This window comes from Mesoplodon mirus (genome assembly GCF_964341445.2).
Source record: "Mesoplodon mirus genome assembly, chromosome: 6".
NCBI classification, from domain to species: Eukaryota; Metazoa; Chordata; class Mammalia; order Artiodactyla; family Ziphiidae; genus Mesoplodon; species Mesoplodon mirus.
Window position 1 is genome coordinate 79,003,392 of NC_138982.1, and position 260,854 is coordinate 79,264,245.

A 260,854-nucleotide genomic window follows, 5' to 3' on the forward strand; every position below is an offset into this window, starting at 1 on the left:
TTAAAACTGCAAGTGGGGTATACATAAAAGTACAATAGGGCTTCCCTGGTGGTGCAGTGGTTGAGAGTCCGCCTGCCGATGCAGGGGACGCGGGTTCGTGCCCCGGTCCGGGAGGATCCCACATGCTGCGGAGCGGCTGGGCCTGTGAGCCATGGCCGCTGAGCCTGCGCATCCGGAGCCTGTGCTCCGCAACAGGAGAGGCCACAGCAGTGAGAGGCCCGCGTACCACACACACACACACACAAAAGTACAATAATATCCAGAGGGAAAAATGTTCAGAGGTGGGTAGCATTACTAGGGCAAGGGAAGTGCACACCATATGGCAGGTTGTAAGAATCAGCAGGGAGCAAAGACAAAGTTAGAGGCCGGTCAGAGTTCAGAGGTCATGAGTTGTGGAGTAAGAAACTCCGTTTCCCAAATAAGTGGTGAGGACTCCAGAGCTGTCTTCCTTACTCCTGCCTCTGCCAAAGATTTAGGGAACATGTTTCTCTGCGGGGTTACTAGCAACTTGAGTCAGGCAGCAAACACTTATTAAGCACCAACTGTTCACCGGGCTCTGTGTTGTCAAAAATAATAGCCTTATTCCCTTTATTACCAAGGTTGCTCAGTCTCTGTCCTGGCCACTCCTCTGGCCATGGGGCAGGGAGATTAACGTATGTCTCTAATTTTCCATAATCAAAGCCCTCCTCCCACCCGACCACCTTTCACATTAGGGTTCTACTTTTAGGGTAGGGATCAAAGAGCAAACAGACAAAACTGAGGGACTACCCGAGAGATGGCAATAAAAGGAGGATCCACTGACAGCTGGTACTTCAGTTGAACAACACAGAGGATGATTTCAGATCCACAGCACTCCACCCCTCTAGCCTCCACAAGGATGACACAAGAATGAGGCACACTACCTCTGCAGCAAGATTACACAGATCTCCGGGGCTTTTATCGTCCAGAAAATGTAACACTCCAGAAATGACAGACCAGCAGATTCTTACTCTTACACAAAGCACTTCTTTTCTTTTTTTCTGGCTGTGCAGCCAGGATTTTAGTTCCCCAACCGCAGGATCGAACCTGTGCCCCCTGCAGTGGAAGCACTGGGAGTCCTAACCCCTGCACCGCCGGGGAATTCCCCACAAACCACTTCTTGAGATGAAACAATTTTAAAGGTGTTTTTACATAAGGATTTAGATTAGAATTTACTCTGCTTCTTCAACTGTGCCTTTTGCAAGCTTGGCTCAATTTATCCTTCCAGTACTCCTCTTACTCAATTCCTTTATCTTTCAGCTCCTGTTTGACGCGTTTCAGATAGTCAGGATCAGGGTAGCCATAACTGCAGAAGAAAAAGGCCCTTAGTTTCATCACAGATGGTTTTAAAGAATCTGTACAGTAGGTCCCTGGCATTAACATTCAGTGTTGCAAATATTCACAAGCAATCCTGAAGGCTGATTTGTAAGTGTGCTGATGTGAGTCATTTCGCTAGTGAGTAGGCCTAGCTGTCTGCCCAGGATCTGCATTCCAACAAGACTTTAATTTGCAGCTCATGGTAAGCAATGACTCTTATAAAGTTATAATATACTATATTTTTAGGGAGGGTAATCATTTTGCTACAGGAAGATTTTCAAATTTGGGAAATTAAGTCTTAAGATGTATTCCCTTTTGAATATTAAGGGTCTGAGGTATTCTATCTGAATTTCATAAAGAGCAATTGGATTGCCCATAAAACAACTTCCATCTCCATTAAGTAAGACTTTTTCTAGAGTTCTGTTAGCCAAGTGGATTTAGGATCTCTATGGACTCATGGGAGGGGAGGGTAGAAGAAAGGGTGATCTTAAAAGAAGACGAAGTAAATAACATTCCTAGGATCTACCCTTCAAATAGACATGAAACCCCAAATTAAATCACCTTAGATACCATTCATCTTGGATTCTGAAGATCTGCTGCCCACTGTATGACGCTTTTATTAACTTATTTATTACTGCCTTATATCTGCTTATATCTTATATCTATATATCTTATATCTATATTTATTACTGCTTTATATCTGCTTATATCTTATAACTTATATCTGCTGCCCACTGTATGACGCTTTGTGGTTGGGAGGGTAGAAGGTCATAGGAAGCAATCTTTCTGTCTTTGAGATGATCACCCCAGATGAGCATCTGTCAAAACACTGCATCCAATCCCACTGCTAGAAACTGTCTCCTTGCAGTCACATCCTCAAATTGCCATGTTTTACGACCTCTAAATTCTGTTTAGCAGCCATTCTGTTTCAAAAGCTTCTCACCTTTCTGGTCCCCCAGACCTGGACGTTTTGTGGTGGATATCATTCCACGTAATGACATCTGAGATTCCTAATACTCGAGAGTCTCCCACTGTGAAAATCAGTTTTTGGTCAAAGGCCCTACGAAGCAGATGCAAAACCTCATTTCCTTCCTTGTTATCAGGCAAGTATGCAGTTCGATGTATTCCAGAAAATCTCTTTCCTGGGTTTGGGTGTTCTTTCTATATGAAGGCAAGAAAATGTCACATGAAAACATTGTGTCAGAATTTTACTATATGTGCAGATGTGTTCATATGCATATAGAGCAAACAAAAATCAACAAAAGTATTCAAGGTTTGCTCACGTTCCCCATATAATTCATATTTCTCCTCTTTCCCCAAGTTCATGCTGGGAACACTATCCACCTTCCTGACTCCCCCCACTCCAGCGCACAATCACCACCCACCCTTTCTCTGCCTTAATAGACACAAAAGATACCTAAATTATACGCAGACATTGTTACTTTTATCAGCATTTAAAATCCTTGCACATGACCATGGAGATAACTACCTGGGAAATCCACTGTCTAATTGGTAACAGAACAGTCCCTGTTGCTCTGGTAATCCCAGCATACTGGAAACCCATGGACCTCAGAAACACTTACTGTTTGTATGCCTTCTTTAATACTGTAAGTAATCATAATGGTGCCAAAGGATTCATAACCTGGAAGTGAGTCTCTTTGGAAAATGACATGCATGCTTCCATCTGGCTGATTCCCTTTCTGGACACCATAGGAAGTCTGGCATATAGGACAGACTGGCTTATATGACAAGGCTTCGTTGATACAAGGGCTGCAGAAATCATGCTTGCACTTTGAGAGCACTTGTCTGTTACTAATGGTGTTCAAACAGATGGTACATATGTCCTTTTCCTCGTCCACTTCTGACACCTCAGAACTGGTAGAGCGCTGCAATGTTGGTGAAGCTGTTTTTGAATCATTACTATCAGTGTCTGTGGGTGTTTCATTCCATTTCTCTCTAGCTAATGGAGACATTCCCCCTCTGTTTAAGACATACTGTTTTGCCTTTGTAAGGTGATTTGGCAACCCAATCAAAGTCATTGACTCTTGATTTAGCACAAAGTCTATATCTGGATGCCTTTTTCGAAAGTCATCAGAGAACTTGGTCCCATGTAAGTGCTTTCTCTCCTTGCCCAAAAGTTTCAGCAAAAGGACTTCTCTCATAATCTGACATGAGACATGTTGATAGGCATCGATGAAACTTGAATAAGCATGCACAGATAGATCTAACTCCTTGGTTTTAGGTTCAAATAGAATGCAGGTTTTCTGACTTGTTCCCAAAACCTTGCTTTGAGTGTCGTACTTTTTTTCTATCTGTGATATCTCCTGGAGTAACTCTGCTTCTAAAAGCTTATAGTGAGCAGTGTCAACCTCAATTCCATTCATCATGTGCTTGGGAGTCAATATTTTCACAGGTGCCTTGACAAGACTTTCAGAGATTTCTGAGGCAAGAAAATGTTTGGCAGCTGAAATGTCATATGCGGTCCCAAGGAGAGTTAATTCTCCTCCTTTCTCCTTTACGAGGAGCTTTGTAAACTGGTGATTTAATTCCTGTTTGATTTTGTGTGCCTGCTTACTGTCTGCCAGAGCAACACATTCCTGCTTCAGAGTCTCCACACTCTTCTGAAATTCTCTGACAAAATACTCGCGAGCTGTTTCGAGGTTACCTGATTGACTTGAGGTGAAGTCTAAATAGACCATATTCGGAGAACTCTTCTGCATTTTTATTTTTGTACCAAATCTTTTCTCTATTGAGTATATTTTATCAGGGCAGGTATATGTGAAGTATTCAAAGAAAGCCGAGGGAACTTCAAAACGGTTGCTTTTTTCTTCCGACCTGGTTTTTGGTTCAGAGGGAGAAACACAGCTGTTCCCCTCCTGCTGATGGAGTGGCTCCCCCTCTGTTGTCAAAGGGGAAGATTCTCGTTTCTGCTCCTTTTCCAGGAGTTGTTTACTCAAGAAGCCATGTATTTTTTCAATATCTCTGAAGTCACCACGCACTTTCTCAGTTCCTTCATCGCCCTTCACTCGTTCGACACTGGGGCAGAGAATGGCGATGAGTTCCCTCTGCTCTTTAGAGAACAGGTGACAGTTCAGTTCAGCTGTGACAGTAAGAAAGATCTGAAATTTTAAAAGGGAACAAATAAAATCTATTAGACATCCAGGTCTATGTTCCTCTCAGGAGAATGTCTAGAGACTAGAGAAATAACCGCTGTGACTTCTTTCCAATCCTTTTTGCAAAGCATGCAATGTATTACAACCCAGAGGCACCCAGCCCTGTCTGTACATTAGAATGGCCTGGGGAGAAAAAAAAAAAACCCAAGGCCCAAGCACATCTCCAGAGATTCTGATGTAAATGTAGAGCCTGGGCACTAACATTTTTAAAAGTTCCATGGACAGGAAGTCTGGATTCTAGAGCTGCCACTATTGCTTTGACCTTGGGGAGTAGGGCAGAGGGAAGGCACTTCGTTCGACTTTCTGGGTAAATTGCTGTGTTTCTCACTGAAGAGTGTGAGCCTGGGAGGGAGCCATAAATCTGAGGATGATGTTTTTTCCTATTATTGTTTTTTCTCTTCTGCCCTCGTCCTTCTTTCTTTTTTTCTCTTTTTAAAAAACAAAACAGGGGCTTCCCTGGTGGCGCAGTGGTTGAGAGTCTGCCTGCCGATGCGGGGGACACGGGTTCGAGCCCTGGTCTGGGAGGATCCCACATGCCGCGGAGCAACTGGGCCCGTGGGCCACAACTACTGAGCCTGCGCGTCCGGAGCCTGTGCGTCCAGAGCCTGTGCTCCACAACAAGAGAGGCCGCGACAGTGAGGGGCCCGTGCATCGCGATGAAGAGTGGCCCCCACTTGCCACAACTAGAGAAAGCCCTCGCACGGAAACGAAGACCCAACACAGCCAAAAATAAATAAATAAATTAAAAAACCAAAACAAAAACAAAACTAACCCCCTAACTGCATGCAATGTTGCTGGGTCCTCTAAACCCTGGCCTTTAGAAGCTCAAGTATAAGAAAAAACACCAGATTAGGCGAAAAAGGACAGAGGCAAATTGAATGTAATATAAAAGCAAGATTTCTAATGTTTTGTTCTCCCTCGAGGTCTTTGCACAAGCTATTTCCTCTGCATATAACATCCTTCCTCTACATCTTCAAAATGTTTCCTGAATCCAGCCACTTCTCACACCTTCATCAGGACCACCAGAGTCCAAGCCATTGTCACCTTGCACCTGGCTCACTGCAACCCCTCCTAACTGGACTCTGACCTTCCACTTCAGCCTCTTCCTAGATTCTGTTCTCCACACAAGCAGCCAGAGTAATCCTGCAGAAATGTGAATCAGATCACTCTATTCCCCTGCTTAAAACCATCTAAGGAATCTCCTAACATTTAAGTTAAAATCCAAAGTCCTAACCTTCATCCCTCAAAGACCTGACTTCTAGATACCTCTCCAAGTTCCTCTCTCACTCTCTCTCTTGCTCTCTGCCCTCCAGCCACGCTGGTCTCCCTCTTTGAAGCTCTTGGGCTCAGGATGTGAGCTCCTGTCTGGATGTGTGTGGGGAGGGGGGGAGGGGGTGTCAGCTTTACACTTGTTTTTTTCCCTCTGCCTAGAACCTTCTTCCCCTAGAAATCCACTTAGCTAGCTCCCTTACTTCATTTGTGTCTCTACTCAGAGGTCACCTCATTTGAGAGGTTTTTCCTGATATCCTATTTAAAATAGTAGTCCTGTTACTATCATTTATCCTGCTTTATTCTTCTTCCTAGCAGATATTTATCACTGGCAGATATTTTATTCCATATCTATATGTTTACTATTATTCTCTGGTTCCCTCACTAGAATGGTAAGGTCCCTGAGGGCAGGGTCTGCTGTGTTCCTGGCTGATCTTCAGCTCCTGTGACAGTGCCTGGCACACAGTAGGCAGTTGATACTGATTTGTCCAATGACTCTGCATGGCTGGCCCCTGCTCATCATTCAAGTCTCAGGCCAAATGTCACCTCCTCAGAGACTTTGACTTCTGGTCAGAAATAACACAGATTCCTTCTCCTTCTTTGCCCTGGCCCTGTCACTCTCTAAGGCAAAACCCCATTATATTTTCTCCTTAGCACATATCACTCTCTGAAATGGTTTTATTTATTTTGTTTTCTTGCTTATTGTCTTTCTATGTACCTCTCCATCCCCAGCAGGGACCTGTCTGTTGTGTTCACCTCTGTGTCCCAATGTCTACAACAGTGCCAAGCTCATAATAAATCCTCAGCAAATGACCCCTGGACTGGAGAGTTAGTTGCAAGAACATACCTAGCTCCTTCAATACTCACCTTCTGGACACAGGAATCCACAGCGCTAGAAATGTCCTTTTCATTTGGATGCTTCTCACCAGGGCTTGCCCCTTTTCGTGACTGTGTCAAAGAAGACATCCTGGTGTTCTTCTCTACTGCATTTTCATTGGGTTCCAGGAAAATAGTCACAGGTTTGTTGTCCACCATAATTTGGTGCTTTCCTTTCTTCAACACTCCCTCCTTACCTTTGGAGACATTAAATATATACATACACAGAGAAATGGGAGCAATTTCAAATAATCCTGTTACTCATGCATCTGTACCTTGCCCCAGCACCCTCCCAGTAAGGGCTGCTCCCTGCATCCTGGAATGGTGGGTTGGTGATAAGGTGAGGGAGCTATTCAAAACTAAAGTAGGCAGCTTAAGTTCTACTGTAGAAAGGAAAGCTTCATGATAATGGAATATTGTCCACTCATTAAAAGTCATGTTCCTGAAACTGTTACCAGTTCCCCATTTCAGTGACACTCATTGTGAGTTAACTGAAAACAGCAGGAATCAGAAGTGCAGACTCAGTTTTAGAACTACTATGTGTTTACTGACATTCAGAGGAAAAGGCTGGGAGGAAATATATCAAAATGTTCACATTGTTTCTCTCCAGGTGGTTTTCTATATTCTTTTCTCCCTTTTCCATAGTGAGCATATATAACTTTTCGAATTCTCAAAAACAAATCAGTGGAATAATTATGTAAAACATAAAAGTTAAATTCCTAAGTGACAAGGGCAGACAGGCGTCTGGGGGTGGCAAGCGTGTTCTGAGAGCTGAGAAATAGGAGTCACGGCGAGGAGACTGCGAAGTATCAACTTTCAGGCGCAGTCGGCCCAGGTCAGAGACTGGGCACTTGTGAGCTCTGTCCTCCTCTCTGGGGCTCCGCCTCTTGCCAGCAGGACCCCCAGGTTCCTGTTCCCCCACCAGACTTTCTCCCGCCCTCTCTCCTAGGTTAGCTTGAACTGGGTCTGCATGGAGCCCCCCACCCCTCCCATCTTCCCAGGGACGGTGGTTGCCACCCAGCCCGGGCCCGCAGCTCACTCGCCCTTTGCAGGAACTGCACCCGGAAGGTGTCCGAGTTGGGGTCGTTGCGGTCCCGGGCCTGCACGGTGCACTCCCCGCCGCCCGACTCTCGGCTCTGGAAGTACTTTTCCAGCTTCCATGGTAGGTGGGTGCCGGGATGCGACACCCGCACGAGCAGCGGGGACGGCGGGCAGAGGTTCGAAGCCATGGCTCTCCGCATGGGGAACACGCCGCGACTCGCGACGCAGCTGTGCCGGGCCCGGGCAAGGGTGAGTCGGGCCCCGCCGCCCTGGAGCGCAAAGTTTCAGTTTCGCTTTCCTGGAGATCTCTTTCGGTTCCCGGCAGAGCCGCACCCGCTCCTCTCTTCGCTGCCCTCCCTGCCGCGGACTGCCGGGTGAGTAGGTCCTGTCCCCTGTTCCCGGGGCGGTGGGGCGCCGAGGCGCCCGGGTCTCCTCTCCTGCGGACTCGGGCGGGGAGCGGGCCGGGGAGAAGCGGTCGAGAGACGCGCCCAGGGCCAAGCCTCCCCTGGTGAGGATGGAGGCTGGGCAGATGCTCAAGTCAAAGAAAGTTTCTCCTGAGTTTGTGATTCCTTTTAACTCTTACTGTTGTTACTGTTATTTGCAGCTGAAATGTAATTCACATTCTGAATTCAGGTTAAACTTACCTACATTTTTAAAAAATTTGAATTTGTTCACCTGCGTTGTGACACATCACATGTTACCTTCTCTAACGCTATGCTTTAGACTGGCTCTTGGGGCTTTTATGCTCTCATTTCTCGATTTGGCCAACAATACTGAACTGCATGCTGTGCCCTGTGTACTAGGGAATAAAGGTGAAGGGGGGGGGCACCTGACCTCACCTGCTGGTAAGGTGAGGTAGACTTGTGACTAAAGAAGCAAAATCTCTTGAAGGCCTTGATAGGAAGTTTGAAGAAGAATCTTAAAAGAGAGAAGGAGAGGGAGGGCTGGGGAGCATCAAAAGCACAGAGACCACTGTATCTGAAGCACAGAGGGGACACTGAGGCCTTGGGAAGCCGTGATGAGTAAGGGAGATGACAGAGGAAGGGTCTAGATCAGCGCTGTCCAATAGAAATATAATGTGAGCTACATATTAATTTAAAATTTTTAGTAGCTATAAGTTTTAAAGTACAAACAGGTGAAATTAATTTTAATTTTATGTTATTTAGCTCACTATATCCTAAATTAACCATTTAGGCATGTAATCAATGTTAAAAACTTATTAATGAGATATTTTACATTCTTTTTTGTCAGCCTGAGTCGTTGCAATCCAGTGTTTATCTCACATTTACATCACCTTTCCGTTGTGATTAGCCACGTTTCAAGTGCTCAAGAGCTACATGTGGCTAATGACCCACACTGGACAGCACAGTTCTAGACGGTGAGAAGTCTTCAGGATCGGTAACGAGATATGGAAGGCTTGTAGGCAGGGCAAGCAGGAGAGTGACATGTCAGATGTGCATTTTAGAAAGCTGGTGTTGACAATCATGTGAAGGACACATTTCCATGCAGGGATGAATGGAGGTGGAGAGGCCAGAAGTAAGGTTTTTTTGCACGTGGTTGGTAAGACTGGAAATGGGTGAGTCTTTATGAAGAGCAATTTGGCAGTGCTATCAGAATTATGACTGCGTATACATCCCTATTGTGCAGTTCCACTTCTAGGAATTTGTCCCGTTTATTGATTAGCACCTGTGTGAAGTGACCTATGTACTAAGTTGTTCTTTACAGCCTTTTTTATAATAGTAAAAGTTTAGAAACTCCCTGTGTCCATAAAAGAGGGTACTAGCAGTTGAATAACTTACAGTGCATCTATGCAATGGAATGCAATGAGCAGTAGAAAGAAGGAAGACCCTTTCTATATGCTAACATGGAAAGATTTCTAGAATTACATTAAATGGAAAAGGGAAGATGCAGAACAGTGTGTATAACATGCTACCTTTTGAGGATGGGCACAGGCTCTGAAGAGCACTCTGACCAAGGTGATGTCCCAGAGCTTCCTCCCCATGAGGGCAAAGACCCAGAGGTGAAGGAGAGTTTGGAGAACATCGAGTAGTGCCATTTCGCGGCACTGTAGTTCCGCCTGAGCATTGGGTATGTAAAGGGGAGGCTGGGAAACTGATATGGCAAAGAGACCCTTTAATGCCAGGCTGAAGAGCTTGATCTTTACCATAGGTGATGGAGTCTGCTGAAGGTTTTGAGCAGAGAGTGCTTTTCAAATAAATGCCTTCTTTGTGAGGAAAAAAAGATGCTTCTTTTGTGTAAAAAGGCTTCTGGAAGGACACAGGAGAAGCTAATAACAGTGATTGCCTCTGGGAAGGGAATTTAGTGAGGGGAGTAGGAGGGAGCCTTTTATACTTTCTCGAAATTTGAACAATTAAAACAATAAAACATAAAATTAAGTACATTTAGGGCTTCCCTGGTGGTGCAGTGGTTGAGAGTCCGCCTGCCGATGCAGGGGACACGGGTTCGTGCCCCAGTCTGGGAGGATCCCACATGCCACGGAGTGGCTGGGCCCGTGAGCCGTGGCCACTGAGCATGCGTGTCCGGAGTCTGTGCTCTGCAACTGGAGAGGCCACAGCAGTGAGAGGCCCGCGTACCGCAAAAAAAAAAAAAAAAAAAATTAAGTACATTTAAATGTTTAAAAAGAATGTATTGCCATAGCTCAGGCAAGAGGCCCTGAGGCCCTGAAGTGAAGTGGTATCAATGGGCAAGGAGGGTAGGGCCGTATTTGAAAGTGATTTGGGTGGACAGGACCCAGTGATGAGTTGAATATGGGACAGAAGAGAAGGTTCTAGGTTTCTGACTTGAGTGGATAAATGGTGTATCACTTACCAAGCTGTGGAATCCAGGAGATAAAGCATGGATTTTGGAGGGGGTTGGGTGAGGGTAGGTAGCAGTGCGGGGAGTGGAGATGAGACTATGGGTACAGTTTTGCAGAGGCTGTGTTTGAGGGGACTATGGGACATTCAGGTAGTCTTGAAACAGGTAGTCTTGAAAAGTGAGGCTTAGGAGAGCCATAGCCTAGAGATACAGATGTGGGAGTCATATTTGCAGCTGGTGAGTTGAAGTCATGAGAGTGGATGAGATCACACTTTGAGGGTGTACAGAATGAGCTGAGACGTGCCTCTCGACAAAATCCTGGGACAGTTGACTGAGGCTGAATCCAGGGGAAAGGTCTGTAAAGGCAAACTGAGAGGTAACAGAAGAACCAAGGGAAGATGGTATAGGAGAAGCCAAAAAGCAGAGATTCAGGAATCAGAGAATGAAATGAAGAATGAAACTATAGAGAGAGGTCAAATAAAGATTAGGACAGAAGAGAGTCCACTGGGGTTAGCCACGTGGAAGACACTGACGAGCAGTTTCAGAGGAGGCTGGGGATGAACTGGGAGTCAGACTGCAGTGGGCTGAGCAAGCAGGACGGAGAGTCAACTCCTTCATGCTGCCCATGAAGAGAAAGGAACATAGTAGGAACCAGTGATGGAAAGCTGGGAAGGCTTTTGTTGCTACTGTTGTTGTTAAAATAAAATAGAAGAGATTGAACGTTTTGGACAATATGCTCCTCGTTTCTAATTTCTTTGGGGTTAAAAGAGTGTCATCCCCCACTGCCAAGTCTATCCCAGAGCCCTTGAAGCCTGGTCTGAACAAGAATATACCCAGAGAAAACCATAATTCAAAACAACACATGCACCCTGTGTTCATATCAGCACTATTGACAATAGCCAGGACATGGAAGCAACCTAAATGTCCATCAACAGAGGAATGGAAAAGAAGATGTGGTACATATATACAATGGAATATTACTCAGCCATAAAAAGGAACAAAATTGGGTCATTTGTAGAGACATGGATGGATCCAGAGAGTGTCATACAAAGTGAATTAAGTCAGAAAGAGAAAAGCAAATATCGTATAATAAAGAATATATGTGGAATCTAGAAAAATGGTATAGATGATCTTATTTGCAAAGCAGAAATAGAGACATAAACATAGAGAACAAATGTATGGATACCAAGGGGGAAAGGGGTGGGGAGGGAGGGCTTGGGAGACTGGGATTGACACATATACATTATTGATACCATGTATAAAATAGACAATTGCTGGGAATATACTGTATAGCACATGGAACCCTACCTAATACACTGTGGTAACCTAAATGGGAGGGAAGTACAAAAGGGAGGGGATAACTGTACGTGTATGGCTGATTCCTTCCATTGTGCAGTGGAGGCTAACACAACATTGTAAAGCAACCATACTCCAATAAAAATTAATAATGAAAAAAAGAAGAAAAAAGAAAAAAGTGCAACATCATCTAAAGAAAAACCCACTGGAAGCCCACAGTGGGAGCAGATGTGGCAGTTTTCCTTCTTTTGTGAAAACAGCAGTGCCCTCTGGAGGCAAAAATGCGTATTCTCCCTGCATTTTTGGATTATACTTGGATTTGCAGCTTTTCCTGACACGCAAGAATAATTCTCCTGCCAATGCAGGTCACATGGGTTCGAGCCCTGGTCCAGGAAGATCCCACATGCTGCGGAGCAACTAAGCCCGTGAGCCACAACTACTCTAGAGCCCATGAGCCACAGCTACTGACCCCAGACGCCTAGAGCCCGTGCTCTGCAACAAAAGAAGCCACTGCATTGAGAAGCCCTCGCACCACAACGAAGAGTAGCCACTGCTGGCCGCAACTAGAGAAAGCCCGTGCGCAGCAAATGAAGAACCAACAAAGCCAAAAATAAAATAAATAAATATTACCCAAAAAAAGAGAAAGAATGATAGTGCTCTGATGCTGTAGAGAGTGGCACAAAATTTTCCTGTTGCAAAGGCATCAGAAATCATTTCAGAGGCCTAGAGGTGACTATGTGGAAACAAGTGTGGGCAACGGTGTCTTTAAGCATTTTTATTATTATTCTCCTCAAAATTCACAGTCTTTAATTCCTACCTGTTAGAAGGAAAAATTATTAAAATGTGTTTTCCCACGGTCTCTGATTTTTATCCAGACAATCCCCTTTCTAATTCGATCAGAGATATTTATCACAAACTCAGTAACGTACATCCTCCACAGGCATAAGCACAGCTCCCTCTCTTTGGACACCCTCCAGGGGTCTTCACTCACGCATAGGCTGGTTTTTCCTCATTGCTCTTTGAATGCTGTGCTTAGTTTTACCATGTGGTATCATCCTCCTCTTCTAAATATGTAAAAACCTGCTTTGTCCTTTAAGGCCTGGCTCTAGCCTCACCTTCCTCATAAAGCTTTCCCTGCTGTAGCCCATACAGTTCTTTCCCTTCTTTGAATCTCTCTGTAAAGGATAGAGGGTAAACAGTAACAACAGCAGCAAAAGCAATGTGTGCATCTTCACCGATGAAATTAAAAATCACTCAAGATCAGAAATCTTGTTTAGTCTTCCTGTTGTGTATTCTCACCAAATTCCCTAAGATGCTCATCATATTACATCCTTCTATTCATTCCTAGAAGGGGGCCGCCACATTTGAGAAACGCAAAACAGTAAACATTGAAAGACCCCAGAGACCTGGAGGATGGACTTTTCCAAGGTAAAAAGCATAAATGTTTATAAGTAATAAACTTTGATCGGCATGTGAATAGTTCTTCCTGTAACAGCAAAAAATCTGGGGTCTTCAGTTATAACTGGCATTCTTATTTGGTTTTACTCTCCCAATAAAAGTTTTCTCCTTGCCCCATGCGAGAGGTGGGAACTCAAGAATATGCTAGTATAATCAACAGAGTCAACATGAGGATGGGTGATTTTTTAAAAAAATGTCACCTCAGTATCATTTTTATTCTCTCTACTCATTCAGCAATTCTGCTTTTGCAGCACGCGGGAAGGAGGAGGATGGAGGAGGAGTAAAAATAAGGGACTAGGGGGCTTCCCTGGTGGCGCAGTGGTTGAGAGTCCGCCTGCCGATGCAGGGGACACGGGTTCGTGCCCCAGTCCGGGAAGATCCCACATGCCGCAGAGCGGCTGTGCCCATGAGCCATGGCCACTGAGCCTGTGCTCCGCAATGGGAGAGGCCACAACAGTGAGAGGCCCGCGTACTGCAAAAAAAATAATAATAATAAGGGACTAGGGAAAAGGCACCTCATTTGTTTATCCTGAAAATTCCACATTCAGGCTTGTATCATGAAATAAACAATTGAAAGTGGTAGATGGGGAGGTGTAGCTGATGAGACTCATGTCCCCATGTCTTCTGTTCTGTCTAGAGAAACCCCACAAACCTTTGGAGATTGGATCCTGTCTGAGAGTTTTGGGTCATTTTGGTCTGTGACCTTTGAGCCTTTTCAAGTGGTAATCTCCAGCCCTTCATCCCATCCAGAATTAAAAGTGCATTGGCCTCTAGGGAAGCGGGGTAGAGTCAGTGTTGGCTGGAACATTCAGTATTTCAAGTATTTCAGGCACACTGATTAAACAAACGTGTTCCCCTTCCCCCTCAATCCCAGTGTTCTTAGGAAGGTTTCTGTCGCTTTGTGTTTATGAAATGGTATTTGTCATCAGTAATCTGTAAATCATTTGGTCTCAATTTTTTTTAAACCACTCTCACTTTTCACAGGGTGTTGGAGCAGCAGCTTACAATGAGAAATCAGGTAGGATCACCTCACTCTCTTGTCTCAGAAAATCTTTGCTCATATCTTTCCTCAGTGGAGAAAGGGGAATACAGAGGAGACTGTCTCCCCCACAGATGCTCAGGTGCGTGACTGCAGGACCTTGTGGGAACCGGGCATATGCCTCAGAAGGGGGAATGCTTCGGAAGCAGTGTGGCACCAACTGATGTGTTCCCTTAGGGCTCCCGTTGATCTTATCCTTTGCCCACAAGATGTGGGACCCTTCTGACCACAGCCCTAGAACTGAAACTGTTCATAAGAGGTGACCCACTGATTGTCTCCTGCTCAAGAAGGTTTGTAAGAGCCAAAATGGAACCTGCCTAAACTTGGGTGGCCCACTTGAGATTCTCAACGAAGGCACAAGCCTGTTGGCTCTGACTACTCATGTGCTGCTGCTTTTAGGTAATTGTAATTGAGGCCACAAGAGGTCTTTCTAGGTGGCTCAGATTAAAAATGGGAATTGAAGTAAAAAATAATTAATTACTACACTATAATCTGTTTTAGGGCACACATTTTTTTCACATCTCTGAAGTAAGGCTACTCTCTACCCACTGATAGGTTTAGTTGGCATCATTTTTCCTTTCTCAATGGCATATAATAATGATGCCTTAGACCCCATGAAATACACTGGCACAGGTTGGGTTCTCCAGGATGCAGAAACTGAGATGGAGTTAGGAATGCAGAAGGTAAAAGGAAAAGAGAAGAAACTGGATTGGGCAGGTGGAGCCATCAGACTGTAATGAAAACCTGGCAAAGCTCTGCCAGTCCGGGCTTCCCTGGTGGTGCAGTGGTTGAGAATCCGCCTGCCAATCCAGGGGACACGGGTTCGAGCCCTGGTCCATGAAGATCCCACATGCCGCGGAGCAGCTAAGCCTGTGCGCCACAACTACTGAGCCTGCGCTCTAGAGCCCGCGAGCCACAACTACTGAAGCCCGTGCGCCTAGAGCCCATGCTCTGCAACAAAAGAAGCCACTGCAGTGAGAAGCCTGCATACCACAACGAAGAGTAGACCCTGCTCACTGCAACTAGAGAAAAGCCCACATGCAGCAACTAAGACCCAATGCAGCCAAAAATAAATAAATTAATTAATTTAAAAAAAAACAAAAGAAAAAGCTCTGCCAGCCTGAGGTTGCTCATTGGTGGAGTCCCACGTTGGACATCAATGGCCTTGTTCAGCCATTGATGGGAGCCACCCTGAGAATAGCGTGACCTGGGTTGGAAGGCTGAGATGGGCCCTGAGGGGCTAACAACTGGAGGCTGTCAGCTAACCATACTGCCCCCTTCACTGAAGGGTGATCTGAGCAGCACATCATCTTGCTGCCACATGCAGTAAATAATTTTTAGCCCATCAGTTTTAATTCCACCAAAATCGCACTACAAAACTAGGGTATGGTGGAGAATTATTTACTGTCATGTTGTCAGTGCTCTGCCCATGTGCTGGACTATGCCCCCAGGAGCATCCTCGACCAATGGCTGATAAACACTGGACAAATATCCCAGCTGCTTTACCCCTCTGGTGATATAATTCTGAGACACATGGTCTAAACTGTCCCCCTGTGGAGTTAAGCTTCATTTGCTTTGTAACACCCCCTTTATTCATTTCTTTCCTTTCCCTGTCTCACTTTCCCACTCTCCTCTTCCCATCCCACACCCCTGGTGTTTTCTGGGATAACCTCCCAAATAAACTTAACTCAAACCCCTGCCTCAGAATCAGCTTCTAGGAGAACCCAAGCCAAGACACTGACAAAGTTATGAATAAAGCCTCCACATATTTTTGAATCATAAGTAAGTCCTTTCTAACACTTGTGCCTTAAGCATGGGTCTTCCCAAACTTGCCATTTTTATGTAGATTTTTTAAATCTGTGAGCCCTGATAACGCACAGTTTTAAACCACCATCATTGTATCATAGTAGATACCACTTACTGAATATTTACTGTATGCCAGGCACACGACTAAGCACTTTATGGTGACTTACCATTGAAAACTCCTGGATATCTTTGGTCTAATTACAGGTCTAGGTGAGAGGGAGAATCAGGAAGGGGCCTAGAGGAAGCTCATCTTTCCTTTTGCACAGAAGAAGCTCAGTCTCCCGGTGTGAAGTAGAATTACATCCTTTTCAAAGGAACGCTTGCTCATTTCTTTATTTTTTATCTTCTCTCCTTTTCCAGAGATTGATATTCTCAGAGAAGACTACAGTCGGCCAATTTCCATTAATCACAATGACTTCAAAATTTTAAAAAATAATGAGAGTCGGCTGGGGGAAGTCCTCCAGAATAAATTTAGCTGTATCTTTACCCTAGTCTCTCCAGCCCAGGAAGGTAACAGTGAGTCTCTACAAGTCTTCAGAAAAATGCTGGTGCCCAGGCTAGAGTTATCTGTCTGGAAGGATGACCTCACCAGACATGTTGTTGACGCTGTGGTGAATGCAGCCAATGAAGACCTCATTCATGGGGGAGGCCTGGCCCAGGCCCTTGTGAAAGCTGGCGGCCTTGAAATCCAAGAGGCGAGCAGAAGACATGTTTCCTTATATGGCAAAATTCCAACTGGTGACATAGCTATCACAGGAGCAGGGAAGCTTCCCTGCAAACTCATTATCCATGCTGTTGGGCCTCGGTGGGGGTTAATGGATAGAGAGGAATGTATCGATAAACTGCGAAGAGCCATTATAAATATTTTGAATTTTGTCAGTAGTAATGTGTTCATTGAGACAGTAGCGATTCCAGCCCTGAGCTCTGGGATTTTCCAGTTCCCTCTGGATTTGTGTACACAGGTCATTGTGGAAACTATCAAGTATTATTTCCAACACATGCGACCAGTCAGTAATTTGAAAGAAATTCACCTGGTAAGCAATGAGGACCCTACTGTTGCTGCCTTTAAAACTGTTTCAGAAGTCATCCTAGGGAAGAATGAGCTGGGGTCCCGGGTGAGTCCAGAAGCCGCCCACCTTTTCAATACTATGGTTGTGAACAACCTGACTCTCCAGATTGTCCAGGGCCACATTGAAACGCAGGAAGTAAGTCTTTGTTTTATTCTCTTGCACTGCCAAAGGGGATCCCTGAACTGTTTATTACCTATCAAGTATGTTTTGAGCATATACTATTTCAAACACGGTTTAGAAAGCATCTTGTTAAGTAAGGTTACGAGTATGGATTTCAGAGCCAGACCATTTGGATTTCAATACCAGCTTTGCCACTTACTTACTGGGTGACCTGAACCAAATTACTTTACCGTTTGATCCTCAGTTTCCTCCTCTGTAAAATAAGGATAATAATAGCACTTATACCTTAGAGTTGGAATCAATACACATAAACTGCTTAGAACAAAACTTGGCATGTGATAAGTATTTATAATTATTATTGCCATTATTCTTAGGCACCATGAGGAAATAGAACAATCTTTGATTCTGAGGAACTTAAAATCTATTTTATTCTTTTTATGTAAAAAGATTCTCTATTTGAAAAATCTCGTTAGGGAGACAAACCATCTGAACATTTCTAAAGCAACCTAGCAATAATAAACAAAAAAGTCTTAATACGAAGCGAATTCATATTTAAGAGTATATACATTTGTGACAAGAGTGGAGTGTAGTAGATCAAGAAGGATTACTTCAGAAGATGTGAGTTTTAAATCTGATCTCAAGTTATGATAGTTACGAATTGGCAGGAGAAGAGGCCTGGGTGGTTAGAATGACGGATCAGAGAGATACAGAGGTATTGACAGATCAAAAGTAGTAGGCTGGACCAGTCAGGAGACCTAAGCCGAGCTGTAAATCGTATTCTGAGTATATGGCTCTGTGCCAGGAGCTGTGGAGGATACAAAGTGTAATTTAGCATTTAGCCAGGGGTCATAGGGCACAAAGGTGAGGACCCTGACAGGGAGGGGAGAGAGTCAGGGGAACAGTGAACCTAGGTATTTCTGGATTAGTGCAGCTTCTCTGCCAGGCAGAGAGTACCTCGAAGGTGGAAATCATGGCTTGTTCATCTCTGTAGCCCTGGAGCTGGTCTCTGGGCATGCATCTGGGTGTTCAACAAATTACTGATGAATAACTGAAGGGGGCAGCAGGGAGCAAGGGCTGCAACAGAGGAAGAGAGAGAAAGAATATAAGGCTATATTCACTATTTTTCCCCTGGATCTGACTCTCCTATGGCCACAATCAAATAGACTTAATCACAAGTGAAAAAATGCCATTAATTGCCTGCAAGACAATTAGAAAGAAGACTGAGGGGACCCCATGAGATGAAATATTTATTTGATAAGTCATTAATATGCCAATTTAAAATTAAAGTGGAAACATCCTGGTTGAATAACTTATCCCTTTAACTAAAATTTTATTGTATTTAATTATTGCCAACACAAGGAACTTTAAAATGTGTAAAGGGTGCCAATGCCCCCGACTTGCAAATTCTGATTTCACTTTCAAAGTGACACATTCATTAACATCCATGAGAAGTACCGAAGTTACCCCCAAAGGGAGCCAAAGCCATCAGGATGAATTAGGGGGATCTGGGGACCCCACCAAGAAGGAGGCCTACTTCCCACTGAAGACTTTTTTTGTCTCATTTGTGCTCTCTTTCACCATGTACTACTTACCTTAAAAAACACAAACGTTAGGGGATAGAAATTGCCTGAGAAGTTTTATTTCCACTCTGTAAGACAAAATGAAACTTCACACAGAAACAGCAAAAAGTGATGACAGTGGGGCAGAGAGTGAAACCACTTGTTGATAAAGCTTAAAACAAATCATAGAGAATGCTGTGAATCTGGGATATTGGGGGTATAAGCCAGCAAGGGGCTGACAGATGTTTGCAATAAAAATTGTATCATCTACATACTTTACCTAATTTCTGACTAGGACAGACAGATTCATGGCAGTCAAATGATCATGCTTTGGAAATTTTATACCCATTATTAAGTGATATTTCTGTGGATTTAGGATCTTCAAATGTATTTTTCAAAGCTCTTCAGGGAAATAAAGATTTAAATTAATCATTTAAGAAAAAGTAGTTTAACCCTGAATCTTGTTCATTTTTTTCCCTTTTCAGACGAATGTAATTGTTAATTCTGTATCTCCACATGGTGGTCTTAGAGCTACATCTGTGTCAAAATCAATTCTACAAGCAGCAGGAGATGAAATAGAAAGGGAATTTAGCCAAAATATGACTAAAACACCACTAGATTCCCAGTTGGTACTGGTCACAAAAGGATTTAAATTGCCCTGCAAATATGTATACCATGTGTTGTGGCCTTCAGAATATTCTGAACAAAAACTGGTAAGGTCAAAATAAATTTATCTTTCTGTATCTCCGGAGTCTATGTAGTCTGTTGAATTTCCATCCTGTCATTACATTCATGAAATGTTATTGTCAAGTGGAATAATCCCCATTCTCTAGTACTCCTGTGAACACCTGAAATACTAAACAGGTATTGTCACAAGTTATCTTAAGAAGTTTAATTTAAAATATCACCTAACCCATGTCTAAATTTTAAGTGGACATACCGCAAATAGACATAGAAACATCAGGGCTCCCTCAGTCTGCACACCTCACCACACCCAGTGACCCTGTAGGCCTTTTCCTACGTGGGCCTGGGATTCAGCCTCTCCATATCTCCTGCCCTCTGTTAAATTCCAGGAGGACCTGGGATCTCCCTTCCAACACCATTCCAGTCAAACCTATCGCCTGTGGTGTCTGTGCCTGTGGTGGAGCTTAGCTTTCTGCCCGACTCTACAACTGAGGGACATAAATTACATGCATTAAAGAATAGGGGGAACCTACTGACAAGTGGAGAGAGGGAAACTTAATCCCCTTTTCTACCTTTGTCTATCTTTCTTTTGTCTCCATTTCTGGTCTTCTCTTGTTTAGAGAGCCCTCAAATCCCAAACTGGTCCTCCAGTCACTCTCTACCCCTCAGTTTTTCAAGGTCCTTCTACATTAGTAAAACCTTCCTACATTAGTAAGACTAATATACTAGTATATTAGTATAATGTAGGAAGGTTATTAAATAACCTTCCTACATTAGTATTCAGTTTGAATGTTGAAACATTGATGGAAGTGTAAATCTGCCAAAAATAAATTACGTAACAGATCTTAATGGCATTAAATAAATGTTGCTTGCTTACTTTAACCTTTACCTCCTTTATTAAAGCTCTTTATGTTGACCCAGAAGTGGCAGGTAAGTGGGGATAGACTGAAGGTTGGCTCTCTAACCAGGGGAGAAGGCTACATAAACTGAGGGAAATCACGATGCTCAGACGTCCTGAATGGCACAAAATGGACCACTCAATTACTTCAGTTTCTCAGCCCTTTCATTTCTCATCATCCAACCTTATAGCTATAATGGGTCCCCTATGGAGTGGTACCTTTCCTGTTCTCTGAGGAGGAATGGACATGGCCCTGAGGAATAGTGGAGGCTGGCATTGTAAAATATGGGCAGGATTAAGGGATAAGTGAAGTCTTATTTTTGACTCAAGGCTGATGTTGAATTTGTGTTTTTCCTGCAGACATTGGAAACTGCAATGAAGAAATGCTTGGAAAAATGCCTTGAGCTGAATATAACTTCCATTTCCTTTCCTGCCCTTGGGACTGGAATCTCTGCAGCAGCAGAGATTATGTTTAATGAAGTTTTAATATTTGCCAGACACCATTTGCAACAATTAACTGTAAAGTTTGTGATCTTCCCAAAAGAACAGCAGTTATATAAGGTAAGTTAATGTCTTAGAAATGTCATGCAGTTCGTTTGTTCATTCATTCACTCAACAACATCTGTTTAGTATCTCCAAAGTAAGACATGGGGCCTGTTAAGTGCTGTACAGCATGGTGATGGTCTAACTTGGTGAAATTTAATTTTTTTTTTTTTTTTTTTTTTGGTGGTACACGGGCCTCTCACTGTTGTGGCCTCTCCTGTTGCGGAGCACAGGCTCGGGACGCGCAGGCTCAGCGGCCATGGCTCACAGGCCCAGCCGCTCCGCGGCATGTGGGATCTTCCCGGACTGGGGCACGAACCCGCGTCCCCTGCATCAGCAGGCGGACTCTCAACCACTGTGCCACCAGGGAAGCCCTAATTTTTATAAATTGCTCACTTCTGACCTAGTAAAGAATGTCATTGTACAAGCCACGTTTACCTCACTACCTAGCTTCTCTCTTGTCCTTTGTTGGCATTTATTCTTCTCTCTGCTCCTTAAAGGTAAGCAACCTCCTAGTTTTGTAGGGTCCTCTACTCCTTCCCCTTCTCTTTCCCACCTCCCAGACTGTCTTCATGTGGGTGCTTGCCATTTTCTCTCTCCCTACAAGGAAACAGGCGTGTTCTATCTTGTTCTTTTCTGGAACAAGTGTAAAGGTTCTTATTCCTCTTGCTGCCTCACCAGACACAGGGAAGTTTGTAGTGTTTACTGATTTCCATTGCTGACGTCAAGCTATCCATGTTACATCACTGAAGAAGGAATTGGAAAGAGGTGTTCACAGTGGGGTCTCATGAGCGGTGTAAGCCATCTCCAGTACACCACTGTCTCATCCACAGCTGACCTGAAAGATTGATGAATTACCCAATGAAGTAGCTTACCTTCTTGACAAAATTAAACATCCTGTCATTCGAATGAAGTTCACCAGTCCCCCCACCGCCCCCAGCAGAGGACTGTTACTGGGCCCAGATAGGTGCCCTGAGTACATCTCGGGACTGTGCATAAAGCACCATATCCCTGTAAGAGGAATTAACCACAACTAGAAAAGAAGGCTCTCATTCTCTTCAACATACAAACAAAAATGTAAATGGCGGTTCAACAATACAGAAAAGATCAACCACAGTCTGAGGGCTCCCCCAGGGGCTAATAATAACAGTAGTTGCCATGAGTTGCATCAGCCAAGTACCATGCCAAGAAGACGCTGTCTCTCTTCATTCTCCCCTCAGTCCCATGATGAAGCCACTATTGTCATCTCCATTTTTACAAATGGGACCAGAGGTTAATATGTACACACCAATCCAGTGGCTGAGCCAAGATACCAACCTGTGTCTGACCCCAAAGCCTGTGTTCTGAACCACTAAGCAAAAATACAGAAAAAAATAACTTGAAAGATGATACAGCTTTCCGTTTTGTAACTCAAAGGAGAAGATTATCTTACAAAGTAATTTATATTATACCCTGAACATTGACCATTCCTTCAGGCTTTTTTCAATGTTAACACTACATTATATCCATGTGGAAGTATGACGTGCGCGTAAACATGTGTACACCTCTGGTGTTCTGCTGAGCACATCTTTTCTTCCTAAATAAGTCTTTCTTCCTAAATAAGTCTTTCAATGAGGGGTGTATGTTCATCTATTTGTCATTCCAGTTCATGGATGACAATGAGTAAATAACTCCCCAGCTGACTGAAATACTGTGTTCACTAGTATTTCATGATGATAAGCATCCTGGGTGCCACTGAGTATCTGTAGAAGGCAATGAACAGTCATTCATTTGGTTATTTAACAAATATGCATTGCATATCTACCTTGTGCCAGACATCACGTCTCAGAATAAGGAACTCCTTACTAGGAACACTCACATTCCTCACATGAGGTGTTAGTCATTCGTGGACAGAGCTGGAAAAACTGCCAAATTCTTGCCATTTGGATCTACTTTTCCAAACTACTTGCAGACTGTCTGCTTGTTATCCACACCCTCTATGTTATTGTACTGATTAAGTTACAGTTTTCTCTCACATTCAGTTCAAAAGCCTTGCCTAAATGATTTCTAACCCTGCGACACATACTGACTTTTAAGTGACTTTGTAAGAGAACTGATTTTTATCCATGTTGTGTTTGGCAGCTGTTATTAGTCTGTTTATCAGCAGATAATGTTATGTCATTTGTTTTGGAGGGCAGGGAAGTCACTCCCTTTTATGACCTCTCCAGGTACTAAATAAGCATGGTAAGATTGAGGGCTTTTTTGGTCTGTAAATAGCAGCTGCAAATATAATTTATGAAGAAAAAGTACTAGAGATTAAGAAACTTCATTATTAAAGTTCAGACGCACTGAAAAATGTAGTCTTTACATCATTATTTACCATCTTTTTCAATGAAGAATTACTGCCAATTGCATCAACTTTAAACAAGGAAGACCCTGGGCATGGTGGTTCCAAACCCTAGGAGAGATGAGTTTTTTCAAATAGGTACTATGTTAAAGGATCTACCTGGCAATATACATAAATCTTTGTGTGTGGACTGTCACATACTAATAATTATAACAATAGCTAACATATTGAATATAATATGCTGGGTACAATTATAAGCACTTTACAGGAATTGATCATTTATTTAATCTACAAAGCATGGTGTGTGTATAACTTTTTAAAATGAATTTGTTTTATTGATTACAAGAGCATCTGCCTCTGTTTGTCTTCTTCAGTGACATATCCACAGCTTTAGTTCAGTGCCTAATATGCAATTAGCAGGGCATTAATATCTATGAATGAATGAATGAATGAATGAATGAATGAATAAATGATATTTTGCCTTGGGATGTACATTCTCCCTTTTTTATGCCAAACTTTAAGGTTTTTTTTTTTCCATTTTTTCTATATTTGTTTCCCCTACATGTTCTAATAGATTGTAGTGCTGCACTTGCTGTTCCCGAGGACTTTCCTAAAGGCTGCTTTAGATTTGTGGCAGTGGAAATGGGGGATGACAGAGTGGATGAGGTCAAGTATGTGAGTGTAGGTAGAGAGGGGGATTTTGATGACAGTGGCTAAAAGCCCCACTTAGGACTCTCTGCTCTGTTTTGCTTCTTATAGGTTTTCAGCACTGAAATGGAAAAGAATAAGTTGAAGCTGCAGGGTCTCAACAATTACCCTGGTGGTGAGTAAGAAACTTACGGATCTAGAAATAGAGTCTACCACCATAGGCTCATTTTATTCTTGATCATCCGAACTAATGGAGGGGAGAAGAGGAATAAATAAGCCAAACATGTTTCATTGTGCTCCTGCCTGGGTACCAATGTGCTCTATACCTGACCATGATTCTATTTTTGCTCAGTCTAGTTTCATGATATGAACAGAGAGAAGCTAAGTTGAAGTAGGTAATCCACAGTGTGGGTAGTTCATTCACAAATAGATGTCTATATTTTTTTTTCATAAGCTTACTAAGCCAGTTACTCTTTCTGATTTGAATGGAATGCCATCTAAATGGGATTACTTATTAGTAATCATAGAAAATACATCTCAGTAATACCAGATAATAATAAGTGGATTAAACCAATGCTACCCAAACCTGAGTAATCATTGGGATTGTGATGGAAACTTTAAAACAAACAAACAAACAAAAATATGTATGGCCCAACTCTACAGATTCTGATTCAGGAACTTTGGGTCTTGGCCAAACATGTATATTTTTCAATGCTTCCTGGTCAGTTTTGCTGCAGAACCAGGTCTGGATCACTGGACTAAACCAATCCTGGTAGTTGTTGGAGAAGTATTAACTTCGTCTTATAACTCCATTCCTGTAGAGGAGTTTGAGTGCACTGAGATGGAATTGTGTCATGACAACTAGGGTGTGTACTTCTGAAATAGTCTTTTAATCCACAGTGTTCTATAGATGTTAAGAACACCAGACATTCAACCAGCAATAGAAACTATTAGGATATTTTCTATTAGGGTCGAAATGATTTGCTTATACCCTTTATTAGAAGAGTTCACTTTTGGACATTCAGTGTCCAGCAGTGTTGGAAATGAAGAAGAGGGAACTTGAAGAGCTCTGGCTTGTGACTGCACCTCTTATGAGCCTATTTATCTGTCTGTAAAATGGTGATAATGACAGATTGTTGTGAGGATAACTGGAGATTATGTATGTAAAAATGTTCTGTAAATTATGAAGCATTAAACAAATGCCAGGGGATAAATAATGAATGAGAGGATAGACAGACTCCCCAGGTGACCTAGAAGAGGGAGAGATGCCCTTTGACTGGAAGGGGGCAAAAATGGCTTCATGGACAAGATGGTTCTAAGTTGGGCTTTGAGGATGGCAAGATTTTCAATGGCCAGAGTTGGTGGGGGTAGGGCACCCAAAGTGAAGACAACTCACAGAAGCAAACAAATGCACTGCATGTTTGGGAAACCACAGTGACTCTAGGGAAGTTAGATAGGAGGAGTTTTAGGAGAGGATAATATGTAAGAGGAACATACAAATGTCCCTATATCATTAATCTGAAAAATGGGGCCAGTCGTTGCCATTTACTTCAGTAATTTTTGAGGACATCGATAAAGGAATTATAGTACAGGACAGTAACAGACATTAATAATGATTAATGATGATCTCAGATTATTAAGGAAAAGTTAAACTATTTAGGAAGGCAGGGAAGTATGTTTCTATTATAAGTATTTAATTAATAAATAGTTAAAGTTAATTATGTTTTGGTGCTAGAAGAGACTCCTTTAGTGATTTCAGTAATTTAGTTACCTAGAAAAACAACTCTTTCTTTCCTAATAATGATGGGTAAATGAAATATCACCATGCATTGTTTTTATTTTCTCCTAAAAATAATATAAGCTCCCAGGCAGAACAAGCGTTTTTTTTTAAAAAAGTATGTCATCAATATAAGAATCTCTGTCACTTCTTACTGTTGTCTAAAACTTTGGCTTTTATTGTTACCAGAGGGAGGCCATTCTCCTGCTCCTGCTTTTAGGTATGTCCTGGTACTTTTTCATAGCTCCTGGTACCACCCAACTGCTATATCAGGGGGAAAGATGCTAATGACCACTACTGTCCTGAGATCACTCACTGGGAAGCAGAATTGTATGAGCACTGGAGTCAGGTTGCCCACACACCTACCAGCTCCCTGGCCACCACTTACAAGTCCTATAACTATGGGCATGTTACTTAATAACTTTCTGAATCAGTTTCCTCGTTTGTAATATGGGTCCTACTAATAGTACGTGTTTCATAGGATTGTGAGAATTGAATAAAATAATACATGTAAAGCACTTAGAATAATGCCTAGAAATACTAAGTGTTCAACTTACTTTTTCCCCTCAAAATATGTTTCTGAGATTTATCCATGTAGTTAAAGTTTACTCCTTTTCATTGCTATAATATTCCATTGTTTAGCAGCACTGAACTCCAAATGTTGGTTGTGGAGGTGCAAAATGTCCTGTCATATACAGATAAGACATAAAAAGGAATCCCAGGTAGTGAAGTTATGGGTATTTCTTTGTTTCATTATACTATGATAATTTCCAATTTTTCAAAAATTGGCTTTATCTATGACTTTCAGAGATATTTGATTTTAAACCTGGTTGTAACAAGAGTTTACGGAAAATCCCATTCAGCAAGAAATAATAGTTGGTTAGCATCCAGGATGAGATTACAAGGTGAACTCATCTGTAAACTGACAAATGCAACAGCAGGGCCAAGACATGATAAGCTAAACTCTGTGTCCCCAAGGAGACTGTAAACTATACATTTAGATTTTCTTTGTACCCAGCAAAGCTCTCAGAGATAGGTACTTAATTGGAGCTGCTACTGCTAAGGATGCTCAGGGCAAACAGTGGCTATGGTGTTTTGTTCTGTACTGATTTAAAACCCACCTACCTTCTGTGGTTGCTTATGATAGTGTTTTCAGTCCCCCAGGGGACCAGAGAGAAGAGAGGAAATAGATCTCCTGTCCTCAATCTGATGGGACCCGATCAGGAAAAGATAGATGAGGCCCAAGCATGGATCCAGAGGATACTGACCCTCCAGGACCACCACATCATTGAGGATATGCATATCCTCTACCTCGGGAAAAAGAAACATGACTATTTGTCTCAGCTTCAGAAAACCTCATGGGTCTCTATCTCAGAGATTATAAGCCCGGGAAGGGCACATTTAGAGATTAAAGGAGCCCAGGCTGACCTCATTAAGGCAGTTATGAACATTGAACATATGCTGTGTGAAGTTCAAGAGGAAATGGCAAGAAAAAAGGAGCGAGTCCTTTGGAGCTTGTCAGGTGAGTAACTTTCAATTAAGTTGGAAAGTCAGCCCTTCCAGCTTTGGGGCGTGAGCGTGCATGTGTGTAAGTGCGTGAGAGATAGAATGGAAGAGGAGAGAGACAAACCATGCTGGGTCTGTTAGGCCATAACTTTTATAACCTTTTTTTGGCTCTTTCTACCAGCAGGGTTAATTATTAGTAAATGAAAACACACACACACACACACACACACACACACACACACACGATTGGGTTTACTGATGATGACATGGATTGCCTAAGAGGCAATTATGAGGAAAGCCCAGGATAACCCAAGCCCAGGCTCTAGGGAAAAAAGTACATCCCTAATTCTGCAGATGGAGCATTCAAATGCAGACACATTCCACTTACTTAATTCATTTCTTTAATTGAGTTTTATTGCAATTATTTATTGCTGGCAGCGTTAGGAGCCCTAAAATTACTTTAAGCCTTCCCACCAGAGTAAATTTCACTGGTACTGTGAGGTCCACTCAAGTATCACACATTCAATGGGGCAAAATCCATCGGGATGACTGTGGGAATTTGGGTCTGGAGAGATCCTTTTAACTTAGCCCTAGAGCTAACTGGGAAATCATACCATTGAAAATACTGCCTTGGGAAATTGAGGCTTATTTCTTTCATTTATTCAACTAATGTGTATTGCATCCGTGTTATGTGAAGCATTGTGCTAGGTGCTTGGGATACAGTGATAAGATGAACATTGTTCCCACTCAAAACCTAACTGGGGAAACTGAGAGGTAAGCAGGTTAGTTATGAACAGGAAGGTGAAAGTGCTCTGGAAACAACTAGGTGAGGCACCTAACCCAGACTTGGGAGGTAAGGGGAAAGCTTCTCAGGGGATGTGTCACAAATGGAGAAGTGAAGAACAGGTAGGAGTTAGTAAGGCAAAGAAAGAAACTTTCAAGAAATCAGACCATAGCTGGGCCTAGGTTATGCAAGACTTTATAAATCACATGAAAGTATTCAGAGTTTTTCTTGAAACATATGGAGAGCCTTGAATGATTTTAAGCAAAGACAAGGTCAGATTTGTATTTTAGAAAGATCGCTGGTTGTAACATGGAGAGTGACTTTAGTGCAAAAATTCAGATGTAAAACTTCAGAGAACGCCTTATTTTCACCATGTGTTTGTAAAAATAGTTCAGGCAGATATGGTCAAAGTGAGTGGGAGTTTGCAATAAATGTTGTATCTATAGTCCACAGAAAACCCAGTGTCAAAAAACATGGACAAAAATAATACTCAAGAATGAGAGCCAAGATTATGATTTCTACTTAGCTCTTAAAATGTAGTGAATGTGGGTCTTTAAACTGACATTGACACTTCTCAAGAGAACGAGATAGAAAATAACACTGATCTTCTGTAAAACTTGTGACATTACTTTAACTGCATTCGTAAAGTTGGCCCATTCTCCTAGCTGTTCGCAATTTAGTCACGTTAAGTCCCTTGCTCTGCTGCAAGGTGGAATTTTTTGGCAGTTGATGACTAAGCATATTATTCTACAGCAGCGTTTCAGAGGTTCATAGAGGCTCAGCCCCTCTTAATCAGGTTAAGATCTACATTAACAAAATGGATAACTTTGAAATGAGTTATTACTACAGGGAACATCAGCTATCTACCAGACCATTATGTTTTAAATAATAGAAGTTAGGCATCTCCTCTTTTATGGTTCTCTTTTAATCCTTCCTGGTGAGTGTTTCTGATAGCAGGACTTCGTGGATCTTTGAGTTTCTGGTGCCCAGCTCAGTGCCTGGCATGTAATAGGAGCTCAGTAAATGCTTGCTGAACTCAAGAGAACTGAACTCTAATACTATACTTTATAAATGTGAGCTATTGCTCTCCAGATTTAATTTACAGTCTCTTCCTTTGAAATGTCTTGGCTTTGGTGTTCCTCTGCTATGGAGTTATGTTCCTCCTGCTCTCCTGCTTTCCGGATTTACAACTTGGCTCTCTATAAGTTTCTCTGAATTTATCATCTGCTTTTTGTGGTTAAATTGAGCCCACTCAATTAGATAATGTGCTAGGGATTAGGTCATTTTAGTATACTTGGTCTTAAGTCAAATGGAAGGTAAACTGAAAGAAAAGAAGCCTTTTTTGGTGTTTTCATATGTCCACATGTGTATTTAGTCCAGTAAGGAGCTCCTTTGGGCAATAAAAGGTTGTCCCTTGAATGTAAAATAGGAAAGAAGGAAAGAAGTTAAGGAAGGAAAGAAGGAAGAAAAAGAGGGAAAAGGAAGGAAGGGAGGAAAGACATGACACCATAAACTATTAATCTCCAAATTTTGTTCTTCTTGGTTGGGTGGCCTATGAATAACATATATACTAAATATTCTGCCTTGCCCCTTACAGAAAGCACTGGTGAAAGCCAGGTTTATAATCTTGGATCTGTACTTATTAGCTTTGTGATATTGAACAAGTCACTTAACTTCTCTGAGTTTCAATTTCCCTATTTGTAAAACTGTGTTAATTATTTCAGTGGTGGTTTGCAATGCCCAAATGAGGTAGAGATACAAAACTGTTTTGAAAACTTTGAAGTGTTACATAAATGTCATACCGTTTTCCATCACCCCTTAACATTTTCTTATGCTTATGTTTTTTTGTTGATTGGCATCCTGGCTAGAACTACATTTCCTATTAGCAATACAACTATATATCATCATTACAGCATTGATGGGGGGAGTATATATTAATGCTCTTTTTTCTCTTATCCCCTCAGCTTCATAATCCAAATCATCTGAGGACAAATTTATTTATTTATTTATTTATTCTGTGGGAGATTCTGCCTCCCATGGGATGTAACTTTTTTCTTGAGCTCGATTAATTAATTAATTAATTAATTAATTAATTAATTTGCCCGCACCCCGCGGCATCTGGAACTTCCTGGACCAGGGCTCAAACCTGAGCCCCATGCAGTGGAAGCGTGGAGTCTTAACCACTGGACCACCAAGGAAGTCTTGAGGACAAATTTATTAACCCCCTATTTTATCCTATGACTTCTCATGGTATTATAGCTGTCCTTGCATGTCCTAAACATATGAGGCATACAAGTTAAACTGCTTATATATTCCTCCAAATTTTTATAATTTGTTTCATTTAATTTCTGTTTATTTATTTATTTACTTATTTGGCCATGTGGCATGGCTTGCAGGATCTTAGTTCCACGACCAGGGATCGAACCCAGGCCCTGGCAGTGAAAGCACTGAGTCCTAACCACTGGACCGCCAGGGAATTTCCTCATTTAATTTCCTTACAAACCTTTCCCTCTCACAGAGCACTGAGACAAAGTTTTATGTTACTCATTTTTAGGGCAGCAGACTGATCAGCAACCAGAAAACCAGAATCAAATGAAGAAAAATGCATTTTTGAAATGCCTAAATCTTTCAACTCGAGAAATTCAGCATCAAAAGAAACAGTTTGAAGACTGTGGTTTGGGGGTTATAAAGGTATACTTAATTAAGGGAAGAATTTGACTTATCTGCTATCACTTGGTTCTATAGCCAAGAGAAGAACTCACCTGCTAATGACTCTAAGCTAACTGCTCAGTGACCTGGAATCCTAGGAATTAGTCTGAAAGGAGGGCAGGGATGGGCAGGTATGAGAGGTATAATTGGAATCAATGTGGTAGAAATGATGTCAGGATGTACAGAAGCATAGACCAAGACTCAGAGATAAGCTACCTGCCTATCTTGAAGCAAAATAAAAGAAATGCAATAGCATTTATCACACTTATAATTATTTACCTATTTTTAGCTCTCACTAAACTATGAACTTTAAGAGGGCAAAGACTGTGTCTGCAGTTGACCATTTCATTACCAGCAATCACATAGTGATTGCTCAGGGAATTTTTATCTAAGAAGGGACAGGGAATTTTGAAGAGATAGAAGTCAAAATAGGAGAGGGTTGGGGCCAGGAGAGACTCTTAGGCAACTTTATATGAAAAGCAAATCACATGCAAAGTAATATGCACATAAGTGCCTTTATTTTTGAAGCAGAGTAGCAGGCAATTTAAGTAGCAGTTCTCCAGTTTCTTTTTCAGTTTTTCATCTCCTTGGGCTGTAGGTGGAGAAGATAGACAATGCGCTTCTCATGGCTGCCTTCCAAAGAAGGAAGAAAATGATGGAAGAGAGAGCCCATGGGAAACCTGTGAGCCACAGGTTGTTTCAGCAAGTCCCACACCAGTTCTGCAAAATGGTATGCAGAGTCGGCTTTCACAGAATGTACTCGGTGCCCTGCGGTAGGTGTCAGTCCCTCATAATCGGGGTTACTCTGTGGGAATTGGTGAGCAGACATCAGCAGATGACTCACCACTAACAGCATTTGTTGCTTTGGTAAGGGGGTCATTTACAACTGGGATTTAGTGGTAAAGTTATTTGCAAAGGATCATATTTAAAATTTTTCCTTCGCGTATACTGTGGCTGGTGGCTTTTATGTTGATGAAAGTGTTTGCAGTAAGAGCTACAGTTCACTGTTTTTCCCCTTTCTGTGTTTGTGTCCTATCTGCAGAGAGCACCCTGGAGCTTTTTTTTTTTCTTATCTCAACGAAATTATTATCAACACTACCAAACCATCTTCCTCCCTTAATTAAAAGAGCATTTTCCTGAATATAATAAAGTTGGTCTTTTCTCTTCCATCCTCTTCATTTCCAGTAGCTGCCAGCGAATGAATTAGGCATCATCTCAGTTATGGGGGTTCTACGTGTAGAAGCTTCTATGTGTCAGTTGTACAAAAATATTGCATACTTTACAGCTATATTTTCTCTTTTAAATCTCTCCATAAGAAGCTAAGAAGTTTAGTAATCATCATGGAGGATACTAACGAGGCAGCTTGATCTTGCCTGGTCCATTAAATATGTGGCTTAAAAAATATATATATGTGGCTTTTGATCTTCACCTTTCAAATACGTAGCATGATCCTTGCTGCAGAGCCTACTCCAAGGCTTGATTTCTGGAAAGCAAAGGGTCTGGAAATCATCTCTTTGCCCCAGAGAAAACATAAGTAATACCCAGGGTAAAACTTGGACCTGAACAATTTTTCACCTGGGGGTAAAAATTGATAAATGAATCCCCACCAAGAAGTTTTGGAGTGTAACCAGGAAGGTGATGATCAGTATGATCCTTTCACTGGCAAAATCTTAAAAATTCACGACTTCCATTTGCTCCTAAACCCATTGTAACTGGCATCTCTGCACTCCACCCCTGCCCCTTCTGTTTCGACTTAAACTACTCTAAGAACATCACAATCCTCATATTTTTCAAATCCAGCGAGTGCCCTCTTTTCAGTTCTGTGGCAGACACTGCTAACTGCCTACCCCACATCTGTGCACATATTTCTTCCCCAAGTAGCTAAGACACACACCATCCTCCCAAGGAGGACTGTCCCAAAGTCTCATCTTAACTCATCATCAGCCTCAAGTCCAGACAGTACTTTCTTAAAGCTTAAAGGCAAGGTAATTGTCCTAATACATTCATTATACAACGATATGAGAAGGCACAGGAAAACCGCAATAAAAACTCCCAGTTCGAAAAGGGAGAAAGGAAAACACACAAGTCACTGGTCTATACCACTAACCACGTGCTGCTGGACCGGTATAGTATTCTATTCTGGGAGTGGAGTAAGACCCTTGTTTTGCACTCTGGGAAAAATCTTCCTTATGTATTGCCGCCCTTGGTCATTTGTAGGTGAACTGCCTACCAGGGGTCTATGGATTGCCCTAGGGATCTAGAATGCTCCCAGGCTACTGATAGCTGGACTTGTAGTTTTTTTCAGCCATACGATTCCTTTAAAAACTAAGCAGCATGAGGCCTGTTTATTTCTGGTCAAGTTTGTGTCTTTTTAACCCAGCCAAATAGCTTGTCTCCATCTAGTCTTTAAGCCTTAAGATTCTCGTCTTTTACCTACTGGCCTCTGTGCTCTGCCCACTTCCCTAGCCTTTAGCTTAACATCTACTGCCTTGAGGGAATTCAGGCAATTCAGACTCAGTGGGGAGATAATACTCATAATGTGACTTGTGCCAATGTGTCTGGTGAGAACGTTTAACTGAACGTGCCTGAGAAACCCTGGAGACAACAATTTTGTCACCACTGAGCAGCTCATTTTTTTTAACCTAGTTTTCATTTGGAGTGTAAAGGTTCCTGGCTTTTTCACACCTGCATGGTTCCAAATTATGGCACTCTCAGTAAACTTAGATGCCTTGTGTTGGTAGAGGGGGCTTCTATTAACAAAGCTTTATTTATTTATTTCTATCTTTCTTGCATTCTAGCCAGTTCTATTCTGAATTCATCTCTTGCTTGTAAGACTTGGATGAATGCAGCAAGAATGTGCCTGCATGCTTGCAGTTTCTTTATTGGATTCATTCATTCATTCCATAAGTATTTATTGAAAACCATTCTAAGAGTCAGGCCCTGTGCTAGGTGGGAGGGATACAACGGTGAAACAAAATAGAGTTCCTGCCCTTATAATTTATAATCTAGTGAGTCCATCTGTTGTCCTTTTTTTAAATGTTGGTATTTTCTGGAGTTCTGAAGGAACCTTTGCTCTTTTTCCTCTACAGTGTCCCCTCATGTGATTATACCTATTCCCATGACTTCAACTCCTACCTCTATGGTGATGACTTGCAAATTTGTAACTCTAACCCCCTCCGTTTCTCCGGACCCGCAGGCCCATATTTCTGTCTTTTGGACATCTCTACCTAGATGTCCCATAACCACCTCAAACTGAACGCTTTTCTTGGCCATACTTTTCCTTAAGAAAGGGGCTCCCCCCACCCCACCCCCCCCATATTCCCTAACCTGGCTAATACCCCCATCCATCTACCAGGTCTCCTAGGCTGGAAACTTTATCATCCTCCATTCCTTCCTTTCTCTCACTCTCATATTGAGGCAGTCATGCAGTTCTAGTGATTCTCAATAAAATTCTCAGTCCAGACTTACCTCTCTGTTCCTACTGCTTTAGTTCATCTTCCCCTAAGCCTAGACCATTACCTGGTCCTTTCCTTGCCTCAAAACCATCTGACCTGTGCTTTACTCTGCTACCAGAATTAGCATGCTAAAAAATTACACGCCCGTTTAACATCTGCATTTTTAGTTGCCTACAAGGTAAAAAACCCAAACTCCTTAGCAGAGCATTTAAGGCCTTGGTCCCACGTTATTTCACCAGCTTATCACTTACTATATTCCTCAACACACTAGCTGTGAACTTCTTAGAGCTTCCTAAATACGTGCTGTATGCTTTCACGCCTCTGTGCCTTTCCACGTGGAATGCCTTCCGTCCTCACCCTTTCTAGACCTGCGAACTCCTCTTCCTTCTTCAAGCTATAGTTCAAATGGCATCTCCTGTTTGACACCTTCTGCAGCTCCTGCAGGCCCAGCCAGTTGCTTCCCTGTGTGCCTCTGTACTTCCTTCATTTCTTTGTTACATCTGTAAATCTAACAAGTACAAAAATTTACAGTCCCACACATCTCAGGTGTGGGACTTGTTTTCTTTATGGTTCTATAACTGAACTTTAGCTTTCACGCGCCCATGTCCACAGATATGGAAAACTCCCTCTTGACAGTTCAGGATGAACTCAGTCATTTTCAGAGTTTTCTTAGTCCATTTGGGTTGGTTTTTTAAAAATATTTATTTATTTAGCTGCATCGGGTCTTAGTTGCAGCATGTGGGATCTTTTAGTTGCAGCATGCGAACTCTTAGTTGTGGCATGTGGGATCTAGTTCCCTGACCAGGGATTGAACCCAGGCCCCCTGCATTGGGAGCACAGAGTCTTAGCCACTGGACCACAGGGAAGTCCCCATGTGGTGTTTAAACTCAGTTCCTGCAAGGCTTTGCCCTTTCTTCTCCTAATATTCCTGAGATTGCTCTAGATGGTGGGCAGGCATTGTGGGGAGGGTGGTCTAGCTTATGGCCCCCCATCTGTCCTCTGACCCCAGTGTCCTCTGGTAGGTAAACCACCCTGGGCTTTGGTCATTAGCACCTTCCCAGACTTAAATTTCCAATGCCCTTTGCTCTTAGGTAGTGTCTACACAGGCTGCTCTGTTTTTCATGCCGGGGGAAATCGTTTCCAGGCCATGTCTGTGCGCCTCCTGCAGCACAGGAAACTTTTGAGTGTGCTCATCCTCCAAGTTGAAATGAGGGCTCTTGCGGGGGCTGTCCTCACCTGTTCTGGACATCTTCCCAGCCATTGCTACTTTCCACTCAAGTGCCAGGCTGGGTGAGGGGCTGCACTCAGCGGGGTCAGGCAATGGTCCCTTCTGCTGTGGAAGTCCCTCCAGTTTTTCTGAGATTTCTATTATTCTGCTACATCTTGGCTCCCAGGGCTCTTTCAAGGGAGTGGGGCAGTAAAGTGAGCAAGTTCTCAGAGTCCCCAAGAGCTCTAGGCGTGTCCTCTCTGATTCTTCTCTTCCCACCAGGTAGAAGGAAAAACTTTTATCTTTCTTTTTTGAATTAACTTATTTATTTAGTTTTGGCTGAGTTGGGTCTTTGTTGCTGTGTGCAGGCTTTCTCTAGTTGCAGCGAGCAGGGGCTACCCTTTGTTGTGGCGCGCAGGCTTCTCATTGCAGTGGCTTCTCTTGTTGTGGAGCACGGGCTCTAGGCGTGTGGGCTTCAGTAGTTGTGGCTCGTGGGCTCTAGAGCACAGGCTCAGTAGTTGTGGTGCACAGGCTTAGTTGCTCCGCAGCATGTGGGATCTTCCCGGACCAGGGCTCGAACCCGTGTCCCCTGCATTGGCAGGCAGATTCTTAACCACTGCGCCACCACGGAAACCCAAAACTTTTATCTTGAAGTGAGAAAACTGCTTTAGAATATCTTGTATTCTTTCCTCTCTCATATATGATATAAACTCCATGCTCTAAATCCTTCAGGCTTTTAGCCTTTTGGTTCAAAAAAACTCCTTTTTCTCTCTCAGAAAACCTAACTCTGAAAGCCAGACTTCTATGACTGTATTCTCCACTTGATTAAAAATAATTTTGTCATTTATGTATACATACACGTATATATCATATATATGTATATTCAATTGAGTTTGTTCTAAATTTTATTCTTTTTGCCTCTGAGGTGATAAGTAGCAAGAACTCAATGGGTAGAGGAATGAGGAGCAAGAAGAAACCCCCAAGAAAGAAATCTTTGAATTTTATCTCAAAATATTTTCTGGCCACATAAAATTGTACTGTATTTTATCTGTTTACATGTGGGGAGTTCTCTCTGTGAACATGTCTTAGTCACTTTTGAAGCTCAAGTCCATCATGGTAGCCACTGGCCACATGTGGATATTGTGCATTTAAAATGTGGTTAATCTGAATTGAGATGTGCTGTAAGTATCAAATACATACTGGATTTTAAAGACCACTGCCAAAGAAAAGAATGTAAAATATCTCAGTAATTTTTATGATTACATGTTGAAATGATAACATTTTAGATATAATAGGTTAAAAATATATTATTAATTTTACCTTTTTTAATGCAGTGACTAGAAAATTTTAAATTACATATGTGGCTTCCATTACTTTTTTTTTTTTTTTTTTGCGGTACGCAGGCCTCTCACTGTTGTGGCCTCTCCCGTTGCAGAGCACAGGCTCCAGATGCGCAGGCTCAGCGGCCATGGTTCATGGGCCCAGCCGCTCCGCAGCATGTGGGATCTTCCCGGACCGGGGCACGAACCCGTGTCCCCTGCATCGGCAGGCAGACTCTCAACCACTGCGCCACCAGGGAAGCCCTCCATTACATTTTTATTGTTCAGTGCTGCTCTAGAACCTGAAACAGTGTTTGGTTATGTCCCACGTAAATGTAAAGAAAGAGAGAGGGAAGAATGGAAGGGAAGGAGGGAAAGAGAATATGGCTTCAAAGAAGTTTTCATTTTTTTCCCCCTCTAAGTAGGGATAGAGAGGGCATTAAGCAGGGATTATTACCTTGAGGACCAGAGTTTGGCCCTCAGCTTCCTGAGAGTTCTTAATATTCCAGAGAAGAGAAGACGGATGACAAGCATTTATATCAGTGTGGAGAATATTCATTTCCAGTGGTTGGAATAGGGCACATCCTCCTTGTATCACAGTATTAAGGATGCCTGATGAATGGAAAACTTCTGGTGAGCATGCACCTAGATCAAAAGCATGTAGAAATTCTCTGTGGGCTATTTTGCCAGGCTCATGCTCTGGGTGATCACTGCCTATTTCTGTTGGCCCCAGCCTTCCTGCTGCTTCTCAGTGGTTCCCTGCACCCCACTGACCTGCTCTGGGACTGGCCCCAAGCCTGATTGCCATTCTCAGTGTCCATGGCTCCACTGATGCCACCCCCAAACCAGGACATGGCTATGTGTATGGATGCAGAGTTCCCAGGTTACAGGCCACTGTGGGCTGGGGTGTAGGGAGGGGAGAACATGGACCAGAGCCCAGACTGTTCTAGGCTCAGTCCAGCCTTAGGAGTCTTTCTGTGACAGGGTTCATTCAGTAACTGCCTCAGGGCTTGGTCTGAAGTCAGGCTGAGGGGTTGGGATGTGACGGGTTCAGGCTCCAACTGTGGCTGAGGTTCAGGGAGCTGGACACACCTTTTCTTTCTCTAATATTCAGCCATGCTCTCTAACAGACGGGCAGGGTTTTAGCGCCCCGCATTGTGTCCAGGCCCAGGACACTTGCTCATATCCAGTAAAGTGACTTCAAGCTGCAGATCTAGAGAGGTTTCTGTTCCTCACTGGGGTGTGTCTCAAGGGCCAGAACTAATGGGGCAGGTGAATGATTACATGGTGTGATTTCAGGGACACCAGGGAAGCTGCTAGAACCCTCCAAATGCTCCTTCCATCTGTCTGGTCAATACTGACATCCCTCAGTTAGAGATTCATCTATTTGGATTAGCTTTTGGAACAGGGAAAAATCCCTAGACTAAGCGCCAGTAGATGAGGAACCAAGTCTCATTCTTTGCCTCCTATTTGAGGTTGGTATTACCACACCTATCCCTGCCCCACAGTAGAGAATATCCCACTAGTAAACAGATGTCTGTGTCCCCAAAATCCAGAGTGTCTCCTCCTGAACAATGTAGCATGCACACTAACGTTACTTCATATGCTCAGCATTCCCCTTATTTTGACATATTTTTCTTGTAATGCTGTCCATGAATTTGGAAGACACTTTGCCTTTCTTACATGCTTTTTTCACTAGCTCTATTCTCAAGAGTTCTAGACATATCCTTATTTGTAGCTTGTAGAAGTCAGGCCATGTTCTAATAGAAACAGAACCTTCCCTACATTGTGCTGTCTTTTTTTTTTTTTTAAGATGTTGGGGGTAGGAGTTTATTAATTAATTTATTTATTTTTGCTGTGTTGCATCTTTGTTTCTGTGTGAGGGCTTTCTCTAGTTGTGGCAAGCGGGGGCCACCCTTCATTGCGGTGCGCAGGCCTCTCACTATGGCAGCCTCTCTTGTTGTGGAGCACAGGCTCCAGACGCGCAGGCTCAGTAGTTGTGGCTCACGGGCCTAGTTGCTCCACGGCATGTGGGATCCTCCCAGACCAGGGCTCGAACCCGTGTCCCCTGCATTGGCAGGCAGATTCTCAACCGCTGCGCCACCAGGGAAGCCCCATTATGCTGTCTTTATTAGCTGCTCGGCTGGTAAGTTGACTTAAGTCATACTCTCACTGAACCTCAGATTTTTCATGCTATATGGAGATCCTACCCAAATCACATATTAATTGAAGATAATCGATGTAAAAATGCTTTGTAAATCATAGACTCCTCTATAAACTCTAATGGTATATTAAGATGTAAGCTATCATTATTTTCGTGATATTAGTGTTAATTTGCCACAAGTGAACAACGTTGGGTGTCTTTGCTACAGACACAGGGACTTGAGAGCAGGAAGTGGTGATTATTTGGAGGACTAGGGAGTGAATACATTTTAGTACCCAAATAGGCAATGTGATTTGTCAGATCATAATAATCTTTAATTTTTTTTTCTCTCATCAGACCCAAAATATGGAGCTGGAATATACTTCACCAAGAACCTCAAAAACATAGCACACCGGATCAAGAAAACGTCTGCCACAGATAAGCTGATCTATGTGTTTGAGGCTGAAGTACTCACAGGCTCCTTCTGCAAGGGTCATCAGTTAAATATTGTTCCCCCACCATTGCATCCTGGAGCCGTAGATTGCCACAACAGTGTGGTTGACAATGTTTCCAGCCCTGAAACCTTTGTCATTTTTAGTGACACACAGGCTGTGCCCCAGTATTTGTGGACTTGCATGCAAGATCATGTACAGGATTACTCAGGACAAATGATGCTCTCTCCACAGCAGCCTTGGAGGAAACTCTCAAGTGGCAGCTCTGTTGATTAACCTCCACATCATTTTAACAACAGGTATGACCTTGCTTTGGAGGAACTAACCAAATAATGACCACCAGTGACTCAAAGAGTGGTTTGAATATGTCAAATAAACTATCATCTTAGTGCCTTCATCTTTGTCTTCCTCTCTTGGGGTTGGGATGGGTAGATAACAACTAAAGCACTCTTAGGACCTCTCCCTCTCCTTCAAGTTGTCCTTTTATCTTCTTTACCATAGGTAATAGCAAAAATGTTTTACATGTAATGAAGAGATTTTCCAGTATATAATCCAATCCTTTTATTTTGTAAAATGATGATAGTGTAACATATTAAGACGACAAGATGATTTTAGATTTTCTAGAGAATCTTATAAAGTGCTTTATATATCAAAATAAATCACCTTTGTCAAAGTAACTGGCTCTGAAAATTATGTGTAAAATGAACTTATTTGCAGTGGAAGGACACCAGACGGCCGATATTCTACTGCTACCCCTTTTGGATTCAGCTATTTCAAGTAATGCCACTCAGGCACCATGAGGCTAAATTATTAATTCACCAAATATATCTTGGTCACCAGATGTATGTATTTCAGTCACTTTCTTGGTGCTGGGGATACGATGCTGGACAAGACAAATGTCTTCCTAAAGCTTTCAGCCGAAATAATCAGAAAGGCAGCTATGGACATCTTAACAAGTGTGACTCGGTATAACAAAAGAGGAATTACAGATTCTTTGGAAAAATATAAGGAGGAAAGGGATAAATTAATCTGGGGTTGGGAGGAAGTCCTTTTTAAAAAAAGTGAAACTCAAGTTGAGACCTGAAGAATTTTTAGGATAGGTGAATTAGGGACACAGCACATTGGGAACAGAGTTGGAAGAGTATTCTGTGCAGAGAGCTCTTAAAAAGGCTGAATCTACTGTGACTGTGGCCATATTTGACTTCAGATTTCTGCAGTGTAGTGGCCAGCTAATCTCAGCATGCATCTCTTTCCTATTCTGAAATCAATATCTCTATACTTCCAAACTTCCCTGACCTTCACATCCTCAACCTCTTGTCTAGAATACTTCCTCCTCCTCATCTTACCTTAGCCAGCATTCTTCATCTTAAAAGAAGCATGTTTATTGTCTCATATGTTACTGCCCTTGAATATGGGCAAGAGGAGTCCCGCCTTGGACTTCTGGTTTGAGAGGGGCTCACTCTCACCTTCCTCTGGCCATGCCCATCTCCACAAGGTGAGGAATGCACAAGGTCAAGAGAATGTGTCCATTTGGAACCTGTACACCTCACTTCTAAGCCACCCACTAGGTACCTGGAAACTCTAATTTCCTGCTTACACAGCTCCAAGTCTACTTCCAGGACTCTTCCTTGGGTCTCTCTCCCAAGGGTAGACTATGCTACAGTCTTCATCAAGAATGGCCATGGGGTGACTGTTTTCAGGGATGGAGCTTGAACATGAGGGCTGAGGTGTTCACACGCCTGTGCATGAGGCTGTGGTACAGAGCTGAGGGTGAGAGGACTGATTTGAAAGATCTAGCATATGTTTAATAGAAATGTCAAAAGATAATGGAGGAGAGGCAGTGTTCACAAGGATAAGAAAAGAAACAACCCATACCAAGAAACATAATGAAACTGTAGGCCACCAAAGAGGTGATCTTAAAAGCAGGCAGAGGGAACAGTCAAGCTATCTACAAAAGAATGACAATTAGACTGACAACATATTTCTTGTTGTAGGCAGTATAATGTCCTCCCTCTGCTCATTGCAAAGATGTCCACACCTTAACCTCCTGAACCTGTTAATATATTACCTTACATGGCAAAAGGCATTTTGCAGATGTGATTAAAGTTACCCTTCAGGGTCAGGGGAAGGGATTGTTAGGGAGTTTGGGATCGACATATACACACTGCTATATTTAAGATGGATAACCAACAAGGACGTACTGTATAGCACAGGGAACTCTGTTCCATGTTATGTGGCAGCTTGGATGGGAGGGGAGTTTGGGGGAGAATGGATACATGTATATGTATGGCTGAGTCACTTTGCTCTGCACCTGAAACTATCACAACATTGTTAATTGGCTATACCTCAATATAAAATAAAAAAGTTAAAAGTTACCCTTCAGATGGGAAGATTAACCAGGATTATCCAGGTCAGCCCAATCTAATCACATAAGAGATGGCAGCATGAGAAAAATTTGATGCCCTATGCTTGTTCTGAGATGCAAGTGAGAAGCTTCTAGGAGCTAAGGGTGGCCTCTAGCTGACAACCAGTGAAGAAAGTGAGAACTCAGTTCTTTAACTGCATGGAACTGAATTCTGCCAACACCTGGAGTGAACAAGGAAATTAACTCAAAAGCTTCCAGAAAGGAGTGAAGCCTGCCAACACTTTGATTTTAGCCCAGTGAGACCTATGCCTGACTTCTGACCTATCGAACTGTGAGACAGTATAGTTGTGCTTTTTTAAGTAACTAAAGTTGTGGTAATTCATTATGGCAGTAATAGAAAACTAATACTGAAGCCTGAAGGTATTTGCATAATATATTCAAAGGGCTGAGCAAAATGAACTGTTAACCTAGAATTCTGTAATTAGCTAAGCTTTTATTTTGCTTTAATTCTTGAATAAAGACACTCTCAGACCACTGAAGACTGAATTTACCAACAAAAGATAAACTCTTACTTAAGGAATTTAAAATTTAAAGGATATAATTCAGGGAGGAGGGAAAAAACAAAGAAAAATCTAAGCTTCAAGAAGGCATGGTAAACAAAAAGATGGTAAATGTGTAAATGGTAAACAATCACTGTCTTTATAAACAACTAATAATTTGTGGAATAAAATAAGACTGAAATAAAATACTGAAAAGATGAACCATGTAAAATGTTGGATTAATGAATATAGTTAAATAGTTAAAGGGCTTTAAAGTCCTTGTGTCATTCAAGAGATTATCATTATTAAGGGCAGCCACTAAAAGAAGAGAAGTAAAGTACCCTAACTTCTAAATAGTAGACCAAAAATTTAAAAATTAAAAAAAAAATTAAAAAATCCAAAAAAGTCAAATCAGGGAAGACAGAAAAGAAGAATCAGAGGGGAAAAATAGTGAGACAACACAAAATGGAAGAAATAGTTCCAAATACGTAAGTGATCATAATATGTGTAATTTGAACTAAACTTGCTAGTTAAGTCACAGATAGATTGGATTTTAAAAATCCAACTACAGAGCACCTGAATACATAAAGCAAATACTAACAGACATAAAGGGAGAAATTGACAGTAGTACAATAATAGTAGGGGACTCTTAACACCCTACTTACATCATTGGACAGATCATCCAGACAGAAAATCAATACGGAAACATTGGCCTTAATTGACACATTAGACAAGATGGAATTAATAGATATATATAAAACATTCCATCCAAAAGTAGCAGACTATACATTCTTTTCAAGTGTACATGGAACATTCTCCAGGATAGATCATGTGCTAGGCCATGAAAAAAGTCTCAGTAAATTTAAGAAGATTGAAATCATACTGAGCACCTTTTCCAATCAAAATGGTATGGGACTAGAAGTCAATTACAAGGAAAAAACTGTCAAAAACACAAACAGATCGAGGCTAAATAATAAGCTACTAAACAACCAATAGGTCACTGAAGAAATCAAAGAGGAAATTTTAAAATGCCTGGAGACAAATGAAAACAATGACCCAAAATCTATGGGACACAGCAAAAGCAGTTCTAAAAGGGAAGTTTATAGTGATAAAAGCCTACCTCAGTAAAGAAGAAAAATCTCAAACAATCTAAACTTACACCTAAAAGAATTAGAAAAATAAGAACAAACAAATCCCAAAGTTTAACCTTAAGTTAAAGAATGTTATTAGGGATAAATGACTACTCAATAACAAAAGATTCAATTAACTGGGAATAGATATAATGATAGGCGTATAATGATGGTAATTGAGGTAATATCATAGCCTCACCCTATATAAAGAAAAAACTGACAGAATTAACGGCAAAACTGACAAATCCACTATCTTAGAGATTTAACACAGCTCTCTCAGGACCTAGTAGACACTCAGTTAAAAAAATTAGCAAGGGGCTTCCCTGGTGGTGCAGTGGTTGAGAGTCCACCTGCCGATGCAGGGGACACGGGTTCGTGCCCCAGTCCGGAAGGATCCCACATGCCGCGGAGTGGCTGGGCCCGTGAGCCATGGCCGCTGAGCCTGCACGTCCGGAGCCTGTGCTCCGCAACAGGAGAGGCCACAACAGTGAGAGGCCCGCGCACCGCAAAAAAAAAAAAAAAAAAAAATTAGCAAGGCTATAGAAGATTTGAAGAATACAGTTTTAACCTAATGAACATATACAGAACCCTCCACCCAGCAATTAGAGAATATATATTCTTCTCAAGTATACACAGAATAGTTATACATATTGACCATATTCTAAGTTCAATAGTTTTAAGATATTCTCGATTGGACTGTGTTCTCTGACTATCATCCATCACGTAATTAACTTAGAAATCAATTTTAAAAACCCAATAGCTTAAAAATAAATACATTTGGAAATAAGATATACACTTCAAAATAACATCTCATGGGTCATGAAAACTTAACAGAAATTGGAAAATATTTAGAACTGAATGTTAATGAAAATATTACTAATACAATTTTTGACATAAAACTAAAATAGTACTTAAGTTATAGAACCTTAAAGCTTATATTAAGAAAATCTATAGGCAGAAATTAATCAGTTAAGTAACCAATTTAAGGTAAGAAAAGAAAATAAGGGGCTTCCCTCATGGCGCAGTGGTTAAGAATCCGCCTGCCAATGCAGAGGACATGGGTTTGAGCCCTGGTCTGGGAAGACCCCACATGCAGCGGAGCAACTAAGCCTGTGCGCCACAACTACTGAGCCTGCGTGCCACAACTACTGAAGCCCATGTGCCTAGAGCCTGTGCTCTGCAACAAGAGAAGCCTTGACAATGAGAAGACTGCGCACTGCAACAAAGAGTAGCCCCCGCTCGCCACAACTAGAGAGAGCCCACACACAGCAACAAAGACCCAACACAGCCAAAAATAAATAAATAAAATAAATAAAATTTTTAAAAATTAAAAAAAATAAAATCAACTTGAATAAAAACAAAATAATTAAATAAAAACAAAAACATACAACAGAGAAAAGTAATAAAGTCAACAGCAGTTTCTTTGCAAAAATTAAAAGAAATAGACAAAACAATTTAATGCTAATACATTGAAAATTTAAACAAAATATAGATTTTCTTAGAAAAAAACAACTTACCAAAATTGATTGAAGAACTAGAAATCCTGAATTTTCTAGTATCTATTAAATAAGTTGAATTAGTAATTAAAAATTTTCCTAACAAGTAAACAAGTAAATACAATAGGCTAAGATGATTTAACTAGTGAGTTCTTCCAAACCTTCAAAGAACAGATAATTCCAATCTTCTGGAATTATAAACATAAAATCTTCTAGAGAACAGAAATAGGGAACCCTCCCCAACAAATTTTTCAGAGCTAGTTTAACTTTGATACCAAAAATAGACAACAGTACAAGATAGGAAAAGTACAGACTGCTTCATTTATGTTAATAGATGCACAAATTCTAATCAAAGTATTAATAAATGTAATTCAGCTCCGTATAAATAAATCATGGTCAAGTTGGGTTTATCGCAGAAATGCAAAGATAGTTTAACTTTAGAAAATCTAAAATGTAACTTACCATATAAATATATTAAAGGGTATGCTCATTTCAATATATAGAGAGAAATCATTTGGTAAAGAATTCATAAAAGGATATCTATCAAAAACCTAGAGCAAGGATCATATTTCATGGTAAAACATTAGAGTGATTCCCTACAAAATCAGGAATGAGACACTGGATGATTCCTATCACCACACCTTCAGCAGTGTATTAGAGCTCCTGTCAAACACATTAAAGAACAAACAAAAAACACTAAAAATGGAGAAACAAAAATGTCATTAAATCACAGAGAATATGATCGTCTATAGAAAGTCCAAGAAAATCTGGAGACAAATTATTAGAATTAATAAAAGCACTCTGCAAGATTCTAAATAGAAATTTATATAAATCAATTTCATTTCTATGCATGAAAAACAATAAATGTAAAGGCTTTTTTTAAACCAATATAATAGCAACAGCAAAAAAATAAGGTAACTAGAATTAAATTTAACAAAGATGTACAAAAACTTCCTGAAAAAAATTACAAAACATCATTGAAAAGCATTAGAGAAGACCTAAATAACTGGAGAGATATACTATATCCTCACTGAGAGGAAGACAATATAATAGCAATGTCTGTTCTCCAAAAATTAATCTTATCAATTCAATATAGTTTCAATCAAAATCAGAGGAGATTTTCTTCATAGAAACTGATGGAGTAATTATAAAACATATCAAACAAAAAGGCCCAAGAAGAACCAAAGCAATTTAAAGAAGAAAAACAAAGTGGAAGTGACTTGACCTGCAACATATTATGACTTATTATACAATTACAGTAATTAAGACGTGTTATTGGTGTAGGGATAGACAAACAGACCAACTGAATAGAATAGAAAGCTCCAAAACAGACCTGTGCCTATATGGAAACTTGAGAATATATGTATCTCGAATATATATGTATTGAATACCCCCCAAAATACATAAATTTATATAATACATTTATATATTTGTATAGTTGTGATATATATCTCTCAAGTTTATATATTATATATACTATATAAATTTTATAAATATATAAAAAATTCTGCAAATTTATGATGCACTTTTTCACATTGCAGGTTTTACGGTATCAATACTTTAATGATACATTAAAATATTTTCAGTAAATATTTGCAATTAGAAGCTAAGTACCATTTAGAACTCAGAATTTATGTGATAAAGAATACAATTGATTTCTTATTCAAGTTTCCATGTTCAAGTCTAAACTATTTGTTTCTTGCATTTTTGCTCACTGGTTCTTTTTATTTTCTGAGTATCATGTGACTATATGCATACTTTTCTCAATATGGAGACCTGAGTGTGTGTATATATATATATATATATATATATATGTATATATATATATATATATATATGAACGACAGAGGTAAAATTGCAGATCACTGGGAAAACAATGGACCAACCTCAGTAAATGGTCTTGGACAACTGATTAAGGAAATGGAAAACAGCACATTAGGATCATGGTCTAGGGAGGGTTCCCTAGATGCAGAGCCTGAGATGGGGATTCTTGTTCAAGTGACTTATTGGGAGAGTGCTCTCAGGAATGTGGGAATAAAGGAGACAGTCTAAGGCAGGGGGAAAAGCTAGTAAGAGTGCTGTCTCAGTTGAAGACTAGCTTTAGTCTGATTACATGGGGAGGCTCTAGAGCACACATAGTACCATCAGAATAAGTTGAACACAGTAGCAATGGTTGGCCGTTTTTTACTCTGATATCAGTTATTGGCTGAGGTTTGTCCCTGGGGAAAGGAGTGGGAGCCTTCTAGCAAGCTGGCTCCTGTTAGCCCTGCAATTCTTCAGAGAAGGGGGCAGCTGAAAGTTATCAGCCAGCACTCACAGCAGGTAAGGGAATGGGTGTACTGGCCAGATGAATGGAATACATTTGGCCAGTACAGGTGGGAAAGAGGGACAAATTGTTCTGATTTGCCTGACCTTTTGGGTTTTAGCACTGAAATTCCTACATCCTGGGAAACCTCCCAGGACACACAAAAAAATCCCGATCTTTTATGATCGGTGTGGGAAGTTGGGGGAAAAGTACAAAACCATACATCCCCCAAAATAGAGGCTGAAAGCAACACTGCTTTTGTGTCAAATGGATACAGCACAGATTATTCGACGTCTATAGTCTCTGTCTTTGTTTTTTTCCCCCCTGTTCACTGATATTGGTAACCATGATTTGCAGTTCACAGTAATGATCATCCATTGTTGCATCATTCTGAGGGATGCGACCGAAGTGTGCAGTTTAAGTGCATTGTAATCATAAACATTAGCAATACATCTTTGGCTTTGCCTATGGACTAACCATTGTGCCTCATACAAGTTAAATTTTTTAACATTATGAGTGTGATGATCATGTTTTATAAGAGAGTGATTATAATACCAGCAACAGCATGATGACATCACTGAAAGAAAGCTCAATGATTGTGTAATATTAATTACATATGGAAGGACAATGTAACTGATTATGAAGGTAAATAACAAAAACAGAGCATACTGTGCAATATGCAGAAAAGAGTTTGGGATGGGTATGGCGGAGAAGGGGATGTAAAAGCACATATGGAGACTGAAATTTACAAGTCCAGGATGAGACAGACAGGTACTTCAAAATCAATCAAAAGTTTGTTTAATTTCTCCCGAAGACACCAATGCTCAGTTGAAAACAGTAGCTGCTGAATTAGCTTGGGCATATCACATGAACCAATATGCATTATTGTATCGTGCCTTTCATTGCTCCATGGAACGGAGTAAGATTTTATTTCCTGATTCAGAAAATGTCTCCCCTAGCTCTTAAGGTAATTTTACTTGAAAAATGGAGTTTCAAATTGTCTTCTTGATGTCTAAGATTTTAATGAAACCACAAACACATAAAACAAAGTGTGTTATATCTGTCCAAAGACAAAGTAGACTCGGCTTATTTATTTGCTTTCAGGGCAAATGTTAATTTTGACAAATTCTATTCAGTCTCTAAACTTCTTACCAAAGAAAATGAAACGATCTCATCGGCTAAACATCTTATACAGAACACTGTTTAAAGAGGGGTGTGGTTTGCTTACCTGCGATACAGAAGTTTTCATAATGAAAGTGTTTGGGCATTTCAGCTTCCTCAAAATGTGCGGAAGCATTTAACGACATGTTTGACTATAGAAATGGCAGGAGACAGCTTCCTTAAACATGTACCTACAAGATGGCGATCATTGTTGCCAGCCATAGAAAAGACGTTATAATGTCAGCCTGCCATAAAATCATATTTTCAAAGCCTGGAACAAGAAGAATGTCCTGCTCCAATTTGGAAATACATTGAGGATGAGAACAGAGAGAAGAATTACAGTGAAACAGAAATAAACATGCTGGTTCTCCAAAACTGTCTGATAATCCTTGAAGAGGTCATAAGAAGTCTAGAAAAGGATGAACCATCTGAATCTCAATTATTCAACGTTATATGCAGGTTGAGACAAAAACTTCAAACAGAAAAAAAAAAAAGACAAATTTTTGGAAATAAGACTGTTTCAGAACTTTAAAAAAAGTGTCCCTAGAAAAAAGTAACCAAATTAAACAGGACTTTCTGAATTTCTTCACTAAAACTGTAAATTTATTTGGAATCTAACTTCAGTTTCACAAGCTCAAATTACCTCTATGCTTTAAAACCATTTTTTCTGGGGAAGAGAGGTTTAACTTATGATAACATACAATGTGCTTCAGAATGTTTTAAAAACAATGGGCATTTTAGATATAGAAATGGTTAATTTATAGATGCAAAGGACCTGACTGGCAGACAGTTGGTTTACCAAAGCAAGTCTGTAGATACAAAATGGGTGGACATTCTGGAGAACCAGAAACAAATTCCTACAAGTTTAAAAACCTGCTGCACTAGTAATTAAAATCCTAACTGTTCTATGCTCAAACACTTTTGTTGAGGGAATGTTTAGCTTGATGTCATCTGTGCCAACAAGAATCAGTGCAATGCAGGCAGAGGAACAGAGCTGCAAGTCAAAACTAATTTTATATTTGGCTGTATTTGGTTTTACCATTACATAAAAGAAAAGATGTCCTAAAGGCTCCAGGCAGTTCAGAGAAATATTGATGAAAAAGGAAACAAAAAGAATAAAAAATATCCCACTGTATCATGGACAGAAACATATCATTTTTTAAAACTGTGATAGGAGTAATATCTGTTTAACTAGCTCTACTGTATTTATACTCGCCTTCATAAAATTCCTACATTTATGTATCTTAATATACATATAGAATATAGACTAATATAGCCTACAAAATTTGAATATGTGATAAAGAGTTTAAGAAAGAGTTAAAATAAGTTGCTGAACCAGAGGACAGAAAGAAACATAAAAATATTATGCTGTATAGCACAGGGAGATCAGCTCGGTGCTTTGTGACCACCTAGAGGGGTGGTATAGGGAGAGTGGGAGGGAGACGCAAGAGGGAGGAGATATGGGGATGTATGTATACATATAGCTGATTCACTTTGTTATACACAGAAACTAACACACCATTGTAAAGCAATTATAATCCAATAAAGATGTTTAAAAATATATATATTATGCTATAAAAGGTTGGATTTTTCTCACAAATTATTTTCTTAATTAGTCCTTCTATTAATTATTATTAGTTGCCACTTTTAATGAGTCCTATTGCTATTTTAAGTAATAGCATTTATGCAACAGAAAAAAATACAACGGAATATATCATTGCAAGTAAAAACTTATTTTTCGTGTTTTTATGTTAATATATGTATCTTATTATTATGTATTTTCACACCCATCCATTTGGCAAAAATAAAAAAGACATTTCCAAATGTTAGCAAGGTTGTTTAGAAAAGAAAACCTTATCAGCTGCTTGTGGAACATAAGCTGGCACAACCACTTTGTGAAATAATCTGGCAATATCTAGTATATTACTTTTCCATCGCTGTGGAACAAACTACCAGAAACCTAGTGTCTTATAACACATTTATTATCTCATAGTTTCTGTGGGCCAGGATTACGGGCACATCTGAGCTGGTTCCTCTGCTCAGGGTCTCACAAAGCTGCAATCAAGGTTTAAGTCACGTTGTCTTCTCATCTGGAGGCTTGACTGGGGAAGAATCCACTACCAAGCCATCTCAGGTTGTTGGCAGAATTCATTTCCTTGTGGCTGTAGGGCTGAGGGCCCTGGCTTCTTACTGGCTGTCAGCTGGAGGCTGCACCCAGGTGCTAGAAACCATCTGCAGTTCCCTGCCACGTGGCCCTCTCCATAGGCAGTTCTCAACATGAAAGCTCGATTCTTCAAGGCCAGCAGGAGAGTGTCTAGCTCTGGTCTGCTAAGACAGGGACTTATAATGAAATGTAATCATCCTTGCCATATTCTATTGGCCAGAAGTAAGTCAAAGCTCCCACCCACACTCAAGGGGTAGGGATTATACAGGGTAACAGCAAGGGGCAAAGATCATGGGGGCCATCTGAGAATTCTGCCTATCACATCTCATAAGGTTAAAGATGCAATGTCTTAGGATCTAGCAGTTTCCCTGTACACACAAAGATACGTACAAGAATGTTCACAGCAGTGTTGTTTGTAATAGCAAAACTACTGTTCTATAATTTAAAATTTAAAAAAATTTTAATACAAAAAGATATAGTCAGAGAGACATTAGCTAACAAAACACCATGTATGGTATGATAACATTTTTGTAAAAGTAACATATATAGAGGAATTCTGCTTCAGCAATGGACTACTGTTGTCTTGAACAAATCCTCCCACCACGGAGAACAGCTGGACAAAATATAAAAAACATTAAGGCACTGAAGAGCTACCACAGCAGTGAGAATCTGGGGGTCCAAGATCTGGAAGAAAAGAAAGTGAACCCATGAGAGGTGAGCCTGATATTTGCTGTTACTTTTCCACTTGAAGTGATTGCTAATTCTGAAAGCAGTGGCTGAAAAACTGAGTAGAGCTTTTGACTGTCTCATGGGGCTGAAGAGGTTGGGTCAAGGAAGAGAGGCCCTAGTAAATACCCCAGACTTTTGGTCCAGACCCTCACGGGATACCCTAACTAGGAGTAAGGGTGAACTGGAAAGAAACGAGTTTTCACAAATACTAAAGTCCAGCTCTGAATAATATTAGCTCCTGATTGGAATAAAGTGATCTGTCCTCAGCTTAGCTGCGGTCATGCACACTTGCCTCCAAGTCTCTCCCTTAGAACACATTCCCTTTCCCCAGTGCCCTTGCTCAAACTCAGCTCATCCTAGAAAACACACCGTTAGTGGGGAATACTGACGTGGCAGAAAGAGATCCAGGACAAATGAACATCGCATAGCCTAGGATTCAGGCAGTAAGGTCCTCTCTCCCACACTTATGTTATAGAGCTACCCCACTTCTTTCACCTTGCTTCTCCGTGGGTGTTTAGATTGATTTGATAAACCAGGTCGCATGCGAGACCTTGTATTCTGTGACCTCTGCTTGGCTGGCTTCAGTTTTTCTTTTCTTTTTCTTTTTTTTTTTTTTTGCGTTACGCGGGCCTCTCATTGTCGTGGCCTCTCCTGTTGCGGAGCACAGGCTCCGGACGCGCAGGCTCAACGGCCATGGCTCACGGGCCCAGCCGCTCCGCGGCATGTGGGATCTTCCCGGACCGGGGCACGAACCCGCGTCCCCTGCATCAGCAGGCGGACTCTCAACCACTGCGCCACCAGGGTAGCCCCAGTCTTTCTTCTTTTGAAGCCACTGCTCAAAAACAATTGGATTAAACTCAAAGAGAATTCCATCAGATTTAACAGTAACAACTACTTGTCCCAAATTTTCGTTTGAGAGCATTTATTGAGAGTAAAGCAAGAATTTGTGTTTCATTTAATTTCTTAATGATTTTTGATACTGCTTATATACATTATCAGGCAAAGGGGACGGGAGAGAACTAAAAAAGGAAATACCCAGAAGTTTCTCAAACATGCTGCATGTGAATGCCTTAGACATGAAGCGCTGACTTATAACTCTTTTTTTAGTAATCCCTCAGGCTTCATTCATTCCATTATTTACTCAGTAAACGTGTATTAGGTAACAAGCCTGTCAGAGGCTATAGACAGAGGTGAGCAAGGATCGATCCGCCCTGGAAGAGCTTCGAAGACAAGTTTGTAGACATAACTTTGCAATTCAGCCTAAGAAGTACCGTTTCATTGTCACTCCAGGATGACTCTCCAACCTTTGCCACTAACTGCGAACCATGTCAACCGGACCTCCTTCCCGACTCCAAGACTCTCCACTGGTTCCCGGCTAACCGCTAGCGCTTCGCGAGGACGGTTGGAAGACTACACCTCCCGGCAGCCTCTGCAGCAGGGTGGAGGAGAGACGCGCGCAGGCGCGCGGGCCAGCCCCCGCGCGCAGGCGTACTGCGAACGCCGGCTGAGCTGGGTCTCGCTGTGCTGGTTGCGCGGCGGTGTCGGCGAGCGAGGCCTGGTGAGCACCGCCGAGGCGCGAGCTGGGTCTTCGAGGTTGTGTGCGGGAGAGGCACGGCAGGCGAGCGAGCGAGCCAGAGGCTCACCCCAGCAGTGGCACCGGGATCGGCTGCCTTGAGCTTGGTGAGTGCGGGGCCCCCCGGCCCCTCCCCCTCCCGCCGGGGGATCTGGCGGATCCGGTTGTGTGCGGGGGAGGCCCCGCGGTGAGGGCGGGACGCCGCCGTGCTCGAGCTCGGGTTCCTGGGCCTGGGCGCTCGCTGCGCGTCCGTGCGTCACGGGCCGGCAGTCCCAACGGCCGCGCGGTCGGCGGAGAGGAGGGTGGGGGTGGGGAGCACTGGTTCGCCTTCGGGAACGCCGGTGGAGGCGAGGCGAGGCGGGGTGGGGCGGCGCGGCAGCAGGGCTGGAAGCAGCGTCGGGGACTGCGGGGCGCCGAGGCAGCGGGGCGGAGAGGAGGGAGTGCGGAGCCAGCGCCGCGGCCCGGAGCGAGCGAGCGAGCTGGGGGCGTGGGTGGGCCGCGCGGAGTGCGGCGACTGAGGCAGGAAAGAGCAAGGGGTGGGGGGCGTGTAAAAATCCTAACCGAGGCCGGAGGGGACCGTCTCGGGAATTCACAAGTTACAGCCCGAGCCGGAGCCGGTGGTTTGGGAGGGGGGGGGAGGGGGCGCTGTGCGGGTGGAGACAGACGGAGGACTGCAGTTTACAGATGTCATAACAACATGGGCCTGAAGCGTCTGACAGGGGTGTGGTAATTATAGGAATGACAGAACTTCGTCTGCACACAGCGTATGTCAGTGGTGATGCGAGAGAAGCGGCGAGGTATTCGATTAAGCTCAAAATGGGAGGATGAAACTGAAGGATGACTGGAGTCTGGGAGGTCGTCATGAAGGAATGTTTTAGGTTTGAATGGAATTATATGTTATGTTCCACTTTTAAGCTCACGATGTCAAAATAATTAATTTTTTAAGGTTTAAATTCAGAATAAACAGTTGGGAAGTATTTTTGCTAAAACATACTATTAAATAACGTTTCTACCTTTTTCAAGCCTTTTTTCCTTTAGTGAGCACTTCCTTAAAAACCCCTATTTTTTCGCAGTAGATGAGTGATTCCCCGCCCCCCCGCCCCCCCACGTTGCTTCAAGGATCATTCTTGACATTGTTTTTTTTCTTAACTTGTTCTTGCGTTTGTGATATTTTGAAAGTAATTCACAAGCTAGTCCCCCTCCATTTTAAAGATTGAAGAGATGAAATTTTAACTTTTCAAAGCAAATGGAGAATGAACTCTATTGTACTTTTACTGAAATAATTTATTCTTGGAAGGCACTTTTATGTGTAATACCGGATTTTAAGGTGGAGAACATGAGGAAAGGTAAAGGAATTAACATTTATTGAGCTCCTTTCCAGATATTGTGCTAAATACTTTTTGTACAGTAAAACGTTAATGCTTACAGTAACTCTGAAGTATGTTATTTTTTCCTTTTCTACAGATTAAAGCTTCGAGGGTCAGAGAAGTTAGGTAACTTGCCTAAGGTGTTCCAGCTCTTGTTAGAACCAGCCTTAGAACCAGAATCACTGCTAATTTAGGAATTATTTCTCCTCTCCTTTCAAACTTCTTGGTTGCGTTTTCTTTATTTGGTCCATTAATTCAGCGAATACTTGGAGTGTTCATAGGCCCTGAGACTGGGGATGTAGACATGATCAAGACACTATTCTTTTTTTTTTTGGAATAGAATTGCTTTACAATGGTGTGTTAGTTTCTGCTGTATAACAAAGTGAATTAGCTATATGTATACATATATCCCCACATCTCCTCCCTCTTGCGTCTCTCTCCCACCCTCCCTATCCCACCCCTCTAGGTGGTCACAAAGCACTGAGCTGATCTCAGCTCAGCTGCTATGTGGCTGCTTCCCACTAGCTATTGGTTTTACATTTGGTAGTGTATATATGTCCATGCCACTCTCTCACTTCATCCCAGCTTACCCTTCCCCCTCCCCATGTCCTCAAGTCCATTCTCTACGTCTGCATCTTTATTCCTGTCCTGCCCCTAGAAGACACTGTTCTTGTGTCATGGAATTTACAGTGTTGCAGGGAAGACTAACAAATAATGAGTAAAAATATTGACTGCATGACATTTTATCAGTCATAATTGAGCAGAAACTGTACTAAATAGCAAAGGAAGTTCAAATGGAATCAGACAACATAAGCCTTGAGGAGTTTACCATCTAGTAGGGAAACAAAACATACATTTATAAAAACCTAGACTAAGCTAAATGATAGAAATTAACGCTTCACCTGAAGTCAGTATACTTGCATTATGTTACTTTAGATCCTCATAGAAGTTTCTTCACAGAACTATGAATTAATAATATTTTGTACCTTGACTTTTATCTAGGATTGGAACATGAAAAAACTCTTCATTGCTATCTAAGGCACCGTTTCTAATTTATTTACTGATCCTTATAAAGTAGAAACCTTACACGTTCTTTAACACCTCAGTGATAGGCCTTTTTGTTTTCTTCCTTTGCTTTTTTTTTTTTAAATTTAAACAAATGACTGCTTTTATTAGATCATTTGTATTTGTAAACCATCCTGTTTCTCTTTGTACTTTGGCTATCAGGAGGCTCAGAGCTGTGTTCAGCTTTCATAGTTTTCATAATTTTTCTTAGCCTCAACTGTGTTATAAACTATACCAGGTAGTCTGGAATTGCTGCTCTCAGTTGTTTCCTGGACTGTTTGTTCTCTGTTGATCTTGATTTTGTCTTTACCTTTTCCCTCTCGTTTGAAAGTAGGGATTATATATTATTTTTATCTCCAGTATTTTAGCATAGTGTTTGTTGAATTAATGATACAGTCTTGATGATTTATGATTTAGTGTTTTTAAGTCTTGTCAGATTGTTTCTAGAAGTATGTATGCCTTGTATAAAATCAACTAAGACTTTTGGCCATGCAAGTAAAGGTGACTGACATAGTGATGATAAAGATAATTCCCTGTTAATCTCTTTGTTTTAAGGTTTCTGTACTTTGCAAGGTATTCTGAATTCAGCCATAATAATGGAAGAAAACATTGGAAATGGTAAACAATTCAGTTAGCTGATTGGGGGCTGATTTGCCTCTATTCTTGCTGCAGTGAGCAGGAGGTGGCCCCAGGACAGTGAGGGACCAGATAGGACCTTCATTAGGAAATTTTAAGTCCTTGCAGTGAAAGAGCAGGGATGAAGACTTGTGGAACGTACAGTTTTTTTTTTTGTGGTATGTGGGCCTCTCACTGTTGTGGCCTCTCCCGTTGCGGAGCACAGGCTCCGGACGCGCAGGCTGAGCGGCCATGGCTCAATGGGCCCAGCCGCTCCGCGGCATGTGGGATCTTCTGGACCGGGGCATGAACCCGTGTCCCCTGCATCGGCAGGCGGACTCTCAACCACTGTGCCACCAGGGAAGCCCCCGTACAGTTTTTTGTTTGTTTGTTTTTAAAGATGATAACGACCCTACATGACAGACCTTAGTGACAAAATGGTTCTGATCTAGTGTAATAGACTAATTGGGACAGTTCTTGAAAGCAGGCAATAATCCAAAATGTGGATAATGGGGATAATCTCTTTCACATAACAAGAATAATGCTGCTTTTCATATACAAAGATAAGTCTGCTTACTCATCATGATTGATTTTTCAGCATGAGGAGGGATATGTGCTGAGTTGTCCATGAGTCTCCGTATTCTGTGACCAAGCCAGCTTGGGGTCAAAATGGGGGTTTTTAGCTAGGGGGCAGAAAGACAAGCAAAAGGTACTAACATCTGTTGATGGCTCAAGCACTGCATCAGGTGTTTTCACTTAATTACCCTTGCAAAACCTCTTTGAGAAGGTGGCTACATGTACAGGATGGTTAGGTAACTTGCCCTACTTCACAGAATAAGTGGTGGAGCTGGTATTCAATCACAGGACTATTTGTACTATGTTCACATCAATCATTAAAACTTGATTTTTGTCTTGGTTTGCAGTGCAGTCTCCAGCAGAACAAACTAGACGCAGTTTTTTTAACATCATGAAATGATACTGTGAAGATCTTATTTACTAAAAGCTGAAGGGCTATTGGAGTTCCTTGCTTTACTGCCATTAAAAAATACAATTTTTAAATTAGAATATTCTCTGAAAACAACTGTCCCCGTCCTAGCCTCTGCACTTTAGAGGCCACCAATTTCTTTCTTTTAGCTGTTTCCTCTTTCATATTTATAAATAACTTGCTTCTATTGCTATTTCTTGATATAGCAGTTTTAGACATTATCTATTGACTTTCCTCCACATTTACACACTGCCTCTCCCGTCCTTTTAATATAGTTATCACAGGTGTTTATTAAGTCAACGTTCAGTTATAACTATGTAAATGTTTATAGCTGAACCATGTAGTATATTGTGATATCATTTCTTCTCTTAACCAATTTTTGTTTTTCCAGGAGTAACACCTTTTTTTCCCACTTCCACTTCCATGAGATAGCTGTCCTGGAACCTTCTGTCCTTTTAATGCAATCTGGACTGGTTACTTTCTAGGTCTACTTCACAGCTGTTATCCTGGAACTTTTCTTTATGTCGCCCTTAAAATTCTCTTTGACCTTCTCCTGTATTGGATCTCCTGTTTCCCATATTTTCTTAACTTACAGAGAAAGGGTACCTGGGAAGCAAAAACTTTCTGAGATCTTGCACGATTGAAAAATATCTATATTCTGCCTTAACATTTCATCAGTAATCTGGCTGGGTATAAAAACCTAGGCTTAAAAAGTTTGGAAGTCATAGCTCCATTGTTTTCTACATTTTAATGTTGCTGTTGAAGTCCAAAGACGTTCTCATTCTTCATTTGTATGCGACCTTCCCTGTCTTTTCTCCAATCTCCAGAAGCTTTTAGGGTATTATTTTTAACCCCTGAAATTCCATAATGTCCCTAGATTTGATTGTTTGGTTTTTTTTTTTTTTCACTTAAGGGCACTTGATGGACCCTTACAAGCTGGGGATTTGTGTCCTTTAGTTTTGGGAAATTTATTTATTATTTATTATTATTATTGGGGCCTTAGGTAAAAAGAGTTATAGAGTTAATTATGCTTCCCAGTTCTTGACACTATCATCAAACTGTACAATGTCCTTTAAATTTTTCTCTTTCATTTCTGAGCCCTACTTCCATTACCCTTTCTAGTAGGCACCCACTGCATCGTGGCTGATACATTCCTTGATTATATGTGAATCATTGTGAAATATATAGTGCGTTTTGTGTATTTAGTTTATATATTGTGTTATAGACCTTGTTCTGTTTCTTACTCTTTTTACTCAGCATTGTTTGGAGACCTTTCTGTTTCGTTGTGTGTACATATAGTTGTGTATAATGTAGAATTCCATAATGTGCATCTACCACATTTTACTTTTTATTCCCTAATCACTGACACCTGAGTTGCCTCTCTGGCATCACAAGTACACTGTGGTAAATATACTCTTACTTGTACATCCTTGTGGACCTGTGTGAGAAGTTCTTTGGGATGTATGCCCAGGAGTGGGATTCCTGGGTCATAGAATAGGAGAACTAGTTTATGTGCCTGCTAGCAGTGAGGAGTTTTCTTGTTTGCCCACATCTTTGACAGTACTTGGTTTTATCCAACTTCTTAATTTTTGCTAGTCGGGTATAAAGTGGTATCTCATTGTTTTAATTTACATTCTCTGATAATTAATGAATTTGAGCATCTCTTGTATCCATTCAGGTTTTCCCTTTTGTTAATTGTCTGTTTTGTACTTTGTCTATCTTTCCTTTCCGGTCCCTGTCTTTTTTGTTTGTTTGTTTGTTTTGGCCATGCTGTGCTGCTCAGCTTGCGGGATCTCAGTTCCCCGACCCAGGGATTGAACCCAGGCCACAACAGTGAAAGCCTGGAATCCTAACCACTGGGCCACCAGGGAACTCTTCCTGTCTTTTTTTTTTTGGTTTGCAGGAGTTCCTTGTGGAGGTCTGTTGGTTTTAGGATTGGAAAATATCTTTTATAGGCCTGGCATCTTTCTGTTAGTTTTGTCCATGGTGTCTTTCATTGAATGAATACTCTAAATTTGATGCATTGTTTCTTTGATAATCTCTTTCTCATTTAATTTTTTTGTCTTTCTTGGAATTTGTATTATTTGGGTAGTAGAATTCTTAGGTGGTTCTTTTAATTTTCTTTTCCTTCCTGTTTTCCATCACTTAGTCTTTTTGTTCTGTTTCCTGAGAGATTTCTTTAATGTTATCTTACAACCCTTCTACTGAATTGTTACTTCCTATCCATATTTTAATGTCTTAGAGCTCATTCTTATGATATCTTTATATTATTTTATAGACACTATAGTCCTCTTGAGGACAGTATTAATGATAGTGTTTGTTTTTTTTTTTTAAAGTTTTATACCCCTCATTGCTCTGTTTCTTCAAAGTTCCTTTGTTTCCATTGCAGTCTTTCTCTGTAGAGGCTCTCCCTGGATGTCTGGTAAACTTATGGTTGTCCATTCCTATTTAAGAGTGAAGTGCTAAAAACTGATTTGGAAACTATAGGTGTGGCTTGTTAAAGGGTGAACAGGGTAGCTGTGGCCATTTATGGGGGGAGGGGACTCTCATAGTTCTTTTCTCTTGGGCTTGTCAGTTTCCTTGAGAAAGAGAGCCTCCAACTAACACAACATTGTAAATCAACTATACTTCAATAAAATTAAAAAAAAAAAAGTAAAAGAGAGCCTCCAGTCTTGCCTGCAGGATACACACCTGGATGCCATGTTCTGAGAACTCATCTTAGAAAAGAAGCTGGCGTTCTCACTGTTAATTGTGTTCATGTAATCCTGTCTTTTGTATAGCACATCACCTACACTGGAGTCCCTCATTTTAGAGTCTCTCTAGTTTAGTTTCTTCAGAGTAATGCTCTCAACATCCATGGGGGCTTGGGGATGGACTCTTGCCTGGCTGTGCACAACGGAGGAGGAAGTCTGAATGTGATGGCTGTTTTGTAGACTTTCAACTAACCTTTCAGTTTTTAGTCCTGTTCCTCACTCTACATTCAGAGATGCCTGGGGTTGGTGGGGGGGGGGCTCCTGTCTATGAAGCCTCCTGCTTGTGGGTAGTGTGAATCAGCTTCTTTACAGGTGCTTAGCCTTCAGAGTTCTCCGCTTCGCTAGTAACATATCATTAGACCATCTTTTTAAAAAATGTATTTATTTGGCTACATCGGGTCTTAGTTGCGGCACATGGGATCTTCGTTGCAGCATGTGGGATCTTTCCTTGCGGCGAGCGGGCTCCAGAACGCACGGGCTCAGTAGTTGTGGCACGCGGCCTTAGTTTCCCTGCGGCATGTAAGATCTTAGTTCCCTGACCAGGGACCGAACCCATGTTCCCTGCATTGCAAGATGGATTCTTAACCACTGGACCACCAGGGAAGTCCCAGGGCCATCTGTTTTAAGGCTTCTAAAAAGTTTTTGACATCTCATCTATCACCTCTGATTCTCTCCTTTTGTGTTCTATCTTTGTAGTTCATCCTTTTTTTAAAAAAGATAATTTTGGTATGGATTAACCTACCAAATCCATTGTTTTATTTCTTTACGTGAACTCTTTATTTCTGGCCTGTTCATTCTTTCCATGGCATTTGAGTGTTGTACGCTCAGTACTTTGTTTAGTATTGAAGATTAAAATTAAATTTCTGAGCTTTGAGTTGTTAATATGTTTTGGGAGGAAAGCACATACATCCTGTAGGTGCTAAATCTTAATTTAAAACATTAAAACCCTTAGAAGTGTACATGTAATAGATATATTAGATTCAGTAATGAATATGAATTGGATAAAGGCAAGTTTGCGCTTTTTTTCCCCCCATGAAGGAGTCCTTTATGCCATTTTTGGGGAAAGATTTCTCTCTAAAAATATCCAGCTATAAGGGGGAAGTAGTTTTTCCCTTTCATAAAGACCTGAAGTATTCAGTTAGAACTTTGATAAAATAACAGCATGTTGAGTTGATAAAATTCTAGCCAAAAGTAAAGAAATCTAATGTTTTAGTTAGGCTGGGAAGCCTCATTGTGGTAAATATATGCTTCCAGCTTTACTTTTTGAAAGTTTTTCTTATTGTATAAGTAGTATATTGCTTACTGTAGAAAATTTGGAAGATAAAGAAGAATATTAATTTCTACTTAAGATTTTTGTATTCTAAGTTATGAAATGTTTTAAAAAGTATAGAGAATAGTATAAATTGGGGTTTTGTTCCTACCACCCCGATTTTTCATGTGTTAATTGTTCTGTTTTTCTTAATTCGCAGTATGTTATGATTATGTCCCATAGCCAAGCCCTCGTTTTGGAATTTTTAGGTTTACAGTTTTTCATTGTAACAGTCATGCTGCTGTGAATATTCTTCTACATACTGCTGATTTTATTGCCTTTGTGTACATTCCAAAAGTGGAATTACTGAATCTTGGGGTGTGAATTCCCCAAATCTTTGGTAAATATTTTCCTTGAAATGTTTGGATATTGAGAATGTCTCTGGGGAACCTTGCATGTTGGGAACCTGTAGGTACTGGAAGGTGAGGTCAGAATTCAGGGTCAAAGGTTATTAGTAAACATCTCAGTGGAAGAAGGTCTGAAGCTGGATTTCTATTAAGTTAATGGAGTTAGAGCTATGAGATGTAATCAGAGGTGAGCACCTATGAATCATATCTGTATTATTGACTTCTCACAGAGGAGGCTTATTGCAGGGTTTTTCAAACCTTGCCTCCGTTGAACGCAAGAATGTCACTAAAATAAAGGTACTCTAATAATTTTACTGGGAAGAAATGGGCAGGATATTTTAAATTTCATTTTTCTTTCCTAATTTTTATTAAAATATTTTAAAGGGACCCACTACTACTTGACTAGAAGTTAACAACAGATGAGTAATTAATATTTACAAATGGGAGAGCATGTACTCTGGGGTGCAGGCTGATACCTCTCCATTCTCTAATGAAAAAATAGGTTAAAAAAATATTCACAATTGAACCGAAAATTTCTTATACTTAAAATTCATTTATGCATAACTTTATAAACCTGTAACTTGCTTTTTTTGTAGTCATACTTTCTTGTGGTCTTTGGTTTTTTTTAATATTAAATACACATCATGTTTTCTAATAAAATTATACTCAATTTATATGATAGAATTAAGTATACTAACATTTTATAGTGTTGCACAAAGAATATTTTGAATGTTAAATATTCACAATGGTTAGTGGCTTACTGACTGAATTGACTCAGCACACTGAATATATATACCATCTTGAATATAATAAAAATATAAAAAGATCTACACTCAGTGTGTTTTGGGAATAGATGGATGAAAAATGGAAAGAGTATCAAAGCCAAGGGAACTTGTAGGACAAAGAAGTTCAGATTTGATCTAAGTAGTGCTAAAAACTCATTTTAGGTCCTTAGGCATTGAAGTTATATAGTGAAAAAGGTGTTGAGATTAATCTGAGAGCTGTGTGAAGGATGAATTGAAGAGCAAAGAGACTGAGGTTAAGGAAGGGTGGTTAGAGCTGTTGCAGTTATCTAGCTGTAGGATGACAGGGACCTGGATCAGACTGGTGGCAGTGTGAATAGCTAGGGATAGATAAAATCACTCTGGATGGAATAATAAGCACAATTTGATAATTTTAACTAAATAGACATGAAGGGGAAATTGGGAGATTTCATTTTGGAAGAGTAGAGTACATTTCTGTTTTACCACCAGTTTTGCATCTTGTTTTTAACTTTATTGCTTTTTTGGCTTTATTTCCCTAGAAAACAAGAGGAAAATGGGGCATAATGGCTTTAATTTTAAAGGCTTCTGCTTCCTGAGAGAGTGAAAAGTTATTGACAATAATTTAAGTTTTTCAATTAATCACTTAGGTGATAATATCCTAAAAATATTTGCTTAGGATAAATATAATTTTCTCATACTATTACATGTTTTTTAAAAATCATAAACCTCTATAGATTTTATTTCATTTGTTATCTAAGCTGTCTTCAATCCAACTTAAGCCTACATTTCAGCTGTATTTTGCATTATTTTCCAATAAAACTTTTGCTCTGCTATGGTGATTTTCAGTTGCATGCAGATGCATATCAGAATTCACTTGGGAATCTTTAAAATAAAAAACAACACTAGAGACCTCGTGTTTGCCTCAGACCTATTAATCAAACTCTTTGGAAGGACAGTTGAGGCGTCTGTTTTTCAAAAAGCTCTCCCACTTGGCAAATATAATCTCTTTCCCCTGCTAAGAGGGGAACCCAGTCTCATTTATGAATATCAGAGAAGAAATCTTTGATTTTTTTTTAAATATTGACTTTATTTGTTAGAGCAATTTTAGGTTCACAGTAAAATTGAATGGAAACTACTGAGTTCCTATCTACTCCCTACCCCTGCACACCCAGTGCCCCCACCATTGACATTTCCACCAGAGTGGTACATTTGTTATAATCCAACGAACACTGACACATCATTATCACCCAAAGCCCATAGTTTACATTTGGGTTCATTCTTGGAGTTGTACATTCATTCTGTGGGTTTTGACAAATGTATACTGACATGTATCGGCCATTATAGTCCAACAGAATAGTTTCACTGCCTCCAAAATCCTCTGTGCTCTGCTATTCATCCCTTAAACCCCTGGCAACCGCTGATCTTTTAACTCTCCATAGTTCTGCCTCTTCCAGAATGTCATAAAATTGGAATCATGTGACAAATACAATATCCACCCCTACCCCCAAAAAGGAGGGTATTTTATTAAATAATCAATCTTATGTGTGGATACTGATTTAGAAATTTTTAAGAAAACTAACAGAATTAAAAAGAATGATACACTGTGACTATTAAAAAAAGTGAAGCCAGATAAGGACAACATAAGAAAAAAAATACAGGCCATTATCCTTGAGGAACACATGCAAAAATCTCTACAATGAGATACGACCTCACACCAGTCAGAATGGCCATCATCAAAAAATCTACAAACAATAAATGCTGAAGAGGGTGTGGAGAAAAGGGAACCCTCTTGCACTGTTGGTGGGAATGTAAATTGATACAGCCACTATGGAGAACACTATGGAGGTTCCATAAAAAACTAAAAATAGAACTACCATATGACCTAACAATCCCACTACTAGGCATGTATGCTGAGAAAACCATAATTCAAAAAGAGTCATGTACCACAGTGTTCATTGCAGCTATATTTACAATAGCCAGGACATGGAAGCAACCTAAGTGTCCATCGACAGATGAATGGATAAAGAAGATGTGGCACATATATACAATGGAATATTACTCAGCCATAAAAAAAGGAAATTGAGCTATTTGTAGTGAGGTGGATGGACCTAGAGTCTGTCATACAGAGTGAAGTAAGTCAGAAAGAGAAAAACAAATACCGTATGCTAACATATATATGGAATCTAAAAAAAAAAAAAGGTCATGAAGAACCTAGGGGCAGGACAGGAATAAAGATGCATACCTACTAGAGAATGGACTTGATACGGGGAGGGGGAAGAGTAAGCTGGGACAAAGTGAGAGAGTGGCATGGACATACATACACTACCGAATGTAAAATAGATAGCTAGTGGGAAGCAGCCGCATAGCACAGGGAGATCAGCTCGGTGGTTTGTGACCACCTAGAGGGGTGGGATAGGGAGGGTGGGAGGGAGGGAGACGCAAGAGGGAAGAGATACGGGGATATATGTATATGTATAGCTGATTCACTTTGTTATAAAGCAGAAACTAACACACCATTGTAAAGCAATTATATTCCAATAAAGATGTTGGGAAAAAAAAAGTCATACACAATGAGGCAAGTGGGATTTATCCTTGGGGTACAGGGATGGCTCAACATATTCAAATCAATAAATATGATACACTACATGAACAGAACGAAGGATAAATGTCATGATCATCTCAATAGATGCAGAAAAAGCATCTGACAAAAATTCAACATCCTTTCATGATAAAAACTCTCATCAAATTAGGTGTAGTAGGAATGTATGTTAACATAATAAAGGCCATATATGAGAAGCCCACCGCTCTTTTATCAAAAAGACAGAAGATAATAAGTGCTGACAAAGATATGAAGAAAAGGGATCTCTTGTGTACTGTTGGTGGGAATGTTAATTAGTGCAGCTTACTGTGGAAAACAGTATGAACTTTTGTGACATAATTAAAATTAGAACTGCTGTATGATACAGCTCTTCCACTTTTGGCTGTATGTCCAAAGGAAATCAGTTACCTCGTAGCGAGAGTTGCACTCGCATGTCATTGCAACATTATTCATGATATAACAAAGACAAGGAAATAATCTAAGTGTCTATAGATGGATGGAAGGGTAAAGAAAATGTGGCATAAATGTAAAGTGGAATATTATTCAGCCATAGAAATATGAAAATCCTGCCTTTTTAACAGTATAAATAGACCTTGAGGTCACTATGGTAGGTGATAAATCAGAAAGAGAAAAATACTGTATGATCTCACTTATATGTGGAACATAAAAGAGTTGAACTCACAGAAGCAAAGCGTAGAATGGTGGTTGCCAGAGACTGAGGGGGTAGGAAAACTGAGATGTGAAAGGGTACATACTTTCAGTTATAAAATGAGTAAGTTCTGGGGGTCTAATGTGCATCGTGGAGACTATAGCAAATAATACCGTATTATATATTTGAAGTTTTCTAAGAGAATATATTTTAAGTGTTCACACCACAAAAAAGAGAAGACTATATGATGTCATAGATAATTTAAATAGCTTGATTATGGTAATCATTTCACAATGTTTACATATATCAAATCATCACATTATATACCTTAAATATGTACAGTTTTTATTTGTCCATTGTATTTGAATAAAGCTGGGAAAAACACAACAAAAATGGTGTTGATACACCTGAACATCCATATGCAAAAGACTGAAACTTGACCCAAACCTCACACCTTAAACAAAAATTAATTCAAAATAGATCGTAGATGTACATATAAAATGTTAAGGCCATAAAACTTTTAGAGGAAAATGTAGGAGAAAATATTGATGACCTGAGGTAGAAAAGAGTTTGCAGATGTGACACCAAAAGCATAAAAGATAAATAAAAATAATAAATTGGACTTTATCAAAATTAAAATATTTAATTTGTGAAAGGTATTATGAAGAGAATGAAGAAGAAAGCTATAGGCTGCAAGAATATTTAAAAATCACTTATCTCACAATGTACTTACATTCAGAATATATAAGAACTCTCAAAACTCACCAATAAGAAAACAATCAAAAAGTAGGCAAGGGCTTCCCTGGTGGCGCAGTGGTTGAGAGTCCTCCTGCCGAGGCAGGGGACACGGGTTCGTGCCCCGGTCCAGGAAGGTCCCACATGCCGCGGAGCGGCTAGGCCCGTGAGCCATGGCTGCTGAGCCCGTGCGTCCGGAGCCTGTGCTCCGCAACGGGAGAGGCCACAAACAGTGAGAGGCCCGTGTACTGCAAAAAAAAAAAAAAAAAAAGTAGGCAAAAGGATTGAACAAATGTTTAACCAAACAAAATATATGGGTGACAAATAAGCACATAAAAAGATGTTCATCATCATTAGCCATCAGCAAAATGGAAATTAAAGCCTCAAGATACCATTATACAACCTGTTAGAATGGCTAAAATAAAAATATCAAATGCTGCTGAGGATGCAGAGAGACTGGAAATCCCATGCATTACTGGTAGAAATGCAAAAGAGTATAGACAATCTGAAAAAAATTTGGCAGGTTTTTAAAAAAAATCAGTTTAAAACATATATTTGCCGTATGGCTCAGGCATGCCACTCATGCTTAGGCTATGATAATTCATCTTCATACAACAACCTGGACATCAATGTTCATATCGTTTCTACTTATGATCTCCAAAAAAGGGGAGTAACCTAATGTGATCAACAAACTGAGGTCCATCTCTACAGTAGAAAACTATTTTGCAATAAAAGGGAATAGATTATTAACATGAAACAACCTGGCATTTTTCTGAGGGAAAGAAGTCAGTCTCGAAAAGTTATATAGTGTATGATTCCATTACTATGATGATCTCAAAAAGACAAAGCTGTCGTGATGGAAAAAAGATCCATGGTTGCTGGGAGTTAAAGGTTGGGGAGAGTGTGACTACAAAATTATATCACAAGGGAGTTTTCTGAGGTGATGGAACAGTTGTATCTTCGTTGTGGTGATGGCTGAACAAATTTATACATGTGTTAAATTTATAGAACTGTACACAAAACAAGTCAATTTTAATGTATGTTAATTAAATAAAATTTAAAATAGTGTAAAAAAAAGATAACTAACAGATAGAATTTGAAAGAATGATACACTGTGACCAAGTGTGTTTATTCCAAGAGTCAAAAATCATTGACTGTTAAGAAGTGTATTAATATATCACCATATTTAATATGTCAAAGGGGATAAACAGTGACCATTTTAATAACTGCCAAAAGGCATTTGATCTAATTCAACACACATTTCAGGTTTTTAAAACTTCAGTAAAATAGATATGGATGGGTGGTACTTACTTATATATATCTCAATACTATGACACAACTGGAGCTATAATAAATTGGTGATAGGAATGCATGATGTTACAGCCACTTTGGAAAACAGTTGGACAATTTCTTGTAAAGTTAAATATGTACTTACTATATGACCCAGCAGTTTCACTCTTAGGTTTTTACCCAAGAAAAATGAAATCATTTATCTAAACAAATGCCATATGTGAATGTTTATAGTAGCTTATTCATAATCACCCAAAACTGCAAGCTAGATGTCCATCAGGTGGTAAATAGATAAACAAATTGTGGAATACAATGGAATACAGTTCAGCAATGAAAGGAATCAATTACTGATAAATGCAACAGTATGGAGGACTCTCAAATTAGTTAATACTGAGTAAAACAAGCCACACGCAGAAAGCTACCTGTTGTATGGCTCCATTTGTTTGACATTCTGGAGAATGCAAAATTATAGGGACCGATTGCCTGGGATTGGGGCAAGTGGATTTACTAGAAAGGGACCCGACAGAATTTTTTGTAGTGAGGAAAATGTCTATCTTAATTGTCGTGATATTTACTTAAATGGCAAATTTTACTCTATGTAAATTACACCTCATTAAACATGACCCTTTGAAAAACCCCAGTATAAAGAGTGTCAGCTGAAGTATCAGAAACAATTCAGTGATTGATTTAGAATTCAGAATTGATTTAATTCAGTGGCTGGCTTTAAAAAATTAACATATAGTAATGAATAATTTTCCTATAAACAAACAGTAGCCAGTTAGAATATAATGGAAGGAAGCATCACATTTATCATTGTAACAAAAGAGATAAATGGAAGTACGTATTTAATTTCTGACCAAGAAGATACAGTATTATAAAGATGTTTCCTTAATCTGTGAATTGAATGCTATCTGAATATCAAAGGTTTTCTTTTTCCCCCCTCTTAAGACTGAAAGGATTATCTGGACCAAGGGTTCTCAGTTTCTTTTAGTCTCAGAACTTTACACTTATTGAGGACCCTGAAAAACCTTTATGTTTTTGTGTATCTGCAAAATTACTGCATTAGAAATAAAAACAAAATTTCAAAACACAGGAATACACAGCAAACATCCCATTAGGCACCAGACTGATGATGCCATCACATCACCATGCCTCTGAAAAACTTATGAGTGAAAATGAAAAAAGCATATAACTAAGAGTATTATGAAAATAGTGTTCATGAGAAGCATTTTTTTCACATATCACATTGTCAAATGTAGAAAACTTTGATTCAGTCGTGGGTTGGTGATGATGGTGATGGGGAACTGTTAACACTCATATTCACTGGTACATTGGTGCAATATTTTAGAGGGAACTTTGACAATATCAAAATTTTAAGTGAACATATTTTTGACCTTGACCTTCCACTGTTTAGAATTCATTCATGGATACAATTGCAAAATATGTACAAATACATGAAAAAGAATATTGGTTACAGCATTATTTGTAACAGAAAATTGGAGTCAAGCTTAGTTGTCAATTATGTGTAGAGTCTAGTTATGCTACAAAAATTAATTACTATATTGTTAAAAATGATAAAGCTTTATAGGCGTTGGTATGGAAAGTTGTCAAAAGTTGAAGCAGGGCTTCCCTGGTGGCGCAGTGGTTGAGAGTCTGCCTGCCGATGCAGGGGACACAGGTTTGTGCCCCGGTCCGGGAGGATCCCACATGCTGCAGAGTGGCTGGGCCCGTGAGCCATAGCCGCTGAGCCTGTGTGTCCGGAGCCTGTGCTCCTCAACGGGAGAGGCCACAACAGTGAGAGGCCCACATACCGCAAAAAAAAAAAAAAAAGTTGAAGCAAAGTGCAGAACTGTGTATAGAATTGTTCTGTCAGTATACAGTAATAACCAAAAGGATGTGTATGAGCTTGTATAACCACTTCTTGAAAGGATATACAGAGAACTTGATGGTGGTTACCTTTAGAAACAATGGGGGAGGTACACTTTCATTTTTCTTTTTATACCCTTCCATACTGTTTGGATTTCTTTTTTTTGAAATGTTTTGAAATTCAAAGGCACAAGTGCACACTGTATGAATGGTAGGTAGAAATTGTTAGAATGCTGGAGCCATTTGTGAGTTCTTGGATACCGAAATCTAACCAAACAAGTAAGAAAGAAAAAGAAAACCAAGAGGCCTTTGCATTTCTCTTGTTACCTACCTCTTTTAAAGAACAGTTTCTCTAATCAAACATGACTTAACTACTGTTCTCATCAGTTGTTCTTTCTAACATCTGTGCCTTTATTTTGTACTCTTCCCTGTTTCATGGGTCTTTCTCTTTTAGCCTCAACTGATGATTCCTATCTATCCCTCACAACCTAGCTGAAACACCATCTTCTCTATGAAGCCACCCCTGATCAGTTTTGTCAGACAGGATCTTTTTTTGAACCTTTAGAGCTATTTATAGCCATTTCTTCACTACACAAATATCAGGTATGATCTATATATGGGCCAGACAGTGGAAGTACGCTTTCATATGTTACTTCTCTTTACCTTATAAGGTATTATCTCCATAGTGCAAATAAGGGAAACCAAGATTAACAGAAGTTTAGTACCTTCCCTACATCTTGGTGCTAAGAAGTAAATTTGAAAATAGGGCTTCAAGGCCAGACATCTTCTCTGGACTTGCTTCTTACATCACTTTAATAAAAAGCAAATGAATAATTAATTTTTGTGTGACCATTTCTTTCCTTCTAGAGTTTTTGTAGTTTAAAATTTTTTTTGAAATAATTTAAAGCTTACAGAAGAAATGTGCAAAGCCCTCCAGTTTACCTTTCATCCACATTCCCCAATTGTTCATTTTACCTTTTGCTCCATTTGCTTTATCATTTGTTCTCTCTGTATATGTGTACTATGTTCCCAACATTGCCTTTCTTTAACTGCTTGCCCTTCCAGCTCCATGTTGAATCTAGGCTTCCAATTATTTAAGTCTGATTGGTTTAGGTCATGTTAAACTTTATCCAGGTCTTGCCCTGTTACTATACTACTATACCTTTAACCGGAAACTTCATTGCAACACTGTTGCTGTTATGCTATATTGTGATATTTCAGAACCAAAATGCTGCCTGCCTCAGGAATCCAACTCTTCTCTGTGTCATTTCTCAGCACCATTAGTTATGATTCCTTCAGAATTATTTGCAGATTCTCATCTGCATTGCACCAATCTTTCAGTCCAATCTGACAAAATACCACTGGGTATATGTATTAGTCTGCTTGAGCTGCCATTAAAAAGTACCACAGATTGGGTGATTTAAACAACAGAAGTTCATTTTCTTATGCTTCTGGGGGCTTGAAGTCCAAGATCAAGGTTCCAGCAGGGTTGGCTTCCGGTGAGGCCTCTCTTCCTGACCTGCACATGACCACCTCCTGTTTCCTCACATGGCTTTTTCTCTGAGCACATGGCGGCGGGGGGGTGCAGTGGGTGTAGATAGAGTTCTCTGGTGTCTCTTCCTCTGATAAGGACACCAGTCCTATTGGATTAGGGCCCCATCCTTATGACCTTAATTATCTGTGAGCCTCCTGAATCCTTACCTATAAAGGATGAGAATAATAATTCTTGCCCTGTAGGGGTTTTTTTTAAATTTTTTTAAAGAGATTCAGGTAAAATAGGTGATGTGACACAGCACAGTATAAATCAATGATTCTCAAACCAGGCTTGCATCAAAGTCATCTTCTTAAAAATAACTGTTTCTTTGACTTCCAGTCTGATAGCATAAGAGCCCTGCAGGTCTGCTCCCTAGTATAACTGAGGAAAACTATTAAGAAACAACTATTTAGAGCTTTGGAAATGGTCCTAAGGTATACAGTAAATGCAGAGCTTCTTGTTGGAGCAAAGGTTTTCTTTCTGGGAGAAGCAGGACATCAGGATTTCTCATCCCACCCCCAGCTGCCTGCTGTTACAGCTAAGTTTTGGGAAAATGTGTTGGAGAGGTAGGGGGCTACCGTCCAGTTGCCACTTGTGGAACAGAGGCTCTACCTTGGTAACAGTTGCTGAGCATACTAGAGAACAGATCACCTTTTCCCTGTCTTACAAGATGGTAGCTCCATGTCAGGAGAGACAAGCTGAGAAGACCTCAGGTTGCTACCTATCCCCCGCAAAATACTCAGTTGCTGAATGGGTTGTCCACACCTTCATCTTGAGAGCCCTGGTTCAGAGATTTTGCTTGGGGGTAGGGGTAAGAAGCAAGTCATGAAACAGATAGCTCCTAATCTCTTCCTCAAGGAACTGACTTCATTTGCAGTAGAGCTGGAGAAGTTCAAACCTAAGGCTGCTTTCAGAAACAGTGGAGATTGTGGTGAAAGGCACTTGGGAGATTTGTAGATTCAAAAAGATCCAGGCTAAACTGCAGGCCATTGAGCTTGCAGCAAGAACTGGGATAAGAGACAGCTGGAAGGAACCTTCCTGGGGACAGAGTTAATGTCAAACATTGACCTGAAACTGCTCCTTCTAAGGAGCCTGAATTTGATTGGATTCCTCTGCAGAGCAATTTACACCTGAAGCCATCGTTTAAGTCAGTAGAGCAATCAACTGGCAGTTAGTGGAGGTTAATAGCTGGGAGTAGTCAGGGAAAGTGAGTCCTGACAGATTACTGTATGGCAAGATGACTGTGGGCATATCCAGGTTATGAGGACCAACATCAGAGGCTTAACACTGCAGGGGGCTGGGTGTGGGGTGGGAAAGTAGCCTTCTTTAAAATAAAACAAGTTACTAAACAAATAAACAAGCAAATAAAAATATGAAACCTCATGAGTGGGGGAGTATACCTAGAGTTGCCACAGAGTATTATATAAGATGTTGAGTTCCCAATAAAAAGGTAAAAGATGTTCAAACAAAAACAAAACCCAGGAAAGTATGGCTAATACACTGGAAAAAGACAACAGAAACTGTCTGTGAAAGAGAACAGATGTTGGATTTAACAGACATAGACTTTGAAGTACCCATTATGAATATGTTCAAAGAACCAAAGGAAACCTTCATTAAAGAAGTAAAGGAAGGTATGATGACAACTAATATCAAATAGAGACTATCAGTCAAGAGACAGAAATTCTAAAGAAGAACCAAATGGAAATTCTGGAGTTGAAATGTAACATAACTAATGAAAAATTAGTTATAGGGGTTCAATAGTAGATTTGAATTGGTGGAAGAATGAATTAGCAAACTTGCCAATAGATTGATAGAAATCCAAGGAAGGGAGAGAAAAAAAATGAATAAAATTGAAAAGAGCCTCAGAGAAAATGTGGGGCAACCTTAATTAAGTGCACCACGGTATACATGAGAGTACTAGAAGAAGAGGGGAGAAAAAAAGTGGAAAAAGTATTCAAGGAGATAATGGCTGAAAAATTTCTCAAATTTATTGAAAAACACTGACCTACATATACATCCAAAGAGCCCAAAGAACTTCAAGTAGGATTAATGTAAGAAAATCTGCAAATGGACGTATCAGTGTGAAAATGTTGAAAATCAAAGACAAGGAGAGAATCTTCAGAGCAGCAAGAGAAAAACAGCCGATTACTTACAGCCGACTTCTCATCAGAAACAATGGAGTCCAGAAGGTGGTAGAATAATATTGGGTTGGCCAAAAAGTTCCTTCGGTTTTTAAGTAAAAATAAAGGATACATTTTTCATTTTTACCAAGAGCTTTATTGAACAACGTATGCACCATTTTGTTCCACTACCTTCTGCCATTTTTCAGGCAACTTCATAATTCCATCTTCCTAAAACTTTTCACCTTTTTGAGCAGAGAACTGTTCCAGGTGCCTTTTACAGTCTTCCAGGGATTGAAATTTTTTCCATTAAGACAATTTCTTAATGACTAAAATTAATGGAAATCCGAAGGTGCAATGTCTGGTGAATACGGCAGATGAATCAAAACTTCCCAGCCAAGCTATAACAGTTTTTGCCTGGTCATCAAAGAAACATGTGGTCTTACGTTATCCTGATTGAAGATTATGAATTTTCTGTTAACTAATTCTGGATGCTTTTCATCAAGTGCTGCTTTCAGTTGGTCTAACTGGGAGCAGTACTTGTTGGAATTAATCATTTGGTTTTCTGGAAGGAGCTCATAATAGAGGACTCCCTTCCAGTCCCACCATATATGTAACATCAGCTTCTTTGGATGAAGACTGGTCTTTGGTGTGGTTGGTGGTGGTTCATTTCGCTTGCCCCATGATCTCATCCATTACACATTATTGTAAATATCTACTTTTCATCATCTGTCACAATTTGTTTTAAAATAGTATGTTTTCGTTACATTTAAGTAGAGAATCACATGAAGAAGTACTGTCAAGAAGGTTTTCTTCACTTCACTTAGTGGAGCCCAGACATCAAAGCGATTAATAACCAAGCTGATGCAAATGATTTTCAATGCTTGATTTGGATATTTTGAGTATGTCGGCTGTCTCCTGTGTGGTATAACTTTGATTGTTCTCAATTAATGTCTTGTTTTGATCTCAACTTCAACTGGTCTACCCGACTGTGGAGCATCATCCAGCGAGAAATCTCCAGCATGAAACTTCACAAACCACTTTGACATGTTCGATCAGTCACAGCACCTTCTCTATACACTGCACAAATCGTTTTTTAGTGTTTCAGTTGCATTTTTACCTTTCTTGAAATAATAAAGCATAATATGCTGAAAATGTTGCTTTTTTTCCTCCATCTTCAGTATTAAAATGGCTACACAAAAATTCACCAATTTTGCTAAGTTTTTTTTTTAATGCACGCTGATATGACAGCTGTCACAGTATAATCTTAACAAAATTGTTTCGAATGAAGTTAAAGACAACTAAGCGCTACTAGAGCCAGCATACGGAAAAGACCAATGAACCTTTTGGCCAACCCAATATATTCCAAGTACTCAGAGACAAATACTGTTAACCCCAATTTTTTTATATCCAGCAAAGCTGTCCTTTAAAAATGAAGGTAAAATACTTTGCAGATAACAAAAACTGAGAGACTTTGTTACTAGCAGACTTGCCTTGCAAGATGGCTAAGGGAAGTTCTTTAGGCTGAAAACAAGTGACTGCAGATGGTAATTTCAATCCACATGAACAAAGAGCACCAGTAAAGGTAATGATGTAATTTAAAAAGAGAGTGTATAACCACATATATTTTTCTCCTTTTTTCTTAAAACTGATTTAAAAAGCAGTTCTGTAAAATAATGTATATACAGTAAGTTCCCTACATACGGATGAGTTCTGTTCCAAGAGCATGTTTGTAAGTCCAATTTGTTCATTGGTCCAACAGAGTAAGCCTAGGTACCCAACTAAGAATCAGCTATATAGTACTGTACTGTAATAGGCTTATAATATTTTTCACACAAGTAATACATAAAAAAACAAAAAAAGAAAACTTTTTTTTTTTTGCGGTACGCGGGCCTCTCACTGTTGTGGCCTCTCCCGTTGCAGAGCACAGGCTCCGGACGCGCAGGCTCAGCAGCCATGGCTCATGGGCCTGGCCACTCCGCGGCATGTGGGATCTTCCCGGACCGGGGCACGAACCCATGTCCCCTGCATCGGCAGGCGGACTCTCAACCACTGCGCCACCAGGGAAGCCCAAAGAAAACATTTTTAATCTTACAGTACAGTACCTTGAAAAGTACAGTAACACAATTCCACAGCTGGCATACAGGGGCTGGCATCGAGTGAACAGGCAAGAAGAGTTACTGACTGGAGGAGGGAGAGGAGATGGGAAATGGTAGAGCTGAAGGATCATCAGCAATAGGAGAAGGAGAGCAAGCTGCAATTTCACTCACACCTGACACTGATGGCACATGTTCTGATTCCTTGCTGGATTCAATTCTATCTTCCCTCTTGAAAAAAACGACCCAGTGATGTCTGGGTAGCTCTTTTTTTTCTCATCATAGGTGACACAGTAGCACTGGATTGCATTCTGAACAGCTGCTGCAACCTTCGTGTACTGTTCTACATTTGGGTGCTGTGCCTCAAAAACTAACTGTGCCTCCTCAAATAAAGAAAATGCCTTTGCCGTTTCCTGCATCGTGAATCTCTTCGGTTCTTCAGTTACTTTTTCTTCCTCTTGTCACTCCACTCTCTCAATGTTTTTACTTTCGTTTCCATTGTTATTGCTTGGTGCTTCTTAGCGGTACCAGCTACATCACCGCTGCTTTTATGCTTGCTTCTGGACATCCTGGGCTTGAAATAAAGATACTGTACTACTGTACTGTATACGGTACTGTACAGTAAAGTATACAGGAGCACAAGTACTTGTAGAGGATGCATGCTCGTGACAATTTACACCAGACATGAACTAGCTTACCTGATTAGACATGCGAACGCATGTTTGCATCTTTGAAAGTTTGCAACTTGAAAATTTGTGTGTAGGGGACTTGCCGTAATGTATTCTTGGGCCTATAGAAATGTAATGTATTTGAAATGTATCTGCTAATAACAGCTCAGGAGGTGAGTGGGAGCAAAACTATCTTAAGCTAAGGAAGTAATTGTAGATAATAAAGTAATAATTATAACTGTGTTGTTGGATTTGTAACATTAACATATAACAATAATATAAAATGGGGGGAAGGGAATAGAATTATATAGCATAACATCTCTGTGTCTCATTGGAATTAAGCTAGTGTAAGTCTGAAGCTGATTCTAAGTGAAAGTGTATGGTAAGCCCTTGAGCAACTACTGGGGAGAAAAAAACTAAAAAAATACAGTGGAAAAAATCACTAAAGAAATTTAAGTGCTTCATCAGAAAATCAGTGCAAAAGAAAGCAGTAAAAGAGTAATAAAGGAATGAAAGACATGAGACAGAAAATGAAAAATGGAAAAGCAGTCATCACTCCAACTATATCAGTAATAACACTAAATATGAATTGATTAAACAGTCTAATTAAAAAGGCAGAAATTGTGAGGCTGAATCCAACTATATGCTCTCTATAAGATACATACTTTATTTATTTATTTATGTTTGGCCATGTCACAATGTGGGATCTTAGTTCCCTGACCGGAGATTGAACCCATGCCCCCTGCAGTGGAAGCGCAGAGTCCTAACCACTGGACTGCCAGGGAATTCCCTGAGACATACTTTAAGTTTAAAGATACAAATACACTGAAAGTATAAGGATGGGAAAAGATAAACAAGTAGCAACCACAAGGAATCTGGAGTGGCTATACTAATATCAGAAGAATTAGACTTTAAAACAAAAAAGGTTACTAGTTTTGAAAGAAGCAAAACTATCTCTGGCAGATGACATGATCTTCTATGTAGAAAATCCTAAAGAATGCACTAATAAAATAGCATTAATAAACAAGTTCAGTTCAGCAAGGTTGCAGGATACAAAAATCAATGTATAAAAATCGATTGTATTTATATAGATTTGTCATGAACAATCCAAAAGTGAAATTAAGAAAATAATTCCATTTACGATAGCATTAAAAAATACTTAGGGGCTTCCCTGGTGGCGCAGTGGTTGAGAGTCCACCTGCCGATGCAGGGGACACAGGTTTGTGCCCTGGTCCAGAAAGATCCCACATGCCGCGGAGCGGCTGGGCCCGTGAGCCATGGCCGCTGAGCCTGCGCGTCAGGAGTCAGTGCTCCTCAACAGGAGAGGCCACAACAGTGAGAGGCCCATGTACCGCAAAAACAAACAAAAAAAACCCTTAGGAGTAAATTTAACAGAAGAAGTGTAGAACACTCTGAAAACTACAAAACATTGTTGAAAGAAATTAAAGATCTAAGTAAAAAAAAAAATTGTGTTCATGGGTTGGAAGATTTAGCATTAAGGTGGCAATACTCCCCAAATTGATGTACAGATTCAGTGCAGTTCATATTGGAATCCCAGCTGACTTCTTTGTAGGAATTGACAAACTGATTCTAAAATTCACATGGAATAGCAGTGTATCAAGGTGAGTCAAAACAATCTTGAAAAAGAATAAAATAGGACTCACACTTCTTGATTTTAAAACTTACTACAGAAAAGATAAGATTGTGTGGAATTGGCACAAGGATACACATATGGATCAAGGGAATAGAATCGAAAGTTGAGAAATAAAAGTATAAATATGTGATTGATTTTCAACAAGTGTGTCAAGACTGTACAATAGAGAAAGAATATTTTTTTCAGTAGTGCTGGAACAACTGGTAGCCACATGCAGAATAATGAAGTTGGACCTTTACCTCAAACCACATAGAAAAATTAACCCAAAATGGATGACAAACGTAGATGTAAGAGATAAAACTCTCGAATTCTTAGAAGGAAACTGAGGGTTAAGAATCCCTAAGTATGGCACTAAAAGCACTGAGCAACAGAAAAAGAAATGGATTAATTTGGATTCCATCAAAATTAAAAACTTTTGGTGCTTCAAAATTCATGAGAGGGTTTTAACAGTAGATTTGACCATCAAGAAAGTGAAAAGACAACCTATAAAATGGAAGAAAATATTAACAAATCATGTATCTGACAGGGACTTCTATCTAAAGAACTCTTAACAGCTCAATGGTAAAAAGACAACACAATTTTTAAATGGGCAAAAAATCTGAATAGACATTTTTTATGGAGGATATGTAGTTGGCAAATAAATATGTTAAAAGACATCTATCCCACTAGAATGGCTAGAATCAAAAGGTTGTGATACTTTGCTGTACACCTGAAACTAATACAATATTGTAAATCAGCTGTATTTCAGTTTAAAAAAAGTTGTGATAGCAGGTGTTGGTGAGGATATGGAAAAACTGGCAACACTTGTATACTGCTGATAGGAATGTAAAATGGTGCAGCCACTTTGGAAAAATAGTCTGGCAGCTCCTGAAATGATTAAACAGAGTGTATAGGTATATACGCAAGAGAAATGAAAACATAAGTCTGCATAAAAACTTGCCGACAAGTGTTTATGGAAGCACTAGTCATAACAGCCCAGAAGTGGAAAGAACCCAAATGTCCATCATTTGATGAGTGCATAAATATAATGGAGTATCTCCATACAATGGGATGATATTATTCAGCCAAAAGAAGGAATAAAGTACTAATATATGCTGCAACATGCGTGAACTTTGAAAATACTGTGCTAAGTTGAAGAAGCCAGGCACAGAAGATCACACGTATTCTATTCACATGAAATTATACCGAACAGAAGTGATAGCTTTTTGAGGTGGTGAAAATGTTTAAAAATTTACTGTGATGTTGATTTGCACATAATTGTGAATATACTAAAAGACTGAATTGTACACTTTAATAAAGCTGCTAAAGTAACCATTTGACATTCCTGTGGGGTGGATCTGAGCATGTATATGTTTAAAAGATTGAGCTATTGGGCTTCCCTGGTGGCGCAGTGGTTGAGAGTCCGCCTGCTGATGCAGGGGATACAGGTTCGTGCCCCGGTCTGGGAAGATCCCACATGCCACGGAGCGGCTGGGTCCGTGAGCCATGTCCGCTGGGCCTGTGCGTCCGGAGCCTGTGCTCCGCAACGGGAGAGGCCACAGCAGTGAAAGGCCCGCGTACCGCAAAAAAAAAAAAAAAAAAAAAAAGATTGAGCTATTGAAGTAACAGAGCTCTTTATATTCAGCTGAGCTCATCTGTTCCCTCCCTCCCTCTTATTTTTGTAGAAGTCATGACTACCCCAGGAAAAGAGAACTTTCGCCTGAAAAGTTACAAAAATAAGTCCCTGAATCCTGATGAGATGCGCAGAAGGAGGGAGGAAGAAGGACTGCAGTTACGTAAGCAGAAAAGAGAAGAGCAGGTAAGTCCTTTACCTTTAATTAATTTCTCTTAAAGAACTTAATGTTTCTTTTTAATCCTGACAGCACTGTCCTGTATTTTAATTTTAACAATGTTTAATATATATGTTTGTGTGGTGTATATCCGCCTCCCAACTATAAAATCAACATGTTTTAGGGGTAGGGGAGTGGAGGTAATGAAAAGCAGAATACAAGAATGGGGAAATGTCTCAGGTTCTCATGTTCCCAACTACTATTTAATATTTTGGGGCTTCCCTGGTGGCGCAGTGGGTGAGAGTCCGCCTGCCGATGCAGGGGACACGGGTTTGTGCCCTGGTCCGGGAAGATCCCATATGCCGCGGAGCGGCTGGGCCCGTGAGCCATGGCCGCTGAGCCTGCGCGTCCGGAGCCTGTGCTCCGCAACGGGAGAGGCCACAACAGTGAGAGGCCCGCGTACCGCAAAAAAATAAAAAATAATAATATTTTGGCCTATTTTATTTTTCTAGAGCTACAACTCTAGAAACTCTTTATTAATGAATTCTCAAGTGACCAACAGAACATTGCTTTTCATTCTGAATTTTAATTTGAAAGTTTATAAACATGTACAAAAATGAAGAATGGATAATGAACCTCATAAACCCACCCTTTGGGTTCAGTAATTATCAACAGTTTGCTGTACTTGGCTTTGTGTCTTTCTATCTTTATGTTTCTTTATTAGGTAGTATTTTAAACAAAATTTCAAGGAATAAGTCTTTTCACCCCTCCCTGAATTTTGTATTATTCATAAGGACATTTAGGACAAGGATTTTTGATCATTTTTAACCTGAGAATGTCTACAGGGGAATCTGAGACTCACCTTCACTTTACCTTTCTCTAAAAACGCTTGGGACAAATGGTCCATCCCTTTTGGCAAGAAAATTTAAAGGCAGAACACTTAGGTGACTTTTTTTGCTAAGGCTCGAGCTTGGAAGGACCATTTGACCCCCACACTATGAAAGCTCCATAAAAGGCAAGTGAATGAGTCAGAATCCTTCATACCTGAGAAATAAGGCAATTTGTTATAAATAGTTTACAGTTACAGTGAATTATTCAACATACACTGTTCTTTTGAGTAACACTGCACTAGATAATCCAATTATTTGAAGTCCAAGAGTGCATTACAACCTCAGTGTTTTATTTGTTTGGGCTGTAGATGTTTGAATCACTTTATCGTTATTACTATTGGCGGGAGGGCAATGAGTTTGTAATATTGTAACAGAGTTTATATTAAGTGCAGCAAATTAAGTTATGAGTTCTTAACATTCTGCTTTACTGTCTTTGAAAGCAATCACTTATTCATAAAAGGATGAGTTTCTCTTGGTTTCTTGTTGCATCTTTATTCATCTCTGTCTTATTCGAAGTGGAACCTTTTCTTTGCATGAGCTTTTATTTAGCTTCTATTTTGGGGGTAAATTTCAGGTATTACAACAGCATTATTATATATTTATATTTACATGTAAATGTGAATACATGTATGTACGCACACAAGCACAAGTATAGGTCTGAATATAACCACTAACCTATACATTATATTTGGCATAAAGCCATTTGAAGATGTAGTAATGACAGTCTGCCATTAACAGTGTTTATTTTATACTGTTTCTTCTTGGTGACAGGGAATTCATGTTATTAGACTTCATTGTAAAATTTATATAAACAAAAAATAAGTTTTTCATATTCAGTTGACTGAAGGCAGATGCTCTGTCAGGTCGCAAGTATGGCCCCACTTACCTGACTAAAAACATTTGTAGTTGAAGTTCTGTCATCTTCATTGTATGAGTCTGAAACTGTGCTAGGGCTTTAATAGGTTTCTGTGATAAGTTTCTGGAATATTGCTCTATTTAAAATCTTAATTTTGTTGTTTCATATATGCCATCTTATGTAAGGAGAACTGGTAAAGCAAATCAGGCTTCTTAATATCACAGCAGTACTTGTTTCACACCTAATTTGTAAAATAGTAAACATCAGTAATATACAGATTCATTTAGGTACTGTTTATCTTTCCACAGTTGCTTAGTCATCTATCTGGAAAAGTCACAGGCTTAGGCCAGCTGTGCAGCTAGATTCGAGGGTAGTACAGGAATTGATGCTGCCAAGTACACAAAAGATAACTGCATCTTTTAGTGCTTTCCTTTCAGCAGACTAGCACTTAATATTTGTTATTTAGGCAGCACTGTATAAATGACCTTTATTTATTTGACACCAGCAGACCAAACTAAAATTTATTTTTTGGCAAAAATTTTACTAGTTGATGTCATTCTGATTGAGCCAGTTTTATAATTTTTATGTATAAAAAGATGAAATTAGGGGCTTCCCTGGTGGTGCAGTGGTTGAGAGTCCGCGTGCCGTTGCAGGGGACATGGGTTCGTGCCCCGGTCCAGGAAGATCCCACATGCTGTGGAGTGGCTGGGCCCGTGGGCCATGGCCGCTGAGCCTGCACATCCGGAGCCTGTGCTCCACAAAGGGAGAGGCCACAACGGTGAGAGGCCCACGTACTGCAAGAAAAAAAAAAAAAAGATGAAATTTGCATTTACTATTAAAATATTTTGAATTAAGCAGACTCTTGCTAACTCAATGTGTGTAGGTAACATAATGATGCTAAAAAGTTTGTAAAAACCATAGTGATAAAGAATGGAGGCTTGATTGATGTTTTTAGTTACAAGAAATATTTTGTGAAGTAAGCAAGTTGATAAAACTTGGGGACAGCCAACTTTTCCCACTGAATAACTTGTTTACAATTTCAGTCAACATGTAGTTTGTACATGGTATACAAATCATGATTATTTTGGCCGTTTTTGTCTTTTTTAAAACCTATTTTTTTTATTAGTTTTTGCTTTATAACAAAGTGAATCAGTCATACATATACATCTGTTCCCACATCCCTTCCCTCATGCATCTCCCTCCCTCCCACCCTCCCCATCCCACCCCTCCAGGCGGTCACAAAGCACTGAGCCGATCTCCCTGTGCTCTGCGGCTGCTTCCCACTATCTATCTACCTTACGTTTGGTAGTGTATATATGTCCATGCCTCTCTTTTGCTTTGTCACAGCTTACCCTTCCCCCTCCCCATATCCTCAAGTCCATTCTCTAGTAGGTCTGTGTCTTTATTCCCGTTTTACCCCTAGGTTCTTCATGACATTTTTTTTTTAATTCCATATATATGTGTTAGCATACGGTATTTGTCTTTCTCTTTCTGACTTACTTCACTCTGTATGACAGACTCTAGGTCTATCCACCTCATTACAAATAGCTCAGTTTCATTTCTTTTTATGGCTGAGTAATATTCCATTGTATATATGTGCCACATCTTCTTTATCCATTCATCCGATGATGGACACTTAGGTTGTTTCCAGCTCCGGACTATTGTGAATAGAGCTGCAATGAACATTTTGGTACATGTCTCTTTTTGAATTATGGTTTTCTCAGGGTATATGCCTAGTAGTGGGATTGCTGGGTCATATGGTAGTTCTATTTTTAGTTTTTTAAGGAACCTCCATACTGTTCTCCATAGTGGCTGTACCAATTCACATTCCCACCAACAGTGCAAGAGTGTTCCCTTTTCTCCACACCCTCTCCAGCATTTATTGTTTCTAGATTTCTTGATGATGGCCATTCTGACTGGTGTGAGATGATATCTCATTGTAGTTTTGATTTGCATTTCTCTAATGATTAATGATGTTGAGCATTCTTTCATGTGTTTGTTGGCAGTCTGTATATCTTCTTTGGAGAAATGCCTATTTAAGTCTTCTGCCCATTTTTGGATTGGGTTGTTTGTTTTTTTGCTATTGAGCTGCATGAGCTGTTTATAAATTTTGGAGATTAATCCTTTGTCAGTTGCTTCATTTGCAAATATTTTCTCCCATTCTGAGGGTTGTCTTTTGGTCTTGTTTATGGTTTCCTTTGCTGTGCAAAAGCTTTGAAGTTTCATTAGGTCCCATGTGTTTATTTTTGTCTTTATTTCCATTTTTCTAGGAGGTGGCTCAAAAAGGATCTTGCTGTGATTTATGTCATAGAGTGTTCTGCCTATGTTTTCCTCTAAGAGTTTGATAGTGTCTGGCCTTACATTTAGGTCTTTAATCCATTTTGAGCTTATTTTTGTGTATGGTGTTAGGGAATGATCTAATCTCATACTTTTACATGTCCCTGTCCAGTTTTACCAGCGCCACTTATTGAAGAGGCTGTCCTTTCTCCACTGTACATTCCTGCCTCCTTTATCAAAGATAAGTTGACCATATGTGCGTGGGTTTATCTCTGGGCTTTCTATCCTGTTCCATTGATCTATCTTTCTGTTTTTATGCCAGTACCACACTGTCTTGATTACTGTAGCTTTGTAGTATAGTCTGAAGTCAGGGAGCCTGATTCCTCCAGCTCCGTTTTTCGTTCTCAAGATTGCTTTGGCTATTCGGGGTCTTTTGTTTTTCCAAACAAATTTTGAAATTTTTTGTAAAACCTATTTTTTTGAGACAACAAGGATGGACTTTGAAGGCATTATGTGGAGTGAGATAAGCCAGACAGAGAAAGACACATGCTTATATGTGGAATCTAAAAACAAAAAACAATAATACCCAAGCTCATAGAAAAAGAGATCAGACTTGTTATCAGAGGTGGATGGATGATTGGGGAAGGGAGAGTTGGAGGAAGGTAGTCCAAAGGTACAAACTTCCAGTTATAAGATAAATAAGTATGAGGGAGGTAATGTACAACATGACTGTAGCTAACACTGGTGTATGATATATAGGAAAGATGAATAATTTTTTTTCTTTCTTTCTATTGTATCTATATGAGAAGATGGATGTTAGCTGAACCTGTTGTGGTAGTCACTTCACAATATATGTAAATCACACCATCATGCTGTATACCTTAAACTTATATAGTGATGTTTGTCAATTATTTCTTAATAAAACTGGTCAAAGAAGCAGATGAAAACAAACCAACCTATTTTTCTCTGAATAATACATGTGCATAGTTGAAAAAATTAAATAGTCCTAAAATACTTGAAACCAAACCAGCAGTGTTCTTGGTCTCATTCCCAAGTAAACCACTTTCAACCTCTCAGCTGTTCAACGTGGTTTATACTGCTGCATTTCTGAGTAATATGTGTATGTTACTATATGTCTTTATCAATTTAAAATATTATCTATTGATGTTCTGTTATAGTAGGTGAGGATTTAAGCTCTTAAATCACTCTTCCCCTTACCTGTGTATCTTCCTAGTGTAGAGTTATATTACAATATGTAAGAATTCACTGCTGAGCTGAATAGTATACTGTGGTTACATTTCCTTTCTTTTTTTTTTTTTTTTTTGCGGTACGTGGGCCTCTCACTGTTGTGGCCTCTCCCGTTGTGGAGCACAGGCTCTGGACGCGCAGGCTCAGCGGCCATGGCTCACAGGCCCAGCCGCTCCGCGGCATGTGGGATCTTCCTGGACCGGGGCACGAACCCGTGTCGCCTGCATTGGCAGGCGGACTCTCAACCACTGCGCCACCAGGGAAGCCCTAATTTACTTTTTCTTAATGACTGAAGTTGGGAGCATCTTTTCATGTGCTTATTTGCCATTTGTATATCTACTTTAGTGAATTCTGTTTAAATATTTTCCTTGCTTTTTAAATTGAGTTGTTTGTCTTCTGGATACAAGTCCTTTGTTAGATATATGTTTTGCAAATATTTTCTGCCAGTCAGTGGCTTGCCTTTTCATTTTCAGCAGTGATCTTTGAAGAGCAAAAGTTTTTGTGGCGTTCCATTTATCAGTTTTTTTTTTTCATTTACAGATTGTCCTTTTGTATGTCAAATCTTTGCCAAATCCAAGGTCACTTAAGATTTTCTCATGTTTTCTTTAAGAAGTTTTATTGTTCTGGCTTAAATTTAAGTCTGTGATCATTTACATTTAATTTTTGTGTACAAAGTAAGGCTAGGCGAAATGGACCTTTTTTTGAATATGGCTGTCCAGTTCAGGTGCCATTTATTGAAAAGATTGTTTTCCCCACTGAATTGCCTTGGAACCTTTTAGCAATACATTCAATTGACTGTATCTGTGGGTCTGCTTCTGAACTTCTACTCTGTTCCATTAGTCTCTATTTATCTCTTATATATCACATTGTCTTGATTACTACAGCTTTTTTTTTTTACTTTTTTTTTTTTTAACTATAGCTTTTAATGAGTCTTAAAATCAGGTAGTGTTAGCCCTCTTCTAGCTCATTTGCATTTTTACATGAACTTTAAGAGTCAGCTTGCCAATTTGTACATGAAAGCCTACTGGGAATTTGGTTGTGATGGTGTTAGATCTATAGATCAGGTTGGAGAGAATTGATAACAAATGAGTCTTCTGACTTATAAGCATGGTATCTCTCCATTTGTTTAGGTCTTTAATTTGCCAGTGATTTGTAGTTTTTGGTGTATAGGTGCACATTTTTTTTTCAGATTTTTCCCTATTTCATAGTTTTTGATGCTATTGTAAATGGTATCTTAATTTCAGTTTTCAATTGTTCATTGTCAGTGTTTAGAAATAGTTTACTTTTGTATAATCAATTTTGTTCTAAAGCTTGCTAAACTCATGTATAACTTCTAGTAGCTTCTTTGTAGGTTCTGTTGGGTTTTCTACATAGATAATCATGTTGACTATAGATAGACAGTTTTACTTTTTCCTTTCCAGTCTGGATGCCTTTTATTTCTTTACCTGCCTGATTGCACTGACTAGCACCTTACAGCTTCCTGACACCTTAAACCTTGAATAGAAATGGTGAAAGTGTACATACCTGTCTCATTCCTAATCTTAGGTGAAAAATAATCAATCTTTCATTAAGTGTGATGTTAGCTTTAGGTTTTTGATATATTTCTTTCCTTGAATTCAAGGAGGTCCCTTCTGTTCCTGGTTAAATAGGTAAATAACTGTTGAGAATTCTTATGTCTTCTTGATCCCTTTATCATTATGAAATTATCTTCTTTACTCCTGATAGTAAACCTTGGTATTAATATAGCCACTCCAACTTTCTGTTAACTGACATTGTTAATTAGCATTGTTGGTTAGCATTAGCAGTCTTTTTCTACCTTTTTACTTTTAACATATTTGTGTCTTCATATTGTATTTCATGTAGGCTGCATGTAGTTTATTAGATATGATATATATGTGTGTGTGTGTGTTGTGCTTGCTTTAGGGTTTATATCTTTAACTTATAGTCTGCCTTCAACTTATACCATGTCATGATTCATGGTTTTTACTTATACATGTGTGTTCTCAAACCCCTAGTCTGTTATTACTTTTGTTTTAAATTGTCTATTTTTTTTAGACAGCTTTATTGTGATATAATTCACCTACCATGTAATTCACCCATTTAAGGTTTACAGTTCAATGGATTTTAGTATATTCGCAGAGTTGTACAACCATTATCACAATCAATTTGTGAACATTTTCATCCCTGCCTGTTATCAGTCACTCTCCATTTCCCATCTCTCCCTACCTCCCCCCAGTCTACTTTCTGTCTGAGTAGATTTGCCTGTTCTGGACATTTCATATAAATAGAATCATACAATATATGGTCTTTTGTGATTGGCTTCTTTCACATAGCACAGTGTTGTCAAGGTTCATTCATGTTGTAACGTGTGTCAGTACTTCATTCAATATTATTACTAAGTAATGTTCCATTGTGTGGATATACCACTTTTTGTTTATTCATTCAGTTGATGGACATTTGGGTTGTTTTCACTTTTTGACTGTTGTGAATAATGCTGCTATGAACATTCGTGTACAAGTTTTGTGTGGACATATGTTTTCATTTCTTTTGGGCATATACCCCCAAAATATATATTAGGAGTGGAGTTTCTGGGCTATATGATAACTCTGTGTGTAATATTTTGAGTAACTGCCGAATTGTTTTCTAGAAAGCCACCGTTTTACAGTCCCACTAGCCATGAATGATGGTTCCAGTTTCTCCACATCCATGCCAACACTTGTTATTGTCTTTTTGAATGTAACCATCCTCATGTTAAGTGGTCGGCTATCTTTTAAAAACATTTTTTTAATGAGAAAAGTTTTTAAAAGATTTCACTACCATTTATGTATGTATGTATGTATATACGTATGTATGTATGTATGGCTGCGTTGGGTCTTCGTTGCCGCGCATGGCCTTTCTCTAGTTGCGGCCAGCGGGGACTGCTCTTCATTGCCATGTGCAGGCTTCTCACTGCGGTGGCTTCTCTTGTTGAGAAGCACAGGCTCTAGGTGCGCAGGCTCAGTAGTTGTGGCTCGTGGGCTCTAGAGTGCAGGCTCAGTAGTTGTGGCGCATGGGCTTAGTTGCTCCACGGTATGTGGGATCTTCCCGGACCAGGGCTCGAACCCGTGTCCCCTGAGTTGACGGGTGGATTCTTAACCACTGTGCCACCAGGGAAGTCCAATTTCGCTACCTTTTAATGGTGTTTGTCATTCCTTTTTTTTTTCTTTCTTTTAAACTTTATTTTTTGGCTGTGCCTTGCGGCTTTTGGGATCTTAGTTCCCCAACCAGGGATTGAACCCATGCCCTCAGCAGTGAAAACACAGAGTCCCAACCGCTGGACTGCCAGGGAATTCCTGTGTGTTTGTCATTCTTTTTTTAGATCTTTATTTCATCTGGTATCATTTTCCTTATGTCTGAAGAACATCCTTTAACATTTCCTCACAGAGCTGGTCTGTTGGTGATGAATTCTTTCAGCTTTTGCATTACTGAAAAAAGTATTTTACCGCCATTTTTAACAGTTTCTCTCCCCTTTTTTTTTGATTTCTTTTTTTTTATAATTGTACTATGGTTGATTTACAATATTATATTAGTTTCAGGTGTACAACATAGTGATTCAGTGTTTTTATAGATTATACTCCATTTAAAGTTATTATAAAATGATGGCTATGTTTCCCTGTACTGTACAATATATCCTTGTTGCTTATTTATTTATACATACTATTGATAGTTTGTGTCTCTTAATCCCATACCCCTATCTCATCCCTCTCCCCTTCCATCTGCCTATTGATAAACACTAGTTTGTTCTCTATATCTGTGAGTCTGTTTCTCCTTTGTTATCTACATTTGTTTGTTTTATGTTTTAGATTTCACATGTAAGTGATAACACAGAGTATCTGTTGTTGTCTTTTTCTGTCTGACTTATTTCACTAAGCATAGTACTCTCTAGGTCCATCCACATTGTTGCAAATGGCAGAATTTCATTCTTTTTTCGTTTTGTGAGGAACTTCTGTAGTGGCTATCCCAGCGGTCGCTTGCGATACTTTAACTGTGTTTGATCCACACTCTGGTTTGCTTTGTTTCCAGCAGCAAGTCTGCTGTCAGTCTTACCTTTTGTTTCCCTGCATGCATGTAAGATGTCTTTTTCCCTTTGGCTGCTTTATCTTTTATTTTATCTTTTTATCCCTGATTTTAAACATTGATATAATGGCCTATCATGTTTTCTTCATATTTCTTCCTGGAGTTCTCTGAGATTTTGGATTTGTGGTTTGTATTTTTCACAGATTTGGAAAAGTTTTGACCATTAGTTTTCCAAATATATTTCCCTACCCCCATCCTTGGGGCTCTAATGCATGTGTGTAGTAGGCCACTTGATGTCCCACAGCTGACTTATGTTTTGTACATATTTTCTCAGCCTTTTGTCCATCCCTTTTATTTTGTGATGTCCTTAAATTCACTAATCTTTTCTTCTACAATATCTAATCTGACCTTAATCATCTCCAGCATACTTTTCATTTGAAAAATTGTATTTTTTATATCTAGGTGTTTGATTTGCCTTTTTTTTTTTCATGTGTTCCTGTCTCTCCTTCTCATGGTTATACTTTCTTCTACTTTTGAATACATGGAATATATTTATAACAACTATTTTAATTCCTTGTCCAATTCTTCCATTTTTTCCATTTATAGGTGATTTTGATTGATATGATTGCTTTTTCTTTTCCTCGTGGGTGGTCTTTTACTTCTTTTGCATGCTTATTAGTTATTGATTGAATGCCGAGCATTGTAAATTTTACCTCCTTTGTGGGAGTTTTTTGTATTCTTTTAATATGTGTAATTCTGAATTTATCATTGGATGTAGTTAAGTTACTTGAAACCAGTTTGCTTTTATGTTTCATTGGGCTGGACCAGAACAGTCTTTAATCTGGGACTAGTTTATCTCACTACTGAGTCAATACCCTTCTGAGTATTCTCCTTAGTGCCCCATATATTGGGAGGTCTTTTCTATTAACAGCTAGGTGAAACATGAATGATTGCTTGACCTGTGTGACCTTCAAAATTGTTCTGCATGCTCCTTGAAGGTGGTTTCTTTTCCACCTTTGGACCTTTTTCATCACACACCTGCGCTTGTGAGTACTAAGCCAGTAAAGACTTAAGGGGAACCTTTCACAGATTTTTGGAGTTCTGTGTTGATCACTTGTCTTCAGTACTCTGCCTTGTAGATTCTAGGTGTCTTGGCCTCATCAGTTCTGAATGCTGTCTCCTCACTTGAGGGGGCCTGTAGACCCTGTTTAAGTTCACCCTACCTGTGCTCCAGGCTAGAAACTCCATCCAGGCAATCTGAGGCAATTGTAGGACTAACCTTGTTTCTTTTCTTCTGAAGGATCACTGCCTCTGTTGTCTGTTGTCCGATGTCTGAAACCTATTATTTTAGGGATTTTGTCTGCTTTTTTTAGTCATATAGGGTGAGAGGATAAGTTATTATTACTCTGTCATGGCTTAATGAATAAGTGTACTTACTGCCTAGGATGTAACGGAAGGCATCTTAGTGAGTTGCCATTAGCGAGAACTATTCTCCTTTGCCTGCACAAGTTAATGGGTGCTTTAAAAGTAGTGTTCAAGCAGAGGTCATTTGTCATCATTTGTTGCTGGACAGGTTGGGAAGGTCAGGAAGCCTTGATGGGTTATGAGAGAGGTATTAAGTCATTCTAACAATATTTTTATCCTATTTCCCCTGATGTATTGGTAAGACTGTCCTATCACCTACTTCAATAGTGATGAGGGAAATGACCAAGCATGCCCCAGCTCCTTTTTCAACCTTATGTGTTTTTTTAATATGTCATGTAGTGTCAGGCCTCTCTTAGTAAGTTTTACCTCATCAAGGGTTGGTGATAGTATGTTGTGATACTTAATTGCATTAGATCATAAGACTGGAGAATTCTGAAATAGTTCCTCATCAGGAAAGGTTGAAGGTGGCACAAATGTTAGAATTTTAAAAATGATTTTCAAAAAGCTCCATCCTTACTGCCTTTTAAAAGTGGGGTACCTAGTGTTTGGATGTTGAACTACCTTGTGTTAGAATTATTTTAGTAACAGACTTTTATTTTTCAGTTATTCAAGCGAAGAAATGTTGCTACAGCAGAAGAAGAAACAGAAGAAGAAGTTATGTCAGATGGAGGCTTCCATGAGGCTCAGATTAATAACATGGAGATGGCACCAGTAAGTGGGATAATGAAAGAACCTCTTTTTACTCTTTTTCTGATGAAGATATGAGGTTAGATCTTTTTTGGAGTTTAATAAAAAAAGGTTAGGGGAGTTCCCTGGTGGCCTAGTGATGAGGATTCTGGGCTTTCACTGCAGTGGCCCATGTTCAATCCCTGGTTGGGGAACTGAGAGCCTGCAAGTTGTGTGTTGCAGCCAAACCAAAAAAAGGTTAGATGGCTACAAAAAGTACTTGGCATTTCAGTTTTAAAAGGAAACTATATCTGTAAACTCATGGTTCATAAAATGTTTATTATATTTTGAATAACATGCAGTTAAACAGAATTAACTAATTGTGAGATCAATTCAGCTATTAAAACTTAAAAGGATAATTATAAAATTATTCCTTAAAAGTTGATAATAACCGATACTTTAAAGGAAATCCCAATTTGTTACTCATTCCAAGTACAAAATTGGACATATTCATAGGATTTTAAAAATTGATTCCACATCACAACTATTGGAATTTTCTATTGTAACCCATTTTGTAACTTTCTTGAGGTTGCATAAACAGATAAAAATTATGCTTTATTTATTTGGATCACACCTGTCTAGATTTCCAGTTTATTTTGGTCAATTGTATATGTTTTAATAGATCATATATATACATGGTTTTCAAAAAAGGAAAAATCTTCTCCTTCTGCCTTAGTCACCCAATTTCTTTCCCCACTGGCAACCACTGTTAGTAGATTCTTATTATTCCTTTTGAGAAAAACCCCTCTCTTTTTTTTGGCAAATAGTAGCATATTCACAGTATTTTATAGATTTTTTTCTCTTTTTTTTACTTCATAGATATCCAGTTTTTATGGACCAGCTTTCTTTTGGAATTAGAGCAGTTTAACTTGCTTTGGAATCTATGTAGACGTTATTGCCAACACTATTATTTTGTGGTGAACTCTTCTAGGCTCTTCAGGAAGTTGAAGAGTTCTCTTTTTTTTTTTAAAGTGGATGTTAAAGGATTATGAAGTATTTTGTGGACTGTATTAGTCAGGGTTCTACAGAGGAAACAGAACCAATTTAGGGGTGGGGGGAGAGGAAGAGAGAGAGAGATTGATCCACCGATTGTTTGATTTTAAGGAATTGGCTCATGCAATTGTTGGAGCTGTTAAGTCTGAAATCTGTAGGGTAAGCCAGTAGGTTGGAAATTGAGGTAAGAGTTGATATTATAGGGTTTGTTTTTTTTTGGCCACGCTGGGTCTTCGTTGTGGCACGCAGGTTCTTCTTCGCTGTAGCGTGCGGGCTTAGTTGCCCCACAGCATTTGGGATCTTAGTTCCCCGATCAGGGATTGAATCTGCATTCCCTGCATTGGAAGGCGGATTCTTAACCATTGGACCATCAGGGAAGTCCCGATATTGTAGTTTTGAGGCTGATTTCCTTCTTCAAGAAACTTCAGTCTTTGCTCTTCAGCTGATTGAATGAGGCCTACCCACATTTTGGAGGATAATGTGCTTCACTCAGGTGTACTGATTTAAATGTTAATCACACCTAAAATACTTTCACAGTAACATCTAGATTGGTGTTTGTCCAAACAACTGGGTACCATAACCTAACCAAGTTGACACATAAAATTAACTGTCCCAGTCTACAGTCCCAGGATGTCACTGTGGCATCCATACCCAACTTCTTAAACCATACTGAGTCTCAGATAAAGACAATGACAAGGTCATACCTCCTTGTAACATGATATAGCTATCCTGCATGCAGCTGAAAATGCACTAACCTTTTCCCCAGAAGGGGAAAAGTCCTTGGGTGATATTTACTTCTCTCTTGGATATCCTGTAACTTAAATACTCTGATGTGAAGTTAACAATATTTAAATACTATGAATGTAAAGTCAATACATCTTATGTTATATGATAAGGGGATAAGAGAGGGAAGAAAACAAAGATATATGTGGAAACATAATCATAGCAAAATCATACAGGTACTTTTGTTTATTCAGGAATCAGACTTATAAGTTTCAAAGTAGTTACTTTTCTGACTTGTAAGAGCAGAATGCTTCGTTCTCCCCATGGGTTATTCTTAAGTGTTAGGTATTGCTTACCAACCATGTTGCATGTACAACTCAGTGCAGCTTTCTTCACAGTTTATCTTGTTGACTGTTACCCTTCATGAAATGATAAGAACTTTATTTCATTGTGACAAATGATCCTGAGAAGAAAGTTTAACCACTAATGCTGAGGATGGCTTGTAGTGGGAAATGGGAAAGCGCTAGTAAAGCAAGAAACTAGTGGGAAACTGAAAAGTTTTAATAAAGCAAGAAAATAGAAATCTTAAATAAACTTAAGAGTCAGCTGTTGAATTTGACAGTGGCTAGAATCTGTGATTTATATAAGACTACTCTATACTCATTCAGTAAATATTTTTTGAGCATCTATAGTATGCCACCCATCAGGGATATAGTGGTAAGATAGACAGGGTGTTTGGCTTTCATGGAGGTTACAGTACACTGGGGGAACCTAAGCAATAAACAGATAACTAAGAAGAATAACTGATAACTGAAAAGGCCTGGGCATAGGATTAAAATAAGAGTGATGTGATCACAGAGATCGAGTAGCTGTTTTAGATTTGAAGGTCGGGAAAAGCTTTCTTTTATAATTTAACATTTAATCTGAATGACAAGGAACAGCCAGCCATGTGATGAGCAGGAGAGGAAGAATAATAAACGCCTTGTCTTAGTGTTTACTACTAACATTACTTTCTCACGGTTGTGAGCTTTCTAATGATAGACAAAGAGTTTTGGCTTCATCACATTATTAATCATCTCATACATTTATATATGCAAAGATTATCCTACCGTTGTGTAACTCTTGTAGACATAATTAACTCAGTAACTTGGCCACAATTTGTACTATCTTTGTTTTCCTTTGAACTTAAGTTAAAATTTTATTATATTTGTTTTTTGTTTGTGATTCCAGGGTGGTGTTATTACTTCTGACATGATTGAAATGATATTTTCCAATAGCCCAGAGCAACAGCTTTCAGCAACGCAGAAATTCAGAAAACTGCTTTCAAAAGGTGAGTTCTGAATATGTTAAGTATATTTTTAATTTATTTACAAAGTATTACTTTCCATAATCTATTTTTCACACTACAGATAACTTGCTTTGGAGTATCTCTATCAACAGAATAAAAGGACACATACAGACATATGTATATTATGAGCCATGGCTAATATTTGAATTTCCTTTTTTATTTGTGTGATCTTACCAGGACCAGAAGGCAGCATTATTTTCATTTCTGAGGTATCTTATAAAAGATCTTAAAGTGATAAGAACAGAGCAGTATTTCATGTTAATTCAAATTGAGAAAATCCACTCTTTTTTAAGAAAAACTTAAAATATTACTTGGAAGAGTAGTGATTGTTGATTCTAATGTTAGCAGTTTATCGCTGAAATTTAAGTATGGATTTATTGGTGGACAGGATAACTACCTTTTTGGTGTGTGTGTGTGTGTATAATTAGGGTAGAATGGGATATGATACTTCTTGTTATCTGGGCAAGTGAGAACTCTGGAACTCTGAGCCATATTAAAATGTTGATAGTAAATCAGCATTAAAACAGTTGACCACCCCCTCCCCCCCATAGTAAGTTACGGTTGTTTGGAGTCATTAGTGATAAATTAATATATCCCTTGAGGTTAACTGGAAAGAAAACCTACCACCAGAGCAAAAAATAATTGCTTTTTGGATGACAACCTGTTAAAAATAGCTGAAGGCCATTATCATATTACCTTCCCCACCCTTCTAAAAATGTCTTATCTCTTTTCAGCATGCTGAGATGGGTTTCTCAGATAATGTGGTTTTCCAAGGCCTTTCAACACTGTGCTACTTGCCTGCATGTATTCTAGTTTGCCAGCCATTCCTCTTAAAATGTGATAATTAGAATACAGTACTCTAGATGCATTCTTATTACTCTAAGGTGTGGTGGGAGATTGCCTTCCTTGTCCTGAAACTATACATTCCAATAATGTACTCCAGGCTAGCATCATTTATTTTGGTTTATTTTGGTAGTCATGGCATAGTAATGTTTCATTGCATTTTCAGCGGTCTATACTCCCTAGTACTTTTCTTTTTGGACTCTTTTTAGGTTTCGTCTGTGAAGTCATGTGGATTTTTAAAAATTGCTTTAAAAAAATCTAAAAGCTGAATTTTGCTTTATCCCTGTTTTATTGCCATCTTTGGCTTATTGTTACTCTTTGTATATGTTGTTTCTGTAATCTAGCATGTTAACTACGTCATTTTTATTGTCATCATCAAATTTATTTGTTGTGTTTATATGAATGGTTGATAAAAATGTTGAACCAGGCAAAGAACATGTCATTAGAGCTTGCTGCAAATTAACATTGAACCATTAGTCATCTCTTCCCAGTACAGGCCATTGACTTAGCGAAGAGTCCCTAGTAGTACTGTAATCCAGCTGCCATTTTTCTTGCGTAGCTACATGAATGTCATCAAAAACTTTGTCACATGTCTTGCTGAAATTACAATGCTAATTGTTTAGGACATTTCTTATCTATTTGCCCAACAAGTTTCTATTGAATGACTTTATTTATAAGATACTCTATTGTCATAAATGAAAATGAGATTAATTTAGCAAGTCATTCTTAGTGAATTTCTGCTGACTCCTACTTATCACTACAGCAGTAAAATTAGATCCTGCAAGCACAGAATCTCATCCAGTTTCTTCGGACAATTTATGTTAAATAAAAAAGAGAGACTTAAGACCCATACACAGAAAAAGGGTTAGAAGGAAGTATACCAAAATAATAACAGTGGTTGTCTTTTGATGTTTTTCCCCATACTTTCTAAGTTTTCTAAAATAGTAGAGGCAGTAATTTTAATTTTTAAGAATCCTGCCCATCATATTTCCATGTTAAGGCTTCCCTTATTATGAAATCTTTTAAGCTACCCTAGTCTCAAAGTGACTGAACTCAGTTTTACATTTACAACATGAAAGAGATGCTAAAAATGGAGGGAGGGATATTATGAAGTAAGTTTGAGCTTTATAAAGTCCTTGCCTTGAAATCAAAGGATTATTTTTCTTTTTTCCTTTTATTTTTATGGGGAGACAGAACCTAATCCTCCTATTGATGAAGTCATCAGCACACCAGGAGTAGTGGCCAGGTTTGTGGAGTTCCTCAAACGAAAAGAGAATTGTACATTGCAGGTGCGGACCATTTTCATTTCTTGCCTCATATCTTAATTCCCTTTACAAAGTTACATTTTGTATACAGATTTGTTACTTATTTTAATCTGCATGAAGGGTTAATTTTTTGATACTGATGTTCCTGACAACCACGTTGCAAGCTGCTTTGATAGCTTTGTTAACATCCAGGCCCTTGGTTTTACTCTTTAAAATTCTTGTTACTTTTTATTTTATGATGACTATGGATCATACTTACCCGGTAGGGAATTGTTTGCAGTAGAGGAGCCATTTTAAGGACCTAAGTGTGGACTATGTAAAATTTGGTTCTGAAGGATTTTTAGATTGTATTTGTTGGGTTTCTCAGGGCTGTGTAACATGGGCTAGATCAGAGACTCACTGATCCCCAAACCTGGTACTAATTAATCCTTCCCCTCCACCCCCAGCCCCACCCCAAAAGAGCTGACAAGGATGTAACCTTGTTGGGAATGTGTGTGCTTTCTCCTATGTTAATTTACTGTATTAGTACTGTTGTATAGGGGTTCCAAGAGAAAATTCTACAGCTTCTGGATTAGATAATTTTTACAGTAAAAAGAACCAACTATCAACTGACTCTCATCTTGGGAGTTATCTAGAAATTTAAAAATACTGTATTGTTCCTGAATAAAGTTGGAGCTTAAAGTAAGTAATTCAGTAGCTAGACTTCCTTGGAGTAACCAACTGAATCAATTTCTGAGTTATTCTTTAACAAATACCTGTGATTCCTAAATTCTCACTTGTAGGATCTAATGAGTGGCTCAGGCCCTTTAGAAAGATTCTGCAACTATAGAGATTGGTTAAGTCCTACATAGATTACAAAATGGGGTTATTTTTCCAAGTAAATATTTGCTAATAACAAGTTAATCATAAAGATAACTTTCACCCCCATGTTTACCTTTGCCTTACTCTAAGGGTGTAATAAGGACTGGGGCATCTTTATAAGTATAGGTAACAGCTCCTCTCCCCAGGTTCCTTACTGTCCAGAGCATTATTGATAATTCATAAGACTTGATGCTTTGTCTTGATATTTTCTCTCCTTTCCTCCCATCCCATCCTTCTCTCTCTTTTACTCTCTTTGTTGCGGTGATGAGTTCCTTCCAGAGGAAAAACAGGAAGTCCAGACAAGGTAGAGTACTTCAGTGTCCCATCAGTTTTTCTTCTCCAGTTTCACATTTACTAATCCCCAAGTTCATTTGAATTAAGATTCTTTTTTTGTTGGCTGCTTCCTGGATTGTAATTCTGGTCCCCATCTAAGGCCAGGATCACCAGACACCTGGAAAATAATCAGGTTCACCTAGAGAGCAAAGAAAGAGGACTTTTCTCAGAAAAAAAGGAAATCCAGACAACCAATACTGCAGAGAACAGAGCCTGAGCCCCTTAAGCAACCTGTCAAGAGAACCAGAGGGACCAAATGAAGAGCCTTACTGCAGTTTATCATTTGAAAAGCTTTGTAGGAAGAGGGAGGTAGGGAAAATTATCATTTTGTTCATGTGGAAGTATGTTTCTATCCTGTCTCTGACAATGAGAGTAATTCAGAGATGTTAAATTTACTCCTGGACTTAGCAGTTATTAGTAGGTGGTTGCAGAGGTCCAGTTCCTTAATGTGTTAAAGGAAGATGGTATAACTTTCTAGTCCTAAAGTGAAAAATATCAGAGAATTTGGTCTTTCCCCATCCCCACCTTCTCCAGTATTCCCTAAAGAGCACAGTATATTCTCTCAGACAGTGCCCTCTCCTGGCTAACACTTGTAAATTCTACATCATTTTTGATTTTGTAATCCTAGAGTTTGTATCTTAACACATCTGAAGATGAAAGCCTTCAGAAATCTCTAATTTGCTTCTATCAGAATTCTCAGATTCCACCCTTGTGCAGCCTAACTACTAATTAGGCTGAAAGATTGAGAAATGATTCCTCTGGAAGTGACCACCTCATGATTTTCACTTTAGCAATCCAAAGACTCTAGAGATAACGAACCTGTTTATTATATAAAGGTCATCATCCCCAGCTTTTCTTCTGTGTGTATTTAAACACAATACGGTGTTCTTTCTCCAGTGTGACTAATGGGTAACCTTGACTACCCCAGAAGCAGGAGGAGCAAATATATTGATGGAGACCTTAGAGCCAGGAGACTTCATTGTTAAATAATTAGACATGCTCTGGGAAGATCGGAGGGTATTCCTTCCTCTGTCTTCTTGGAGAGCGCTAGGATGTGAGTTATCCATGATATTCCTACCTGCTTATTAGAAATTTGAATAGTGTGTCTTTGGAATGGGGTGTTTGCCATTTCTCTTCTAGAAAGAGTAATAATATGTAGTCATGATAGATAAACTCAATAATAAATCACTGGACAAACTTAATCCCTTCATTCCATACATAAAGAACTGTGAATCCTAGTGAAGGGTTTCTTCACTTTCTTTCTGGCTTTCCTTATCAGTGAGATACTGCAAACCAGGGAGATAAAAATGCCTGCTTTTGGCAGTGCTACCTAGATACTCACTTGCCCTCAAATGAGATGAATATGGGTGGAATCTAGGACTTTGGAAGCCGACTCTGCCGTTTAACTAACAGCATTCTCAAACACAGTGACATGTAGGCCTCAGCCATACATGAGAACCTTGACATGAGATTGGTCTGCCTTATGGTATATTCCCTGGGCCCACTTGGTTTGTTTTTTTGAGTCCAGGTCCCACATCTTTGTACTGTCCTTTGCAGTGCCGAGATGGTGTATTCCCAAACCTTCTTATAGAAGCTTATAAAAATAGCTAGAAATAAGTAAATTGCCTCCTAGTTCCAGTCATTAAACAGATACTCCTCTTAAAGTTTTAAATTTGAATTAAATTGGTTTAGTTTTCCCATTTCTGCCTTTCTTGTCCACACTAAAAGCTTAATGTGGTAAACTGCAGTTAAGCCTTCATCTTCCTATGTTTTTTCCCCATCTTCATTGATCCCTCTACCTATCTTAAAAGGTTGCTCAGATGACTCAGGCACTGTTCTCTGCAGAGTTTGATATCTGGATTTATTTTTCTGATGTGAGCCTCTCTTTTCACTTGCTCTCCAGGTGAGCCTGGCATTTGCTAGGAACCAGAGTGGAACCGGCAAAGTGGCCAGCAACAGAGTCCTGATCCAAATGGAGAAAGGGAACCAGGCGTACTTCAACCTGGAGTGGGAAACTTGATAGGAGGTCAGAAGTACTTCAGTTTTGGATTCTCATTTTCCTTATTTTAAGGAACTGAGCACCAGAAGGTAGAGATTGAGAAAGGAAAGAGGGAACATACCAAAATCTTCAGCGTGCCCTTCAGATTTCAGTTGTAGCCTTATTTAGAAAGTTCTGGACAGTGAAAAATAATAGTGGAATTACAATTGTAAGCAATCACAGCTGCATGACAGGTTGTTTCCTTGCATGATGCCATTCTTGGAACACTAAGAATATAGTAGTTTAAAACAACAAAGAGGAGTAAAGATTATAATAATTTTGGGTACTACTTCAGGTGATACCATTTCTTAAGTTTTTTTCATTTCATCATGTTGCTGAGTTTTTCTTGAGTTTCATGGTTACTTAAATTACCTTTTCTGGCCATTTCTATTATAACTTTATGCAATTGTTTTTGATATCAACTCTGGACATTCCCATTTCACAACTCTCTTTCATGTTAAAATCTAGTCTGGGACCTGAGACGGAAATGTTCACCCCACTCAAAAAAATAAAGACTGCAATACCCAGTGAAAGAGAAACTACATCATTCAAAGTACAACCAGTTTTTTAAAAACATACTTACATATTAAACACATTTGAAAGTTGCTTCTTCCAACACTTTAATAGGGGTCTATACTCATGAGGAATTCTCAGTCTCTCTTTTTCTCTGCCTCTCTCTCTCTCTGCCTCTCTCTCTGTTTCTGTCTCTCACTCTCTCTCCTCCTGCCTCCTTCTCATGTCACACATATACACATGGGTATAGAAAATTGCACAAATAGAGCTTGATAAGTTTTTACAAGGTAAACATCACAGTAATCAGTGCCGTGTGTGTGTTTGTGTGTGTGTGTGTATGTGTTTTAATGCCTCATTAATCCATGAATATGATTTGAGTTTTCACTGGCCCTCTGGTTATAGTTATTCATCTACTTCTTTCCCCGGTAATGGCAAAACTACTTTCCGATTTCCATTCTTACCAAGATGAATCTTCTTTGCATTCAGAGGTTATAATTGTTATGTACTTCTTAGTGATAAACATAACTCTGGTACATTCTTCTTTTGTTGAGAAGTCCTAATCCAAGTTTCTTCCATTCATGTTCTGGCTATTATTTACTTATTCTCCATTCTCCTAATCATTGTCACTCTATTTTGTTTTGCTTCTCCATTTTATTCATTTCAGTGGCATCTGGAAATCTCTCTTTTTCTGGGAGACCTCTGGGGCTAAACCTCATCAGACAAACAGCAGTTTGACTTCTGTTAGCAATTATTATTCTAATTTCTTTTCATTGATAACTCTTTAACATATCCTTTATCTACTCAGTTTATTGTCACCATTTCTTTTGCATCAAAATCTCACTGCAAACCTTTTTCTCTTTGATATAGATAGCTATGTATGCTGATCTTATTCATTCTTCACAGGTTGCTTTTCCTCAAAGTTTTCATTTTTTTGACATGGTCTCAGATGCTGATGACTCTCTGTTGAACTTTGAGCCTTTCTTCTTGTAGGAAAGTTTGCTTTTGTACTCACTTCATATGTCTCTTTTACTAGTTCATTTTCCTAGTAAGCAAAAGAAGCTTCATTTTAGGTGAACTGTGTTTTCCTTTTAGCATACCCTAAATAATCTGTCGTATCATTATTTGAAATTTCTTGCCCTAGATACCAAAACTGCAAGCAATTGGAAGACTCTTATCAGTGTTACAGGTGTGTTTCAGAGAGGAAAACTATGGTTGGGGCCATAAGCCTACTAGATTAGGAGGCTGTAATCTAGCTCTCTTTGACTGGCATTACTCAAATGATTAGTGATCATTGGATCTTTTTCTGATAGTTTCCTCATTCATAAACTAGAAAAGCCAGGCTTCTCTGGGTTGTTGTAAGGAACACCTGAGAGTATGTGAATAATGCTTTGAAAATATAAAGTACTGTATAAATGTCAAGTTTCAATTCAGACAGATTGAAAAGGGTTTGAACATTGGTTTGAGTAGTAATTTAATTAGAGGTGATAGGAGTTTTTATTTTGTGATACTCAGTGTTTAAAAGTCTCCTGAACTTCTCTTATAGCAAAGAGTTATCAGGCAAAAAAATGTTTAATTGTGGTGCTCCTAGTCTGGCCTCCCTGCTGCTGTAATATCAGTGTCCTAACTAGCTATCAGACCACTTTATTTCACTTCTGTATATCAAATTTTAGGTTTCTTTGAATATCCCTTCTTTAAGTGTCTTCTGCTATAAATTTACTATCATTCATGTAGCTTCGGACTGGGCTAATCAGGTTGTCTTCCCATTTCTTTCATTTTCCCGTACCCCAAGTGATTGATGATTTAATTTTCCATATGACAACTGCCTTTCAATTGACCCAAAAGCTTAAAGGAGTCACAGCTCCATCTTTTGATGACTTTTTATTGATTTCTCATTCAAGGGGCATGTCACTGAATTTTTTTTACCCCCCATATGTGCTTCATTAAAGAATATTAAATAGAAGACAGAACAGGAGAAGGAAACAAAACTAAAGTTTAATTAAGAACTCTAAATAGAATTGTAATATAAGAGTTCATTCTTGGATTTTAAGAGGTCATTCTTGGATTACATCATATTAGGCTAAAGAGTCAAGTTACTGTAGAGATGTGTAGAATTAATAACGTGCTATATTTTTTGTGGGCCATAATTTCCTTCATACTGTTTACCAGTTTATCAACCTTTAAGAATGCTCTTTTTAAAAAAGTCTTACCTCTGTGCCTTGGTTTGGAGACTTCTCATTTATTGGAAGCTCTTATGCTCTGAAGTTGCCATTTCTGTTAGTTGTATGCCTGTTAACTCCTTTCGGACTACTTATTTCAATTGTCTTCTGCCTTTTTCACTCTACCTATATTTTACACATTTTACAGTTTTATTTTTTCCCCATTTCACTCTGCCCGTTTTATAGAAATTATTTAATTTTATTTTTATTAGATAATAAACATGGTTTAAGGCCAAAAGGTACATAAAGGCTTTACTGTAAGTGCCTATCCTTCCCATACTTGTTTCCCATTCACCTCGAGCTCTCTATGTAAGTGACAAGTATTTACAGTTTATTGTGACTCCTTCAAGAGATATTCTGTGCAATAAGTAAATTAATGCATATATTCCTTCTTAACCCTTTTGGAAAATACAGTATGGTACCATATTAATGTACATTGTTTTTCTTTTTTATTTTTCCTCCATTTATGTCTTGGGAGATCATTCCATGTCAGTATATGAAGCACTCCGTCATTATTCTTACGGTCTCATGTCAGCTCTGCCTTGATCTGAAATTTTAGACACCCTGAGTATTCCTCTAGGCTAAGGTTATTTCTTCAGGAATAATTCATTTAAAATTAATATAGTATTTACCTGATAGATTATGTGTAAATAATGATCTCAGATTCTTTTCTTCATGCACAGAAAACCTATTGTTATAAGTAAACAAGCTATTAAATTCTAATAAGATAATGAAATTATTTTTATCTTTATAGTTTGAGTCAGCTTGGGTACTGACAAATATTGCTTCAGGAAATTCTCTTCAGACCCGGATTGTGATTCAGGCAGGAGCTGTGCCTATCTTCATAGAGTTGCTCAGCTCAGAGTTTGAAGATGTCCAGGAGCAGGTAAAAATTGAAACAAGTAAAGAGAAGCAGGTCAAAGAATACAATTTTTCCCTTCAGTCTTATATTCAGAGTCTCAGTTTTACCGCTTGGATATGACAATCCATGGTTCATCACATGAAATTTTAATTACTGCAAAGTTTGTCAAATTCATAAATATAAATCATTACTAAATGAATATGACTTTCTTCTACAGCTTTATTGAGGTATAATCAACCTACAGTAAACTGCATATGGTTACAGTGTATAATATGATAAGTTTTGACATATGTATATACCCATGAAACTGTCATTACAGTCAAGATAATTAATATATCCATCATCCCCAAAAGTTGAGTAAAGTTTTCTGCATTTTGGTTGCTCTTAAATTCTTGGCTCACTGTTTTCTTTTGTAAGCAAGCTTAAAATACATTTGTAATCAGCTGAGTAAGCCATTTGGATCTCTGCTATGTTCCAAGGGCTGTATGGAATGTTACTTAAGGGTAGGGCCCCCTAAGATTAAGAATATGTATAAGAACTGGTACCTCCTTTTAATAAGTTTACTCCCATGAGTATTCACATGTATACTTATATAATAGTATTGATCTTCTTCCACCAATCCCACAACTATTTCATTTGACTCCCTGTTGAGTGAACTTAGGGGTTTTAATAGTTAATGTCCATGTATAATATGTTGATTAACTACTGTATAATTTTGTAAAGAGTTATTGTGATATGTTGGCATATTTTTTGAAAGAATTATGAGAAAACTAAAGTCTACAGCCTGTCATTAATGAATAATTCTTTCACAGGCAGTCTGGGCTCTTGGCAACATTGCTGGAGATAGTACCATGTGCAGGGACTATGTTTTAGACTGCAATATTCTTCCCCCTCTGCTGCAGTAAGTTTCTTTCTTTTTTTCTTTTTTTTTTTGTGAGTAATAAAAATACAGGAAGTTCCTCAGAAAGCAATGCATCTTTGGAAATCATTTTGGATTTCTTAGTGTTACTTTTCATTACAGATGTTTTCTTACTAACTTGTTCAGATCATTTCCTTGGGCATCCTATCTTACTCAAGTGCCAAAATTTTGAATTCCTTGTGTTAGAATTAATTAAGCTTTATTGTTGTGGAGAAGAGCTGTTTGAAGACATCTGTTTATCAGTAGCATTAAGTGGTTAAATATTTATATTATGCCATCAGAGAATTAATGCCCATTATATCATTTACCATTGCATCATTATGCTTATAGGTTATTTTCAAAGCAAAACCGCCTGACCATGACCCGGAATGCAGTATGGGCTTTGTCTAATCTCTGTAGAGGGAAAAGTCCCCCTCCAGAATTTGCAAAGGTAAGGATTATGCTTGTGGGAAATCGGCAGAAAAAGTACAGTTAAAAGAGTCTAAGAACCAATATTAATGTGAATAGAAAGAGAATAATTTGTTTCTAGAAAAATAGGTCTTTTTGATTTTTGTTTGAATTTGGAATAAATTTTCACTGCCTTTAAAAAGCTCTGAATTACTCTTAAAACATAGCATTTTTTGTTTCTAACAAAGTATCTAAAATGCAGAATTTCCTAGCTTTAACACTTAGGAAAATTCCTTTACCTCTCTGATCTACAAAGAGTGTTTTGACAAGGAATCTCACTCTGAGAATTGGTATATATTAAACTTTGCTCTTTGGAATTGTTTTCCTTGGGCTCTGACTACCTCATCAAAGTAAACTGCAAGGTTATTGACAGCATTCCCAAAGATGGAAATGTCACTTGGCCACTTACTGCTCCATCTCCAGAAGTATTAATCACACCAGAAGTCACCAGGTGTGTGCCTGGTTGCTTTCTGGAGTTTCCCCCCTCATTTCTTGCTTTTATTCTGTTGAATTTCATAATCATATCATCTTCCCTTTATAGGTTTCCCCCTGTCTGAATGTGCTTTCCTGGTTGCTGTTTGTCAGTGACACTGATGTACTGGCTGATGCCTGCTGGGCCCTCTCATATCTATCAGATGGACCTAATGATAAAATTCAAGCAGTCATTGATGCAGGAGTATGTAGGAGACTTGTGGAGCTGCTGATGTAAGATATCTTAAAGTGTGTCTGTTCTTTTGTCTCTCATATTAGTTTTCTAGTTGCTGATACTTAAATATTAATGCATTATACTGATTTATTGTGCTTTAGGCTACTGTCTTTTGTTACTTTTTTATACTCATGTCAAATCTGTGTGTTTGATTGTTTTGAGGGTTATAAAGAACTTCTCACTCTTCTGCTGTAAGCAGCCCTTTAGCAGAAACATTTGGAAAACTTTGATCTATGTAATTCTAGCTCATGATTAATGACCTGAGACCAACCACTGGATAGCAGAAGGCACACTGCCACTAAAAACAGTCATTTCTTCATCTTTTTGTCTCATTTAGAGCTTAACCTAGACTGGTGTCAGACCTTGAATTTTATTTTGCTATATCTCTTTGTGATGCCTTTCATTTATGAAGTGGAAGATTTACCGATGGCATAAATAATTTGAGACTGTATTAATCAAATTTTTAGAAAATAATATCAGAGAAAAAAATTAAGAGTGATAACATAATGGGGAAATAGTACAATTACAAGCCATGTGAAATTTATTGGAGTAAGTACAAAGTAGATGCAAGGAAATATTGCCCCGAAGATGACATGTGGAATGAATTAGATAGTATAATATATACAGTATAAAACTCTGGGGTTGGGCTTCCCTGGTGGCGCAGTGGTTGAGAGTCCGCCTGCCGATGCAGGGGCCACGGGTTCGTGCCCTGGTCCGGGAAGATCCCACATGCCGCAGAGCGGCTGGGTCCATGAGCCATGGCCACGGAGCCTGCGCGTCCGGAGCCTGTGCTCCGCAACAGGAGAGGCCACAACAGTGAGAGGCCCGTGTACCGCAAAAACAAACAAACAAACAAAAAACCCAAAAAAAACCTCTGGGGTTATAGACGGGGTACAGATCAGTGGCATAATGCTGTTGTGAATTAAAAGCAATATAATGCTGGAGGACTCAGAAGTACATCATTCAGAATCTGGGAGAGTCACCTTTTGTACTCTTTAGTCTCTAGATTACTAAATATTTTAACCATTTCTTTTTAGTCGTCGGATCTTAAATGTGGAGAAACTGGCATAGTTTTGAGAAGAGTGATCAATCTCATTAAAGGGGAGAGAAAATAAGATATTTAAGGAAAGTTAAAGGATATTAACTTACTTAGCCTGAAATCAAGACTTAATATCTGTCTTCAGATATATAAAAGATTTGTGGAGGGGTTTTTCAGACCATTAAGTCAGCTGAGGTTTAGTAGAAAGAGCCTACTATTTGAAGTATGAAGCCTGGCTTTCATTTTCAAGTTAGCTCAACTGTTGATATATTTTTATTCCTGTGAAAATTAAATGATTTGTAAAACTTAAAAGTGCTGTATAAATGTTACTATCTCTTTCCATTATCTCAGCAACCATAGAGACCAAGTAAAGAGGAAATGAAACCTGCATTAATGAATGAGAGGGAAAACTTGGACTCCAGGTGATTGAATACCTGGGAAGGGTTATTAGAACAGATTTGTAGTTTTTATCCAAAAATACTAAACAAAAGGAAAGATAGCCTTTCTTGGGGACACCAAAAACATTTCCTCATCATGATAGGGTTCCTTTAATAACCACCATAGGTACCTTTCTGCTCCAAGAACCGATCACATATTAATTTCTTTTGGGTTTCAGCCGTAAGGAAAAGAGATTAAAGATAGAACTGTTGGATATAACACATCTTTTTATGATTGCAGGCATAATGATTATAAAGTGGTTTCTCCTGCTTTGCGAGCTGTGGGAAACATTGTCACAGGCGATGATATTCAGACACAGGTATGAATAAAATGGTAACTATTTCTTTTTTCTTTCAGAATAGCAGATTGACCCCTCATGATTATGTTTCTGTTACAGTATTTAACTCCATGGGGAGAAATGATACTTTGTTTCATTAATGTTTGTTAAAAGTGTTGGCTTTGGCACCTACTTTCAATACCTTCACTATCTCTGTCTTGACCTATTGCTTTGTGGCAATTTTGGGTTCCCCTATGGTGTAACTTATCCTTTTGGTTCTGTTTATTTCCCACTGCTTCTACTTGAAGGGGTTCTTGTGAACATCAGAAGCCTCTAGTAGCATCTTTCTGTCATCTTCCTCTTATCTTCCCTGATGGCTTCCTCCTTTTTGTACATGGTAAGTTTCCTATGTGAGAAGTATCTTCCCTGCTCGTTCTTAATGTCACCTTCTATTCCATTCAAATTTTATATCAAGATACATCACTCACAGTGGATTGTTCTAGCCATTTTTCTTCTTGATCTCTCAGATACATTGGCATCATCTTTAAAATTATCTTCCTAGGCTTCTGTGGTGTTGAAGTATTTTGGGTCTTCTGCCTCACTGTCCATTTATTTCTCCTTAGCAAGTTCCTTTACCTGTTCTTTTCTGTTCATGGGATTATCCCCTGGAGGGGATTAGTTTTAGCCTTAGCTCTTTCTTAGCCAGCTCTGACTTTCAGCAAGACACTTAATGTCTTCACTTTTCTAATCTCTAAAATTAGGAGACTGAATTTGTTCTCAGGTGTCTTCCAACTCTTAATATTTAACTTTAAATTTATTCTGTCCACAAGGGAACTCATTATTTTTCCTGGTGTATCTGGACCTCTGCTTATTTATGTTCTGGTCTCAGTGAATGGCCCCAACAGTTACCCAAGCCAAAAACCTGGACATTAGTTTGATTATTCCCTTTCTGCCACCTTTCTCATCAGTCACTAATGACTGCCATTTCTACTCGTTCCTTGCAGTGCTTAGTTCAGACATTTCTTGTACCATTCCCATATCACTAGAAGGATGCTTGTAAAATGCAAATTTGATCGTGTCATTCTCTTAAAATCTTTTTATGGCCCCCTGTTGTCCTTGGACAGTGTTTAAGATCCTTTAAAATCTGGCACCTGTATAATGAAATGCTGTGCAACAGAATGAAGAAGGTAGTAGGCATGTATATGGAAAGGTTTCTAGGTTCTGTTGTTTAAAAAGAAAAACAAGGGGCAGAATAGTATGTAGGATATATTACTATTTGTGTAAAAAACGGGCAGGGAGGAGAGGAGAAGAAAACAATGTATGTTTTTGATTGTATTTGCATAAAATTTCTCAGGAAGCATACACAGGAAGCTAATAACATTGGTTGTCTCTGTGGAGAACCAGGTAGCTGGGGTATAGGAATGGAAAGGAGGCTTTTAACTATATAGTCCTTTTTATTTTCTGAATTTTAAAACCATATTGGTATATTTGCTATTCAGAAAAAGTTTCTGTCTGCCCCCTCCCATGACATGCTCTGTGCTTTTGCCATGTTTGTTCCGCTGTTATTAGCTATGACCACGCTCACTTCTGAGATTTAACACATGGCTTGCTTCCCTCTGCAGGGAACATACGCTTCCATCCCCATCCCTGTTCTGACCAGTCCCTCACACAAATCCTAACTCTGCCACTAATGCCTTTTCATTCTTCAAGTCTTGCTATTAACATTTTCTCCAAGAAGCTGACTCTTAAATTAGGTGCTCCTTGTTTTGTTTCATCCATCATAGCACTTACCACACTGTATTGTAACTGTCCACTAGATTGTAAGCTTGTAGATGTGGAACTGTGTCATTCTTGTTCATTTTTGTTGCTTCTACAGTAGTCCCTGGCACAATGTATAGAGACTCAAAAAATATTTACTGAATAAATGAAGTTCTGAACCTATACATCTAGTTCCAGCCTCTCTCAAGTTCCAGTCCCATGTCTCCAGTACCTGTCTCGCCTTCTCGTCTTGGTTTTTCCCATTTCAGTTAATGGTACAACTGTTCACCCAGTCTTGAAACTTTGCAGTCATATTTGGTGTCTCCATCTCTCACACTTTGTATAGCAAGTCAGCAGGTTTTACTGATTCTTAGTGTTTCTAGATCCACATCTGATTACCTTAGTTTGGGCCCTGTTTTCTCACATGCTGGGGTTGTTGCTGTACCTATCTTATTCATCCTCCTGCTCTCCCAGGCATTTACCCCTCTCAGTGTATTCTTCCTAATAACAGCTTAATCTTCCCTAAATTAACTTTGTTCACATTATTTTCCTCCTAGAAACAATGAGCTTCTTTAATGCCTGTGAGATAAAGAACCATTTCAGCATTTTTTCATTTCTAACCCTTCTGTCTGCTGTGTCCTCCCTCTTCTTTGCTTATGAAATCCTGTCTGTGTTTCAAGGTGTTCCCCCCCCACCCCCTCCCATGAAGTGTTTTTTTCCTTACTACTCCTCCCCAGGTATTCTTTAACTTCTGACATGCTTATTTTCCACACCACATCTTTGGCATTTAAAAATGCTTTGTGATGTCTTTCACACTGTTATTTGGAAAGACTGTACCTGTTAAACCACAAGTTTTGTTATTTTTTGAGTTAATTTAATAGGCAAAAATTGGCTTCATTTTAATTTGCATTTCTTTTGTTACTTTGTGAGGTAATTTTCTATTAAAAATGTAGTTTCTCTTACCAATTTACATATTAAAGACAGCAACGCTTTTTCCATTGCAAATACTTTTTCACATTGTGTGGTGTGCATTTTAATTTTCATATGATTTTTGACATGCAAAAATTTCTATTTGGTGAAATTTTAATTTTTCCCCTATAATTTCTTCTATTGTTTTTATGCTTGGAAAGTCCTTCACTGTCCCCAAACCAGCTATTAACTAATATTTTCTTCTGCTTTATGGTTTCTTTTTTATATTTACTCTTTAAATAGGTTGCAGATTTATTTTACTGTTTGGTGTTAAGAATTGATTTAAAAAAAATTTTCAACTAGTTGCCCCTTATTCTAGTACCATCTATTAAATAAGACTACCAGTAATTGGAGGAAGAAAGGATTAATTTTATTACATACTTATTAATTCTTTATAAATACTTGTATTTATTTCTAGACTAGATATCCTATTCTTTTGTTCAGTGATTGATTCTTGAGCCTGTCACATATGATTTTAATCATTATAACTTTATGATTTTAGTTTCTGGTAGAGTAGATCTCCTTGTTCATGTATATTTGTCTATCGTCCTCACCTTTGTAAGCTGTTTGATAGCTGGGGGCATATACTTTTAATCTTTGTATCCTATAAAGCACCTGGTATACTTAACTAAGCATGTATTGATTCCTTGACTTCCAGGTAGAGAATTATCAGAAGACTTAAAAATCTGAGACCACTTATGAATTTCTGGCCACTTGATACATTTACCCAAAAGACATTTTAATATGCTATAGGCATAGGAAAGTGAATAAGGCATATTGTGCCATATTAAGTATGTTTAGCAGTTGTGAGTGTATATAATGAAACTGCTTTGATAATCTTAGAAATGAATTCTTATTAGCAGTGAGTACTTTTTTACATATATAAAGTTATTTCTAAAATTTCAAGGAGAGATGTTATTTCTTTGTATTTTCTGAAAATAAAGTCTTTGAGTTAAAGGTTTACTTCAGTTTGGATTAATACAATAAGTAAAATTTTCAAACTTTTTTCTTTAGGTAATTTTGAATTGCTCAGCTCTGCAGAGTTTATTGCATTTGCTGAGTAGCCCAAAGGAGTCTATCAAAAAGGAAGCATGTTGGACAATATCTAACATCACAGCTGGAAATAGGGCACAGATCCAGGTAATCTCATAGCACCTGTCTTTTTTTCTGTATTTTTATTAGTTAAGGTTTTTTTTCAGTCAGCCTGTAAAGTATGTATAATTTTTCATTATTGCCTTGGAGAACACTAATTTCCAATGTTGTCTTATTGAGTCTACTTCTTACTTTTTTTATCCAACATTATAGAGGTTAAATCTTTTGAAACTTACACTTAGGCCTTGGTTTTTTCTCTTTGCCTTTAATATTTGATGATTTGTCAAGATCTGAGAAACAGTATCTTGTATTTTCAAAATGTTTTGATGGACTTTACGCTAAACAGATTGGCTTTACTCCTGCCAAATAAAATATTTCTTTTCCAGTGGACCCATGTGTTGGATTGCTTTAATTTTTCATGACTCTTCGGGGACCCAGTTTTCTCTAAATGGTTATGTGCCCTTTACTTTTGTCCTTGTATTAGTGGGAGAGTAATCCAAGTGAAAGGCTAAGCCGTAGGCCAAATGGTTCAGAATAGGCCATGAGAAAGGCTGGAATAATGAGTTGGAAAAGATATACCATAGACTTACGGGACTTGGAGCTGAGTGTAATCATAGAGGTCATCTAACCCAGCATTCTCAATTAAAGATGAAACCGAGGCTCAGAGAAATAAAATGATTTGCTCAAGGATACCTCTAGTAAATGACAGGACCAAGATGAAGCACCTTTCCACTAAATTTTACTGACTTCCTTCAGTGTTGTAATAGAAAGAGTTCTTGACCAGGAAAGCATGGTTAGTCATCCCCAGGAGGCTGTCAGGGACTGAGATTGATAACTGTGGCATTTTATAGCATGCATGAGGGTGATTTCAGCTGCACTTTGTCTGCTACCACCAGGCTCTCATACAGAATTCCTCAGTTTTTTGATAAATGATATGAACCCATTTTAGGTTCTTGAGCTAAGGAGAAACATGAAGAAAGCAATTTGAGGAAGACTACTTTAGTATATGAGAGGGATTGAGTAAAAGTACTCTGTCTAAAGGCTATTCTGGTAATCTGTGTGGGAGGTGGTGGCTTGGAATAGAATGGTGGCAGTGCTAAAGGAAAGGAAAAGATGGACTTAGGATGTTCTGAATTGAGAATGTAAAGGAGACTTGGTGACTGATTGAATTTAGAATGAATGAATAAATAAATAATAAACAGCCTTTGTAAACTAGAGAGGTTTGAAAGGAGACCTGATACAAAGAGCAGATGGTATGTTTAAGGTGGTTAGCAGATGTTAAGTAAGCTGTCAGCCACCTTGGGCTGGGGCCCCAGTGAGAAATGTGGACTGGAGAGGTAGAGCACACATGTGAGAGTGGATGCTATGAGAGAAATGAGAATGGCAGAGGAAAAGAAAGAAAATTGAACTTTTATAATGTGTTATGGTGAGTGGAACAAGAGAGAAAAATAAAAGAGAAAAGAACCCAGGTAGAAAACTAGGAGATTACAAGGTCACAAACTCCAGGGAGGATGTTGTTAGTGATACTAAGTATAGCCAAAAGGTTAGGGATAATGAGGAGTTAACTCCTTCCAGTTTATTTAACTCCTTCCGGTTTATTTATTTATTTTCTGCGGTACGCGGGCCTCTCACTGCTGTGGCCTCTCCTGTTGCGGAGCACAGGCTCCGGATGCGCAGGCTCAGCGGCCATGGCTCACGGGCCCAGCCGCTCCGCGGCATGTGGGATCTTCCCGGACCGGGGCACGAACCCGTGTCCCATGCATTGACAGGCGGACTTTCAACTACTGTGCCACCAGGGAAGCCCCCAGTTTATTTTTAACAGGGGAAGGGTGTCATTAGTGAAGCTAGCTGAAAAGTTATAATTAGTGTCATGAACAGTTTCACAACTCTTGTAATTTCCCTTTCCATTTAATTTTTTCATTCCAGACTGTGATAGATGCCAACATTTTCCCAGCCCTCATTAGTATATTACAAACTGCTGAGTTTCGGACAAGGAAAGAAGCAGCTTGGGCCATCACAAATGCAACTTCTGGAGGATCAGCTGAACAGATCAAGTAAGTACTAGCTAAGTAGTGCCTTGTAAATTAAAGGAAAATTACTGTCTCCCAATTAAGAATGCTCAACTTTAACCTCTTGGAAGATTGTTCTCAGTTTCATAATTAGACTCAAGCATATATTTGATTCCTTATATCGCTCCCATTCTCTATTGCTGAAGATAATTCTGGGATGTGAGAGGGAAGGCATAGTTGAGGTTTTAGGTGATCAAAACACTTATAGGGGTGGCTTGAGCCTACTCTCAAGCTGCTTGATCAAAAACATCTTGGGTAGTCTAGAAGGTTACTTGTAGAATTCTTAGAGTCTAACTTTAACAGCTAACTCTTGCTATTTCTAGTTTAGATGTCTTAATAGTAGAATTGGACAGACTTGAAAGAGATGTATTGATATGCCTTAAAATAAAGTGCCAAATTCAGTAGAGGCAGGTCTCCTAAAGGACTATGTTATTCAGTAAAGGGAGAGGTCTGTGTATTAGCTTGAGACTTAAATGGCCCCTAGGGCAGCAACTTATAATCTTAATGGCTAGAGTAGGCATAAATATGGATAGGAATCAATTCCTCAAAGGAACATCATATAATCAGATGGTTAATTATGGATATATACAGTATTTCAGATAGAAGAAAAAGAAGAATGGAACCTAGACTCTTAGCCTGCCTTAAGATTCTTTGGGGAATTCAAATGAGGAGAATATGGTTACCAATGAGTTAAAGCATTAACGCCTTCTATGTATGTAGTAATATTGGGGAAACATAGCTACTTCTGATATTGTCGCTTTGTGGGTTAAATGTAGGTGCTCAACCAGTGCTGATTTTTTAGTGCTCTGTTGGGAATTTCAACATGAGAAGGTAAAGTAGTCCTAAGATTTCAGAAATTGATCAGAAAACAAGATTACAGAAAATAAGTATGTACCTGAAATAATACAACTTAAATAGATTAACACATGCAGTAACTATTTCGGTATAGTTCATCGTGGATAGGTTAGCCAAGGAGGACTTCAAGTGGTCTTCAGAGCATATTTGTAGGGGATTGGGTCTTTTTTAACCTCCAAAGTTCCGGTCTGGGGTACTATGATTTTTAAGTATGCCACCACCAGATGGCAGTAATATGAAGTAATATAGAAGTTATTAGAACAGTTGATAATTGTCTTATGTTCAAATTCAGATTTATAATTATTGTCACTATATTTTATACCAAATGTTTTCTTAATTGAAATAGTGAAACTGTACATGTACATATTTTAAAGACATTTTAAAATACTATGGTATCTTTCATCAGAAAGTATTCAGGGGTATTTTGCTCTGTTAGAGAGGAATGGACTGCCTACTCTCCCTTTTTACAATTCAGCATAGCTATTTATAATAATGGAGTTAATTATCATTCTCCTAGCAGTTTTTTCTTAACCGCGTAAAGAGTTATTTTGAAAGATTATTATAAAACTATTACAGTCCAAATTATAGAAAATAAGCTGTCTTTATTACTGATAAAAGACATCTGTGTGGCTTCTGCTTATTGTTGAGAAGACAAGATTTAGATGCAAGTGCCAGTTAGAATAACTTAGGAAGTATTCATAATTTTAGGTTAAATATAATCAAATGCTAATACATACTACAGTTCTTAAAAATGAAATATAAAGAATGTTGTCTGGAATTAAAGTTTCATGAAAGAGATGAAACTTGACATTTGGGTAGAGATTTGGCAATTCTGGAGGAGAGAGAATAGCATGAGGGAATATGCACAGTAAATGTTATTGGAAGAGGCAAATCAATCTTGCTATAGGTTATTCTTTTGCAGGGATGAGGAATTAAGTAATTGATGGACTTTGAAAACTGGGATGAAGGCCTTAATCTTGGGTATTGGGAAGACTCTGGAGTGTCTTTAACATTGAGAGTGATATGAAGAAGATAGTGGTTTTTTGTTTGTTTTTTTAATTTGGCTGCGTCGAGTCTTAGTTGTGGCATGCGGGATCTTTGTTGCTGCGTGTGGGATCTTTTAGTTGTGGCATGCGGGATCTTTAGTTGCAGCATGTGGGATCTAGTTCCCTAATCAGGGATCGAACCCTGGCCCCCTGCACTGGGGGCGTGGAGTCTTAGCCACTGGACCAGCAGGGAAGTCCCAAGAAGATAGTGTTTTGAGGAGAGGAAAGAGAGCAATTAAGATGCCATTGCAGTAGTTTAGTACACTGTGATGGCCAGAATTAAGATAATAGCTGTAGGGACTTCCCTGGTGGTCCAGTGGTTAAGACTCCATGCTTCCACTGCAGAGGGCACAGGTTTGATTCCTGGTCCGGCAACTAAGATCCCGCATGCTGCTAGGCATAGCAAAAAAAAGTGTTGTAGCATGAGGTATGGGTCTAGATATGGGAAAGAACGATCTCTAGAACTTGGTGGCAGGTTACAGATTGCAAAGGAAAGGAAAGAGCCAAAGATGACCGGAGAAAAAGGTGGTGCTGTTGATAAAAATTAAACACAGAAGAAGCAAAATCCTGTTTGAGAGGGATGGCTTTTTTTATTTATTTATTATTTAGTTTTGGCTGTGTTGGGTCTTTGTTGCTGCATGCGGGCTTTCTCTAGTCGGGGCGAGCCGGGGCTACTCTTTGTTGTGGTGCACGGGCTTCTCATTGTGGTGGCCTCTTTTGTTGCGGAGCACAGGCTCTAGGCACGTGGGCTTCGGTAGTTGTGGCATGTGGGCTCAGTAGTTGTGGCTTGCGGGCTCTAGAGCGCAGGCTCAGTAGTTGTCGTGCATGGGCTTAGTTGCTCCACGGCATGTGGGATCTCCCCGGACCAGGGCTCGAACCTGTATTCCCTGCATTGGCAGGCGGATTCTTAACCACTGCGCCACCAGGGAAGTCCCGAGAGAGATGGTTTAAGACACAGTGAGTTTGTTTTTCATCAGAAGAAATATTTGAGAAATATAATTCACTTTTCCAGATAGTAAATTCTTATGGACTAAATTTCCTTACCCAGAAAATTTTCTTAATGGAAGCCTTTTCTGCCACAAAAGCCAGCTAGCGTCAGTGACCAGTGATTGCTTTATCCAAGTGTTTAAAATACACCACCCATTGGAGCCAGTTCCAGACTTTAACCGTAGAATTGTGCCTGTTTTCCAGTCATCTTTTCAAGTCTTCAGACTTTCCTGAGGAAATACTTCTTGCAGTGCTTTTCTCAAAGTAATATGACTTTCCAACTCCTATACAGCCCAGGTCCTCTGTTTTGCTTTTTGGTGCAAATTACTATCTTTGGAGAAACTTGCATCAGTAGTGAAATACCACTATGGTGGTCTTAAATCTCCAAAGATGAGTGGTTGCATCAGAAAACAGCACCTTAAATTCCTCTGATCTTGTAAGGAGGTATAATTTAAGTGGCTAGAATTGGGAACCCAAAACTCATTTAATGAACTTTGCCATAATAATAATAATACCATATTTTTGCAAATATAAAACCTCACATCTTCAAAACTCTGGATTTACTTATTAGCACTTTTTTTTTTTTTTTTTTTTTTTTTTTTTTTGCGGTACACGGGCCTCTCACTGTTGTGGCCTCTCCCGTTGCAGAGCACAGGCTCCGGACGCGCAGGCTCAGTGGCCACGGCTCATGGGCCCAGCCGCTCCGCGGCATGTGGGATCTTCCCGGACCAGGGCACAAACCCGTGTCCCCTGCATTGGCAGGCAGACTCTCAACCACTGCGCCACCAGGGAAGCCCTTATTAGCACATTTTTGGGTAGAGTTTTTTAATTAGAAAGTTTTAGTCAGTATTTATTCATTTAATTATATACAAGTTCTAGAAGCTTTCTAGAACTTAAAATTTGTTTTTAATTCTGAATCAAGTTTTCAGAATACTGGTTTTCATAATAAAAAGTTTCACAACCAGACAGTATTACAAAAGTAAATGAGGTTTTTAAAGGCGATGTAAGGATTAGAGGTTACTGAGCCAAGATTTCTAGATGGGAGAGAAAATCATATCAAGCATAGACCAGGATCAAGTTTGCAGACAATTTGGAGATTCTGAACAAATCTCTGAAATCCAGTTGGTGTTCTATAGACTTGCCTTTATAGGCCAGTGAAGTTTAAGTGCAGACATGTAAGTAATCTGTTTAATTAACTACTCTAAAATTTTGCTGGGGTTTAGTGACAGACTTAGTCTTTGATTCCCAGACTTTTCCAGTTGAGGAAACTGAGGCACAGAGAGATCAGATAACTTGTCCAAAGTCATCCAGCTTGTATGTAGCACAGCTGGGATGTAGTAGTGGTGGTTATCTCTGGGTACTTTTTATTTTTCTTTATGCTTTTCTATGTTTTTCAAATTTGCAGCAACTAACATTTATAATCTAAAGAGGCTTGGTTTTGTTTTTTTAAGAAAAACAGTGAGAATTATGTAGATATGTTGAAGGAGTGGTTAACAGTTTCTAGTGACTAAAAACTGTGGTGTAAAGGAAGGGGAGATGGTCAGAAATGGCTTTATGCCTTACCTAGTCTCTTTATGACTGACCTAGTCTATTCCTAGGACATATCATCTAAATTGTCAGTAAATATTTAAAGTTACACACAATACTATTAAATTCATTCCTTTGTAAATAATAAATATTATATAAAACTTTTAAAAAAATTAAGCCTTTTTAAAGAACATTTTTAGATTTACAGAAAATTTTAGATAATACAGAGTTCCCTCCCTTCTAAGTTTCTTCTAGTAAAATCTTGCTTTAGTGTGGTTACATTTGTTATAGCTAATGAACCAGTACTGATACTTTACTAGCTTAAGTTCATATATTCATATTTTATATTAAGGGTTATTCTTTGTGTTGTACAATTATAGGTTTTAATGAATGTTTCCACCATTGTAGTATCATTCACTGCTCTAAAAATCCCCTCTGCTTCACCTATTCATCACTACTCCCTTACTTCCATCCCTCAAATCCCTGGCAACCACTATTCTATTGCCTTTATACGTTTTCTGTTTTCCAGAATGTCATATATTTGGAATCATATAGTATGGAGTCTTTTCAGACTAGCTTCTTTCACTTAGCAATATGCATTTAAGGTTCCTTCACATCTTTTCATGGCTTGATAGCTCATTTCTTTTTATCACTGAATAATATTCCATTGTCTGAATGTACTACAGTTTATTCAGTCACCTATTGAAGGACATTTTGGTTGCTTCTAGTTTCTGGCAGTTAGGAATAAAGCTCCTGTAAATCTTGTACAGGTTTTTGTGTGGACATAAATTTTCATCTCAATTGGGTAAATGTCTAGGAGTGTGATTGCTGGATCATATGGAAAGCTTTGTTTAAAAAACAAAAACAAAAACCTGCCAAGCTGTCTTTCCAAGTGGTTATCCTATTTTGTATTCCCACCAGCAAAAAAATGAGAGTTGTTTCTCCACATCCTTACCCCTGTTTGGTATTGTCAGTGTTTTGGATTTTAGCCATTTTAATAGATGTGTAGGGGCATCACTGTTTTGATTCGCAGTTCCTGAACGGCATATGATGTTAAGTGTCTTTTCATATGCTTTTTTGCCATCAGTATATGTTTGTTGAGATCTTTTGCCCATTCTTAAATTCTGTTATCTTTAAGAGTTCTTTGTACACAATAGAATTGGCTTGTTGGGCTTGTGCTGGCTTTAGCACCAAGTGTGTCCTGTTTCAGAGGTGTGGTTACCTATAGAAACAAAAATGAAATTAATCAAAAGTATACTATTTTGAAGAATCACTCATAGAGTAAGAGAGTATTCCAATTCCTTTGAGTCTAATAATTGTGGAGGGAAAAAAGAATGGTGATAGTGCCAGATAACTGTTTTTTTTTTTTTTTTGGTAGCTTTTTTTTTTGACAAGCTGTAGGTTGTATGGTTGAATGGGTGCCTACTTTTATTTCTACAGTGAATTTGAGGATTTCCCTTCTACCAATTTCATAAAAGTTTTATGAAATGAAAAGCTTTGCTTGACTAAATTGTTCTTTGTATTAATTTAGGTACCTCGTAGAACTGGGCTGTATCAAGCCACTCTGTGATCTCCTCACAGTCATGGACTCTAAGATTGTACAGGTTGCCCTAAATGGCTTGGAAAATATCCTGAGGCTTGGAGAACAAGAAGCCAAAAGGAATGGCACTGGCATTAATCCTTACTGTGCTTTGATCGAAGAAGCTTATGGTAAGACAGATTGTTTAATAGATGTCCTGAAATTATTTTTTTCCTTTTTCTCCATGCTTTTCTGGCTTGTCCACACCTGTCATTAGCAAACTCATACAAAAAAGTTGTTCTGAGTAATATTTAGTATGCAGAATTGGAAAAGAAGATGCACTGTAGATGTGAAGAGAAGCAAGTACCCTTTTAAGTTGGGCCCTTTTTACACTGGGCTGTTAGGATCTTCCATTCCCTGACTCTGCTTGCCATTGTGGGTACTTTTGTATTCTTACTAGTCCATCTGAGCCTCAAGAGCATCCATATCTACTGTAGACTATGCCCGACTCCACTCCTTTTCTCTTGTAAGATTTTAGAGTTCTGATTTTGAGTTGCATCCCCCAATTCCTGTGTTCCTAAAGTGTTTTTGACTGTAAAGGTTTCTAAGAGTTTCATTAGAAACAGTAGAGTCACTATCTGCCATTTGGTTTCCTCATTCTTCCAATCTCAGTTCTAACTGTACTCTTAATCACTGGTTTACCACTGTACTTTAAAACTTTTAAGTTCCCTAAGTGATTTTAATGCATAGCCAGGACTGAAAACCACTGCTCTAGGGTTTGTTTATTCCTAAAATTGGAATTAGGGATCATAGGGCACATTCATCTTCACATTTATCAGATAATGCAGAATTGTTTTCCAAAATGACTTTAACAGTTTACCATTTTTTAAAGGCCTGATTATAAAAACTATATTCCTGCTTAGTGTAAGAAATTTTGAAATGTATGAAAAGACAAATGTTCCTCTACCCAGATCTTTTGCCATAGGAGAGGACTTCTGTTAATTTTTGCATGTGTGTGTATATATATATATATATATATTTTTTTAAATATGGATACATATATATGTATTTTTTTCTTTTGAGCAATGTTAACATTTATTTCCAGTATCGCTGTAGCAGTTAGATTGCTTATGGCTATAGGTAAAAGAAAGCCTAGCTCAGATGTGCTTAAACTTAATAAAGGGAGGAGTATGTGTTGGCTAATTGTTCTGGTTAGACTTCTTAGTTTAAGCAATAGAAATTGATTCTGATTGATTTAAGGATATTACACATTTGTTGAAATGATACTGGATAGCTCAGAGCCTAGGTAGATAGAACCAGAGCAAAGAATAAATTAGGCCACAGACACAGTCCAGTAGGAAAACTTCTGTTCCTAGCCTTGGGCACAGGATGATGTGACTGTTATGGAAACTGCTGCTTCTGGGGACTGGCTGTTTCTTGCATACATTTTTAATATGTCAGTTTGCAATAGTATTATTCAGATGTAATCCCAGCAATGTTTTCTATGTTGCTGCAAGATGATTATGAGATGTAGAGAATCTTCCTTTTATGTCAAGGAAAGAGACATGGCAAAATACAGTTTTATTAGAATTTCCAACAGATTTTTTTTTTTTAATTCTTCATTCTAGGTCTGGATAAAATTGAATTCTTACAGAGTCATGAAAACCAAGAGATCTACCAGAAGGCCTTTGATCTTATTGAGCATTACTTTGGGACCGAGGATGAAGACAGCAGCATTGCACCCCAGGTTGACCTTAGCCAGCAGCAGTACATCTTCCAGCAGTGTGAGGCGCCTATGGAAGGTTTCCAGCTTTGAAGCAATACTCTGCTTTCATGTCCCCGTGTCAGACCAGGCTACCCAGTCAAGTCCTCTTGTGGAGCCCACAGTCCTCATGGAGCTAACTTCTCAAATGTTTTCCATAATACTGTTTGCGCTCATTTGCTTGCCTTGCGCACCTGCTCTCTTACACACATCTGGAAAACCTCTGGCTCTCTGTGGTGGAATACCCTTCTAATAAAAGGGTAACCAGAACGGCCCACTCTCTTATGGAAAACCCTAGGCTTTGGAGATCCGCAGTTATATATTATAGAGTCATGAATATACACATAACAATGTGGCTCCCTTTTTTTTTTTTTCTGGGGGAAAAAAGAGGACTCCTCATTCCCTTTAATGTGGGAAAAAATACATTAAAAGATGAGACTAAACCTTTATCTTGAATTTCACACAACTACTTGCAACAAGGGAGATGTTTAGACCTGTTGTGTACTTCAGAGTACTTTTCATGAGTTCTTCCACAGTGAACCCTTGGATTACCTGGTGGCTTTTTCTAGCCAAATTTGCATTAATCCTTACTGAGATTGGATGGTTTTCTTTCCTCTGTTGGCGCCATTCTCCACAGATACTCAACCATCCGCTCCCTCACCTTCAGCCTTCAGTGAATGTGCTTTCTAGTTGTCAGGAATGCTGAAGAATTAACACTTTGACTCTTAAATGTGATACTGGTTTGAAGATTCCCTTAGAGCAAAAGGAGAGGGGCACATATTAATTTGTATGGCTATTGCTTCTCTTTGGTCTTATGTGTCTTAGGATTTGGAAGTGGTTCAATTCTAATGCTGGTATGAAGATTTAGAATCCTTAGTGATCGAAACCGTATCCTGTAATTCAATAAACAAGTTAAAAACAAATAGAAAAAAAAAAAGCCCTCTGATTTCCCCAAACTTAACCAGTGTGAGTAGAGGCTGTGTTTCTGCATTAAAACAAATGTTTCAGGCTTTGTGGTCCTGATCAAGGTCCTCATTAAATTGGAGTTCACCCTAGGTGCTTTTCCCCTCTGTGACTGGCAAGTAACACATGCTTTCAAAGGTTACTTAGGGAATTCTTTTTTTTTTTCCCTTAGTTGGGTGCAGCTGGATTCTAATGTATTCATACTGCACATAAGTAGCATCCTTATCTTAAATAACCATCTTCTGGACATGACCTGTTTAACCCAAATAAGGGCAGTGATCTTTTTCTTATAACCTCATTGTTCCCTAATCATTTCATTTCATCTCCTACTAGTACTACCCAGTCAAGTCCCCTCCATAAAATAAAAACAGTTCTACCTTCTGGCTCATTTAATGATGACTGCAATCTCTACCTGCAAATGGCGCTTCCAGTACTGTCTTCAGTGATCCACATTTGTGCTCAGACTGGAATGAAAAAATAAGCTTAATTGCCAAGAGAACTGCAACTGAGTTCAATACAACTTCTTGGTGCTAGTTGGCCATCTTGACTCAATGTTGGGATATACTATCAGAGAAGATTTTTTGTTGATGTGCTGTTCAAAATGAATTCTGAAGGAAAAGTTGCTCACTTTTTCAGAGAATATCCTTTTATTAAACCTCTTTACTTTAGTCCTCTTCTAGAATTCATTATAGCCCCAAAGCGTAACTATTTGGAAGTTCCCCTGACAAGCTGTTATATCTCTGGTAAATCCTGCTGAACTTTAGGGACATTCAGAGCTTTCATACCTCATCATGTTATTTAAGCAGCCAACTTATGTGATCTGATTTAAACTTAAAAAAATCCACTTCATTCAAAGTAGAAAGATACAAAGACAGAGGACATTTATCAGCCAAGCATGTGATGCATTTTTTTTGCATCTAGTCTGTAACTGTGTCTGTGCTCTGGATGGATACCGTCTGATGTCTGTCTGTTATTGATGGAGCAGCCACGCAAAACTAGTCAACTCCCATCTATAACTGTTACTCTTTCTAGTGCTGCTTTGTGCTGAAAGAACATTTTAGTTTACTGCACTTGACCTGTAAAAGACTTTGATTCTTTGTAATTTTAGGGACAAATTAGGTGGTTAATTTAAAGAAAAACTTTCAATGTTGCCTTTACATCACATTAAAATATAACTTCTTTCAGAAGGGTAATAGAAACACTGATTCATAGTAAAAATCTTGTTTTTAGCTTTGACTTTTTCGTGGCTGAGTTTTTTTTAATTGTAAATTACTGGTAACATTAGGATGTTTTAAATCATGTACCTTCTATTGGATAATTTAAAAAATTTCAGCTCGTTTTGATAAACCAATTTGAATGGAAAAAATATAAAACAAAATTATTTCCCCAAGTTAGCAAGAAGAGCGTACATTGGGATTTTTTGCTAGCAATTGCAGGTGTCTCAATGAATGAATTAAAACAAAGAAAGTCCATTTAACTAATGTGGTCTATTTTCTGTCTAAAACAAGAGGAATTTATGTTGCTCCTGTCTGAGAAGTTCATGAGCCATGAGATAACGAGCTAATTTTTTGCAATGAATTTTTTTAAATATAAAAGTTGTAATTGATTAAAAGTTAAATCCCAGCATAACTGTTGTAACTGATAAAGCAGCCTTTTTGGCAATAGAATGACATTTAGGAGGTAGCTGTTAAGTCCTATTTTTAGTTCTCTACCTGGCAGATTGTATCAATTTACTTTATTGTATAATCTTATCACTAAGATGTTACTTATTACAAAAGCATGCTAATTTCAACACAGGAAAACTCTTCTGTAGTTTAATATACTGATGGGCGTGGGGTGGGAAGTGGCTTGATTTTACTTTCCTCTCCTTTTCTTCCTCCTCCAAACTCTCAAAGTGTATTCTTTGAAATGAGAACTTTAGTGGGAAAAAAAGCATTGATAACATTTGGGATGTAAAGGCACTTTGTATCTGAAGGACCAGGAGGTAGATAACGGCCAGACTGAGAGACACCAAGAAAGGTAAAGATGATAGATACGAAGAATGGTGAGAATTAGGAGACAGAGTTCTCCATGTAACACTTTTAATTCATGTTGTCACTAAGTAATTAGAACCCTTTTAAACTTAACTTATATCAGCTGTACTGTTTTCGAAAATTCTGTTGCCCTAGGATTGTTCCTTCCATCTGCCAGATAAAGCTGAATGGGCTCTGGGTCATTTTTCATCGTTATTGTTACAGATATAAACTTTAACAGTTATCCCATAATAAATCTGAATTATTCCAGATTGTTGCTGACTTTGCATAAGAAAAAATATGTAGTATATTTTATTAATCAAACTTTGTCAACTATTCTTTGTTGTACATGGCCACCCACGGGCAACTATGAATTTACTTCTCTAGTGCTAAATAAATATTTCAGTTATTTAATACCCCAATTTGGGGTTGCATTATGAAAGAGTTTTCCTCAGGTTGAAGAATTTTTCTTTCTCGCTAATGAAATTTGTGAACGTTTTTATATCAATAGGCAAGTCATTATAGCTGTTTAAGGGCTTGGGGCTTTTTACATACATTAGAAATTGTGATGTCTAAGGGTGATTGTCACTAAAGAAAAGGGATCCACTTTTAGAAAGAGGTATTATTTGCTTTTCATATTTATTTACTATGTTCTACCTCCTATATTCCAAAATTTGCTCATTTGCAGAGACAGATATACCTATATATGGAAGTCTCAAATCTGAATTTTTTGCCATCTGAAGTTAACAGAACCATTTTCTTCTGTTGTGAGGTGAGCAGAGTAAATATATACCCCGCTGGGAAATATTCTTGGCTGTCTTTTTCTATCAATCATCAAAAGTTAAAGTTACATACATATCTTTGAGAAGCTAAAGTGATTGAAGGCAGATGTAGTACCACAAGTACAGTAAGTCTGCTCTAACTTGGAGAAATTCTATAACGTGCTTTACGGTCAGAAAAGGACAGGTAGCAACAGTGGGTACCAGAGCATCAGAAGAATGTGTGATAAAGTAAATATCATTATATGCTGATTCTAAAAATATCAGATTGCTACTGGACATAAAATTCATCTGGAGGTTTGGGGTAAGAAGAAAGGATTAAGGGTAGAGGAAGTTCCATTCTGTTTTCAGCTAGGGGTAGACAAGGAAGTCCCATCTGTTTTCCTGCAGGTCACATAAAGGCAACTAGTCTTTATTTGAACCACTGCTGTGTTCCAGGTGCCTGGCTAAGTAAGGGCTTTCACTTTTTCTCATTTAATCCTTCAACTGCTCTTTGAGGTGGATAATTGTCATTATGTTATAGTGACAAAATCAACACTTAGGAGAATTTACTTTGCCTCAAGGCACAGCCCTTGGACACTGTCTAAAGGGGGGGAAAAGCCCTGCAGGCTGTGTGTCTTGAAGAAAGCAGCAGTCACAGTGGAGGTGTTCTGTGCCAAGAATTCCCAGAACAAGACACAGCAACCACAGCGGGGCCAACTCTTGTTGGGCCATTCTTTCTTGTTCTTCCTTATCAGTCCCCTTGAAATGACTAAATCAGGTATGAATTGCTTTTAGGTTACATAATCTGGAGTGTAGACCCTCTCAGTCCAAACATTTTTCCTCTTCTGTGGTGCTAAAATTCTGTATGACCTGACAAGTTAAAAATAATATATAAATGATTGATTTTGAGTTTAGTAGCATAATGGCTAAACTCAGAAACATGTTTCCATTCAACAAACTCAAATGTAGAAAGTACTGACAGAGAGGGAAAGGCTTTGGAACAAAGAATGCTGCCATAGAAAGCAGTGCCATCCATGGATGTGAATTTAACACAGCTTACTTCCTAAAGGAGTGTCCACACAAGGAGTGTCCAAAGTTTAAAAAAATGACCTTTTAATGTATGTTGTTGAGTATGTTCTGCTTACCTCGTCATTTTGACCACTCTATGTCCTTTTTCAAAGTGTTCTTACACTTTGATTTGGAATGGTTCTAATGATTCTTTGTACTTGAATGTGGTTGGTCAGGCCATGGATGAGTGCCTTGCACACAGTAGACATTCAATAAATATTAAATGACTGAAGGAATGTGCATCTATGTGATATTAGTAAAGGGTACTTGGTTACCAAAGAAAGCTCAAAGGAATTCCTTTATGCTGCTGTTTGAAACAAGGATTAACAACTCTTTAGTGTCTCAAAATTTAAGTGTTTTATATATAGTTCCCTTTCAGGAGACATAATTTGACCTGAAGTTTACAAAAGCAAACGCTGTCATAACACAGGTTTGTTATATTAAAACAAACAAAACAAAACAAAACCTATGCCTTCTGAGAAAAGTTAATGGGTATATTTTACAGGGTAACTAATATATAATCAACCCCATGTTTATATATACACCAGAAATAGCTCATCAGTCTCTTCTGGCATACTCTAAGAAGAAAAAAATTTTTTGCCAATTATATCCAACCAATATGGAAGTGGTGGTTGCCTTAGGCTATTAAATAGAGATTTTTCATTTTTACACATTGTATGTATTGCTGCATGAGAATACTTTATACATTCTTCCAATTTAAGTGACAAATCAGTAGAAAAAGAAAGATGTATTTATTCATTCTGTGATTGCTTCTCTACCATTTTTGAGATTCCACTGACCAGGTATTTTTTCTGAAAACAAAACAAAATCTTAAAACAGTCTTAGTTCCTGCAGACTACACTATCATCCATAGTACACAACTGTAGGGTTTACAAGTTTATTAAAGCTAGCTTAGATGACTGTTGCCCCTATTTCATTTGACATTTTGAAAAAAAAGTACTTTTTTAACATCTTTATTGGGGTATAATTGCCTTACGATGATGGTGTGTTAGTTTCTGCTTTATAACAAAGTGAATCAGTTATACATATACATATGTTCCCGTATCTCTTCCCTCTTGCGTCTCCCTCCCTCGCACCCTCCCTACCCCACCCCTCTAGGTGGTCACAAAGCACCGAGCTGATCTCCCTGTGCTATGGGGCTGCTTCCCACTAGCTATCTATTTTACGTTTGGTAGTGTATATATGTCCATGCCACTCTCTCACTGTGTCACAGCTTACCCTTCCCCCTCCCCATATCCTCAAGTCCATTCTCTAGTAGGTCTGTGTCTTTATTCCCGTCCTGCCCCTAGGTTCTTCATGACCTTTTTTTTTTAAAAAGTATTTTTCTAATTTTAAAATCAATAGTGGTCATTTCTGTGATCTTGAATGTTTTTCCAAAGAATGAAATTACTCTCTAAATTCCTTTATCTATACCCACTTAACGTGAGGAAGCCAAAGGAGCCCAACGGGTGTCCACAATATGGATCACTGCCCTATCTAAAACACTTGGCCCCAGCATTATTTATGGGTAAGGAGAAAATAGAAACCCAGAAGGCCACAGTGGTGGGGAGAGATCTGGGCAGGCTGGAGTGCAAATTAGCATACAAAGAGTGTAGAATCTTCCAAGATTAACTTCTGATAATGAGGACAGCCTTCTTGGGAAGTCCACACTTACTGTTCTGGTTTGCTGGGGGCAGTCCCAGTTTTTAAATCAACACCTGTTAATTATTTTAGTGCCCCGTTTCACTTTAAAGAAGTCTCAGTTTAGATAAGTTGCATGGCCACCCCACATTTAGCCCAAAGAGATGCTTGTATATTTAAACTGCTAGTGGTCTTAAGCAACTGGGTATGTATAGAGTTCCATTATGCTTGATTTTTGAGGTCTGGATTTGGTAATCAATTGCTACGAAGGAGGTCAGTCAAGTTGTCCCTTAGTATAGGAATCACTCCCAGGCCGTGTTTAAGGTCTGACACACATACCCACCCCCCCACCCCCAATTTTTTTTTACAATTAAAAAAAAAATGACCCATTTGTGGCAATATTTCTACTTAGAATTGCAACTTTACTGGGTAGCAAGGAGAATAAACCTTTCAACCACAGATGAGACTTTCAGTTCTAAAACTTCTATGGGAAATTTAAAGAAACTTTAATGGGAGAGAAACTTCCAAATCACCTATCTGGTGAAGATTAAAAGTAGCAAAAATAGAAATGATTAAAAACGGGACCGAGTAAGGAATTTTGCTTGCGGGCCCCAAATGCAAATCTCTAGTTATGGTTTTAGCCACTTTGGATTTACTTGTATCAGTATTCCCTATTCCTATACACACTCCACAGTTGCTGATGCTCCCCTCCTCCCAAGGAAGTAAACTAATTGTTTGTCCTAATCCAAACGGACTACAATATTAGGACTGCATGTTAGTACTAGAACATGACTAATGAATAAAGATTTAACTAGTTATGTTCATAGCTTTTTCTTTACACGAGTTCCTGATGCTATTCATAAAAACACTGCAGACACCAAGAAATGAATTTTAATACTGAAATCTCTCACTCAAATTTTGGGAAAATCTGACACAAAATCATTTCTGGATATTCCTGTCAACACATTCTTAGTTGTGTGCCCACTCTCTCCCTCATGCCTGTGGTATTTCTAGTGGGCTAAATATACTCCAGTACCAACACCCATCTTAGCCCTCAGACCATGTGTTTACCTTGTCTAATTGCCTTTCTTTACTGTGTTGGAAAAATACAGATTTACTTATATTCTTTGAAACAAAGCCTATGCTTTGTTCTGTGAAGTGCTTTTAAATTTATTTTTTAATGAGTTATTTAGAGTGTTTCTAAGCTTCCCAGTAAAAATCACTCTAACCCTAGCAAATGGGAGGAGGAAAGGAGAGGGAGGAGGTGGAGTTTAATCAGATTAAGATAATGTATAAAAATGGATGCTTCACATCATTTTAAAGATGCTCTTCCCATTCTCAGCACCACATTGTGTTTATACTGTTAATTTGCACTAGCTAAGTCAATTCCTGTCTAAATTCCAAACTAGAGTAGTAAGGTCTTTAAGTAATGAGGTTTTAACTAGTTTATTCTAGGTGATCTAATTATGCTGTTGTGCCTTATAAAAGCAAGACTTTAAATTATCCTCAGTAAGTATAGGACAGGAGACCCTTTGTTTCCAAATGCTTTAATTGGTGACTGACAGAAAACATCATGAGACACATTTGCCTCTTCACTTCAACTGGCTACCAGGAAAACCTTTCAAACAACACTAACAGCCTCTCTTGGGCACTCTTTATTGAGCAATTACGATCGACTCTCCCTATATGTGGGTTACACATCCTCACATTCAACCAACCACAGATCAAAAATCTTCCCCCCAAAATCCTGAAAGTTCCAAAAAGCAAAAATCGAATTTGCTTCATCCTGACAACTATGTATATAGCATTTATATTCTATTAGGTATTGTAAGTAATCTAGAGATCATTTAAAGTATAGGGAAGGATGTGAGTAGGTTATATGAAAATACTTCAGCATTTTATACAAAAGACTTGAGCGTCCAGTGGATTTTGGTATGATGTGTGGCGGGGCGGGGGGGAGGGTGTTGTGGAACCAATTCCCTGTAGATACCAAGGGACAGACTATACAGGATTGGAGAAAACAGGCTTCCATTTTGGTAAACTTATTCTTGTTTAAAGAGTAATTTACACCTGAAAAGCATCTATCCTTCACATACTTCACAGCCACTAATCATTTCTTAAAAGTAGGGAGGGCTGGCTAAAGCCTAGTTACGAGTAACCTTACACATTTCTTACCCCATTCCACCTTTTCCGTTCCAAACACCTATGCAGATCTGAACTTTCCTTGTCTTTGGAAATTTAAACCGTAAGGAAGTGCTAAGACAAACGTCTGCTCATTTCCCCCGTCACTACCATGTCGGGCTACCTGGTCACTGGCCTTTAAAAGCCCCTAACACATATTCTTTATCCTTCCCGAAACGTTTAGGGAACACTTTTTAAATCAGAAGTCTTACAATCTGGGCGTAAATTTAGGTACGTCCCCCTCGCCTACTTGCAGCCTTTCGTACCCCCCACCAGGCTCTACACCACAGCAGGAGGAGAACAGAATGAAAGCCACCTGTGCAGCCGGAATATACGCAGAGTCATCGGCGCTGGGTGGGCCCCGGTCTGCTAAGAAACGCGCGGTCTGAGCGCCTTACATCCAAATGCGGGCTTAACCCTGCAGCTACGGGCATCGCAAAATTCAGTCCGTTCTCGTCACACGGTTTCCAAAAAGTAATGAATGTTCTTCGAAATACTCACTGCTTCCCACGCTAGCCAGTGAGGTCTGGTAGAAGCCTTGTTCACTTTCCCTCTCGCCCAAGAACGCAACGCACTGCTCGCGCGTGGAGGACGAAAGCGCAGAAGGCCGGAAGAAAACCTCAGGACTTTCTTTTGCGCAAGCGCAAGCGGGCTTCCCCCACAAGCCACCTCGGTTCGGAAGCGGTGGTGGAAGGGGCAGTCTCTGCTCATGCGCCCGGCTGTGCTGCTCTCGCGTTAGTTCGCTACGGAGCGGTGTGGAGAGTGAGCCGCAGGCCTGGACTTCAGGAAACCGAGCCCACGCAGGTTTTCGCTTAGCTTCTGATATCTGTTTAAAGCGGTGATTCATTCATGCTCAAGTAGAGTACCTAAAGTCTAGCGGGTAGGGGTGCTCAGTAGTCTCATACATTTCAGAGCTGGGGTGAGGAGCGGTGAGAAATACTTTCTGTAGATTCCCACCCCACCCCTCGCCCACCCCCCATCGCCCCACTGCTCCGCGTGCAGCTTTGGACCGCTTTGTACATTCGCAGGATACCCAGCAGTAATACCTTACTTGCCGACAGCGCACAGGACCCTTTTAATAGTATTTCTCAAGTATTTGTTTACAGAGGAAGAAGCGAGGAAAAACTGAAGCGGTCCAAGCCGTGCTGCTGTATCAGTGTATATTGCAGTTTAAAAACGATACAGAAATTATTGTCACTAAAAGGCCATTTTTTAGTTTGTTGATTTTTTTTTTGAGTCCGATGTTTTTTATCTTCATTTTACTGGACAGAAGAGCCAAAATACTGGCTGCCTGGTTCAGGACCGGACATCTAGCCAGCCTACAGACGTGGAGCTTCAGAGTCATGACTACAAAGGAGTCAGGAGGTGCCAAAACAGAGTCGGCTCTCTCCTCATCAGCCAATCCGAGCAAGTGTGTGTCTGAAAAACCAAACTATGCTCTGAAATTTACTCTGGTGGGACATACGGAAGCAGTATCATCAGTTAAGTTTAGTCCTAATGGAGAATGGCTGGCAAGTTCTTCTGCTGATAAAGTAATTATAATTTGGGGAGCCTATGATGGAAAACATGAGAAAACACTTAAAGGACACAATCTGGAAATATCAGATGTTGCCTGGTCATCAGATTCCGGTCGTCTTGTTTCTGCCTCAGATGATAAAACTCTAAAGATTTGGGATGTGAGATCTGGAAAATGTTTGAAAACGCTTACTGGGCACAGTGATTATGTTTTTTGCTGTAATTTCAATCCACCATCTAACCTCATCATTTCAGGATCTTTTGATGAGAGCATGAAAATATGGGAGGTGAAAACAGGAAAGTGCCTTAAGACTTTGTCTGCTCATTCTGACCCAGTTTCTGCTGTTCACTTTAATTGTAGCGGGTCCTTGATAGTGTCAGGTAGCTATGATGGTGTCTGTCGAATCTGGGATGCTGCATCAGGTCAGTGTTTAAAAACACTTGTTGATGATGATAACCCTCCTGTCTCTTTTGTAAAATTTTCTCCAAATGGTAAATATATTCTCATTGCAACTCTGGACAATACTCTTAAACTATGGGATTATAGCAGAGGCAGATGCCTGAAGACATATACTGGTCACAAGAATGAGAAATACTGTGTATTTGCCAGTTTTTCAGTTACTGGTGGAAAGTGGATTGTGTCTGGTTCAGAGGATAACCTGGTTTACATTTGGAACCTTCAGACTAAAGAGATTGTACAGAAATTACAAGGCCATACAGATGTCGTAATCTCAGCAGCTTGTCATCCTACAGAAAACATCATTGCATCAGCAGCATTAGGAAATGACAAAACAGTTAAATTGTGGATGAGTAATTACTAAACCCTTTAGAAATCAAGTAGTAGAGTCAAATTGGCCAAAAAAAAAGGTATTTTAAAAGATGGTTTCCTCTCAGTTTTGGCATGGTTTTGTATTTTTTTTTAAAACATTGCCTTGAATTACAGGTTTTAAGACCTATAACCTCAATTTGCAAAGCAACACAGTTGGAAAAGCAAGTCTAGATCCCAGGGCTTCTGACTTTAATCTTGAGGTCTGTTATTAATCTCTTGTGTCTGTCCTTGAGCAGATTCTCATTCTGTTCCTCTAGTGACTATTCTAGAGGATCAATGTATTTGACAAAAATTTAGAAGTAAGGCTCACAAGACAGGATGACTGATTAAATGAGGGGAGCAAGGGAGTCTGGAATAACTCCAAGGTATTTGGTTTGGGCGATCAGATGAATTAAGAGAATAAGCCTAGGATGGTGGTGGATTGGAGATTTATGTCAGATGCCACTCACACACTTTAAGTGATAGCCTACACGATGGGACGTGAAATGGTCCATGGAATCAAGTTTGTAAATTGGGAAAAATAAGCAATGGTTGTGTTTGTTCTGAGAGTCTAAAAGTTTTAAGTTTTTATCAAAATAAAAATTAAAAATAAACCAGAACAAAATTATAAAGGCATTTTACTGAAGGACTTCTCACTACCTCGTCAGACTGCCCTGTCCTGATCCTCAGGGCAAGCTCAATGTCTGAATGAGGCTGCTCTCTTTCATTAGGTCTGACCTAACCCTACCCATGCTACAGACTCAGTTCAGAAAATCACCACTCTGTGTAACCATCACTGGCTGCCTGCCTCCAGCCACAGCTGACAGCTGAATTCGGTTTTCTTGCTTGCTATAGCTTCTGTTATAAAATTCAAAATATATCATTTACCAATTTGTGTTGTAATGGTTTCAAGGGCCATGTGTCTGGTAAACTATGAGCTCTGCAGAGTCAAGTATGTTTCATTTATCTTTGTATTCTTACTTTTTCTATATAGGAGGGACTCAAGTAATGTTTGATGAATAACCATGAATTATACCACCATCACAACTTCATTCCTTGCCTGCTTTCAGTAGGTTTTTGGAGTCAATTCCCTATACTATTATTTTTGTTGATTAAAAGTATCTAACCATAGCCTCACATGTTAACTTTATTCAAACAGGGCTTACAGGAAACATAAAGTGGAAAATGTTTTCTGCCCATTTTACCTATAGAGACATGATAAACATGAAAAAATCTAGGAATTAAGCAAAACATAGTACAATGATCACTTAATTGAAAGTAGGTATTATAGAATACAAAAGAAGACAGTTTTGCCCTTGTTGCTTTTAATAGTGCTCATGAAATATTTGCTTGACAAGTTGTAAGCAATATAAGATACTAGAGTTACGAGTAGGTGAGTGACTGCTAAGAAGTTAATAAGTGAGGGTACTGGGAGAAGTGGGATTAGATAGGGGCATGAAATTTATATTTAACCCAAAAAGAGGTAGTCACTATAAGTTATTGAATAGGAGAGTTGACACAAAATGAGAAATGATTATATAAATTCTTGCTGCATGGTAGCATTTTTGAGCTTTGACTTAATCATACATTTTATTACAATATATCTCCATGATACAACACTTTAAAATGCTTCTTTAGAAGTTAAAAATGGTATTCTATGAAGAAAGATGATACACTTTTAAAAAGAAGTACATTAGATTTTACCCATATTTAAAACCCATATTTAGATAAGATGTAACGTAAGTGTTCCAAAATAATCAAGAAAAACTAATCTGCTAAAATGTATACAAAGCAATGCTTTTTGATGATAAATTTGCAAGTGATAAAAATCAAAGAGCTTGATATCTAAAATGAAGCTAAGGTTAAAGTACTGTAAAGTATATAGACAGACACAACATCATCAGATAGATTATGAAGCTGTAGGTAGAGTTGTGCATTACATTTTACTGAGTATTTTATTAAATCAAATTCCCAAACAGCTGCATATATTACTTTTTAATCTGCTATAACCCTCTGAAGAGAACCAGCAGGTTGGGATGTGTATGCGGACCTGCCATCCGTTAATACTATTGAAGCACGTGAGAATAAATGAAATACTTAAATAGAAACCAGCATCCATACCTAAATGTGAGACAACCTGGCACCCTCGTCGAACTGTAAATAAGATACATACCAGATGCAAATGCTTATTTTTCAACACTAATAAGAAAATGCATTTGATAGATTTTTCATAACTGAGAAATTTAGTGTAAAGGCAGAAGGAAAAGGACCGGTTGGGAATTGGAAGCCATGGAGCAGAAGAGGTGACTGTGCTGGCCCCAAGCAACTCCACAGTGCTAGGATTTCAAAATCCTCAGAAACTTGTGGCCAGACCTCCATCATCACCTTGCCGGGACTTTTTCAAAGACTGTTCTAAAAGCCTCTGTCTACCAGCACGGCTGACAGGCATAGTGTGGTCTGGCTGCTTCCCAGGGCTCTCGAGAAACACCAGGGTATTTGGGGAGGTTAGCTCTCCAACGTGCACCTGGGCAGTGTACTCAGCTGGCCCTCCTTATCTCTTCAGAAATGAGGACGCAGAAGAGAGAGAAATGCAGAACTAGAAACCATTTGGCTTCTGGGGAGATGTCACTTTGGTAATGGGAATTAAAGTAAGATACAGGACCTGACTCTCTAAAGAAGAGTTAATATTAAAGTTCAAGTAAGTTGTCTCACTTTTCATTCTTTCATTTTCTCAAAAAAGCTGAAGGCTGCATTTAACCTGGATCAAAGCTGTAAAATATAGACAAGTCATTTCTTTAAGAAAATTTATTTGTAGCTCTAGAACAGAATTAGGGAACTTATACCACATTCATTTTAATAAGGCCTGTTACTGCAACATTGTTTCTAGATTTTCAAAATTCAGCCAACATGGATATCTCTGCTACTCTGTTTTGGCCTTCACAGCAGCTTCTTCTCTCAGACGAGCTTTCCTTTCTAGGTTCAGGCTTGTTAAAGACTCGTGTCTTTTGGCAGCCTAAAAGTGAAACCAATTTGAACAAGTCATTATTTATGCTGGTCTGGGGAGGATGTCACTGCACTGACGCCAGCAGGCTGACACGGGAAGTACAGGCATGGAAGGGTTGGCTGCTTGTGCTCCGGGCACAGCAGCCCCTCCACGCGCCTTCTGCCTCCTCTGATCCTTCCTAGAACAGCAGCTCACCCATTCAAGCATCAGAGAGAAATGCCACACCTCTACCTTCTCTTCCTTTCTGGCCTCCTTTCTTTAAACCTTCCAGCCTCTCTTCTCCCTTTATAATGTATTCCCTTGTCTTTCTCTTTTCCTCTCTTTAGTATTAAATACCTTCTTGTTTCCATTTCTATCCCTTTTTTCCCTCCTCTCACTTTTCTTTGTTGCTACCATTTCTCCTTCCCCAACTCATTTGTATATTTTCACACCCTTCTAGTTCCTTACCCCTCTTGTACTAAAAACATTCAGCTTTGGGAATCCCAGACTTCACCAAATACTACCACTGACGACTCCCAGCAGTGTCTACCCTGCTTTTCCATCCTTTGAGAGCAAACAGGAGTGGAGGAGAGACAACCATCCTCTTCCCTTATTTCCCTCCCTGTGACTTGTTACATCTCTTTGAAGCTTACATAAACAGACCAGTCTCAAATTTTTTATACCAAATGAGTGAAGACAGCACCCTATAAGGTGGTATTTTCTTCTATCTGTGTGATTTCACATGTAAAGAATTAAGTATAGGGAGGGGAGGAGAATCAGACTGGTAAGTTGATGGAGAGGACAAAATACAATGGCTAATTTCTGTCTTCTAAATCACATTAAGTTCAAAAGGTCTTCATTCCAGTAGCATTTACCAACTTTTTAGAAATGGATAGTTCCATAAAAGAGAAATAATAAAATTTTATGGTATAGAACAGGAGAGGAACTCTTTAAAGTATACAGTGTATACCCTTGGATGAGGCTAAGGAAGACCTCAGGAGTGATTTGTTTCTGGAGTATTTAAACTCAGCTAGTAGGACTTCCCTGGTGGCACAGTGGTTAAGAATCTGCCTGCCAATGCAGGGGACATGGGTTTGAGCCCAGGTCCGGGAAGATCCCACATGCCACGGAGCAACTAAGCCCATGTGCCACAACTACTGAGTCTGTGCTCTAGAGCCCACGAGCCACAACTACTGAAGCCCGTACGCCTACAGCCCATGCTCCGCAACAAGAGAAGCCACCGCCATGAGAAGCCCACGCACCACACGAAGAGTAGCCCCCGCTCGCCGCAACTAGAGAAAGCCCGTGCACAGCAACGAAGACCCAATGCAGCCAAAAATAAATAAATAAATTTATTAAAAAATAAATAAATAAACTCAGTTAGTATAATCAAGTAGACAAAAGCAATGCAAACTTCTCAGAATTCTAGAAAGCCCTATGTCCCGTCTACATGCTTCTGCAGGTTCAGTCTGAGAGCTAAGCATGAAAAGTCAAAGAGGGAGACAAAAAATCCTGAAGTGGGGCAGGAACAGAGTTGTCAAGAGAACTTCACCCAGGCCTCCACACTTGCCCTTCATGCTCCCATAACATCAGTCTAAATGGTCAGTATCTTCTATTCCAAGACTCTAAAGAGAGCCAGAAGTTCATTTCTTTTACTCTGGACTCACTGGGGATAAGGAAGTCAGTTACCACTGAGTTTGCAGAAGAACCCTTTAAATATCTGACAATAGATACGAGACATCTCTTTCTACATGGAAGCTGTGATATATAGAATTAGACATGGTGTTAAAATAACACCTTGGCCAGTACTGCTGCATATAAAAATAACTATTTTAATCACAAGATAGTATAGTATGCAGTTTGGTAACTGGCAAACTTGGCTCCACATTTTTGTCTTGCCACTTATTAGCTATGTGACATTGGGAAAATTATTTAACATCTTTAAGCTTCAGGTTCCTCTTTTACAAAACATGGATAATAAGAGAACCTACCTCTTAGGTTCTTAGAATTATTGTGGTCATTAAATAAGTTTAACAATACCTGTTACATAATGAGCAATCAATAACTGGGAGCACTTTTACCATCACCTCAATTAGACAGGTCTAGGTTCAAACTGTGGCTCTGCCATTAGGGAGATGTGTGTGAACTTGGGTAAGTTACTAAAGCTTTCTAAGCTATGTTTCCTCATCTATAAATGAGGTCCTAATATTATTATCTATCTTGCAGTGTTGTTGTGAGGTTTAAATAAGATAACAGGGCTTCCCTGGTGGTGCAGTGGTTGAGAGTCAGCCTGCCGATGCAGGGGACACGGGTTCGTGCCCTGGTCCGGGAGATCCCACATGCCGCGGGGCAGCTGGGCCCGTGAGCCATGGCCGCTGAGCCTGTGCGTCCGGAGCCTGTGCTCCGCGGCGGGACAGGCCACAACAGTGAGAGGCCCGCATACCGCAAAAAAAAAAAAAAAAAGATAACAGCAAGGTACTTGGAAGACAGTAACATAGCTGTTAATAATGACTGGATTTCTGGACCTGAATTCCTATGTACCACTTAGGAACTTAGATATATGGCCCAGTTTGAACATCAAGTAAAGAACAGTGATAAGAACACTCAACAAGAGCAGAGGGAGGATCAATAAAAAAATGAGAGTGCTTTACAGACATGCAAGGAGTTATTAGTAAGTATGCCAGTGTCATACCTCTTGTTTTACATTACTTATGACATCTGTGATAACTAAACACTTTTTTTTACTTAACCAAAACTAATTTAGTCCTTCACCTTGCCAAAGTTAGGATTTGCTATTTATCTCCAGGCATCATATCTCAGGTTTGTTCCTACTATGTTTTATTTTGTTTCTTATCATTTCTCATGTAGGAAGTAGCCTCCTCATCACAGAGAATAAATACAAGGGTCAACCCCTGACTTCCTCTAGGTTTTTCTGTGGAAAATGCACAAAGATAGACGGGAAGTCCACTCTCACCTTCTTGCCCTCAATAACCATCAAGATGCATCCTGCCACTGTCAAGGCAATCATTACATAGCTGATCTTCACCCGGACCTTGTTCTTTGCAGCATCGAGCATCTCAAACCTAGTAATACAATGGGATCATGAAAGAAAGTTAAAATTTCCCTTTCTGAAGTTGTCCGAAGGATATAAATCTCTGTGTCTCACAAATCAGGAGTAGAGTGGTGCCTATACATATAAAAAGGGAGATGGGGCCTAGAGATCGTACAGTACTTTGGGGAGGATGGAGCATTTTCACAATTCACTTTGTATATGAAACACAATAAGGGGGTGTAGATGAAGATAGAAGGATGTATTATAGAACTCACATCCTCCCATAAAGACATCAAAAATACATCTACATTTGGAACAATTCTCACAGAATACCCACCGAACACTGGCAGAAGATCTCATACAACTAAAGCTTCAAGAAAGATCACCAAATAACTGGGTAGGACAAAAGAAAGAAAAAAAAAAGGAATTGGGACAGGACCTGCACCCTTGGGAGGGAGCTGTGAAAGGGGAAAAGGTCTCTCACACTGGGAGGCCCCTTAGCTGACTGGTAGGTCCACTGGGACAGACAGTAAGCCTCAGAGGCTCAGAGGAGAGTGAAGCAGCCAGCTTACAGCAGGCAGGACAGAGAGAGACCAGCACAGGTGGCCCTGGCCACCTTGCTGTACTTCCCAGCCCAAGACGCACGCCTCCTGGTGTGTGTGCAGCAGCTCAGGGCTGAAACCTGGGCTTCAGCAGACAAACCCGGGCAGAAGACTCAGTTTGGCTGTGCGGAGGCAGCCCGAAGGGCCTCAAGTGTAGTCCAGGCTGCAGCTGGAAGTGTGTGGAGGACAGAGCCCATGCCCATCACCGGAGCCCCACTGTCAGCACGCTAGGTAGGAGCAGGGAATTGCCACAGCAGCCTCATTCTTGGTGAGCTCACAGTGGGTGTGGCTCAGCCGCTATGAGTTCTGGGAGTGTGCAAGTGCTGGGTGGTTGCCCGCATACAGAGGCAGGGCTGAAATCTGAGGCGATTCCCTGTGGGTGTGCAACTTCAGCGAATTTATGCCTGTGGCAGTGCCTGGGGATAATCCGAGCTGATTACTGGCTCTCCTGTAGCTGAGATGGGTCCTGTGCCAGGAGCAACAGGTTTCTTGGGTGCACACACACAGAAGTGGGGCTGAAATCAGAGCCGATACCGGCATCTCCACAGCAGAGGCGGGGCTGAGGGCCACGCCAACAACAGTGTACTTTGTGAGCCTGCACAGTGCCCATGTCTTTGCAGAGACACATGTCTAGTTCTGACTATATCACCTCACCCTTGTATTGTAATACCTTGTATTATAATCTTCTGTTTGGACTTGCTACCCACTCTGTCCTATCCTTCTGCTTTCCATCCATTGTGCAGATTAAATTTTCTAAAATGTTAACTTCTTCCTTGCTTCACAGAGCACATGTCTGGGTAGTCAGCTCCTGGGGGGGAATACACAGCAGCTCCTTTCCCAGCCGGAGCATTCCACTCCTGCCTACCTCACATCACAGCTTAGAAATGGATCTGGGGGCTTCTCTTCCAACAACCGGGGAGCAGACCCTGCCCATGACAGGGCTGTGACAACCGCAGAGCAAAGAGAAGGCCCCACTCAACACAAGATCCAGTGCAGGCTCTGCTTACCACAACACAAATCACACCACTATGAAGGAGAAAACAGCCAACACACATTGAGGAAAGATGTGGCAGACATCCATACCAAAAACAGCCCTCACACCAAAAATATTGGACTCACACAGGCTACACAGGGTCATTCCCACATAAAAATAGCCCTTCAAGACCACAGTAGATAACTGTTTCCCTTAAATTCATAGAGTCAGAGAAATATAAGTAAAATGAAAAAACAAAGGAACCACTCCCAATTAAAAGATCAAGAGAAATCTCCTGAAAGAACAAACAAGTTGGTTTGTTTCTCTAGACTGAAGAAACAGACCTCTCCAGTCTAACAACCCAAGTTCAAAAGTGAGGTAATAAAAATGCTGGAGGAATTAAGAAAGGCAATCACTAGAAATGCAGATCACTAGAACAAGGACCTAGAAACTATAAAGAGGAGACAATCAAAATTAGACAACTCATTTGCTGAGGTGAAACTGGGCTAAAGTCAATAAAGATCAAACTAAATAATGCAGAAGAAAGAATAAGTGATCTGGAAGATAGAATAATGGAGATCACCCAAACAGAACAGCAGACAGAAAGACAAATGAAAGTAGTGGGACAGTGGCACAGTGGTGGCACTGTCCCTGGTGGCACAGTGGTTAAGCATCCACCTGTCAATGCAGGGGACATGGGTTCAAGCCCTGGTCCGGGAAGATCCCACATGCCATGGAGCAACTAAGCCCATGTGCCGCAACTACTGAGCCTGCGCTCTAGAGCCCACGAGCCACAACTACTGAGCCTGCATACCACAACTACTGAAGCCCGCACAACTAGAGCCTGTGCTCTGCAACAAGAGAAGCCACTGCAATGAGAAGCCCGTGCACCACAATGAAAAGTAGCCCCTGCTCACCTCAACTAGAGAGAGCCCGCACACAGCAACAAAGACCCAATGCAGCCAAAAGTAAATAAATAAATAAATAAATTTAAAAAATTTAATATCAGTTTATGATAAAAACTCTCCAGAAACTGGGCATAAAGGGAACATACCTCAAAATAATAAAGGCAATATATGAAAAACCCACAGCTAACATTATACTCAACAGTGAAAAGCTGAAAACATTCCCTCTAAGATCAGGAACAAGATAAGAATGCCTACCCTTGCCACTTTTATTCAACATAGTTTTAGAAGTCCTAGCCAAAGCAATGAGAGAAGAAAAAGAAACAAAAGGAATCCAAATTGGAAAGGAAGAAGTAAAACTGTCACTGTTTGCAGATGACATGATAACTATACATAGAAAATCCTAAAGATGCCACCAGAAAACTACTAGAGCTCATCAGTAAACTCAGTAAAGTTGCAGGATACAAAATTAATATGCAGAAATCTGTTGCATTTCTATATACTAACAATGAAATGTAAGAAAGAAAAACTAATTTAGTCACTTTCTGTAGCTAGGAGAGGATATCAAATGAGCTAACTTCAGAGTATCTAACAGCTCTTCACTAGGCACTACATAAGGTATCAATGATAACACATAGATTTTCCAGCACTGTTATTATTCCAGGTACTTGCCAAAGAGGAAACATTTAGAGAAGTGGAAACTGTTTTAAAATTCGGTTGAAAGGTTTTAAGTAGTTACACTCAGAGGAACTGCTTTTCCTTTAAAACAGACTACTGAAAAAGAAAAGCTGCTTACAACCCTAAATTCAGCACTCACGAGACAGTCTCTGGGATTTCATCTTCCTTTTTGAAGCGACCTGACCATATTAGGATCTTCTTCTCCCAATCTGTAGGCTTATGCAATGGCACTCTGTGGCTGTAAGTGTCTATGAGAAAAACAAGAGAAGATATCTTACTTATATGAGACTGGCTCTCAAATTTAGCAACATTAAAATGCTATTTGTGCTTTTTAGCTATTTGCTAAACAGAATCATTGAGAAATCTCAAGCTAATTAGACCTTTGTTTGGATGGAATTTCTTAGGTTACTCATTTCTTAAATGAGATTCAAAAATTCTGTGAGGACTGAAGTAAAATAAAAGCATTATTTCCCAATATAAGCCATAGCCATTGAAAGCTGAAAGAACACCATGAACAAAGTTATAAAGGTGAGAAGGATGAACTAAAAAGAGAACAGTGAGGAGCCTGTTTGACTTCAGCAGAATTAAAAAAAAAGTTTGTAGGTAAAATCAGATTATAAAAGAACTTGAATGGCAGGCTAAGCTTTTTAGACCTGATTCAAGAACTATTGTACACTTTGAAGCATGGAAGAAGTTAACATTTTAGAAAATTTAATCTGCACAATGGATGGAAAGCAAAAGGATAGGACAGAGTGGGTAGCAAGTCCAAACAGAAGATTATAATACAAGGTATTACAATACAAGGGTGAGGTGATATAGTCAGAACTAGAGTTATAACAGCGGGAATAGAGACAACAAAGTCAATCTGATGATGACTGAAAGAATTTGGAGATGAAGACAAAGAAGGATTCATGAAGAACCTCAAACTTGGATGAGTAAGACAATAACAGTATTGTTAACCAAGATAAGGAGATTGTGAAAAGAACCAGTCAGGAGAGGAAAAAGCATGAATGCCATTTTAGATCTACTGACTCTAAATTCATGCCATCTGAGTAGGTTTCATTAATAAGCTGGGAGTGGAGATAACCACTGGTGCAAAGGGAGAGCCAGTGAGGATGATAGAGAAGCATAGAAGACCAGGGGCTGAGCCTTGGGGCATGACCCAGAAAGGAGACAGGGGAAAGAGGCAGCAGAGGAAAACGGAGCAGCCAAAGATGAAAATGAACAAGAAAGGTAGAACCATAGACTATAAGAGAGCCTTTCAAAGGAAGGAGAAGTCACTGAAGACAAGGAGCAGAAAAAGCTAGGGAATCACAGAATGTCAGCATTAGAAAGGACCTTGGAGATAATCTCATCCAACTTCCATATAATGCCTACATCTCTCTTGCAGACAGACCATCTCCTTGACTACATACACATCACCTTTGCTTAAGCTGCACCTTTCACTTAACCAGAAGGCAACAGCAAAAGGAACAGGAAGGTCACTTGGAAAAAAATCCCTAAAGAACCAAAGTCAAGAAAAGAGGTTTAGAAGTACAGAAATAGAACTGCTGTGATTTTATCTTTTAACCATTCCAGCGCTTGGCACAACTTTCTCTAGAGGTTTTTTTTTTCCATTTTATGTACTATATACTCATTAAAGACAATTCAGAAAGTATAGATGTGAAAAAAGAAAAATATAAAAACCACCCCTAATTCTCCTGTCATAGCATGATCACTATATTTTTATTTTGGTGTGTTTCCTAACTCTTATCCCCATACATATGTACATATATGTAATTTCTATATGTACCATGCTTGTGCTTATGCACAATATAAAATTTTGTATCCTGCTTTGTTCATTAACATGATGACAAACACTTTCCATGCCAGTATGCGGTATTTATAAGCCCTATTTCCAACAGCTGCACAACCTCATCAAGTAGATCTAACATATATGATTAATCATTCCCAGATTACTTAACATTTAGACTAATTTCTCATTTTCCATATATATATATATATATATATATATATATATATATATATATATATATATATATATATATATATATAAATGGGAACATCTTTACATTCAAAGCTTTTTCCACATATAGGGATTATTCCTTAGGACAGATTTCCAGAAGTGAAATACCAGGTCAAAGGGTATAAACATTCTGAAGCTCTTGATAAATATTCTTTGAGAATAATTCTTTTCCACTCACCAATACCTGCCTGGCCCTAGTGCACTGCCATGAAGAAGCAACAAGCAAATAGTTCCTGGGACCCTACAGTTTATATATTATGCTCCTTCTTCCACAGTGGTGACAATGACAGGGTTTGGAGTTAGGGATAGGACTAAACATGGCTGAAGTCAATGTACAAGCCAGTGCATAGCCCTAATTATATTTTACCCAAAACATCATTTTTTGATTTGGTTCATCTTTGAGGTTCCTTAAAAGATGATTTATAGACCACTATTTACTTTGGTACATCTATCGTCCTATAAAAAGCTCCAGTCAAACCCCTGAGGCAAGAGATGAAAATGACAAACGAGAAAAATGAAGAAATCACTGCCACATGTAAGCGCAGCTAATATAAGCACAATTTGGGAGGCCTGAACTACATGATAGGGTATGACATAGGGACCCCTGTGACCACCTCTCTTTTAGGTTCTTTTTTTTCTTTTTTTAAATAAATTTATTTATTTCTTTTTGGCTGTGTTGGGTCTTTGTTTCTGTGCGAGGGCTTTCTCTAGTTGTGGCGAGTGGGAGCTGCTCTTCGTTGCCGTGCACGGGCTTCTCATTGCAGTGGCTTCTCTTGTTGCGGAGCATGGGCTCTAGGCACGTGGGCTTCAGCAGTTGTGGCGCACGGGCTTAGTTGCTCCGCGGCATGTGGGATCTTCCCAGACCAGGGCTCGAACCCATGTCCCCTGCACTGGCAGGCGGATTCTTAACCACTGTGCCACCAGGGAAGCCCCTAGGTTCTTTTGATTCCAAGTTATTCTAGCCTTTGGGAGCTGCCTAGTCCATAACTAGAAAGACTAATAAAAACTTACGGGTTGGAGGCTTTGGGCTTTCCTGGGGTTTGTTGCAAAATCCATTTATTCTCTTCAAATCAGAGTTTCTGGTAAGCCTTAAAGATGAGAAAGCATCTCTTTCACAGAACCTAAAATAACTTCCTAGAAAAGAGAGAAAAATGTTTCAGAGAAAGGAAATCTGATGTCTCAAAATGAGAAATACCTGCAAGATACAATTTCATTTATAAAGATTAACTCACTTAAAAATGAATATCCTACTCGTTATGTAAGATACATGTACTATATCTAAGGTGCTATGCTTAGTGCTATCTTAAAATATGCATGTTTTGCTGACTAGGAAATTACGAATTTACAACATAAACATTTTATCAGCTGTAAGTTTTATAAAAGCACTTCTCACGTGTGTCTTATCATAACAATAATGAATCTGGTGGGAATATTATGGATTATGACCCTTGGCCATTGAGGTAAAGATCAGCAACCTCCCAGAAGTGCTAAAACAAGATGCCAAGTTGCCAATACTGTTCTGATAAACTCTGGGTAGGGGGCTGCAATGGCCAGCAAGGGGCTCTTTAGAAAGCCTTGTTCCTTCCAAGACATAATTCTCCAATTAAAAATCAACTTTAGATACAGTCACAATTTATGTATAATTTTAAAACTATATATATATTTATATACATACAAATGTATAAAACTATGTTATCATATACAGTATATGTATGCAGTTAATTTTTAAAGTCTAAACACTAAGCACCTATAGAGAATAGTATTACAAACCACTATGCATTCACCACCCAGTTTCAGCAATTATCAATATATGGCCACTATTGTGTCGTCTGAATCCTACCCACTCCCTCCCACCAACCGGATTATTTTAAAGCAAATCCCCAACAGCCTATTAGTTCATCTATAAACACTTCAGTATTTATCTCAAAACAATAATAACTTTTCAAAATCATATCCAGAATACCATTAACATAACTAAAAATATTCCTTTGTTATCAGCACATTATGATCAAATGACATTATGATTCAATTTCTCCAACGGACTCACAATTTTTTTTTTACAGTGGATTTATTCTAAATAGGTGCACACACTGAATACAGTTGATACATGCCATATAGGTCTCTCCCTCCTTTTTTTCTCGTCATTTATTTGTTGAAGAAACTAGATCATTAGTTTGAATTTCCCTCGCTTTAGGTTTTGCTGATTGCCTCCCCATGGTGTTATTTAACATATTCTTCTAATTCTCCTATTTCTTGTAAACAGATTTTTGAGGTTTCATCAGATACAGGTTAGAATTTTTAGCAAGAAAATGTCATAGGTGGCACTGTGTACACCCTACCGTATGACATCCTAAGGTATACATCGATTTTGTCTTTTTGTGATATTAAGATTGAGCAGTAGATACTATCAGTGTGACTCATCCTTATAAAGTTCTCCATCAATCTTTCATCTAATGTTTTAAGCAGACATTGGTGACTGTTTCATTAGGGGTTGCAAGATGGTAGTATTTTTTTCTACTTTACCTATTTGGTTATCCTGAGGTAAAAGTCTTATAAGAAATGTAGAATAAATGCTTGATTCTGTCCCTTTATTTGCCAGTTTTCAAATTAATGAATTGGTTTCCTTGCAACCTCCACAGGTAACCTTTTGTTTAAAAGTAACATAAGGAACTCTTGCATTTAACACATGTGATGTGCTCCAGTCCATTCCAGTTATTTTTCTTTTTAATGCCCAGATGTTCCTATCTTTAGTCGCTGGGGACCTTTCTAATTGGCTCCTGGGTCCTTTCAACATGCGCCCAGTAATCATTTATAGCTGCCTTACTTTCTAACATGTTCTGTACTCATTTTAAATGCTTCCTGCCCCAGATTTGGAATCAGACATTCCTCCAAAGTGCTCTGGTTCCTTTAAGTAGAAAATGTTCTTAGAGATGCCTGAGGGAGGTTCATTGTTACTGAGTTTGTCACTGTTTCCAGACCTTTTCAAGTGAACAAACCTAAGAAACACATTCCTTCTTAAAACGAATGCATGCTTAAGAACTTAGAAATTTTCACCTTCAGCGTTAGCATGAACATTTTTAATGTCAATAATTAATCAGAATTCAAAGCAGAGACAGCCATAAACAGTTCTGATGAGGGTAAAACGGGATAATTCTGAGTATGGGGGTGTCATGGTATAAGAGAGAGCAGGACTGGTATAGGATTCAGTCAGAAGATCACAAAAGAGCCCTAGGGTCCTAGGACATGGAAGAAAGGGAGCACTGCAGTAGAATGAAACAGAAAAGAAAGCTGGAAAGGCACCAATGATAAATCTGACCAGGGTCCTGACCCTCCATGATGCTCTGGTTGACAAAGAAAAACATGCCCAAGACTTGCCTTTTTAAAAAATATTTATTTATTTATTTTGGGCTGTGTTGGGTCTTCATTTCTGTGCGAGGGCTTTCTCTAGTTGTGGCAAGTGGGGGCCGCTCTTCATCGCAGTGCACAGGCCTCTCACTATCGCGGCCTCTCTTGTTGCGGAGCACAGGCTCCAGACGCGCAGGCTCAGTAGTTGTGGCTCATGGGCTTAGTTGCTCCGCGGCATGTGGGATCCTCCCAGACCAGGGCTCGAACCCCTGTCCCCTGCATTAGCAGGCAGATTCTCAACCACTGCACCACCCGGGAAGCCCCAAGACTTGCCTTTAATGAGACAGGAGTGTGCCCTCACAGCTTTGTGCTTAAAACATCACAGGAGAATTCAAGCAGTTTTAAAAATCTATTTGTTAGTGGACAGTGTGTACCTTTGAAATTCCAAACTCCTAATTGAGTGTCATTGTAGCTTCAGAGTTTGAAGCAATAAGGAGAGGCAAGAGAGGAACAAAGAGTAAAATGTGATTATAGCACTGGACCTCCCATAGTTGGTGAGAAACATAATTTCCTTGCTTTTTTTTTTCTCTTGCTGTTAAGAAAACTTTTAAACATAGCAATCTAAAAGATATCACTGTGGACTTCTCATAGGCATATGTTTATATATGTCTAAAGATGTTTGAAACAACACTTATTGATACATAATTCCACATCAAAAATTCATCCTTTTAAAGTGTAAAATTCAGAATCATCTCCTGCTTCAATATGCTGCTGGACAGGAACCAATCAGACAGAAAGAGGTGAAAGATGGAGAAGGGAGTCCAGGGCTTTCTCGATCACAAATCTCACCTCCACTCCAACTCTCTTTATACCTTTCTTGCAAAAATAATAGAAATAACGAGGCGGTAGGGTTTCCAAAAACAAAAATTGTAAGCTCCAACCATCTGGGGAAGGCAAAAAGCTCATCCACCACAACTCTCAGTTTGAAAGTAAAGGAGGATTGGAGACATGGTGGCAGAGTAGAAGGAGTTGAGCTTACCTCCTCTCACAAAAACACTAAAATCACAAATAACTGCTGAACAGCCATCGACAAAAAAGACTGGAAACTACCAAAAAAGATATTCTATATCCAAAGACAAAGAAGAAGCTCCACAAGATGGTAGGAGGAATGCATTTGCGAAACAATCATATCCCATACCCACTGGGTGGGTTACCCACAAACTGGAAAATAATTATAATGCAGAGGTTCTCCCACAGGAGTGAGAGTTCTGAGTCCTGGGCCAGGCTCCCCAGCCTGGGGGTCTGGCATCGGGAGGAGGAGCCCCTAGAGCATTTGGCTTTGAAGGCCAGCAGGGCTTGATCACAGGAACTCCACAGGACTGGGGGAAACAGAAATGCCACTCTTAGAGGATGCACACAGGTCTCGTGCACACCAGGACCCAGGAAAAGGCAGTAACTTCATAGAAGCCTGGTCCAGACCTACCTGCTGGTCTTGGAGGGTCTCCTGTGGAGGTGGGGGGCAGCTGTGGCTTACTGTGGAGATAAGGACACTAGTGGCAGAGATACCATGGAGTACTCATTGGTCTGAGCTCTCCTGGAGGCCACCATTTAGACAACAAGACCTGGCCCAACCCAACAGTCTGTAGGTGCAAGTGCTGGGATGCCTCGGGCCAAACAACTAACAGGGTGGGAACACAGTCCCACCCATTGGTAGACAGGCTGCCTAAAATCTTCCTGAGCCCATGGCCACCTCTAAACACACCTCTTGACACAGGCCTGCCCAACAGGGGACAAGACTCAGCTCCACCCACCAACAGGCAGGCAGCAGTCCCTCCCACCAGGAAGCCTGCACAAGCCTCTTAGATCAGCCTCACCCACCAGGGGCAGACACCAGAAGCAAGAGGAAGTACAACCCTACAGCCTGTGGAGGGGAAACTGCAATCACAGAAAGTTAGATAAAATGAGACAACAAAGGAATATATTCCAGATGAAGGAACAAGATAAAATCCCAGAGAAACAATGAAATTAAGTGGAGATAGGCAACCTTCCAGAAAACGAATTCAGGGTAATGATATCAAAGATGATCCAAGATCTCAGAAAAAGAACGCAGGCACAGACTAAGAAGATACAAGAGATGTTTAACAAAGAGCTAGAAGATACAAAGAACAAACAGAGATGAACAATACAATAACTGAAATGAAAAATACACTAAAAGAAATCAATAGCAATGAGGCAGAAGAACGGATAAGTGAGTTGGAAGACAGAAAGGTGGAAATCACTGCTGCTGAACAGAATAAAGAAAAAAACAATGAAAAGAAATGAGGACAGTTTAAGAGACCTCTAGGACAACATTTAATGCACCAACATTTGCATTATATGAGTCCAAGAAGAAGAGAGAGAGAAAGGGCCTGAGAAAATATTTGAAGAGAAAATAGCTGAAAAATTCCCTAACATGGGAAAGGAAACACTCATCGAAGTTCAGTAAGTGCAGAGAATCCCATACAGGATTAAACCCAAGGAGGAACATGCTGAGAAACATAGTAAGCAAACTGACAAAAATTAAATACAAGGAGAAAATATTAAACCAATGAGGGAAAGGCAACAAATAATATACAAGGGAACTCCTGTAAGGTTATCAACTGATTTTTCAGCAGAAACTCTGCAGGCCAGAAGGGAGTGATGATATATTTAAGGTGACGAAAGGGGAAAAACCTACAACCAAGAATAATCTACCTATCAAGGCTCTCATTCAGATTTGATGGAGAAATCAAAAGCTTTAAAGACAAGCAAAATCTAAAAGAATTCAGCACCACCAGACCAGCTTTATGACAAATGCTAAAGGAACTTCTCGGCAGAAAAGCCCACAGCTAGAAGCAAGAAAATTACCAATGGGAAACCTCACCAGTAGAGGTAAACATACAGTAAAGGTAGGAAATCATCCACACACAAATATGATATCAAAACCAGCAATCGATAGAAGAGGAGGGTACAAAAAATGCAGGATATTGGAAATGCATTTGAAATTCAGAGACCAACAACTTAAAACAATCATATATATATATGGGGGGGTATGTGTGTGAATATATATATATTATATACATATATATATATATATATATATAATATATATGGGGGGGGCAGAGAGGGAGAGAGAGAGAGAGAGACTGCTACATCAAAACCTCATGGTAACTGCAAACTGAAAATCTACAATAGATACACACCCAAAAAAGAAAAGGAATCCAAACACAACACTAACGTTAGTCATCAAATCACTAGAGAACAGAACAAAAGAGAAAGGGAAGAGAAAACACCTACAAAAACAAACCCAAAACAATTAACAAAATGGCAATAAGAACATATATATTGACAATCATCTTAAATGTAAACAAATTAAATGATCCAAACAAAAGACATAGACTGGCTGAATGGATACAAAAACAAGACCTGTATATGTGCTGTGTACAAGAGACCCACTTCAGATCTAGGGACACATACAGACTGAAAGTGAGGGGATGGAAAAAGGTATTCCGTGCAAATGGAAATCAAAAGAAAGCTGGGGTACCAATTCTCATATCAGACAAAACAGACTTTAAAATAAAGACTGTTACAAGAGACAAAGAAGGACACTATATAATAATCAAGGGATCAATCCAAGAAGAAGATATAACAATTGTAAATATATATGCACACAGCATAGAAGTACCTCAATATACAAGGTGAATATTAACAGATATAAAAGGAGAAATCAACAATAACACAATAACAGTAAAGGACTTTAACATCCCACTTACATCACTGGACAGATCATGCAGACAGAAAATCAATAAGGAAACACAGATCTTAGACCAAATGGAATTACTTGTTACATATAGAGCATTCCATCTGAAACCAGCAGAATACACACTCTTCTCAAGTGGACATGAAACATTCTCCAGGATAGATCACATGTTGGGCCACAATGCAAGCCTCAGTAAATTTTTAAAAATTGGTATCATATCAAGCATCTTTTCCGACCACAACAGTATGAGACTAGAAATCAACTACAAGAAAAAAACTGCAAAAAACACAAACACATGAAGGCTAAACAATATGCTACTAAACAACCAATGGATCACTGAAGAAATCAAAGAGGAAATCAAAAAATACCTAGAGACAAATGAAAATGAAAACACAACAATTCAAAACCTATGGGATTCAGCAAAAGCAGTTCTAAGAGGGAAGTTTATAGCAATATAAGCTTTCTTCAGGAAACAAGAAAAATCTCAAATAAACAGCCTAAACTTACACCTAAAGCAACTACAGAAAGAAGACCAAACAAAGCCCAAAGTTAGTAGATAGAAAGAAATCATAAAGATCAGAGCAGAAACAAATGAAATAGAACCAAAAAAACAATAGCAAAGATCAATGAAACTAAAAGCTGATTCTTTGAAAAGATAAACAAAATTGATAAACCTCTAGCCAGACTCATCAAGAAAAAAAAAGGAGAGGGCTCAAATTAATAAAATTAGAAATGAAAAAGGAAAAGTTACAACTGAATCCACAGAAATACAAAGGATCATAAGAGACTACTACAAGCAACTATATGCCAATAAAATGGACAACCTAGAAGAAAATTCTTAGAAAGGTACAGTCTCCTAAGACTAAACCAGGAAGAAATAGAAAATATGAACAGACCAATCACAAGTACTGAAATTGAAACTGTGATTTAAAAATTCCAACAAACGAAAAGTCCAGGACCAGATGGCTCCACCGGCGAATTCTATCAAATATTTAGAGAACAGTTAACACCTATTCTTCTGAAATTATTCCAAAAAATTGCAGAGGAGGGAACACTCCCAAACTCATTCTACAAGGCCACCATCACCCTGATACCCAAAACAGACAAAGATATCACACAAAAAAGAAAATTACAGGCCAATATCCCTGATGAACATACATGCAAAAATCCTCAACAAAATACCACCAAACCAAATCCAACAATACATTAAAAGGATCATATGCCATGTTCAAATGGGATTTATCCCAGGGATGCAAGCATTTTTCAATATCCACAAATTAATCAGTGTGATACACCACATTAACAAACTGAAGAATAAAAACCATATGATCATCTCTATAGGTGCAGAAAAAGCTTTCGACAAAATTCAACACCAGTTTACAATAAAAACTCTCCAGAAAGTGGGCATAGAAGGAACCTACCTCAACATAATAGAGGCCATATATGACAAACCCACAGCAAACATCATACCCAACAGGGAAAAGCTGCAAGCATTCCCTCTAAGATCAGGAACAAGGCAAGGATGTCCACTCTAGCCACTTTCATTCAACATAGTTTTGGAAGTCCTAGCCACAGCAATCAGAGAAGAAAAAGAAATAAAAGGAATCCAAATTGGAAGGAAGAAATAAAATTGTCACTGTTTGCAGATGATAAGATACTATATATAGAAAATCCTAAAGATGCTACCAGAAAACTACTAGAGCTCATCAATGAATTTGGTAAAGTTTCAGGATACAAAATTAATACGCAGAAATCTGTTGCATTTCTATAGACTAACAATGAAAGAGAAATTAAGGAAACAATCTCATTTACCACTGCATCAAAAAGAATAAAATACCTAGGAATAAACCTACCTAAGGAGGCAAAAGACCTATACTCCAAAAATTATAAGGCACCCATGAAAAAAATCAAAGATGACACAAACAGATGGAAAGATATACCATGTTCTTGGATTGGAAGAATCAACGTTGTCAAAATGTCTATAGTACCCAAGGCAATCTAAAGATTCAATGCAATCTGTTTCAAATTACCAATGTCATTTTTCAGAGAACTAGAACAAAAAAATTTTAAATTTGTATGGAAACACAAAAGACCCCAAATAGCCAAAGCAATCTTAAGAAAGAAAAATGGAGCTGCAGGAATCACGTTCCCTGACTTCAGACTATACTACAAAGTTACAGTAATTAAAACAATATGGTACTGGCATAAAAACAGAAATATAGATCAAGGAACAGGACAGAAAGCCCAGAAATAAACCCATGCACCTATGGTCAATTAATCTATGACAGAGGAGGCAAGAATATACAACAGAGAAAAGACAGTCTCTTCAATAAGTGGTGCTGGGACAGCTACATGTAAAAGAATGAAATGAAAACATTCCCTAACACCATACACAAAAATAAACTCAAAATAGATTAAAGGCCTAAATGTAAAACTGGATACTATAGAACTCTTAGAGGAAAACATAGGCAGAACACTCTTTGACATAAATCGCGGCAATAACTTTTTGGATTCACCTCCTAGAGTAATGAAAATAAAAACAATAATAGGGCTTCCCTGGTGGCACAGTGGTTGAGAACCTGCCTGCTAATGCAGGGGACACGGGTTCGAGCCCTGGTCTGGGAAGATCCCACATGCCACGGAGCAACTAGGCCCGTGCGCCACAACTACTGAGCCTACGCGTCTGGAGCCTGTGCTCAACAAGAGAAGCCGTGATAGTGAGAGGCCTGCGCACCGCGATGAAGAGCGCCCCCCGCTTGCCACAACTAGAGAAAGCCCTCGCACAGAAATGAAGACCCAACACCGCAAAAATAAATACATTAATTAATAAACTCCTACCCCCAACATCTTCTTTAAAACAAAAACAAAACAAAACAAAATAAACAAATGGGACCTAATTAAACTTATAAGCTTTGCACAGCAAAGGAAACCATAAACAAAATGAAAAGACAATCCACAGAACAGGAGAAAATATCTGCAAACAATGCAACTGCCAAGGGATTAATCTCCAAAATATACAAATAGCTCATGCAGCTCAATACAGTAAGTTCCCTACATACGAACAAGTTCCATTCCAAGAGTGCATTCGTAAGTCCAATCTGTTTGTAAGTCCAAAAAAATTAGCCTAGATACCCAACTAACACAATTGGCTATATAGTACTGTACTGTAAAAGGTTTATAATACTTTTCATACAAATAATACATAAAAACAAACACAAAAAATAAAGAAATCATTTTTAATCTCACAGTACAGTACCCTGAAAAGTGGAGTAGTACAGTACAACAGCTGGCATACACGGGCTGGCATCAAGTGAAAAGGTAAGAAGACTTACTGACTAGAGGAGGGAGAGGAAGTGGGAGATGGTAGAGCTGAAGGGTCATCAGCAATAGGAGATGGAGGGCAAGCTGCAATTTCACTCACACCTGACATTGATGGCACAGGTTCTCGTTCCTTGCTGGATTCAATTCCATCTACCCTCTTGAAAAAATGATCCAGTGATGTCTGGGTAGTAGCTCTTCTTTTCTTGTCATAGATGACTCAGTAGCACTGGACTGCATTCTGAACAGCTGCTACAACCTTTCTGTACCATTCTACGTTCAGGTCCTGTGCCTCCTCAAACAAAGAAAATCCCCTTGTCATTTCCTGCATCATGAATCTCTTCGGTTCTTCAGTTACTTCTTCTTCCTCTTGTCTCTCTTTGTACTTTCTCTCAGCTTCCAATTCCATCAGGTCTTCATTAGTAAGCTCCTTGTGTTGCATAGCAAGGAGTTCAATGAAGTCATTCTCTTGCAGATCTAGCTTGAAATAAAGATACTGTACTACTGTACTCTATACAGTACTGTACACTTGTATAGGATGCACGCACATGACAATGAATGCCAGACACATGAACTAACTTACGTGACTGTACATGCAAACGCATGTTTGTATCTTTGAAAGCTCGCAACTTGAAGTTTCGTATGTAGGTGACTTACTGTACCAAAAAAAACAAACAACCCAATCAAAAACTGGGCAGAAGACCTAAATAGACATTTCTCCAAGAAGACATACAGATGGCCAAAAAGCACATAAAAAGATGCTCAACATCGCTAATTATTAGAGAAATGCAAATCCAAACTCCAATGAGGTATCACCTCACACCAGTCAGAATGGCCATCATCAAAAAGTCTACAAACAATAAATGCTGGAGAGGGTGTGGAGAAAAGGGAAGCTCCTACACTGTTGGTGGGAATGTAAATTGGTACAGCCACTATGGAGAAAGGTATGGAGGTTCCTTTAAAAAGTAAAAATAGAGTTACCGTGTGATCCACATATCCCACTTCTGGGCATATACAGAGAAAAACCACAATTTGAAAAGATACATGCATGCCAACGTTCAATGCAGCACCATTTACAATAGCCAACACATGGAAGCAACCTAAATGTCCAATGACAGATGAATGCATAAAGAAGAAGTGGTATATATACACAATGGAATACTAGCCATAAAAAAAATGAAATAATGCCGTTTGCTACAACATGGCTGGACCTAGAGATTATCATACTATGTGAAGTCAGACAGAGAAAGACAAATATCATATGATATCACTTACATGTGGAATGTAAAGAAATGATACAAATGAACTTATTTACAAAACAGGAATAGCATCACAGACTTAGAAAACAAACTTATGGTTACGAAAGGGGAAAGGTGGAGGGGAGGGATAAATTAGGAGTTTGGGATTAACATATACACACTACTATATATAAAATAGATAATCAACAAGGACCTACTGTATAGCACAAGGAACTCTCCTCAATATTCTGTAATAACCTAAATGGAAAAAGAATCTGATAAAGAACAGATGTATGTATATGTATAACTGAATCATTTTGCTGTATACCTGAAACTAACACAACATTGTAAATCAACTATACTCCAATATAAAGTAAAAAAATTTTAAATATATATACTAAATAAAAAATAAAGTGTACAATTCAGTTTTTTCTATATACACAAAGTTATGTATGGACCACTACTACAGTATTTAATTCCACAAGATTTTCATCATTCCAGAAAGAAACTCTGAATCCATTAGCAGTCACTCCCTATTTCTTTCTCCCTCCAGCCCTAGAAAAGCACTAATCTGTTTTCTGTCTCTATTGATTTGGATATTCTGGACATTTTATATAAATGAAATCACACAATATGTGGCCTTTTTGGCTATTATGAATAATACTGATATGGACATTTGTGTACAAGTTTTTGAGTGAACATCTGTTTTCATTTCTTTGGGGCATTTGGTAAGAGGTGAAAGTACTGGGTCATACAGCAACTCCACAGAATTGTTTGAGAAACTTCAAGACTCTTTTCCAAGTGTTCACATTTTACATTTCCATCAGCAATGTATGAGGGGTCCAGTCTCTCTACATCCTGCCTTGTTTTTTTGTTGTTGTTAATTAAAAAGCCATCCTAGGTGGGTGTGACATGGTACCTCACTGTGGTCATAGAGAAGTGAAATTTGCCACCCCAAAATGTCTTTGGCATGTGGATTATTTTAGCTGAAAACAATCAAGGCCCAGAAGACTCAGGAAGAAACTTTAACCTTCCCCTAATTTCCTAAAAAAAATTTAGATAGAGGGTCTATTCCAGGAAGAGAGCTATCATCAGAGATATCTGTAAAGAATATGGGCTAAGTGTGGTGGTGGAAACAGCCTGGACATCAGAGTCCACCCTGTTTCCCATTGTCTTTGCATGGCCCAGCAAACATTTATTTACCAAACATTTGCTATTCCATCTCCATGTCAATTGCCTTCCTCACCTTTGAAGTCTCAAACCCCTACTTCCAACATCCTCTTTGACTTCACCTGAAGATGGTATTTAAGGTGAGGGTTTCAGCCATTTCAGCAAATTACTCAGTTTTCCAGGGTCTCTCTCATGTATACATGTTAGTTAATGTCAACTCATTATGTCTCATGTCAACTTAATTCTTAGAGCAGCCACAAGAACCGAGAAGGGTAGAGGAAAATTTCTTCCTTCCCAACATAGTCTTGATTTGCATTTCCCTACTGGGTAAAGAGGATGAGGATATTTTCACATGTTTATTGGCTCTTTGTATATCTTCTCTGGAGAAATGTTCATTCAGCTTCTTTGTTCATTTCTTAACTTGGCTGTCTTTTTGTTATTGGGTTATAAGCATTCTTATATATTCTAGATACAAGTTCCTTGTCTGATATACGATTTGTAAATATTTTCTCCATTTCTCAGGTTGTCGTTTCATGATGTTGATGACATCCTTTATTTTTATTTATTTTTTTTGTGGTATGTGGGCCTCTCACTGTTGTGGCCTCTCCCGTTGCAGAGCACAGGCTCTGGATGCGCAGGCTCAGCGGCCATGGCTCATGGGCCTAGCCGCTCTGCAGCATGTGGGATCTTCCCGGACCAGGGTACGAACCCATGTCCCCTGCATCTGCAGGCGGACTCTCAACCACTGCGCCACCAGGGAAGCCCTATTTATTTATTTTTGACTGTGCTGGTTCTTGTTGCAGCACGTGGGCTTAGTTGCAGCATGTGGGTTTCTTAGTTGTGGCATGCATGTGGGATCTAGTTCCCCGACCAGGCATGGAACCTGGGCCCCCTGCATTGGGAGCGTGGAGTCTTACCCACTGGACCACCAGGGAAGTCCTGATGATGTCCTTTATTTATTTTTGGCTGCGTTGGGTCTTCGTTGCTGCGTGCAGGCTTTCCTAGTTGCGACGAGCAGGGGTTACTCTTCGTTGTGGTGCGCAGGCTTCTCGTTGCAGTGGCTTCTCTTGTTGCAGAGCATGGGCTCTAGGCATGCAGGCTTCAGTAGTTGTGGCTCGCGGGCTCTAGAGCGCAGGCTCAGTAGTTGTGGTGCATGGGCTTAGTTGCTCCACGGCATGTGGGATGTCCCCAGACCAGGGCTTGAACCAGTGTCCCCTGCATTGGCAGGCGGATTCTTAACCAGTGTGCCACTAGGGAAGTCCCTGAAGATGTCCTTTAAATATATAAATTTTTAATTTTGATGAAGTCCAGCTTATCTATTTTTTCTTCTGTTGCTTGAGCTTTTGGTGTCACATACAAGGTTACAAAGGTTTACTCCTATGTTATCTTCTAAGAACGTTACAGTTTTAGCTTTAACATTTAGGTCTGTCATCCATTTTCAGTTAATATTGGTATATTATGTGTGGAAGGAATCCAACTTCATTTTTTTGCATATGGATATCCAATTCTCCCAGCACCATTTGTTGAAAAAACTATTTTTTCCCGTTGAATTGTTTTGACACAATATAGAAAATTGTTTGTCCATAAATATGAGGGTTTATTTCCAGACTCTCAATTCTATTTCCAATGCTCTGTATTCCCCAATATTCTTTGTTGTGTTTTGCCACAGAAATCTATGTTCTATGTTAGCTTAGTAGTCCACTGATAACTGGACAGAGACTTCCCTAAATGCCTTGCACCAATAAGTTTGCCAGCCTTTGCTGGAGGGCTATGTGTGCATTTGGGGGCATGCTCTGGGGTGGGTGAGAAAGAAGCTGTTTGAATTGTATTAGCTCTGAGTCAGGTTAATTAAAAAAAAAAAGGCAAGCCCTGTGAGTGAGCATTTCCATGGAACTGCCACACAGGCCAAACAGTAACAGTCCTCTGGGGCTAGGGCTTTGGGGGAGCTCCAAATCCATTCTGCCTTCTTCAGTGTCTGCTAGGTTTTTAGAGATACTGCAATTTTGAGGTATTAGTTTTCAAGGCTACTGTGAAGCCAAGAGGAGACAGGAATCAGTTAAAACTCCATTAGCCTTGCTGCTCTTACCACGAGTAAGTCATTTTCTTCGACAAATGCTACACAGACTGTCACAAGCCTCTGGTTATTTCCTAGAGTTCTGAAAAAGTTGATTTTAAGACTTTATGATAATGTTTTCATCGCTTTTTATAGGAGTGAATTTTCAGAGGTCCTAACTCTGACATACCTTAAGTTAGAACCTTTACATGTATCAAGATCTGTGGTTGTCTGCAGTCTGATTTCTTTCATAGAAGGCCTCGTTTATTTCAGTTTTCTAGGCAGGTAGTCCCAGAAAGCTTTGCCTGGGTCTGAGTAACCACACCACCAGTGCCACCTAGTGACAGTAAGTATACACTGTAAGAAAAGTAGATAAATTATAACTGATCTCGGCTTGTTTTAAATGTATAATCGGTAATGTAGTATTTACTTCACCAGGGCTGATTTGAGAGTTAAATGGAAAACAAGTGTGAGAGCATTTGGCAAGATGCTTGAAACACAGCAGGTACTCTAAGCATTAAGTTTGTTTCTTGAAACATTACTTAAAGCACTAATCCTCAAAACATTTCCAGAGCACTTCAATTTTACCCCTAAGGTGGTCAATTTCTGATCAAGGTAATTTTATACAGTTATCAGGGCATGAAGAAATCCTATGAACCTCTTCAAAAGTTTTCCATAGCTTAAGGATTAAAACAATTATTCAATGCTGTGACTCTCAAACCTCAGTATGCATCAGAACCACCTGAATGGCTTGTTAAAATGCAAGTCACTAGGCACACCTACCTCCAGTTTTGGAATCAACAATTCTGGGTTGAAGGTTGGGAATTTGCATTTCTAACAAGATCTTAGGTGAAGCTGCTACTGCTGGTTTGAAACTACACTTTGAGAACCACTGTTTTGGGGTTTTCTAAAAAAAAAAAACTGTGGTAAAATACATATAACACAAAATTTACCATTCTAACCATTTTTAAGTGTACAGGGCTGTGGCATTAAGTACATTCACATTGTTGTGCCACCATCACCACCATCCATCTCGACTTTTTCATCTTCCCCAGAGAACCACTGGTTTAATGTGACCTATAAATCCCCATCTCACACCATCCTGTCCCATTGCCTTCTGGCAGGTGCTGAGACAGAAAGCAACAAAGTTAACTGGCAGTGAGCTCTACTGTCTAAAGAGGAAACAGAAAAAGAATCAATAATTATCTCCTTAGGTACTGTCCTTCCCCATCCCTCTTAATTAGAACAGAGGCAGTTTAGGAGAATAAAAGACAAGTTGCCTCTCAGCTCAGTTCGGGTAATAATGATAAAGCAAAAATGTTACCATGTACACCTACTTACTGTCAGTCACACAAATGCACGTTTGGAGACATTTATTCATTCAGCAAATAATACTTGTCAGGTATTGTTCCAGGCAGTATAAAAAACAGATAAAAATCTATGCCAGCTGAACTTACATTCTACTACAGGAAGGGGGGGAATATATATATATATATATATACACATATATATGTATATATATAGTTAGTAAATTCCAGAGAGAAAAAATAAACAATGGGGAGTCAAAGTGTTTCTGTGCTTGGAATGTGGTGTGTGTGTGAAATTTTAGATAGGGAAGTAGAAGTTCTCTTTGAGAATGCTACTTTTGAAGGAAGTGAGGGGGCTAGTATGCAGTTATCTGGTGGAAGGGTATTTCAATCAGAAACAACAGTAAGTGCAAAGGCCCTAAGGGACACAAAGAGGAGGCCAGCATGGCTAGAACAGAGGAATAATGAAAAGAGAAGTAGTACTTGAGATCACAGACATACCTGGGGGTGGAGGTGAAGAATAGGGACTTAAAGGCATGAGAGGTTTACCTAGATCAGAAAATATCTCCCAACTTTTTCTTACTATAACTTCATACTGGAGGCCAGGAATTTGTACCTCCTTAAGGTATAAATGGTTATTAAAACATAAACAAACATGATATTATACACATTAGAAATAACAAACCATTGTAAAAAATAATTTAAAAACCCGACATCACTAAAAATATACATATATGAAGTCTTGATGTGATTTCGGTCTTTATTTTGCAATTACAAAAAAATTAAAGCATAAAAAAGTTTTAGTATCATTATTATTTTTTTTAACATCTTTATTGGAGTATAATTGCTTTACAATGGTGTTAGTTTCTGCTTTATAACAAAGTGAATCGGTTATACATATACATATTTCCCGTATCTCTTCCCTCTTGCATCTCCCTCCCTCCTACCCTCCCTATCCCACCGCTCTAGGTGGCCACAAACCACGGAGCTGATCTCCCTGTGCCATGCGGCTGCTTCCCACTAGCTATCTATTTTACGTTTGGTAGTGTATATATGTCCATGCCACTCTCTCACTTGGTCACAGCTTACCCTTCCCCCTCCCCTAGTATCATTATTAAGACCACTTTTCTAACTCAAAGAGATAGAATATATTGCCCCAGACATCCAAGCCCCAAATTTTCCATCCTCTGGTGGATCACAATTAAAAACAAAAAAACCAAAAGAAAAACAGCCCTTAAAGGGCTATTAAACCCAGAGGGTTAAACCATCTGGCTACACTTGCAGCCTGTCCCTGGCTGACCAGTTCTGTGTCCCCAAAGCCTTAGCAAGAAGTCAAGATGAAGCCTCACTGTGCCCATAAGGCTCTGACTGGCAAATGGCTAGTTAATCTTAAGAGTATAAATCCTTAAGCTCTAGTATGCAACAGAATCACCCAAAGGACTCATAACACACTAGTGGACCCCATTTCCAGAGTTTCTGATTCAGTAAGTACAGATGGAACCTGAGAATTTGCATTTCCAACAATTTCTCAGGTGATGCCAGTACTGTTGGTCTGGGGGCTCACAATTTGTAAATCTGTGCCTTAGAGTTATTACTGCTGGCTGGAGGCTCTAGTGGGTCAGTCTCAAGGTTGATTCAGGTACTGTCTTCTGCCCTGTTGTCCCTTCCTTCCCATTCTTTCCAATCCATGATGGACAGTGCAGAGTGGTGGGGATGCTTTTTTTGTCAGAATCATTCAAGACTCTCCTGGAGATAATCATCAGTGACGTTACCTGGAACATGACCAATCTCTGGGAACCAGTGATGATAAATGAAGGTTCAATGAATGCTGGTGAAGAGGCTTTTAGAAGATTATCTAAGTTACTGTTTCTTAACCTGTGTGAAGATCAGCTGCTAGGTTTGTTGCACGTATGTTGCTAGTTATGAAGTCTGCCAATGATCTGCTTAAAAATAAAATCATGGCATTTGTCAAAACCCCTAAAACTATATCACAGAGAGCTTTAATATATGCAAATTTTAAAATATCAACCAGGATGTTGGATGATTCCCAGGATGGAAATCAGACTGTGACAAATGTATCTAATTATATTAGAAATGTGTGATCTAACCTTATAAACTTTAAGGTGGGAAAAAAGATGACCTAAGTAACTTTGGAAAATATTGTTTTGACTGGAAACTGTAAGACTAAAGACAAAGAGAAATGTACTTTAGTTGGCAAATTTGTTTCTTACAGGAGTATTGGTTAACAATTCTGAAACTACTTTATAAGTATATACTAGGATTGAACAAGTAACTAACTAAATGGTAGATAATGAGAGCCAGGTTTCTCATTGTCAAAGAAAGAAGTTCCAAAAGCAAGGGTGGAAGGCTAGAATGAATGTGGTGCTGGGTCAGAGTCAGAAAACTCAGTATAAGCACCTTTAGTTTTCTATATATACATGTGTGTATACATATAGAGAGATGATATGAGACAGAGACATAATTATGTGTATACACATGGTTTAGTATACACACATGTATTTTCCAGCTCTACCCACTGGGAAGGCCTGGAATCAGTGACACTTGAGTAGCAACAAGCACACTCATTGCCAGATCCTGGTGTCTAAATACCATTATCCAATGAAAGGAACCAGGGCTCCTTGGAGAAAACTGGTTGATTCTATGTTGGGGCAGAGAAAATACAAGATGAGTCTGGAATATCCATCCTGTAGTGCCAGAAAGTCAGGAAGTGTCCAAAAAACAAAATGATGAGGGCCTGTAAAGGGACACAGAAGCTGATCTGATAAAGCCTAAACTGGAATAATTTGAGCAACAAAATAAATAAGAGTAATAGATTATAACAAGGTAAAAAATATGAGTCCATCAATAAAAAATAAAATGAGTCCAGTAATAAATCATGTGGATATTATATACCAATATGACATGATGAGAAGGGCACTTTACCTCTGTGCTATTTATTCTTCCCCCAAACCCAAAACCCTAGTCTTACCATGAGAAAGCATCAAACAAAACCTAATTGAGGGACATCCTACAAAATATCTGACCAGTATTCCTCAAAATTGTCAAGATCATGAAAGTCAAAGAATATGAAACCATCACAGATCAGCAAAGGCTAAGGAGACATGACAACTAAATGCAATGTGGTATCCTGGATTGGATCCTGGAACACAAAAGGGACATCAGCAGAATAACTGGAGAGAACTAAATGAAGTTTGTCCTTTAGTTGATAGCAAAGTATCATGTTAGTTTCTTAGTATTGACAAATGTACTGTGAGTTATGTAAGGCGATAACATTAGGGTTAACTGGGTGAGGGTACACAGAACTCTGTACTATCTTTGTGACTTTTCTGTAAATTAAAATTACTCTAAATAAGAATATTTTTAAACATGTGTATTAATTACATCTTATTGTTTTTTACTTTTACATAGTTTATGAAATTTTTATATTTACTTGATATTTAATATTTTAAAAATTGGAGAGGATTTGATGTTATCTCTATAAAAATGTCACTCTCACTCATTTGTACTCCAATATGTTTTTGTAATGGGATAGAAAAGGAAAGAAATGGGGTATAGTAGGAAATGTGCCCAATTCATGGTAGACCAAAGATGTCCAGGTGAAGGTCATCTGCCTAGTGCACCTTGGTGGAAATGAGATGAGAAAATTACACATGATATATATCTTGTTACACCTTGCTATTCTCAAATGTTGCCATCACCTGTGAGCTTGTTAGAAATGCAGACTTTCAGCTCCCAACCCAGACCTACAGAATTTGAATCTATATTTTTAATGAGATATCCAACTGATTCATATGAACATTAAATTTCAAGAATCAAATAGCCACATTCATTCAATAGCTGATGAGTACACGCTCTGTGCCAGACACAGGAAAAACAATACCACACACTCTAAAGTCTAGAACAGTGCTATTCGGCCTCAGCTGGGAGCTTCCTGGAAATGCTAATTCTCAGACCCCACCCCAAACCTTCAGAATCTCCTGGGGTGAGGACTAGAAAAATGTTTTTACAAGCCCTTCACATGATGCTTATGCATACTAAAGTTTGAGAAGCACTACTCTAAAAAGATGGACTTCGAACTCTGTATACTGGAATCACCACAGAAAAACAAAAACCCAACACACAGGGCCATCCCAGACCAATTAAATCCCAATTTCTGTGACGAGGACTCTGGCATTAGTATTTTTTAGAAAGATTTTCTAAGTGATTCTAATGTGCTGCCATGTTTGAGAATTGCTGCTTTTTAGCACAACCAGCTAGAGTCCCTGTTGAACATAGGCTACATAAATGACCAGGGCACACCTGCAGAGCTAAATACCTATGTCTCTAGCTGCATTCAAAATCCCTCTTTTCGATGAAATAATGCCACTTGCAGCAATATGGATCGACTTAGAGATTACCATATTAAGTAAATCAGACAAAGAAAGACAAATATCATATTACATCACTTATATGTGGAATCTAAAAAGTGATACAAATGAATTTATTTACAAAACAGAAACAGACTCACAGACATAGAAAACAAACTTATGGTTACCAAAGGAAAAAGGGTGGAGAAGGGATAAATCAGGAGTTTGGGATTAACAGATACACACTATTATATATAAAATAGAGAAATAGCAAGGACCTACTGTATAGCACGGGGAACTATATTCAATACCTTGTAATAACCTACAATGGAAAAGAATATGAAAAAGAATATAAATATGTACAATTGAATCACTTTGCTGTATACCTGAAACTAACACATTGTAAATCAACCATAAACCAATTAAAAAATGCTCTTATAAAAGATGAGTTATTAAAATTTTCATTGTGGAAATAAACACGTTCTTATTCCAAAATTAGGTTACTTCCTGCAAAATATTACTCCCTACCTTATGTATTTTCTAAACAATTTTTCAGTACTTTTTTATTTTAAATATGACATGTTTTGCTGTAAAGGTCAGATACACTGGTCTATTCCTATAATCTATCCTATAAATAAGATTCTAATGAGATTTAAGAAGATCTGCTTTTGTCTGTATTTAAGGTTATATTTTACTGTCTCATTTCTTGAATGAATAGTCTATCTACAGAAAAAAAAATCCCTCTTTTCAAAAGCAATTCACTGAAAAGGAGCTCTGCTTTATTTCTAACTTCTGCATATCAATATGTAACTCATTACACTGAAAGTTTGGAATCCCTGTGGAGTACTAAAATATCCCCAGCTTCCAGATTTTACAGAGCATGCAGACTCTAATACACTTCTCAGTTACTTGATGACATGCAGTGTGAACTGTTCTACAGCTCATCCTCCATGTTCTCATCCTCATCCTCCGTGGAAAAGGCTTTATTTCACATTCCTCCTCTACAGCAGCTGGAGGCCCCCATGGGTAAACAGCCACTGTCTCATTATCTCACAATGAATGACCAGAGCTACAGAGCTGACCCAAGCACACTGCTGTGAGACTCTCAGCCCAACCACCTTGCTCTTTTCCTAGTGTTCCAGAAGGCAAGGAGCTACCATGATCCTGGCTGGGAGAAGCACCTTGTTTATGGGGCAACAGCATTCCTTTTTCATGTCACATGGAAAGATTTTTTTGATCTAAATACTTAGGCGGTATTCATGCTAGCCCACAAATGCCTATTTAATCCTTCTAAAATTGAAATAGGATACTGCTTGTCCTGAAATGTTTGCTGTGATAGGAAAAAGCAAGTCTGAATAAGGAACTTTGAAAGTCTGTTTTGTGAATCGGAGTCAATTTTAAGTCTCAGGAGGAAAAAACTAAGTGTATGCTTATCCTGAGGATGGCAAAGTTCCTACACATAGGCTATCTAGTCAATACTGTATTTTATAGTTATGATGAAATCATATGCCAAATGTTTGTAGCTGCTCAGTAAACCTACTAGAAAGAAGAATAAGTTAGGGCAATTATGTCACTTACGGAAGCTGGAGCTCTTATTCCCACCCAGAGCTCATTTAGAATAGAAAACCACTGATTTGCTTTCTACATTAGAAGAAGCTGGGTGGGAATGCCCTAAAGGCTGACCACAACAAAACAAATGAACAAACCTGAAACATTAACTTGCTCTGAGCTTTTTCAGCGATGAGATCTGAACAGCTTGACTGCAACTGCAGACTCCTGTCTGCAACTATTCTGAAAAGGGATGGATTTCTTCTGGCTTCAAACAATGATTTGCACAGAGAATTCTCCATCTGCCTGCCAGGCAACCAGTGCTCACAAGCCTAACTGCCTTGCTAACACCCTTGCTGATGCTCTAGGGTTGAGAATTTAAGTGATGATACTGGCCTAATGCACTCTGGCTATGAGAGTTGTGCCTGGGCATGCTCCCCCACAGTGAGAGCCTTTTGTCTGCCATACCCCAAAAAGATTTTGGGAAACAGGCAGAGCAGTTTTGAGCAGGAAAGTAACACTAACCATGGGGACTATGGCAGATAAATCTGGGTGCAGAATGCAGGGAAGGCTAGGGGTGGGGGAGAAGTAGGGTAAAGGGAACAGAAGTGGGTAGACATAAATGTGGAAACCTTTTAAGTGGTGTCACAACACTGTAGTTCAAGTGGGTTGTGCAAAGAAAAGAGGACAGTTATAGGTCTTAACGCAGAGGAACTAACAGATGTGAAAAATTCTAGGAAGGAAAAATGGGCAAGACACACTGACATTATGAGATTTTGTGGGCTGGCTAGAACCCTAACTACCATTTGTAACATTGTTTCTATGGGAAAAAAAATCTTAAGAGTTCTAAAAATAGATTTATAAATAAACCTTTGGAATCTGGCCAGTTTTTTTTAAGTTGGGGTGGGGAAGTGGGCCTATGGAAAGCAAAGTATCCATGTCTCTGGTGGCCAAACTTCAGTGATATGGGGCCACTCCTTGGTGACCTTTTTTCCGCCCATCATTCCAGCCCACTCCCAACAGTGGCTATTTGAAACTCTCTCTGCCTTAGCTGCTGACCTAAATAGGTTTTGTGACAGAAACAGATTCCCTACCTCTCCATCTGTTTTCTCATCCATCCCTGCAGGCTTGGAAGAACACTAGCCTTCCGTCACTCTGAACCACTCCAACTGTGACCCTTCTTGCTGAGAGATGTTGTACCAAAATTCTCATAAACTCTAGATCCTTCCTTTCCACTGCCTTTTTCCTGCCAAACATTGCCTCTCCACTCTTAAAACAAACGAAAAACCTTTTAACTTATAAAAGTAACACTTGCTCATAACAGAAAATTTGGGAAACTAAAAAAACATATGAAGAAAAACAAAAGCATCCATAATCACACCATCTGGGGATAACAACTTGGCGTATTTCTTCCCAGACTTTTTCCTATACTTATACACAACATATACATTTTCCAAAATCAGATAATTCCATATCTTGCTTATGTCACACTTTTCCAAGATTAATTAAAAAATACTTTTGATACCTGTATAACATCAAATGGATATAACCTGAAGTTAATCATTCCCTATGGCTGGATTTATTTCCCATTTTTCACTATTACAAATAATATTTCAATGAATAGTTTTCTACATAAATCTTTAATGGCATTTCTGGTTATTTTCTTATATAGAATCCTGGTAGTGGAGGGCTAAAGGATATGATGGTTAAAGGACATGAACCCTTTTAAGATTCATTTTTCTTCTTTAATATTTTAATTTTATTGGAGTATAGTTGATTTACAATGTTGTGTTAGTTTCAGGTGTACAGCAAAATGATTCAGTTATACATATACATATATACATTCTTTTTTAGATTCTTTTCTCATATAGGTTATCACAGAATATTGGGTAGAGTTCTCTGTGCTATACAGTAGGTCCTTGCTGGTTATCTATCTTATATATAGTAATGTGTGTTCATCCCAAGTTCCTGATTTATCCCTCCCCACAACATTTCCCTTTGGTAATCATAAGTTTGTTGTCAATATCTATAAGTCTGCTTCTGTTTTGTAAATAAGTTCATTTGTATCTTTTACAAATTAGTTTCCACGTATGAGTGATATCATTTGATATTTGCCTTTCTCTCTCTGACTTACTTCACTTAGTATGATAATCTCTAGGTCCAATCTTAAGATTCTTAAAATAAATAACAAACTGCTTTCCAGAAAGGCTGAATCAATTTTCACCATCTATGGGCAGTTGATGAGAATTCCTGGCTTATTACACCACAGTGGTACTGAGGGTCCACTATCTCAAACAAAACATTCACTTGTTCTCAACAGCTCCTATAAATAAAATACTACCTCCTTCCTTTCATAGTGCAAGTGACTAAGTGGCATGTATTTACTACCTTGACCCCATCACCCACATGTTAACTATAATGTTTCTTCCCCCACTCATTTTACTAAAATTGCTGTAAATTAGTGATCTCTTTCTAGTCATATGAATATGTCTTTTAGAATCTTTTCATTAGCTCATCTGACTCTCCTCTTCCCATCTTTGTGGCCATTTGACTCTAATGATCTCATCCTTCTACAAGGACTCAGTCCTCCCTTACATTACACCACCACGTTTTCTCCCTTCATCTCTGACCTCTGTGATCTACCTTCTATAATATCCTCTGCCACTTCCTATTGCTTACACTATGTCAGGCCTCCAAGGTTCAGTGTTTGCCTCTGTCTCGCACTGCTCTCAGGGAGGACTCCTCCACTGTTTTAATAATCAGCTCTACACTGATGGCTCCCATATATTCCCCTAACTTTACCCCTCCTTTGTCCTCAGGTCTGTGACTGAGGTTCCATCCTCACCTATAACTCAATGCCACCTCCCACTCAATAGTGCACCATCCTCTCTGCCAAACCAGTAAGCCTTCCCAACTTTCTTATTTCTGACAATGGAGTAGCACTCCTTCAGTCCTCCATGCTCAAGAACTTCAGTCTTTACGTCTTCCATAAATTACTCTGTCTGAAAGTCATACTAACAGTTACTTCAAAATACTTCCTAGATACATTCTCTTTTTGTCATTCCCATCATCACTTCACCTACGGATTACTGTAATATTTTCATAGGTAGCAGGTATTCATCCTGTATGCAGCGACCATGTTAATTTTCAAAAAATATTTTTTAATGACTTCTTCTTGAAGGTTTCCTTTTTGTCCAAATTCATCTGGTTCAAACCCTCAAAGGCGAAACCGCATCTCCTATGAGTACCTCCTGAAATCCAAGATAATCCTCTCTCCCTACTGCCCTTTCTCCCCCCACACCCTCTGCAGACTCATTACTGCCCCCACCTTTGCTCGTGTCACTCTCCCATCCCTTCTGTTTCAATGGAACCTTCAGTAGATAATCCTAACCTACACTATTTTTCCTTTCTCTGAATTTTTTTTTCCCCCAAAGGGAAAAATGCATTTTATTTAATGACCAAGTACACCAATATAGACACATACATTTATATATATGTATACCTATGTGTGTGTACACATATATGACCAGAACAATATTTACTCTTACCATTTGGGATGAATTGTAAAATTTTCTGTTCTATGTACTTTCATTAAAAAGGGGGTTGCGGGCTTCCCTGGTGGCGCAGTGGTTGAGAGTCCGCCTGCCAATGCAGGGGACATGGGTTCGTGCCCCGGTCCGGGAAGATCCCACATGCCACGGAGCAGCTGGGCCCGTGAGCCATGGCCGCTGAGCCTGCGCTCCGCAACAGGAGAGGCCACAACAGTGAGAGGCCCGCGTACTGCATAAAAAAAAAAAAAAAAAAAAAAAAGGGGGTTGCAACTTGAGTCAACACTAAGAAAATGAGGATAAAGTGGTAAAAATATTTAAGGTCAGATTATGCTCTCAGAGGCTACATGGTTTAGGGAAAAGAACCCTCAACCTCTGAATTCTTAAAGCCAGTGGTATGCTGGCTCTTGGGAGGGGGGTTGGTGGGGAAAATCCCTGATTTGTAGTGTTTGCCAATAACCCTCACCATGGCAGATCTCAAGCTACCAGTGTAACATGACAACCTGTGAAACTGGAAAGAGATATGCACAAAGCCAGGAGGAACCAGCGTCAGGACACCAGAGCAGCACTTAAAATCTGTTCTGCAATCTATAACTTAATATATACTGTCTTGTATAAGCTCTCCAGGTATATTATATAGGTCTGCTTATTCATTGCAATAAACTTTAGCCCTAGGAAGAGTGGTAGTCCGCTAATTCCAGAGGTTTCATAGTGAACAGGGCACACAGTGTTTGCTCAGTAAAAACCTGTTGGCAAGACCTGGAGGGAGTGATAAGCAAAGCCAAAGACTGGAGGCATAAAATGGTAAAAATGGGCATGTACTCATTTAGGGCTGATTAGTAAGAACAAACAAAAAGTACAATGAAGGAGCAGAATGTAGTAGAAATAAAATCAGAATGGGAACCAGGAGATATTCCCAGCTTTGTAATCGTGTGACCCTTAGCAAGTCAATTTCCTTCTTGGGCCTTAAGTTTCCTCATCTGTAAACTTAGGGTACTACATGACTACATGACTTTTAAGTTATCCATTGATTCTAATGCTCTAGGGTGTGGGTAAAACTGACAAGGAGGCTGCCCATGGCCCGCTGCATTGATAAAATAACAATAATAAATTTATTTTAAAATCTGCTGTTAAGTCAAAGGAGTTTAGGGCAGTAAATCTTTTCTGAAGGTGTGAAGAAACATTCTTATAAGACCATTCCATTCCTTTGATCTAATAATTATTATATAGAAAGTAATAATTATAAAAAACCAATTATTTTATTAAAAATAATAAAATATTAAAAACAATTATTCCAAAAAGTATCTATGGCCTGTCTATTATGAGCTGGACACTGGCAAGTGCTGAAGATTTAGTAAAAACAAAACAGACCCCATCTTTACCTCATGGGACCCACAGTAGTGTGGGTCAATAGCCATTTAGTTCCAAATCATAAAAGTGCTTTTTAGCTTAGCACAGATTGCTCTGAGTAATGGATGGAAGCTATGGATCCTCTCTTCCCCAAACAAGCATATAATCATAAAAATGTGAATGCAATTTCAGAGGTTCACAGGACCTCTCATCTGTGAAAGGGTCCAAGAACCAAAAGTTAACAACCCTGACCTATTTCTACAGGTACATCTACAAAACAGTAAACAAATTCAAGATCGTAAAAGCCTACATTCTCTTTGTTAAGGGAGTATAGTAAAGATTTCCAACAGAAACAATTAAAAATAAGGGTCCATCATTTAAAGGATTAAGCCTTGGCTTTTTGAAATTTCACTCACCTAAAGTATCTTCTTCCAAATAATATTCTGGATAAATGAGGTATGCCTAGATTATGTTTCTATCTGACCTACCATTCCTTTAGTAAAGTTGCCAGTTAAATCGCTCTTACTTGAAAACTATTTGCATATGAATGACTGCTTCCATTTCACAAGAAAATCTGCATTTCATGACTCTTCCATTTCACACCAAAGAGACCCTATTAGCTATGACAAATACATGTACACATATATCTGAACAAGCAGTCTGAACAAAGCAAAGAGCACAGTTCCAGAATTAGAGGGCACTGACTCATCTCCTGACTCTAACATTTTATGGCTGATCAACCTGGGACAAGTCAACCAACCCTCGGACCCATGTTTATTCATCTGTAAAATGGAGAGGAGACGATAAGACTTACCTAAGAGGGCTACTATGAGAAATCAATCAAGTAAAACAATGTAGGTCAAAGTATTTAGAAATAAAATGGGCAAAAGTGGGTGAAGGAGCAAATTGCTTGAAGTTGCTCACAAAACATCAGACATTCAGAGATCCTTTGGGAAGAGTTGCTCATATAACATCCTTAGTGGATCTATCTGGAGTAAAATAAATTGTTCTTAAATTGCTCAAGGAATTTTGTTTTACCCAATGGTAAAGTTCTTAAACGTCAAAAGTTTGGAGAGAGGCTTTGGAATCCTTATAGTGCATAAATATATTCTCAAGACAAGAAGATGAATTACTTACAAACACTCAGTCTTCGTTCTGTAGTCGAAGTCCCTTTTACAGGGTTTTTTTTTACAGAGCAATGATTCTTTCACTTACCTTGCTGAAAAGGTTAACAGGATGTGTACAAAAGATTTTAGGGGAATTAGTTCATCTAAACTGAACAAATCAATGAAATCAATCTCTTTTAGCAGAAAGGGTATTTGTTTTAAAGGAAGTAAATAATATTCAGCATGAGACATGTTTTCCAGTCCATACTCCACTGAAATGCAAAATAAGAAATGTCAAGGATAACTTTTTTTTTTACATTATTTCATTTACATTTACAATGTACATTTGCATTATCTCAATAGTCAAGTTTAGGGCGATTCTTCTTGTAAAATCTGAAGTAAACAACGTTTTGGTACTAAGGAATCAATCATTACACCTTATCAAAGTTCATAAAGGTAACCAAAAGTGTGATTTGCCCTGGTGCCTAGAAAACAGCCAAGAGGCAAACACTCTGATTTCTCAGCCCCTACTAAGCAAAGGCTCTCCTGGTTCCCCAAGAAGGCGAATTAAACCGACTCCAAATAGTCATTACACAAATGTCTACAAGGGAAACAAACCACAGATCCTGCATTTACATAACACTTTCCTCCAAGAAATTCAAAGCACTTTATTGTAGAATTATTTAAAAGAAATGTACCCCCCCCCATTTTAGGAAAACAATTACTGTTATTCTGGGAGACCATATATCCCTTGCCTAATCAGATGCCAAATAGGTAGGAAACCCTAGACTCAAGTTTTCTCTGAGAGATAAAACTCTAGAGATGGTGGGGGTGGGAGTGGCGGGGAGGGGGAGGCTCAACACTCGTGGAAAGCTGAATGAATCAGGCAATGGGGTAGTTTTAGGGATGGGAAGTGCATTAAGAACTGAGCTCACAGGGGGCTGCGGGTCGGAAAAGTGATCCGGGAGCAAAAGGGCTCGTTAAGTTGGTGGCAGCTGGGTGGATGCAGAGCCAGGTACGAGGGTCACTCTCGGCTAGCCCGCAGTGTCTTGCTTACCAGTTGCTCGCTCATCCCTTGCTCTCTCCCCCTATTACTACCCTGCAGTTGGATTCCGAACTACCTGAGGGGAAAGCAATGGAACAGAGCAACTGCCATGCCTGAGGAGGCTGCAGGCTTCCTCCACCCACAGCGGCCGAGCTGGCTTCCCGCCCACCCCCTGCCCGGCCCGCGTCTCACCAGCCGCCAGGCGCAGGCCGCGGAGGCTCCCCATGGCCGCCTACTCCGCCACCAACACAGTGCCCCAAGGCCGGCGGTGGCGCGGGTAAGCACAAGGTCGCCTGGCGCCGCGAACGGAGGGACCCGAGCAGGACTCTGGGGCGGGGCTTGTGGAAGGTGAGGGCAGAGCGAACGGGTTATGCGTGACGTCCGGGCGATGGGCGGGGCCTGCTAGAAGCGTGGAGCGTGTGGGTCGTGCATGGCGTTCAGAGTGTGCGGGCAGCGTGCCCTGCCCAGCCCCACCTCTGTTGGCGCCGCGTCTTGGAAGCCGCCCTGAAAGTGCTCTCTTGGAGTCTTGGTTTTGAGGGCCTTTGCAATGACCTTCTATGCACCTAAGAAAGTATCCGTTTAAAATAGAAGAAAAGTAATGTGCTTACCGTAGGATTTTTGTGACCTATAGACCCCGAAATCACACGCCTAGATAAACCAGTATTTCAGTACACTTTTTTCAGTATTTTCAATGAATGTGTACATGCCTTTTTAAAAACTGCGTAATTGGGTTCTTAGTGACCAGTGGCCTTCATCTCTTGGTTGGCTTTGGGAGTATCAGGCTACCTGAGAAATTCACATGTATGCCTATGTTGTTTTATATTTGACTATTTTTATAAAAGTAAACATTTTATTATCTCCACACCTAAACACCTTATTCAAACCTTACCCCCCACTGCCATCAATGTCTTTTCTTGACATTTCTTGGTGGGCGCAAATTCTTAAAGAACAAAAGCCCCTCTGCTCAATGGTCGGGACGCGAGGGTTAAGAAAAACCTCACTTCTACTTGAGAGTTCCTCCTCGAACCACCTTGTTGGTGCGACCGGGAAACTGTTTCCCTTTTTGTTAAGTAATTGGGATTGGAGTAAAACGATCCCTTCAAGTTCTGACATTCTTCGATCTATGCACCTGGGCCAGTTCCAGGAGGACATGTTAAAGGCACAGGAGTGAAAAGAAGGATAGCAGCGTTACGGATTTCCATGTGGGCGAGGCTAAGGGGAAAAGACAAACCTTGAGCTCAGCTTTCTTGCTGAGATTCCTCTCAATATTTTTTGTTAGGCGGTGCCGCGGACACCTTTGCTTCGCGGTGATTGGCTCGCGGCGGGGGCCTCGTGTTTGTCCAATATGGCGGCGCCCAGTGGCGGTGTGAACTGTGAGGAGTTCGCCGAGTTCCAGGTGACGGGGTTTTCCTCACGCGGCAGGCGTGCCCTTCCTTTTGTCCCCAGACCCTCTTCCCTACTCTGGCCTGGGAGGGAGTGCGGACCAGTTGTGGCAAAAGCGGGTATTTCAAAATTCCTTTTTCGAGTCATTGGAGGTCATGGGGGCGCGGGCTTGGCCTTAGGGAGCGAGGCTGCTGCCTTGGGGTCATGGCTCTCCCTGCGCCTCCCAGACCTTGAGTAACTGCGCCCAGAAACTCCAGTGGTTCCTCGGTGGCAAAGCCGAGTCCGGCCGGGTGGGTAAGGATTGCAACAACCATTTAGCCATTCTCTGAACTCAGTTCTTAGTCTCTGTCATTCCCCTCCTGTTTAAAGCTGAGTATTTACAGGAGAGAAAAAGTGAAGGAAAGCTTATTTACTTGATAAAACAAAACAAAAAAATTGTACGAGTTTCACTATTTTGATGGGTCAGAACGTTTGGAGGTTTGAAGGGTCGATTAATCCTAGTACCTGCGCTGGTGCTCTGCCTTCCCAACCATTAGAGAAAATGTAACATTTAAGAAAAAGGTTATGTCTTTTATATATTCAAACATCAGAGGTCTAGGGCTGATTATTAACCCACGAATTAAAGAACAGGGGGTCTGGATTTTGCTATGAAAGTTATCTGTTCCAATGTAAGCATAAGTGCTGCTGTCTTGATAAAAGTGTGAAATTTAAAAATAATGAAAAAGGTTTTTTTAACTATAGATAATGAAAAATCATTTCACGTATCACTGACCTCTGTAGTAAGCTGTGTGCTTGCATCCGTTTTTAGGGAGTGATATTCTTGAAGATAATCTCAACAGATTGAATTATTTGACAAACATCATTTGGTCAAAGAAGTTTCTGTGGAGTCTTTCCAGCATTATATACACCTTTTTCACCACTTCAGCTGCGCAGATTAGATCAGCACAACAGCAGCAGACTTCAAATGTGATCAAAGTGCCTAACAAATACAAATATTTGTAAAAATCGTAAATAAGGTAGAAAAAAGACTGTTGGATTCTAAGGTTAACCACACCATTTGTGGCCTTGGTCTTGTCACGTTAGTCCTGTGATTTAACTTGGGTTAATGAGCTCAGATAATTGAGCAATGATAGCCTTAAAGTTTATCTGAAAGAACCCTGGTTAGGGAGTTGGATGTTCTGGGTTCTAGTACTACTTCTGCCATTAACAGCTTTGGGACCTTGAGCTAATCACCTGACCCCTTCCATAATTAACTTTTGAATCTGTAAAATAAGATTATGTTAAATAACATTTAAAATGGCTTCCATCTCTATAATTATTTAAATCTCTAAAACCAAATTTCAAAGGATCTCTTTAAGCTGTTGAAACATCCAACAGTGCTTAAAGAACACTTTCATTTTCTTTTGGAAGGTCAGATGAGATGTTGTTAAGTGGGCAAAAGCTAAACTGTCTTGCAGAATTATTTTATTCACAGAGATAATGTAAATTAAAAAGTCATAAAATGAATCTCATTAGTGAAACCTGGAGAAGTTTTTAGATTGTTTCTCTAGGACTTTTCCAAATGTGTGGTTTATAATGGAGAATACCCTGGGTTAAAAGTCAGAAGATCAGGTTTTCCAGAGCTGGCCTTGGCATATCATTTAACGTCATTGTGAATGAGTATAAGAACATTTGCCCCTACTGCTTCAGAGGCATACAAATGTAAAAAAATGTATTTGAAAATGTAAAATTTTAGTATAACATTTACATTTAAATGAATTTTGTAAAATTATAAACTGTAGTTAACTGGCACACTCAAATTATTAATCAAAGTTTATGTTTTTTAGAGCTATGAAACCATTACATTTTGTATGTAGGTACCTTATATGTGAAAAGCACGGCACTGAATACTGTGGAAGAGAAACAGAAAATTGTGTGGTTTTTATTATAAAGATTTAGGTACTTTTTCCCCAGAATTTTACTATGAAGATGTTCAAACACTGTAGAAAGTTCAAAGAATTTTACAATGAATACTCATGTACCCACTGTGTAGGTTCTACAGTGATTCACTATATTTACTAAATCACATACCATCCCTCAATCTATCCATCAATCCACCTTTTTTATTTTTAAAATTTTTTTATTTTTTATTTTTTTGCGGTACGCGGGCCTCTCACTGTTGTGGCCTCTCCCGTTGTGGAGCACAGGCTCCGGACGCACGGGCTCAGCAGCCATGGCTCACGGGCCCAGCCACTCCACGGCATGTGGGATCTTCCCGGACCGGGGCACAAACCCATGTCCCCTGCATCGGCAGGCGGACTCTCAACCACTGCGCCACCAGGGCAGCCCCACCTTTTTTTATTTTTAATTTTTGATGCATTTCAAAGTAAATTGCTACCTTATCACTGTGTCCTCATATGACCTCTGTGTGCACACAGAGGGAGAGAGATCTCTGGTGTCTTTTCCTCTTACAATGACACCAGTTCTATGGGATTCGTGTCCCACCCTTATGACCTCATTTAACCTTAATTACCTCCCTAAAGGCCCTGTCTCCAAAAACAGTCACACTGGGTGTTAGGGCTTCAACATACGAAATTGGGGGCAGGAGGGGGGCCGAGGCAGGGACACTGTTCAGTCCATAACAGAAACCTGCTAGGTATCAGGCACTTGGAGAGACTGAGTGGGCAGGATATAAAACAAGGAACTCATGCAGGGATATAAAACGTGTAGAGGATATTTAGAATATGAACACAATGCTGTAACAGTTCAGAGAGCATTAAGTCAATAGATGGTAATTGAGCTCTACCTGAGGTGGACACAACCAGGGGAATTCTAGGTAGAAGGAATAGTATATAGGCAGAAAGTTTTATATATTGGGGGGGGGGAAATAGCAAATTGTTGGAATTCAGAATTTGCACAGGTGCACATTGGGATTACACAAAAGATTGGAACCAGGTTATGAAAGGCCTTGAATGCCAAGTGTGAGGTTAGGGAGTCAGTGAGCAGAGGGGGTGAATTGATCAAAGAGATGTTTTAGGAAGATTTATTACTACGCCCACAGTCTTTGTTAGCGCCCTATCATTTTTGCAATTAGCTTTGCTGTAGCTCTTCTTATCTTCAGTCATTGCTTTCTCTAATATATCTCCCCTTCATAATGCTATGGCTTCATACTGTTATCTTCTAAATTTTAGAACCTGAACCATACATCTAATTTCAGGATTATACGACTAAGTCTAAACTACTTAACATGGCATACAAGTCCTTTTAAAATCCAATCCCAAAGTGCCTCTGCTTAGTTAACTGTCACCACTGCCCGTATTCATACATACTTCTCTCTCCCCAACCCCTGCCACTTCCAATATACCTTTGAACTCTGCTGTCCAGCCACATAGGCCTACTTTTCCCTGAACACATGATGTTTTGTCATTTCTGTGTGCTTTTTTTCCACTAAACACCCTGAAATCCCTTCTTCCTGACTCTATCTGAGACCCAGTTCATATATCACCTGAGCAAAATCAACTAAGTATTCCTAGAATGTTTAAGTCTTGGTATTTCTGGTAAGAATATTTATTTATTTACACACAATTGATTTTGAGTTGTTTGATAATTAGGTACAGACTAAATAGACTATTTTCTAGCATCAGTGATGGTATCTTTTGCAGCATACCTAGCTGCTCCCTGTTCCCTTGCCTGGGAGTGCAGAGGACTGCACAGGACTCTGGCAGTTGCAGGCAAGTCTGTATTTCTGGCTTGGGGGAAGCACAGTGTGAGCATTGTTATAAAAATGGAGTTTGAGGAGCCAGAAAGAGCACCATGTGAATGGGATCTACTTCTGGATACCTTCAGGCCGAGAGTGAGGAAAAGAAAGGTTAAGAAATTTCAGATCATTCTGTGGAGTACATTTTAATTTTACTGTCAAGTAATAGACCTTTTACCACCCGCCGTGTACTCTAAAAGCTTCCTAAAATAATAAAAAGAATTTAGCTAAGGAGTAACCTTAGGAATAGAGTATAGCATAATTGCAGGGGCAGTAGAAAATTTTCTCCACCCCTCCCTGCTGCTAGATATGGTCAGTTCTTCAGTACTGAAATTGCCTTCCAAGAGGGTGAGATTTTCACCCCACAGTTAAAGGTAATACATAAAATGCAATTCCAAGGTAAGTGCCTGAATAACATTAAAGGGTTAGCCTAAAGTTAGAGATTCATGATATATCAGAATTTCTTGTTGTTTTGAGGAGAATGAAAGGAGAAGCTGGAGGCACTACAAAGTTTGGAGAGTTATCTTCTGCTGTTCTTTGACACTTAGAAGCTGATTAGGGTTCCAGCTCCTATACAGAGATGTAGCCTTCAGAGAGCCACTGAACTGTGTGTATTTCTGTACTATCTCTGTGGACTTGTGTTGCAGTTTGTTGTATGCTGTCTGCTCAGGGGTGTCTGCTTTATATTTTCTTGGTGAATTTGTGAGAGAGAGGGTATGCCATTGGAGCTAAGTATCAGGTAGGTAGTTAGTAATTCCTTATGAATGATACATATAGTTTAATGGCAGCACTTATGTGCCTGCATTAACCTTCATCTGTTCTCAGTCTGTGAGGGTACCCAAGCTTTTCTCTAGACCCCCTTGGAGTTGCCTTAAGAGCCCTGGCACCTTTTGTACTGTAAAGAAATTTGTGCCTAGTGAGGTAGTTTACAGTTCTTTTCCTTCTCCTTTTGCAACTTTGAAAGAAATTCCTTCCTGAGCCTTACCCCTTTTCCCCCCTTATCTTTAGCTTTCCTAGTATCTTTTCTGTGATATTTAAAAGTAACTTACAGTTCTCAGCAATTCCTGAACAAGTGCACTATCAGTTTGTCATTATATTATCTCGAATTCAACACTGTCCAGTAGAGCTTTCTGTGACGGTGGAAATTTGTGCTGTCCAATATGGTAGCCACTAGCAATATGTGGCTCTTGAGCACTTGAAATGTAGCTCGTGCAATTGAAAATTTTTGATTAAAATAACCTCATTTTGGGGCTTCCCTGGTGGCGCAGTGGTTGAGAGTCCGCCTGCCGATGCAGGGGACAGGGGCTCGTGCCCCGGTCCGGGAAGATCCCACATGCCGCGGAGCAGCTGGGCCCGTGAGCCATGGCCGCTGAGCCTGCGCGTCTGGAGCCTGTGCTCCGCAATGGGAGAGGCCACAACAGTGAGAGGCCTGGCCACAACAGTGAGAGGCCTGGCCACAACAGTGAGAGGCCCGCGTACCGCAAAACAAACAAACAAACAAACAAAAAACCAAAAAATTTTATTTAGAGGTTAGATTAGATAGAGGTTATTTAGATAGCTGGTGTCTTTCATATTAAAAGCCAAGCTCTAGATCATATATTGATGATTCTTTAGCACACAGAGAACACATATATTTGAAACTTCACATTTGTAAGACTGAAATTGTTTGATTTATTACCTAGTTAATGCCAATAAATTCCCACTGCTGTAAGGAACTTAACAGTATGTCCAAATTGTTTTATTGGAGGGAAAGTTGGCTGTATTGCTAATGATCAGACTCAAAACTAGTTAAAGTTCAAAGTAAATCAAAACTCTAGGAAGTGATATAATCTTTCGCCTGCATCAGTCTCCTAACTAACCTCTCTGCATCTACTCTTGTTTCTCTCTAATCCATTTTCCACACTTTAATTCTTTAACTTTAACTTAGGCAATCATTTCAGAATACAAATCAGATCATGTAACTCCACTGTATTTAAACACTTCATTGGTTCCCTATTGCTTTCAGGAAAAAGGCTAAAATCCTGTAACATGATCGGTAATGGTGGACCTCATTTTACACCATGCTTTCTCTTATTCTCTGTACTTAAGCCACATTAACTTTTCAGTCCATTAAACAGTCTATTTAAATGACTCTTGTGAAATCATCCATAGTTTCCATCCTGCTAAATCTAAAAAGTTAATTTCTGTCCACATCTTTATTGACTTCCTAGTAACATTCAACACAGTTGACCATTTCCTCCTTGAAACCTTTCTTCTTCTGACTTCTGTGACATCTCAGTCTTTCTCCTGTAGTTTTAGATGCTAGAGTTCCTTCTTGATCGTTAACCCCCTTTATTCCCTACAGTCTCCCTCAGTGATCTCTTCTTGTTTCATGGCTTTAAAAACATTAATTTGGGGAATTCCCTGGCAGTCCAGTTGTTAGGACTCCAAGCTCTCACTGCTGAGGGCCCAGGTTCAATTCCTGGTCAGGGAACTAAGATCCAGCAAGCCATGCACCATGCATGCATGCATAAATAAGTAAATAAATAAATAAATAAATAAATAAAATTTGTTAATATAACTTCAGCCCCGTTCAGTGTCAGACTGGTATATTCAACGTTCTGCTTAACTTTTTTACTCATATCTAACAGGCATCTCAAACTTCAACATGTCCAAAGCAGAATTTTTTTTAAAAACTTTTTATTATGCAAAATTTCAAATTTCACAAAAGGAGAGAGAGTACCATGAATCCCTGTGTACTCATCTTTCAGTTCCAACAATCAGTTCATGGACACTCTTCTTTCATTTATATACCACCATTTTCCCCATCCTAACCAGATTATTTTGAAGCACATCCCAGGTAGATCTTTTGTTCTGTAAATATTTCAGTCTTTATTTCTAAAAGATTACAATTTTAAACAATACCGGTGTCACAAACAATTAACAATAATCCTAAATGTAAAATATCCTGTGAGTCAGAATAGGATCTTGATCTTCCCACTCCTTCCAAATCTTTTCCTCTCCCAGTCTCTCCCCACTATTAATTAATGACTCTACCTACTATCCATTCGGTTGCTCAGGTCTCAATCCTAAGCGTCATTCTGTTTACTTTTCTCATCCCCCAACACCAATTCATCAGCAAGTCCTATCAGCTCTCTCTTCAAAATATATCCTGAATCCAACTTCTCCCTGATTCCACTGCTACCTCTTCTATGTCTCTTGCCTAGACCACCAGAGTAGTCTGCTGAATGATCACCCTGTTTCCATTCTCAACATAGCAGTCGAAGTTATCTTTGAAAAAATTAATCGTTATATCATTCCCTTGCCTAAAACCCTGTTTCCTTTAGGAAAAAACCCTTAATTGTTTCTGTTGTCTCTCCTGTCCTTTATTTTCTCCTCAACTCTGATCTCACCTAATACCACTCTTTCCCTTATTCACTTCCAGCCCACTTGCCTTCTTTTAGTTCTTCAAACATCCCCAAGTTTGTTCTTGCCTCTTAATTTTTGACTTGTTCCCCCAGATGTCCTTTTAGTTGGCTTATTTATATCATTCAGATCTCAGTTCAAATGTTATGTCCTGGAGAGGCCTTCTTTGATCTCCCTATCTAAAGTATTAGCCCCTCAGCCCCACCTAGTCATTCTTCATCCCATTACCAGTTTTCTTTTTTGTAGTACTTTTCAGCACTGAAATTATCTCATTTATTGGGGTACTTGTTTATTGTTTCTCTCCCCCTCTGAGAATTTTGCTGCATAAGAGCAAGGGCCTTTTCTATTTTATTCACCATTATAGCCCTGGTGTTAGAATGGTGCCTAACCATTAGACATTAGTAAGTATTTTTTGAATGAAGAGTGAGTTAATGAATCAACTCTGCGGTCTCTCTAATTGCTGCATATGTTTAAAGAAGAAAGATTGCTGAGGACTCTCAGTCAAGGAAAGCTTTATCTAAAAGGTATAATGTAAACCTTGGCCTCAGGATCAGTTCGATTTAGATAGAGGGAAAGAGGAGAGATTTTAAAGGTTTTTTTTGTTTTTGTTTTAATAGGCAAGTTGTAGGAGGTAAAGTTGGCAAGGAAGGTCCCTGTTTGCTACTTAGCTATTTTTTAACTCTAAATAGTACTGCCGCTGTTTGTTTGAAATTTGCCACTTACTGACATTATATATCCTCTACTGTACATAAAACATTATTTAAAATGGTGGTTGCTTAGTGAATATGTTAAGATTATCCCCTAAGAATTCCAGTTTACAGAGAATCTTGATACTATTGACAAAAATAGAAAGATACAAGAAGAGGGGATAAGATAGTGAAGTTGGTTTTAGATCTGATGTTTGCCTGTTTTTCTTAGTCTAAATTATGAGCCTTCTACAAGCTGTTTTATTTCTAGATTGGGTTCTGGAAAAGGGCATTAAATTACTAATTAAAGATTAATAGCCTGATAGGAATAGAATCTATGCTGCAGACAGACTGAATGGCCTAAATTGTTATTATAATTGGAAACGCCTAGCTGTTAATTATGAGGGAAATGGTCAAATAAGTTGTGATACCTCTACAGAATAGAATATTTATGCACCTATTAAAAATGTCTTCAAGGTAACAAGGGCAGAATGCTCATAATTCCATAAAGTAAAACTTTTAACTGTTATACAATACCTCAATTTGATAAAAATATTTGCAGATATGTATAGAAAAAACTGAACACAGCATTGTAAAGCAACCATACTCCAATAAAAATTAATTTAAAAAAAAACAAAGGGATATCTTATTAATGATGGTTAACTATGGATGATTCTATTTTCTTTAAATTTTTTCTAATTTTTCCAAAATGATTGTATAATACTTTAATCATAATAAAAGTTTATTTTAACAAATGGATGATACAGCATAGGGAATATAGCCAATATTTTATAATAACTTTAAATTTAGTATAATCTATAAAAATACTGAATCATTACATTGTATGTTTGAAATTAATATAATATTGTAAATCAACTATAATTCAATAAAAAAGAATAAACAGTAACTATAACTTATTCACAATCATATGATTAAATAATGTATGCAAATCACACTCCTGCCAATTTTCAGATTAAAAGCTGTCATCTTTAATGTGACCCAAAAAAATGGATGAAAAGAATGAAGACGTTGATTTCAGTGATGGATTTAAGTATGGCAAAGAAATAGGTTCATATGTTGAAGGAAGTAGAGGATCAAGCAAAGATGCTTTTAATACACATTAATATTAAATGTTAACTTCCTGGATGTTTTCAATAAGTATAGTCCTAGTATTATACACTTCTGTTTTCTTAATGATTTTTCTGTGATTGTGTTCTGTTTTGTTTTGTGGGGCCAGGGTGAGGTAAGGGTGGATTAAAAGAGAAAGAAAGGGGTATACTACTAGAAACCTTTTCTAGAGTTTATATCATCTGCAGACAGAAGGTAGCTGATGCCCAGCCTTTGTCTAGTGACAAGTGAAAAGAAGTACCCTAATCAAAATGTGGGGAGAAGGGACTATGCTGTGTTGGTATACTCATCAGGGTCTGTCTAAGTTCCCTGCCCTTTTGATATTGTTTTTATTTTGATTGGGTTTTGAGAGTTGGAGCCTCTTTTAGAGGGGAGAGATCCTTGGGAAATGTGAACTTGGGTAACTGAGAAAAGGTAAAACTACTTGTTCTATGAACAAGAAAGCCACAAAGAGTTTTGGTTCCTTTTCTAGCAGTATACTTTTTGTTACAAAAATAATACACAATCGTAGTAAAAAACTAAAAAACAAAAATCCCGAAAGGAAAAAAAGCTTGAAAGGATATAGATTAACGTCTGCACATTAATCACTGCTGATAGTTTCTTGTGTATCTTTCTAGAAAATTTATGTCTAGCACCACATTTTAGAATGAAAGACAAAGAGGGAATAGAGCAAGCAATGATGCTGGATTGTTTTGGACAAGTTGAGGTAATCAAATTCAGTAGAATCCTTTATTGGCTGTATGCTGGAGATGGAAAGAACACACAGTGTTTGCTAAGCACCGTGCCAGCACATGGGGTTTACAAATGAATGAAACGCTCTTTACACTTAAGATGATCACAGTGGGACCAAGGAAAGAGTTGTGCCAATTGTTAGAATTACTATTACATAATCTACCTCTCATTCTTGTAAAAAAGATTTTTCTGTGGTCGCACTACATATAGTGTGGTTTCCCCACTCCTAATTCACAGGGTTGTAACATATCCAAGAGCTTTATTTATTTATTTAGTTTTGCTTAAATGGTCTTTTTTTAACCACTTAACTTTCCATTCAAGTTACTATTCTTTTATTTTAAATATATATAGGAATTACTCAAGGTGATGAGGACGATTGATGACAGAATAGTACATGAATTAAACACTACGGTTCCAACAGCTTCCTTTGCAGGGAAAATTGATGCCAGCCAAACCTGTAAACAACTTTATGAGTCTGTAAGTGTATCTTTTGAGTCTTTTCTTTTGTGCTTCCTTTATGCCTTTCTCTGTAGGCAAAATAAGAAAACAATTGACATAATTAAACTGTGGATACAAGAATTGAATCTTCATGTTTTCTTGCCCACACCTGAGGGTGTATATAAGTTTTGATCCAGTTTCTACAAAATAAAGAAAATGTGTGGTCTTAAGCACAAGTCTGGGAAGAGACAGTTCTAAGGAATGAAAGCAGCCGTTTTTTGACCCCGTTGTGAGCAGCCTTTAACTTAAGGAAAGCTTTTGCTTCAAGGAACGAAGGAGAAAGTGAAACAGTCAAGTACAATAAAACAGTGAAACAAGAGCAGGGTCTTTGAATGAATCAATCTAAGAAGCTAGACACCTGATTTAAGGAAGAATTAAAACCCTTCACACTTTTTATCAATATATCTTCTATCTTCCCTCACTCATCAGGAAGGGGAAAAGAAGCATTTGGCAGGAGAGAAGGAAAAGCCACAGAAAAATTGTCCTTTTCTGAGGCTTTGGTTTCTCAAGTATGCATTCTTTCATTGCCTCTTAATTTATTAATTTATTAATAATAATTAATTTATTAATTTATTTCTCTTTTTTAATTTCTAAAAGTGAAAGGAAATAACAATTTAGCTAAGCATTTTTTATAGCTTACTTATTTTTTTTCATTAATTTGGAAGCTGATGTTCAAATGGCATTTGCTTTATTAGGCTCTACCACAAGATTACTGTATTACTTAAAATCTAAAGTCCATTTCTCAATTATGAAAAAAAATCAGTTTTGGATAAACTTATTCATATCACTTAAATTCAAAGCATTAACTGCTGATATTTTTTTCTGCTTTTATGTGAAAGTATGTTACTTTGTTGAGTGGTCAGGTAATTCTTGTGGCTTCATAAAATTGCAAGGACGGGGGCTTTAAGGAGTAGACACCAGTATTGGGAGTAGAGAGCATGGGTCCAAGGCCTAATTTATTATGAGGTTGTTCGACAGTTCACTGAGTTTCTTTGGGTAGCTCTGTCTAAAGAACTATTGATAGAAGTTTGTAATGGCTTTAGTGATCCACCTCACTACCCATATATATATAATCTCTATAATCTATTCAATTGTTTCCATTTAGAATCTTTTTATTAACCTAGAGGTTTATAGTACAGCGATTAACAACATGGATTCCAGATCTAGATTAAATCTCACCTCTGCTACTTCCTAGCTGGGTGACCTTGAAATAACCTCTGAGTCAGTTTCCTTATTTGTAAAATAGTATCAGAAAAGTATCTGGTCAATTGTTAGAGGATTAAATGAGTTAATATAAAGTGCTTACTGTACTAAATGTTTTACATATAAATGCTTGCTGCTTCTCTTATTGTTATTATTTCTTATTCCTTTGTTGAACCAGGATAAACTGGCATGCTAAATTTGGAACCTTTCTGTTTTAGATATTCTTGTGTATGTGTTTGGGTTTTTCTCCATCTGTATTCTAGAGGGATCCAGCAACATGAACGTATGTAAAGGATTATTTATCAAGTAGCTCTGTTCCAGGGGTCGAGCCTGCAATAGAGTACCCATGCTAACAAGTACCACTGAGTTCCCTTAGATATTGTCTCAGTTAAGAAGTGGAACTCTGTGACATGTCCAAGTTGTTTACGGTCACCCTGACTGTCTTTAGTCCCTGACCCTTCCTTTTATAGTCGATGAAGGAATATTTGCGCACTCTAATGATAATACTTCTTCATAAGAGAAGATCAGCAAAGTTATTATAAAGCACTGATTTTAGAAATTCCAAATCTTAAAAGTATAGTCTTAGTAAAAATGAAATAATTTCAATAAGATTCCCTTATTAGAGCATATTCCCTGAATATATGAAGTTTTCCTAGCTTTACATAGTTTATTGTTTAGTTTCAAGATAAACATAAAAATCAATACTGAACAGTTAAAAAGTCTATGAGCTTGGAACAGTGCTTTACAAATGCAAAACTGTTACCGGTGTCATAATGATTGATTTAGAGTAATTCTTAAAGCTATCTCTTTAATATAATGAACTTTTGGACTATATGTTTAAAAAATATGCTTCTTACATCCTTTTGTCAGAAGTTCTGGAGGAAGATTTAAAACAAAAAATGCCGTGACAAAAACTTATTAACTTTTTTTGCAATTGAGGTATAGTTGATGTACAATATTATATGTTTCAGGTGTACAACATACTGATTCACAATATTTAAGTGTTTTGCTTTTAATGATAGTTAAACTAAGGGTCGTTGTTAGGATTCTAAGATGATGTTTGGGAAATTGGAATTTAGAGTTAATTTAGAATCAACCTTTGTTCTAGAAAGAAAAACACCAAAAAACTATAATCAGGAAAACGACATTCTGTTTCCCTTAAAGGCAAAAAGCATTATTTAAAAATAATGATTAAAAGGTAGTAGGTGAAAATTTCAGTCTAAAAGAAGTTCTCAAAGTTGTGGTAAAATAAAACTGGAAAGTCCTAGATATACCCCCTTTAGACTAGTTTTGAATCATTCTCCTGCCCCACCCCAAGTGTCTTCATTTCAAAATTGTTTACCCCAAATCAAAGGAAGTATGGTTATGATGTGGTTATAGTTCAGGATTTTTCTCCTCTAACCAAAGTTTTACTTTACTGAGTTTCTTAATTTTATCTCAGTTCCTTTAATAAGCACTTTATGTATCAGAAATAATTCTCTTATGACCAAATCCTCAAGCATCTGATACTAATGAGCTAATAAGCCTGGTTTCGTGTTATTTTTTCTCTGGTAAGCTTATATCACGCCATCTGTTACTAGTTATCAAGCGTCCTCATTTCTTTGACATATATGTACAGAAAGAAGTCCATGCATATTCCTCTTGCATATGCTCTTAGTTTTGAATTTTATTGAAGGATGGTCATGAAAACAGACCACAATAATTGATAATACTGAGTAAAAGGTGATTTGCCCAGCAATTCCTGTTCACATAGGAGTGGGTTCACAGTCGGGCTAATCTGAAGGAAATGTAAGCAGGTGAGGGTAGGAGGGTAGTTTGCATCTAGAAGTGTATCCACAGGGAAAGGGCCAAGCTAAAGAGGGGAGTAATGGAGGAAAGCCCAACCAAGGAAGGAAACTGTGTGGAGAGAGACCAAAAGAAGGATATTGAACATTTTAATAAAATGTACAAAATTTGAAATTGATTTTAAAATGCAGATAGAAAAATGAGAATATTGTGATAGACTTCTAGTTGGTACTAATGCTGTTTCACTAATTGCTGGGGGGTTAGACAAAATATCAAAGTAATTAAATAGCATCTGGCATCTGAGCAATGTACTGAGTCATGTTGCCTCTAAATTTTAGAGGTGGAAAGGATATTACTGATTATTTACTCATAATCCATAATTTTCCAAAAGAAGAAACTGAAGCCTGTAACAGAAGCAGCATATTAGCTAATAAATATGGGCCTTGAGGCTGTCCTTGTGAACCCTAAATGTTACAATGAAAAAAATTAGCATATTAGAGAAATATACTATAGGTGGGATTAACATCTGTTAGGAAATTCCCTCCCTTCACATGGGTACAACTTTTAACTAATGCACTTTTAGTATTCCCCTCTAGAAATATAAAGGTTTATTCTTTCCTGGTGTGTATTAGACCAGTAGTTCTTAACCACGGGGTCCCATTATGACCATTTAAGAGCTGTATTTCAAATAACTTATGAGGAATGCTTATAGAATGGTTGTTAGTCCCATATTTTTTATAAAATATATATAATGGGTTATTTCTATACAGCCATCACTAGCATAGCATTGGGATATTCCCCCTTCAGAGGGAAGAAGGAATGATATAACATGATTAAATGGAGCAAGCCAACACTTAAATTTTAGTTGGAGGTGAACCACTGTTATGCACCATTAATTATAATGACGATTGCATATTATTTTAGTATTTTGCTCTGTCTCCACCCCAAGTTTTGGGGGTATCTTCAGAATTTGGCTATGATCATGGGAGTATGTTTGAATTGAAACATGACTATCATAATTAATGAAACAAGGCAGAAAATAGATGCAAATTATTGTATTGGATGTGTTGCATTAAGATGAAGGCTAATAAACAATTGTTTCTCTTTATTGTAACTAAGAGCTTCTCTATATCACTTACTTTATAATTTTTTGCACTGTTGACAACATGAGGCTGAAAAAAAAAATGAAAGAACAAAAAGAGAACAGCAATAGGAAGTGGCCCAGAAGGTGTGTGAGGGTGGGTGTAGGGTAGAGGAACACACAGATGCAAGAATGGGAGAGAAAGGAGTGTAGGGAGGAGACTGAGATGAAAAGCGCAGCGCGAGAAGTGCAGGAAGAGGAGCAGGAAGGCCTGGGAGCTTAGTGAGGAAGAAGACGGCCCAACCTCTTCACTTTCACCCTCACAGCTGCTGCCTTTGAGCTGGCTCATTCAGCACAATCTTCTCTTCCACAGATTCAGTTTTTAAAAACTGTTTTAGAAAGTATTACATTTCTGTAGCCTAAAAAAATTTTTTTAAAACACTGAAATGTGACAAATTGCTGTGATTTTTTCTTTTTCTCATTTCCTTCTTTTGTTCTTTTAGTTGATGGCGGCTCATGCCAGTAGGGACCGAGTCATAAAAAACTGTATAGCTCAGACCTCATCAGTAGTAAAACAGCTCCGAGAAGAGAGAGAAAAGAATTTGGACAATTTAACATTGTTAAAGCAACTTAGAAAAGAACAGACAAAGGTAAGTTGGACAGGGTTTACATTTCTGAGGCAGGGTTTCCAAACTTAGCCTTCAAAATAAAGGCAGTTTTTAATATGAAAAATTTTTAATATGAAAAATTCAGAGTAAGAGACGGTTATTACTTAAAACAAAATGATCAGGAGATTAGTATTTCATTTTTAATGGGCTTTATTTTATTACATTTAAATACTAATTGGTAAATTAATGTGCATTTCATGAACGTATGGAGTGTAGCAAAAAGAAGCATGTAATCATGTTATCTCCATTCCTTTATATATTCCACAGTTAAAGATACAAGGATTAATATAGACCAACACCACATCAAAAAATCTAGGGAAATCACATCTGTATCTATGTTTTGAAGCTTGACTTGAGGAGAAACATTTTTTAAATATATTTACATTTTGAAAACAGTTACCTCTGGTTTCACTGTAGAAATCTGCTGAAATGTAATATAGATATTTAACTTCAGGATATTACCCTCTTCCGCCATAAAAATATAGTACTATTTGAATATAACCAGGGCCACCAGAGCCTCATTATGTTTATTTCTTTGCTGTGGAGAGGGTGGTATGGGTCTTTGACTCTTTTCAGACTCTCCTTTGTTTCCACTTCATTTCCCATGCCTGCCATTTTCCCTTTTAGGAGAACACCAAGTGTCCACTGAGTGCTATGTCAGAGCAAGCTTTATTTTCCCAAAGTCAGCTGTCATATAGATGGGGTGTCGACCTCAGAGTAGAGTTAATGAAGCAGAGCTATTTCTTTATAGCCCTTAAACGTAACACGTCAAGAAAACAGTTGAAATATATGCCATATTTTATTTTGTGGACTGCACTGCTGTCTTTTGAGGAGGGTGGGGGTGGGAGGGGGCCTTCAGGGGTAACTTTTTATTCTGATACAATTTCAAACTTACAGAAAAGTTGCACGAACAGTACAAGGAACTCCCATATACCCTTTACCTATATTCACCTATTGTTTACATTTTGCTCCACCTGCTTTACAGTTCATTCTCTCTACTCTTCTTTCCCCCTCCATCTTTCCCTCCCTCTTTCCCTGTCTTCCTCCCCCTCCCCCATACACATTTTTTTTCTTTTACCATTTTGAGAATATGTTGGGCACATTAGACTCCTTTACCCCTACATATGTTGGTTATTTCCTAAGAACAAGGGCTTTTTCTTACATGACCACTGTATAATTATCAAAATCATGTCTGTATTTTAAGATGGCATAATAGGTGACTTACTGATCCTTACATGTCAGGTGACTGAAATCCAGTGTGAGATGGAATCATGTTTTCATACTGAACAATTTGTGAAGTTTGCTCTTTGTTTAGTAGATGTAGCCAAACTTTGAAAAAGGGATCTTGCTGTCTCTCTCAAGCCTTTGTTCTTTTGCTGCACACAGGTGTGCACTTTCTTAGTCATCCCACTGATGCAGTGTGTCTCACTGGATACAGGATCATCCACTGTCTTTGCTGTTCTCTTTGTTCATGATGACTGCTTCAGCCCTGTGTTCCACACCTGCTGATTCATCAGCCAGTGGTGGGTTCTTCAGACAGTGAACTTAGGCTATAATGGTCATCTTAGCCTACCCTCCCTGTTGATGAAGGCTTATAGATAAATTATAGAAAGCTGGTTAAGATCTAGTTTTTTTTGGATTTTGTATTTTAACAGGCTCTTGAAGTATTGACAAAGGAAAGTGCAGGGCAGGGCTGTTAAATCAGAAACTGAAAAATCATTATTTGCAAATTAAGTCAGACAAAGAATAGAGCGACTCTTGTTAGAAGAGGGCAAAGTTCAAAAACCACTGAGTGTTTGGGAGTGATGTGTCACACGATTTTGTCTGCCCTCTGTTCTGCCCATATGTCTTTAGAGCCCAGCACAATCACTGCAAGGAGGAGTTTTAGAAACCAGCCAGTGAGTTATGAAAGGTAGTTTTCTGGCCTGTGATACTGCATAGGACTAGAGTAGAAGTTAATCATGAGTAGTATTTAAGCAAATAAGGAAACTTGAATTTTTTTTTCAAGTTTGCTGTGAAGATGATAGAATCAGAAAGAGACAGCTCTTGGAGATGTTCCAGCTCTACCTGTTCATTTTCTATATATGGAAACAGAGATACTGACATCCCCAGAGTCACAAGCTCGTAAGTGGTAGAACTGGGACTTTATAACCCATCTCGTCTGACTCTAAATTCAATCAGTGTTTTTACCTTAAGTTGTGACTAATAGTCAAATTCTGATTACTTTAGTGAACAACTTATTTATATACAGTGATGCCAGTCTGAAAGTTCCCAGTTCTTTACCTGAATCCTTACCTCAGAAAAAGCACGTTCCTTGCTGGAACTATATACCTGCTGTCACCTCTTAGCAGCCTTTGAAACGAAGTTTACCCGTTTAAGACCCAGAGCCTCAAAAACAACCATCTCGGGACTTCCCTGGTGGCGCAGGGGTTAAGAATCCGCCTGCCAGTGCAGGGAACACGGGTTCGAGCCCTGGTCTGGGAAGATCCCACATGCCGTGGAGCAACTAAGCCCGTGCCAATGAAGACCCAATGCAGCTAAAAATAAATAAATAAAACAAATAAATTTATTTTTTAAAAAAACCCAAAACAACCATCTCAAAACATTTTGTTGTTGGCACTGAAATTGCATTAGAAGCTGACTGTAATATCTACGGTGTTCAAGAATAGAAAAAACATGGATTGTAAAGGCAGACAGCTCTAAAGAAATAATCCATCTACCACTTGGAGGTTTTGTAACCTTGTAAATTAATTGTTCTGAAACTTCTGATTTTCAGTTTGTAAAATGGAATTGATACATAGTAACTTCTTATATTTTCTTTTTTTGGTGAGGATTAAATTGTATAATATATGTAAGAGCTTGCATATTGACTGATAATGAAGTAGCAGTTTCTTTCCTTTTTGACTCCATATTTGTTATATTAATCCTTTTTACAATATCCCCCCAACCAGTGGTTTCCACCTTTTGTTTAACCAGTATTAAGGGGGTTGGGGGGATCTACAGTCTTATGTGGCAGTGCATTCTCTTTTTGGACAGTTGTAATTGTTCAGAGATTTTCTTACTTAGTGTGAAAATCTGTCTCCTTGTAACATGGAATTACTGATCCTTAATCTTCCCTCTGGATAAGTCTAAACCCATTTCTACACAACATCCCTTTAAATATTTGAGAGCAATTATGAATACTGTCTCAGTGGCCTGTTGTAACACTGTTCTTTAAAGTTGTTACTTCTTTGGCAGAAAGTCCAGTCTCTGACAGAGCAGTGAAGCTTTAATGATTTCTGGGTCGATATAACTGATTAAAATCTGAAACCGAGGTTGCTCTGATGTAAGCAGGCGGGCTTCTTCAGGCTTGTTACTACTCCACAGCATATCAGAAATGCAGTCCTTCCCTTGTTCATGGTTTCAATCCTATATACTGGCCCATACTCTGACAGCAGTTTTGAGTCTACGAAGGGAGTTTACAAGGAGCGTTGGATCAGTACCACATCCATTCTTATTAGTGTTACATGCATATTTCTCAAACCTCCTGCCTGAGGTGTACTCCTAATTTATGGTTAGGTTCTTTGGTCTGGGTGCCTAACTCATGGTTGCCCAGAATTCCTCTGGCATTTTATTCCCAAATCTCCTGGCCTGGGTCTTGACTTTGGCCTGAAGAAATCATCCTGCTGTTAACCTCTTGGCTGCCTCAACCTGTAGTTCATGCTTTTTTTTCCTCCTAATTTTCCTGAATATTTTCAGGTTCTCCTCCTGGAATTAGTTAGGTTCTTTCCTTTCAAGTCTCTCTGACCAGAGGCGACCAGGAGTATGATGGGCCCTGCCATCTGGACCTGGCAATATAATTGGCTACTTTTTTTTGATGGAGTAATTAGGTTGGCAGTTAAAAAGAAAGTTAGAAAGACTAGCATTTTTAGCCTCACACCTCTGGCTGTATGGTTAAGGTATGGAAAACTCATCCCTTTCTCAATTACTTGAGCCTTATATATTCTTCTTCTCTGTTTTTCTTCCTGTTTCTTTTTTCTTTTATTCAAATCAGGTTGCCACCTCCTTGTCCTTTTTTTTGTTCATCTGTGCTATCTTTGCAAATCTATATGGTAGGATCAATAACTAGAACTGGAGTTAACTGAGTTAAAGGACATGTGAATTTACATTTTTGGTAAGTCTTACCAAATTGCTCTCCATAGAAGTTGCAACAATTTGTACTCCTACTAAAAATATATGTGAGTGTATCTTTCCCCATACCCTCACTAATACTAGATTTTATCAGACGTCAGATTTCTTCTATTAAAAATTTTTTTTGTCATATTATGGCTTAATTTACATTTCTTTATACATGAATAAAATTGTACATTTTAAAAATAGGTTTATTGGCCATTTGTTTTTCTTCTGTGAACTACCTGGGCATTTGAGATTTTTTTTTTTTTTAAAGCTCTCAAGGTGATTATAATATGCAGCAAAGCTTGAGAACTGCGGCTTTATAAGATTTAGCAACTGATTAAATATGAGGAGAACAGCTATGTCAAAGAAGGTTTTGAAATCTGGCCTAAGTATTACCATTAATAAAGAATGCAGGGGCTTCCCTGATGGTGCAGTGGTTGAGAGTCCACCTGCCGATGCAGGGGACACGGGTTCGTGCCCCGGTCCGGGAAGATCCCACATGCCGCGGAGCGGCTGGGCCCGTGAGCCATGTCCGCTGAGCCTGGGCATCCGGAGCCTGTGCTCTGCAATGGGAGAGGCCACAACAGTGAGAGGCCCGCGTACCGCAAAAAAAAAAAAAAAAAAAAGAATGCAGGAGCAGCAGCTGGTTTTGTTAGGAAAACATAGAGTTTGGTTTTAGTTCTTTAATTTAAATTTTTGTAACTTCATTTTTTTTTTCCTTTCTTGCAGTTGAAATGGATGCAGTCAGAACTGAATGTTGAAGAAGTGGTAAATGACAGGAGCTGGAAGGTATAAAATAATGTTGGTTCTTGGAGAGAACTAGGAGAGGAAGCAGAACTAGCAAAGGGAAACCAAGGGAGGGGGGAGACAAAGAGTGCCTTGGGCACTTAAGAATAATAAAGATCCTTCATTTACAAGCAATTGAAGGCTTTAACTTTTTTTGGGGGGGGCGGGGGTTGTGGTTAGAATCCAAGTTAGAGCCATCTTACAAAAAGTAGCTTTACAGTCATATGGTAGAATTGCATGATCGTCATGGGAACAGAATTGGAGACATTCTGTATGTTTCCTAATACTAATTATGGGCTATTTGATATTTAGAGTTATTAGTTGTTAACTTAGAACCTTCAACCAGGTTATTTGTTCAAGTTAGCTTTTCTGAGCTCAGTTACTTTCCATAAATTTTCATATCATTATCCTTCACAGTTGTTTGTTTTCTAACATATATGATCGTGAAACTTTGTATGTAGTTTTACTGGTATTTGATAATAGGGCTTTTTATGGCTCCTAGATTCACATGCTCCTTATTACCACCTACTTGGTTCTAATTAAGAATTAGATTGGGGGACCAGGATCCCAGGACTTTACATGTAGTTAAAAATCACAAAATTCTACACTATTGATACTATGTATAAAATAGATAACTAATGAGAACATACTCTATAGCACAGGGAACTCTATTCAATGCTCTGTAGTGACCTAAATGGGAAGGAAATCCAAAGAAGAGGGGATATATGTATATGTATAGCTGATTCACTTTGCTGTACAGTAGAAACTAACACAACTTTGTAAAGCAACTATAGTCCAATAAAACATAAAAAAAAAATTACAAAATTCCTACTTTATTTTCTGAAAAAGTATGTCTGCATGTCCTCTCTAAAACTTCAAAGATTTCCAAAGGGCAAAATCTATTAAATCTGAAAGAATGAACTGAAAATTGTTTTACCCTTTGAAATTAACCAGTGGAATGGGGCTGGATCCAGAGGGAGGTTAACTGAACCAAAAACTGGAGTGTACCGGGCTTCCCTGGTGGCGCAGTGGTTGAGAGTCCGCCTGCCGATGCAGGGGACACAGGTTCGTGCCCCGGTCCAGGAAGATCCCACATGCTGCGGAGTGGTTAGGCCCGTGAGCCATGGCCGCTGAGCCTGTGCGTCCGGAGCCTGTGCTCCACAACGGGAGAGGCCACAACAGTGAGAGGCCTGCGTACCGCAAAAAAACAAAACAAAACTGGAGTGTACCAACTTGCAGAGCCATGAATAAACTGCAAAATACAAATCGATTTTCTTTGCTTTATCACATTTCTTTATCCTATCCTCTTTGCCAAGATTTCTTATTTCTGCCCTTTCCACCTATGTGATGAGGTGTTTGCTCCTTGAAAGCACACACATTTCCCCCTTTATCAGACAAACGGAAGTATATTGTCTACACTTTGTTTTTTTCCCCTTAATATATCTTGGAGATCTTTTCAAATCAGAACATAAAGAGCTTCCTTATTCTTTTTTATGCTTGCTTATATCCCCTTGAATGGATGTACCAAAATTTTTATTTGACATAGTCCCACATGACACGTAATAATAGAATGTTCTTTTAATATTATGATATGTTGTTTGTTTAGTTTTTAGGAAGCAAGATAAATAGAACAAAACATTATATAAATTTATAGAGTTTAGCAAAAGACTAGACTCCCTTCAAGTATATCTCCATGTGAGAAGGATCTGGCACTCATTTAGAAAAGCATGACAGATATCTAAATAAAATCTACATTATAAAAGGATTTTTAAAAGCTTTATCTTAAAGTTAATTTAGATATTTTTGTCTAACTGTCCAAAATATGTCCAGAATATGGAACTAGCATATTTGTTAGTTTACCAAATAAGCTAGCTTGTGATGATTTTTTCCTTGAATAATTTAAATTTTATTAAAATATTAAAATTATCATATAAATGAATATCAAGGCCTTCTGAGCTCTTAGCACCTAGTAAGTCAGTTTGAACAAGTGAGGAAACACCTCTGTTTCCTAAACCTGTTGACCTGGGACAAAAAAGTTTATATCCACCAGACCCATGCCAAATTTAATTGAATTCCAGGCCTGATTTATACAGGATGACTCAGTGACCTTTGTTTCTGTTCACATATCTTAGGTGTTTAATGAACGCTGCCGAATTCACTTCAAGCCTCCAAAGAATGAATAAAAAGATACTTTTTTTAAAAAAGACCGGGTCATCTCATAAGAGTTAAAGCATGACAGACATCAACATGGTGGGCTTCCCAGGAAGATTTCTGAGCCAACAGTCCAAGACCTTTTGTTGATTTCAGCCCCACTTACCCAAGACCTCAAGTATAAATAATTCTGATAATTATGGAGAAATCAACTGCTATTTTATACTGATTCTGTAAAAAAAAAAAAAAAAGATATTTTGTAACTATTAAAATAATTTTCTGACTCAGTGTACATAATTATTTGATTTTTTTCCAAGTTGAGGCAGTAAGTTTTTGTAAGAGAATTTAAATACAATTTCAGTATCTGATTTGATTTATATTGTACCTCTTTGAATTTTACAAATTTATTGGCATGAGCATAGACCTTTTTGGTCATTGATAGTTTTATCTCTTTATTTATCTCTTTAGGTTTATAGCTCTTAAGTTATTTATCTCTTTAGGTTTATTGCTCTTAACTTAAAGGGCAGTAACATAGGCTGGATACTGTCCAAAGAAATTCTCTTAGTACCTTAACTTACCTCATTTTCATATGCAGAAATTAATGTTGGGTGGAAATATTTTCCTGGATAATGTTTCTGTGGACCATGAAAAAGAAAGCAAAGTAAAACAAATTCAGAAAATGGAAAAGTAGAGGAGGGCTTGCATAATGGTATTCTAGTACAGGATGATTGTATTCGTTTTTTGTTGCTGCTTAGCAAGTTTAGCAGCTTAAAATCACCCCTGTTTATTATTTTAGAGTTCTGTAGGTCAGAAGGCTAGGAAGCCTTGACTGAGTTCTCTGCCTGGGGTCTCACAGGCTGAAATCAAGTTGTGGCCCAGACTGGGCTCTTGTCTGGAGTCTGCAGGGGAAGAATCTGCTTCCAGGCTCATTCAGATGGCAGAATTCAGATCCTTTCGGTTGTAAGACTGAAATCCCTGTTTCCTTGCTGCCTGTCATGGGCCACTCTAAGCTCCTGAAAGCCACCCATATTTCTTGACACCATGGCCCCCTCCCTTTTCAAGCTAGCAACAGTGCATTGAATCCTCATTCTAGGAATCTGACTTCCTTTTCTGCTATAGACAGACTGCTTTTAAAGGGTTTGTGTGTTTATATTAGTTTTACCATAATAATCTTCCTTTTTATTACCTCAAGAGTCAACTGCTTACAACTTTAATCATACCTGCAAATCCCTTCTGCTGGGTAATGTGACATCACAGATGTAATGTCTCATATTCACAGTCTGAGGGATTAGAGTGGGACATTTTGGAGAGTCATTCTAGGATTTTGCTTACCACGATTTAAACAGAAGCCTCCTGGCTCTGGCACAGTTAGATTGATCCAGCAGGGTTGTGGATAGGCTTGTGTGATCAGTATGTTGACTCTCATCAGATTGTGCACTTGGAAGTGAGCAATAAATGTATAAAGTGCTCACCATTCTTTCAAAAAAAGCTTTTGAGCATCTACTATGGCTCAGATACTGTTGTAGTTGTTGGGTTATTTTTTTTTTTTTTTTTTTTTTGCTGTACGCGGGCCTCTCACTGCTGTGGCCTCTCCCGTTGCGGAGCACAGGCTCCGGACGCACAGGCTCAGCGGCCATGGCTCACGGGCCCAGCCGCTCCGCGGCATATGGGATCCTCCCAGACCGGGGCACGAACCCGTATCCCCTGCATCGGCAGGCGGACTCTCAACCACTGCGCCACCAGGGAGGCCCAGTTGTTGGGTTATTGATAAACAAGACCTACTTTTGTTAAGATTATAATGTAGTCTTTTCAATAAGAAAAAAATTTCCTAGTTCCAACAGTGAAAAAGATTTTCTATAGGACTTACCTATTAAATGAATTGTGCATGACAGAAAGTTGATGTTTAATAATTTTTGGATGGATGAGTGAATTGAAAGGATACATGTGAGAATAAAAATAAAACTCAACAAAGATGCTCAACAGGGAATTCAGAAACAGAATCCCTGGGAAGGATTCATAAGAGCCTTTCCAGAATTTCACGTCTGCTAAATTACTATCTAGGCAATCCAATTTTAGCAGAATGCTTGACACATTCCAATGTACCATATTATGAAAATGTGCAATTATGATAGTATGGAGTGACTTTTAGTATAAATGAATACTAGTATGTTTACTTGTGATGAATGGCATTTTAAGCCTCCAACTTTTAAGAAAGGGATGGTGCATTGCTTTTGAAAGTTGATTTGCCTGCTGAAACAGTGTCTTGCATGTAATCACTGCCTTAAAACAATTTGTTGATTTTGTTGCTTGAAGGATAGGTAGGATTTAGCCAAAAAGAGAAGAAACAAGGTGCAAATTTCAGAGATGAGTTTGGCCCTTCCTCAGCAGAACAGAAGATAACCATAGAGGAAACACTGATGATAATCCATTTGCAAATTCTTTTAACAAGTATTGGGTTGGCCAAAAAGTTTGTTTGGGTTTTCTGTAAAATGTTACGGGAAAACCCCAATGAAACTTTTGGCCAACCCTGTATTTGAGTACCTTCCAAATCCAAATTCTAGGCTCTATTAGCCACTGCTGACACATCAGTGAACAAAACAGAAAAAAAATAACCTGCTCTGAAAAAGCTTACATGTAGTGAGGGGAGACAAACAAAAGAAAGTAATTTTATAGCATGCTAAGAAGGGTTAAAAGTTCCATTCCGCCCCCGCTCTCACTCCCACACTCCCCGTCACAGCCCCCAAAGCAAGGAACCAGGAATGGGGAGTAAAGAGTGGGTTTCAAATGACCGTTCAGTCTCTTTCAGGTTGTGCTCCAAAGATACCAGTTTGGGAAACAGCAATAATGTACCCAGTGCTACTGCAGTAGACTGTGCTTCTGTGCCACACCACCTATTTAAGACGGTCCAGGAATAACTTGGAAGCTGGGAGATTAGTCAAACGTGTGGTCTCATTTCAAATCAAGAAAAAAATATTCCGCCTAGAGATGGATGATCTAATCAAATACATCAGAGATCACTTAGGGTACTCATGATTTCTGTCTATACTTAGCTTTTTAGGTAAACCTTGATTGTTTCTTTTAAAAAAATACTTATTTGAGCATGAACACTGCAGAGTAAAGAAAAGAGTCAAAAAGTGATCACTTCTGGGACTTCCCTGGTGGCGCAGTGGTTAAGAATCCACCTGCCAATGCAGGGGACACGGGTTCGAGCCCTGGTCTGGGAAGATCCCACATGCTGTGGAGCAACTAAGCCCATGCACCACAACTACTGAGCCTGCGCGCTAGAGCCTGCGAGCCACAACTACTGAAGCCCACGCGCCTAGAGCCCGTGCTCCACAAGAGAAGCCACCACAATGAGTAGCCTGTGCACCACACGAAGAGTAGCCCCCACTCGCCACAACTAGAGAAAGCCCGTGCGCAGCAGCGAAGACCCAATGCAGCCAAAAATAAATAAATAGTAAATTAATATATTAAAAGGACTCCAATGTTTTTTTAAAAAAAGTGATCACTTCTGATAGGGACAGCATTTCCAGAAAAAGCCTAATTTACCCACAGCATTATGTTAGGGAGGAAGGCCAAAATGTTAGTAACTTTAAACAAAGATAGCTCCCAGCTTCTGAATGCAGTGGCCAGCTGAAGGCAACCCTGTAAAAGGGGAGAGGGTTTGGCCAAGTAACTTTGTGCATCTCCTGGATGCATTAAACAGGGACAGCAGATCCACTGGCATTTAAAAATAATTGCTATAGACAATGATTTTTCCATTCCAGTTTTTAAAACTAGCAAGAAAATCTGTCTCCTGCTTGAAATTCCTCACTGGCTTCTCAGTACCTTGAAGATAAGTACCAATTCTTTAAAACAGTTTGTGAAGTCCTTTGTGCTCTTGCTTACCTCCAACATCACCCCTCTCTATGGCACACTCCTTTGCCCACCAATAGGGAGCTACTTTCTGTTCCCAGAAAAGACCTGGTCTCACTTCTGAACTTCTGACACACTCTCTTCTCTGGCCAGCTCCTACTTGTCTCAGTTATCACTTCCTTCAGCAAGCCTTTCCTGATCTTTGAAATAAAAATTAGGTGTCTCTTTTATGTGCTCCCATGATAAACACCTCTATTGTGATCTTTTTTTTTTTTAATTTATTTTGACTGTTTTGGGTCTTCATTTCTGTGCCAGGGCTTTCTCTAGTTGCAGTGAGCGGGGGCCACTCTTCATCGTGGTGCGCGGGCCTCTCACTGTTGCAGAGCACAGGCTCCAGATGTGCAGGCTCAGTAGCTGTGGCTCACGGGCCCAGTTGCTCCGCGGCATGTGGGATCTTCCCAGACCAGGGCTTGAACCCGTGTCCCCTGCATTGGCAGGCGGACTCTCAACCACTGCGCCACCAGGGAAGCCCCTATTGTGATCTTTATCACACTGTTCAATTACTGATTGACCTCTCCGCCACCAGCTTTCAAGGTTCTCGGTGCCTGGATGGATGAACCTGAGCAACTGCTAGTTTTCTACCCTATATCCATTTTCCCCTTACTGATTTTGTCTAGAGTAGCAGTGTGCCCAGCTTCTCTGGCAGCCCCAAATAAGAGTGAGACAACTTAAGCCAATGAGACATAAGCAGAAGACTGCTGGGACATTTATGAGAAACCTACTTTCCTAATAAAGGCATTATCCCTTCCTCCTCCTTTCTACCGGAGTGTGGTTAGAGTGTCAAGGATGAGGACTATTTGCCCATGTGATAACAAACACAAAGATGAAAACCACATGTTAAGGATGGCTGAACAGACACATAGAAGGAGACTGGATCCTTGATGGCATTGTGGGTTGCCAATTCCAGCCGGGCTATCTGTGTCTCCAAATTTGTTATAATGTGAGGGCAGGGATTTTTTTATCTGTTCATTCAAGGGATGTAACAGGAGTGGTTAACCTGTTTGGTTAAGCTTCTATATTTAGGATTCTGTTATATTTAGCCAAATGCAGCCCACTGTCCAAATATTTGTTCAATGAATGAAAAGTATGCTACTAATAATAGCTCATTTGTTCTGTGTGTACTACAAATTAGGCACATTTTAAGTACTTCTGAAACCAAGCGGGGCCCTGTGGAGCTCCCAGGCATGGGGGCCCTTTTTCCCCCCATTTCTTGTAGGCAAGACTACAGCCTCCATGACCTACCCTGAGTTCCAAAGGGCGGAACAGTTGCTAATCAAGGGAGGAGTAGCCAAGAAACCACCTGAGGCAAGATTAAAGGCACTAGAGAAGCTCATCAAGATTAGGAGACCCACCACCTGAGATGAGATTAAGGGAGGGCAGGCCCTGCACACACGCTGATCTTGTCAGAGACCCCACCTGTGAACCACTGCTATAAAACCCCTCACCAAATCCTCCCTGGTTAGGAGATACAGTTTTGTTTTGTTTTTTAATTTTTTAATTTTTTTTGCGGTACGCGGGCCTCTCACTGTTGTGGCCTCTCCCGTTGTGAAGCACGGGCTCCGGACGCGCAGGCTCAGCGTCCATGGCTCACGGGCGCAGCCGCTCCGCGGCATGTGGGATCTTCCCAGACCGGGGCACGAACCCGTGTCCCCTGCATCGTCAGGCGGACTCTCAACCACTGCGCCACCAGGGAAGCCCAGGAGATACAGTTTTTTGTGGCAGAAGCCCGGTGTGTCTTTCTTTGCCTGGCAAAGCAATAAAGCTATCCTTTTCTACTTCACCCAAAACTCTTTGTCTCCGAGATTCGACCGGTGTACAGAGAGGCCGAGCTTTTGGTAAAACTTTACATGATTGCCCCATTTAGAGGATGAACTTTGGGGGAATTCCTGGGTGGTCCAGCGGTTAAGACTCTGTGCTTTCATTGCTGCAGGCCAGGGTTGGATCCCAGTTCAGGGAGCTAAGATCCTGAAATCTGCATGGTGGTGGGCGGGGAGGTAGGACGGGGAAGGTGGGGAGGGAGGGGAATGAACTATGGGAGAAACTAATAAATAGGGAAAGGCTGGTGAAGTCCAGGCCCTACATGAAGGATCAGCCAGAAGTGTGAGAAGCAGCTGGGGGGAAACCTGTCTCATTTCCCTAAGAAGGGAAACTCGACATTAATAGCCAGTCCAGCCAGGATCAGTGCATTACTTCGTTCCTAAGGGCTGGAGTCAGATCTCATTCAAACATTGCAATGTGCAAATGCAATTCTCTCTTTGCTCAGCTGTTCAACCCACATTCAGTTTCTCTCTCCCTAGTCAATCATGCCTTACTTCTCTGAAGACAAATTGTTCCTGTCCATATGTCCATCCATCCATCTACCTGTCTATATACTTGTCATGTGGATCAGATACCATACAAGAGCCCTTTCTAGGGAATACTCTCTGGTTCACAGCTCCTACTTAGAGAGCACTCCTTGGTAGCCCATTTTATACTATGTTGATTGGACCAGGACTGGGCGACTGACCCAAGAACTACCAAACCTTAAGTTAGCCAGTGTTCTGTGACAAGTCCTGGAGCAAAAAGGTGATCAGGACAATCAAATTCTTCAAGGCTTTGAACTGAGAAAATGATGTACTTAGCAGTGGGAGGTGAAGCTTGAAGAAGAGTGATGATGAGGTGCAACAGGGACCAAGACAGTGAGTCCAGTGTTCTGAGAAAGCAGGAGCTGTGAGGATGCACTCCATGAGGCAGAGAAAAGTATACAGAATAGTAAAGAGAATGCCAGTTGGAGCTGGCATAAAGGTGGACAGAGAGAGAGATGCAGACAGCTTCTTGGGGAATAGCTGAGACTCATTAATGACGGGCCCCTAGAGCAAAAACCCACAATCACAGCTCCTCGGTTTCTTAGAGCTGCCTTGGATCCTGGTTCTGGCTGTGAGATCCAGTTCTGTGTGGGTCCCTCTTTTCCATGAGACCTGGTTGTTTGGAATTCAGATTCCTCAGTAGATGCATCTTTATGATAAATCCCTGTGTTACATAAAATAAAATTCTCTTGGGCTTCCCTGGTGGCGCAGTGGTTGAGAGTTCGCCTGCCGATGCAGGGGACATGGCTTCGTGCCCCGGTCCGGGAGGATCCCACATGCTGCAGAGCGGCTGGGCCCGTGAGCCATGGCCTCTGAGCCTGCGCATCCGGAGCCTGTGTTCCGCAACGGGAGAGGCCACAACAGTGAGAGGCCCGCGAACCACAATAAATAAATAAATAAATAAAGTTCTCTTGAACAGAAGGAGCCTATCAAGAACATTCCCAGTGACTCAGGTGGCCAAGCAGTATCTCCCTGTTTAAATAATCCATTGACAGGGCTTCCCTGGTGGTGCAGTTGGTTAAGAATCTGCCTGCCAACGCAGGGGACACAGGTTCGAGCCCTGGTCCAGGAAGATCCCACATGCTGTGGAGCAACTAAGCCCGTGAGCCACAGCTACTGAGCCTGCGCTCTAGAACACCGCGAGCCACAACCACTGAAGTTTGCGTGCCTAGAGACCGTACTCTGCAACAAGAGAAGCCACTGCAATGAGAAGCCCACACACCGCGACAAAGAGTAGCCCCGGCTCACGGCAACCAGAGAAGGCCCGCGTGCAGCAACAAAGACCCAATGCAGCCAAAAATAAATAAATTAAATAAATTTTTAAAAAATCCACTGACATTAGGACATTTTTTCTTCATCCAATACTTTCTCATATTGTCATTTAGAGCACAATGGATGTGCTTGGATACCTTGGAAGAAACTCCCCATGGTGTCTGAACTTCAGTTCCAGCAAGGGAAGGGTCAGACCAGTATCCAGGATGAGTTTGGGCCTTCTAAGTGAGAAACACGCCAGAAATTGATCAATTCACTCCCTTAGGTAAGTGGAAAAAACCTGTTTCCCAAGAAAGAACAGAGTAGGCATTGCCTACAACCCTGGGCAGAATCATGCCCTCTGAATCTTCAGTTGACCCAATGCACAGTCATTTAACCATGGTCTTTGGCAGTAAATTCTGGAAGTGCCTGGCAGATATCTGGGGTTGAGTCCCTCAGCTTTGCGAGGCAAGAGTGCATTCTGTCAGTCTTTCCTTTGGGGTTAGGGAAAATAACTTTTGCAGTAGAGAACAGATTCTTGCTCCCAGATTCCACTTCAAATTTGGTGGGGGAAATGTTTCAGAAATGTAATTTTTTCCTTTGATTGCAGTGGTTTTGCTAAGAGAAGACAGATCTTTTGGGGAAAAACCTGCTCCTTTATTTGGATAAGTCCTAAATGGCCAACCAACTTTTGAACACCCTTTCCATCAACAGTTTATCCAGTTGTAGGTCTATTTTCTTTTTTGTTACTCTGGGAATCCCAACAATTTGGGGGGAATACATCTACTTTTTCACATACCACTTCCTTAGCCTTTAAGTAAACCACTCCCTTTTTAAAATATCATCTATCTTAAAACTGTTTTAAAAATATTCCAGTTTTCAAATTTAAACCAATTTGAAAACTATTGATATATACAAAATATGGATCCAAATGATTATCTCCCCCCAAATGTATTTTTCAACAAAACTTAGTAAATAAAAAAATATTTTCATACTATTTTTATTTTACCTGGTTTAAACAGATTTGGGTCACACTTTCTTACATTTTTTTTCCTGTTCCCATTGTCTATTCTGTTTTTAACCTACTATCAGAAAAATGAAATATTTTAAACTTTGAAATATATTTTCAATTCCATTAGAGCAAGTATTTCCATTAAACCATTTTCTCTTTTCCTTTATATCATAGAGGTACTCAACCCTAGCTAACATTAGAATCACCTGGACTGTTTCCCAGAGATTTTTATTTAATTGGTCTGTAGTGGGGCCCCAATCTAGGTTTTTTTTTTTAATTTATAAATTAAGTGGTTCTAATATGTAGGCAAGATTGAGGACCACTACACATATTACTTGATCTTCTTTCCTATTTATTCCTATTTATTATTATGTTTTCTTTAACATGAAGTCTACCTAACCAGCAACAGGATATGTTTATCCATTTATTCAAGTTTTTAATTTCTGACAGTGAGGTGCTGTAATTGTCTTTGCATAGGTTCTGTGTGTTCCTCATTAGACTAATTCTTAAATATGTGGTATATTCAGACTTTCTATATCAAAATCAGGATAAAGTAAAAATAAATCTAATCAATCTGATTATGGAGTTTCATATATCTTTGTCCAGCTCCTCTGTGTATACAGCTATAGATATTTGTGTCCATGTTTGCATTGTTCAGAAAAAGATTCTTATTAGGCCAGTGCTATCATCTGGCAGTCCCTGTTACCTAAAAGCCCTATGACATTAATACTAGCCAGCCAGTGGAGATCTTTTAGATCATTTCTTGAACTAAATCTCTATGTGCTAAGAGCTGAAGGCAGATGAATAGAACAGTTTCCTTATTAAGAAGCATTTAGAGTTGTCAGTGGTTACAAAAAAAAATCACTATTTCAAGCTCTCACTTACCTCCTTCAGGGGTCAGAATAGCTGAGTAAATGAATGCTCAGCTTGTGTTTGTGAAGTGTATGGATCAAGAGCATTTGTCCTGGAGGCAAACAGCCTGGGATCATATCCTTACTTCACTAACTAGCCATGAGGCCTTGGGCAAGTAACTTAACCTCTCTACAGCTCAGTCTTTTGTAAAGAGGAGATAATAATAATAGTTACCTCATGAGGTTGTTATGAGGATTAAATGAGTTATATGTGTAAAGTCTTTAGAACTCTACCTGACACATAATAAGCACTTAATATATACTATATTATTATTTGGGGGTGGCGGATTGGCAAGTGGCACTAGCAGGGTAGTGAGCAGAGTGCAGGACACAGAGGGAGACATTATTTAGGGCATCTTTAAAACAAATTTCCTCTTCTCTTTCCCCATCCTCCTTTCCCTCCTTTCTCCCTTCCCACCTCTCCCTCTTCTTTCCCTCTCCTTCCTAAACAATTCAGTCCAAAATCCATTAGGTAAGGCCAAGGAAGGATTACTGTGAACAATTATATGCCAATAAAATGGAATATACAGATGAAATGGAAAAATATCTAGAAAGACACACTACTAAAACCAACTTAAGAAGAAATAGTCAATCTAAATAGACCTATAACAAGTGGAGAGATTAAATTAGTAGTCAAAAACTTCCCACAAAGAAAAGTCCAGGCCCAGATGGCTTCACTGCTGAATTCTACCAACATTTAAAGAAGAACTGATAGCAATCTTACACAAACTCTTACGAAAAATAGAAGAGGGAGGAACGCTTCTCAATTCATTCTATATGAGGCCTGTATTATCTAGATACTAAACTAAAGGCATCAGAAGAAAACTACTGACCAATATCTTTTAAGAATATGGATGCAAAAACCCTCAACAAAATACTAGCAAACCAAATGTAGCACATAATAAAGAATTATACACCATGACCACATGAGATTCATTTTAGGAATGCAAAGCTGACTTAACATTCCTAAATCAATTAATGTAAACACTGTATCAATAAAATAAAAAAACAAAACCACATGATCATCTCAATAGATGCAGGAAAAAAGGCATTTGACAAAATCCAATGTCCTTTCATGATAAAAAACACAACATATTACAGAATTTCCTCAGCTTGATAAAGGGCATCTACAAAAACCCCACAGATACCATCATACTTAATGGTGAAAGACTGAATGCTTTCCCCCTAAGATCAGGAACAAGACAAGTCTATCTACTCTCACCACTTCTACTCAACTTTGTACTGGAGGTTCTAGCAAGTGCAATTAGGTACTTAATTAAAATAAAAGGTATCCAGTTTGGAAAGGAAGAAGTAAAACTGTCTCTTTGTAAATGAGGTGATTTGTAGTATATGAAAATTCTAAGGAATCTACCAATAAACAACTTCAGCAAGTTTGAAGAATTCAAGACTAATATGCAAAAATCAATTGCATTTTTTAATATACATACAATTAACAAAAATGAAAGTAAGAAAACAGTTCCATTTACAATAACATCTATAGAATAAATTTAACAGAAGAAGTGCAAAATATATACTCTGAAAGCTATAAAACATTCTCAAAAGAAATTAAAGAAGGTGTAAATAATTGGGAAAACATCCTTGTTTATGGATTGGTAGGTTTAATATTGTTTAGATGGCACTACTCCCCAAATTGATCTATAGATTCAATACAATTCCTATCAGAATCCTAGCTGAAATTTGTAGCTAAAATTGTAGAAATTTCTTTGTAGAAATTTATAAGCAGATTCTATAATTCATACAGAAATTCAAAGGATCCAGGCGAACCAAAACATTCTTGAAAAAGGACAAAGTTGGAGGACTCACCACTTGTTGATTTCAAAACTTACTACAAAGCAACAGTAATCAAGAAAGTGTGGTACTGGCATGAGATAGACATGTAAATTAATGGAATGGAATTGAGAGTCCAGAAATGAATTTATGTGCCTATGATCAACAGATTTTCAACAAGCATGCCAAGACCAATGTGGGAAAGAATAGTCTTTTCAACAAATTGTGCTGGAACAACTAGACAGCCACATTCAAAAGAATGAAATTGGATCCTTACCTCATACGACTTATAGAATTAACTCAAAAGTGATCAAAAACCTAAATGTAAAAGCTAAAACAACACAACTCTTAGAAGAAAACACGAGTAAATTATCATGAGCTTGAGTTTGGCAAAGAATGCTTAGATCTGACACCAAATGCAAGAGCAACAAAAGAAAAAACAAATAATTTGGATTTCATTAAAATTAAAATCTTCTGTGTTTTAAAGAACACTGTTGGGGACTTCTCTGGTGACGCAGTGGTTAAGAATCTGCCTGCAAATGCAGGGGCCCTGGTTAGAGCCCTGGTCCGGGAAGATCCCACATGCCGTGGAGCAACTAAGCCCGTGTGCCACAACTACTGAAGCCCGTGCGCATAGAGCCCGTGCTCCACAACAAAGAGAAGCCACTGCAATGAGAAGCCTGTGCACTGCAACGAAGAGTAGCCTCTGCTCGCGGCAACTAGAGAAAGCCCGCGTGCAGCAACAAAGACCCAACGCAGCCAAAAATTAATTAATTAAAAAAAGAGAACACTCTCAAGAAGTGCAAAGACAACCACAAAATGGGAGAAAATATTTGCAAATCATATATCTGATAAGTTACCTGTATCCAGAATATGCAAGAACTACAACTCAATAATAAAAAGACAAATAACCCAATTTAAAAATAGACAAAGGACCTGAATAGACATTTCTCCAAGTAAGGTCTGCAAATGGATGATAAGCTCATGAAAAGATGCTTGATGTCATTAGTCATCAGGGAAATGCAAATAAACACCACGATAAGATACCACTTCCCGCTCACTAGGATGGCTAGACTCAAAAAGTCAGGTAATAACAAGTGCTAATGAGGAAGCTGGAGAAATCCAAACCCTTATATACTGCTGGTGGGAATGTAAAATAAGGCAGCTTCTTTGGAAAACAGTTTGTAAGTTCTTTGAACATTTAAACATAGAGTTACCTTATGAACCACCAATTTTACTCTTAGGTATATACCCAAGAGAAAAGAAAACAGTTGTATACACAAAAACATATACACAAATGTTTATAGCAGCATTGTTCATAATAGTCAAAAGGTGAAAACAACTCAAATATCCATCAACTGATGAATGAATAAACAAAATATAGTATGTCCATAAAATGGAGTATTATTTGGCTATAAAATGGAATAAAATATTGGTACATGCAACAACATGGATGAACCATGGATGAAAATATTTGTTAAACGAAAGAAGCCCATTACAAAAGATCATATATAATATGATTCCATATATATGAAATGTCTAGAATAGGCAAATCCATAGAGACAGAAAGTAAGTAAATTAGTGTTTGCTTAGGAGTGGGGGTGTGGAGAAGGATGGGGGCTGACAGTTCATGGAGTTTCTTTTTGAGGTGATGAAAATGTTCTAAAATTTGTGGGACTTCCCTGGTGGTCCAGTGGTTAAGATTTCGCCTTCCAATGCAGGGGGTGCGGGTTCAATCCCTGGTCAGGTAGCTAAGATGCCACATGCATTGTGGCCAAAAAAACAAAACACAAAACAGAAGCAATATTGTAACAAATTCAATAAAGACTTTTAAAAAATGGTCCATATCAAAAACAAAAATCTTAAAAAAAAAAGTTCAAAAATTTGATGGGCCTCCCTGGTGGCGCAGTGGTTGAGAGTCCGCCTGCCGATGCAGGGGATACGGGTTCGTGCCCCGGTCTGGGAGGATCCCATATGCCGCGGAGCGGCTGGGCCCGTGAGCCATGGCCGCTGGGCCTGCGCATCCGGAGCCTGTGCTCCGCAACGGGAGAGGCCACAGCAGTGAGAGGCCCGCATACCGCAAAAAGAAAAAAAAAAAAAAAAAAAAAAAAAGTTCAAAAATTTGCTGTGGTAATGGTTTCACACATTTTTGAATATACTAAAAACCACTGAATTGTATACTTTGAGTGAATTGTATGGTATATATATATAAATTCTATCTCAATAAAAGTGTTAAATAAGAAAGAGAAAAATGGCAATTAAATGGAACACAAAGTTTTGGACTGGATCTTTCTGCAATAAAGGACATTTTTGGGGTGACTGGGGAAATTTGAATGTTGTCTGGAAGATTAGATGTTAACAAATGTTTTGATGCTGAAACCCGGCCTCTATGCACCAGCACCAAATTGAATGTCATAGACAGAGTTTTGGATGAAGTAGAACACAATAGCTTTATTGCCTTGCCAGGCAAAGGGGCCCACAGTGGGCTAATGTCTTCAAAACTGTGTATCCCAACCCAGGGAGCTTGCGAGAAGTCTTATAGTCATGGGGCGGGGTTGCTGATAAGGATCAGGGTGCCTGCAGGACCTGCATTCCTTCAATCTAGAGATCATCTGGCATCAGGTAGTATTGAACTGTAACCTTCTTTCTGGAAGGAAGAATGCTTCACCAAGTAGTTAACGTCTTCAGTCTGGTGTGGGTTTTAATTCTGCAGAAGAGCTCAAAGATATTATGTATATTCCTTGAGGAGGAACCAGGACCCTGCCCAAAGACTGCACTATTGTTTCTTTTTTTAAAATTAATTAATTAATTAATTAATTAATTAATATTTTTGGCTGCGTTGGGTCTTTGTTGTTGCACACAGGCTTTCTCTAGTTGCGGTGAGCTGGGGCTACTCTTCATTGCAGTGCATGGGCTTCTCCTTGAAGTGGCTTCTCTTGTTGCAGAGCATGGGCTCTAGGCACGCGGGCTTCAGTAGTTGTTGCACTCAGGCTCAGTGGCTTATGGGCTCTAGAGTGCAGGCTCAGTAGTTGTGGCGCACGGGCTTAGTTGCTCCGCGGCATGTGGGATCTTCCCAGACCAGGGCACAAACCTGTGTCCCTTGCATTGGCAGGTGGATTCTTAACCAGTGCGCCAGCAGGGAAGCCCTGCACTATTGTTTCTTGACTCCTCCTCCCTGTCTTCACATCACCCTCCCTTCCCAGATTAGCAATAGTTTGAACCTGCCCTTTGGAGCTCAGGGAAGGTCGTGGAGGCTGAATGAAGCCTATTTCCTACAAAAAAGAAACAGGGGACACAGAAAGGCTTTGGTGCCCAGGAGCCCCACAGGGTCTTGCTTGGTTCCAGGTTCAGTGTTAATTTCCTGATTTTAGTGGTTATATTTCAGTTTTTCAGGAGAATGTACTTATTTGTAGGAGGTGCAAAATGCAGAATTTGTTGGTGATGGAACATCACTGTAGATAACTTACTCTCAAATGTCCAGGAAAAAAGTTTTGGGGGGGCAACTTATCTGTAAGCTTGAGATTGTTTTAAAATATAAATATGCTTAATAAAATATTTGATTTAATTTTAAAATGTGAGGGTAGAGGTGGAGTGTTGAATTCTCAGCAGCCCCAGGACTCTGATAACCCAAGATCTGGCCTGCCAATGGTGGGAGTGGTGGTGGTTTTATCCTTTGCATTAGGCCTCAGTAATTTTTCTAAGATTTCCAAATGACATCAGTTTGTATGGAATTTCTACTCTCAAGCTATAACATTGATTTTGAGAAAGAAAAAGTAATTTTACTCTTATATAAAATAGATGAGAGGGCTTCCCTGGTGGTGCAGTGGTTGAGAATCTGCCTGCTAATGCAGGGGACACGGGTTCGAGCCCTGGTCTGGGAGGATCCCACATGCCGCGGGGCAACTAGGCCCATGAGCCACAACTACTGAGCCTGCGCGTCTGGAGCCTGTGCTCCACAACAAGAGAGGCCGCAATAGCGAGAGGTCCGCGCACCGCGATGAAGAGTGGCCCCTGCTTGCCACAACTAGAGAAAGCCCTCTCACAGAAACAAAGACCCAGCACAGCAAAAATAAATAAATTAATTAATAAACTCTTAACCCCAACATCTTAAAAAAAAAATAGACGAGAGCTAGTGGAAGAGATTAATTTATTTGAAAAGGAATACTTCTTTATTGACAGTTACATTTATTAGCAGAGGCCATTAATCAGGAGACAGTGGAAAGAATCGACTGCTTTCAGAACATGTCGCTAGAAGCCCATGAGCTCGTCATCCTTGTTTTTGTCAGCCTGGTAGCCAGTAAGTTCCAAAGACTGATTTTGTTGAGGAAGGCTTTTGAATACTTTTATGTGAGTATAACGATCGTTACCTACTCGTATCTGGAAGTTAAAAAGAAGAAAAAAAGAAAAAGGAGATTCATTCACACAGATCCATGTCAAATGAAAGATCTACAGACCTATAAAGATTTAGCTGCAATACACTTTTTTGGAATAGCATTCCTAGACCACCATTCTTAGACACTTAGTTTACATAAACCTTCCATCTTATTTTATGAGAGAAAGGGCAGGCTAAAGGCATAGCAAGAGACATAGGTCCTAGGTTTATTTTATTTTATAGTTTACTATATTCTGTGCACAAATGAAAGTCCAGAGTTGCATTTCATTTTCAAAGCTGCACAGATCAAGAAAACAAGTGACAGTCTTTTTGATGTTTCCGTTTTCCGACTCCCAAATTGGGATACTGAGCAGGGCCCAGGGATGTAGAGTCTAGTTTCCCTTCTGAAGTAAAGGGATCTTGCTGGGAAATCATTGGTATGAAGATTGAAATGGTAATCTGGGCATGAATCTGGGACCTAGAAAACTATGGTAAGAATTTCCACTTTTGTTCTTGGTTCAGACAGTAAAAGTTTTGTCTTTGAATAATATTTATTGTGCTCTGATGTCCCTTCCTAACCTAATTTTATTTTATTTAAAAAAATATAGAAGGATGGCTTTATTTCCCTGTGCTGTACAATATATCCTTGTAGCATATTTATTTTATACTTAGTAGTTTGTACCTCTTAATCTCCTATCCCTATCTTGCCCCTCCCACATTCCCTCTCCCCACAGGTAACCACTAGTTCATTCTTTATATATAAATCTAACTAAACTAATTTTAATAAATGTCATTTATCAAATGTTTACCATGAGTCAGACACTGTGATGACCATCTTATATACTTGATTATATTTACATTTTGTTCCAGGCAAGAAGAAAGGTGGAACAAGGACCGTTTTACAGATGCAGAGCAGATTAAGAGAGATTAAGTAATTTTTCATAAATTTCTCAGCTAATAAGTGACAAAGCCAAACTTCAACATCTGTGTTAGTTTCACTCTATGGGGTAACATTTCAAAAACATTTATTCTGTGCTTGGAACAGGGCACCAGTTTTGCATATATTATTGGAGGCAGCACAGCTAATAAGTAAGTATCAGACTACTTGGGTTCAAATTCTGGCTGTGCTCTTACAGTACTGTGACCTTTGTTAGTTAGTTCACCTCCCCAGGGGGTAATTTTCTTATTAGCAACACAAAGGAAATGATCATACTTATAGACATGTTGAGAGGATTAAATGAGATAATACATGCTCAGCTCTTAGGACAGTGCCTGGCACATTGTGAGTGCTTAGTAAACTTCTTTTCTTTTTAAAATAAAATTTTTATTTATTTATTTGGCTGTGCCGGGTCTTAGTTGCGGCACACTGGATCTTCGTGGCAGCATGCAGGATCTTTAGTTGTGGCATGTGAACTCTTAGTTCCCTGACCAGGGCTCAAACCTGGGCCCCCTGAAATGGGAGCATGGAGTCTTATCCGCTGGACCACCAGGGAAGTCCCCATAAGTGCTTAGTAAATTTCTAGTTCATTTATTCCACACAACACCCTGCAAGGTAGGTTATTATTATTCATGTTGTGAAGATAAAGGAATTAACACTCAGAGAAGATAAGGGGCTGTGGATCACACAGGTTTTAACCAGTCAAACAAGCCGAGTAAGTGTTCAAACCCAGGACTGTCTGACACCAAAGCCTACAATCCTTCCATTTTACCACCTGTTCTTGACAGGTACTTGAGAAAAACAAGAGGAGGTCACATCACCAGCCAGATCTGAAATCCAGAGAGTGAGTGTCTCAGGTCAAAGAGGTCAACAGCTAGATGGCTAGGAAGTAAGGAGGAAACTGGTCAGTGACTTTAATCCCATAGGAGAAATTTGATAGCAGATGGAAGGGTGAGGTAGGGAGGGAAGGGGACTGTGGTCTTAAGGGAAGAAATTTCCAAGATAGTTTTTCTGATGGGCCTTTTAAGAAATGTATGAGCTGGTTAGTATGTGAAATTTTTGTACTTGGATTAATCATAAGTTATTAAAATAATGATCCCAATTTTGATGGAATGTTTCTTATCTTTGAACAAAACCACTTTTAACTAGAAACCATTCTTTTCTAGCTGTGAAGAAAGCAGGAAGGGAGAAAGCAGGAAGGGAAAGCAGAAAGGAATCCTTTCTGAGGACAAGGCAGGGTCTCACCCCTGTGTAGCACCCCAGCACCTGGCATGTACCAGGACCTCAAATGTGGTAGGACTGGGCTGATTTGTGTGTGTGTGTGTGTGTGAATTTTATTTTATTTATTTTTTTATACAGCAGTTCTTATTAGTTATCTATTTTATACATATTAGTGTATATATTTCAATCCCAATCTCCCAATTTGGGCTGATCTTTTCACATGACCCAGTCTTGTAATTTTTTCATGCCAAGCTGCTTAGCAACACATTTTATTTTTTTTGCTGAAAACTTAAAAAAAATTTTTATATCTTAAGTGGTTAATTGTTTGTTAAAGAGAAATAAGCCAGACTGTGCCCTCGTCAAGTAGGTTAGTAAAGATTAAGTAAATACATTTGAATGTCTGTTGTAATTATTTACTAAATGAGAATTATCATCTTCTCAATACAAAAGGTTGAAAATGGCTTCCAAATGTCCATGGTTGATTTGTTGGATTGGTTCCCTCTCAATAACTTCACAAAAGTTTTCTTCAAGTAGAACTGGACCAGTGTATCACTTAATTTTCTGATATAACTGTAAAATTAATTTTTAAAATACTTTTAATACTCCACTGCTTCCAACTACACCTATAGTGCCGCAAGTTGAAACTAGTTATTTGAGTCACAAAAATAATATATTTAAATTATAGTAATCAAAATGCTTAGTTAGGGCCTCCCTGGTGGCGCAGTGGTTGAGAGTCCGCCTGCCGATGCAGGGGATACGGGTTCGTGCCCCGGTCTGGGAGGATCCCACATGCCGCGGAGCGGCTGGGCCCGTGAGCCATGGTCGCTGGGCCTGCGCGTCCGGAGCCTGTGCTCCGCAACGGGAGAGGCCACAGCAGTGAGAGGCCCGCGTACTGCAAAAAAAAAAAAAAAAAAGCTTAGTTAAAGGGCAAAAGTTGTTTTAAATTATTTTCCCAGCTAATGATTCAAATCATTCTTTAAACCCATTTAATTTAGACACATAGAATCACAAAGCTTTGAGATGGTATAAGCTTCAAGATAGCGTCTGGTCCAGCCCCACATCTTTAGGATCCTAGGATCCCACATGAAGAAGCCATGGCCACAGACTAAGCTTGCTCTGAATTCTGAAATCTTTTTCTATACATTTTCTGGAAGTTAAGTTGAGAATTAATACAAGAAAGCTTTCTAAATTCACAAGAAAAAGATGATATAAATATACCATCATCTGCCAAGTTTGAGAGTTTACCACTTGGGCAGTACCATGCTGGGTAGGCATCTTGATTTAGGACAAGGAGAAAGAACAAATTATAAGGTAGGGGCGACAGGGGACATCACATAAAGTGAAAGATACAACAATATCTTTTAGTGCTAAAGCCAATGTTGAACTCTAACCTTAATGTAGTAATTCATTCCAGCAACCACTTGAGTTTTGTATTCCACAGCTTCAAATTCTTCATAAGTCTCATTTGTTTTTTCTTCAAGCTGTGGTTTGACCTTAAGAAAAGAGTATGAAATAAAAGTCATATTTTTATGGCAAGACAAGAAATTTAAACAACAACAACAAAATCTTCTCTGCCCTTTGGCCTCCCCTCTCCCCCCACTTTGCATTTTGTATCTGCATTATGCACCGGCCAAACCACTCCCATCAGCAGGAATACCTGCTCAACCATAAAGAGTAACATGCTCCTAGCACTGACAAGACGATTCCTTAAAAGATAATATCCCTCCTCTATCTTGTAAGAAATCACATGACCCATCACCATGCTGCTTAGATCTGGATTAAATAAACTGTCAACTATACATCATTTGATGTACAGCCCTCAGTCTCAAAAAACTTATATACCTGTGCCTTGACTTCTAATGGGTGGAACAGTTCTCAGAGCTTTCTGAGATGTTGTTCTTCCTGGGTTATAATCCATAATTTGGCTCGAAAAAATTTCCCATTTCTTTCTTAAATCAACTGATTAAGTTTTTGTTGACAAGAGGAAACAAATTACCAAGGCTATATCGAACTCCATTTATGTGATTTACAAATCTGTTAAATATGTATTTACAAATAGGTAAACATGTCTTTGATTAATAAAAATGGGAGACGGTAATTACTATTTCATTACAAAATTTTTTTTATTTTGAAATAATTTCAGACTTAAAGTTGCAAAATAGTATAGCATATCTCAAGGCCCTTAATTTAATCACACCCACAAGTCCCTTTGCCATGCAAGGTAACATGTTTAAGGGATTCAGGGATTAGGACGTGGACATCTTTGAAGGCCATTATTTTGTCTACCACAGAGAAATACAAGCTTAGATGCCAGTATTCCTGAACCAAGAATGAGAAGGCAGTAAGAGAGTCTGAAATTCAATATGTAAATTTTTACTGAATCTGCCAGTTTTCAGTATAGGTCGTCCATTCCTGCTCTCAGCTGGGCCTGATATGCTAAGTGTCTACTATGGCTTCTCTGACTCAGTTTCTGCTAAGAGTAAAGCCCCAATCTTCTGCCCAGGCGGAGGACCAGTAATAGCTTGTCTTCCAGGGTGGAGGGTGGTGAGAGGGAAGGATCTGGGCACAGTCTAACTGCTTCTCATAGCAATCTTCCATCAGTTCTCCTGGTTTTAGCCCCACGCCTCATTCTTGTCTTCCTGAGTTTCTGGCATTGCTAGTGGTTGAGTCATTTTGGAGTTCTGCACCATGAATCTGCTTGCTTCTGGCTCCAACATTCCCCTGTGTGGCTTATGCTCTGTCCAGACGACTCAGTCATTTTACATTGTTCATGTTTTCCATCTTCCAAAGTTTTGTCGAAAAAAAAAAACCCCAAAAAATTCCCCCACACACGAAGTTTTGTCGATATCTCTGAGATGTTTGCTTATGTCTTTATGTTTGTGGGTTTATGCCTTTTTCCCCCCTCAAATCGTTTCTATCATTTAGAGGGAAAGGAAACAAATGTGTGTGTTGGATATACCTTGTTTATTGGGAAGTTGCCTCCCTGCCCATAACATTTTCTTTTTTAAAAATAAATTTATTTATTTGTTTATTTTTGGCTGCACTGGGTCGTCGTTGCTGTGCGTGGGCTTTTTCTAGTTGCGGAGAGCCGGGGCTACTCTTCGTTGCGGTGTGCGGGCTTCTCTTGTTGTGAAGCATGAGCTCTAGGCGTGTGGGCTTCAATTGCGGCACTCAGGCTCAGTAGTTGTGGCTTGCGGGCTCCAGAGCACAGGCTCAGTAGTTGTGGTGCATGGGCTTAGTTGCTCCGCGGCATGTGGGATCTTCCCGGCCCAGGGCTCGAACCTGTGTCCCCTGCATTGGCAAGCGGATTCTTAACCACTGCGCCACCAGGGAAGCCCCAGCCCATAACATTTTATGTGCATATACAGCTTTAGTCAGGCCTCCAGTGCATCTAGGGTTCTCCCAAGGCCACACAGTCCTTCCCATCAGGCAAGCATTTTGAATCCTTTTCTATTTGTGCCTCAGTTTGGGTACCAGATTGCTTTCAAAGATCTAGACATTTGCAAACTCTTTGAGTTCTCAGACCATTTTTTAAGGGCAAACACTTCTCGGACCACTACCCATTTCTCCTGTAACATTCAGAATAGATGGGAGGAATCTGATTGCTTTCTTGAGATGGAAAGTGAGGTTGAAAAGTGGAGAAAGGAAGGAAACAAATAGTGAAGAAAAAAAGAAAGAAAGAAATGGGAAGAGGTAGGGCGCAGGAGAGAGAAGAGAAAAGTGGACAAGCATGCAGAGAGAATGAGTAAGGGAAGAGTTCAGTGTCTTATTGCTCCCCCCTGCCTAATCCTTTTGAGCCTTTGAGCCACTGGGTACCAGTCAAGTTAGGAGCTGAGCTGGGAAGGGTTAATCTCTACACTAAACCCCAAATTATCTATTTAAGCCTCATTTTGCAGATGAGGAACCTAAGGCTGTGAGGAGAACATGACTGCTAAAGGCTGAAAAATTACTGATTATAGTTATTTGGCGTTTTTGTTTGTTTGTTTGTTTGTTTTTTGCGGTATGCGGGCCTCTCACTGTTGTGGCCTCCCCCGCTGCGGAGCACAGGCTCCGGACGCGCAGGCTCAGCGGCCATGGCTCACGGGTCCAGCCGCTCCGCGGCATATGGGATCCTCCCAGACCGGGGCACGAACCCGTATCCCCTGCATCGGCAGGCGGACCCCCAACCACTGCGCCACCAGGGAGGCCCTATTTGGCGTTTTAAATGCCTTGAATAGTGAGTATCTGATTTATCTTTTTTTTTAAGCTATGTATCAGACATTTTTATTTCTATCTGTCCTAGAAACACATCCAAAGCTGTAACCTTTCCATTGTATCTATGCAGTCCACAAGTCCAGAATTTTCCATCAGAGAGTTGATTTCAAATGTCCTGGTTTGTTACTGTAAGTGCTCTGGCACCTGTCAGACTGTGTGCCTTGATTGCAGGTTCACCGTACTTATAAACCGTAGCCCTGCTCCCCCTTTCCAGTAAAATGGATTTGTATTGCTCTATTGTTGGATGCTATGAACCTGGGATGATGAGATTTCAGGTGAGGAGGAGGAATAGGGGCAGAGTTGGAAGGAGCTGATCAGTGAAATCTTATTCAGAAGGCAGGTTGTTGTCGAAAGACCCCCCAGGACGGGTGCTAAGAGGGTGAAGGGCACCTGGGAATGGTGGTCCGGAGTCTGGTGGTAAACAGACAGACCTTGAGCTGAACACAGTTGGCATTCACCTTCCTCCGCCTGCCATGCATGGTGGTGGTTGAGGTGCTGAAGGGAACAGTGTAGGTTTGTTACTTGGGTCCCAACCAGGGGAAGGATGCTTCCAGGGAGGAGCGCCTGGTAAAATGCAGTTACCCCAGAGCTGTTCAAGCATTTCTTGTTGCTGCAGAGCATGAATCTCGGTAAGCTGCTAGTTCTCCAGGATCTGAGGATTTAAGCCACACTGAACCCAAGACCCAGGCTTTTCCCCTACCTGTAATCATTTTGCAGAAACACTTGGACTATGCATAATTTAGGAAAAAATGCATAGAAAGATAATGGTGGCAGCATGGATAGGTCATATTTGGGAAGCTTTAGAGAGTAACAAAGGAGAGTTTGGTTAGCAACATGAGAGTACAGTAGGGTTGGTGAGAGGTGATTTGTGAACATTCGTCACCTATGTTTTGAGGGCAGGGGAAGTATGGGGCAAGGCACCCAATATACAAGAAATGATGGCACCTGGCTTAAGGAGGACAAAGTCTTAGATTGGAGAGAGGAATGAGATCAGCAGGGGATAAGTAATTCAGGGCATTCTCGAACAAGATGACTGCCATCTTTTAAGAGAAAGAACTGAGATGCCATCTGGCTGGGCCATGGGGATGGGACGGATTGAGAAACTGAGGAGAGAGAAGGTCCAAATCCACCTCTGTGGGGTTTCTAGAAAACGATCAACAGGATATGACTGAAAGGATGTCCTGGCAGCCCTAGGGTCTGCTGTGGTTGTTCACTGGCATGAATCTGTAGATTTGTAATGGGTGAGTTTTCTGTGTTTCTACATCTTCCTTGAGCAAAGTTCTCTGAACCTGGAGTAGAAGCTGAGGAGGAAGTTGTGGCAGTGGGAGTGACCTCTAATTGAGGACTGGAATGCCAGAGCTCACGAAGTCATGGAAATCAGGGGTAGAGGAGAGTATGAAACCACCCATCATGCGATCCAGCTGGATGAGTGACAGAGTGGGCCTAGGCATGCTCTGATGAAGATGGGAGGTGAGTGTCTGAAGGATTCTGGTGTGGATGAATGGCAGGTTCTCTGGACGTGGGGACAATGGAAGAGGTGACTGATGAGGGGGCTGTAGTCAGAGAGGAGAACACAGATTTGTGGGTAAGAGCCATGACATGCTAAGCTCCTGGATGTGTCCATAATGGTATGCAGATGGGGTGTTTGTGTGGTGTCCTGGCAGACAAAAATCATGATCTGTGTGTATGCCAGGAATGGTATTCAGCAGTCACATTTGACTTAGGGGTGTGTGTGTGTGTGTGTGTGTGTGTGTGTGTGTGTGTGTGTGTATGTTTTGTGTGTATGCATCTGTGCATGTGTAATAATAGCCCTTATTTCTAAAACTAATTATTGAAATAACTTTTCCTTCCTGCACATAAACATACTCAGAATTCTTATCCAATGGTTTTTTACATATGGCATGAGATAATGGATCAGCCATAATGATCCAGAGGCTTTTGCCAGTGGGCCATTCATTTGCTCCTTAATTATGGCTTTTTATGGATGGGGCCATGTTTGGCTCTTTATTTCCTTGTGTGTATCCCTTTTCTCCAATCTATTTGATAAATTTCTCTGAGGGTAGGGACATTTTTTATATCCCTTCTCTCCCTATAGCAATTCACACAGTACTGTGTACATAATCAGTGTTTTCTTTCTTTTTTATTTTCTTTTTTCTTTTTCTTTTGGCCACACTGCGCGGCTTGTAGAATCTTAGTAGTTCCCAGACTAGGGACTGAACCTGGGTCGTCAGCAGTGAGAGCACAGTGTCCTAACCATTGGACCTCCAGGGAATTCCCAAATCAATGTTTTCTGAATGAAGAAACCAGGCTTGTTTTCCTTCCTGAGAACTTGTCTCCCTAAATAGGAAAGAGGAAAGGAGAGGGGCATAGAGAATCTTTGGAAGAGGGTTTTTTTTCCACGTGTACTCTGGACCCAAGTACCTACTAACAGCCCTTAGTACCTGATACCACCATTACCTTCCAGTCTCTGTTATCTTCAGAATGGAGAAACTCCTTTCTTCTGCCTTCAAAAATGTTCAAGTCTTCTCAACCCCAAGCCTTTTGTTTGATTTTCTTCTCTTTCTGACCTGATCCAACCTCTCTCTTTCATTCTGATGTCAAATTCCTTGAACCTGCAGTCATCATTTTTCTGATGCTTTCCCCTCTCTATGTGATGACTTTCCCCTCCCCTCTTTCCCTCCCTAATTGGTTCTTCCTTCAGCTGGCATTCCACTAAGAATCTCTCTGATAAAAACAGGGAAAGCGGATAAACTTCAGCTCCTCCAAGTATACCTGCATTTTAATAGGTGAATTTTAAAACTAGAAGCACATTAAAACATCAAAGGAATACAACTCCAAGGTAAATGACAGGGTAAGTGGAGGTCTTCTCTGGTACTCCCTCCAATCACACTAGGTATGTGATCACCTACACCTTCCCATTTCCCTGGCCCTGCCTGGGAACCTAAATAATTCTATAATCTTGGAGAAGATGTCGATTAAATTTCCTCACCTAAAGCTCGTAGAAATATCTGCCCCTTGGGGTTGTCTGTGGGGGAATAAGTGATACAATTGATGTGAAAATGCTCCCTAAACTATAAAACGTTTTCTAAGCTGACTATCCCTCAATCTTCCAACACTTAGTTGGGAATTGTCCCCTGAGGCTGTCTCCTGTGAAAGAGGGAAGACAAGTGATAATTGGGAGTTTAACACTGGAGGAACAGAGCTGCCAAACAGTAATTATTCACCTGAAAGTAAGAATGTTTGACTAGAAATCTCTAAAGTTTTTCCTGGTCCAAAACCTAAGATTAGGAAAAAGTACTTAATTGGAGATTGTTTTATATTATGTTCCAGATTTTCTTGACTTCCCTAAAGGGATTGTAAACTTCTTGAGGGCAGGGGGCCATGTCTTACAGTCCTTATGGATCTTCTATAACATTTAACACAATGCTGGATACCTAAGAGATATTCAAGAAATAATTCATTGATATTCATTTCTCATATTGCTTTAAATCTGAGGCTGGCTGCTTGCACAGAGAAGGCAAGTTTGCCACATCGTCTGCCCCCAGTGTATTCCCCTCACTCCTCATGCTTTTTGATGTTGCTGCCACTGTGTGGTGGAAAAGGCAGGCGGTCGAAATCTGGAGATAGGCTAGCTTCTTGTCTAGGTGATTATTAACCTCCTTGAATCTCAGTTTCATCATCTGAAAAATGGACGTGATGCCTTCCCTTCTTGCCCCAAGTGGAGTGAAAATCAAATGAGAGGTCGAATGGAGGACAAGGATATCAAGACCACAAAGCACCTTTCAGGGGTGAGGTAGCTACTCAGTAACTCTCTTATTCTGTCTCTCTGAGAGGGTTGAAGCCCAAGGTGAGCAGCAAGAAACACACCTTCAACTTAATGTATACACTGAAGGTGTGGCTCACAGATGGGTGTTATTAACAATGCAAGGCCTTCTTATAAGTTGTTACTTAAATAAAAATTATTCTGGCGAACCAAGGTAGGTTTTATAAAAATCATTGCAATTTTCTGCACCTTCTACCTTTTATATTTCAAATTTCTGTTATTCCCAGCCCCATTACAGCTCTGGTCCCTGGAGAGTCTCAGAGGGATTTTCCTGAGTCAGGGATGAAATTCAGGCAAAAATCTGAAGTAAACAATTGTAATGCCTCACCTATGCACATTGCTTTCTCATTTCCAAGTCACGGCCTGCGGGATCTTAGTTCCCGACCAGGGATTAAACTCATGTCCCCTGCACTGGGAGCTCGGAGTCCTAACCACCGGATCACCAGGGAATTCCCTCCAAGTCATTTCTATGCAGGTGCTCTCATTAGTCCTTACGGCTCTGAGGTCTAAGGGCAAGAGGTGTTATTTTCACTTCACAGATGAAATTGAGATTCTTTGCCCACCCTCTGATTTTAGAAAGCCCATCTCCCATAGGCCTCTCAGAATACCCTGTATCTCTAGTACTGCAGGCAAGTGAGGTCATGGACAGCCTGGGCATCACCAGAGCTGGTTAGAAATGCAGAATCTCAGGCCCACCCCAGACCTACTGAGTCAAAATCTGGTCTTTTAACAAGACCTCCAGGTGACCCGTGTGCACATTCAAGTTTGAAAACACTGACAATACAGGGATCTGAATGAAGGCGTTAATAACTTAATATTACCTTCTTCAAAAAAGAAAAAGTGACAAGGTATTTACTTTTTTTTTTTTACTCTTAACATGGGTGAATCATCTAATTTATTATTAGCTATTTCCTTTGAAAACTTGCATCTGGATTACCATATCCTTTGTAATGTGCACTTTCTAAGACACCTTGTATCTTGGTGTCTAATTGAAACTTTTGATCTAATATTCTTTCACATATATTTATTCACATTATTGTAAAGTAACTACTTTTTTAAAAGAACTCTTGAAAGGGAAATACTTAACCCCACAGAATGAGTGGTAGAATTTCAGGCATCTGCTCTCTTAGAGAGTTTCTCAGTGCCCTAACATAGAGAATCCCATCTTTTCCACTTACACAAGAAGCTAATCTTTGCCAAACAGTGTCATAGAATGAAGTTTCAGCGAGAAAAAGCAAGAAGGAATGATACAAGAAAATACGGCGATGATTTACAAACCTAAAATAGAAATTTATATATTTTTTCTTTTCATAAAATATGCAATACAATAAATTTTTATTATATAGGTAATGGCTAACCAGACAACACTTAGAAAAATGTATTAACCTGCTAAACACATTGAATTCTATTCTCACCATAATGAATTTTGGAATCACCATATACTATGCCACTTCTCTACTATTTAATCATCTTCCAAATACTAAAACATTGTCCATTGAGTCAAATTTGTAGGAAGTTTGTAAGTGGATCATCTTTATGATATTGCTCTTCATTCAATCTATTAAAATTATTTTTCCTGTAGTGCATTTGAAGTCTAGTTCATCAAGTGTTTTTTTTTTTTTAAACCATAAGCAGGTTCTTTTTTTTTCTTAATTAATTAATTTATTTATGGCTGCATTGGGTCTTCATTGCTGTGCACAGGCTTTCTCTAGTTGCGTCGAGCGGGGGCTACTCTTCACTGTGGTGCACAGGCTTCTTATTATGGTGGCTTCTCTTGTTGCAGACCACAGGCTCTAGGCGCATGGGCTTCAGTAGTTGTGGCACGCAGCCTCAGTAGTTGTGGTGCCCGGGCTTAGTTGCTCTGAGGCATGTGGGATCTTTCCAGACCAGGGCTCGAACCTGTGTCCCCTTCATTGGCAGGCAGATTCCTAAGCACTGTGCCACCAGGGAAGTCCCTAGTTCATCAATTGTTAACAACCTAAGACTTTAATTACATGTTGGCTCCACTTGGTGAGAATAGAAAAGTTTCATCAGAAACTGAATTAGTAATCCTAGAATCATACCTTGTAAGAGCCTTAGAGATGATCCAATAAAAATTCTTCTTTTACAAATGGGGAACCTGAGGCTCAGAGAAGAGATATGACTTGCTCAAGATCACTCTCAGAGTTAGAATTATCAGAGGTTTCATCTGAAAAACTTTTCAGTTGTAAGGAAACCTGAACAAAACCACACATTTCCCCATGTTCTCATTTTGATGTTTACCCACACATTTAATACAGGGCCAACCTAAACCAAGATTTGGGATCAAACCTTTTCATGGACTGCATCCACTCACCGTGTTAGTGATCTCCTGGATTTCTGGAGTGGCAGGTTTGGCTTCAGTTAAGCCTCCAGATATCATTTTGGCTAACTGCGTCTTTTCTGGGCAGGATGCTGGCGCTGAAGTGGTCAGGTAAGGGTGGAGGCTCTGGTTTTTAAAGAAGGTGTTGCTCACAAGCTCCACCTGTAGAATGTTTTATTTTCCTCAAAGAACAAAAGACAAAGGGAAAATACGTCTTGAAGGGACAAAGGGAGTATGTCTTGAAGTAAGTCTTCTTGCTTCCTCAGCAGAATTTGCTAACAGAAACTGGCAAGAAGGAGGGGCTGTGGAGGAACAAGTGGGTGTGTACAAGGCATAGTGCTGGAACAAGAGTCAAACTTCCCTGCGTTCTCTTTGACCTTGGTTCCATCCTGTTGCATCTGAAGTATGAAATCTGAAACCACAACCAGAGAGTTTCCCAATGTTTAACTTCTAACAAAAACTTTATTTTTTAAAGGAATATATATATATATATATATATATATATATTTTTTTTTTTTGCAGTTTGCGGGCCACTCACCGCCGCAGCCCCACCCGCTGGGGAGCACAGGCCCTGGACGCGCAGGCCCAGCGGCCATGGCCCACGGGCCCAGCCGCTCCGCGGCATGTGGGATCTTCCCGGACTGGGGCACGAACCTGTGTCCCCCGCATTGGCAGGCGGACCCTCAACCACCGCGCCACCAGGGAAGCCCAAGGAATATTTTTTTTAATAATGTCAAGGCTGATTGTTTAAAGTGGACTTGACTTTATAAAGAAAGTAAAAGATCTATCTGGAGACTCTTGGCTGGATGTTTGTATTTTAATTTTATTTACATTTCTAGAACTGTTTAAAATATAGAAAAACACAAAGGATAAAACAATAAATACCTATATTCCTATCATCCAGAATTAAAACTTTTAACATTTGGTCATATTTGTTTCCCCCCCTTTTTTTTTTGGTAGTTGTTTTTAAGAAATAAACTACTGATATCACAAGTTCCCCACTTCCCAACCCCCAATCTTGCCCTCCACACTTGTAAGCTACATTGTGAGTTTGGTATCCTTCTAGCCCATTTTTTATACTTTTATTTAGTGTGTTTTTAAAAATTGACTTAAATTTTATGCTAAACATATACTCTATATTATGCTTATTTTCTACTCAAAATATTTTTCAGTCATTCCATGTTGATACACAGAGAGATCAATCTAGTTCATTTCCTTTAAGTGTTATTCTATGATAGATCTATTTGTCTATCTACTTATCTCTATCTATTTATCTATCTACCGTTTATCCATTCCCTCTAAGTGCTATATACTATTCAATATTTACATACTTATTCCCCTACTGATGAAGACTTTGGTTGTTTCCAGTTTTTTACCCTTATAAACAAGAGGCTTTTTTTTTTCCTTTTGTACATGTGTGAGGGCTTTTGCAGGCAAATTATCTAGAAGAAAAACTTGTTTTGTGTGAATATTTATTTGTATTATTTTATTCAATTTTTGGAATGTGTAACACGTACACATGATAAAAATGTTCAAAAGGAACAAAAGAGTTTCCAATATAAGAGTGTTCCCTGCATTGGCAGGTGGATTCTTAACCACTGTGCCACCAGGGAAGTCCCTGGAATGCCTTTATCTATGTATTGAGAAAAATAGCAAATGTGGATGACATGGTGCTCACTCAAGAGGCCACAAGTCATCTTAAGACTTTGGCTCAGCTCTGGCCACACATAATCCTTGACATCTTTCTGTGACCTTCTCAAGTCAGGTCCCCTCATATCCAGGAGTCGAAATTTTTTTCAAGGTCACAGCCTATTTTTACCTCTCTGTTCACCGACTAGTCCAGGTGATCCTTATCTAATCTCCCCAGTGGTCAGCCATGGGGAAAGCAGCATATCTTCTGTTCTCTTTCTAGAATTTATGCTCTGTTACTCTCAGATATTCCCTCTCGATTTTCAATAATTACTTGTAGAAACAAAAACTGCCCCAAAGCAAATGTTGCTTTTATCCTACTATATATCCTAGTTATTTTCAAGGTAGTGTGGATGCCTCTGACTGACTGGGTAAGAGTCACATACAAGGAAGTGCAGAAAAGAAAAGCTCAACAGTTAATATCTCTGTGTTAATTATTTAATTAATTAAACACACATTTATTTATTTATTTAAGTTTTGTTTACTTTGTTTAATAGGCAGTGATGGTCTCAAAACTCTTTCTCTTCATCAGATGTTTGATCCCCTTGTAAAGCTTTGGGTTTTTGAATTTGAACATGGTGCTTTACTCCATCAATAACATGATTTTCCTGCTGTAGTGCATTGTGAAGCTCTTCTGAAGAAAATTGGATCCAACCCATACCTCTGTGAAAGCCAGTCTCTTTGTCTAAAGGTACGGTGCACTTTCCTACATGGCCAAATTGTGCAAAGTGTTCTCCCAGCTCACTCGTGACCTCAGTCCAGGGAATTTTTCTAAGAAACGCAATGGCCAGCGGATGTTCGTTGGCAGCGTCGTAGCGCTCTTTGCTGCTGAAGCCATCTTTAGATTAATACACATTTATTTTTAAGTATCTTTAAGCTTGTATTATTGGATTTTTGGGGGGTATCAATTATTCAGGTTATTTTTATAGAGCTTGACATTCTCATATGCCCTGTATTTCTTGTCTGTGAGTTCATCTTCCACAGGAATTATCTTTTATGGGAGATTTCCCTTGTGGGGGGCTGGGTTGTGGGTGGTTGTCTTCACTGGGCCATATGGGGTGCATAGTCCCCAGACGAGGTCTTATTTTACTCTTGGCTTAGGATTCTTAACTCATGAATATATTGAGAATTTGGACTTATCTCCAGACTTTGGTACAGGCCTGGGGCTCTGGACTTCCCCAGCTAACTGTGCTTCCATGGCTGGGGTAAATGTATGGCTACATCACTTACTATACATCCCATCATTTCCACTCCTAGGTATTTACCTAAGAGGGGTGAAAACAAAGACTTGTGTACAAATGGTCATAGCCGCATTGTTCATGATAGCTCAAAACTAAAATGGCCCAGATGAATAGATTTTAAAAATTGTAGAGATTATCCAGCCTCATGGTCACATGAGATGCTCCCTTTGTCTCTCTGCTTCAATTTCCAACCAGTAAAACATCCATAACTCAACAAAGATTCCTCTTTCCAGCACAACAGGATTCCAGAAAGTTCCATATATCTGTACATTTAAAAGTGGGTGGACTGAAATACATAGAGGAGGTTGAACTGTGGGAACAGAGGAGGCAGTGACTATGATCCTGGACCCCTGGATGCAACAGCTGAGCCTGCTGCCCCAGAGAAGCCAGTAGCAGCTGGAGAGGTGGCACACATGCCTGTGGCCTCCCAACCCCAGCAGTGCACACAGCCACAGGGAGCTGGGCCGCAGCAGCAGTGGGGCCTGTAATCCTGTCCCTCCAGCCATGGAGGTGCCTGCAAATCCAGATCCCTGCCTGCAGCAGTGGCACCCATGAACAACAACCCCAAAAGTGCCTGTGACCCTGGCTCCCCCTACCCCCCTGTCCCCCTGTGATGGTGGAGCCTGCAACCCAGGAAACCCCAGACAAGGTGGAGGTGCCAGCTGTCCTTGAGTCCAGGTGGTGACACCAGTGACATCAGTGACACCAGAAGCAGCAAGGCACCAGAAAACCTGGAGGCACAAGCAGCTATAATGAGGGTACGTGGTGACATCTTTGGCAGAGGCAGTGAGAGTGGAAAGTGCCAATTCTCAAGTATTGGGTTGGCCAAAAAATTCGTTTGGGTTTTTCTATAGGGTGTTCTGGAAAAACCCGAACGAACTTTTTGGCCAACCCAATATAATGAGAGGCAGCTCAGGTAAGAGAAACCAGAAATGTGTTATAGTTCCACCTATTGAAAAACAAAAAAGGCGCCTAATTACTAATCTGGTGAATTGTTTAGAATCAAGTTAAAAAAAAAAAAGGTTTACCTAAAGAAGAAAAGTGTTTGCCACCTCAAATGAACTGGCAGAGGAAAACTCATCAAGCACCGTGAAAAACCATGGTAAGAAGGTATCACAAAAAGAAATGGGCAATTCTCCAGAAACCAAACAAAAAGCCATGGAATATTGCAACCTAACTGATCTAGAATTCAAAACAGCTCTCATGAAGAAACTCAACGAGCTACAAGAAAACTCAGAAAAGCAGTTCAATGAGCTCAGGAATAAATTTAATGAACAGAAGGAGTATTTTACCAAAGAGATTGAAATTCTAAAAAGGACCAAACAGAAATTCTGGAGCTTAAGAACTCAATAAATTCGAGGAAGAATGCATCAGAAAGCATTGGAAATAGAGCAGACCACATGGAAGAGAGAAAGAGTGATCAGGAAGATAGAACTGTACAAATGATACAGGTAAATGGGGAGAGAATTAAGAAATTCTATGAGAATTGTTTGACTCTATTAGGAAGGGCAGTATTAGGATAATGGATATCTCAGAAGGAGAAGAGAGGGAAAAAGGAACAGAGAGTTTATTTAAGGAAATAATAGCTGCGAACTTCCCAAGCCTGGGGAAGGAACTGGGTATATAGATACAAGTCCATTAAGCTAAGAGAACATCTAATTACCTCAGTGCAAAAAGACCTCCTCCAAGACACATTATATTCAAACTGTCAAAATTGAATGATGAAGATGGAATTTTAAAGGTAGCCAGGGAAAGAAGGATGGTAACCTACAAAGGAACCTCCATTAGGCAATCAGCAGATTTCTCAGCAGAAACATTACCTGACAGGAGAGCATGGAATGATATACTCAAATATTGAAAGATAAAAACTGTCAGCCAAGAATATGCAGATATGAAGGAGAAATAACGGCTTTCCTAGACAAACAAAAGCCAAGAGTGTTCATCACCATTAGACCTGCCTTACAAGAAATATTGAAAGGAACTCTTCTACCTGAAACAAAAAGGCAAAAGTACACAAAACTTTGAGTAAAGTAGTAAATAGACAGAATCAGAAAATCACAACTCTATATCACAATAGGTATTATTTTTCTTGTTTGTTTGTACTCAAATAGGCTGAATTATATTTTAGAACAGAGTAGGGTTCAGAACAAAATTGAGCAGAGAGGACAGGGAGTTCCCTTATGTCCCCTGCTCCTCCCTGCCTGCCCCATGCCCTCCAGGAGCTCAGAGCCTGGCACTCTTCAACTATCCTATGAACATCCTGCACCAGAGCAACGTTTGGTCACAATGGACGAACCTACGTGGACACCTCATGATCACCCAGAGTCCAGAGCTTACCCTAGGGTTCATTCCTGGTGTTGTACATTCTATAGGTTTGTTTTTATTTTTAAAGAATTTTAAAAAAATATTTATTTATTTTTGGCTGCGTTCGGTCTTCGTTGCTGCATGCGGGCTTTTCTCTAGTTGTGGTGAGCGGGGGCTACTCTTCGTTGTGCTGCACTGCCTTCTCATTGCAGTAGCTTCTCTTGTTGTGGAGCATGGGCTCTAGGCACACAGGCTTCAGTAGTTGCGGCACACAGGCTCAGTAGTTGTGGCTCATGGGCTCTAGAGCACAGGCTCAGTAGTTGTGACGCATGGGCATAGTTGCTCCGAGGCATGTGGGATCTTTCCAGACCATGGCTCGAACCCGTGTCACCTGCATTGGCAGGTGGATTCTTAACCACTGATCCACCAGGGAAGTCCCCATTCTATAGGTTTTGACAAGTGTATCTCATAGTGACAAGTGTATCAATAGTGTTGTCGGGGAGGAAGAGCTTTTCCTCTGCTTTTCTAGGTTCTTCTGGCTAATCTAAGAATTAAATTGAGACAGCAGATGAACAGGAGAAAGTCAAAGTTGAATAACACATGAGAGTCCCAGGAAAACTGATTCACTCATCAAAGTGGCAGAAGCCCTCATCTTCAATACCATTCTCAGCTAAAGACAAACAAAGATGTCAAGGGTGGAGAGAGTCAATTTGGGGAGGTGACCAGGGAAAACACAGTGGACAAAGGTGATTGTGATGCACATTTAAGTCCGTGCCTTCCCCTCTCTGGCTGTCCTTGTCCTCAATAAGATTTTTTAGAGAATGGGTGATCCTCCTCTTCCAGGTCCTGAGAGGGAGTCACCCTTACAAATGGAAAATTTTCTTATGAAAGGGCAACTCCTACTTGGTTTCCAGAGCCCTTTCCACAACTCAAGAAATAACCAGCTTCAAACAATATGACAAAGAGACATAGGTGAGGGTGGCAAATTCTGCTCCCCTACACATGTGTCCACGGGAGAAACCCTGCTGGGAGAACCGAGTCACTTGCCAAAATGGCCCAAGCCCTCCTCTGAAAAACACCTTTGGCTCCTAAAGACCAAAGAGGGTGTGGAGGGTAGTGGTTTGGGACTTCAAAGGGGAGGAAGGTCACTCACCCGGAGATGGAAAAGCAAAGGTTTGGTAAACCAGTGTTTGCTGCACTATGCAGAGATGATGGGACACAGCAGCGTGGACTCAGATCTCTAGGAGTTTCTCCCACCACACCCAGCCCCATATTCTTTAGCGACCTCTCTGGTGATCACTTACCAGTCCCCCCTGCCCCCATGGAGTGAGGATGACCACGAGGAGGCAGCACCTGGCCCTGCAAGGGGGACAGGTGTGCCTCCCTTTCTGTCTCTACCCCCCAAGAGAGCTGCTCACAGGACACACCACTGCAGTGGAGACCTGAGGGGCTAGCTGGGAAAGGGAAACGACTCATAGCTCAGCCTCGGGCACCTGAGGGGAGACCTGGAGTGCATGTTCACATGCTGACTGATGGGAGTGCAGTGCAATGGCAGGATGGCACTCGCCACCACGGGGGGGAGGTGAAGCAACAGTGTGTGCTGCATCAGAGGACACCAGCACTGCCAGCTGGATGCTGCACCCCTGCCTTCCACACACCACCAATGGGCAGGGAGGAGAGGCAAGGGCCCCCATGGACAGAACCAGAAAAGTGACCCATTTGCCATGAACGTCTGTCCTTTGTCTGGTGTGGCTTTGGCCTGGCCCAGGAGAATGTGACATCACCACATCAATCCAGAATAGGTTGTTAAACAATTAGAGCACACAGGTTAAAGGGGGAACATCAATAAAAATAACTATAGCTACTTCAACTTGGTAACAAAATCACAACCTTAAAAGGGATAGAGACAACAATAACAAATAATAATAATAATAAGGGAAAAGGAAAAGGACAGAACTCATATAGGCTAATGAAGATAAGACGCTATCATAGAAAAAGGACTATTTTATCTATGAGCTGTTTTATACAAACCTCATGGTAACCACACAACATAAATCTAGAGTAGAGATGCAAAACATAAGAAAAGAAGAAACAGAGAAAAAAAATCATAGAAAACCACCAACCAAATGGCAGACAGAAACATAAGGAAAAAGAAATGATGGAGAAATAATGGAGATATAGAACAACCAGACAACAAAAGATAAAATGGCAGTACTAAGTCCTCATTTATCAATAAATATCCTAAATATAAATGGATTGAATTCAACAACCAAAAGAGACAGAGTGGCTGTGTGGATTAAAAAACAAGACCCAACTATATGTTGCCTCCAGGAGAATCATCTCAGCTCTAAAAACAAACATAGGCTCAAAACGAAGGAGTTGAAGATGATATTCCAAGCAACTGGAAGCCAAAAGAAAGCAGTTGTAGCCATATCTCATCAGATAAAATAGACTTCAAGCTAAAAAATGTAGCAGGAGACAAAGATGGACCTTATATAATGATAAAGGGGGCAATTCATCAAGAAGACATAACAGTTATTAATACACATACACTGAACATAGGAGCACAAAACATATAAAGCAGAATTAACAGACTTAATGGGAGAAATTGACAGCAGAACAACAATAGTAGGGACTTTAACACATCACTTACATCAATGGATAATTCATCCAGACAGAAAGTCAACAAAGAAATAGTGACCTGAAATGAAACATTAGACCAGAAGGACTTAATAGATTTTTACATAACTTTCCATCCAAATGCAGCAGAATACACATTCTTCTCAAGGGCATATGGAACATTCTGAAGAATAGACTGTATACTGGGACACAAAACAAATCTCAACATATTTAAGAAGATTAAAATCATATCAAGCATCTTTTTGACCACAACAGTATGAAACTAGAAATCAACTACAAGAAGCTGGAAAAAACCACAACTATTGGGTCAATGAAGAAATCAAAGGAGAAATAAAAAAATACCTGAAGACAGGGCTTCCCTGGTGGCGCAGTGGTTGAGAGTCAGCCTGCCGATGCAGGGGACATGGGTTCGTGTCCCGGTCCGGGAAGATCCCACATGCCGTGGAGCGGCTGGACCCGTGAGCCATGGCCGCTGAGCCTGCGTGTCCAGAGCCGGTGCTCCACGACGGGAGAGGCCACAGCAGTGAGAGGCCTGCGTACCGCAAAAAAAAAAAAAAACCAAAACCTGAAGACAAATGAAAACCAAAATCTATGGGATGTAGCAAAATCTATGGGATGTAGTAACTAAGAGGGAAGTTTATAGCAATAAAGGCCTATCTCAAGAAATAAGAAAAATCTCACTGAACAATCTAACCTTACACCTAAAGTAATTAGAAAAAGAACAAATGAAGCCTAAAGTCAGGAGAAGGAAATAATAAAGATTAGAGTGGAAATAAATGAAGTAGAGACTAAAAAGACAACAGAGAAGATCAATGAAACTAAGAGCTCTTTCTCTGAAAAGATAAACAAGATTGACAAACCTTTAGCTAGACTCACTAAAAAAAAAAAAGGAGAAAAGCCTCAGGTAAATAATATCAGAAATGAAAGTGGATAAATTACAATGGCTGCCACAGAAATACAAAGGATTATAAGAAAATATTATGAACAGGAACATGGCAACAAATTGGACAACCTAGAAGAAATGGACAAATTCTTAGAATCACACAATCTTCTAAGAGTAAGTCATGAAGAAATAGAAAATCTGAATAAACTGCAGAGCCAGCCTCTGAGGAGGGGTTGGAAGATGCTGGGACTGAGGGAGCCCACATCAGTCCTGTCACTAACATCTAAGCAGGGCCAGGCCTGCAGGAGGGGCTGTGACAGTGAGTGGAAGAGGAAGGAAGAAGGTGAGGAGGCCTCAGTGGAGGGAAAGGGGAGTTCACGGGCCAGTAGCCCCTTCCAGTGGATGTTTGCATGTTAGAAATGCACATGGACTGTTGAGGCAGTTAGAGGGTGGCTGCCTGTGACCATAGCAGATCCCAAAGCATCTGGTGCCAACACTCGTGTAACTAGAATCTCCCCTCCAGCCACTCCCTACTCCAACTCTTTAGACACATGGCTAATGCCCTCTTTTTTAAACTTCATTTTTTGTCACAGTTCTTTCCTTTCCTAAAATTTAGTGCAGTGGTTTTCAAATTGTCCTCAAGGGACTCTAAAGTTTCCTCAGAGCTCTCCCAGCGCCTGGAGGTGAAGGGGAAGGGGAAGGATGGAAGGAGAAATAGCAGTTAGCTTCCCCTAGAGGCTTTGCCTCTGCTCTTTGCTTCAACCAGAGTGGCATGGCTACACACAGAGGAGAGAGGAGAATTCTGTATTTTCCGGAATTCCTTTTAGAAGGAGTGCTCTATTCTTACAAAAGAATTTTCTTCTTCAGCCCCATTTAGGGAGGAAGCTGAGACCCTGTGGCCTGGGTGTTGGCTGGCTTCCTGGCTTGAGAAAAGCAGTTTTTGTTCTGCCTTCAGAAGGAGGGGGAACAGTTCAGCCTGCCAGGTGGCAGGGGGCCAGCCTGTGCTCCCTGATGAGACCCCTCCTTGTGACTTCAAACTGGCAGAAAGTTGACTAAACTTTCAAAATGCTTGGCATGAGAGGATTTTTTTGAGGGGGAGTGCGCTGTCTGAGTTTCATGCCTGTATTGCTGTGGAGGAAAGCAGAGTGCCCAGAAGAGAATTGGGAGACCTTAGGGCTCAGTAAACTCTTGGGGAGTCATAGGGTTTCCTCCAGCTCCAGAGTAGGGGTGTGGTAACCCTACCTAGATCTCTTTACATGGGAGCTACCAATTCCCATCTAGGCTACATGTACTTTGAGGTTCCAGGTGGAATTTTTCCCCCCTTTTTTTTTTTTTTTTTTTTTTTTTTGCTGTACGCGGGCCTCTCACTGCTGTGGCCTCTCCCGTTGCGGAGCACAGGCTCCGGACACACAGGCTCCGCGGCCATGGCTCGCGGGCCCAGCCGCTCCGCGGCATGTGGGATCTTCCGGGATCGGGGCACGAACCCGTGTCCCCTGCATCGGCAGGCGGACTCTCAACCACTGCGCCACCAGGGAAGCCCCTCCCCCCATTTTTAAAATTGAAGCATAATTTATGTGTGGCAAAATGCACACATTTCAAGTGCACAGCCCAGTAATACATGCCTACGTGTTTACAGTTGTATACACCTATATAGTAAATTATATCTTATTTCCATCATCCCCCCAATTTTCCTCATGCCTTTTCCCAGTCGCTACCGTTTGCTCAACCGCCAGTTTTGCCCATTTTAAACTTTATATAAGTGGAATCATATCATAGATGTTCTTTTGTGTTTGGCTTCTTTTGCTGATGTTTTTGAGATTCACCCATGTCGCTTTTATCAATAGTTTGTTCTTTTTTTGTTTTCTTTTTTTATTGTGGTGCACTATTCCATTGTAAGAATGTACCACATTTGTTTATCCAGTCTCCTGATAATGGGCATTTAGGTTGTTTCTAGTTTTTGCCTATTTTGAATAAATCTGCTATGAACAAGTCATTTCTCTTGGGTATATACCTAGGAGTGGAAATCCTGGGATATAAGGAAGGTGTATGTTTAACTTTATTAAAAACTGCCAAATAATTTTCAATGTGGTTGTACCATTTAAACTCCGTTGACAGTTCATGAGAGCTCTAAATGCTCCATCCACTTTCACACTTGGTTTTGTCAGTCTTTTAAATTTTAGCCATTCTTGTGGTTATATATTGTATCTCTCTGTGGTTTAATTTGCATTTCCCTAATGAGTAAAAATTTTTGGGACCGTTTCATGTGCTTATTGATTATTTGGATGTTTTCTTTCATGAAGTGCCTATTTAAGTCTTGCCCCCTGCTCCCTGCTTTTTCTTTTTCTTCTGTTCTGGAAATTTCTTTATATATTCTGGATATGAGTTCCATCTATCTACTTACTTATCTATCTATCTATCTATCTATCTATCTATCTATCTCTTTGTCTACCTCTCTAGTCTATCTATCATATTTTCTCCCAATCTATAGCTTGTCTTTTTACTTTCACAATGGGCATTTTTTGATGAGCAGTTTTTCATTTTGATGAAGTCCATTTTTTCTTTCATAGTTATTGCCTATGACATGTTTTAAAAATATTTATCTACACTTAGGTTCAGGAATACACCTTCCTGTATGTTCTTTTAGATGCTTTATGGTTTTAGCTTTTACATTTAAATATATGATCCATCTGTGAGGGAGGGAGTTCAAGTTTCTTTTCTTTTTCTTTACAGACTGCTAGTTGCTCCATACCACTTACTGGAAAAAACAAAACAAAACAAAACAAAAAACCTTCTTTCACCACTGAATTTAATCAATGCAGTTGTTGAAAATAAATTGACTATATAAGTGTAGGTCTATATACTTACTATTAAGTGTCTCTTTCCCATCAGGTCCTGATAAGTCAAGAGAACGGGGAAAAGGGACTTCCCTGGTGGCGCAGTGGTTAAGAATCTGCCTGCCAATGCAGGGGACACTGGTTCGATCCCTGGTCCAGGAAGATCCCACATGCTGCAGAGCAACTAAGCCCATGCACCACAACTACTGAAGCCCGTGTGGTCTAGGGCCCATATGCCACAACTACTGAATCCCAGGTGCCTAGAGCCTGTGCTCTGCAGCAAGAGAAGCCACCGCAATGGGAAGCCCGCGCACCGCAACAAAGAGTGGCCCCTGCTCGCTGCAGCTAGAGAAAGCCCGCGCACAGCAACGAAGACCCAACGCAGACAAAAATAATAAATAGATACATAAATAAAAATTTTTAAATAAAGAGAGAGAGGGGAAAAGGCAGCAAATTTCAGGTATCTTTCCAAGGAAATCTAGATGTATAGAGTAAGGCATGTGGAAGGAAATGGTGCATGTTTGTTAAGTTTGTCCTTCCCTTGTCCCTAAGAACTATATTCCTATAATGCATATAGTTCTTCTGGTGGTAAAGGCATTAAATGCCAGGTTTGTAACCAGGTTATGTGAATTTAGGGAGTGACCTAGCCTGTGACCGAGGCTCTCAAATTTTCATCCTTTCCCCAATCCCCTTTGTTGTTACTATACTCACCTACTTTCCCTGTCTCATCTATTAAAATTTACTCTTAGGAAAGAATCTGCAAATCTGTCACAAAAAGGTACAAATGACTAACAAAAATCTTTCATGGATGTTGACATTCTGGCTGGAGTAAGTGCTTTGAGATGAAGAAATACGATGGTGAAATTTTATATATGAGACGAGCAAATACATTTTGGGAAGTATTTATAGTCTATTAATCTATTAATCACACCAGTTAGGTCATCCTCCCCTTTGTACAGATAAAGCAGTGTTTCCTTGATTCAAAAACTTGTTCTGACTTTGCTAAACCACAAATGCCTCTTCTACCTCCATCCTTCTCCAAGGATCCACCTTTATCCATTCCAACAACCTAAAGTTGGTGGAAGTTGCTCACAAGAGAGGAGGTAGTTTTATAATATGGGAAAAACATGTTGGATTGAACAATTCTAGAGAAGAGCTGAAAACTTCGCAAAAAAGTATCTAATTGTCCCCATGTGTTTACATTTTCTTAAATTTTCACTAGATTTTAAACTCTATTTAAATATACAGTTTAGTGATTGGTGTCTGCATTAAATCTTCTTTAATATTTTTTTCATCTCTTTCTTGAGGTATAACTAGTGAATAAAATTGTAAGGTATTTAAAGTGTACATTGTGATGCTTTGATATATATGTACATTGTGAAAGGATTCCAGTGTCGAGTTAATTAACACCTCCATCACCTCAAATATTTACCTTTTTTGGGTGGGGGTAGTGAAAAACTTCAGTCTACTCTCTTAAAAAAGTTTAAATATTCAATACAGAATTATCAACAATAGTCACCATATTTCTCATTAGATCTTCATACCTAATCATCTCATAACTGACAGTCGTACACTTTTACCAGCCTCTCCTTATTTCTCCCATCCCCAGCCTCTAGCAACCACCATTCCACTCTCTGTTACTATGAGTTCAATTGCTTTTTTTCCCCTTAGATTCCACATATAAGTGATACCATGTAGTATTTGTCTTTCTCTGTCTGGCTTATTTCATTTAGTAAAATGCCTTCTACATTCATCCATGTTGTTACAAATGGCAGAATTTCCTTCTTTTTAAAGACCAAATAATGTTCCATATATCTTTATCTAACAATATATCATCTATCTCACATTTTCTTTATCTGTTCATTTGTTGATGAACACTTAGGTTGTTTCCATACCTTGAATGCTGTGAATAATACTGCAATAAATATGAGAGTATTCTTCAAGATAGTGATTTCATTTCCTTTGGCAATATACCCAGAAGTGGGATCGCTGGATCATATGGTCACTCTATTTTTTTTTTAGACACCAATTGTACTTGAACATTTGTTACCTTTTTAAAAAATTAATTTATTAATTAATTTATTTATTTATTTTTGGCTGTGTTGGGTCTTCATTTCTGTGCGAGGGCTTTCTCTAGTTGCGGCGAGCGGGGGCCACTCTTCATCACGGTGCATGGGCCTCTCACTGTCGTGGCCTCTCTTGTTGCGGAGCACAGGCTCCAGATGTGCAGGCTCAGTAGTTGTGGCTCACGGGCCTACTTGCTCCGCGGCATGTGGAATCTTCCCAGACCAGGGCTTGAACCCGTGTCCCCTGCATTAGCAGGCAGATTCTCAATCACTGCACCACCAGGGAAGCCCTATTTTTAATTTTTTGAAGAACCTCCATACTGCTTTCCATAGTGGTTATACCAGTTTACATTCCCACCAGCAGTGTACAAGGGCTCCCTTTTCTCCACATTCTCCCCAGTATTTGTTATCTCTTGTCTTTTTCTCCCAGCTTTATTGAGAAATTATTGACACATAACACTGGGTAAATTTAAGGTATACAAGGTGATGATTTGATGTATGTACATATTGTGAAATGATGACCACACAATAAAGTTTGTTAACACAACCATCACTTGACATAGTTGCCTTTTTGTGTGTGTGCTGAGAACATTTAAGATGTATTCTCTTAACAACTTTCAAGTATACAATTACAGTATTGTTAACTATAATCACCGTGCTGTACATTACATCCCCAGAACCTATTCATCTTATAATTGGAAGTTTGTACCCTTTGACCACCTTCATCCATTTCACCCACGCTTGCCCCTGGCAATGGCTGATTTACTCATTGACTCTCTGTTTCTATGAGTTTGGTTTTTAAAAAATTTTGTTCTTTTTTTTGTTTTGTTTTTTTAGCTAGCATATATAAGTGAGGCCATACAGTGCTTGTTTTTCTTTGTCTGACTTATTTCACCTAGCATAATGCCCTTGAGGCCCATCCACATTGTCTCAAATAGCAGGTTTTCCTTCTTTTTTAAATGGCTGAATAACACACACACACACACACACATGCATACATACATACATATATATATGCTTTATACAAACATAATGCTGTAATAAACATGGGGGTGCAGATATTTTTTCAAGATAGTGATTTTGTTTTCTTCAGAAAAACCCAGAAGTGGAACTGCTGAATCATATGAATTAGAATTCAAGAATAAATCTTTCAGCAACCTGCAGCTTTTCTCACTTCAAAAGGGAGTGTAGCATCGATCATCTTCTCCTTCTCTGCAGGACAAAGGAACTGTGATCTCAGCAAACCCAATGGCTTTTGGGAACTCTCAGAACAATGTAGAAAAGCTTGTATGACCTCTGCCCAGTAGCTTGGTTTCTGAGTTACATTGTGTTATTGCCCTTTGAGGGGACAGGGAAGGGAATTATAGGGGTTTACACACCCTGGATACTCATCAAGTGACCTGGCAGAATTGGAGTTGGCTCAGTCAATTTTTATGACAAATGATAAATGCCAGGGTGGAGTAGTATTATGCAATCAATGTTACTACACCTCTCCCTAGGGAGAAAATTCTGTCCTGCTGGATACTCTAGGATCATAGGCGTCTCCCAGCATGGCTTCATGTCAGCTTACACCCTGGGAAAAATGGACTCATACATAAACTTAAGGCTGTGCTCTCAAAGGTTTCTTGTTATATGTTAATTTATGTTTGGCTTGGCATGGGCTAATTGTGCTGCCGGTTCAACTTAGTAGTGCTTTCCAACATATGATCTGGGGACCACCTACACCAGAATCCCCTGGGATGCTTGTTTAATGCAGGTTCTGAGCCCCATCCCACACTTATTAAATTACAGTCTCTAGGGTGAGGCTTTGAATCTGCATTTTTAAAAAGCTCCCCAGGCAAGTCTTGTGTGCATTAAATTTAGAGACCTAGCAAATAACAATTCTGGTGTCCTAAGCTTACAGATGTAGTAGGGCAGTGAAAAGGAGGAAATCTGGAAGACCAGTCCATTGCTATTTGGAAGCCATTTTTACAAAGAGAAAACAAATGAACACAGCTCAAGGAAAGAGCTAAAGCAGATGTTGGTAATGTGTTGTTCATATCAAGTTGAAGGCAAGTCGATTCTGGGTTTCATATTGTAGCACATTCAGCTGGGCGCATGTAATGAGCCAGTCCTTAAAAGTGATTGTCCTAGTCCAATGGCTATGGTCCCAATCCTAGCTGAGGATTCTGTGACCAGACAGGTTAATTTATTTTTGGCTGTGTTGGATCTTTGTTGCTGCACGTGGGCTTTCTCTAGTTGCAGTGAGCAGGGGCTACTCTTCGTTGAGGTGCGTGGGCTGCTCATTGCGGTGGCCTCCCGGGCTTCAGTAGTTGTGGCATGTGGGCTCAGTAGTTGTGGCTCGTGGTCTCTAGAGTGAAGGCTCAGTAGCTGTGGCTCACAGGCTTAGTTGCTCCGCGGCATGTGGGATCTTCCAGGACCAGGGCTCGAACCCGTGTCCCCTGCACTGGCAAGAGGATTCTTAACCACTGTGCCACCGGAGAAGTCCCAGGTGGAGCTATTTAATCAGCAGAGGACAGAAGATGATCATAGATACACCACATTGTTAATCAAAAGTCAAACTGATCAATATTTCTCTGCAATCTGTGGAATCCCTTTGCCTACTGTGTCATTTCCATTTTAACATTTCTAGTGTTCCCTTTCCCCTGCACTGACTCAGCCACCCTGGGAAAGAAGGTAAGACAGAGTTAAACATTAAACTGTCTCTTATTTTACATCCATTGATATTTAGAAATACTGTATTCTTATAGAGGGCTTTCTAAAGACTGAAATGGAGCATTAGCAACCCAAACCTAGCATTAAACTGAATAAATGAGGTCTTGGCACAATATTATTGAGATCCTGGAAAGCTAACTTAAAGGCTTAATTGCACAGAAACCCAGGGGCAATATTGCTAGGAATTACGGAAATACACTGGCAGTTTATGACTTTACAAGGTCTCTCAAATTCACCCTTCCTTGAGTTCACAGGTATCACTCCATCAAAACTGTCCTCCTCCCCTTACTGGATTATTGCTGACACTTCCTAGCTGGGTCTCACCCTTCTAGTCCCTCCTGAAAATCGAACTCTTTCTCATTCACCACAAAAAATGCTGCTCCATAACTTGGGTATTTCCTGTCATCTATCAAATCCACCCTAAATTCTTAAGAATCACACTCAAGTACTCAAGATCCTTCTTGAGCCAGCCTCCTCCCTTGGAACTCCCCTCCAGGTGAGTCCTAGTGTCTCTCACACCCCTTCCTCATTCTCATTTTTGCCTCCACATTCTTGCTCATACAATGCCCCTTCACATGGATGTTATTCTTCCTCTTCTCCATCAGTTTATGTTCAGTACTGCTTTCAAAAACCACACCACCCAGAGCTTTCTGCTTCCCCTTAGCTTTTGGTTTGCACTATATATTCTTGTTCTCGCAGGTATTACACTTATATTTTGTTTATTTTCTCCACAATCTGATTGTAATCTCTTCTGTGGCAGACCCTGTTGTCTTGGCTGCTACCCATTGTATTTCCGAGGTTATCAAACACAGCATCTGCCCAGCAAATGTGTGAGAAAATTCATGTCTCACCACTTTCATTTCGGTAGAAGGGGTCAACCATCCATCTGGAGTCCTTGAAGGTCATTTTCTGAACATGTTTTGGTCAAGTTCTCCATTTTTCAGTTGAGGAAACTGAAGATCAGTTTGGGTTCACGGTGCTTGTTAATCATAGGACTGGGACTGGACTTAACTACCAGTTTAAATGACCTTAAAAACCACGAAGAAAGAGAAATCCAGTCAATCACTTTGCTGGCAGGCTGTAACACCTTCTGGTGTCTGTCTGCTTATTGGTGTCTCTCTCATGATAAAACATAGTTTCACATATATAAGAATGATAAGGGTCACATTCTTCTTCTTTTCCTTTCTTTCTTCTCTTCATACAGAGAAGCTGGGCTTACATTTTCCAGATAAGCTGAAAAGTATTTTCTGTATTTTCATACAGAAAATGGTTGGGCTCTAGAGAGACTGACAACTTAATGGTAAGAAAACCAGGACACCCTGGCAACTGTGGGTAGCCAGAGCCTTGGCGATCTCTGTCTTGGGCAGCAACTGAGGGCTAGCCAGGAAGCAGGTCAGAACTGATAAACCTGTGGAACAACTGAAGCAGGTTTCAAAACTGCAAAGGGAACCCTTGTTTGGCCCTGGTTATCATTCCTTACACATCTGGGTTTAAACAACATTCATCAACATTCATACAACAGCCTTCAATTTTCCATCTTGAACTGATTATCTATTCCACCCAGCAATATTCTAAAAAGGATTCCAATCAGCCTGCCCAGGTGCTTAAAATACATCAACAAGGTAAACGTGTACCATATGTAATTAAAGAAATAGGGAATGGAGGAGGGAAGAAAAATAAGGGTAGGAAGAAAAAAAAATGAAGCCAACGTGAGGTTATTACACTAAATGCTGGCATCTCTAAGGTAGGGTTAGTTGCTGGAGACAAACTACAAATTTGGCTTTTAAGGTCCTTGGAGCCAAAGCAAAGAAGGAAACAGGATTACTTACATGATTCATGGAAATGAGAAAATAAGCTGAGAAAACCATAACTCAAAAAGACACATGAGGGCTTCCCTGGTGGCACAGTGGTTGAGAGTCCGCCTGCCAATGCAGGGGACACGGGTTCGTGCCCCGGTACAGGAGGATCCCACATGCGGTGGAGCGGCTGGGCCCATGAGCCATGGCCGCTGAGCCTGCGCATCCGGAGCCTGTGCTCCACAACGGGAGAGGCTGCAAGAGTGAGAGGCCCGCGTACCACAAAAAAAAAAAAAAAAAAAGAGTCATGTACCACAATGTTCATTGCAGCTCTATTTACAATAGCCAGGACATGGTAACAACCTAAATGCCCATTGACAGATGAATGGATAAAGGAGATGTGGTACATATATATAATGGAATATTACTCAGCCATAAAAAGAAATGAAATTGGGTCATTTGTAGAGAAGTGGATGGACCTAGAGTTTGTCATACAGAACGAAGTAAGTCAGAAAGAGAAAAACAAATGTCATATATTAAAGCATATATTTGGAATCTGGTACAGATGAATCTATTTGCAAGGCAGGAATAGAAACACAGATGTAGAGAACAGATGTGTGGACACAGTGGGGGAAGGGGAGGGTGGGATGAACTGGGAGATTAGGTTTGACATAAATACACTACCATGTGTAAAATAGCTAGCTAGTGGGAACCTGCTGTAGAGCACAGGGAGCTCAGCTCAGTGGGATGGGGTGGGGAAGGAGGTCCAAGAGGGAGGGGATATATGTATACACATAGCTAATTCACTTCATTGTACAGCAGAAACTAACACAACATTGTAAAGCAGTTATACTCCAATAATAAAAAAAATGAGTTTCTAATGATAAGCATATCTGTTTCCTGATAGCAAGGCCGGATGGAATGTTCTCCCATGGGCCTAGAAAGAGAAGTTATGTAAAGCAATGAGGGCTGTCTTCAACACATCCTTACAGTAATTGCAAGTTCCACAAGGCTTAGATTTCTGTTTCTTATATATGGATGGAAGGGCAATGAAGAAAAAGCAATTTTGGACTTCTCTGGCAGTCCAGTGGTTAAGCCTATGTGCTACCAATGCAGAGGGCATGGATTCGATTCCTGGTCAGGGAAAATCCTGCATGCTTCATGGCGAGGCCAAAAAAAAAAAAAAAAAAAAAGAAGAAAAGAAAAAAGAAAAAGCAATTTTGAGAAGCAAAATAATCAGTGTAAAAATCCCTTGAGTTAGTTTAATCCAAAGATAAAATCTAAAGAATCGAGAAAAATAGATCCATTGGATCTCCCCTGAAATAACAGCAATAGCTCCCCCCTGGTCTCCCCCTTCAACCATCCTCCTCTTTTTTTTTTTTTTTTTTCAGCCATGCCATACTCAGCATGGGGGATCTTAGTTCCCTGACCAGGGATTGAACCCATGCCCCCTACATTGGAAACATGGAGTCTTAACCACTGGACCACCAGGAAAGTCCCAACCATGCTCCTCTTTAATCCATTCTTCACACAACAGCCAGATATGAAACAGCAAATCTGATCATATTGTTTCCTTAATTAAAACCCTTCAATAGCATTCCATTGTCCTTAGGCTACAGTTCTCCCTCTTTAACATGGCTCACAAGCACTTTCTGATTTGGTTCCTGCTAAATTCTCCTAGAGTGCCTTTCTTGCTGCCTCTACTCATGCTGGAAACCCCTCCCAGTGTTTCCATTTGACTGGCTGATTCTTCTTTATCCTTCAGGCCTGTTATGGGCTGAAGTATGTCCCCCCTGAATTCATGTGGTGAAGTCCTAGCCCCCAGTACCTTAGAATGCAACTGTATTTGGAGACAGAGTCTTTTTTTTTTTAGTTTTTTAATTTTTTTATTAGTTTCTGCTTTATAACAAAGTGAATCAGTCATACATATACATCTGTTCCCACATCCCTTCCCTCACGCATCTCCCTCCCTCCCACCCTCCCCATCCCACCCCTCCAGGGAGACAGGGTCTTTAAAGAGGTAATTAAGTTAAAATGAGGTCATTAGGGTGGGCCTTAATCCAATATGGCTGGTGTCCTTATAAGAAGAGGAAATTAGGACACAAATATATTGAGGGAAAACCATGTGAAGAAAAGGGAGAAGATGGACATCTAGATGCCAAGGAGAGAAAACAAATTTCTATTGTTTAAGCCATCTGGTCTGTAGTACTTTGTATGGCAGCCCAAGCAAACTAACACAAGACCTAAGCCCTGGGGACACGATCTCCCCCAACTCCCCCTCCCTCAATTTCCCCTCCCCTCACTGCCAACTGTATGCCTCTGCTAGGTACTCCTATGGCACTTTATGATTGTAATTTCTCTATCAGAGCTTTTACCACAGTGTATTGGAATTGCCTGTTTTGCTTTTTTTAGATTTTTTATTTTGCTTATTTTTTTTTTGGATTGTCTATTTTGCTTTTGTTTTTTGGTCTGCACTTCTACCTAAACCATAGCTTCACAGGCAGGAACCTTGTCTCTTTTGTTCCCTACATCATCCCCAGTGCCTAGCATAGTGTCTTACACATTCCAGGTATTCAATAAATAGTTGAATGAATGAATGAATTGAGGATGGTTGAAGTCCTACAAGTTAAACTAATGTTAATTAAAACTCACCTAGACCTAGAGGCTCAGGATGTAATTTTGAGGCTTTCTCTGAATATTCAGTGTCAGAGATCAGTTAAAAGAACATTAACCAGCACAAGTCATAGAAATCAACCCTCTTCTACCATTCTGGTTACACAATAACTCTGAAACCAAGCAGAAGACACTAGAGGATGACATTGTTGATTGAAACAAACCACCTGATATCTCCAAATGGAGCTAACTGATTCAGATAGAAGAAAAAAAAATAAAGTGCTTATAGGTGAAGTCAGGCCCAGATTCAGCAATGGCAAGTGGGTTCTTGTCCTTCATATCCATCATTCTGCACTAGACCTGCCTCAGCCAAGCGCCATTCCTCCTTCTGAATATCACTGCTTGGCCTCATCTGCTCTGCAAGCCTGTGCAAGAGGGTGGGGATGTCAAACAGCCAGAGCAGAGCTCTGAGGATGGAGTCAGGAGCTAGGAAGTCCAGGACAAGTAATCAGACCAGATTTACCCACCAGGTTCTCAATGACTCATTTAACCTGTGATCCAGGACATTCATAACCTGTATGACATATTCTGATTACTTCCTGGTTCTGCAGTCAGCTGTGGGGAGACTGCATTACAATTTCCTCTTTGGATCAGTAATTAGTGTACATATGGTTTGCAAAATACTTTTCTTAAGCACAGTAGTATATGAGAATTAAAAAAAATAAGGAGAACATTTTCCATAGGATAGCCAAGAAACTTAATTAGTACAAAAGATTTCTTTGGTGAGCAAGGAAGCCCAGTTAGGGCTGAGATAATCTCAGGAGATGTTTCTTTTCTTTCTTATTCTCCTTGTTAAAGATCTCTGCTCTTTTTTATTTTTAAAAATATTTTTATTGAGGTATAGCATATACGTGGTACACAAATCATAAGCTCAATAAATGCTTAGTTTTTCAAATAACATTATTTCTCTGATTATGAAAAGAACATATGTGCATTGTAGAAATATTTAAAAATATGGAAAGGAAATAATTATCATTAATAATCCCATCACACTGAGATCCCTTTTAACTTTCCAGCCTTTTGCTATAGACTCTATTCAAGTATGTCCTTCATAAAATTGTGACTGTACGGTTCATATTGCATTTATTATTTTTATTGTGACTAGTTCCCTATATTATCACATATTCTTCTACAACTTGACATTTAACTGCTGCATAGAATTTTATCATGTGATCTTACTCTATTTAAACAATTCTCCATTATTGAGCATTTAGGTTGTTTCAATTTTTTGCCAATATAAATAATGCTGCATAAACATTGTTCAGTATAATTTCCTGCCCACATATGTTTATTGATTAGAGGATGTTAGTATATCAATTTCCTTAGTGAAAATGATCAGATGCCCTGATTTTTGGGGTTAGGTTTAGTTTATATTTTCAAGTCCCAGGATCCTTGGTATTACAGAAATACAGGGACAAAGTAGAGAGAATACACAATTGAGAAAAATGGGGTTAAAAGTAGAAATTAAATTTGCCAACTTAGTTCAGTAAGTGGGTTGATGACAGATACAAAATTGTGCAAGCAAGGCATCTAAGAGCCTATGTAAATACTGAAAAATAAAAGAATGGCCAGATAGTATTTCATATATTTATCTATATTTTTGCTCTTCTTATACATATCCCCTGCCCATTCAAGCTAGTGGTCACCCTGTCCTCATTGTCTTAAGGAAGGGACGTTGCATGTCAGAAGCAGAAGTCAGCTAGACTTTCTGGCTTCTGTTTCTAAGAGGTTACATTCTAGAATAGGGAGAGGTAGACAAGGTATTTGAAACCAAAGTGAGACTTGAAAATATTGTCCTGGCTAGGGGGAAGGGAAGTGATGAATGAACAGAGATCGTGGGGGCCTGGAGCAAAAGAGGGTGGTAGCAAAACCCTAAAGAGGAAGCAGCTTCAAGGTGCATCCAGGCATGTGGGATGCTAGGCAGCCTTGCAAAGATCCCTGTGCCCAAGTGAAGGGTGGGAGCAGAGGGGAAGGCTGATTGGAATGGTGGACATCTCTGTTGAGACTTGGAACCAGATTGTGACCCATATTCCCCCATCTTCGGCATCATGTAAGGTTCTGGAACAACAGCACAACCCAGAGGAAGTAAGGGAAACCCCCAAAGAGTTAAAGCTGTTTCTCTGTGAGATGAGAGCTCAAAATAGGAATAGAAATACAGAAAATCAAGTTATATTTCTTTGCTATTTAGACTATGGTTTGAAATTTATATCCACTCATTTGTTTTTCTACTTTCTGTAGAAATTAATAAAATTTTCCAAAATCCTAACAAACGTACTAATGAGAAACAGGGTCATTCTCAGCTACATTGCTTCAAATCCAGGCACATATTTTTATGGGGCATAAAGCTTTATGGGGCAGAATGGTAAGATATAATCCATACAACATCTGATAATATCATAGAGTTATTTAAACAATATCTGACATTCCTTCACACTATTTCAAAGGAATGAAGCAGTGATCTGGATATTTTATGAATTAATTTATAATAATCAGAAACTTTAGGGACTTCCCTTGTGGTCCAGTGGTTACGACTCTGTGATCCCAGAGCAGGGGGCCCGGGTTCCATCCCTGGTCTGGAAAATAGATCCCGCATGCCATAACGAAGATCCCATGTGCCGCAACTAAGACCTGGTGCAGCCAAATAAATAAATATTAAAAAATAAAAAGCTTTAGGACTTTAAAGTATACTTTAGTTTTTATTAACTTTCAGTCATGTTAATGATGTCACATTTTATAATTCAGTAAAGTCAAAGAGTGGCTTATCAGGGTCTCTAATGTTCTGACTTGATCTAGTAGTCAAACTTGGAGTATTAAGAGCCTGAGCTCCACTCTCTCTGGCTATCCTGCAAAAATAACGTTTCTCATAACCAGGTTTGTGACAAGGATTGGATAGAGAACATTGCAGGTAAGATTATCTGGTAAATTCCCAGTGGACAACTTCACTTTGGAGTCTTTTAACCTGGTTTGATTGGCCAAATAACTCCTAGGGGACTTTAATTATTCAAACATAAGTGACCTAAATGCTTTCCAGGGAGGAGATGTTGAGATGAGATAGGTACATAGATAGCTAGACTGGACAGATGGATATGATAGACAGACAGACAAATAGAATGAATGGATAACTGCTTTTCTAGGCAGGTCTGAATTGAGTCCTAGCTCCTCCTTGGTACAGGTGAGCTGGGGTAAGTGGGTTAAACCTCAAGGCCTCATGTGCCCCAGGGCGCTAATGGTCTGCATGGACTTCACACAGTAATCAGGCTCACAGGAGAGATGATGTGACCCAATGCTGCTCTGCAGGCTCACCTTGGGCACTCAGTATTCACGCCCCCAGGGCATCTTTCTCATGACGCTCCTTAACAGGGAAAGACTTATTTACGAAGATGGGCCATTTTATAATGTCCCATCCTTCCAGGAGAAGTTTTAAGGCTGCTCGTCACCAGGTAGGGGTTTAAAAGCAGCTACCTTCTTTCTCTCCTCTACAGTTTAGAGACATTTTATACAGATGGACCGTAACTGTAGACTTCCTACGTTTTATTCTTGTAGCAATTGTAACCAGTTACGTGGTCATCAAGCTGATCAGATCTTGTCTCATGGTCTTAGGCAAACAGGGGAGAAGGGCAAGCGCAGGAACCCTTGCTCACTCTCATACTGTGGATTCTGACCACGTGGAAGAAAGGAAGGACTGAGAGGAAATGAAGTCCAGGTCTTACCTGGAACCCGCTGGTCCACGGAGTAAGCTTAAGTTAGCCATCCTCCCTTACATAGGAGTTTGTGGAAAACTGGTGTTCTTTTCCAGCAGAAAGCAGAAGTGAGGCTTTTGGGGGGGCTTTCCCACTGGGAGTTTTCAAGTCTAAGCAACTGTAAGGCATTGATTTTCAAATGCACGAGCACAAGCCTTGGATTCTCCTTGTGGTGAGTTGAGAGGAAGGACATGTAAAGTTGAAAACTCATATTTGTACATGTTTGGGAGACCAAAGTTAGCTACCTTTAAAATATCGTGAACTACAGGGACTTCCCTGATTGTCCAGTTGTTAAGACTCTGCGTTTCCAATGCAGGGGGCACTGGTTTGATCCCTGATCCCGGAGCTAAGATCCCACATGCCGCGCAGCCAAAAAAACATTGTGAGCTACATATGATGTGACATCTTTCTAAATCTTCTCTAATGGGATGTGAGTAAATAAAACTTGAGAAACTGCTTTAGGTCGTAAAAGAAGGTGTAAAAGAAGTGTAACCCCAGTGCTAGTTAAGTAGGGAATCTACAGCAGTTCAATCAACAGAGACATGGGGTTGGAAGGGAGCTCAGATACCATCCAGCCCAGGGTCAGCAAACTACAGTTGTAAAAAAAGAAAAAATCAAAAGAAGAATAATATTTCATGACATGTGAAAACTATGTAAAATTCAGATTTCCCACTGTCCATAACTAAAGTTTTACGGGGACACAGCCCTGCTTATTTTTTAATGTAATGTCTATTGCTGCTTTTGTGCGACCATGACATGGTTGAGCGGTTGTGACAAGGTGTGGCCCACAAAGCCTAAAACATTATTAACTGACACTTTACAGGAAATTTGCTGACCGCTGATCTAGCTCAGGGTTCAGGTGAAGAAAATGAGGCCCTGATAGGGTAACTGGCTAGCTCAGATGGCTAAACATTAAGTGGGCTTTTAATATTATTCATGACGTCTCTTTTCAGTCTATATCTTTTTAGTTATCATTACTATGTCAGCAGTTCTCTCCTCCCTTTGAACCTTTTCTAGCTCCAAAGATCTTTCCTAATGGAATGTTCTAGAATGTATCCATAACTGTTTTTAACAAAGACAGGATATGTTTTCTTTCCTTCTAATGCCCTTTTTTTTTTGCGGTACGCGGGCCTCTCACTGTTGTGGCCTCTCCTGTTGCGGAGCACAGGCTCTGGATGCGCAGGCTCAGCGGCCATGGCTCACGGGCCCAGCCGCTCCGCGGCATGCGGGATCCCCCCCGGACCGGGGCACGAACCCGTGTCCCCTGCATCGGCAGGCGGACTCCCAGCCACTGCGCCACCAGGGAAGCCCCTCTAATGCCCTTTTAAAGGATATTTGGGATTGTGCTAACCTTTTCAACTAAAGCACCTTGTGACCTGCATGAAATGTCGTTATACATTAGTTTCCAAATCCACCCATTAAGGACTTTAAGACAATTAGGATCTATTGCCACCAAGTGGCCAGTGGCACCTTGGTTATGCTTGCCCAGCTGAGCTATCAGAGAATTATCATAGTATCACAGGGTTTCATCGTTGGAACCAACCTTAAATTGCAGCCTCTTAATAGTGAACATTGATTAGAGTTCATAATGCTGTCTAGTCAAGTGTTAGAAATAAAAATAGAGGGTTTTTTTTTCTGTTTTGTTTTGTGTTTTAGAAAAGCATAGTCCTTAGTCCTTCCTTACTCACTTTTAAAGCCAGATATAAAGAAATGCAAAATCACACATACAATTTGGTGCTATTTTGTCATTAATCATTGATAAAACTGACCCTGTTGTTAGACTGTACCACAGCTTTCTAACTCATTAGGTTGTTTTCAATTAAGTACCACTCAGAAGTGTTTGATACACCCGATATTCTTTAAAAGCCATTGCAGCTAGCTGGTATTTATTGTTTTATTAAAAGAGAAGTTGGTGGCCTCTAATGCTGCTTATAAACCATCAGGAGAGGAGCCTGCTCATCTTTACAGCCTTTTCCTTCTCTCACATTAGGGTGAATTGTGTGTTCATACCTTTTGCCTATTTTTATATTGGGTTTTTGGTCTTTGTTTTCTATGATTTCTAAAAATAATTTATATATTAGAGATACTGCCCATTATCTGTGATATATATTGCAAATATTTTCCCCTCAGTTAGTGATTTACCAATATGACTTTACTTTTGGTATTCTTTTTTGTGATGTGACAATTTTTTATTTTTATGTAGTCAACTTTATCAGTATTTTACTGAATCTAGATTTCAAGTCATAGATAGAAAGCCTTTCCCCACATTCAGGTTAAAAAAAGAATTCACCATATATTTCTTCTAGTATTTTTATAATTTTATTTTTTACATTTAGAACTTCTGATGCATTTGGAAGTTAGTGTTGTGTATGGTTTGAGGTATAATCCAATTTGATCTTTTTTGAAATGGTTATCTGGTTGTCCTCCCATCATATATTTATTTGCCCCAGAAATTTTAATTTTTTTTAATTTTTAAAATTTTTTAAAGAAGATGTTGTGGGTAGGAGTTTATTAATTAATTAATTTATTTTTGCTGTGTTGGGTCTTCGTTTCTGTGCAAGGGCTTTCTCTAGTTGTGGCAAGCGGGGGCCACTCTTCATCGCGGTGCGCAGGCCTCTCACTATCGCGGCCTCTCTTGTTGTGGAGCACAGGCTCCAGACATGCAGGCTCAGTAGTTGTGGCTCACAGGCCTAGTTGCTCTGCGGCATGTGGGATCTTCCCAGACCAGTGTTCGAACCCGTGTCCCCCGCATTAGCAGGCAGATTCTCAACCACTGCGCCACCAGGGAAGCCCTTTATTTTTCATTGTTTTAAATTTTATTTATTTTTGGCTGTGTTGGGTCTTCGTTGCTCTGAGCAGGCTTTCTCTAGTTGCAGCGAGCGGGGGCTACTCTTCGTTGTGGTGTGCGGGTGTCTCATTGCGGTGGCTTCTCTTGTTATGGAGCATGGGCTGTAGGCATGTGGGCTTCAGTAGTTGTGGCACGTGGGCTCAGTAGTTGTGGCTCACGGGCTCTAGAACACAGGCTCAGTAGCTGTGACGCACCGGCTTAGTTGCTCTGCGGCATGTGGGATCTCCCCAGATCAGGGCTCGAACTCGTGTCCCCTGAATTGGCAGATTCTTAACCACTGTGCCATCAGGGAAGCCCTGTATGATTCCATTTAAATGACATTTTGGAAGAGGCAAAACTTCTTCCTTTCTGGTTATAGACGGGGTATCAGATCAGCCTGGAGCAATGCCTTCTTTCACTGGAGAAGCTGGTCCAGAGCCTGAAACTGCTAGTGTTGGTGGGTCTCCTGCAGAGGCGGGAGGGGTGGCTGTGGCTCACCGTGGGGACAAGGACACTGGCAGCATAAGTTCTGGAAGTCTAACTAATTCTATTCTTATCTATGGACTAACAAGAATGCTATTCTTGCCTCTCACTGTTGTGGCCTCTCCCGTTGTGGAGCACAGGCTCCGGATGCTCAAGATCAGCGGCCATGGCTCACGGGTCAAGCCACTCCACGACATGTGGGATCTTCCTGGACAGGGGCACGAACCCGTGTCCCCTGCATCGGCAGGTGGACTCTCAACAACTGCGCCACCAGGGAAGCCCATGAGTGCTATTCTTTAATTCCTTCTGATGTTCTCTTGGAGTAATATGTCCATAGGAAACTGGGTAACACATATTTCTTGCAATTTCCTTCTGCTTCTGGTTCCAGGCTGTGGAGGCTCAGGGAATAATTTTTGTGCCTGCCTTCTTTTACTTGTCCATAGTTTCCATTTCTTATTTTCAGGGTTTCACTTTTATTTCTTCTATTGACAAAATCAAGAAATGAAAATCTCTGACCTGCTGAGACCAAAATCCCCATTCCACCAGGTTACTTTCTTCAATTAGAGAGCAGTAACTTTCCACTGATTCATAGGATGACATTACTTTTTTCCCATCAGCTTTCTAACTGGAAACTCATTTAAACTATTTTACATATGATGGTACTTATCTTGCCACATTCTAACCACAAATCTGAATTGCTACAAATAATTTTAGAAAGAAAGTTCTATGCATAGAGGGCACTTTAAGCTAAAATGTAAAGTTTCTGAGCAGTAGCTTGACAAACATTTATAAAGTTTTAAAAAATAAATTCCTAACTTTTATTATAAAATTTCTACACATTCAGAAAAATAGTGTAATAAACACCCCACAGCACCACTCAGATTAAACAATTATTAATATTTTGCCATATATTTCAACATGTATCTATATTTTTTATGAAACATTTAAAAGTAAGTTGCAAATACTGTGATCATTTACCCCTAAACAGTTCAGCCAGCATCCCCTAAAAATAAGGACATTCTCCTACATAACTATATCATCACTCCTAAAAAAATTAACAATACTACCTTAATTTCATCTAATAACCAGCCCATATTCTCATTTCCCAAATTTCACTCAAGTTCAAATTTCACACATTACTTTTTGTTGCTATTTAGAATTTTATAATCTACAAAGGCCTTTAAAAGTGATACTGACTTTTCGAAGAGACCAGGACATTTGTCTGACTTTTTCTTGCAGTGTCATTTAACTCTAAGAGTAGATTGTCAAATTAATTTTATGACAACCAATTCCTATTACCATGTGAAAGTTTTCAGAAGCTGCAGTGGTTTGAAGCCACAAAATCTTTTGGTCTGACTCATTCTTTCATGGCTCCTGAAGATTTGTAGCCATAGAATGTTGAAGCCAGAAAGCCCACCTGCCACTGACGTGGTAGAAAAGGTAAGTGTAATAGTTTCCTATTGCTGCTGTAACAAGTTACTCCAAGTATAGTGACATCAAACAACACAAATTTGTTATCTTCCAATTCTGGAGGTCAGAAGTCCAAAAAGGGCTAAAATCAAGGTGTTGCATTCCTTTCTGGAGACCCTAGGGGAAACTCTGTTCTTGCTTTTCCCAGCTTACTAGAGACCACCTACATTCCTTGGCTTATGGTCTCTTCCTATATCTTCATAGCCAGCAGCATAACATCTTCAAATCTCTCTTTAAAAAATATATATATAGTTTTAAAAAATTGAAGCATATAGTTGATTTACAATATTATATTAGTTTTAGGTATACAACATAGTGATTCAGTACCTTTACAGATTATACTCCATTTAAAGTTATTATAAAATAATGTCTTTATTCCCTGTGCTGTACAATATGTCCTTGTAGCTTATCTATGTTATACATAGTAGTATCTTCAAATCTCTGACTCTGACCTTGACTTTCCTGCTTCTCTCTTCCATTTATGACTCGTGATTACATTGGGCTCACCTGAATAATCCAGAATACTCTCCCTATATCAAGATCAGCTGATTAGCAATTTTAATTGCATATACAACTTAACTCTCCCTTGTCATGTAACATAACATTCACAGGTTCTGTGGATTAGGTCATAGACATCATTGGGGGCCATTATTCTGCCTATGACAGGAAGTGGCTTGAGAAAGATTCATTACTTACTCACAGGAGTCCCACTGCAACCTTATATGTTTGTTTTGCATTGGAATTTAGTAAAAGATGATCTTATGTTGAACCCTGTGCAAGAGAATTTAATATAAGAGGCACTAGAAGGTTTTTATCACAAAACTACATTCTCATAACCAGATGGAGCCATAATTTGGTTCTGGAGGATAGTGCTGGTTTGTGTATCTGATTTATCTGAAGTGAGATAGTTTCACTTGCTAGTTTTGTTTGATTTTGATAAGGAAGTTGTGTTTTCTTTGACTATAAGTAAGAGAATCCAAGTGGTGTAAATCCTATAATTTGCTTCAACTCAACATCTTAAATTCTAGTTATCTTCTTCTGTCACTTCAAGGTACAGTAAGAGACCAAAACCGTAAGTTTGGGGTGGGGGTGGGTCACACGCACCTCCTCCTGGGTTATCTGTTAAAGTCAGATCTGAGGTCGGTCATGCTGTCGACACCCAGACTCCTATAGTGTCACGGCGTAACACTTTACTAAGAGTTGAGGTTCTGGAGCCTTGCTTGTTCAATATAATGGTTATAGTTGAGAAAGTCCAGGACAGAGATGTCTGGCGCCTTCATTAGCTTGGGGGAGGGGAGGAAGGTAAAGAGACTGAAAAAAGAGGAGACGCTGAGGAATGCCAATAACTTTTTCTTTGTTTCATATTTGGTTTAAAGTTTACTTACCACATCTGTATAACGAAGTGATTTTTAAAGTTTTTCTTTGAATGTTTTATCTTCTACCTTATCTAAGGTCACTTAATATTGGCCAGGATGTTGGGAAATGGGTTAATGCTCTCCATAGCCTATCTAATCAAGAATTCTGGTGGATTGAGCCTGCAAGTGATTTCTTCTAATCTACTGTCCATTGTATCTTGGCTTTATTAGTCCTTAAATCGTAGCTAAAGTACCTCAGGTAAGGCTGTGTTTGTTCCTCTTCTCTTCCTGCCTCCCTCATTTCAATGAAGTTATGTAACTTTACAAAAGAAAGAAGCAAACAATAAACTATTTTCCTCCCCTGTTTTCCCTCCTCGTCTTTTCGGCGAAATTTTATTCATGTTATTCTGCGTGGTCATACTATTCTGTGTCCTGCCCTCCCCCTTACTATTATTTCTAAGCTTGATTACCTGCTTTGACTTAGTGCACATGCCTGTCACATCTGATGTTTGTGGCTGGGCTCTCCTGCAATGGGATCATAGCATAATTTCCTCAGCCATCTCCTGGGTGTTGGGTGTCTGGGCTCTTTCTTATCTGCATCTCGGGACCTCAGCAGTGTGTCTGTGCTCCCCTGGGTTCAGGCCTCCCCGCATGTGGCCCCAGTGGGGGCTCATGTAGTTGTAACACATAGGTACTAATTAATTTTGCTGCCTGTTGGCTTATTTCCCTGGGAGTATATTCATAAAAGAAAAATTACTGGCACTAAAGCTAAGAGGGATCTGTTAAACCTATTGCCCGAGGACAATCCAGAAAACTGGAACCAGCCCACAGCTGGTTCATTTAAGGACAGGATCATAATAGATCATGTGAAGATCCAGGAAGACTTGTCTTTCATCAAGCTCCAACAGGCCTTTCTGATATACTCCAGAGAATTGCTTTTGGAACCTTGCTGTAAAGGTCTTACAGTAAAATTTTTTTGCTTTTCAACTAAAATTTTAGCTGCTTGGCAGACTTTCAGGTTCTTTTTGTTTGTGTGTTTGATGGACTAACTTCTCTTGTGATGAATAGGGCCATTCAAATCACTGAAATCTTTTGTGTGATTTTTGGACTGGTGAATCCTTTTTTATCCTTTGGCTGGTTTTGAACATTAAATTTTTAATGGAAATTTGAAAAAAATTTTAAAAATAGGGGTAGAAAAATGAAGCTCTATGTACCTATCACCCAGTTTCAACAACCATTAACTAACTTTCTGCTGTTCTTTCTTATCTTTCTCCCTACATCCTTATTTCTTCCCCCATTGTGGTATTTAAAACAAATTCCAGGCATCGTATGATCGCAACCATAAATACTCCAGTGTGCATCATATTTTGTTAAATGATCACAGTGTTGGCAACAAAGCAAATGTAGTAAAATGTTAATAATAAGTAAGTCTAGGTAGAAGTAAGTTTGAAATGATTTCTAAATAAAAAGTAAAAAAAAAAAAAAAAGAGCCAACAAAAAACATGACCATAGTATCATCACATTTGATAATCCAAGAAAAAGATTTTTCTTGTTTTACTATAAGTCACACTCCTGGAAAAAACCCAGAAAAAATATTAAAAAGGAAATAAGAATCACTCATAATTCTAACCCAGATATAATCACTATTAAACGATTATGTATCTTTCTCCAGGCTATTCAACAAACAGACAGACAGACACACAAACTTCTGCATATCATTTAAAAAGTCCAATAGTGCTAATGAGCTTATAATCAAATTCCCATCCTCCCACCCCTCCAGTCCCACCCCCTGCAGTGCTTGCCCCTGCTTGCTCTCTCTTACTTGCCAGCAGCCTCTCTTTCATGGCAAAATGCCAGCTGCAGTTCTGTCTTCAGCACAGTACCTTTCTGTTCTATCTACCACAGCTGTTAAGATGAAAGGGAATCAAATTTTGCTTACTTTTTCTCAGCAGAGTGTGTTTTTCATTCTGTGTTTAACCTTTATTTATTTATTTTTTAAAGATTTAATTTTATTTATTTTTGGCTGTATTGGGTCTTTGTTGCTGCACGCGGGCTTTCTCTAGCTGCGGTGAGCGGGGGCTACTCTTTGTTGCGGTGCGTGGGCTTCTCATTGTGCTGGCTCCTCTTGTTGTGGAGCATGGGCTCTAGGCATGAGGGCTTCAGTAGTTGTGGCACATGGGCTTAGTTGCTCCGTGGCATGTGGGACCTTCCCGGACCAGGGATGGAACCTGTGTCCCCTGCATTGGCAGGCGGATTTTTATCCACTGCTCCACCGGGGAAATCCCTGTGTTTGATCTTAAACATGCTTTGTTTGTGGGCAGTGGATACTGCAGACTGGCTCATTCATCATCCACCTTCTTACAGCACGTTTTCCTGTACTCCACAGGCTGGACAGCAAAGGCCACTTTTCCAGACTCTTTTGCACATAGAGTTCTGCATGTGACTGATGGGAGTTTTGGAAGGTTGATATTAATGGGACCAAGCACAATGGCAGAGGACTTTGGTTCCTCCAGCTGCAATGAAGGTTCTAGTGTCTGGTTCTGTGGGTCACAGGTGCTGAGTGCAAGGCATGAGAGGTAGTAAGGTTTTTGCCAAAACGACCCCATGGAGGAATTAAACATTTCTTCTGGTTGTATTGTTTCTGATTGTGTAGCATCCAGACTTGGATCATTAGAAGTTTATAAGCTTCCTGGGAATTCCCTAGCAGTCCAGTGATTAGGACTCTGTGCTTCTACTGCAGGGGCCCGGGTTCAATCCCTGGTTGGGGAACTAAGATCCTGCAAGCCGCGTGGCACGGCCAAAAAAAAAAAAAAAATGTTTATAAGCTTTCTTATACCCTGTAACAAATCCCCTTCTGCTTAAAGTAACTAGAGTGGATTCCATTGTCTCTAACTAAGAAACTTGAGAGAGGAAACCATTGAATTCCATGGTACTTCTTTTTTTTGAGTATTCAAAAGCAAACCCTCTTAACTTCAGTCACTTGTAGTGTCAATGATTTTCCATAGCTTTCCCATGTTCCTGAAAGTGACTTTACATCAATTATTTTATTTGGAAAGTAACAATAATTGGTAATTATGACAGGTACTATTATACCCACTTTATATAAGAAACCAAGAAAAAGAAAGATTAAGCAGCTTATTCAAGGACATATAGTCTATCTGCTATGCTGCTTAGAATCCCACTCCTGGTTTTACACTATTCCATATAGTGGAATAAATAAAACATGAGTAAATAAAACAAAAAATATTTCCATAGAAGTCCTGGACCAAGTAGAGCTCTAGCAAAACTTTATAGGAGTGGCCACTGACCTAGTAGGGTGATTCTTATTTAATGTGGTATGCCCATCTGTTTAAAACTTCATTACATGGTATAAGTATTGTTACTCCAGCTTTCTTTCGATTTCCACTTGCATGGAATAACTTTTTCCATGAAATCTCTGCTTATAATTTGAATATTTTCAGAGATAGAAACAAAACATTTAAAGAAAATCAGGAAGTTTTGGGCAATAACCACATCTTTGGGCTGATGTCAAGGAGAACAGCCACATTCTTCAAAAAACATTTCCTGATGCTTTTGTCAGGAATCAAATCCTGTACCAACCCTGAGAATTATTCTCTGGCTTTGATCTCTTACCTATTTTCACTATACTCTCAGGCATTTGCCCTCCATGCCCTGGGAACTCAGTCCTAGAGTTAATTGCTTATATTAGCTCTAGCCTCCTACCCTAGCTAGTTACTCAGACAGCCAGTATCCAAATTTGAGAGGGAGGCAGCTTGTGATATATTTCTATTTCTACTCCCTTCCTCCAATCCAGCTCTTACTATATAAACAGGTACCCCTACCTCCACTCCAAACTCCCTCCACTCCAGTGCGGGACTTGGGGGAGGGAGGGATGTGGTGGTCATTCCAACAGAAAAGAAGGTGCTCTTAGCCCCACTTGATGCTTGGGTCACAGTTGTCCCTCCAGTTCCTAGATGCATTTTCATGATGGTTCTTCCCAGTTTCCTGCCCCTGCTTGGCCTTCTTTGAGTAGTTCACTTCTCATACCACCAGCTGAGCAGTTCCCATCAAGGCTAAAATTCTCCATATCCTCAGAATGCACCTTTATTTCCATGGCTGGTCTTACCCTGAATGTATATCTCTGATCCCTACCTCTCTTTCTTTCTTCCTTTCTTCCTTCCTTCCTTCCTTCCTTCCTTTAATTTATTTTGGCTGTGTTGAGTCTTCGTTGCTGTGTGCGGGCTCTCTCTAGTGGCGGTGAGCGGGGCCTACACTTAGTTGCGGTGCGCAGGCTTCTCACTGCGGTGGCTTCTCTTATTGTGGAGCATGGGCTCTAGGTGCATGGGCTTCAGTAGTTGTGGCACGCAGGCTTCAGTAGTTGTGACTCACGGGCTTAGTTGCTCCGTGGCATGTGGGATCTTCCCGGCCCAGGGCTCGAACCCATGTCCCCTGCATTGGCAGGCAGATTCTTAACCACTGCACCACCAGGGAAGCTGCTACCTCATTTCTTGCATAACAGCAAAATTCATTCAAAGTTCTCGTCCAGGGACACCTAAATGTCCATCGACAGATGAATGGATAAAGAAGATGTGACACATATATACAATGCAATATTACTCAGCCATAAAAAGAAACCAAACTGAGTTATGTGTAATGAAGTGGATGGACCTAGAGTCTGTCATACAGAGTGAAGTAAAAGTCAGAGAAAAACAAAGACCTTATGCTAATGCATATATATGGAATCTAAAAAAGCGGTACTGATGAACCTAGCTGCAGGGCAGGGATAAAGACACAGATGTAGAGAACGGACTTGAGGACATGGGTGTGGGGGGAAGGGGAAGCTGGGACGAAGTGAGAGTAGCACTGACATATATACACTACCAAATGTAAAATGGATGGCTAGTGGAAGCTGCTGCATAGCACAGGAAGATCAGCTCGATGCTTTGTGATGACCTAGAGGGGTGGGATAAGGAGGGTGGGAGGGAGGCTCAAGAGGGAGGGGATATGGGGATATATGTACACATACAGCTGATTCACTTTGCTGTACAGCAGAAACTAACACAATATTGTAAAGCAATTATAGTCCAATAAAGATATATATGTATAAAAAAGTTCTTGACCAATCCCTAGTATTTTTCCATGATTAGTGACAGGAAATACAGGGTCTCCTGGAGACGAGTGATCTCACTATAACAACTTCTTTCCACTTACCCCAATTCCACCCAACTTTGGGAGATGCCTTTGTCTCCAGCAGACTCCTGAAATGACTAGCCAGGCTCAGAGCAATGCAGGCCACCTCCTCCAGTGATTAACCAGTGCCCCTTACTGATGTTCCCTTGCTCTTCCAGCACTAATGAGTTCAAATGCAGGAGATGAGAAGAGAGAAGTTCTGGCTCCATGCAGAGCCAGCCCACAGCTTATATGGCTTTAGCCAGGACAAGAGGAGAAATAATATTGTCCTAAAATGCAACTTTTGGAGACAGAGGTAGGACAGGCCTAATTTCCCCCCAAATTGAAACTAACGCAATACAACAAGTTTTGATGATCATAGGGGCTTTCAGGGTAAAATGTTATATGCTGATCATTACCCCTAAGTTCCAATGTAAATTCTTAGAATCTGCTAAGAAATTCATTTGAGTGAAAATCCTTCATAACTACATAATTCATTTTTATTTTCAAAAGAAAGATTGTCTCCCATTGCCAACGGACTCTAAAGAATCTTTCCAAAACCTTTTAAAAATATTTATTTAATTTATTTATTTGGCTGCATTGAGTCTTCGTTGCGGCACGCGGGGTCTTCTTTGTGGCATGTGGGATCTTTTGTTGCAGTGTGGACTTCTCTCTGGTTGTGGCATGTGGGTCTTTTTCCTCTCTCTAGTTGTTGTGCACAGGTTCCAGAGCGGGTGGGCTCTGTAGTTTGTGGCAGGCAGGCTCTCTAGTTGAGGCGCACGAGCTTGGTAGATGTGGCGTGCGGGCTTAGTTGCCCCACGGCATGTGGGCTCTTAGTTCCCTGAAGAGGGATCGAACCCTCATCCCCTGCATCGGAAGGCGGATTCCTAACCACTGGACCACCAGGGAAGTCCCTCCAAAAACTTCTGACTTCTTTTATACAAGAGAAAAACAAACTGCTTTTTGGAAGCTATTATTTTTCAGGTTTCTGCTACTAACAGAAAATAGATTGGGAGAACACGGCCATTAGTTGTCTAAACCCAAAGCCCAGAAAGACTCAGAACACAAGGTTTATACTTCCCCAACCGGATAGGAGGAAGGGAACTGTGGAGGAGAGAGAGGGAGCTAGCTGGAGGGGAGGGCACTACAGCAGGAGCAGGTGTTGCTCTCTGAGAAAGGCCGTGGCCTGTTGCCCTGAGCTGCTGAAGCTCAGGAAAGGAGATGACAGTAAAAACGCTGTGTATAGTAGTTTCCTGTTGCTCCTGTAAAAAATTACCACAAACTTAGTGGCTCAAAACAACATCTATTCCTTAGGTTTTATTGATTTATGTATCTAGGTTTATTACAATTCTGGAGATCAGAAGTCCAAAAAAGGTCTCACTGGGCTAAAATCAAGGTGTTGGCAGGGCTGGTTCCTTCTGGAAGCTGTGGGGGAGAGCCGGTTTTCTGGCCTTTTCCAGCTTCTAGAAGCCACCTGCATTCCTTGGCTTATGGCTCCCTTCCATATTCAAAGGCAGCAATAGTCAGTGGAGTCTTTCTTACATGGTATCACTCGGACGCCGCTGCTTCTGCTTCCCTCTTTTACGGAGATGTAGTTACATTGGGCCCGCCCTGGATAATTCAGAATAATCTCCCTATCTCAAGGTCAGCTGATTAGCAACCTTAATTCAACCTGCAGCCTTAATTCACCTTGCCATGTAACTTAACACAACCATAGATAGGTTCTAGGGATTAGGGCGTGGGCATCTTTGGGGGGCCATTATTCATCCTTCCATAAAGGCTTGTATAGGTTTGGCAATAAGCGCCCTGTTCCTCCTCTGGCGCTTTGGAAGCTTGTTAGCCTCTGTGACTTCTCCATACCGTCATGGGGAGGCCCCCGTCAAGCAGACATGGCAGTGGAGGGGCCAGGAGGGAGGGGCTTGAGAGCTGCCTGGTCATTCCCAGGCCCCAGGGCTGTCTCATGAGAGATCTGGCAGGCCCGAGAGGGGCCTCGTAGCTGGGACAAAGTGATGAAGCAGTGAAAATCACTGTGGATCCCATAACTAGGGATACATGGGGATGCGATGCCTCAGAGGATGCCAGTGTGGAGGCATAACAATTACTGAGGGTCAGACAAGAATGTTCTCAGAGATGTCAACAGGAGCTGCAGATGTTTGGGGAACACCACCTCCTTACGTTACAAAAACCTTCCTGTAAGCGGGAAGGAAGAAACCTCTGAACA

The 260,854-nt window shown here is 39.6% G+C and overlaps 7 protein-coding genes and 1 long non-coding RNA gene across 16 annotated transcripts; 4 read left to right on the plus strand and 4 right to left on the minus strand.

Annotated features, from left to right (window-relative positions):
* Positions 1-205: 205 nt before the first annotated feature.
* On the minus strand, positions 206-7,905 carry DTX3L (deltex E3 ubiquitin ligase 3L). The gene is made up of 5 exons (XM_082624241.1): positions 7,693-7,905; positions 6,645-6,850; positions 2,919-4,454; positions 2,279-2,496; positions 206-1,324 (listed from the first exon to the last, which is right to left on the minus strand). Exons 1-5 carry the CDS (start codon positions 7,892-7,894, stop codon positions 1,255-1,257), a joined length of 2,232 nt encoding a protein of 743 aa, XP_082480367.1. The 5' UTR covers positions 7,895-7,905; the 3' UTR covers positions 206-1,254.
* Positions 7,906-7,945: 40 nt separating this feature from the next.
* Positions 7,946-39,707, plus strand: PARP9 (poly(ADP-ribose) polymerase family member 9). Its single transcript, XM_082624233.1, has 11 exons — positions 7,946-8,068; positions 13,156-13,235; positions 14,250-14,283; positions 16,471-17,315; positions 19,345-19,572; positions 20,802-21,002; positions 24,070-24,133; positions 26,892-27,257; positions 30,580-30,716; positions 31,333-31,507; positions 39,216-39,707. Exons 2-11 carry the CDS (start codon positions 13,221-13,223, stop codon positions 39,584-39,586), a joined length of 2,436 nt encoding a protein of 811 aa, XP_082480359.1. The 5' UTR covers positions 7,946-8,068; positions 13,156-13,220; the 3' UTR covers positions 39,587-39,707.
* Positions 39,708-52,674: 12,967 nt separating this feature from the next.
* KPNA1 (karyopherin subunit alpha 1) lies at positions 52,675-123,257 on the plus strand. 2 transcript variants are annotated; one of them, XM_082624664.1, is made up of 14 exons: positions 52,675-52,879; positions 78,853-78,986; positions 90,313-90,420; positions 93,382-93,481; positions 95,537-95,631; positions 102,323-102,454; positions 103,243-103,331; positions 103,680-103,779; positions 104,338-104,501; positions 106,220-106,298; positions 109,998-110,123; positions 112,002-112,129; positions 118,091-118,269; positions 119,707-123,257. In XM_082624664.1, the coding sequence occupies exons 2-14, from the start codon at positions 78,858-78,860 to the stop codon at positions 119,892-119,894; spliced, it is 1,617 nt and encodes a 538-aa protein (XP_082480790.1). In that variant the 5' UTR covers positions 52,675-52,879; positions 78,853-78,857; the 3' UTR covers positions 119,895-123,257. The 2 variants fall into 2 exon arrangements, with proteins under 2 accessions (XP_082480790.1, XP_082480791.1); XM_082624665.1 differs by lacking the exons at positions 52,675-52,879; positions 78,853-78,986; positions 90,313-90,420; positions 93,382-93,481; positions 95,537-95,631 and adding an exon at positions 98,690-98,827.
* LOC309806134 lies at positions 114,616-129,082 on the minus strand. 2 transcript variants are annotated; one of them, XR_014294352.1, is made up of 4 exons: positions 128,968-129,082; positions 120,432-121,267; positions 115,090-117,781; positions 114,616-114,959 (listed from the first exon to the last, which is right to left on the minus strand). It is a non-coding gene; the product is annotated as an uncharacterized lncRNA (long non-coding RNA). The 2 variants fall into 2 exon arrangements; XR_014294353.1 differs by having other exon boundaries at positions 114,616-117,781.
* Positions 129,083-129,221: 139 nt separating this feature from the next.
* On the plus strand, positions 129,222-133,446 carry WDR5B (WD repeat domain 5B). The gene is made up of 2 exons (XM_082624901.1): positions 129,222-129,270; positions 129,737-133,446. Exon 2 carries the CDS (start codon positions 129,810-129,812, stop codon positions 130,800-130,802), a length of 993 nt encoding a protein of 330 aa, XP_082481027.1. The 5' UTR covers positions 129,222-129,270; positions 129,737-129,809; the 3' UTR covers positions 130,803-133,446.
* Positions 133,447-133,579: 133 nt separating this feature from the next.
* FAM162A (family with sequence similarity 162 member A) lies at positions 133,580-171,522 on the minus strand. 2 transcript variants are annotated; one of them, XM_082624906.1, is made up of 5 exons: positions 171,374-171,522; positions 143,020-143,142; positions 140,122-140,230; positions 136,747-136,855; positions 133,580-133,802 (listed from the first exon to the last, which is right to left on the minus strand). In XM_082624906.1, the coding sequence occupies exons 1-5, from the start codon at positions 171,405-171,407 to the stop codon at positions 133,710-133,712; spliced, it is 468 nt and encodes a 155-aa protein (XP_082481032.1). In that variant the 5' UTR covers positions 171,408-171,522; the 3' UTR covers positions 133,580-133,709. The 2 variants fall into 2 exon arrangements, with proteins under 2 accessions (XP_082481032.1, XP_082481031.1); XM_082624905.1 differs by lacking the exon at positions 171,374-171,522 and adding an exon at positions 157,694-158,095.
* A 962-nt stretch (positions 171,523-172,484) lies between these two features.
* On the plus strand, positions 172,485-194,844 carry MIX23 (mitochondrial matrix import factor 23). Of its 6 annotated transcripts, none has more exons than XM_082624908.1 (5): positions 172,485-172,577; positions 182,603-182,728; positions 187,322-187,468; positions 192,371-192,430; positions 194,560-194,843. In XM_082624908.1, exons 1-5 carry the CDS (start codon positions 172,527-172,529, stop codon positions 194,608-194,610), a joined length of 435 nt encoding a protein of 144 aa, XP_082481034.1. In that variant the 5' UTR covers positions 172,485-172,526; the 3' UTR covers positions 194,611-194,843. The 6 variants fall into 6 exon arrangements, with proteins under 6 accessions (XP_082481034.1, XP_082481037.1, XP_082481036.1 ...); XM_082624911.1 differs by lacking the exon at positions 172,485-172,577 and adding an exon at positions 172,610-172,858; XM_082624910.1 differs by lacking the exon at positions 172,485-172,577 and adding an exon at positions 172,610-172,854.
* A 15,170-nt stretch (positions 194,845-210,014) lies between these two features.
* CSTA (cystatin A) lies at positions 210,015-222,996 on the minus strand. Its single transcript, XM_082626232.1, has 3 exons — positions 222,743-222,996; positions 213,722-213,823; positions 210,015-210,177 (listed from the first exon to the last, which is right to left on the minus strand). The coding sequence occupies exons 1-3, from the start codon at positions 222,806-222,808 to the stop codon at positions 210,049-210,051; spliced, it is 297 nt and encodes a 98-aa protein (XP_082482358.1). The 5' UTR covers positions 222,809-222,996; the 3' UTR covers positions 210,015-210,048.
* Between the last annotated feature and the right edge of the window lie 37,858 nt (positions 222,997-260,854).

What these genes read in the sequence shown, in the direction of transcription:
- MIX23 (XM_082624908.1), top strand. Translation starts at nt 172,527, where the DNA reads ATGGCGGCGCCCAGTGGCGGTGTGAACTGTGAGGAGTTCGCCGAGTTC. An exon ending in AGGAGTTCGCCGAGTTCCAG is followed by an intron (nt 172,578 to 182,602) that starts GTGACGGGGTTT and finishes AAATATATATAG; the next exon opens with GAATTACTCAAGGTGATGAG. An exon ending in GTAAACAACTTTATGAGTCT is followed by an intron (nt 182,729 to 187,321) that starts GTAAGTGTATCT and finishes TTGTTCTTTTAG; the next exon opens with TTGATGGCGGCTCATGCCAG.
- WDR5B (XM_082624901.1), top strand. Translation starts at nt 129,810, where the DNA reads ATGACTACAAAGGAGTCAGGAGGTGCCAAAACAGAGTCGGCTCTCTCC.
- PARP9 (XM_082624233.1), top strand. An exon ending in GCCACATTGAAACGCAGGAA is followed by an intron (nt 17,316 to 19,344) that starts GTAAGTCTTTGT and finishes TTCCCTTTTCAG; the next exon opens with ACGAATGTAATTGTTAATTC. An exon ending in AATATTCTGAACAAAAACTG is followed by an intron (nt 19,573 to 20,801) that starts GTAAGGTCAAAA and finishes TTTTTCCTGCAG; the next exon opens with ACATTGGAAACTGCAATGAA.
- DTX3L (XM_082624241.1), bottom strand. Translation starts at nt 7,894, where the DNA reads ATGCGGAGAGCCATGGCTTCGAACCTCTGCCCGCCGTCCCCGCTGCTC. An exon ending in GCAGTTCCTGCAAAGGGCGA is followed by an intron (nt 6,851 to 7,692) that starts GTGAGCTGCGGG and finishes ATGTCTCCAAAG; the next exon opens with GTAAGGAGGGAGTGTTGAAG. An exon ending in TGGATTCCTGTGTCCAGAAG is followed by an intron (nt 4,455 to 6,644) that starts GTGAGTATTGAA and finishes TTAAAATTTCAG; the next exon opens with ATCTTTCTTACTGTCACAGC.
- FAM162A (XM_082624905.1), bottom strand. Translation starts at nt 157,742, where the DNA reads ATGCAAATTCCCAACCTTCAACCCAGAATTGTTGATTCCAAAACTGGA. An exon ending in GAAATCCCAGAGACTGTCTC is followed by an intron (nt 136,856 to 140,121) that starts GTGAGTGCTGAA and finishes TTGTATTACTAG; the next exon opens with GTTTGAGATGCTCGATGCTG. An exon ending in TGGTTATTGAGGGCAAGAAG is followed by an intron (nt 133,803 to 136,746) that starts GTGAGAGTGGAC and finishes TTTCACTTTTAG; the next exon opens with GCTGCCAAAAGACACGAGTC.
- CSTA (XM_082626232.1), bottom strand. Translation starts at nt 222,808, where the DNA reads ATGATATCTGGAGGCTTAACTGAAGCCAAACCTGCCACTCCAGAAATC. An exon ending in TCCAGGAGATCACTAACACG is followed by an intron (nt 213,824 to 222,742) that starts GTGAGTGGATGC and finishes TCTTTTCTTAAG; the next exon opens with GTCAAACCACAGCTTGAAGA. An exon ending in GAATGAATTACTACATTAAG is followed by an intron (nt 210,178 to 213,721) that starts GTTAGAGTTCAA and finishes TTTAACTTCCAG; the next exon opens with ATACGAGTAGGTAACGATCG.
- KPNA1 (XM_082624664.1), top strand. Translation starts at nt 78,858, where the DNA reads ATGACTACCCCAGGAAAAGAGAACTTTCGCCTGAAAAGTTACAAAAAT. An exon ending in AAGAGAATTGTACATTGCAG is followed by an intron (nt 95,632 to 102,322) that starts GTGCGGACCATT and finishes TTATCTTTATAG; the next exon opens with TTTGAGTCAGCTTGGGTACT. An exon ending in TTGAAGATGTCCAGGAGCAG is followed by an intron (nt 102,455 to 103,242) that starts GTAAAAATTGAA and finishes ATTCTTTCACAG; the next exon opens with GCAGTCTGGGCTCTTGGCAA.